The sequence below is a fragment of the Ochotona princeps genome, chromosome 28 (assembly GCF_030435755.1).
Source record: "Ochotona princeps isolate mOchPri1 chromosome 28, mOchPri1.hap1, whole genome shotgun sequence".
NCBI lineage: Eukaryota > Metazoa > Chordata > Mammalia > Lagomorpha > Ochotonidae > Ochotona > Ochotona princeps.
The window spans coordinates 5,086,554-5,374,911 of record NC_080859.1 but is presented as its reverse complement, the minus strand read 5'-3'; the positions used below and the strand labels follow the sequence as shown (position 1 = coordinate 5,374,911).

Genomic DNA, 288,358 nt, shown 5'->3' with positions numbered 1-288,358 from the left:
CTAAGTAGTTTTAGGGAGACTTAATATGTTCATGTTAGTATAAAACTGTATAAAATGCTATATAATCACATGAGAAACTTTAAAAGGAAATATACAGAAAAATCAATATATCTTGAGTTATTACATCATGACAAATGTTGAACCTGTGTTCTGTGACTAACAACTATGCAAGGTAATTCAATATAGGTAGGATAAATTTTGTCTGCTACTTAGAACATGCCAGTAATTTCTCATATCTTATTATTTCAAAACTGTTTTGTTGGAAATGTGCTTATTATAGTCAAGGGAGCTGAGGAAAGACAAAACTCCTAATATGTTCAAATTACAACTTGAAGTCAAATTCTTGTGTTGTAAAATCCATTCTTTTCCATTGTTCCTTGATTTGTGGCCATCAGTAAATACTCCTGAACGTGAACACAGCTTTTTGTACATACATAGAAGCTTTACACATTAGCTGTTCAGCAGAACCTTAGCATATAGGAGAAATGAGACACAGGTGGACAGAAAATTGGGCTGTAATTTTGAAGGTATCTGTTTTCAGAGCTTAAGTGAGATTTTTAACCAACCAGGCATTTAGAAATCCGGTTTGAGAAAGTGAAGGTCTAAAAACAATGACAACTTAAGGAGAGAAAAGGGTCTCTCTTCTAGGAGGATGGCGGGTGGTCGTGTGGAGGTTGCATTGATGTCTTGAGAGATTGTCGCAGTGATTTAGTGGGGAGTCCAGAAGAAGGCAGGGCCTAGATATGGAAGGGCATCTTGGGAAATATTTGAAGCTGTGATTGGTGAGAGTTCCTAGGATTTGCGTATGGAAGTGAGCGAGTGACAGGAGCTGCTGCTGTCAGGCAGGGCCACTCTGGAAGCTGCTGTCCGATTTGCTTCTGACATCTCCTTCCCTGGACTTTACTCTAAGGTGAGTTGCCTCACCATGGGAAGATAGAGGACTGCCTCTCCCCGTCTTCCTGTATCTTAGGAGCAAAGCTGGAATCCTACTGATGTGCCTGGGTCAGGCAGGCCAGGCTTTCTCTGAGAACACATTCTGGTCTTTATCCTTCTTTATTTACTCCCTAATGTTCTCTCAGTAAGCTCTTTGCACGGAATTCATGTCCCAAACTCCACTTAAGGCAGTGTGATTTACAAATGTGTGAAGCACTTCTGGGTTTTACAACTGAGAGATGTCTTGGCATTTTTTGCAATATGGTTATATTCCACTCATTTTCTTCCCTTTCTCTTGGTGCTGATTGTTAGGCACTCAGCATCGCTCTGTAACAAGCTCAGTTTGCTTGCAGTTGAATCTCTCGAGTTGCAGTATCTTTATTAAAGATGAGTAAGAACTTCATTACCAACACATGTAAATATTTGGCATTAATGAAGTAATCTGGCATAATCTCTCTGATAAGATTTGAAATAGCATTGCCTCGAACCATTCCTAAGCAATTGGAGTTCCTTGGCTATGTGAACATGTCAGTTACGGTGAAGATGGAGGTTCGATCAAGATGCTGTTAAGTGTTCATGAAAGGAAAGCAAGTGCTACATGGAGAGAGGGTTCAGTTCAAAAATCTGTTCTTCTTGACATTCCTGTTGATATATAAGGTCTCATGTCTGGCAGCATTAAACATATCTTTAACAATTGAGATAAATTAACAAAAAAATAATTGCTGTTTTGAGAGTGGCAACATAAAGTAGGTCTCATTTTCCTTTTTAAGGGCCTTAAACTCATTATTTGCATAATTTTGAAACGGTTTCCGAGTTGCAGTCTTGCAGAGTTCTTTCATGTTCGAGCTCTGTGCTGTTTCTGCATCTTGCCCTTTCTTTGCAGTCTGCTTCCAGAACCAACCCCTCCTTTATGCGCGGAAACTGCAAACATGACTGCCCACAGTGGCTGCAACAGCACTCCAATTGACTTCCGTTGTCTGCATGATGTTTTAGGGTACTCCAGGCACCTTCGCTTTATTATCTGGGGACTGCAAACTCTGACAGGAATTCACTTAACTTTGCTCTGTCCCCCTCCTGACCTACAGCTGCTGATGTTTCTCTAACTTGATGTTTAATGATAAGACTTTGGAAGTAAAAATCCATCCCCTGAGCTAGCCAGTTGCAAGATTGGTGCCCAGGCATCCCCTCCACTTGGTGTGCATGCATTCATTGTTCAGTGTTACACCCTATTAGTGTCAGAGCAAGGTAACTACAGAGTACAGCAGAAGGAATATGTACTTTCTTTGTCATCAAGTACTTCAGCAGTTAACAGGATTGGTATCCAGCTCCTCAGGAGAATTAGAGTTTAAGTGTTACAAGGTTTTTGCCTTTAAATTTATCAACCTCTTAAAGAGAACTGAGTTTCATGACTATTAGCACATTATCAAACTGTTTTATATTTGTCTTAGGCATAATGCAGAAAAAGGAAGACTTAATTCATGAGCACTGACTTCAAATACAGCGTTTAATATTTGAAAACTCCTCTCTGTTTAGTTGATGTCAGTGGCTGCTCGTTGCGTGTCCTAGGTAAACCTGCAAATTAGGAATGCTGGAATTGCTTGTTCTAGATTTCTGATTCTTAGGAACAAAACCTTTGAAAACTTCATATGCAAAAATGCTATTGGGAAAGGGTCTCCTGTGTACTCGTATTAAAATATTATAAACTCTAGTCTAACACTTCATGTTCACTTATGTTTGTCTTGCCCTCAAATGGTCTATCCCTAGATATGAAACTGTAATTGTTATTTCCCACTGTGTCAATCTCTAATGAGAAAATACATTCCATGGCAAGAAAAAAAATCATTAACAGATACTAGATACATTGATTAATTTAGAACACCAACCAAAACGTTTCTTTGATTTTTAAAATTTATACATTATTTATATTAATATATATTTTCTATAAATTTTTTGAAGTTCTTTTTATTACCAAGTGTGCATCTATTTATAACAAACTATGTTTGAAACCAGAAAAAGTTGTGAGGCATGAATCAGTTGCAAAAAATATCATGAGCTAATTATGTGAGTATTGATAATGATATTAGGGAAATATGACCTAACCTCAATTTACTTGATTCAATTATTTTACTGATAGAATTAAATAAATTGGATTTTAATGTGTTAAAGACTATAAATATAAAAGCAATCACATTTGAAAAATTACCCTATGCTTACACTTGGGCTTAAGAGTTTGAAATTCCTAATTATGGGTCATATTTATACTATGCAAATTTGTAGATCCACTTACATTTATATATTTCTTGATGCCACCCATGGAGGACACATTAAATATTCTTTCAGACATCTAAATGAGTATATTTTTCTGCTATATAGCTGTGTATCATAATATGTTTTTCTAATATCACTTTGTTTCTTTAAATAATATCGTATGGAGGCAAAGCTATAGCTAGAAAAGTAAGGAAATTAATAATGACCTTTATTTTAATTATGTTTTTGTGTTAATTTGTTTTCATGTAGTTTGGGGTAAATAAGGCCACACCCACCAGGTAGCAGGACATTTCCCACAAAAGACAGGGTGACAGAAAGAAGCCTTCTTATCAGCTGGTTCACTTCCTAAACGTGGCCTAAAGAGGCAAGGCAGGGCCGGGCTGAAGCCCAGAACTAAGAACTCAAGTTCTCTGAACTACTTGTGCTGTAACTTGCTGTTCTTAGGGTACCCATTAGTAGGAATTGGGACTTGGGCACAGATGAGCTGAGGTTTGGAACAAGCACTCCAATATGGAATGCAGCTGTCTCATGCAATGACTTAGCCACTGCACCAACAGAGGATTCTGAATGCTTCTTTGAAGGCAGTATTTCTAAATATCACAATGTGAAGTGCTAGAGATTAGGACTTCAACACGTACATCTGGGCTGTATCACCCTCATACTGTAAACAGGTAATTGTGGAAATGTATGAACGGTTATTGCTGAAAAACATTTACCCACCTGAGTCCTCCACACTGTCCACATAGCGTCTGAGTTTTAGAGTTGTCTTGGATTCCTGGTTCCTTGCTGTCTGTAGCCACAGCTTTTTGACGAATTTATGAAGAATTGAAATTCTACAGAATCACCTCACGTTTTGCTTTTGTTAAGGTGGGAATGACATTCTACCTTTCAAAATTATGGGCAACTGGATTTTGTTGTTGTTTAAATAAAAAGTACACGTGATAAGCTCTTGGCACAAGTGACCTGATTTACTATGTAACAAGGTCGTAATGTGGACACTGTAATTTTATTATGTCTCTTCTGCTGATGTGTAGATTTAGTCCTGATTGCTCTGACCCTGGCCCGTGCTTGTGAGTTCAGAAAGAGGTGGAAGCTCTGTTTAAGTATGGGCAGTTAGTTTAGGCTGTTTAGAGTGAGTGTTTTCAACAACTGCAGTATAAAATGCTAGAAATATCAATAATGGCATTCAATCAGTGCTACTATAAATCTGTGGAAAAGAGAAAATTATTTTCAGAAGCACATATGTTTTCCATGAATTATCTAAATAATCAAAATTTTATTTTCAACTTTCATCATTTGTGCCACACTTCATGGTTTGTTAAAACATCAGTAACTTTGACATCTGTGTTTTTGACTCATGGTTAATTTTACTTCAGTAAATGTGCAAATCATCATTTTGACTTTCCAAGTGACATTGCATGATACTTTGTTTTCAATTATATTTTCAATTATGCACACAGTCTACCTCCTGAGGTTTCCAGTTAAGATGAAAGGATATGTCACAGTTAGGAACAGTCAACTCGCTGAGAGGCATGGTGTGAAGTGGTTCCTGTGAATGCTTGCCAGATGGAATTATTTGTAATGATGAACTCTCTCAATGGCCCTGCAAATAAGTTTAAATCTGTTTTCAGTTGTGAATGAATTTTGTATCGTTGAACCAAGAATAATATCTTTGTTAATGGAACACTTTGCATGCCATTTATCTATTGTCAGATATATAACTGTTTAAATACTTAATAGCACAGAAAAACTCACCAACTAGACGAGAGCAGCAAGACAGGATTATTTGAGTATCACATGAAATATGTATATATTTATAAGAAATTTAGTTTTTATTTCACTCACATATGTTTGCTTGGAAGTTGCTTATGGGAGATACACAAATCCAAACTGCTTCTCACTTCCTGTTCTCTCTTTCTAACTGTATCTCTCATCAAAGAATCAAGGCCTAAATACTCATGGAGGCATTTTAATTGCCCAATTTCCTGCAGTCACTCAAGGGAGTTGATAAAAGCTTCCCTTTATTTTCCTTTTTTTTCTATTTCTCAGCTTATGTTGGAGCTTGTTGTAATGGAACTGGTATGGCCCCTTACAGAATGAGTCAGTGGATGTATGGCATTGATCCCCCAACTCTATCTCATCTCTCTGTAACTCAGGAATTTCAAATAGTGTTTTAAAATCTTTAAAAGGCTAAAGATAAAAATTTTTGATCACTTTCTGAATAAATAAGTCCTTCTTGATATAATGCTTTAAAAGTCTCAGGCAGTAAATTTAGGTCTAAAAAGCCATATGTATATTTCTGGTTCTCTCATCACTTATTCTATGATTTATTCTGCGTTCTCAGTATGTTCAGGCTACTTAGTATTCTCAAAGTCCCTTTTCAATTCTTGTGTTTTAGACCTTTCTCATTGCTGAAAATTTACCTGTTTCTCAAAGCTCTTTGTAATCCCTGTGGTTATCTTGTATTTCTATATTAAAACTCTAACATTTAATGAAAAATGAGGGGGGAAGGTATGCTGTTGAAAGGACTTAAGTTGAATTCTGGGAATTTCGGTTATTATGAAATCTTTAGATAGGAGATATTCAGAACCAGTGAAGTCTTCAGAGTATTTAACTTTAAAATTCACAGCACTGGAAGCTACCTCTCCCTGATACATGGTGTGGAGGGTTCAGCTCCTCCTGGCTGGGCGCCGACTCCTTCCATTTAAAGCAACATCACAAGGTACAGTCAGGCCACAGAGGCCAGTGAGTGTTCATTCACAAGCATTGTTTATATGGCACGTGTGGCTGTCTAGCCAAAAACATCTGTAGTTAGCTAATGTGTTCATTAAGATGCTCTGATATAGAAGAATTGCATTAAAGATCATCAGCGTACTGGCTTCCAAGGGTCTACCAAATGTGCCAAATAAATTTGTTTTCTCCATTTATTGTTTTTTAAAAGGTTACTTTTCAAATTTCCTTACTTAGATTCAGGTGTACTTTTTTTTTAAAAAAAAAAGGATTATTTTTATTGCAAAGTCAGACATACAGAGAGGAGGAAAGACAGAGAGGAAGATCTGCCATCTGTAGATTCACTCTCCAAGCTGCCGCAACAGCCGGAGCTGTGCCAATCTGAAGCCAGGAGCCAGGTGCTTCTACAGGGTCTCCCATGTGGGTGCAGGGTTCCAAGGCTTTGGGCTGTCCTTGACTGCTTTCCCAGGCTACAAGCAGAGAGCTGGATGGGAAGTAGGGCCCCTGGGACTAGACTAGAACCAGTGCCCATATGGGATCCTGGTACCTGCCAGGCGAGGGCTTTAGCCACTAGGATATTGCGACGAGCCCTCAGGAGTACTTTTGTATGCAACTCAGGGATACTCATCATGTGGTACTTACTTCTCTGCACTGACTCATTTGAGTTCCCTTTTATTGATCCTTATTAGAGGATTATCGAATTCAGTGGGTAAGAAAAAGAAGGAGCTTAACAATGTTTCCAATAAGATGATTTAAGTTCCTCCAAGATTTCTAACACAACATAATTTGATGATAGCAATAAAAATGATTGCGGTAACAAAAGTAGCTATCATTTGAGAACTTACTGTGATTGTGTGGTGTCCAGATTTTGTAATCACCTTCACAAAAATCCCGTGAGGCTGCTGTAATATTCTTATTTAGTTTTTTGTTTTCATCTTAGTGATCCACACGGAGAAAGAAACAGATCGTCCCTCATTTGGTTCACTCCTCAAAAGCCAGAATTGGGCAAGACTCGAACCTGGAATCTGAAACTCAGTCCAGGTCTCAGGTGGCATCCTCTGCTTCCCAGGGTGTGTATTACTAGGAAGCTAAATGGGAATTGGAGGAGCTAGGGCTTAACTAAGAGTTCTGACAGGCCAGTGTCTTTAGGCTAAACATCTGCACCACTCCCTACCCCTGTTTTTTAATACGGGCACAATGGGACAAGATGCCTTGCCCAAATTCACATAGTTACCATGGTCCATTACAGTTTGAATTCAAATAAGTTTAATGAGCCTATCATTTTTTATCATTGTTTAATTACAGTGCAAAATATTAAACTAAGGTTTCAGGAAAAAGAGGGTATGCATTCTATGACCACAGTTTTATGCTGAGCTCTCGCAAAAGAATGAATCTAGGGTATGGCAATGCATGCTTCCAAGTCTTCTTTTTAGCCCTGGTGCATTGGGAGAAACTCGGTTCCTGGTGAGATAAGTATTGTTAATGTGTTCAGCGCGTCCAAATTCTTGTGATACTTGGAGCTTGGATGCAGTCAGTTTCAAACAATTGATTGAAGTTTAGTGTGTGCAAGAGATGGGATCAGGCCTTAAAATATACATAATGTCTTTCCCATACCTGCAGTTCTTGCTGGGAATGCAGTTTCAGTGTTAAATGCTGTGAAACCAAAGCAATTCACAGAAGGACATTGAATATTGCAGGTTATGTGGAACTTTCTCTTGTGCATAGTCAAAGATGCTGAGCGCCGAAAAGACTGGAGGACATCACCTTTTACATATAAAAAAAAAATGACTGGCAGGGTAAATGCCCTATGTAAATCTCCCAAGGAAGCCTTTTGAATGGCACCTGCTGTGGCTGTGTCTAGTAAGAGCATGTGGATAATACTAGAATCCGCAGCCCCGAGCTCCCATCCTGGCCCGCTCCTCTGCAAGCTGTTACTCTTCCACATCCTTCCCCAGGGACGACTGGTATCCTGACTGATAAGATGTAATGCTAATATTCAGCAGAAATGCATGCAAGGGAGCGCACCGGGTTGATATTCTGTCCTCCAAGGAATTCTTTTCCCTAAATCAGGGTTAAGTCACATTGATTAACAGACATGAGTTTCAATCTGATATTGCCATTGATTGCACTGCATTCATCTGTGCCTTAGTAAAGGATTTCAATTTCTAGGATCTGCGCTCCACTTTTCACAAGTGGAAAACTTGCTGTAACTGGTGAAATAAAAATGACAACAAAGCCCTTCCTCACTGCAGGCCCTGATGTGCCCCTGCATGCTCTCCCGTGTTCCACCATCTCAGTTCACTTGAATACCCAGTCCCTCTCACAGGCCTGCTCCAGCCCACACCTGAAAGCGCCACGGCTCTCTGCAGTGTGCTTGTCTTTCTCATCCATCAGGATGTTTTCTTTAATGCTGTGTTGCTGCTTGTCAAATAGAAGAGTGATCCTGAGAAATTTTTCATGGGTTCGCTATTTCCATAGCATCACCCACTACTTATTAAGTGAACAGAAAAGTTTGCCAATAAGATATTTTGGGATTAAAAACCTAAAATATACTTGATCACAATTTTAGACATTATTCTGTGGTGAAATTATCTGGTTGAGATAATGATATCTCAGTTAAAAAAAGACAAAAGCTATTCTAATACTGTGTTACCAACTATTAATTCACAGTGTAAGCAAGTTAATCAATTGTTTCATAGTTTCAGCTCAAATCTGTGTAATTAGGCTGTCAGATATAGCAAATAAAATACATTTCAACACAGTTTAGTTAAAACAATGAATATCTTTATTGGTCACAAATGTAGTTCAAACGATGCATAGTATGTAATTCAAAATAATTTATGGAACATCCTCAGATTATTCAAAAAAACCCTTTATTTTAAACTGTATTTTATATAATTGAAAGGCAGAGTTACAAAGAGGGCGAGAGACAGAGATCCGTCATGACCTGTTCTGCCACAGCCCTTGCCCTAAGACAGATTTGTTTATCTGAAATTTAAATTTAATAGAGTTCAACATTTCATTTGTAACAGTCTCATTTTCTCGGAAAAAAATTGTAAAAAATACATTGCTTTCTATTCTAACATATTGTTATTTATGGTAATTATCCAAATTAATTTTAACGCTGATGTAACCTACTGCGTTTTTCTTTGTGATTCGGGACATCAGCCTTCTTTCTCTACTGATATAAATTTTGAGTGCACTACATAATTACTTTCACTAACAAAATTTGGTGGTCTGTGTGTGCTCATTGTATTACCTAACTTGAAAAAATCCAGAAACCAGGGAATGGGATTACTGTTTGTTAGAATGCAAACTGCTTCATTCTTTGACTTTGATGTGTTGGATACTCCCTTAAATGGAGATTTGATTTCCCTGAACTTTGAATCAAAGTTCTTGTCTACTTAAAGTTGAAAACTAAACAGTAAGTAGAAGTGATTGCCTTTCTTCATTTACAGAGCCTTCTAGCAGTATCCTCAGAGTGGAGGGGGTGGTCTTGTTTTTAAATTAATCATAGAACGTTCTTGAGATTTACAGTTGCTAGGCTACTGTTTATCTGAGTGGGAACGCACCTTGCCTGAGTGTGTAGAAGAGAATTAAGCAATCAAAAGGCTTCGTGACAGCAGGATAAAGACATTAATTTGCAATCATATGACCCAACCATAACAAACATTGCTATGAATTAAGAATACAGCGACAGCCATGAAAAGCTAAGCTTTTACAATTTTTTTTGACAAAGTACTTGAAGAAATTTGCAAATTAATACTGATTTGGGAACAGATTAAAATAACATGTAATAAAACATGGCTTTGCTAATTTTTCTCTTTTCTAAAGTAACAATCTATGTGGATTTTTATGGGAATTGAATGATAGTGTGGTCTAGGGTCCGAAACCTACACACTTGAGGATAAAATGCTTCATCTGTAGGGGGGAGGAAAGGGTGAGAATGTCAAAGAAAAATCTGTTGTCCTCATCTTTGGACGTGCATTTTTTTTTTTTTTGATGACTGAAGTTTGTTTATGTGTTCCAAAGTTTTATTGCTATCTTTATAAGGCTACATTGAACACAAGCTCCCTAGATATTTATCTGCCATTCTGAGAAATCTGGTAATTTCCCTTCAGCAATCTGTGGCTCAAGTTTTTCAATTACTTTCCTTGGCAGTAGATTGTATAAAGCATTTCTAACTTAAAGATATTGATGGTTTGGAATGTATTCATGTCCACCTTATTAGTTCATCTAAAGTACAGTAAACTCAGCTTTTATGTAACTCTGCATAATATCATCCATGTAAATTATCTCATAGGACACAACATACTATTGGAATTTCTGTTCTTTTTTTTTTAAGATTTTTTATTATTATTGGAAAGCCGGATATACAGAGAGGAGGAGAGACAGAGAGGAAGATCTTCCATCCGATGATTGACTCCCCAAGTGACCACAATGGCTGCAGCTGAGCCAAGCTGAAACCAGGAGCCAGGAGCCTCTTCCAGGTCTACCATGCGGGTGCAGGGTCCCAAAGCTTTGGGCCGTCCTCGACTGCTTTCCCAGGCCACAAGCAGGGAGCTGGATGGGAAGTGGAGCTGCCGGGATTAGAACCGGTGCCCATATGGGACCCGGGGCGTTCAAGACGAGGACTTTAGCCGCTAGGCCACGCCGCTGGGCCCTGGAATTTCTGTTCTTGATCTTCATCTTTCCTAAATTGTGAGCAAGAAGTTTTCATTTGGAACTTTGTCGCCAGTGGTTTGTTTGTAGTCCAGCCTCAAGGAACCCTTTATTGCAGCTAAAAGCCTTTTATTTATTGCCACAATTTTAATATTGTACCCGCTCCCGTGACGTTCTGAGGTTGGAACTAAACTCAGAGTCTTTTTTTTTTAAAGATTTATTTTTATTTTTATTACAAAGTCAGATATACAGAGAGGAGGAGACACAGAGATGTGCTCTGTGAGGCACACAAGACGGCAAACCAGGAAGAGGGACCCAAGCAGCATGTCTTTGCTTGAGTTCAGTCTTGGGCTTCTGGTATTGAAGTCATCTGACTGGGCTGGATTGTAATGCCAGCTGCAGCTGACTGGCATGCTGAGGGTGACACCCCCCCACCTCACGTGTACTTTAATTCACATTTCCCTGTAGATTTTTCTGAAATACACCATGAGTTGTGATCATGCTGCATTTCTTCTGGTGCATTGCAGAACGTGGGGGACGGTACTGTTCAATCCCAGCATCCAGCTTCTCTTTGAGGGCACTGTTTGTCTGTTTAATAGTTTGAATCTGTCGCCTGATGGAGACCAGCTCCATGTCCAGCTGCCTCAGTGCCGTGGTGGCAGCAGACTCACTGGCAGACACAGCCTCCACATCTTCTCGAGAAAGAAACATGCCTTTTGGAGGTTTTCTCCGTGTCTGGTTTTTAGCCTGTGCGCTGTTTTCTTTGACCCAATTTTTGCTTTCCTTATTTTGATCAACCTCCATGTCGATAGGATTATTTCCGTTTGTCTCTTCCAGTTCGTCTTCACTCTCCTCCCACTCTCGCTTTCGTTTTTGCGCATGGCGATCCAACACACTGGTTTTAGCTCTCGTCTTCTTCCAAGAGTAGTAAAACTTCACCAGACTTGCAATGGGTTTATCAGGAAGTATCTGCTGAATTCTGTGAAATGCCTTTCCGTGAAATCTAAAGGCTTGCTCAAATAAGACTTTATCTTCCACACTCCACTCGTCTAGGAACGGGGTGAGGTTGGGTAGATCTGCCAGTGCCTTTTCAATGTCGTGCTTACGGCTTAAGAGGATCCCAAGAGCCTGCTCCGTGTTGTAGCCGTGCCTCTCCTTGGCGATGGCGATGTATTCGTCCAGTTTTGCCTCAGAGAGTCTCGGATTCGGTGACCACACCAGCATGTCCACATTGTCTCGCTCTTCACTGCGTCTTGCTAGTTTGGCGGGGTCGAAGTCTGGAATCGTGGCTTGGTTGTGGGGTCCGATCCGCTTGCCAGCGCCATCATGCTCTTTGTCGCTGGACAAGCCCGAAGCGGCCGGGTTTTTGCTCCTTTGGCTCTTCTCTGTGACGGCAGGGTGCGTCCCCACCATGGTGGGCGCCGGCAAGGGGCAGGTCGTCGAGGGTGAGGCAAAGGTGCTCTGTGAAGGAACTCCCCGAAACAGGCTGGTGAGGAATGTCCGTCTATTCAGCACAAGTTCCAGGTTTATAAAGGCTGAGGGAAAGGGCAGGTGAGAGGGCGTTTTCAGGTAGTCCCTTCAGTCAGTAATGGCGCTGTGATTGGCTAAAAGGCGTGCCTCATCCTGTGCACGTTCTAATCATGCCAGAGGCCGCGTTCTGCGTACAGGGTTGGGAGCTGTGCCCCAGGCCAGGGCAGTAAGGCCTAAGCCATGGCCACTAGGTAGCAGGCACGGACCCAGGGGCGATTGCCCACAATTGCTGTTGCACAGTCAGGAGACACAGGGCCCAGGGCTGGAAGAGGGAGCAGCAATGTGGTCCTGACTCCAAGACCCATTTGCCTCGCTGCACGTTCTTGCTTTTTGCTGTAACTGAGAACTGTGGGTTGAGTGGGTTGTGAAAGCATTTGCACTACATGAACTCTGTGTGAGATTCTTCCCTTGAACCCATCTCTTCCTTCCACAGAAACGGGAATAGCCTTGCCTTTAGGAGACCTTGGTAGTGGATCTTGGAATGGCTTGATTAAACCTGTGAGCATCTAACATTACAAAGACTGTGTCGGTCCAACAGCGAGAAGTTACTTTCAGTCATATTGGCAGTTTAAGTTAGATTAGCACCAAAATACTGGTACCCAGAACAGCACTTAGAACATCACTCCCTTAGCCATTATAACAACAAACTTATGAGCAGCGGTAAGAATAGTGTCTGACTTAGGGGCTGCATTTACCTGTTATAAGGTCTGGGACATTGGTCAAGTTTCCCGATTCATAAAATTGAGTTTCTGTACATGTGAAATGGGGGTATTAGAGCCCACCTCGGATTTCTCACCAGAGATCGGGTCTGAGCAGAGTCATTAAAGTGACACGTGTAGCCCCTACATCCTGTGTCAGGAGCACCTAGGTACGTGTCTTAGCTCCATTCCCAATTCTGACTTCTTGCTGATGAGTACCTCAAGGAAGCAGGTCATGAATCAAGTGCTTGGATCCCTGTCACCCACAGAAGAGACCTGGGTGGAGTTCCCAGCTCAACTTCCGCTTAACCCCGAGCCTTGTGGATGTTTATGTGAAAATAAATATTAAAAAAATTGTTGATACTTAGCCTGGAAAAGGCTCTTCCAAAGAAGGCATAACATCCAGGTGTTGTACTGAAGACACTTGAGAGCCCGGCGCCATAGCTCAGTGGCTGAAGTTCCCCCCTTGAACGCACCGGGATCCCATTTGGGCACCGGTTCTAATCCCGGCGGCCCCGCTTCCCATCCAGCTTCCTGCCTGTGGCCTGGAAAAGCAGTCAAGGATGGGCCAAAGCTTTGGGGCCTGCACCTGCGTGGGAGACCTGGAAGAGGTTCCTGGCTGCTGGCTTCGGATCAGCGCAGCTCCGGCTGTTGCGCTCACTTGGGGAGTGAATCATTGGACAGAAGATCTTCCTCTCTGTTTCTCCTCTCTGTGTATCTGACTTTCCAATAAAAATTTAAAAAAAATTTTAAAAATGCAAATTTAGTTTATACATTAAAAAACAAAAAAGTCAAAGAATTACTTGAATAATATCAACTGGAAATGCATAGCAAAAATGCACAAATTCAAATACAATCTTTGTCTCCGTTTTACGTGTTTTTGACAGTAGTTGCACATGGTTAGGAAGTGCAGTGTGATACACTTAATGACATTTCCGATAAGACCAGAGTCATTAGAATCTGCATCTTCTTCCTGATTTTTGGTGATTGTTGTGGGCTAAGGAGTTGGTTAGCACTCGCTAAACTGAGCACTACAGGTAATGGGCTTGGGGCTGAAAGCACCTGGTCTAATGGAACTCAGCTGTATCCAATATTGAGAGTGTGGACTAAAGCGTAAACAAGAACTAGGTGAGAGGTCAAGAGTGGAGGCAATAAAAGCAGGCCTCGCGAGAGGCCAGGGAGAGACATTTCCACCATCTCTGGTCTCCGGTGCGTCATCCCCAGATCCTTCGTCATGTCCACGTTACTGACCCAGCCGGCCGCAACAGGTGATTGACAAATTCAGGCTTTTTGTTTCTTGTTTTTCATTAACTAGGGAGTGATTTAAAAAATTGCTTGGAAAATAAATTGAAAGATGTTTATTTTTGCTACAAATCTTGAAAACTATGGTTGTGTCTTAGCATACATAAAAAAATTAACATGTATTTTTAATGAACTTAAAAAATTGTAGTTATTTGAAATGCAGAGAGAATGAATGAAACAGACAGAGCTCTCACCAAATGTGCTCAATGACCAGGAACCAGAAGTTCAAACCGGTCCACCACACGGGTGGCAGGTGCCCACCAAAACCGTCCCTGCTGCCTCCCAAGGTCTTTAATTGGCACTGTACTCAGTGTTAAGAGCCAGGATACAGGGCGCAGGTGGTGAGCATTGCAACCTCTGGGTTAAACGCCGTCAGGAAAGTGTCTTCTTGCTCAGTTGTCCTGTTAGTTTTTCCTGTGTTGGCTTTATTCTTGTGTGAGTTTTTCCTCTTTCGTGCATCTTGGGGAAAAGGCAGAGACAACTCTGTGTTATTTTCTCCCTCATAGTTCAAATTTCCACTTAGGAGAGGAAATGTATTCTCTGGTTCCCAGAGTGATGCAGTAGAGGGAGAATTCTGGCTATTTCCACACCATGTTCACACTGTCCCCCATGGCATAGTTGAGTCATATATGAAGGATGGCCAGAGAAAACGATATTGTACTACAATAATTTGATGACCTCTGTATTTCCTATCGGCCTGCCATAGAACATGTTCATTCTAGCTTGCTTCTTCATCTTGGGGTATCTTAGTCTCGGTATTTTTTTTCTCCTTTTTCATGGAAGGCTTTTAGTTTAATCATTTAGAAGTGCTAGCGTTAGCCAGCGCAGGGAAATCTAATTATGAAACAGTGCCAACATGCTCATTTGGCTGCAGTGCCAAGTCATGGTCTCCAAATAGATCTATCAGTAAGAAATTTGCAATCCTGATCTTCATTTCAGTGTCTACTGTTGTGTTTCTCAGTTCCAAAACAGGGATAAAACCTTGTTTCTTTATAATACACCTCACTACTTCTAGAGTTACAGTATTGTGCTTGGTGTTACTCTAACAAAATAGCAATTCCTCTTTAGAATAGTTTCCCTAAAACCTAGGAATAGGTACTATATAATTTAACACTTACCTAACTAGAATAAAATTACCTGTACAATTTTATAAAACATCATCATAGGTTTGTCAAAATCTGACCAATAGTGAAAAAGAAATTTTCATATGAACTCAACTATCCAGCCCCCTCTCCCAAAAGGAACATTACTAGGAGACTGGGAATAAAAACATTGGATTTGACACATCTGGGAGATAATATAATTTAGGGAGTTTGAAACTAGATATGGAATTGAGCGAACTATGGAACTAAGGATTGGTATAGATTGCATATTTATATCCCTTTGAGATTACATGTTAAATCTTGCCTCCAAGTACAATGCTGGAAGTGGGGCCTTTAGGAGGTAATTAGATTAGGAGGGTTTTGCCATCACAAATAGGATCGCGGTCCTTATGAGAGGAAACATAAGAATTCCCTCTGCTTCTGCTCTCTTCAGTGTGAGAGAGGAAGACAGCTGTGTGTAACCAGAAACAGCCTTTCCCCGGTCACAGCATCTGCTGTGGGTTTCCTAAAAAATAATAAGACATTTTCTTTGTAAGCCACTGATTTTTGAAACTTTACTACAAACCTAAGCCATTTGTATGTGTGTGTGTAAATTGCTGTATCATTCATATCATTTTACATTATGTATATACAAATATGGACACCTTGAGCAATTGTGGAGTGGTGGGAGTGTAGCTTAGTGCCTCTGCCAATTGAAGTCTTGTGTTCCAGTTGTGCGTACCTGGATTCAGTGCCTGGCTTCTGCTCCTGACTCCTGCTTACTGCTACTGTAGACCTGGGGAAGAATCACGTGCCAGCTCATGGAATTGAGTCCCTGCACTCACGTGGCAGATCCCGGCCTGATTCCTAACTCCCTGCTGTCCAAGCCTGGTTTTAACTACTGTAAACTAGTGAAGGAAGTGTCTTCTTTTTTTCTTCCTCTCTGTACCTCAAATTAAAAAAAAAAAGCATAAGACACTTTGAAAAATATAATTTAAAAAAGTTGTAGTGCACTCTATTTTCAAAAATAGGTGGGTAGTGTTTTCATGATATGTATTTTTCTTAGAGATTCCTAAAAGCATGTAAATCATTTCATATGAGAAACTGGAACTTCCAATCAGGCAGTTGTGCAAGGCAGTAAAATCACTTCATGATGATGTTTTATCAGATCCAAGTGTTTAAGATTTTACTACTGAGCAAAGAAAGCATCGCTCTTTTGAAAGTATTGGGAGATGAAGCCCCAGTCCCGTTTCCCACTCTGGATTCTGATATAGAGGAGAAATTAGGGATGAGTACATAAGGGGCCTGGCGCAGCACGCTAATCCTATGCCTTGTGCTAGTTCATGTCCCAGATGCTCTGCTTTCAGCCCAGCTTTCTGCATGTACTCTGGGAAAACAGCAGAGGAAGGCCCACGTGTTTGAGACCCTGCACTCATGGAGGGAAACCTGGAAGAAGCGCCTAGCCCGTAGCTTCAGATCAGCTTGGTCCTGGCCATTGTGTTCATGTGCGGAGTGAACCAGCAGATGGAAGACGATCTTCCCCTAGGTTTCTTTTCTCTTTGTAAAACCTGCCTTTCAAAAAAAAATAAATAAATATTTTTGAAATAAAAAATGAATACACAGATGCTATTGAAAATACTGTTTTATTGAAAAATAGCCAATTTCCTAACAACTTCCCAGACTAAGACATCTAGGAGAACTCTGTTGGAGCTCTTGGTCTGGAAATGGGCTGCTTACTCTCCACTCCAACACCTACTTATCCTGTAATACCTAGTTTACTTAGACCTTTGTAAAAATGAGACCCAGGGGCAGTGATGTTCACCCTAAAAGAGCATGGGGGAGTCTTCCAAAAGACAGATGCTCTCCTGTGTGAGGAAGTGATGGAGAACAGTCCAGGAAATCTGGGGATTGTTGGGTGGGGTTTCATGCTGGACTCCCCCAGCAACAATCATTCACTTCAGCTCCATCAGTTTCCTTTGCTCTTGGCATCACCTCCCGTACAATCTGGCCTCTGCCTCCTGGAATCCCCCCTCACCTGTTTCTTGCCCTTGATTCCTGGGCAGAGTTTATTGTGGACAGTTGCTTCAAACCAAGACTCACCAGCAACTCTCAGCATTACCCTAAGTGACATCTCCTTCCTCTTCTCTTTTTTAAACCATTCTTTATTATTATTAGTAGTATCATTTTATGATACAGTCCCATAGGCCTTGGGATTTCCCTTACCCTCTCCCCAAGTCCTCCCTACCATTGAGTTCCCCCATATTACTGCTATGTGGAGGGACATTGTGGTTCATGGAAGGACGGCAAACATAGGATGACAATTGATAGGGTATCATTTGTATGAGGACACTTGATTGGATATCATTTGTATGAAGACACTTGATTGGATATACAAACCAAAAAGTGTCAGATAAGGGTGTGGAAACAATTGATGGGTTCCATAGAAAGGTTTATGGGAACTAAGCTCCTCAGTAATCCTCCCTTATCCTATGTGACCCTCAGTCTATAAAAGCCTGATGCCACTAATAAACTTCGGCTATCTCACCAACACGGTAGTCCATGCACATTATTTCAGGCTCTGTGCACCAAGTCTATCACTGCAGAACAGCGAACAATACTATAGTATGGTTCTTCATAAACAGTCATAGGTCCGTCATTGCAGGCATGGGCAATTGCAGAGAGTCCAGCATCCCATTGCCAAGATATAGTAAACAGTTTTATTGGGAGCCCATCTTTGGTCTGGAAGTAGAAATGCATTGTATCCTCACATCTGGATATGATAGTCTCCATTACGCAGTTACTATACATCCCCTTAAATGAAAAGCCACAATACAAAATCAACAACAGGTAGAAAAAAAAAAAAGAAATAAAGAATGCCATGAAGTTAAATAGCATGCTACTGAATGACTTATGTGTCACTGAAGAAATGAAAAAGAAAACCAAAACCCTTCTTGAAGAAAGTGATGCTACTGTATGATTTATGAGTCAGTGAAGAATTTAATGAGAAAATGTCTTGAAGAGGTGAAATGAAAAAAAATCGAAATCTATGAGATATAGTTTCCATCGATATTTGTTGGTGAGATCTGTCTCTTGTAGCAACAGAGATGAATTTTGTTATTTTAATCCAGTCTACTAATCTATGATGTTTGATTGATGAGTTTAAGCCATTTACATTCAGGGTTAATATGTATTGGTGGTACTTTGGTCCTGTCATTTTAGCAATGGGTTGTTCATTGATTTAGTCTTCTGTTGTTATTTTACTGGGATGTTCTTCACATTCTCATTTTGGTGGGTGCTATTCCTTTTTTCTGTCAAGATGACATCTTTAAGTATTGTTTGTAGGACAGATTTGGAAGAGGAGTATTCTTTGAGCTGTTCTTTACTGTGGAAGAATTTTATTTCACTTTCAAAGACAAAGGAAAGCTTGTTTCAGTGTATCTTAAAGTTTAGGATGGTCGTTTATATGGAACTTTGCTAACTTGAAATTTTGACAGAATTACAGGAAAGAAACCAATGCATTATTTTTCTCTGAATACACCATTTTATTTATTTTGATTTATGTTACAATTCCATAGGGTTTGGGTTTCACCCCACTCGCAATTCGACACCCTGACTGATTTTTCCCATATTATTACAATAGTATAGTCCTTCATAAGCAATCATAGGTTCATTAATCTGTTATTTGAGTGTGTCCCTACATTGCTGGTACACACGATGTCAGATGGTCCAGCATCCCATTGTCTATATATATATATGTCCAACAGTTTCATTGGGAATCTATCTTTAATTTGGAAGTAGGGATGCATATTGCGTTGTATCTTCACATCTGAATATGAACATCTGAATATTACATCATCACTATGCTGAGTTCTGATGTGTTTCATTTTCATTTCTTCCAAATAGTTTCTATTCTCTTGCCAAATTCATTGCTGTCTCATGGATCACATGGTGGCATCATGTTTCCCAGCGGGCTTTTGTGTTTTCACCCATATGTTGGTTATTCAGTGGCGTGTTTGTTGACTCCATGGTGCTGTACATGTTTGCTTTGACTTCACATCACTTTATTTTACTTACAATTCTGTTGAATATGTGCTGTAGTAGATACAGTAGGCACTATTTTATCTGCTAACTACATGCGTACATACTTTAATTTGCTTGACTAGTTAGTCACAAAAGAAAACTTCTGAAATGTTTGCTTGTTTTTTTTCCATTAGATACAGTTATTAACAATTTCACTCTTAGGTAATTTTCTTCTTCCAGTTTCTCTGAGAAAAGTTCTAGAGTAATTACTTCTTCTACTGCTCATCTCTACTGCCTGTGATGGTGCTTTGAAGTGAAAAACTCTTTTATACTTTTTGTCTCGCGAGTATGCATCCTGGTGAGCTTCCCAGAACATGGGAAAAGAAGCAGGGATAGTGACTTACCTGTGCAAATCCTGCAGGAGCTCAGCTGTTCAACTTCTAGAAAGGCACATGTCTAGCATTAAACCTCATGGCCACCTATGTAAACCCATGCTCCCTAGTTGATTTTATCCTTAAGTCTTACTGTTCAGTCAGTTAGCACATGCCTGTTATCTTGAATTGTATTTCAGAATTCCAGATTAAAAGAAACAAAAAGCATATGCCCAGGATAGCATCGTAGTTAGCAAAATACAAATTCCGTCTTTCTAAAGTTTGTTTCTAGTGTGTGTGAAATTAGAAAAAAAATCCAATTTACATGTACTATTACTATATTGTATTTAAGCCAGAAAAAATAATTAGAAGACAAAATCAATGGAATAAGTGAACTTACAGTAAATTATGTTTAGGCATCTGGTTATATGTATTAATTAACAGCTTGGCATCATCATCATTCACTAATATGGTAAAAGTTAGTAGACCTTATCTGATCTTAATTCATTTATTCATTTTTTTAAAAAATACTTGATATTTTCAAGAATAGCCTTTTGTTTCCCTACTGAAAACCTATATTTTATCTTCAGAAATGATAGCCATCATGTTTATGTTTCATTACCAATAAAAGACATTTTATTCCAGCTGTGAAATTTGTTCTCAGCAATGTGACTATGCTGAAATGTGTTACTTATCATTTATATCCGAATTGAATTCTCAGCATGAAGCCTGTATTTATGAGGATAGAAGATGAAAAGATTGTGACACAACCTGTTGATAAAGACAGTGTTTTTTTTTTTTTGTAAGTTATGTGAAATAAATCCTAGGAATTATTTAAGCATTTGGCTTTAGCTGAGAATATTTCCTTAACATCCCATGTTTTTTTACTCCCCCAACTCCAGAATAAATAGAAGATTGAGAATACATAATTATGATTTAACAATATACTTTTTGAAGAACACAGACTAACATAAGGCATTTTCCATTTTGGTGAAAAAAAAAATCTGTCATCTTTAATGTACAAGTTAAAGGGGAAATTTGTTCAATTTGTAGAAGTTTGCTTGTTTCATACTCAGAATTTGGGGAGGGGGTCAGGCTAACTTGTCAGACACTCAGGACAACTACACTGCTTGCAGCCCCACTGCTGTGGCAGCTATCCAAACACAACAGGCCTCGCGTGCCAGCATCCTCATGAGGTCTCAGCTTCTTGACCACCTGAATGTGACCAGACCTCAGTGCATGCCTGCTGGTGGTGCAAGGAGTGGATATGCTGTGGTAGAAAATTTGGACAAGTGGTAGGAACAACGTGTTCCTACCAGGGTGGGTTAATATCTTCCATCACTCCCTCAAGTCCTGTGAGATCAACCAGCTTTCCAGTTTTCAACTCAAGAACAGAAGTCTGCTTCACTCTCTTCCCCTTGTTCCTGTTCCCTTACACTACTGGAAGACCCTAGGGATAAATTCTTTAGTCTTTGTTCTAAGCTTTATGTTCTGGGAAGTGTAGGGAAAGGTATTATTTTTAGTTTAATATTAAGTATGTAAATGAAAGTAGGCTAAAGACATATATATCTTTTATAATAGCATTGATTTTCAGCAATCTTTGTAGCTTATTAATCCTTTGAGTAGATGAAAGCACACATACATCTAAACAGTATAAAATAGTACTTGATGTTCTCTGGGCATCGTATCAGTACCTCTGTTTGGCAAGTCAAGGAAAAAAATATGGCCAGAAAAAAAAGGTGAGGGGGAGGAAATTAACATTGATGGGAAATGCAAGGATCTTAGGAATCAACCTCATGGAAAGCAATATATTTCCAAAGAGGAACACAAGCAAGTTCTAGCTCAGTAATTTCGCTTTAGAGAGTCTTCTCTGGACGAAAGACAATAAAAAAATGCAGACAAGACCAAATATTAGTAATAATGTCTGTCTACATCATATAGAATAAAACTTGAGATCCATTTTTTTTTCACAACTAATACTAATGACTAATGTGCACAAAATGTAATGAAGATACAGTGTTGTACAGTGAAATAATGAATGAATGAGAATTTCTGAAACGTATCTTTTGTCATAGGGTATGGTTTTAAAATAATAAAACCATAAGTTTCTGAGTGTCGTCATATGATGAACTATACATGGTTTGGAAAAAGACATGTCTGAGTTTCCATTTCCATTTTACCAATCATCAGCCATGTCCCTGTGAGACTGTGAATAAGCACGGAGATTGCTATGCCTCACTTCATTGATCTGCAAATGAAACGATCACCTCTTGGTTTCCAGGCTGATAGGAAGCTCCTGCTGACGTGAGCATGTAAGGAACTCGCTGCACACCAAGTTGTCTATGATAACAGTTCTATAAAATCTATTCTTTTTTTTTTTTTGTATTGCTAAGGGGAAGCATGAAATAGAACAAAGGGTAAGCGTTTGCCCTCACGTGAGGATGCAGTGTTGATTCTGACATTGGGTGGCGTTGATCAGCACACTGCCCTCTAGGGAAAACATTTCAGTTAGACTACAACCATGTGACAATGTGTCTGTGAACAAATGTCCCATTTTCCTTTACTTGCCAATTTGAGATAAAAGTTGACAGTGCAGGGGCCAGTGTTGTGGAACTGGCATGCATGTCAGAGTGCCAGCTGTAGTGCCTACACCTCCACTTGTGATCCAGCTTCCTGCTTGTTAGCCACTTGGAGACAGGTGAGGATAGCTCAGTGCCTGGGTCTATGAGACACAGGAGAGTGAGAGAATGAAGTTCTTGGCTCCTGGCTTTGGTCCTCCCCAGCCCTCGTTGCTGCACATATTTGGGAAGTTAGAACCTTCCCTCGATTCCTCCTTCCCACTCTCTCTGTGGTTTAAATAAATTCAGCAAACAAATCAGAATAAAACCACTATGACTTTATAAATTTCAGGATCTTTAACACACTTCAGTTTTCTGTTTACGTTGTGGACAGAACAGCACTGCCATCACAGTAACGGCTTCCTAACCTGTTTATTGTGAAGTGTGCTTAGTGTCATATAATTTGTGTTTAAGTAGGTCGATACTGTTTTTCAGATTGTCTGTCTAATCTATTTTTTGGGCAGTTCTACTAATTGTTGGTAAAGAAATTTTGGATTTATGGCATTTTCTTTAGCTTTACGTAGCTCCGCAGTTGAGCTGTTTCTGCTGCATTTAGTTTTGAAACTTGTTATTTGATGTGTGAACAGTTAAGGCTCGGATGTTCTCTTGGCAGTTTGAACCCTTTATCATAATGTAATGACCCTTTACCCTGTCAATATTATTTATTCCAAAACCTATGTTGATGCTAGTATAGACATTTCTGCCTGGTTTTCATTAATTTCAGAGTGTTATTTCCTCTCATCCCCATCCTTTCCACCTATTTGTGCGCTTGCATTTCAAGATAGGTCTATTGTCAGAAGCACATAACTGATTCTTGCTTGTCTTGCAACCTAAGTCTTAATTATGAACTGTGATGTTTGCACTGTTTGCCTTTAAGGTAAGTTTTGTCATGGTTGGGTTTGATAATATTGCCTTCCATTTTTCCTTATTGATTCTTTCACTTGTTTAGTTTTTGTGACTTTTTTGAGTTATTTCTTTCTATAATGATTGCCTCTGATAATTATGCCTGATTTTGTGAATATAATGGTATGTTAGTTCTAACTATTTCCAGTGTTTGTTTCATATTGTATTTCCATAATATTGTCTACCTACAAGTACTATTTCACTTCATTTGCAAAACAGTGAATTTTTGGGGTTTGTAATATTTTTTCACATATTTTCTTTATATGCTTAAATTTTATACCCTTGAATAGTATTATATATAATAATTTAATATTGATCATTGTTAGCATATCTAAACTTTTTATTTTTCAGGATATATTTGTGTAAATATCCATAATGTTCTACATTTTTTTTATTAATCCAGATTTACATTTCCTCTCATATTCCTACTGTCTGGAAGATATTATTTAATATTCCTTAATAGTTCTTTTTTTTTAAGATTTATTTATTTTTTATTACAAAGTCAGATATACAGAGAGCAGGAGAGACAGAGAGGAAGATCTTCCGTCCGATGATTCACTCCCCAAGTGAGCGCAACGGCCGGTGCTGTGCCGATCCGAAGCCAGGAGCCAGGAACCTCTTCCTGGTCTCCCATGTTGGCGCAGGGTCCCAAGGCTTTGGGCCGTCCTCCACTGCTTCCCCAGGCCACAAGCAGGGAGCTGGATGGGAAGTGGAGCTACTGGGATTAGAACCGGTGCCCATATGCGATCCCAGTGTGTTCAAGGCGAGGACTTTAGCCACTAAGCCATGGTGCCGGGCCCTCTTTAACAGTTCTTATAGCTATGTTGCTGAATTCTTTAAGATTTCCTGAACTTCAGTAAATGGACTTTACTTTTTAGAGACGTTTGACAGTCATAGCAGAACTGAACAAAAGCTTTTTTTTTATTTTAAGATTTATTCACTTTCATTGCAAAGTCAGATATACAGAGTAGAGGAGAGACAGAGGAAGATCCTCCATCCATTGGTTCACTCCCCAAGTGGCCACAATGGCCGATCTGAAACGAAGAGCCAAGAGCCAGGAGCCTCTTCTGGGTTTCCCACAGGGGAGCAGTATCTCAAGGCTTTGGGACGTCCTCGACTGCTTTCTCAGGCTAAAAGCAGGGACCTGAATGGGAAGCAGGATGGCCAGGACACGAACTGGTGCCCATATGGGATCCTGGTGCATGCAAGGCGAGGACCTCATCCACCAGGCTACCACGCCAGGCCCCAAGAGATATTTTTCAGTTACTAGTTGACCCATTCCAGCCGCCCCCGCTATGAAGATCCCTTATGAAAGTAGCTCAGGGTAGAAATCATTCAGCCTACAATGACACATCAGTAGCATCTACAGCCCGTATTTAACATTACAGTTCATTCTTGTATTCATTCTGAGGGCTTGAATAAATGTTTATTGTACATGGATCCAACATTATAATATTCAAAAAGAATAGTTTAATTGTCCTAATAAGTTTTGGTGTTCTGTTCATCCCCCGTAGCAACCAGTGATCTTGCTTGTATTCCCTTGTTTGAAATGCCACGTGGTTGAGATCAGATAGCAAGTAACCTTATCGGATTGGCTTCCATAAGACAGGAGGAAGTGCAGGGCGGAGCTTTGACAAGGAGCACTACTAGTCTTGAGACAACAGGATACTTCAGGGTGTTTTGTCTCATTCAGGATGCAACAGAGTATTATAGAATTTTCTGAGGGGTCTTGGAGTTAAAAGACCATTTACATCATGACATTTAACCACTTTCTTGGCATCTGACGTGTGTCTTCAAGGATTAGAACCACGTGGTCCAACCAACAGTCAAAGGAGTGGATTAGATAACTATTACTTTCTTTTTTCAATTTTGCTTTCTTTCTTCTTGTGAGGAGATGTGAGAAGGAGCATGTCGGATCCCAGCAGAACACAGGTCACCCAAAACCATGGAGGCCAAATGCTTTGGAAAGGATAATCTTGGCAGAAATAGGCTCGCCTGGTTTTTTGTTTTGTTTTGTTTTTGTTTTTTTCCCGCGAGTTGGTTACCAGCTGTGCGCGAGAAGGTGGAACCAGAACTAAGCTCTGTATGTTTGCAATTCCGACAGGGGTATGCTGACATGGGCCCAGGCAGTTTTTAGAGACTTGATTATTCAAACTTCCCTCAGGTGTGCAAATGCTTAATCATTGTTAGCCCAAAATTGGTATATGGATGCCGAAAAAATAATAGGTGCATTTCCAAAGCAGGTTTTCCGCCTTGGCTCTATTTGTGGAGAAGCTTTCAGGTGCTCTAAGGCAGGTGACTCAAAATAAGGTTGACTATGGGGAGTACATGAAGCTTCAACTGAATTTTATCCTGTTAAGATGATTTTAGGTTTAATTTGAAATGAACTTCAGAGGTATTTGAAAAATTGTTATCAATTGTCATTTCTTTCCTTAATTTTCACTTCCCAAAGACAGAGTAAATATCTTTTTCTTTTTTTCCTGTTGTGTTCCTTTTAAGCACAACTAAGAAGAGAAGCATTAGACGATTGTAAAACATGGAGGAAGAAGGTGCCGGGTTGCGGCACTTAGAGCCCAGCAGTTACACAGCGGTGTGTTGCCTGGCTTTACCTGTTACCTCATTCATGAGACTGAGCAGCAGACATTTGCCACCAAGAGATGCTAACAGCATAAGCAAAAGTTACGTATACATCCCGACAAAACTTTAGTTTTCTAGAAAAAGCACTATTTCTTTAATGTTTGCATAAACTGAACAACATCTATTCCCCAGAATGCAACTCAGCAATTCAAAGAAACAGTCAATTGCTGCAGGCAGCAACCGGAGTGGATTTTTTGGATTTTTATGCTGAGTAAAAGTTTCAGTCCAAAATGTAGCTTACTGTATAACTGTTTTTGCAGCATTCTTCAGATAACATTATAGAAATGGTTACCAGGAACCAAGGGAGTGGGAGAGGCAGAAGAGCAAAGGGGAGTGACTATGTTGTGTCCTCAGGGAGGGGAGAGGAGGGAGCCACTCCCTACTCCCAAACGAGTCAGTATCTCAGGATAAAGAGATGGTCATTTGATGATGCCTTAGGGACCCTGATGTGGGGCAGAGTGTTCCAGGAAAGTTACTTCAGTAGTTCTTAGAGTTGTGAGATGTCATCAGCTGTGTTGTACCAGAGCAGAGAAAATCTTCCCAAGTCCACCTTAGTGTATCCATAGGCCTGGGAACATATTGCAAAGTTGTCCAGGAGGGTGGTCCAACCTGTTGTATTTTTCATCTTCTGATGTGGCACTCCGTGTCCTCTGCTGGCCTAGAGGATCTGAGTGTCATGTTTTTCATGTGCATTTGGGTGTTTGCTTTATTGCTCAGTCCCAATACACGCACTCCAACAAGCCACGTATCTTGAGATTTTCTCTGTGGCTGAGGTTTGAGTCTAGCCATCTAGTTGCAGAGTCCTTCAAGAAACTTCGCTTGGGGTGACCGCAGACTTGGTTCTTTAGTGCACCAGCCAGTGCAGGGTCAGGTTCGGTCAGCTGCCTCAGCTAACTCACAAACTTGTGGATGCAGCTGCCTGGTCAGTTCCACCCCAAGCCCATCTGTCACACAAACCAATGGGTGCTGTGCCTCAACCCCTGCCCAACCCTCCAAAGGCCCAGTCTTCATGCACCATGAAGTACCATGAGTGCCATGGCCTCACTGGGGTGATCCTCAGTAACCCCCAGCTGACCCATGCCTGGCCCAGATGTCAGAATGTGGTAGCACGTGCTGTGCTCTAGCCATTTGCCCTGCATCTCATCTGACACTCATGCACACCGTGGGCACTGCAGCTCAGCCCAGCCCGCCATGCCCCCAGACCCAGCCACGCAAGTGCTGATGGGGACTGCAAACTTGCTTGGCCTGCTCTCCCCACCCCTTACCCAGCTTCAGTTATTGTGGCTCCTCTGTGGGACCTGCACCGTCTCCAGGATTTTGCCTCCTCACAAATCATTATGAAATGCCAGGTTCAGTAACAAAAGACTAATTTTATGTGCAAACTGCGTAACTCCGTTTTTCTTAGGTTCAGTTAAACAAGAAGCAATTATAAAATTATCATTTCATAAGCCCTTAGAGATTAGAACTTTCTAACAAAACTGAACTACAAGTTTTCTACTTTAATCTTAAGGAATTGGCTAATTGGCTTTTCAGTGTCAAAATTGCAGAATTATGGAAAGAGGATTCAAATGCTGCTCAATGAGAAGATTACATAGATATCTCATACACACACACACACACACACACTCACGTTATGTCAAAGATTAACAATCCAAATCTCTGCCATTTCTAAAATGATTATTTAATGCAAAGTTATGAAAATATTTCTTTCAGAAATTCACTTGATTTCAAACAGTTAACACTTAATATGCTCAAAAACATCCACCATTAGTCCCAATACATAAACTAATGCTATTTTGTTGGCAGATCTGACATGTGAATGGCATCTGAGCACTTGGCTCTACAACTGGAAATTCAAAAATTGACAGTCACAGCTGATTGCAATGTTGTTCACTTCTGCCTGCAGACAAACAGCTCACTTAGTAAACACCTCCCTGTCCCTGTGCTATTACATCCGCCACCGGAGGGCAGTGTGCAGGCCTTTTAACAGATTCCCTAGGACGCTGATGCAAAGGACACTCTGCTGCTTTAAAGCACGTTTGTTTCATTAATAAATTCATTGTGAGACACTCATGGCTTACATACTGCTTACCCATTTTTCCTGCACCATGGGTTTTTTCTCGCTGTATTAGTTTTAAAAGTACAATGACGAGGAAAACTGCTTCCAAATATTTTTTTTCCTACTGAGATGGAGGCATAAAACATAGTAAAAAACTCTCCTCATGCTAACCCCCCTCCTGCAATCAAAATGCGAAATGTTGACACTTAATGATGTTTTATCAAAAGTTCGTTTGTTTACTTCTACACATGCACACATTATGCCATCATAGTACTCGCCGTTTACCAGGGTCCAAGTGCACCTGTTGTGTATTGCTCAGGTTCAGAGGGAAGGGTTGTTATCTCCAGCTGCATGAAAGATGGTACCAAGGAAACTCTGAGGTGTGTAGCTGTTCGGTCCTAAGTGAGTCTTCCGTTTATGACCCTACTTCAAAGGCACTAGAGGGCTGGAGAGGACTGCACACGCACAGGCAGGTGCCCTCTGCCGGCAACTTAGTTATCTGGATGGGTAGATGCTGGGGAACGCAGGCTAGAACTTGGAATTCAGTAAATATTTTTGCTAGTATTGCTAGTATGGCTTAATCAGCACGAGTCAAAACAGAGGAAACTGATTTCCTGCGGGTAAAACAAGTGGTAAAAGGTGTGGATATGGATTGTAATTTGAGTTTGTTGAATTCCAAGATTATATTTGCACTGTACCTTGATCGATAGCATGACTTCTTTGGCAAGTCGAAGAAAAAAACAGACAAGTTGATCTATGACTCAGAAAATATGTAGACTTTAACACACAACATTTCCTACTCCGTTAGTAAATTATCTGTAGGGAGGTGCTGTGGGAGGAATTATTGCAAAGCTAGCTTGGGAACAAACAAAGACCATCCTTGGATGCCCGATAGCATGTTTGTATTTTGGCCTAACTAGGTTTTTCCTGCCATCAATGTGTGTGAAATTGTTTAGTTTAAATATTTAATTATACATCCTTGTTGCAAACCCCCAACTTAGAATCTCAGGTGGTGGCATTAATTGACGCATTACAGGAAAAATAATACAAGAACTATTAACTTTTTGGCCAGAGATTATTATATTGGTCACTAAAAGATTGACATTTAAAGCATTAAATAACAAAGAAATTCTGTAGTTACCTAAAACACCTGGCGGTGGAACTAACATATTTGTCTGCAACCCAGCCACAAAGGCATGTGAAACTACAGAAATGGGAAAGTTGGAGAGATTCTTTGATATATAACCGCATGTACAGTCAGGCCCTTAGCTGAGAATGATAGGAAAATGAGAATCCCACTTGCAGTAGTTATTCCTTGGCTTTGCCTCCTTTCAGAATTAATTTTGATGAAACATCTGAGCGTAAGTGAACAGAATCTAAACATTCCCTTCTGTGAGTCATCGTACGCTCATTATTAGCCCCTTTCTCTGCCTCTAACCTGGCTTCTCTTAAATATCCACGGAACTCAATCTTGTTGTATCACTCTCTATTAGGCATCTTGTCTTTCTGACATTGTAATTAGAAGTGCAAGGAAAATGTGATCTTAACCTCTGGATGCATGTAGCCTCATAGACAGAAACACTGTTGTAAACTCAGCCGTCCAGGTACTGCTGGGTTGGACATTTGGGCAAGCGGAAGTGAAAAAAAAAATTAAGGAGAGATATCAAATTCTAAATGTGTAGCAAACAAGCGTTGTGATGGATATGTTCTACCATTGTTGAACACTGGTATTTGAGAGGTACTTAATACGAAAAATAGCAGTGAAGGGATTATTCTTGCTGGATAGAATAGCATGAAAATCACATAGCTATGCACAATGATTATGATGTTGGGAAGATATGTCTAAGATTAAGGCGTGGGCTTGCAATGTGTCCAGATCTGGACAGACTTGAAATGTATAGAAACATATATACACAGAGTGGTGGATGAATGTGCAGGTTGGTGAATTATATGTTAGATTTAAGAAATTGATACTTAATTTTGTTTTTTTTTTCAGAGTGAGTAAGCTTTTATTGTTATGAGTAAGCTCCTACCGATACTTAATTTTGTAGGATAGTGAAAGCAAAGATATATTATTACATTTTGGTTTGTAGACAATTGGTTGGGACACTGGATATACTCCACATGAGAGAGAGCACCCCTCACTGGAGATACTCCACAGGAGAGAGAGCACCCCTCACTGGAGATACTCCACAGGAGAGAGAGCACCCCTCACTGGAGATACTCCACAGGAGAGAGAGCACCCCTCACTGGAGATACTCCACAGGAGAGAGAGCACCCCTCAGCAGCAGTGGGGAGACGAAGTCATTCAGAAGACTGTGCTGTTAAGAATCTCTCTCTTATGCTGCTTTCTCAAGTTTATATTCAGGAAATAAAACTTGCAGGAATTATTTGTTAGCCAGTTTTGTTTATACTAACTTCCCACTCACTATGGAAAGATTTTCTCTTTCTCTTTTTTTTTTCTTCTTCTTGTTGGTAAATCATTCGCCTTTCATAGATGCCTTCCTTGGACTCTCGTTCATGGAGAGAATAGTGTCAGTGCCCCTTGATTCAGTACACTCTGCAGCGGGCAGGCAGAGGAAGGTGCTGAGGTGTTGTCACTGATGATGGATATTATCAACATCATAATCCTACAAACTTTTGGGACCTGACATGGGATAAAAGTCAATAAAACACATCTCCACCGAGCTGTTCTTATGTTTACCTTACAGAGGCCAATAAAGGGAAGATTAGATTGAAGTTCCTTAATATATTCAATTAGACTGTCTTATTTGATAATGGGTAAGCAACTACCTCTGATCCTTAGTTTCATCTACAAAGTAAATATCAAATGTATTTTAAATGCATTAGAGGTTGTTGCTTTTTATTTATGTATTTGAAAGAGTGAAAAAAAGAGAGAAATCTTCCATTGCTGTTTAATGTCCCACATGGCCCCAGCGTCCAGGGCTGGGCCAGGCAAAGCTGGGCCACTTGAACTCTATATGGTCTCCCATGGAAGTGGCAGAAGCTCAAGTCCTTGGGTCATCACCAGCTGATGTGCCATTCTTGGGTACACTGGTGGGAAGCTGGATCAGAACGGTGGCAGCTGGGAGCTGAACTAGCACTCTGCTATGCGATGCCACTGTTTAATTACTGCATCACAAGCCTTCCCCTACACACATTATGTTTTAACACTCATGTAGGTTTTTGAAATGAAGGGCAATACAGAGAGATTAACTTGTTGCTTTTAAAATCCCTCATAGTGTAGAAACGAAAGCCGGGATGGACTCTTCAGTGTGCTTGCGTCAGCCAGTGCTTCTCGTGAGAGCCCAGTGGTGATCACTAACTTGTCCGTTAGCCAGAGTCTTTCCTTTACATTCACTGTCAAGTATTCATTTTATAGCTATTTTTTGCATAATTGTATTAACAGCTACTGAATCCATTTATAACTAATTGTTAAAACTGAATTCTTTAGGCTAATAAAAGGAGTTTTAGTGTGACATAAAGTTATTTAATAATCTAATAAACGTGGCTAAGAGAGCAATATGGAAGAACCCTATTTCTTCAAAACTCTTTGTTACATTCATTTATCTTATACAATTACCACTTGGTGAGATTAATATTGACCTGGATACATTTATCATTTCAACACAGAGAGGCTATTAGTATCTTACTTGGATATGTTTCCTGTGTTTGCAAATCATTTACAGGAAAATTTAAAGTAAAAATACATCTGGAAAGAGTTTGCAGTGTGATTGTTTGCATTCATATGCACTTAACAATGTGCAAGTATTCCTCTTTCGAGACTCATTTTACACTTTGGGCCAAATGCTCACACACGCACCTCAAGGCTGCTGTTTGTTCCTCAGAAAGATTTTGAACGTGAAAATAAAAATTATATCACTATTTCCTTGTTTTCATGTACTTTTCTAAATCACCTGCGAAGTCTATGAAAACTTCAAATAGAAATGTTTGAATTTTAATCCACTGCTTTTTGTAGCTTTCAGTATTCTCTGCATGATATGGTCATGAAACAAATAATACATTTCCCTTGTAGTTCTGCTTTCTTTGGTTCATCACCTGGATTTCCCTTGTTGAGGGAGGTTTAAGTGTGTGACATGTAGTTCTCTGCTCTGGATTAACTTTGTGCATGTGTTGTATCACAGAATGTAGGGAGACTACACATGAGGAGACCTATTGTCGGAGGGTGAGATGGTTACATTTTTAGGAAAACAGTACAAAGTATAAAAATGATGTTTGCATTTTTGAAGATTTATTTATTTTTATTGGAATGTCAAATTTACAGAGAGAAGGAATTACAGAGAGAAAGATCTCCCATCCAGCAGTTTACTTCCCAATTGGCCACAATGCTTGGAGCTAAACCAATCCAAAGCCAGGAGCCAGGAACATCTTCCTGGTCTCCACTCGGGAGCAGGGTCCCAAGCCTCTGGGCTGTTCCCAACTGTTTTCCCAGGCCGCAGGCAGGGAGCTGGAGGGGAAAATGAGCAGTCCGGATCTGAACCATCGCTCATACAGGATCACGGTGCATGCAAGGTGAGGATTTAGGCCCTAGGCTATCGTACCAGACCCAAGTCAATACTTTTAAAACAGCAGATAAACAGAGAATGAGTTTTCCACTTTCCAGAGTCACTGCCGCTGCTTTCTCCTCCAAGAGCTAAGTCTGGAAGTTTAGTTTATGGCTTGCAGCAATGCACTGCTATTGGCACCACCTTTTTTTTTTTAAAGATTTATTTATTTTTTTTGTTGGAAAGCCAGATATACAGAGAGGAGGAGAGATAGAGGGGAAGATCTTCCGTCCGATGATTCACTCCCCAAGTGGCCACAATGGCTGCAGCTGAGCCAATCCAAAGCTAGGAGCCTGGAGCGTCTCCCAGGTCTCCGACACGGGTGCAGGGTCCCAAGGCTTTGGGTCATCCTCAACTTCTTTCCCAGGTTAGAAGCAGGGAGCTGGATGGGAAGCAGGTTGGCCACCAGGATCAGAAGTGGTGCCCGTATGGAATCCCAGTGTGGTGCAAGGAGAGTACTTTAGCGGCTAGGCTATCACGCCAGGCCTGTTGTCGCCACTTTGATGACACTGGAGTGTACTACTGAAGTGCATTGTAACCTTGGCTGTGCACAGTCTTTTAATATTGCTTATAAACTGAGTGTTAGGCTGCTCTGATAGTACTATTTTAATAACTTTAACTTTGTAAATATTTTTAATAGTTCTGGTACTTAATAGAGAACTACTAAAATGCCAATAGGTTCAATGCTCACATCAGATATGAGAGTACTCCTTGCCCTAGCTGCAGATCCTATCATTCTGTTGACACAGACGCCGGTGGGGGCAGTAGTGAAACAGCTCAAGGAAACTGCATACCACTACCCTTGTGGAAAGCCCCGTTGTGTTCCCTGCTCCTGACTTTGGCCCTCTAGTCTTTGTAGCTGTTAGTCATTTTTGAGCGCATCAGCAGAAAACACCATGCCCACATTCTCTTTTCCTTCCTCTCCTTCCTTTTTAAAAATAAGTCATGATAAATCGAAATAAAATATAACAATCTTACATGTAAAATATCCTCAAAACTTTCTGTAGTCTACCTGCTGAAGAGCCGTGCGGTTCTTGTGATATTGAAAATGTCAACATTATAATTTTGGGTGAACGTTGAATATCTGTAACCCACTTGCAAAATTTCTTGTTGAAGATGTTTCACGTAAACATGAAAAAAAGAAGTCTTCTATACAAGGGCCTAGAAATTGCTCTCTCTCAGGCAGTGATAAAAAATGTGTTATAGACTGGAACTGGAATGAAATCACATTGGAAAGGGCAGGGGAAGAAGAATGTCTTTCTCCAATTTGGAAACAAATTGAGAGAAAGAATTATAGTAAAACAGACATTTATAGATTATTTTTCCAAAACAATGTGATGATCTTTGAGGCAGTCAAAGAGCTTAGAAAAGGATGAATTCACTGCTGTTGGTTGTTCGGTCTCAGGGGTAGGTCACAACAAATCTTGAACAACATAAAAAGACATTTTAAGATAGAACTTTTTCAGCTGACACTTGAAGATCACTCAGAAGGATAGCTAAGTGGAATAGGTCTTTCTTAATTGCATTATTAAAATTGTAGCTGATTTGCAATCCAGTTTCCATTTCAAGAGTTCAGGTGATATCTTTTCACTGACAAACGGAGCTGAGCTTTTGAAGTCATCCGATCCGTCTTGTGCTTTTAGAAGGGCAATTTCAACATATTGTACACAAAAGCTGTTTTGGAGTATGTATGGAACGAATTGACACAAAAAGCCTGATTGACAACAGGCAGCCTACAAAATAAAACCTGTAGATACAGTGTAAATAGACATTTTCAGGGAGTCAGGAAGGGATTCTTGTAAGGCTAATCTTTTGGTAGTAGGTAAGACTCTAAGCATTCCATTCTTAAGTGATTTTTGTGGAGAGATATATTTAGCCTGAAGTCATCACATTGCATGGATAGGAGGGATCATTGTAGTGTGAGCTTGATAAGAGCAGAATAGTTTGTCAAAACGAATTTTATGTTTGACTGAGCTCAGGTTTAGGCTGCCTCACACAGAAGGAAAAGGCACAGCGTGCTGCAGGCAGTTTAGAGAAGTGCTGTTGGAAAGGAAAAGGAAGAGCAAAGATAGACTATTACAAAACGAAGAGACATGCCATTATTATTACTAAGTACAGCTAATGTCTGCTTAATTGGTGCAACCACATTTGCAGCCTTTCTTCTTTTCCCTTTACTAGGCTTTATTACTTTAGATCATGTTTACCATGAACAGTAAAACTGTCAAAAGACACAAGGGTTTCTCCCATACCTGCTGTTCCCAAACATGCATAGCTGCCTCCTATCAGCATCCACGACCAGCAAGTAAATTTGCAGCATTTGATCCGCGTACACTGACACATTGTTGCATGGTCCATAATTTACAGTACTGTTTAATGTTGTGTATTCTACGATTGCCAAAAAACTAGGATTTATGGCTAATTAGTATAAACAATGATAATATTGTTACCACATAGAAAGGATGACCAGAATGGAAAGAAAACAGCTTGCTTTGGTAAGGTATTTTTACCTATTTAAGCCATTCAGATCTGGGATAGGTAAAAATAGATAAATTCCACAAGCTAGTTACATACAGAAGTGCAAACTAACTTTAGATGTTTGTTAAAAGATTTTAGCTGCTCCGTAAAGAGGTTAAGTTGACAAGACATTGTCATCTTGAGTTTGGGCTCTTTGGGCGACAACACCTACACCTTTTTCACGAAATGAAAAACATGTTACATTTTGTATGCCCAGCAGTTAAAACTTGCAGACTTCAGCTGAAGCTTTCCTGTTGATTTAGCTCCTTGGGCATAAATGAAAAAAGAAATGGTCAATAAAAGGCTCATTATTGTAGTATATTCTGTAGCTGAAAAATAACACATATTTACAAAAGGATGTGTTGCCATATGCATTATTTTGTGCAACTTGTTTTTTGGCAGCTGTTTTATTGTTTACTTGTTCACCAGACCATCCACCCACTGACTTGGCAAATATTCTTAGTGGCAGAAAGGTTAGGCAGTCATGAAAGCTGATATTGTCTCACTTTCTGGTTTGAACAACCTTAGAAAACAATAATGGGTAGTATCTTAGATTCCAGGTTAATCTGACTTTGAAATAATATTTAACTTTTGAAATAATATTTAAAGAAAGATAGAAACTTTAAAATACAGTAATATGTTTTAGTCCAAGGTAATGATTTGAAAATTATAACCTTGGCTTCGCCCTAATGTCCGGCTGTAGTCGCCCTAATGACATATGCGTGTATATGGCGCAGGGAGGGACAATGGAATGGGGCAAATATGTAAAACCGTATCAATAACATACATTTTCCGAACAATTTCTAATCCTGTCAGTTTTTATAAAACAGATGATATTGAGGAGACAATTAAAACTGGATAAGGCTATGCACCAGTATAATCACGAGAAGAAACTTCCAGGAGTAAAGAATCCTTTCTGTTTAAGACCCTGTGATATTTAGAGCGAACAGAAAGAGAGTTGCTTCCTCCCGTGTGGCTAGTGGTGTGTCATTTTCAGTTATTAAATACAAAGTGGTATTCTTTTGACGATCAGCTGGGGAACGGACTAAATTTCTAAGTTTACAGGCCACTATTTCAAAATAGATTTTATATTAATTTGCTTTTGGAGGAGAATGAGTGTGTGACACTTTATTGGCTTATTACAAATTCTGCAACCATGCGCTTAAAGCCTGTTCTTAGATTCTCTTATGTACGATGATTTCTAGGCAGGTCTTTCATTCCTGTGAGAATTCTGCTAGGGAAATATTCACGAAATAGTATTGTAACAGATTTTGAAAATGAAAATAATGCTTTAAATGTGTTTTCATATTATTGGAGAAAATACATTCTTAACAAATTTATATTGCTATACAATCTTAAAAAATTTTTTTAAAAGAAGAATTTTAGGTATGTAAAAGTTTTTAACACAAGATTCTAGCTTCTGCTCTCTGGATATAAAGGTCTCAGAGAAGTACTGGCCTCACTCTTGTCGTGTAAAATGTAAAATATCTGATTAATTTTGAATTTATGACTTTTTAAAAAAATGAAACTTCTTGCAAAGATGTGGTCGGTAATCAAAGGAATGGCGCCCCCTACTGGGACAGGAGATGTTGACACACTCAGGTGGACAGGAGATGCCAGGCACCTGTAAGGATTCAGCCTTCATGGCTGGTGAGATTCCTTATGCTGGATGTGGTATGAAAGGCAGTGTGGAATCTGTAGCACCACAGAATTTAAAGAATTCTTCATCTTGTCGATTGTTTTGGAATAAACAACACCAGACCTTTTAAACATAAATTTTTAATAAACAAATGTCTACCACACATACCAAAGCTTCACTGAAAATGCCAGAAAAGTCAGAAAATGTTCAGTATGTTTTAGACTTGTCATAGGGAATCTGTAACTTCATGGGCAGAGCAAGAAACTATATCTGAGACCCAGCGCGATAGCCTAGTGACTGAAGTCCTTGCCTTGCACACGCTGGGGTCACTGTGCACGTGCCGGGATTCCATATGGGTTCCGGTTTGTATCCCGGCTGCTCTGCTTCCCATCCAGCTCCCTGCTTGTGGCCTGGGATAACAGTGGAGGATGGCCCAAAGTCGTGGGACCCTGCACGCATGTAGGAAAACCTGGAAAAGGCTTCTGGCTCCTGGCTTCAGCTGAGCTCCGGCTGTTGGAGCCACTTGGGGAGTTAACCATCAGATGGAAGATATCTCTCTGTTGCTCCTTCTCTCTGCAAATCTGACTTTCCAATAAAAATAAATAAATCTTTAAAAAAAAAGAAAATATACCTAGCATATGACACTTCCCTGTCATTGAAGAATATACTCTGTTGACCGCTCTAGGTTTCTAATACAATTGCAAGGTGCAGATATTAGTATACATCATCAAGCATCAAAAACTTTCAAGGAAACAATGTCTCATAACAGACAAAATAAACCATTAAAAGTCAACCATTAAATGATTGATTCATGTATAATTTTCAATAGCTAATTTAAAATACCTATTAGGTGGAACTGAATGAAATTTGAGTTAATATTGGGAAATAACTTCGTACTTTTTGAGAGGAACGTAACAGAGATGAAAGTACTCCCCAAAAAATCATAATCCCTGAACTGAAAAGTACAATAAAAAACATTTTTAAAAAATCCACCAGGTGGCAACAATAACAGAACAGATCAAATGGAAGAAAAAAAAACCCAGGGAATTTGAAATAGTGTTTGAAAAGTCACAGGCCACTGCGCTACAGAGGGTTACAGTGCCATGGGGGGATTCTCACATGCGTGTCAGAGTGCTTGGTTTAACTCAAGCCTACTCTTGGTCTTCTAGTTTCTGGTTCATTACGCCCATGGAGGCAGCAGAAGACGGGTCTGGCAGCTCTGCTCCTTGCACACGTGTGGCCAGTTTAGTCTAATCTCTTGGCTTTGATCTGCCTGTTCCCGGGCTCTTCCCAGTACTTGGGGCTGAGCCAGAGGATGGCTAAAGGGCATAAGGCTAGAATGTTTGCAAAAAACAGGCCATATCAGACTTCAATAATATATCGTAGTACATAATCTTAAGATTTTTGATTGGAATTAACTTTGAACCCAAAATTATATAACTAGAACAAAGAAATACTTGGAAATACACAAAGTAATAAGGTGGGGTATGTTGCCAAGATCTGATATTTTCAAACAAAAACAAACAAATGGTTTTAGCATATGTGCTCTGGCAAAGTGAAAGAGTTTAAGGAAGGTGAAGAAAGAACAAATTTCCCATTAAGAAGCATTGCAGGAATAAACTGGCCAACCCTTTTACAAAGCAATCAGGATTTTATAGAGCTTAGCCAGAAATTACTTTGATGAAATGACTGTGTAAGGCCATTGATACTATCAGGAAATGTTATACCTTTCCTGCCAAGTTAAAAAAAAAAAAGAAATCTAAGAAAAATCAGAAAGCTACAGAGTCATTATCCAAATGGAACCAAAATGCAAATATATCATTAATTTTAGCTTAAGAAAATGCAGTATATTTAGCTTACACAAAGTTTGTGCTTTTTAAAATTTCACGTTTTGGGCCTCAATTCAGTTTTTATGTGTACTGTCCAGTTCTGTCATAAATACTGACGTGAATGGTGTCAATGCTGTCTGTTTGAAAGTTTCAAAGAGTAAGAACAAGTGGACACTTCAGTGCTTATTACAGAAAAAAATATAAATTGCTGAAACTAGTCAGTAAGATTTTAACGGCCTAAATATCATGGGTTGGAATGTATAGTTGAGAAGAATTGAGTAGGTACATGTAGGAATACATCTTTTTCTGTCAGTTTTATTTCTTTCAAAGCAAATGGCATATTAGGCAGAAATTATGTTTTTTTCTGTTAAAAATACAGCCTAAAATATTTGGATTGATTTTATACAAGTTTGTGTTAAAACATTATGTACATGCAAATGTTGAAAAAGAACAAGCTGTGAGCTCAGGAAACTGATTAGATTAGCATGCAAAGGATAAAAGGGATTTTATCTAGAAAATTCTGAACATGTTCTGTGACAAAATTCTTGTTCCTAATGGTAATTACTCCACCGAATTAAAAAAAAATCCTAAATTATTTCACTATTAAGGTGGCTATGGTAACTAAATCCAGTTAATCCAACTTCAGCTAATCCATCTTAATTAGTATATTGAATTACACAAAAGAAAACAATGTCAATTGTTATCTCAACAATCATGTAAAATAAATTAGAAAGATTTGGTGATTTTCAACTATTTAAAATGTAGCTTTCTTTTCCCTTGCAAATCTTATGTAATTGAAATTCAGTACAGAGTAAAGAAAATCTATTCAAGGACAATAAATCAATTCAATAATGCCGCAGATTCTCTTACCATACTTGGCTGGCAAGCTCAATAATATGAAGCTTCATGAACTGTGCTAAAATGTGCAAATGTCATTTTTATTCATCTTATTCCTTATATTGTAAAACCTCATGCTGTGGTGAGATTATTTCATTTCCGCTGCTTCTCAGTTCTCTGTGTGAAGCGCACAGGCTACGGCCGAAGGCCTGCTGAATCAACAGAGAGCAGAACAATAGCAGCCTGCAGCAGACCCTTCATGGTTAGTCCTGGGAGAAAAGGTGGGATGCTGTACTCACTGAGAACCGGGAATTTTACGAATACCATAGGCGAGCCTGGATTAAATCATGATTCTTTTGCAAATGACAAGGACTTACTTTACATCTGTGACATCTAACATAGCATGCCACATATAATTAGAGTGTTTTCTTCCATCGGTGGACAGGTATCGACTTCCCCGGGTAATAAATCGCTCCCTGATGTTAAGTATGAAGGTATGTGTATTTTTTTTTAAGTTTGTGAAAGAGATGGAATTCACTCAAGAGTTCATTTTGATACAGAGCATAAGTAGAAATTGGTGCTTGGTGGTTGCCATAGCATGTTTTTTCTGTGAGTTTCAAAAGACCCTCCTCTCCATCTTGTAACAATGAGTAAATTACCCCTGTGGGAGCCCGCAAAGCTTCTGGGATGTATAGCTCAACTTTTCATCACTGTAACAGAGGGCCTGAGAAACTTGATTTCATGAAGGCCATGATGTATCTTGGCTCATAGTTTTAGAAATCCGTAGCATAAGATCAGGGCACACTATGTTTGGCATCTAGTGAGAGTGGTAGTGGCAGAGAGCAGTCAGGAAGTAGTGATGCTACAGGCACTGGGGCCGCGGCATACTCAGTTCAAGTTCTTGTCTTTCCTGGCGTTGAAATGAAGCTGGCAGTTGTGGATAGAGAGGAGCAGAGATGAAGAGGGGCAAAGGGCTAGTACACACTCCATGTTAGGAAAGGTGCCCACCTGAGAGCATGCTATAATCCTGCCTCCATCTGGGCTGGGCTGGGCTGGGATGAAGGCTGAGGCTGTGTCAGGGCCTGATAAAATATTCAAAGGAGCAGAGTATGGGGAGGGGCTGCAGTGCCTATTGGGGCCAGGAAGGTGTAATGGCGTCTGGTGCATGATGCTAAGGGAGGCCTAGTTGCCCAAGCAGGGGAGGGTTTGCCGAGCCCTACACAGAAGGGAAAGGGATTTGGGTTATGTGCACAGCATTGTTGTGGCATTCCTCAGTTCCTCGACACTCCCTGGCCACCCACCCACCTCCCCACCAGTTTCAGATAGGAGAGCTGAGCTGGAGCTTCCGGTGAGCAGCAACACACTCTGAGTGACCCTAGCATCTCCCATCAAACTCACCTCCTAAACCCCATCGTTGGATTCTGTTTCAATCCACCTTCTTACTAACCATAACTTACAACTTTGAGATTTAAAATCCAAAGGTTGAAAGATCACATCAAACCGTACTAAGGGTCACAAAAATAGTTACATTGATAAATCATATAATCACAGATAAAAAGCAAATGCATGTAGAATTTTGTAAACCTTATTAAAACAAACTCATTTGCTAAAATAGTAAATAGTTTTAGTAGGTGTCTAGATTGGCATTTATGTTTTCCTAAGAAGATTATACTTTGAGTCATGAAGGATGAATTTACTCATTTGAAAATGATGGGTTGCAAGCAGGTGGGGAACTGATTTTAGGCAGAGATGTAATATATGCTGAAACTGCTGTAGGAGATAGCATCATTGGTGAAGAGAAGACGAAGGTGAGGATATTACAGTTTTATACATTTGTAAAAACTGAGCAATTGTCGAGAATATTTTGCACATACGTATATATATATATATATATATATACAGTGTCTGTCCAACATTTCTATTAAGATTGTTTTGCTTTTGAAATTCAAATCTTGTTTATTCTTACCCTGAGTATTCCCAGCTATACCACCATTTCACTTTCCTCTCCTCTCAATCACAGAATACATATTGGCTTGCTGACTGCTGTTTATTTTATAACAAAAGGGATAAATGAAACTTTTAATTTTAATCAGACATCTTTTGAATTTCTCTGCATGTCACTGCTAGGACCTAAATGTACTTACAGAAAATTAGTTGGTTTTTATATGTTTTGCACAATGCCACTGAGATCGGCATACCATGGAGGAAGCGTGCAGAGGTTGAGCAAATGGGAGGGTGGGAACCAGAGTGCTGGATTGAATATTAATAGGCTTAACAGTTGCATCAACTATTATTTAAGAGTTGGAAGACAAAGAAATCACCATGGTTGTGTATTTTTTAAAATTTTTAATGAGAAATGAACAGATTTCATGATAATTTTCAGGTACAGTTCTGTGAGGGTAACTATTCCCACTCTCTTGTTTCTGCTTTCCTTTTTCTGTGTTTTAGATTTTTGCAAAAAACACAATTTCAATCCATTTTATAATTACAGGCCTAAAATCTATGGTCTTACTGATTCTTTTTTTTTGCTGAAAAAGTTCTCTAAATACTGAACACAAGTTTCCCTAGTTAAAAGTATTTTGTGAGTTGAGTCTGTGTTTCCCTACGTGCTATAATTAGGAGTATTTTTGTGTAGAAAAAGAAAGAAACCCCACACGGGGCAGTCACAGCACTGATTTCCTTGACATAAAAGTTCTAACAACGATTTGGTCCAGGTTAGAAGTAGTCATCTTCTTGACTGCTTTATTTCCATGTTGATGCGAAAATCAGGTCATTCACACAAAATGTTGCAGAAAGCAGAAATTGGATCTGATAGTCTTATGAAAAAAAACCTTGGTACTGAGACTGCCAAATCAATCACTCAATCAATCAATAAGGCAGGCATGGGAATAGAAAAGAAGCAACAGATTTGCAAAGTATTTATAAAAGAAGTAACAGATTTCCAAAGTGTTTCACAAGCTTAGTGTTTTGAATTTAAAATCATTAACAGAATTCTTTGTGATTGTGTAACATTACAAAAATTACCAGAGTATACAATGAAAAGAGATCAAATTTAAAAGTTCTTAAAACCGTGTAACTTAGAATTATTTTCTTGAATAATTAAAATATATTTTTAGTCATATGGGATGTTTTTCATTTTAGTTTAACTTAACCGTGGAATAAAATATAAATTAAAATCCATTAATGTGGAAATCAGAAATTAATGTGCTTATTTTTCCTGAATCACATGTTGGAAAAAGACTTTGATATTGGTCATATACTAGGGCTTAATCAGGAACACTTTTTTAAAATGATCTATCTTATTTTTATTGGGAAGTCAGATATAGAGAGTGGAGGAGAGACAGAGAGGAAGATCTTCTGCCCTTTGATTCACTTCCCAAACGGCCACAATGGCTGGAGCTGTGTCGATCTGGAGCCAGGAGCCTCCTCTGGTTCTCCAGGAGGGTGCAGGGTCCCAAGGCTTGGGCCGTCCTTGACTGTTTTCCCAGGCCACAAGCAGGGAGCTGGATGGGAAGCAGGACAATTGGGGTACAAACTGGCGTCCATATGGGATCCTGGTATGTGCCGCTAGGGTACTGTGCTGGGTCCTATTTAATTTAAATTTTGCAATTCAGTGAAGACCAAACAGAGAAAGAAAGGGGTAACATTTTCCTTGTTATGTTCTTGGGGGCAGACATGCCTTACATGAAAAATCAGAAGGTGGATTGTCATTGAAATCTGGTATTGTTTCCGTCATGTGAATAAAGTATTAGCATGATAGAAGCTGAGACTAAGGATGATCTTAATGTTTCACATTTTAGGTGAATGTCCGTTGATTCCTGTCAGGACTTACAAGACTCTTAAAACTGGAATGACTGGGCTAAAATGCATATCCTCTGTCAATTATGTTTAGGATAACAGAAAAGGGTTTCTGGACTTGGATAAGCACATTGCTTTGAACAGGAAATGCAAACCTTCTCTCATAGTTATTTTGACACCCAAGCACTTGTTCATTTACAAGGAGTTTTCATTACATTAATCCCACAAAGCAACTGGTCTGTGAGAAGCCAGTTAGACCTCTAGAAAATGTTCAAGTCCATTTCCTTGCATTGGCATGATAAGAAGATTGTGGAGAGATCTTTTTTTTTTTTTTAAGGTTTATTTATTTTTATTGGAAAGTCAGATATACATAGAGGAGGAGAGACAGAGAGGAAGATCTTCCATCCGATGATTCACTCCCCAAGTGAGCGCAACGGCTGATGCTGTGCCTATCCAAAGCCAGGAGTCAGGAACCTCTTCCAGGTCTCCCACATGGGTGCAGGGTCCCAAAGCTTTAGGCTGTCCTCGACTGCTTTCCCAGGCCACAAGCAGGGAGCTGGATGGGAAGTGGAGCTGCCGGGATTAGAACCGGCGCCCATATGGGATCCCGGCATGTTCAGGGTGACGACTTTAGCCGCTAGGCCACGGTGCTGGGCCCGGAGAGATCTTTCTGTGTCTGTTGGTTGGTACAGACTGAGCGAAGCAGGAACAGAGTAGAAGGGTGCTACCTTGCCATCCAGACGGTATGCTGCAGAGCAGGGATGCATTAGGAGATTTTTTTTTAACCATTTGGCTCTTATAAAGTTAGATTTGATGTGTAATATCTTTAGAAAATAAACCACAAAATTGCTTCTCGCCTTTTGGCTAAGATCAAGTGAAAATGAACCGCAAAACACCCATTAACATGAAGGGACAAAAATACAGCCTAACAGCATGAAGGCATGCTATGCTGAAGTTTTCAATATCTAACGATCAAAATCCTTGGAAATCAGTGGATATGTAAGCATATTTATAATGAATCCTTCCTTTCTTCATTTAATTTTGAAAGATTGATTGATTTGTTGAAAATCAGAGTTAGCACATAGAGATAGGGACAGAGGTCATACATCCATCAGCTCATTCCCCAGATGACTGGAAAGGCCATTGCTCTCCCACGCCAAATCCAGGAACCAAGAGCTTCTAGGTCTGCTTCATGAGTTTCAGGGTCCCAAGCACTTGGGCCAACTGCTGCTGCTCTTTCCAGGCTGTTAGGAGGCAACTGGACGGCAAGTGAGGCAGGCAGGATCAATATCTGCTGTTGTGAAGCAGTTCAGTTACTGCCTGCGAGACCTGCAGTTCAAACCAGAGCACCAATTCCAGCCTGGCTGCTCTGCTTCCAGTTTTGTTCCTGCTAATGCGCCTGTGAAGGCAGAGGAACACGCCAGCGCCCGGGTCCCTGCCATCCACCTGGGAGACCCACCTGCTGTTCTGGGAACCTGGCTTCTGCCTGCACCACTGGAGCTCATTCTTGCTTTCCCTCTGTCCTTCTGCCAATCAAGTAAAGAAATTCATCTTTGAAAAAAAAAGTATTACATTACTATTAGTTAGCAGTAGAACTATTGTAAGTTTCACACTGTTTTCACAAGAAGAAACCCTTTCATAAAGATTCTGAAATTTCTCCTTCCACTTTGCGTAGCAGCTCAGGAACTTTCCCTGACCTGAAGGTGAACTTCCTCCGGCTCCTTCCCCAGCAGCAGTAGCCATCTGTTTTACCCACTACACGTGCTGTGCCCTATTTTTTTTCCCCCAAAATGAGCCTTATGAGGTCTAGTCATTGTAACAGGCTGACCAGTGCAAAGGAAAACGTGCCTATGAGTTCTCAACTTGAGAAACATGGGGATGGCACGAAAGGTGCAAGCAGCAAATAGAGGAAAAGAACCGTTACCCATGGACGCCTCTGTTCTTTGGTCAGTTTCCTGACATTTACATGTAAAACATGACGATGTTCATCCGCATTTCATGTGGGAACATTAGTTCTTTTGCTAGTACAGATGTTCTTTCCAACTGCCTGCAAGAAGGGGAGACGAGAGAAAGCACTGAAGACATAGGGTTGTTTTTTTTAATACCACTGCTGAGAAATCCAGATAATAAAGTTAGAGCAGGTGAAAATTCTTAAGAAAAAAATGATTGATTTTTAAAAAATATTTTATTTGATAAGCAGAGTTACAGAATGAGAAGGAGAGACAGTGAGATCTTCCAAACAGTTTCACTCCCCAAAGGATTGCAACAGTAGGAGCTGAGCTGATTCAAAATTGGAATCAAGGTGCCAGGATTTTCTTCTGGATTTTCTCAAAGGCCTGCTTTACAAGGCCTTTGGCAGAAAGCTGGATTGGAAGAGAAGCAGCCAGGACTTGAACTAAATAGGATGCCAGAACTACTGGTGGAGGCTTATCCTGTTAATGCAAATGGTCGTGGCCCCTTCCAAACTCACTGTTATCTTATGCATCTCTTAAAATCAGTCATTCAATCAATCAGGCCCAGTGCAATAGTCTAGTGGCTAAAGTCCTCACCTTGCATGTGCTAGGATACAATGAAGGAGCGAGTTTGTGTCCCGGCGGCCCTGCTTCCCATCCAGCCTCCTGTTTGTGACATGGAAAAGCAATTGAGGATTGCCCAAAGCCTTGGAACCCTTGCCCACATGGGAGACTTGGAAGAAGCTCCTGGCTCCTGGCTTCGGATCGGCTCAGCACTGGCCATTGTGGCCACTTGGGGAGTGAACCAGCAGAGGAAAGATCTTCCTGTCTCTCCTCCTCTCTGTATATCTGACTTTCCAATAAAAATAAATACATCTTTATTAAAATAACTAAAAATCAATTAAATCAAAAGCCACAGGTTTCAGAAAGTTTGAATTAGTTGTCTTCTGGTTTTGGTTTCTGTATTTTAGGGAGTTGATTGTCTGCAACAATGTTTCTGTACCCTTGCGACTGTATTTTCTTCACCTGGTAGTTGTAAGTAACTCCCCATTTGAATCCCTGCTCCCCGAAGCCTCCCATCTGCATCGTTGGCTATGCCAACCAGTGTGATTTTGTTGAATGCGATGACAGAGTAGCAGTTGAGTAAGACTAGCTGGTCAGGATAGGAACTTCAGAGCCTGCAGAGCAGTGCGGTTTCAAGCAAATGAAACTAGTTGTTTCTGAGAATAAATAAATCCTTATTCGCTGAATGTTTCAACTGGAAACATCAAAAAGTGAGAATGAAATTTAGCATTTATCAATTTTACTGTATAATTTTCACAAAAATTTGCATTTGCGTGAAAACAATGTGAAAATTAGTGGTTTTATGAACATATCATCATGGATCTTTGTTCATGTGGCAACTTTCTGTGAGTATATACAAGACTCAGTGAAACAAGGGTCTAAAATAGTTATTTTTCTTCATTTATTTGATATTAATCTGTGACAATTCTTTTCGGTCTACTTTGTTGTATGTAATTATCTATTCCAAACGGGTAACATCTGCTTTCTTGTTTCATTAAAGAAGTATTATGTCTGAAATTATTCACATCAAAAATCCCTAATAGAAGAGGATTGAAAATAAAGGTAATTAGAGTTAAAAAGTTGAATCAATTCACTAAGGGATAATTGGACTATTGTCTAGAGTTTAACTCCTAGTGTATATTTTTCTAAAATTTAAAATTACTGAAATAATCTTTATTCAAATGATATCTTGCATAAAGGCAAGATTTTTTTTCTAGGTTCCTATTCTTTCTTTGATACCATAATAATGTCTGTAAGTAGAAAATCATAGAAAGTTGTATTTAGATGCTGGAAAATTAGTTAATGAGTTAAAAATAAGGAGAAGGAGAGCCTCCCTACGCTGACTCACTTCCCAGATTCCCGCGAAAGTTTCTTCCTGGGGTCCAACCTGGTGAGTGGGGACTCTGAGTGTTAGGGCCCAAGCTACTTCAGCCTCAACCTTTGCCTCCTGGGGGGTGGGGGGTCAGCAGGAGTAGAGTGGCACTTCATTATCGGAAGGCCACTGCCCAGTGTGACTGTTGGACTCAAACACCCTCCCTGGGAAAACATGTTCAACAGCATCCATTTTTCTCTAAGCACAAGCTGGATGTGTAATGTTATCAAGCCTGTGTACAATGCAACAACAGTATAATCCTGACTATACATCATTCATATCTTGTTCATTCTCTAAATCCATAATTTTAAAATCCCTACTTTGTTTCATATATTATGCTTGCTGTGAGAAATTTAGGAGTAAGCAAAAGCCACAGAAAACCATTGCAAACTGCTTTCATGGATTGTTTAGTTTAGTCTGTTTTGGCGATTATTTTTCTTAGTTTTACTTATTTTGAAAGGGTTGGAGATCTTCAGCTGCGCAGGACTGAAGCCTGGAGCTTCATCTGGGTCTCCCACAAAAGTGGCAGGGTCCTAAGCAATTGACCCATCTTCTTCTGCTTTGCTAAACCATTAGCTTGTCTCTGGATGGGAAGTGGAGCAGACCGGACTTGTACACATGCCCAGATAGGATGCCAGTGTTACAGGCAGTGACTTCAATGGCTGTACTATAATACCAACTCCAATTATTCTTCTTGCTTAATATTAACCTTCAGGAGCTTGAGTATTACCATATATCCAGACAACAATGGAATAGGTCCCATATATTTTATCGCTGTACTACTGTCGTAGAAGTCACAGATAGCCAAAACCTGACTCAGTACCATTTCTACCAAATGCACTTATTTTGATATTTAGGTGAAATTAAAACAAGTTCCAGTTGCTCATGATAATACCTCTAGTATTTAAAGACAGCATCCATATTTTCTTCTTTATATCTGTAGCCAGTTGTGGTGAATCGAATTTGACTCAACAACATAGCTTTTTATTGAACATCATGAAAGAGTAACATTTCCATAAATTGTGCTTTAGTTTAAATGCAAAACTTAAGTATCCTCTAAGTGTTTTATTACTAAGTATTTTATCAGTCATCATCTTCTTTTAAGGGCACTCTGTCAAAAGTAGTTTAAATCATTATTGTGTAACTTAACAAATTAGTTCTATTCTTTTGAAGAAGCTTGAATAACATTTTATATTTTCATGTTAGATCTAGATAGTAAAAAATGGATTTAGACTCTTATTCTCTCTCTCTCTTTTTGTGATAAATTCTTCTTAAAAACCCATTTCAAATATCTCCATTTCAATTCTGTCTTTGTCTCCTTCACTTGTGGAAGGAGAAGCCAATGATTTATACATACACGTATGCCCCTGTGTGTTGACACACATGCCCACATATATGTACCCACTATACATGCACTCATGTACCTTTAGTTTTTGTTATTTCTTGCTTTAAAGACTTATTTCATGTTATGCTGAAATATTGATTTTATCTGAGGTCTAATCATCACAAATTCTAAATTACTGAAAGACTAACTTACTGAAATAAAGCTGCTTTTCTGCTGTAGCTTTTATGTTATCTATTACTTATCTATGTATTTTTTCTCTTTAAAAGCTCTACATGTTGGAAGTAAATATAATTCATTCTATTACTATTGGCACTGGAGCCAAAATTAAGCCATAGAGCTAGTAGGCAGATTCCAAATTGTATAATCAGTGCCAAGCCTTGAAATTCCCAGCAAGTGACCATATGTTATTGATATTATCTAACTCAATGGGTAATTTTCTGGCTAATAAATAGGTTCTTTTGCTTCTGTCTGGAAGTAAAATAATATCAGGCTATGTATTCTGTGATTACTGTAAAGAAGTACTTTTCATTGAAATTCATGATCTCCGTATTTCTGATATTGCTCCTGCCACTCATGAAGGAAGTGGCATACAGTCTAAGACTGATTGCCAAATGCGTGGTGATGCATACGTCCTTGACCCTGCCTCTTCCTCAGCTGTTTCTTTTCAAGGACTGAGTGCACCTGTCCTCACTTTGTGTTCAGACAATGACTGGTTCGAGAGGCGAGGAATGAACAGGAATATGCAGACAGAAGAAGAGTGCCATCTTGTTTTGTTCTGTAGATAAACTTTGTGTGGAAATAAATAATCTTTTCACACAGTTTCAGTAGGGGAAGGTAACGTTTCAACATGCATGAATATAATCAATCCATATTTCATTTAGCCAGAGAATACAGACATGCATATTCCATAGGTTATGACACCCACTACTTACAATTTTTTAAAAAAAATTTGTGTGGACTGGTTTTCAAATAATATCTTTAAAATATTTTACACCAGGATCCCATTGGGATTCCTATAAATGACAAAGAAGGCATTTGAAAGTTACAAGTTTAGACCACAGAAAAGCTATGGCTGAGTATATAATCACAGAAAGGGAATATAGTAAGGAATGGAAGGAAAGCGAATGATGCCCAAGATTGGTAAGACACCTTACACTGGATACTGGAACGACAAGTAGCCACGTGTAGTGGGTCAGGTGGTGATGAGACACCTTTCTATGCAGACACATAGAACAAGGTGATGAACATGTTATGGTTCAAATAATTGTCGTGGAAGGCGAAAGTCCTGGTGGTATAGGAGGCATGGCAGCAGATATAAATATGGGTTTTTACCATATATCAAAGAAATTAACTTCAAAAATTAGGAGATATCACTAAGCTAAGTTAGCATACCCAAAATGGAGGTACATAAGAGAACCAAATATCAAAACGTGAGAAGGTTAAAAAATTCATGATGTACTCCCTGGGGCTGGCATTGTGGGATAGTAGGTCAAAAAGCAGCTCCTGCAACACTGGCATCCCATATGGATACTGGTTTGTGTCGGCTGCTTCACTTCTGAACCAGCTGCGTGCTGATGTCCCTAGGAAAGCAACAAAAATGGTCCAAGCTCCAGTGAGCCATGTGGAAGGCCTGGAAGAAGCTGCCACTGCTAGCTGTGGCCTGGCATAGCACTGGCCCTTGTGGCCATCAAGGGACAAAAGAAAATATTATGAAAAATCAAAAAGGGAATAGAATGTGTCAAGTTGGTGTCCCTCTTAGTTCTCTTAGCTTATGCAGAAAAAAAATTCCTCCTATTGCGAAAAGCTTTTTAAAATCCCAACAGGAGTTATTCAGCTCAATGTCAGACACGCAGAGTTAAATCCTTTCCAATAAGAAATAATGAAAGAATACCCTTCCCCTTGGAACACTATTTAAATGAATTTGACTATATGTTCTCATGCAGTCATCAACCATGGTTGTGGAAACTCGTCATTCATGGTTTCTCCAAAGAATGATGTCTCATTAGCATTTTGTGGCTCTCTAAATGTTCTCTTACATAAATATACTGCTATACTGTGTACCTCAAAATTTAAAGTGACACTCAGCAACCAAAAAATAAATAGATTTCAGTAACACTAATTTCCCTTTGGATACTATTTTATTTAGTAGTAAGAACAAAGTCAATTATGTGATAGTTTAGTAAAATGTTAAGTACTACTAAAACATGCAAATAGGGAGTAATTTACAAAAAGTTGGAAATTTAAAAAATTTTTTCTTCACATCGCACACACTCAAATGCATTATTTCTACCTTTTGACTTAATTAATTGTAGTGCTTAAGAGAGTGCTATGATAGCGCTACCATAACAGAATGAAACTATGTAATATTTATTTTATCACAATTTATCATTTTGATGAAATAATTAGATAATAAACAGTAAATGCTAATTATTTCTTGCAAAGGTGTGGCTTTCAGTGGTATTTCTGCATTTAAAAGCAATTAATTAAAATATGAAAAGCTTTTTTACAAAAGCCTTTTTACTGTGTTAATTGTCTAAAATTCATAACTATTCTGTAGAAATCTGACTCAGAGTGATGGCTTGATGGCTGAATTCCTCACGTTGTATATGCAGGGATCCCATGTGCGCACCAGTTCATGTCCCTGCTGCTCTGCTTCCTGTCCAGCTCCCTGCCTGGGAAAGCAGTGGAGGACGGCCCAAAGCCTCGGGACCCTGCACCCGTGTGGGGACCTGGAACAAGCTCTGCTCAGTTCTGGCCTTTGTGGCTATCTGGGGAGTGAATCAGCATATAGAAGAGTCTTTCTCTCCGTATTTCCTTTTTGTCTGTGAATCTGATTTTCCAGTAAAAATAAATCTTTTAAAAAAAATCTGACTCAGATTTTCCTATGCTCTTGTAGTCTACCCCGGAAACTCCTCCTAGCCTTGCTAACCAGGGAGCCGTCTGCCCCAACTGCGAGGCTTCCCGCACTTGGCATTTCTCATGGAAGATATTTTCCGTGGTTCAGCCTGGTAGTACATGTTGAGTACCACCTGCACTTTTCAAGAAGTGCTCTCTGAGATTCTCTGTCCCCTGTCTACTTTAATGCTGTGGGTTCCCTGCATGACTGTTTGCTCTTGACCCAGCTTTCTCTATTATTCATCAACCCCAAATCATTGTTCGATATGTACACATCTCTCTGCTCATGTTGACTTTCTCTTGTTTGCTCATGCTATTTCCACAAAATGAACAGGATAAGATGCCTTTCCACCTCCCATCCTCACATTTCTACTCTACCTTCTTGTGCAGTATGATCCTAAAGATCATTTGTTTCTGAAATATCGGCACCTGTGAGAAATTCTAGTACAATTTAAGTTTAAATGTAGACTGTTTTTACTTTATTGCCTCACAGTCTCCCTTCCTCATTAATTGCTTTTAAAAAGATTTGCATAGTTTTAATTTAATCATTCATTCATCCATTTTAAAGACAGAGCAATGGGAATGGAGGAGGGAATGGGCGAGAAGAATTTCATTCATTGCTTTCATTGGTTGATTCACTCCCCTAACACCTGCAAGAACTGAATATTGGGCAAAGTGTAGCCAGGATCCCGAAACTCCATGCAGATCTTCCACATGGATGTCAGGGTCCTGAGTTCTTGGCCCATCATGAGCTGCTTCCCAGGTGTTTAAGCAGGAAGGTGAGGAGAAAGAGGGCAGCTAGAATTCAAGCTGGCACTCTAATATGAAGTCTGCATTTGCAAGAGACAGCTTAACCTGCTATGCTGACCTGCCTCTCTCATTTCTTTTCTGTTTCCACCCTTCCTCCGCCCTTCCCATCCCTGATAATACATTTAGATAATCTAATCTTTGTTCTTTAAAGCAAACTAATTGTTGGATGCTTTGTTGCACAGTATTAGATAATGAGAATACTGGTGAAGTCCAACAGAAAGATCACATTTTCAGGATAGTTGAGTGTAGAAGAACATAGCTTGGTGCAGTGCACAGAACCCAAATGAGCGTTTTTGTCAGACAGTATTGTTCACGTTGGAGTGGATGGAGGTGTGGCAAGGCTCAAGTCTTTGTAAAATAGAGTACCATAAGTTTTCATTGATTTGATATATATTTTCATTTTATTTATTAAATCTAGTAAATGAAAAATGAACATATATATATATATATATACATATATATATATATATATATCTTTTTCACACACTTATGTATGCATTAACTTAATACTATTTTCCCAGGAATCATGAGAGAAGTAGTTCTGGCTAAGGCTTCAGGTTCTTAAAAATTTTTAGGTTTTACTCAAGAAAAACACTTACATGGTAAACCAGCACATCTAGAATTAGCTTGAGTTTGAAAACTAATAATCTTGGCCTTTATCATGATTCCAGTTGTAAATATATGACGCGTGTCTATGATACATATGAAACACATGTATACGAGTATTTTGTAGTGTTCCTGCTCTGTCATGCATGTATCCCTCTGTTTCTCTCTCCTCTCCCTGGCAGTCTCTCGTCTCTCATTCTTCCCCTTTCCAAACATACACAGAAAAATGATTTCCCAGACATCATCTAAACTTCTCAGTATTTATTTAAAACTTGAGAGGTGATAAAATGAAGAGATGAATGGCCCAAAGAAGAATTGGTTAGTTAAAATTTTATTTTAATTTTGAAATTCTATTTTTTTCTCCAGGGTTTCAACTGTCTTAATCTTACTTTTTAATTAAGTATTGTTCTATGTTATACTGAGTAATAGCATTAAGGAAATTTCTCTGATTTCTTTTTTAAAGTCTATTTGTTTTTATTGGAAAGGCAAATTTTACAGAGAGAAGATTTTTTTTCATCCACTGGTTTGCTCCCAAATGGCTTCAACAGCCAGAGTTAAACTTCTTCCAGGTCTCCCATGTGGATGCAGGGGTCCAAGAACGTGGGCCTAAATGTTCTACGTACTAACTATGCTTTGTTTTTACATACATAAATTTTACAAATATCCTAATGAAGTGTGAATCATGGTTTAATGTAATGTGTGATGTTTTTATTTATTTGAAACTAATGTATATAGCTAATCAATAGTTTTATTATATTTATGCAGAATAGTATTAAACTTAAAAAATAGGAAAGACAAAATGATAGCCTTAGTAACTCTTAAAAAAGTTTCATTAATGTTGTTGTTAAAAATTATTCTGTAAAGCACACTTCCAACTCAAATGAGTTTTTTTGTAAGCAGTATTTACAAACTTTGCTTCCATGAAAATGTGTTTTCTTATTTTGTATTTGTGTTTTAGAACTAATACGGTGATCAAGTACTGTAGTTTTTATATGCATATGTTTTTTTAGACAATAGAATATAATAATGGGATATACTGTTTTAGTTTCTTGAATCTGTCTTAAAAGACATACAGAACAATGGAGAGCAGTTTGGTTCTCTGACATATCCGTGGCTTTCTGTTTCTTGGAAAAGCCACTGTAATATTCCGATGAGCTGATTAGGGAAGCTTGTCAAATCTGTGATCTTCCAGGGACTGTCATGGGCAGAAGAATCAAAGAAAGAGGTTTACAGTGAATGAGGCAGAAGTCTATTGTCAGGAAAAATCTGATGTGTGCTTTCAGCAGCTGTCATGGGCAAAGGTTTCATATCGCATTGATTAGCCTGGCTCTCCTTCAGCTAGCCAAAGATGGTGTTGTGAGGTTTTGAAAGGGTGTTTGAAATGCTCATGCCTGTAAGCTTTAGAGCTGTGCTGTCCCTGTCCATGTTCCATTATTGTGAGCAAATCTCTGAGGAGTCACAAGTCACGTTAATGCTAGGTGGAAGTACTTCATGTCGCACCCTCGTTTTGTTAGAAAAGGATGATGGTGTATAGTGAAAACCACTTTCTTCACAGGAAATACATTCTCTCAGAAATTTTCTTCTACCCATGCATGATTTATTCAGAGAAAATATTTAAAGGAGGAAATTAACAATCTTGTCCAGGCAAAGTCAAAGTGTTGTTGAATCAAATTGACACGGTAATAATTATGACATTGAGTTTCTTCTACCTGTTGCAAAGGTATGTATCATGGACATGAACAGAAATATCCATGAGTAAAATATTTTCAGTCCATTCATCTAGCAAAATTTTGTTTAACATTACCTAAGTGCTTGAGAAAATGTAGTGAATAAGATGGACCTGTTTATGTAATCTATAATAAGTAGAATCTTATAGGTAGTATGTGAAGAAATAAATGTTAAGAAGAACACACAGTTTTAAAAACAAAGATGGCTTTCTGGTTTTCCATCTGGCATGTAAAGAGTTTTGAAGTTAATATGCTCATCCTCATAAAAAAGAAATAATTTTGAACAACCTCACAATTGGCAACTCTTTGAACCATCCAAAAAATTGATGGTAGATCTAATTACTACCCTAAACTTCAATGATATAAGGGGAGCCAGGGAAATTCCAAGTTTCTGGAGCAGAATACCCAAGTCAGAAACTTTTCTAGAAAGCTATAGCAGGATAAGATTAGAAATTCAAAAGTATGCTGAACACAAAGAAATTAAACCATCTTTCTTTGCGGATGACATGACTGTTTATATAAAAAACTTGAAAGAATCTACAGAAACATTACAGCACCAAGAAGTAACTACAGTTAGATTTGGAATACAGGCCTAACACAGAAAACTCATTCTTATGTATCCAAGTTAGCAATTGGAATATGAAATCAAGTACATGGTATAATCTATCTTAGACCCCCAAAAGAGATAGTTATATAAAATGTAAATATACAATCCAAGGAGAAAAATTAAGAAAAGTATATAAAGGAAAAAAATTTCAAGTATGTTCATAGTAATACTCAGTATTGTCACCATGTCACTGCTTCACAAGTTGATCTGTATAATCAGAAACCAAATCTAAATCCCATATGTCATTTAGTGGACATTGACAAACTGATTTTCATGTTCAGAAAGAGAGGTATAATATCCAGAATAACCAACATGGTTTTATAACAAAACACCAGATTTGCAGGACTGACACAACCCGAATTCAAAATGTGCAATAAATTGCAATCAAGATAATGTGGGACCAACAGAAGAAAACAAAAATAGCTCAACAGAACACAGTAGAAAGATGGGAAATTGGTTTTTAACAGTAACTTAACCTGGTCATAAAAAAAGAGTAAAGGCTATTCAGTTTGGGAAGGGTACTGCTTCACCAAGAGACCTTGGACCAATGACATCCTCATGTGAAGAATCCTAGGAATAGACCTTTGATGCTTTCAGAAACATCTACCTGAAAAGGACCATAGTTCTAAGTATAAAATGCAAAATTATAAAATTCCACAGTGGCAACATTAAATAGCTACGTAACCTGGAGTCTGAGGATTATTTTTAAAAAGAACATCAAAAAACAGGGAAAAAGTAAAATAATTTTTATTTCCTTATATAAAATTTCTGCTCTTTGTAAAATACTCTTAAGGAATGGATATACAGATGGAAAACAAGCATATGAAAAGATGTTGACATACATCATATAGCAGTAAGGGATTGCAAATTACAGCTAGAATAAGATACCATTGCACACTAAACACTTGACATCTCTGAATTCTGGCAGGAGTTGAAGCAGTAGCAGCCCCCCTTCCTTGCTTGGATTGGGGAGATCTTTGAAATGCATACAGATCAGTGATGTTACAAATTGTAAGGGAACACAAAGGGACTGACGTGAGTTTGTATAGATTGGTGGTTTCCTGACCAGCAGAACCAGGAGACCCAGAAGGGTGGGGCATATTCATCATACATGGCTGAAGAACAGAATGAGGCTCAGATTTTTTTTTTTTTTTTTTTTTTTTTTATTGTTAATTATTTTGCATTATGTGACAGTTTCATAGGCTCTGGGAATCCCCCCCTCCCTCCCCCTCCCCTCCCCCCCCTCCCCTCCCCCCGGTGGATTCCTCCACCTTGATGCAGTATTACAGTTCAAATTCAATCAAGATTCTTTCATTGCAAACATATACCAAGCATAGAGTCCAGCTACTTATTGTCCAGATTGGTTGAACAGTTTCTTGGGGAGACCTTTTCTGGTCTGAAGTTTGAGCTGGCAGAATATCATCACAGTCAATTAAGAGTCCCAATATAACATCAACAGCAATTTGCAATGTTATGGAATTGACATGGTTTTGAGTAACCAGTGTATTAAAAAGAAAAAAAAAAAGGAAAACAAGTCCTAGCCACAACCTATGATTAGCTCATTGACATTTCAATTTAGTTCATATACAGGACCGGCTGCTCTATACCTTAAAATGGCCATAAGGCACCATTCAGCTGTTTCGTGTCCATTTCATCTTAGTATTTAGCCAGTTGTTGTGTTGAAGTAAAATTTTGCTGATCTTGGCAGATTTTAGGATAATCCAGACTGGCTTGTAACTCTAACAAGATATATGTCAACATTTTAGGTGCAGAACATTTTTTTTTTTGTTTTGTTTTGTTTTTTTTGGGGGGAGTGTGCAGGAAAATCCTCAGCACCATGGTGAGGAGTAAAACTAATCTTTGTGACCCACCCAGCGAGGCATGAGCCAATCCATGCCAGCTCTTTCCTGTCAGATTTCAAGTTCTACTTTCTGTTGTTTATTTATTTTAGGTTTTTTTTTTTTTTTTTTTTAGTTTGTATGATTGTTTGTTTGCTGTGAGGGGTTTTCGAAGCGATCCCGATGGTCATTGCGAGGGAGGGGGGGTCCAGAGGTGGAGCCAGTCTCGGACCAGAGAAAGCTCTCCTCCCTGGTCCGGAAGGACGTTTATTGTTCTTCTGTTTCTGCAGACCACTCAGGGCTTCTGGTTGTCTTTCCGATGACGTTGGTTTCTGCACTGTAGTGTTTGGACTTCTTCCATCCCCTGTGGAAGCTCCGGTTGGGGGTGGGTGACCTCAGAGTACTCGGCCTCCGAGGGCATCCAATTCCCTGTGGCCTCCTTGGCAGTTGGGATATAGTCCTTGTTGCTCGTATTAATAGTTTGTGGTGAAGGTCTGGGAGTCTAGATTTAAGTTCTCACAGTTACTTATCAGGAAAGTTCTAGCACAGCTCGTCCAAGGACAGAGAAGAGAGGCTGGGGTACAGCCCACCGCTTTGACTACATGTCCAGTAACAAGCCAGGTTGAGGTCTTGGTTAGCCAAAACCAGTATTGGGGGATTCCCCTGGGGACAAGGTGTGCTGTGTGCCTAAGGCCTCCCGCATGCGCTAAGCAATCAGAGATCCAGGGGCGATCTCCCACAGTACAGCCAAATGGAGAATATTAGTAGGATTAGATTGTGTTTAAAAATCCGTAGGTACAATTGAAACTCTTCGCAGATCTCTTACAAGGTACTACCTAAATTAAATTTACACTTAAGAATATCACTCCATTAAAGACTTGAGCAGGGAGAAGTATCAGCATACAGTTCAGGCAGGCAGAGGATCAGTTGACCTTTTGCATTTTAGAGGGGGCGTTGAATGAGATTTGGGAATAGGAACTACCGAAGGTTTCTGTTGGTGCTAGAGTTTTCATGAAAGCAGTCTCCCTGTATATAAAAGTTGAGAAGTAAGTTTCTTTATTCTTATTTTTTATTTTCTGTGTTCCATAGAAATATATTTAAAAAATCTACTTTGCTTCTACTATTTTAACAAAACTACTGATTTTTCTATGTACATATTAGGAATAGACTTATTAGAAATTTGGCAATCTGCACAAGGTCATATAAGAGGCATCAGTTTGTGTTGATGCAATCAATATTTTTTTGGCTTCAAAGACACAGTTGTTTTCCCCCATTCACTCAATATACAAACTAAATCACACAACATAGTTAGGCAGCAAACGAGGAAGGAATAACTGTTCTTTCCCTTCCTACCTTTGAGCCTTTTTTTTTGCCCTGCAAAGCAAGCTGACCAGTGCCTGCTTGGTTTTGTGTTTGTGTTTGCAGCCACGTCTTCTCTACCTGTCCTCACGTGGTCAATACTGCTAGATTTAGCATTGTTATTCCTCTTAGCTATTTCCTAACTCTCTGTGCAGTCTTCTGTACAGAGGCCTTCACCTTGCTCTAAAATGTATGCCCCAAGGCAAGTGCTTGATATTTATTTTATCTGGTGAAACCTGAGAAGCGATGTGACAAGACGTTTATCACTGACCTATGCAGTGAACAAAGGAAATGGCCCTTCAGAAGATCTCCAAGGTTGAAGGAGAAACTTCAAAACACTTTTAAAAGTGAATTACAGATGGGTGCCTTGCATACATGCTTTCTGTTTCCTCTTGTCTCTCACTAGACTTCTTTGAAACCTACTTTGAAATCATAATTTATTGTTGATTTTACTTGTACACACAAAAGGTATCTATGCAGCTTTTGGAAATAGATCTTAATATTATTGTCTTAAGGAAGATCATGATACCAAAATTGTTCAGATTTTTTACAAATGTGAGATCAGGTTACTCTGAAGATCTGTCAGATATGACCCATGTCTGAGCAAACGTCCTTCTTCCATGATGCTTTCCCCTTGATGGCTATTTCAATAAAATAACCATATCTCCAACTCTTAATTTAATTTAAAAATGTTTTTCTTAGCTCTTAAAATATTTTCCCAAAGTTGTTTTAATTGTGCTATCCTGAATGAATAATGACTTTACATTGTAGTCAAACAAACTTTATGGATGAGCCAGATGGAGAATTTTCCTAGTTATAAGAATGTGCTGACGGACTGCATGTCTCAGACTGTAAATGATAAAACACTGCAATATGTTTGAATTATCTCTGGATCTTTTTAAGTTAACTATATTATGAGTTCATCTTGTAAGAATAAGATGAAATCTTGGAAGCTTGTTTTTTTTTTTTTAACGTCCAAGCATTAGCAGGTATAATTTTGACTTTTTCTAATCAAATATTTCATTTCAAATATCATGCAGTTACTATGTAGCATTAAAATTTAGCTGAAATTCCCCGTGTTTTATTTATATCCCATCTGTAATTCCTGTACTATAGATGCATTAAGGAGTGTTGATCCGCACATGTAGGCTTACTCGAATATTACTTATTCTTGTTTTTAATAATGCTAAGTGTGACACTGACCTTATTCCTTTGGATGGAATTTGTCAAGATGCTGCTGGTCTAACCTACAATACCAGCACATGAAGGACACTTGTCCTACGTGATCTGTCCACCCTCCTCATTGTAGGACTCTCCTTCCGCAGCGTCTGGTCTCTCAGCATCGCTGTTGTTTAGACGTAGCTCTTGGATGCTCAATGTTGAGTGTCCAAGTCTGGTTTCGGACATGGATCAGTCAACCTGCTGTGGCAACTCCGAACACGTCCACGAGTGTCCATTATTGGCATTGTCTTTAGGAGATGACACAATTTTATTGTCAGACAAGTGTTGAGCTTAGTGGTGATAAGTCCAGCTAAATTAGCATGGTCATGAAGCCCAGACCAGACAGCCGCAGATCTCACCGCTTACCAAGGCTACCTGGCCTCAGTTACCTGCATAAACCCATATTCTGTGCCCATAAAAAAAAGGGTGAAAATGGGCCTAGCTCACAGTTTTGAGAACATTGTCCCACAGCATCTGGCATAGCGTGTTTGGTATATGCCATCTCATGATTTATTCAGAAGAAATAAAACATCTTGTGCATGAAAGCACTAAGGGAACTGGTTTTCAAATTAAATGTATATTAGGAAAATTACATTTATTCTGACTGGAAAATTGTGCTGTCAGATTCTTTTTCAATTATGTATTTCATGTGCCATTGTCCTTGGAGGGGGAGCATAGTATTTGAAAAGTTGTGAAATAACAATAATATATGACATAAAAATATCTTAGTGGTCATCTAGTACATTGTGCTAAGGAACCTATAATTAACTTTTATTGCTAATTGTAAATGACTGAGACTATATTTGCCAAATGTTACAAGAAATATTCTAGTGTACAATGACAGCTGGGGTCCTAAAAATATCCTTAGAAGATCAACATTTCAGGGCTAGGTGAGGGCCAGAAACATAACCATTGGGGTTCATCACCCCAACCGTACAGTCCAGTAACATACCACACTTGCTACAGGCTCTGATCACATTTTTGCGTCATTAAACATGAAACCATTCCCTGCTTTGTCTTTTCTTCCCCTCTTGCCTGTTTATGGTTTATTTACCCTCCTTCTCCTCCGTTCTTCTGCCTATGGTCCAGACTGATGCTTTCTTTTGAGAGGCAGCCAATTTCACTGGAAACTTTTTGTCTAAATGATCATGGTGTGTATCCTTGAGTAGTCAAGACTGCCTTGGTCATGAAGCCCTTCAAGGGTGAAGGAACTCCAATATGAAACTATGCAGTTTGTCAGAAAAAGGCTTCACCTACTTAAACAGGAAAAAGTAGCTGAAATTTGCAGTAAATACAAACAGAATGTGCAAGTAATACTTTTATATTTTCTGATATACTAACACAAAGGGTATATTGGAAAACTAAATCTGTAAGGAAGTCATATTAGTTATAAAAATAAGAAAGCCTGAGCTTTCTAGAATAGTTACTTAGTCTCGCAAGTTTCCAAAGTTAATAAATAATGAAGTGTGATTGCATAACTTTAAGTAAACCTGAAAATGCATGGAGCAGTTAAGTTTCTTTTAGCAAGTTGTAATTAAATACTGAATGAGGTATAGATTTCTTTATAATTAAATATAAATGCTAATTTATCTTTTAATTACTACAAGTTATCTCACTTACCAGGCAAAGTCAACATTCTCTGATAAAAAACTACCAACTTTTGTAAACATCTTCTTTAATTTGTTTACAATGAAGGATTTTCTTCATTGGAATCGATGAAGAATGGCGAGATTGAACTATGGCTTTGACAACTGTTTTAGGTAGTTTAGCAGGCATTTGCAAGTATTTATTTGAAAAAAAAATTGCTGTGTTTAAAGATTGCATGATTTTGATGATTGAATTTGAGAACAGTTTTCACCAAAGTGAAAGGTTCTGTCCTTTGAAGACATCAACATGTGTGTCGCACTTCATCAGTTTTATACCTGGCTTCAGTGAGAACATGTTGACATAGATCTAATTTATTGCCTCGCAAGGGCTGTCAGCTTCACTATAGGAAGACTGGGATTAATAGAAATAGATTTCCATTCCTTCACTTTCAGAAGAATTTTGTTATTTTTAAAAGGAACTAGCAGGAGATGATTGAAAACAGTAGTTATTTCTCAGATATCATTTTGCTTTACATCACTATTTCATTACTTTAGGTTATTTTATATGAAATGGATTTTTGATTAAAAATGTCTTCTGGGGGCCATTGTTGTGGCACGTAGGGCTGTGTTGTCACCCGAGAAGCCAACATTCAAAATCTCGGAGGGCTGGTTCGAGTCTCACCTGCTCCACTTCTGGCTCAGTTGTTGGCACTGGTTCATCTGGAAGAGCAGACAGGATGACCGGGTATTGACCCTTCTGTCCCATAGGTAGACCTTAACTGATGGTCTGGCTCCGGGGCTTGTGTGAGCTCCGCTGTTGTGTTCATCTGGGAAGTGAGCCAGCAGACAGAAGATTCTCTCTGTTTTCTTGTGGGTAAAAGCAAACATTGTTGAAAAAAATACTTGAGTAATAATATTTGCTCTCTTCTACTTAATGAAAGAGATTAAACAAATTTTCTCCTAAAATGACATTGGACTATTTTATTTAAAAGCCTATTTTACAGTGCTCAACTTTTGTTATTTCTGCTGCTTTTTGCTGACTGAGCTGAATAATAGAACTATACGCATTGTCATTTTAGATGTCTTTTGCCTGAACCTAAGAGTACGATTTCTAGCACTTTATTGAATGAAAGTTGTGTTCACTGTTAACTGCTTGTTTACATATGCCCATTGTTATGTTGAGATGTTTTCCTTCTGTATATAATTCACTAAGTTTTTATCATAAAGCAATGTTGGATTTTATTAAATGCTCTTTTCTGTGTCTATTGAGATAATTGCGTGGTCTTTGTGTTCCTGTCGACCCAGTGTATCACACTTATTGGTCTGTGTGTGTTGAACAATCCTTGCATCTGTGTTATGAACCCCTCTAAATCTTGATAGTCTTTCCACTAAACTATTGGATTTGGTTTCAGAGTATTCTGCTGAAGATTTTTGTTTCTGTTCCTCAAGTTGTTCACACGTTTCTTTCTTTTCTTTCTGTGTTCTTATCTTCCCGAATAAAGCATTCCTGAGTTTAGAGAAATTCCTTTTGCTGTTGTGTTTTGGGATAACTTAAAAATGAATTCTTGTTTAAATGTTTGTTAGCGCTCAGCATGAAGCCATTTGGTCCTGGTCTTGTGTGTATTTTTTTCTTATTACCGATTCCATATCACTGTTCATTATTGATATGTTTAAGTATTCATTTTCCTTGTGATTCATTCTCTATCAGATGCATGTGTATAGTAACTTGTCCTTTTTTTTTTACAAAGTTATTAAATTTATTATCACATACTTAGTCATAATAATCTCTAACTGTCCTAGAATTTCTGTGGTATCAGTGCTAATTCCTCCCTATTTGTCTCCTGTTTACAAAATAGTCAAAAATCTTCTCTTTTTTTCTTTGTTAGTCAAAGTAAAAGTTTGTGTAAACATGACTACTGCTGCTGTCTTGGGATTGGTTTTCATGGGACATTTTAGGCCACCCTTTTGCTTTCATTCTGTATAATAAGAGGTGAAATGTATTCTTTTTTATTTGTTTAAAGGGCAGACTTTTAGGGCCCAATGCAGGAGCCTAGTGACTAAAGTCCTTGCCTTGAACGCGCCAGCATCCCTTATGGGTGCCGGTTCGTGCTCGGCAGCTCCACTTCCCATCCAGCTCCCTGCTTATGGTCTGTGAAAGCAGTCGAGGATGGCCCAAAGCCTTGGGACCCTGCACCCGTGTGGGAGACCTGGAAGAAGCTAAAGGCTCTTGGCTTCAGATCAGCTCAGCTCCAGCCATTGCAGCTACTTGTAAAGTGAGTTAACAGATGGAAGCTCTTCCTCTCTGTCTTTCCTCCTCTCTGTATATCTGACTTTCCAATAAAAAAAATAATAAATTAAAAAAAAGGCAGATTTATGGAGAGAGAAGGAGAGGCAGTGAAATCCCGAGTCTGCTGAGTCATTCCCCAAATGCCTGCAGCTGCCAGAGAGAGGCCAGTAGGAGCCAGGAGCCTAGAGCTTCTTCTGGGTCCCCCAAATGGGAGCATGGACTTGGCCATTTTCCACTCCTTTCCCAGGGACATTTATTAACCGACTGGAGCAGCCAGGACTCGAACTAGCACCAAAAGGGACACCAGCACTTCAGGCAAAGGATTAACATACTATGTCATAGAATTATCTTCAAAGTATGTTCTTTGTAAGTAGCATATCATTGCGTCATCATTTTTTAACTGTTCAGTTATGTTATGTCTTCTAATTAATCAGATAATCAGTTTAAATTTGAGGTTATTATTGCTGACTTAAATCTTACTAAGGACATTTTGGTATTTGTTTTCTATTGTATTTCCTTCTTATTTCCAGATTATTGTCTTCATTTGTGGCTAAGTGATTTTCTCTAGTAGGTTTCGGCTCCTATAATTTTTGTTGTTTTATGCACATTTGCACTGTAGTCACCATGAAGCTTACAAATAACATGTTGATAAAACACTATTTTGAAATTATAGTAATTTGACATCGATAATAAAGATAAGGAAGGAAAGTGTAAGGCAATTAATAAAAAGTCTACACTTGTGCTTCATTTCTACTCCCGGTTTGTTGTTTTCATATCTCATTTTATAAATAATGTCTGGCTACTAACATATTAATAGAGCTCTTACTTTTAGTTATTTTTCTTTTTAACATTCATACTAATGGGCCAAATTTTTTATGTAATATGTATGTAATATATATATTCTGTGTTGGAGAACTCAGAACTCTTAGCAGAGAACATTCTGCCTTCTAATTTTTATTTTAGTGTATCTTTAATATTTGTTGTTCAAAAGTCTAATGTTGGTGGATTGTCTCAACTTTAATTTGCATCTCGCATATCCAAAGAGGGCTTTTCTGAATAAGATATTTGTGACCAGCAACATTTCTTTTAAAGGTTTATTTTATTTACTTTTATTGGAAAGGCAGATATACAGAGAGGAAGAGAAACAGAGGACGATCTTCCGACCGTTGATTCACTCCTCAAGCAGCCGCATTGGGCTGGAGCTGTTCTGATCCCAAGCCAGGAGCCTGTAGCATCTTCCTGGTTTCCCACGCGGGTGCAGGGTCTCACGGCTTTGGGCCATCCCAGACTGCCTTCCAAGGCCACAAGCAGGGAGCTGGATGGGAAGCGGGGCCGCTGGGATACGAACTGGTGCCCATAAGGGATGCTGGTGCATTCAAGGGGAGGACTTTAGCTGCTAGGCAAATGCGCTGGGCCACATTAGTCTGCCTTTTAAATAAATGTGCTGGGCCTGAGGGTTGTTTTGTTTTGTTTTGTTTTATTTTTTATTTATTGTTTTGCCCAGTACCGTGGATGTCCATTCTCTGGCATGGCCTGTAATGCTGGTGGATTTCTCTGTATTCTAGTGAATTTGTGCTGCTTACTTCCTTTCTTTTTCATCTTTAGGAGTTGTTCCTTTGTCTTTAATTGGGTGGCATATTGTTTTTATTGTGGATGGATTTCTTCTCAGCCTCTCCAGTGGGAGGCCTCTCTGACGTTGGGTTCCTTGCAGCAGGGGTGGCCTGAGGCAGACAGCCTTCCCTTCTTGACTTTCTCAAAGGGTTTTTTTTTTTTTGTCTTGCACTATAAGCACTATGATTTTCAAGGTTTCTAGTTGTGTCTTGATACAGATGAATGACAAATTCCGTGTCACTGTGAGACCTTCCCCAGAGCCTCAGTCTCAGCTGCCTGTGCTGTGCCTCATAGGACCCGCGTGAAGTGGAAGGAAATGGCTCAAAACTGCTGACTCACCTTGTTTCCATCAACAGGAGCACTGTGTGTGGCACTGTGTAGACAGGACCATGCTTAACTCATACAAGAAAATAGAAATGTTGGCCCAAAAGGATAGCTGATGGATGCCAGAATTGAACCCAGTAATTGATTTATCTCATTCTACTGTAAAAACAATTACGCTAAGAAAAATAACCTTAAAACACCTGTGATTTCATTTAGGATATTTGCAATAAGCTTGATTCCTGGAATTATGTTTCTTATACAAATGAGTCCTGTCCGTCTATTTTACGATCAATATCTAGTGTAATTCATGCTGTGTTCAAGGTAATATCTTAATGTAGTAGAACTGAAGTTTTGTCTCTGTAAAGAAAGCTAATTTATGCAAACTGATAAAATTCATCCAAGGCTAGGCCTAGATAAAGAGTTGTGTTTTGTTTTTAAACAAGAATTTGTCTTTATTATCAATAAACGTATTTTCTTTATCTTCCCATAGGATCTATTTAGTTATTGTTTAAGTAATATCATAGTTGTATAATTCTCAGATTCAGCCAACCATTACAATATTGCTGGAAACAAATCAGAAAGAAGAAATATATCTATCTACCTTATTGGCAAAAGAGAATGGGTTCAGAATGATGTGCCAGGGACTACTTATTTGGCATCCCCTCCGGCTTTTTACCTCCCACCTCACCTCACTGCCTTCCTGCCTTATGTGCGGTCAGTAGGATTGGCTCTGGCTCTTCCAGTGGAGCCGATTTTCCCTCACTGCCTGTTCATCTTTGCAGGCGCCCTGGGTGATTACCATCACGGTGGGTCTCCTAAGAGAGTTGTTAGTAGCTCAGTAATACATCCCTTTTCCTCTTTTGTGGATGTCACAGACTTAGACCTACTTCTGAAATATGGTAAGAGGCATGATCGTGTATTCATTCATCAGTGTTGTGTAGAAAGGTTGCGCTCACTGTTAATTATTGCTTTCTCCTGGAATCTGATTACTTGTGCATGCCTATAAGAAGTTCAAAGCAGTGAACACGGAGTGGAATGAACTCCGTAAAGGTTACCGGTGCAGCTACAGATCCCCTTTCTCTCCCCAACAGGCCCACTTGCTCCTGGAAGCCATTCCAGTAACCTAACACCTCACTGATCACAAAGTTTTTGGGAAAGTAACTAATTCACAGAATGGAACTTATACTACATCCTTTATTGTTCTTGTCATGAATATGAATGCTGAATCAAATTACTTCGTACGGAACATTTAACATTATGCCGCATTCTAACTGTGCTCTGACAGTGGACATTTTCCCCCTAACTTTTTTATTGGTGATGGAGGGAGGAAAGACACAGAAATCCACATATCTCCGTGATAAGCTCAGGAATGCAGAGTCTTGTCTTCAGGTTTATGCCTCTCTCGGAGGCTTGAGCGCTTTGGGGGAACGCAACCTGTAACCAGAGCAGGGGGCGACAGCTTGCACGTGCCTTTTCCTCTTTAGTTGACCATATGACAAGCACTCAGGGAAACTCCAGGAAAAGAAGAAGAGAGAACGTTAGACGTTTAAAGTGAGAAAAAAGAAGTGTACATTTCATTTTCTTCTCACTTTTGGACAATCACATGGATAAATAAGAATCCAGGAAAGCTCTCTGTGCAGACGAAGATAGCTCAGTTTCCCACCTAAGAGAATCTGGAGCCACTTCCCATTCCAAACGCATTAGCAGGAATTGAAGTAGAGCATTGGCAAATGAGGGCGAACTTCCTCTCTCAAAATGAGCTTTCAGTGCTATTCCTGAAAATATTATTATTATTATTATTTTGCTATTGAGGCTTGCGTGACTACATTCATGGTCCTGTAGTTCTACGCCCCTGACCAGAGCAACTTGTTCTGGTCCTGGCTCAGACATACATCATTTTTCTCTGTGATTTTCAAACGGACTTGTGTCCGTATGGTTGTTTTCAGCTTAAAATATATGTTCCAGTGTCTCAACCTTTATATCAAATAGGGCGATGCTAGAGGCCTCCGTGTGTGTCACTGGGTGAATTCTGCTCCCCAGTCCGCTGCTAGAGGCACAGCAGGTCAGCCAGCACCATGTTTGGTGATGTGAGGGAGGAAGGGCCCTGCAGACTTTGGGTTTGCCTCTCTTTGGTAGGACTGATTGGCCCATGGTTCAGGAGCAGAAGGGTCCTTGCCGTTGCATTGTGCTGCTGTTGTGGGTTGCAAGGTGTTGCTCTCTGAAGAAGCTTGGGATAACCACAAGCATTTCAGGGACATGGGTTTCAACAGAGGAGAGCATTTCTGAAAACTTGCTGAAGTAGGCTTTTAAATGTCAAGTGTTATATTGAATGCATGGGGAAAATTCCCTTTCTCTCTTTTATTTAAAGGACTCTCTGTGAAAACTGTATCCATTAATGTGTTCTGCAGATAATATGTCCTGGGGCTGAAAGTTAATTTTATTAGTATAGATTCTTTATCAATTCACTGTGTGTGACACAGTGTGTCTCCTGTTACATGCCTTAATTTTTTGTCTTATTTTAATGTAAATATGCCTTGTGCCAATAGTACCAAATTGTATGCAAGATAAATTATGTATTACTTTGCATTTGTTAACAGAAAAAAAATTCATCTTAATTTCAGAAAAGAGAATGTAGCTGTTTTTTTTTCTCCTATTGTCCTGGTAATGAGTCAAATTGTTTACAGAAGATCATGTAATTAAAAAAACTCATAATTTTATTCAAAAATCTCTACAGGCAAATACATTCATTTAGGATGTATGAGACTGTTTTAGCTGTTAATTCACACTGAATGAGAATAATGGTATCACCTTGCTTCTGTAACACTGAAACTTGACCCAATAAAATAAAATACGCAAGTGAATGGGAAATAACCTCAGAATGAGGGGCACCTGCAATGTTTTGTTCTCCCGGGGTGTGTCCATTAAGATTATTCTATCTGACATAACCTCAATGACGTAGCAGCTCAAGTCCTCGCCTTGAATGCACCAGGATCCCACACAGTCACTGGTTCTAATCCCGGCAGCCCCACTTCCCATCCAGCTCTTTGCTTGTGATCTGGGAAAGCAGTCCAGGATGACCCAAAGCCTTGGGACCCTGCACCAGTTTGGAAGACCCGAAAGAGCTCCTGGCTTCTGGCTTTGGATTGGCGCAGCTTTGGCCGTTGCGCTCACTTGGGGAGTGAAACATTGGACATCTGTCTCTCCTCCTGTCTCTGTATATCATACTTTGCAATAGAAATAAATAAATCTTTGAAAAAATCGAATGTATTTGATTTTTTGATACATTTTTAAATGTAATCATTTAAAAATATTGTATATAAACTCCAGTGTATTTTAGTTTATTAAAACCAGTTGCATTGAAATACTTTCTCATATTTAGTTCATTTAAAGAAATATAAGGTTTCATAACATTTACTCTAGCGCATTCATGGCAAATGTTAATAATAGTCATTTAAGAGCCCTAAAACACTGTAGATCAGTAGGATACATCTTTAGTTTAAGCTAGAAATTACTTTAGAATCATTGAAATAAACAGAGGAAACTCACTTTCCATTAGCTTAAAATTTTCTCATAGTTCTCTGTAGTTAGTTTTGAAACCAAAGACATTGAGTAGCAGTATTACTGTAAATGAGATAAATTGCTAGTAACAGGAGAACCATCACTCTAAATGAGGGTGTGATATTCTCTGTGTTATGATAAACAACAGGACCTCAGGAATTACATTTCTTCTTTCCAGTTTCAATTGTTTTTCCAAGGAATATTTTCACATTCATATTACCATAGCTTTTTAATCATAAAATAGTATTTCTCCTTTAAACTCATTAAGGTCAATTTTCTGACACTCTGTTCTAATTATTTCCATGATTTTTTTTGCTTGGTTAATATTAAAAAAATATGAGATTATGTACCTGAACCAAGGGTTTTGAAGACTCCATTTCTAGAGATGACTTGTTCACATACGATCTTCACCCCCTTTGTCTTCCCTCTTGCTTTTCTACCTTCTTCATTGCTATCATTCAACTTTTTGTTTCTCTTCTTTATTCTTCTATTTTTCTGTATGTATTATGATATTGTAAAACATGCCTGGGCCCAGCGGCGTGGCCTAGCTGCTGAAGTCCTTGCCTTGAACACCCCGGGATCCCATATGGACACCGGTTCTAATCCCGGCAGCTCCACTTCCCATCCAGCTCCCTGCTTGTGGCCTGGGAAAGCAGTCGAGGACAGCCCAGAGCTTTGGGACCCTGCACCCGCATGGGAGACCTGGAAGAGGTTCCTGGTTCCTGGCTTTGGATTGGCGCAGCCATTGCCCTCATTTGGGGAGTGAATCATCGGACGGAAGATCTTCTTCTCTGTCTCTCCTCCTCTCTCTATATATATCTGACTTTGTAATGAAAATAAGTAAATCTTAAAAAAAACATGCTTATGAGGGGAATAATATCAATTTAGAAAAGAAACTATGCTTTATGTTAATCAATAGCTATGTGAAAAATAAGCATAGAATTATCGGAGGGTGGAAGCCTTAATACTTTCCAGGATTCTGTTGTCTTGCTATAGTAAAACTTGTAGGTACAAAAGTGCAATGTAAAATAAACTCTGGCTTATGACAGATCACCATTGATCCAGGGAACAGAACATGTGTAGGTACCAGAGGGAGGGTGAGAGGTGACTATCATATGTTATAAGACCTGGATTGACACCTGCGATGCCTGATGCTTTGGTTTTATTTATCTTTTATTAAGTTAATGTATCATTACATTAATCTACAAATATTTTATGCATCTCTCTGGATTGTATTTTTACTTCCTTATGATATCTTTTGAAAAACATTAGATTTGAATTTCAAAGTCGTATGTATTTCTATTTTCTGCTGCTGGTAGTAGCGTTTTGATGTCATGGATGAAAAAATGTGCCGCAATCCAAGATTACGAAGATTTTCCCCCGTGTTTTTTTTACAAGAATGTTATAATTTTCTTGCAGATGGGTTTATCCCGTATTTAGGGGTGCTTGTTGTATGATGTGTGAGGCAAGAGTCTGATGTCCATTTGGCTCAGGGCTATCCATTGCAGACTATTAGTGCCCCCATGAAAATGTCATGGCAGTCTATTTAAAAATCACTTGTCCTTAACTAGGAAGAGCTATTTCTTGTGTAACTGTTGCAGTTATAAGCAGTAGTATGATATGGAATGAAGTGATAAGAGAGATGTTTTGTTGGGTTCTTGATTTGAGAGAGGAATCTATAAGCCTCCTAAACCAAGAACAACATGAGCTGTGGCATTTTCACAGATGCTCTGTACCAGGTTAAGCGCATAGTCTTAGATTCCAAGTTGGTTGAATAAGTTAATTATGCTAGGATGCTAGATTAGTCCACATGCTTCCTCTGCTTAATTGTGAATCCATATGGCTTTGTCACTTATGCTGGCTACATACAACCTCAAGTTCAGTAAGGACTACTAAAATTTTTAGAAGGGTTATTTTTTCCAAGATCTGGAAATATGGATCCTACCGTTTGAGCCATTTCCTTTATGCCTGCCATCTTCCCTTAGTTTCTATCAGAGGAAAATAGGCATTGTTATATTTTGCCTTCCTGATAATATGAAAGTTAATTTTATGTTACAAGTTGACTGGATCACAAGGACTCTTATATTTGGCCTTTTATTGTCCTGGTTGGTTCTGTAACGGACTTTATGAATGAAGTTAACGTTTTATTTGGTGAAGTAACGCTGATTGACCTCCACTGTGAATGAATAGGAGAGAAAGATCACTTCCTGTGCAAGAGAGAATCCTCTGGCTGACTGTTTTAATTTTCGTCTGCAGTGTTAGCTCTCCATCCTGAAGGATTCCGATGTACCACGTTGGTTTCCAGTCTTCTGACCCACCTTGCAAATATGATTTACCAGCCTGCAGAGTCAGGTGAGTCAACCCCGAAAGAAATGATTAGTTCTCTCTTACTTACAAATCATATGTAGTGTATAAGATAATACCTGTTTCTTCAAAAACGTAAATATAAGAAATTTATTATTAATTGTATTGAAATTCTTATAATCATGCTAGCAGATTAGTAAGGTTGGAATCATATACACACATGTGTATATATATATGTATATGTTACCTATCTATGTATTTGGTTCAACTTTTCTGGAGAATCCTCACTGCTAATATTTGAAATAATTACTTTGAATTGTTTCTTCCTCCTTCCTACTTTTCTAAAAAGTTATTGGGATGCAACTAAATTAGCTGCAGAGAATGCATAGTAGTTCACATATTATAGTTAAGTTTTAATATGTAAACGTATTGCTAGTATGTTAGTATTTGCAAACATTCGAGTAACCATTCAGCAGGTCAAGGCTTAGAACGCTGCTGGTATAAAAGAGCTCGTTTTGCTTCCCTGATTCACAAGTAGTGACACCTTTTGAACAGAAGCTGCCATCAGTCAGTTTTGCCTGGTTTTGGCACGCCTGTAAGTGCAATCAGAAATATATGCCTTGCTATTTTAGTCACTTCTTCTCATTTTGAACAGAGTCATAAATTCATCAAATTTTAGTATAATGTTATTGACCAGTTCTTGTTTTAAATATATGATAAATATATTCATCCATGTTTTGGTAATAAATATGATTTCCAATAGTTTCATGGAAGGTCCAATATATTGATAATAGCATATAAGTCTAATGATAAATAATTTTTGGAATATGTAATTTCTAGAAATGTATTTTGTGAAAGTGCTTATAGACCATAGTACATACACATGTGTGTTTATATTGAATTTGGAATTGTGTTAGTGATTTCTGTGGATGTAGATTGCACAGTACTCATGAGCTCATTGTAGTTTATAAGAATATCTTTCTTTATGTTCTTCTATTTCATCTTCTGAAATATTCAGTATTCAGCATACATTGAATGTTTGCTTTAAATAGTAGATTATGGTGTGAGTTTGAAGTTTGAATGCTTTTAAAAATGCAAGCTCCTGTAAGAAATGTGGATGTAACTAAGCTAGACTAAGAATGACTGAAGCACAGTCATTTAATGCATTCATGCAATGTCTTATCATTCATGACTCCAGGTTTTTCTCTGCAGGCACTATTACCCTATGTATTCAAATTGTATCACTTATAGGGAAGTGATTAAAAATTCTGCTGAGCTGCAATGCTGTTATCTGGGAATAGAAAGAGGAAGAGATTAGAAAACATTACTGAGGGATTATAAATATCTAATAATACTAAAGTGGTGTGTAATTACCATCAGGGGAGCTACAGAATAAAATCAGAACATTGGTCTAAACAAAATGCCACACAGCAACTACGTGGTCCTTTTAAATATAAGTATTTCCTAAGGACAAGCTCACTGTCACCTTGCTCAAGTATGACATTTCTATTTGTAATGCATGGCGTTTCCTTTATTTTACCAGCTCATTTTCTAATTCAGGTATGGTTTCAGTAACTAGCGTGTTCTTAGTACTGAATGAATTTTGAGGTACTTTGGCACGTTGATAAATTTGATTTAACCCTTTATGTTGATATTTGCGCTTCATAAATGCCATTAGTTTAGATCATTGATATAATATTGCATGATTAATAACTTACTGATAAATAATATATGTAATAAGGCAATATAGTATGATTTAATAACTTTCAAATGATAAACAAAATGCTATATACTGTAGACGGCTGCTCAAACATAATAAATGCCATGAAATAGTTAAGGGTAACTTAAACTCTGTCTATTAACAGATAGTTTGAAGTCTGTATTTATTACACATTACTTAAAAATGATTTTATGTCAACAAGAATTTTCAAGCCATCTTGTAATTATTCTTATACTTACCTTACTTTTCATCTGAATTAGATACTTAAACAAAAATTATCCAGTATGTTTTATAAGTAGAAAGATACATTGTAGATGACACTAATTAATTTGACTTTATCAGCTCTTTCCTTGCACTTTCTTATTTTGCATCTGCTGAATTAAATTTAGATAGAATCTAAGGGAACATTTAATTCAATATTGTGCTTCATATTTAGTTAATACTTTTGATATGTTGAGTGTCCATCAGATTTACACCCCCTTTCATTATTTATTGATGGTCTTTTATGGCAGTCATGCCATTACAAATCATAGCATAGTTTGTTCTTTAGAAGGGAAAATTACCTATTCTCAAGTCAGCACATACAAGAATGAGATTTATACAGATTTAATGTATTCTTGTTGAGTTTACCCTTGCTAATTCTGATGTCTCTTCAGATGTTTTCCAGTACCATTTGAATACCGTTTGAACAAATCTGTGCTTTCTGTGTACAGTCTAGCCTCTGAATTATTTGCCATGTCAGTAACCTTAATCAGCCTGTGTTTAGATAGCCTTGTACTAGCTCATGCTATCTTTTAAAGCTCTGGTTTATAGAAAGCTTGCATTTTTACATATATGCATTGCATATGTAAACAGATACTAACAAACGTTTTCAACCATTTGTCATCCTCTAAAAACTAGTTTACGAACTACTATTGCCTTAACTTTGGGAAATGATGGTTTGCATTACTGTTTTATCAATAGAAGAGTTAATAATTTAATATGACAGGAAGGTGAAGTATACATTTATTTGTTTTATGCATCTGGAACCAAACTCTAGACATGAGCTAAATAAAAGGTGTTCTTCATGTAAAATATGAATGAAAAATATGTTCAAAATTTAGCCTTAGGGTAGTCCTGAATATTCTAACATAGTGACTTAGTTTAAAAGAATGAGCTGTCTTACCTTTACACCTAAAGCTGAACAGTTGATGAGGTTGATGGAATATAGCTACCTTCTTTTTTATTGTTTTGAAACTTTTTTGCTGTCTGTACATGATATGAGGATGGTTTATTTTGGGATTGATAATTCTGAAGTGCTAAACTGCCTCCATGATAATTGCATTGATATTTGATGTTAAAATTTCCAGAATAAAATGTGAGGGATTATAAAAATATGTGCTCAAAAACAGGAACAGAAAAAGTGAGACAGGGTGGACAATGACAGCCAAAGGGGATCTATTACCAAAGAGAAAAATGAATCCACAAAGGGTGGCTGGCTGCCCGCGTGGACGGAGTGGCCAAGTGGAAGGAGCACAGTCCTTCAGCAGGCTGGGGTTTTATTTTCTGAAACTAATATAAAATACTAACTCACAAAGTTTCCATGAACCTGAATCACATTTAACAAAATTGTCCTGAAATTTAGCAGTTTCATATTCTCAGTTCTGATTTCCTCTGTTTTTTTTTTTTTTTTTTTTTTAAATTCCTTTTGGTATAGGATCTCTCTTCCATGCTTCTTTGTGTTGTGCTGGATGTTCCCTTTCTATATCCCCACCTTTCCAGATACTCTACATCAGGAAATGTGCAACTGTTCACTCTTAGCCCGTTCCCAATAGACACAGCTCAGACAGGGCAACACCAAGGAGAACAGATTTTCACCCTTGAGTGTTAGTGATATTATAAAGAGATACTGGCTCTTTTGATAGGCATGACTTGAAGTGCATATACTGACAAGTGAGTAAAGTCAGCACAATGTGATTCAGTTTTATTTTTTAATGAAACTTTGTTTCTTTAACTAGAGAGTATATGTTCAAATCTTAGGAGAGGAGCTAGACGCTACACAATTAAATGAGTTATTTCCAGTCTTACCTCTGTTTTGACGGTAGCCATTTGTAATCCATTGCTCTGTAATCAAACCACAATGGTTGTCCACAAAAATAAATAAATATTTTTTCTTTTAAAGAAGAGCTGGAAACAATCATGAATCCTGGTGGAAATGTATTAAAAATGAAATAGGTGGTGTTTATCAGAGAAAGAAGGCATGGCAAGAGAGAAAATTCAAATGATAAAAGAAAGTAGCACTCATATGCTTCACAGAAATTTTTAAAAAGAGTTAAAAAAAGTCAGGTTTTTAGACTCCATTAGGTTAAATCTACAACAACCCTAGACTGCGATCTTTGTGAATCTAAATGGAAAGGAATGATCCTGAGAGATTTATGTTTTTTTTTTTTTTGATTTAACAAATTGGGAAGTTTTATAGCTCTAGAAATATCAAATCTGTGAATATTTTACTGTGTAAGAACATGTAATGAATGCTACTAGATGAAATCCATATAAACATATTTGAGGAAATATATATTAGGTTACATCAATGTATTATACTTTAATACATAGTTATATATTAACTACTATAGAAATGAAATTATATATGTATAGCTGTCTTTTATAAAACTTCACTTTTATTATTGTGAAATTTATTTTCAGCATTTACATCATGTGGTGCAAAATATAACATGTTGGTATATCAAAACAAAGTCATAAACATTTTTTGAAGAGTGTTTCTTTCAGAGATATTTTTCATAGTGACAAGCAGCTTTACTTTGAACTTTAAAAACTATTTTTATGGGTAATAAACATTGAAATGTATTGTTGGGTAAAGAATAGATAAAGTATACCCTGGTTTACATTCATATTTATGCCACTGTTCTACGGTTTATAGTCAGTGTGCTAGAATAGATCTTCGTATACACTGTGGAAAACAGCAATTTTCCATAATAATTTCTTGGCACTGCTGTTTTTCAAATTGGAAAGAATTGCAAACCATGCCATCAGAGAATATGAAATGAAGTTGTTAGGTTCTCCTTTTCCCTTTCTCTCTCCTATCCATGACGTATGTGTACATACACTGGCTAACTGTTGACAAGCAGTTGTGGTTCGAACTGCTGCAGAGCGGAGGACGACTGTGGAGTGAGAGCAGAGTGGATAATACACTTCCAGGGCTGAAGGCTTTGGGATTTATTACCCAGAACTAATGTTCTGCGACTGATGCTGATCCAGAATTTCCAATTCTGTTAGCCAGCACTAGAAATCCAATTGACTTTTAACATCTTCTGTTGACCAATCTTCTACGAAATGTTTATGGACTTCTTTCAAACCTTGAAAAAAGTTAGGTTTCAGATGCTTTTTCTGATTAAGTTCATATATTCTCATTAAAAATTATAAAAAAAAACACAACTGAAAAATAATAACCTCCCACAATAGCACTTATCATTCAGGAACATATTTCATGACATACTTTGATTTTTCTGCCCTCCAACTGTAAAACACACAAGACATACACATATCTCATCACACTTAGAGATCCATTTATTTAAGCAGTTGTATTATAAAACTAATTCATTTATTTAAAATGCTAGAGGCTGGCATCCTGGTAGAGTGGGTAAAGCTAGGATGTTGGCATTGTATACAGACTCACATTCATGTTCCGAGTGCCTTGCCTCTGATCTAGCGCCCTGACCACGGCTTGGGAAAAACAGGGAAGATGGCACAGGTGTTCGGGTTCCTGCCACTCCTCTGGGAGACCTGGATTGAGTCTGGCTGAGCTGTGGCCTTTGTAGCCATCTTGGGGGTGAACCGGTTAGTGGAAGTTCTCTGTGTGTCTCCTTGTCTTTGACTTCCAAAAAAGGAAATAAATCTTTAAAAAAATTATGTGATGATAGTATTTATAAGTTTTTAAAAAATATTTTTAACAATTTGCTGTCAATCATTAATGTTTGCTTAAAATTTTGTAATAAAGATAATTTAAGCACACATGCATATATATCTATATATAGGAATCTATCATTAAAGTTAACTTGGAGGTAGGTTGCAACTTTTCAATATTATTTATAACAATATATATACTAAGATATTTCTGTCATATCACTGAATGTTATACTACCAGTGATTATTGATTGAAACACTAAATATTGAAGTAAGTTTGAGCCAAGTTTAGAATTTGTAAAATATCATGGATGATATATTAACACAGTGGATTCTAATGTCATTTTCCCCTTTCCTTAGAGAATTGGATGTTATCAGTGTTTTAATTATTGTTAGATGGTAATGACATCTGATGCCACATGCACACAGTCACACACACAGCATGTATAGTATCCTCTTACTAGTATTTCTTTGAAAGCTCAATTGAAACTGCTTTCCTTACAAGTGGTTGTATTCTAGTTAGAACAAAAACCAGAGAAAAGACTCCTTTTCATCCATTTGAGAATGCACCTGGCCATTTGTCAAACCATAGCTGGAAGATTGTTCTGTGCTGACACAGGCGAGTAGGGTGATGCGGAAGTCCAGGTAGCTTCCAATTTCCTCAACAAGCATGAGAGCTGTGCCTCTGAATTCTAAAGCTAACTCTGCCAGAGGAACAGAACTGAGCATGGGAGTTGGTGAGAGCAGACACCTACTTCCCATGGTCTGCGCATAGATTTTCCCAGCAGTGCCTGCTCCCAGAGAGCTCACTTAGTGGGAAGAGAAAATTACCATCAATATAACCTTCTGAGGAAGAGTCAGTAAGAGCACTTTGTTAAAAAGGGCAGTTTCTTCTAAAGTTCACCCTGTGCAGATCGTGCCAATACCCACGAGGCAACTGTTAATTCAAGCCTCTATTTCTAGTGCAAATTAATGTCTTCATTCTTGCTACTGCTTGTCTGTGGCTGGAAGCAAGATATTCTTTGTAGAAATCTTTGAGGTTTCCCTGCCCAATCATGTAAAGTTAAAATGCATGAATCTCTTTTATTTCCCCACCTCCCCTGCGCTTTGTCACAGCAGGGGGCATTGAAAATCCTGACACAAGCCGTGTAGCTACAGGCTACACAGCACCTTCAAGCAAAGGGTGGATGGAGCGAAGGAGTGATGTACCATTTTATATAATCATTTTGCTGCAGTGCCAACTCGACTTCACAAAACAGACATGTCACTGTTATGCTGTAATGGAGTATTTCCTTTTATTTTTCCCTCCTGCGGTTTAAAATTTTTCTCATGTAAGAGGAAATAAAAACAGAATATTAATATTTCATAAGCTATTGTCAGAGTAAATTTATATTATTTCTGTTCAGGATAGCAATTAAATTTGAACAAGTTCCTGGACTCATTGTCCCACTCTAAAATTATAAAGCCACAGTTGTAGAGACAATCTTGTGGGGAGGAAATCAAAGTGTGCTCATCTTAGATATGGAGGAGAGATCTGTTTTCACTGATGAGGGAGTCTAACAGTTCATAACTACCAAGTAGAAATACCACATGCATAAAAGGATACAAATACATGATTAAAATCTAATCACTGTGCAGGTGTTGTGGCACTGAGTGAACTGCCCAGCGTGGACACCAGCAGCCCAGTCTTCAGCTCCCAATAGGATTCCCAGTGGATGTGGCAGATGAGGGCCTTGGATGTTCACACAGTCCTGCACACAATGCTGGGTTCTGTAGCTACAGGGATTTGTTGGCAGTTTGCAAAAGTTGTTGCTGGTTCTTGTCTTTTGTAAGGTTGTGATTAACCTCTTATCATCCTCTTATTACCAGATTACCTCATTAGTCGCATTAATTGTCTAGGCTTTGCCAAATGTGTGCTATCCACCATTAAAATATCCACCAGAAAAATTTCATTGCTTTAAGAAAAACCCTCAGTGCTGCTGTGCTTATCCACCCCCCCACTTCTTTTCTCCCACCCCGAAGCTCCATTCTTGCCAACTCTGGGCAACGGCTGCGCTGTAGATGTGCCGGGCAGAGTGTTCTTTGTTTAGAATCATGTGGCAATAGGCTTTTCAGAGTGCCTTTCTTCATCTACTTCCGCATCTTTTCATGATCTTATATTGTCCATTTCTTTTTATGGTTGAATTGTACTCCATTCTATGGGTGGAAATTTTCTTTTTATATTCTCCTAATTAAGGAAACGGTGGTTGCTTACAGTCTTTAGCAATTTAAATAAGGCTGCCATTAAGTGCATATTTTTGTATGTACATATTTGCAATTCATTTTGGATTATAGTTGTGAGATTATATGAGTATATGCTAACACATTCCCTTCTAAAGTAACTACTGTTACTATTTTATATACCACTTGCAATGAATGAATTCTAGTTGTTTCACATCCTCACCAATGTTGGATGTTGTCAGTGTTTTGGATTTTTGGCATTTTACTGACCATCATTGTGCTATGTTATTGCTCTAATTTTAAATTTCATGATGAACTAGATATTGAGCCTTTTACTATCTGCCTATTTCATATATCATCTTTTAACATCTTTTGAGCATTTTTTAACTGAGCTGTTCCTTTTTCTGTTGTTAAATGGAGTTCCTTTTTTATTTACCACACATTGTTTTTTGTAAGTGTTTTGTAAACATTTTCCTCATCTGTGAATTGTCATTTCTTTGAAAGTTTGTCAACATTTGCTTTTTTTGCTTTGGATCTCTGTTAATAGTTGGAGTAGCGTATGGGCTGTCTGCACTCTCATGTGCTATAGCAGTTCAGTACGCAACTGCTTTGTATGAAGTCATCCCAGATGTCCAGAGACTGGTGACTGGATAGAGAAAATGTAGAATATTACTGAACCCAAAACAGGAATAAATCCCTGATATTTGCAATGGATGGATGCAATGAACGAACGTTAGGGTATATGAGATAAGATGGACCAAAAAGAAAATTATCACGTTTTCCGTTATTTGTGATAGTCGATATGTATGGTATAAAAATTCTGTAGATATCATATCATTTGGTATACTTATAAGCAATCCTTTGGAATTACATTGTGTAAATGAGAGTATATTCTTATTTCACCTGGTAGAGAAATGGTGAGAAGCTAATAGTGAAGACTCATGGAGACATTAGCAGTGCTTTACCCGTAAATTATGACTGTAATCAGATGACACAAAATAAACTCATTCATCTGTACATATGTCTATTTTTGCCATGCATATTGTATTTCAATAGGATGTTTAAAAGGGTTGGATATATATTTATGATTATTATATTCTCTTCTGGAATTAACCTCTTCTCAATTATAAAAAAACTTCTCAATTTCAATTTATAAGATTATTTCTTTGTATGTCTCTCTGATTCTGATTTAAATATTACTAATCTACCTTTTTGTTTTAGTGTTACCAAGGGCTATACAAAGCTACTTCTTTGTATTTTAAATTTTTCTAATTAAAAATTTATTTACATTAAATATTATTACTGACTTTGACATTAAATAACCAATCACCTGGCTCTGTTCTTTCTTCTAGTACTTCTTTGTTCCCATGTACTCTTTCATTTACATTGGTTGGATTAAGTGTTTTTATTATTCTATTTTATTCTCTCTTACTGGTGTTTTAGTTTGTAGGAATGATCTCTGGGACAAGAGCTGAGTATCTGAAATAGTTTGGAGGTTCATGTTCTCTTGAGCCTTTTTTTCCAGATGATACTGCAGCAAAGTTATTTTGTAATCCTGCACTCAGAGCAGGCCAGGGTGCCCCTCAACACTCACAACACACACAGTTGAATTTAAGCCACAATAAGTCAATTTAAGTCAGATCTTTACAACTCATGCTGAACGTTCATGATAATAATGCTAAATTATTGGTCCAGGTGATGAGAGTTTCACTGCTGTTTGAACACACACCATGTAAAAAGAGTTGAGGTTTGTTGTTCCTCCACCTTCTTTTTCTTCCTCTGCTGTCTCCTAATGGTTGTAAATCCCTAACAAACTTTGCAGAATGACAGTCTTTTCAGGAATTGTATCACTCCACAGTTTACTTTGCAGCCACTTGAAGCTACTTATTTGGTGAATCCCCAGCGAATGACCCCTTATGTTTGCTGATATTACCTTAGTAGTCATTTTAGTGTTTGCCATGTCTATCCACAATTTATCACAATGTATGTTCATATTACATCACTTGATATAAATGTAGAATCATGTGCGTAGCTATTAAATTGTAAAGAAGAGCATGTACTTACTCCTTTACACCCAAAACACCACTTGTGGTTATCTGCATTACTTCTGTGTAGAATTAAAAGAATAGTTTTATGTTTACTATAAGCCATTCCAAAATGGTCTAGTGTGCCTGTTTTATCAGTGGGTATGTGTGTGTTTCTACATGTGTTTAGATTTTTTCCCCTTAGAACATTATTTTTGAGCTCTTCTGAATATCGCTATGAAGTTGGAAAAGCACATTGTTCTCACACTGCTTCATAAGGAAATTAATTGTATGGTTTTTTTTTGTTTTTTTTTGCTCTGTCCTATATTGATGCCTGGAACCAATAAACTGTTTGCCCTGGTGGTTTTGGAAAGAGCGAATGTACCTAGAATGCTTCACATTAAACTAAATACTGCTTTCACAACATCTCCTTTTCCTCTGATAAATTTCTCATTTCTTATACAAAAAAATTGTTAGATGGGCTATAAATGAAATAAGAAACATTTCAGGCCAGTTATTTTTCACTTAACTGGAGCTGTGACTGTGCTTCAGATTATGTGAATTATTATTATTATTAACCATTTTCTTTGACCTAAATCAGCAGCCCAAAATATTGAGAGAATTCTTTTCATTTTATCCTTTATTAATATGTCTGTAATTTGCCTTCACATTTGGTATTCTAAGTGGACATGGAATTATAATTTGGAAATTATTTTCACCTGTATTTTCACTGACAGTTCTGTATATGTATGTAAAATTTCCCTGCAGATTTGCAGTATTGTGTGTACTGGTTATATTGCTGTAAATGTTGTAGGTTTCTTGAACTCAAGCCAGAAACTGAACATAGTTGAGAAGGATGCACACCCATGTGGAGCACCAATTAGGGTGGGGTTCACATATTTTTTTCTTGACTTTTTTTCAATAATTTGTGGGACTTCCGCACATTTTTGCAAGGTATTTTCAACATCTCCATACTTGAAGCATTTTTCTGTTTTTATAGCTTGCATTTCCTAACTTCCTTAATTAATCTACTGATGAAAAGTCATTTTCTTTTTTTATACAAGTGTATTAATCAATATCTCCTCTTGTTTAAGAACTCCTTTTCAGCCTCCAAGTCTCGTAGACTTTGTAAGCAGGTGAGAGAGCTTGGCGAGGCTGCATGCACACCTTCCCCCAGCCCTTGGTAGACCGTAATTAATGCTCCTAGGGCTCGGATGTAATCGCTGGCTTCAACACACCACTCTCATTGATTTTTCAATAAGGCTTAAAGCTATGAAGAAACTTCTTTCTTTTTCTTCCCAGTGGTTAATTTAATTTTCTCCCCTACTGAACCAAATTATTTATTTGCTAGCAAGTCTGTATTTATCATCTCTTCATGTTTCTGATCTCACTGCCAATTCAATCACAACTCAGACCAATTAACAGATGTTTCTTAGTATCTCCAGTCATTTGCAATTATGCCTAATAGCATAATTTTTGAATTTCAGAAATAATATATACTTGCTTTTTCGAAAGGAATGCAATATATGTGTTAATAAAATCCTCTTTATATAATTGTGTTAAGATTTTCTAATGATATTAGATAATTCATTATCAAATGACATTTGTAGGAAATAAATTTAAAAAATGATTTTTTTGCAATCTGTGCTCTATGTGGATGCATATATTTTATAATTAGATAATTTTGGATTTTATAACCCAGAATGTAAACATGCATTTGTTATGTTTTTTTTACTACCCTGATATTTATCTGTATTTGTGAGACTACACAGCAATTTAGCTTTCTGTTAGATTACTCTTTGCTATTGTAAACCTCTGATAGCATTTATTCTTTCCAGCATTATATAAATCTTGATTTATCTTTAAATATTCGGACATTTTGATATAATTAGGTCTTGATCTGAGAAAATCTTCCTAAAACTCCTGTCACAAACATTTTTAAATTATATGCTGAATTTACTAGCCAGGTGAGAAGATCCTTTGGCATATAAGAAGAGAAACTTGTACAAGTGCAGAAAAGTGAATTAATATACATTTTTCTTACTTCCTTTTTATTTAATTTGTTTTAAAGATTAATAGTTATTTGTCAAACTATAAATGCAATCCCATATCAAGGGCAGCCCAGTAAAAACTTTCTCTGTAATATCAGTACAATTTCAGATGAAATGCATTTTAATTTTAAAAGTAACTAAATATAGCAGACATAATTCTGATAAGTGAGGGCACTGAGGGTTTCAAGAAGTTCTTGGAAAAGGCATATGACCTTTGAAGTTCATTTTTGTTGACCTTTGGAAGGTAGTCACACATAAATACACAGGCACAGGCATACACATGCATTCATCTTATAAACCCTGAATTGGACTACTTCCTTAAATTTTTATTTTTTGAGAGATTTATTTACTTATTTGCAATTCAGAGTTGCAGGGAGGAAGAAACAGAAAAAAATTCCATCCATTCATTAATTTCTCAGTTGACTGCAATGGCCATAACTGGGCCAGGAACTGAGAGCTTCATCTGGTCTACCAAGTAGGATCTTACGCTGCTTTTTTCATTAAGAAGGGGCTGAATCTGAAGTGGAGCATCCAGGACTCAAAGTACACCCATATGGGTTGCTGACATCATAGGTGTGCAGCTTCACCCACCACCAGCACCTACAGGACTTCAATTACAGCATCAAGGTGAGCCATGATGTTGCTTGAAGTGTGTTGACAAAACTTAAAAACCTCTCAGGTAGCTTTAGTATTCGGTACAGAAAATATGTAGACAGAAATCTTAGCTCTTTGGTATATTCTGTTAAATCTATACTGAAGATTCATGTTACGAAGCACAATGCAAATGTGAACTCTAAGATAATTTTGTAAACCTAAAACAGAAGTATGATGAGTCTTCTACTTGAAGGTGACACTGGAGTGAGGTTTGGCAGTATTCACTAGAATCTTTCTGTAGTTGTTTTCTTTCTTCTGAGGAAGGGAGGGAATGTTGATGAACACATTAGTCATCTCAGGCTACTGTAACAATGTATCATCAGCCAGATGACTTTTACAATGAATATTTATTTCTCACAGTCCTGGAGACTTGCAGTTCAACAGCAAGGTGCCCTCTGATCATGCCCGTGCTGAGGGGTAGACTTCTGGTGTGTAGAAATATAGCTGCCTGCTCCTGGGGCCTAACTTGTTTTTTTTTTTTTTTTAGTTTTTTTTTTTTTATTAATTACATTGTATTATGTGACACAGTTTTATAGGTACTGGGATTCCCCCCCACCCAAACCCTCCCCCCATGGTGGATTCCTCCACCTTGTTGCATAACCACAGTTCAAGTTCAGTTGAGATTCTTTCATTGCAAGCATATACCAGGTATAGAGTCCAGCATCTTATTGTCCAGATAAGTTCAACGGCTTGTTGGAGAGACCATCTCTGGTCTGAAGGTAGAGCCAGCAGAGTATCATCCTGATCAATTAAAAGCCCCAACATAACATCATCAACAATTTATAATGTAATAGAATTAATTGACATAGTATTGAGTAACCAATATGTTAAAAAAATGCAAGTTCTTAACCACATCCTGTGATTACTTCATTGACATTTCAATTTTAGTTTATATACAACTGGGTTCTATACATCTTAAAATGGCTATAGATTACTGTTCAGCTGTCTTATGTCTATTTTCATTATAATATTTAGCATTTTATAGCGTTGAAGCATAATTTTGCTGAACCTGGCTTTTTTTCGGGTAGTCTAGACTACTAGACCCTAACTCTAGTCTTCGGCATCAGTAATCCTGGAGGAAACAGAGCCATGAAAATACGGCAGGACAAAGCAGTGCAATAAAACTCCTGTGGAGTTTGGACACGAGAGCCGGTGTCATGCTTTTTTCCTGACATTCTGACATTCAGAGTGATCTCATTGGCTTTCTCTGACACCAGAACCTCAATGATTAACAACCAAAAAGTGTTTGTGACCCACTCTGTGTAACATAGATTTATGGTGTGAGTTACGTATTTCTAGAGAATGCCCTTATCCTGTCCCATGGGTGTTTGTATCTTGCCTAAAGTGGCATGACTGGGGGCAGTTAGAATTGGTGCTTCCTCTAAGGCAAAGTTCAAAACTTTTGTTTGTTTTTCAAATTGCATAAGGTATTGTGTATTTAATTTGTTTGCATTATATGGAAAGATTAGAGATCATTGACATATGACATTCTTTTGAACTCACATGTTCTATTTTTTACCAGAAGCTCTAAGAAAGAAACAATAATTAATGAGTACTTGTACAGTCAAATTGAACTGAGAAAATATGAGAGTAATATGGTACCTGATGTTCACATAATATAAAAATGTTAAGGGATTTTGGTGAAGTGATTAAGTCTAAATTGAATGTAATACTGACATTATCAGGTTGAGATATCATTATTTCAAATGTTGGATGTTACCAAATTGAAATACAAGATAGATAAGCAAAACTGTACTTGCTCTGTGGAGATAGAGGATGGTTAAATTTCATCAAGATTTTGTTCTTATTACAAGTAATATTTGTAATTTTCACAACCTATTCTTAGAATAATAATATTGATATGGTTGCTGCTTTTGAAAAGATGCCTTGATAAGTGTAGGCATTAAATGCTTTGAAGTATTCTAACTTCAAAGTTATGAAAAGTGCTTATCTATGAATAAACATGAAGAAAAAAGTACATTTGCCTTTTGGAATATTAAGAAAGATTTTGGACACAATGGGGGGCATTTTATCATTGTCATCAGCAAGAAAAGGATTAATTGCTGTCATGTTCTCTTCATACTACCGTGTGGGGTACAAATTACATTTTTCCAACCTCTTGACCTTAATAAAAATCAACAAGATTGGAGCTGTTATTAATGTGAAGCTGCCAGTGGCAGCCCTGCCATCACAAGGGGCTTCAGGTCAGCAGTGTGAGTTTCTGCAAAGAAAGGGTTATACTTATCAGGAGGCCGCACCTGGCAGAGCGAAAATACAAGCAGAATATGCAAATCAAGCTGGCCTCAAACAACTCACACTGCAGGCCATTACCTTTGCCTCTGTGTTTACGGGTGAAGTGTATAAGACCCATGTGAAGGGGCTTGAAGAATGTCCATGGAATATTCAAATTTACTTTTAATTTTGTCTCTTGATTAATTTGTTAAAGCCTCAGCTATTAATTTTGACTTAAAATTTAAAACTGATATTTTCAAATAGTACTGAAATGAATAAAGAGGATTTATAAAAGGAACATAGATTGAACCGTTTTTAACATCTTGCCATATATGCTTTATATGAAAATGTCATCTGTGTGCATATACATCCTGTTTTTTTTTAAAGATTTATTTATTTTCATTACAAAGTCAGATATACAGAGAGGAGGAGAGATAGAGAGGAAGATCTTCCGTGCGATGATTCACTCCCCAAGTGAGCACAATGGCCAGTACTGTGCCGGTCTGCAGCCAGGAGCCAGGAACCTCCAGGTCTCCCACATGGGGTGCAGGGTCCCAAAGCTTTGGGCCGTCCTTGACTGCTTTCCCAGGCCACAAGCAGGGAGCTGGATGGGAAGTGGAGCTGCCGGGATTAAAACCGGTGCTCATATGGGATCCTGGTCTGTTCAAGGCGAGGACTTTTGCCACTAGGCCATGCCGCCGGGCCCATATACATCCTGTTTTTTAAAAACAGAAATGATTGTGTTAATGTCACTTGACACAGGGTTTATTACAAAATCATTAAATGAGGAATGAAGAGTGTGTTATTAAACATGAGGTGTTATTCGCTGAAGATAGCATTAATAGATATTTAGTATTTACAAGTAATACGAAATCTGCACACTTTTGTTTTCTATATCTGTTAATCATCTGTATATTTATTAACTTCCACAGATATGGAAAAATGCTATTTGACTTTTCCAGTCTGACTTTACTGAGCATAATGATCTCCAGTCCCATCCATTTTGTTGCAAATGTCAGAACTCCACACACATGCAAAGATACTATTTAGCTAGAAAAGTTCCTGGAAACCCCCAGGAATTTCCATCAAGCTTAAAGGAATAATTACAGTTAGTACTACAGCCATGAATTGTACCTGAGTACATATTGAATGTGATCTTGGCCTTGATATTTAGCTTGCATAAGTTACTTCTCCTTCGAGTGCTTTCTTTGTCCAACATCCTTGTTACTCTAGATAGGTTATTTTCACTAACCCGTTACTAGCCTACGAATCAGAATTTTGTAAATGTGTGTGTTTCTGAACTCATTGGGATCTCATGTGTATGTGAGAGGTCATGTCTTTGAGACGCCAGATGTATATGGTTTAGAATCAGTTTAGCTGCCCTGTTTTTTCTTAACCATACCTGCAACTGTAACAACATTCTTCCCTTCTAAATATAGGGAGAATCATTTGTATTTTGACATAACATTGTGATTTTTTTCTTTTCTGGCTGTTAGTTCATATGAGACTTCAACAACCAGCTTTTAAAAAATGAACTATAAATATCCATTTTTAAATAAAGCATAAGGGTTCAAAGTTTTGCTATCTTTAGGAAAATAGTGTTCAGTGCTATGGTAGGAGGTCATTTAACATTCAGTCATAGACAATGTAATGGCTTTTACATTGCTATACAAAAATAGCCTTTAACTGGTGATTTGCTTTTTAATCTTAATACGACCAAATGTGTTTTAGAAATGGAGTCAGAAGATTGTTTCTCTAACATATACATCCTGTTAAGGGAATTAGGTATGAATAAATGTTACAACAAAGATAAAACTTCAAAACATCATGCTAAGAAGCCAGACATAAAACCGCACATGCGTTTTAGTCTATCAAATACCCAGAGTGGATAGGTGTGGATGCTCATGGGGAAATAAAGGAAAAGGAATAGGTAGCTGCTTAGTGGGAACAGGGTGTGGCTTTGCAGTGATAAAAATATTTAGGAATTAGATAAAAAAATCATTATGCAGCATAGTGTATAAAATATTACACTTTTTAGAAAAATTATTTATTTTAATTGCAAAGTCAAATATATGAGAGGAGGAGAGACAGAAAGGAAGATCTTCCATCCATTCATTCACTCCCCAAGCGGCTGCAGAGGCTGGAACTGAGTCAATCCTAAGCCAGGAGCCTTTAGCCTCTTCCGGGTCTCCCACGTGGGTGCAGGGTCCCAAGATTGTGTGCCATCCTTGACTGCTTTCCTAGGCCACAAGCAGGGAGCCGGATGGGAATCAGGGCCTCCGCGATTAGAACCAGCACCCATATGAGATCCCGGTGCGTTCAAGCCGAGGACTTTAGCTGCTAGGCTACTGCACTGGGCCCTGTAAACACTTTCAGTTATGATAAGTGGTTTGCTGGACTGCCACAGGGCTACAAATCAATCTCCAAAAGACTGAGTTTCTTCAGATACCCCCAACGCTTTCTAAATCTGCACTCTGAAACTCTCTAGTGTTCCTAATGCTGTGTGCCACAAAGATTATTTACATGTTGTTAAAATTTTTCTTTCAGCCTTTAAGGTATTTTTGACATATTGTATTAATTTGTTTATAGATATATATTTCATCTTTGCTTTTAAAAAATGGAAAGACAGAGTTGAAGAGAGGAAGGAGAGCCAGAGGGATCTTGCACGCACTGGTTGGCTGCACGGAGGGCTACAAGGTGGGGCCAGGCCAAAGCCAGGAGCAGGAGCCTCATCCCAGTCTGCCACGTGCAAGCAGGCATCTGCCACAGCTTCCAGGCACAGGAGCTGAACTGGAGGCGGATCATGCAAGACTCATTTTTGATGCCAACGTTGCAAAAAGTGGCTCAACTTGCATGCTAGACCGACCAATTCTTGTTTTCAGGATATTTTCTTTATCTCCATTGATTCAATCATTTTTATTATTCCCCCAAAATATTAACTTACAGAGTACAAAATATGCTTTTCATGGTTAATGTGTTTGAATGAGAGGGAGAAGCTAGGTTCCAAATCAGGTATGTAAATTGCAATTTAAGTTTTTGTTCCTTCTTTTCTTACCTTGTTGTCATCATATTTCTCCCATCTTAAAACAATGCCATTGGGAGCGAGCAGGGAAAGCTTGATCTGTGACTCCAACCACCAGTGTAGCTCCTGACTCCACTCTTTTCCCAGCTCTCTTCTCATGAGCCTGGGAGAGCAGTAGAGTCTGAAGTGCTTGTTTCTCTGCATGCGCCCACAGGGGGGACCTGAGTGGGGCTTAGTCTGTGTTTGCCTTTTGGGTGGTTGAGGTCAAGTTGGTCCTGCACAGCAGGAAGCTGGACTTAGAGCTGTGTATTGAACCTGGATGTCAGAAATGCACCCCAAAGCTGATATCTTGACTTGGTCCATCGCCTGCCCCTTCTTCCATCATGACATTGATGGAAAAAACAAAACAAAACAAAACCCTGTTATTGCTTTTTGTCCATTATTTGTTCCTTTCTTCTAGAAATACAGATTGTATCTTGTCCTGTATTCCTCTTTTCTAGAAATATATGTAAAATTAATAGTCTCTCTCTTTCACAATTCTTTTTAATACTTAATTTTTTTTTTCTGAGAACACCTATGGGACCAAGTGTTGGAATTCATGTTAGAATCAGGATGAATCCTATTCATAAAATGTGTTATCTAAGGTGAATTAATAAAGCTTCATGACTGTATTCTTTCTTTGTTTAGGAAGTTATCAAAAGACACACTCAGAAATGCTGTGATAGTTACAAGAACCTTAACAAGGAAGGTCCTCTAAGTTGCTGTCGCATTTGAAGTATTGTTCAACCATTAGTGGAAGATCAAAACATCAAAACTAAATAGCTCTAAATTTCACTTGGTGTCAGGCCCTAATAATGAATTTCTGAGGTATTACCTGAATATTATTTATATGCTATCTTGGAATTGAAATTCATGATAGCAATCAATGTGGGGAAATTATTACTCCCATTTTTATTCGAAAGTTGTAATTTATCCTCCACAACTTCTGTAGTAAGGACTTTTTTTCTTCTTTTAAATTATGAGAAGGCTGTACACACATTAACTTTGAAAAATCAGTAGCTTAAAAATTGCGTTGTAAGAGATTTGGCACATTTATTTTTCATAATATCAATATAGGATCCCAAAATGTATTTTTCAAAAATGTATATTTGGGTCAGCCTCTCAGGGCGAGGACGGGGACAGTGCTGGGAACTGTGGTGACAAGTGAGGACTGTTGACTGGAATTGTAAATAGCAGAGACGTTCCGTGTTCTCTAACCTGCCCAGGGGAGTTAGACATCAGCTCACCATGGGAAACCTGCACTCGGGAAAGCATTTCTGCTGGAAAGCCAACAGAACATGCAAAGTATCTACAGAAAAATGTCAAGTCAAGTGCAAATAAAATAAGTAGTGTTAGAGTTGAACAATCTTGCCATGACGTACATTTCTCATGCAGCCTGATAGGTTGTAGAGATGGAAGGGCCCCAAAATAGATCACAAATGAGTTTTACCAAAATTACTTATCAAACAGAAGAACTGAAATTCACATTGAATCTGCCTAGCAAAATCCTGATTAGAGGTCACACAGGTCCAAAGATCCTGAGTCTCAGACAGAGCCTGCTGTTAGATGCTCTAATGACATCCTGAGCCTCAGACAGAGCCTGCTATTGGATGCTCTAATGACATCTTGGGCCAGAATGGAGTTGTGGCTTCATGTTCCTGGTCAGAGGCATTCATATATTGCTTTGCTAGTCACACCTTATAGCCTGCCTGAAACTTGTGCTTCTGTGAAATTGTCAGTTTCTGTGAAACTGAAATTTGGAAATGATTCACAAGGCAACAGATTCTCCTGGGAGTGTTCACATTGAAAGGAGATTTAGAAATGACCCCCATACAGATCCCCAGCTGCAGAAAATTTTCTGAATTCTATCCTGTTGACTGTGGAAGCTCCTGTGGCTTAATTTTGGACTGTTGCCTGCCCAGGTGTATCAGCAGGAAGCCCAATCAGAAGCAGAGCAGCTGGAACTCAACGCAGTACTGACATACAGAACGCCAGCACACAGACTCAACCCTGTGCTTAACCCTGCTGGGTCACAGGCTCCAGGGAAATTGCATCAGCATGACTCCGTCCTAGTCTTGTTTCGGCTTCACTTTTGAATCGTATGTGAGAAGAGTGGCTGCATTGTAGCATTTAACACTCTAGAAAACAAAACAATCTTGGAAACAAAAATTATTTGCCCAGTAAATTTAAAGTATTAAAGGATTGTATTTAAAATGTGCATATGGGAGACCCTTTTGGCTTCTGACTAGCCCAGGTCTGACTGTTGCATTTGTGTAGTGGACCAGTGGATGGATGATCTCGGATGATCTGCATTTTGTCACTCTTTGAAATCAGTAAATAAACTTTACAAAGTTAAAGAAAGGAAGAAAATAGACACTACACTCAGGAGACCTTAGTGGGCCTGTTTAGGGTTAGATGTTTCCGATCTGCTAAAATTTTTGTATTCCCTTTTTTTCACATAAAGACATGTGTTTTCATGTTTGTATTGTCTACAAATAACTTCATATTTTGAAATTGTGTAGTACCAGTTATACTATAATTTACAAGATTTTAAGAGCTTAAATATAGAGCTACCATTTCAGTGATCCCTCAAAAAAACCTAGATTTTAAAAGTTGTTGATAACAAGGTGAGCCAATAAGATGTCATTAATCTTTGATTTTTGATGAGTAAATGGGGAAAATAGGGCAAAAAGTATAAGAATAGAGTCGTTAAAGACAAGTATGTTAAGCTTTTAGAATAATTTCATTCTCACAGTTTTGGTAAGAAGCAGTTTTATGTGTGTTCATAAACTTGGATGTTTGATAGTCAATTTTGTCAACTTGACTGAGCTGTGAGATAACCAGACGGCTAATAGTAGTACCCTATTTCTGTGTTTCAGGAAGATATAGGCATTTGAGTCAGTAGAGTGTGTAAAATGATCCATGTAGGATCAATTCATTAAGGAACATTTAAAATGAAAAGGGCTCCATTGTAATGGCACTGCACCTTAAGCCACTGCTTGAGGTGCTGACACCCCAGAACAGCCCACTTCCTCCAGTCCTAACTGACCCACTTTCAATCCAGGGAAAATTAGCAGGCAGTGTCCCAAGTACATGGACCCTTACTACCCACACGGGAAATGCCTGTGGACTTCCAGTCTTCTGGCCTTAGTCTCACTGAACCATGGCCACTGGTGGGCATTTGGCAAGTGAACCAGTGGATAGAAGGTTCATTTTCTGTGCTGCCTGCCTCCTGCCTGTCTCATGCTCTCTGTAACCCTGCATTTCAAATAAATGAATAAATATTAAAAAAACCAGAACAGAATAAAAGGTGCAGGAAGGGTAAATTTTTTTCTTCTCTTCTTGACCTGAGTGAAATCTATCTTCTTCATCCTCTAGTTATTGCTGTGCTGTTTTTTTTTTTAGAATCTTGAGCTTCCTGTACCTTCAGGTTTGCTGGTTCTCCAACGAGCAGGTGGCATATTCCAGTAATATTAGGTCCTAATAGTCATGTGAGCCAATTCTCATAAGAAGTATCCTGGTGTATGTATAGCTATATGTGTGTATATGTCAATTTATAAATAGATGTTTAGCTTTATTGTGTAACAGGTTTATTTTTTTTGTTTGCTAAATATGCTTATACACGTTTGGAAAAATAATCTGGAAAAAGTTTTGGTCACTTAGGAAGTTAATAAAAAGGGAAGGTATAAATAGTCCAAGTCATTTTAAAAGCTGTCTTCAATCCCACGAGGGTCTCCCATTCCTGGTCATATTAACAAGTAGCTGTATCAGAAGAAGAGTAACTGGGACTCAAATTTGTTCCAGCATGGAATGCCAGCATCACTTATGCCAGCTTTACCCGCTGGACCACAAGACCAGCCCCTTTGAAAGAAAGAATTACTTGGAAACATGAAGATTGAAGTGGAGACAGTTTTCCTGTTCACTGGCTCGCTGGTGAAATGCCTGCTGCAGCCAGGGCTGGTTCAGGAACACCAGGAGCCTAGAGCTCAAGGTGGGTCTCCCACACGGGGCAGCACCCAAAGACTTTCCAATGCAGAGAACCTGGTTCGAGTTCTAGTTCTGCTCCAGTTCTGGCTTCCTGCTCTGGTTCTCTTTGGGAGGCAGCAGGTGTCATATATACAGCAGGCTGAGTCAAATACACTGACATAGGTGACACATTAATAGCTAGCTTCCTGATTTTGATTTGGCTCAGTCCTGGCTACTTTGGGCAGTTGAAGAGGGTGCCAGCACTGGCCCAACTGGTCTTCCTGATTGCTCGCCGTACCCAGACATGGAAAAGGGCAGCATCAAGCCTTACTTTGTTCTACCTACCATCTATTGTAAGGAACCTTTAAAGCATTTTTTTAGGAAACACTCAAAAGCAAGGTGGAAAAGTGTGTTTTATCTTTCGATAGAAAGTTGGGTACAGTATGTGACTGTGGGAAACCCACTGCCCCTTTGTAAGCTGTGGAACCCAAAATGTAGGAGTGTTTGATGTTTTCAGCAAGAAGAAAAAGAAAATATGGTTCAAATTAAATTTTCCAAAGATAAAAAAAGCAGTAAACAAAAAATCTTTTCCTTCTGCACTTCAAATCAGTAAGATAAATACATATTTTTTAAAATAATACTTTTATAGGGACCTTAAAAAAGTGATGAAAATCTGTGTGTGCAAGTATTAGTGAGTTCTTTAAATTGTGAGACAGGAAGCTGAGAGTATTACCAAATTGAAGTTAAATATAAAAATGTGAGAACAAGACAATGACTTCAGAAAGAAAATTGTTCCATTAATTAAAATAGTTGTGAGACTTTCGTCACAAAAGCACGGAAAAGCATAGTGGAATCAATAAGGATATGATGAAAAGAAAAGTAGGATGTGACTGTTAGGAAAAGTAGGAAAGATTAATTGAAGGGTTCAAAGGTAGATAAGATGAAAAATGATCACAACTACAATAGGTTAATTTAAACTCAATTTTTAGTAAAGATTCAATCGCTCTTACCTGAATCACTTTACATACTACTATATTTTCATGCTAACTATATTTTCATACTAATGCTATTTTTCCAAAGTTGAATTCTTCAATTGGATTTTTCCACATCTAGAACACTTTAGACAATTAAACCAGATTACTAATGTCACACTTAAATAAACATCATACTACAAACTCTTAACTGCTATAGATTTTAGTTTTTCTTGTGTATATTTTCACTTCAAAGGAAAATATGAACCAATTAGAGTTTTACATTCAAAAAGCAGAAGCATTTACAAATAGTTATTTCTAACCACATAAAAGCTGTCTCAGTATTTTCCACATATAAGTAAATGAAATGGGGACTGCAAGAGGGCACTTTGAGGAAGGACTGATCATAGGAAAGTGAATAAAATTTTAAAATCCTTTTTAGTGTATGATTGGTTACCCTTCATTATTATAATGAGCAAAGTAAATACTATATATTCCTGGGGGCATTGTGGTGGCTTAACAGGTTACTCCTCCACCTTGTGGAACCAGCATCAGCTATGGTTGCAGGTTCTAGTCCCGGTTGCGCCACTTCCTACCCAGCTCCCTGCATGTATATTCATTAAACATTACAAAAGAAACAAGAAGCACATTCATTTATAATAGAAATTGTTATTTGAGTAAGAGATACATAATTTTATGAAGGCATGGGCTCGTTTAGTGACCAATAAACCTTTTCTTCATTTAGTATGATGCTGACTATGGGTACTCTTGTACTAGTTTGATTGTGTGGAGGAATGTTCCTTTATACCCAGTCTGGGTCCTTGCCATGTGACGTTGTGTTCTATTTTGTCAAATGCTCTCTGTATTTGTTCAGATCATATCGCTTTTATTCTTTGTTTTTAATGTTATGTATCTGATTTATTAATTAGTGTAGGTTGAATACTCCCTGTGTTCCAGGGATTACTCCTACTTATTTGGGATGGATGATCTCTGATTTGTTTTTTTAATTTGATTAGCACTTATTTTATTGAAGGATTTTTGTATTTGTTGGTTTATAATTTTCTTCCTGGGTTTCATATTTTTCAGTTGCAGAATAAGAGTGATACTCCTCTCCTAGGAGTTTGGAAGATTCACTCCTTTTGAATTATTTTGAGTAGTGTGGGAATAAGTGAGAATAGGTTGTTTTTTGTTGTTTGTTTGTTTACATATTAATCAGTAAAGCCATCTGGTTCTGGTCTTTCCTTTGTTGGGACAGTCTTTAGCACTGATTCAATCTCAGTCGTGATTATTGATCTATTTAGGATGGGTGCAGAAATCTAACAATCTCATCTATATTTTCCATTTTTTTTGGGCATTTACCAGTTTGTAGTTATTTCTGATGATTCTTTTTTGATTTCTATAACATCTACGGTAACATCTCCTTTCTCCTTTCAATCTTTCTCTTGCATTGGTTAGTTGGGCCAATGATTTATTAATATTGTGTGATCTTTGGCAAAGGTGTCAAAATTACATAGTATGGGGCACACAGTTAACAAATTATGTTCAGAAAACCCATTTGAAGAAGATTGACATTTGTTTCTAATCTCTCACCATATATAAAATAATAAATTCAAAATGGATCAAATATCTAAGTGTAGGTCTTAAAAATATCGAAATACTGTAGGAAAACCTGAGGAAAATCCTTCAGGATTAAAACAGGCAATGTGGACCCTGTGCGCTGGTTCAATGGCTAAGTCCTCATTTTCCACGCATCATGATCCCATACATGTACCAGTTAGTGTCCTGGCTGCTCTACTTTCCATCCAGCTCCCTGCCTGTGTCCTGGGAAAGAAATAGGGGTCACCCAAAACCTAGGAATTCTGAATCTGAGTGGGAGACACAGAAGAAGCTCCTGGCTCCTGGCTTTAAAACAGTGAGTTATCAGACATTGAAAACATGTGAAGTAGAAGCAGAAGTACATCAAACTAAAAAACTTCTTCACAGAAAAAGAAATAATCAAGAAAACAAAAAGATGATTAATAGAATGAGAGAAAGTATTTTCAGACTATTCAGCTGACTCAAAATTAACAGAATGTTTAAGGCATTGATGCACTCAATAGCAACAGCAAAAAACAACCCAGTTAAGTAACAAGCAAACGCTCTCAATGGACATTTCTTTTTAGAAAAAACTATAATTAGTAAAAACATGTATTTTAAAACTGGACAATATCATTAGCTATCTAGAAGGAAAGTAAAAACCTGATGAGCTATCATTTCCTGTCGGAAGGACTGTTATCACAGAAAAAAGAAAGTAACAAATGCTGGTGAAAATCGGCTAAAGGGAATCTTTGTATTCCATTGGTGGAAGTGAAAGTTACAGTAGTCATTTTGTAGAGCAGTGAAATTTCTTGTGAAAATTGAAAAAGATCTCCCATATGCTGCCCACTTCTGGGTATGGATTTGAAGGGTATGGAACGAGCATATGTAAAATTTGAATACGCATGAAATATCGTTCTAAGATCTTACTTCTGGGATTATGAAATCAGATATAGCTGAAAAGTTGATAATACTATAAGGTCAAGAGATAAAATATTTTACTGCATTGTATAGGGCATAATGAGAACATTATTAAAATATTACTCTGAATAAAATTCAGTGAAACGAGGCTGAATTATTTTCAAGTACATGAAAGAAATTGAATTGCTATAAATATACAGATAAGCTCACATGCTGCTGGGTCAGACCAAGATAAGCAGAGTTTTCTTACCAAAAAAAGAAAAAAAAAAAAAAACCCTACCAAACACAAGTCTTTATAATGTGGAAAATGTTAAAACAGGTCATCTTTTGTAAGCTTTTTCTGCTAAAGAGAGAATATCTGATAAAACTTTAACTGGTATTGCTAATAGTTTTATCTCTCTGAGGACTGTAAAATCAATGATCACTTCTCTGGTAGAATTATGATTCTATTTGTTAGCAGGCTCAGCCATGATGGTGCTGCAGTGATGGGAAGTTGTGGGGCTCAGTTGCCAGCCTCAGGAAAGAGGCTCCGAGCCAATCCTAGCTGTTCCTTCCATTTTCATTGACTCTATTCAGTGAGAACACATGGCATATTTCTGGGAATGTGACACAAAAAGCAGATAGTACTTAGTCTTCACAATGACCTTTTACTGACCTTAGGAAGTCATTGCATAAAGAATGAAAATACCATTTCATGTCTCATAAATAGGTTGAATTTTATATATGTACTAGTACAACTTAAAACAATAAAACGTGCACTATGCCGTAAGGAAACCTTAGTTGTATTTACAGTACTTCTCCTGAACCTTGATTGAATTGAACAAACAGATGCACAAAGAATTAAAACATGACGATATGGCACCTAGAATTCCTACAGTGAAATAATGAAAAGGAATCCGGTAACCTAGAAAAATAGACAGAAGATGTGAGGACATTGTGTCTGAGATGGTTTGCTCTTTCTAAAGAAACAACTTACAATTCCTCATCCTTTGATTTGTGTGATATTTTAAGTAAAAGACACACTGACTTTTCATACTATTTTGAAAAGTGAAATAATGTTTTCTTTATTTGAGGAATATGTTTGAATAATTAAACCAGTCAACATATATTTATATATGGAAATCTAGAAGGATATAGAAGTACAATGAAATGAAAAACTATCTTCAGCCAGTGTTCAAATTTGATTGAGCACTTTGCAATTGGTCCAATATTAAAGAGACAGGTAAGTAATTGCAGTTAATCCAATATAAGATGTGTGCATGTGGGTGGTGAGGTAAGTAAACAACATGAAGGCACGTACGATACAGTAGGAAACACATAGAAGTTTAAGTAGAAGAGGTTGAGGTTTTCGTCATAATAAAAATAAAAGCGTTAAATAACTGGGACTTCAGGAATTTAAATCTAAGCTGTAGTAGTGGGAATAATTTGCCTTTTGAAGATGTTCTAACATTTTCTAAAAATTTTTTCGTAACGATTACTTAAGTAATTTAAAGTATAATTAAACTAGAGAAATAGAATATATTGGTCCTGTACTTATTGTACTATTTTGTCATAGGTGTCTATTTTAAAGGCCAAATAAGAGCTCAGGTTACTTCCTAACTACACACATTGGTCCACACTGGATTCCTACAGATATTACATGCCATTGGTGAACTTAGCTGTGAGATGTTTTAAAGATCTTGCATTTTTCTAGAAGGCATAGTTATGTAAAATAAATAAAACATTAGGACACACACACACCATGCCATTCTGCTTACTCCACAACTATATTTTAATATGTTAATGTACCTTTTAGAAAAGATTTATTAAATTATTTACAGAGAGAAATAGAAATAGTAATGTCTCCCATCCCCTGGCTCACTCCCCAAATGGCTACAATGGCTGCAGATGAGCCTAGTTGAAGCTAGCTGCCAGAAACTTCTATGTCTGCCATGCACATGCAGAGGCAGGATTTGAACCACCCTCTGATAAGCACCCATGTGAATATTGAAACTGAGTATTGTTTCATTCATGTTCTAGATGTAATAAAATAATGTAATATGCAAAACATTGACAAATATGCATTTAAAGGAATGCTTGTGTATGCATGTTTTCATCTTAAAATTGAAGACATGTGAAAAGAAAAGAAATTTTTACTTTATGTGTAATTCATCTCTTGGCCTTCTAACCTTGAATTATGATCCATGTGATATACTAAATCATTATAATCAGTAATAAGTTCCATAGCTTTCCATTTAATTTCATTGTGGAAATCCAATTTAATTAGTGTTAGTGGTTTAAGAGAAGTCACAGAAGATAAAACCATTTGGCTATTTAGAAGCATAGTAAGAAATCAGAACACTAATTTTCATAGCAGTCACAAACTAATTGAAAAGGACAGCATATTTAAAATAATAAACAGGATTTTGAGCCAATAATTTTCTTGCATTTAATAGCTATTTTGAGGAAATTACCAATTAACACAATTACCTAAATCCTTCTAAAGTCAGAAATTTTTATGACCTAAATAAATTATGACATCCTACCTAGTGAAAGTAGGCCTGTTGATGAAGTATGTGAGTGTGCTTGTACCTTTGTCATTCTTTCTTCATCTGTAAATAGTTATATACATATGCATTCATAAGTATACATCCCCATAATCATGCAGAAAAATGTTATAGATGTGTTAATATAATTCTAGAAAGCAATTGTATGTAGTGTTTATCCTGCCATATGACAAAATAGTCGTTAAAATTGCTTCCTAATATTAAACCAGTTAAAATGCTTGTATTCACTAAGCTAAGATGTTCATGATCCAATTTCATTTATTTTAGAAAAAAAAAACATTAAAAGATGGCAACTTTTAGCAGTTACCCTGGATATTGTTTTGATCACAATTTTGAAAATAATAAAAATGTTGACCATGAGAAATAATGGCAGGCTCTCTGGACCTGTGTTTGCTCTGTGGCATTAGAAGAGTTGTCGGACACTCAGTGTCAGACGTCATTGTTAGCAAGCATCACCAAGGATTAGAAAGTACTGGAGTGGCAAGTCATATTTGCAGAAGCTGTTTCAGCGTGTCAACAAGACCGAGGAGCTATGTTGTACTGTGTTGCTTCACCGCATGCTTGCAGTGTAATTAAGACTGGCTAATTGAAAAAGAATGGTGTTTTCAGTTAGTTCTAGCCGATCAGTTCCATAGAGAAACGGAAACTTTGATAACCCTCAAGTATGCTGTATTAATTGCAAGGCTCCATTAGTATGAGTCAGGTGGATGAATACATAACCTTACAGATGAAGTATTCTGGACTGCCTGGGTGGTAACTAGTAGTGAAATAGGAAAGAGGGAAGCAGAAGAGGAGGTCAGTCGGGGAGGAGATTCGAAGATGCTGCGCGCAGAGGTAACCAGGGCCCCAGATGAGGCTTTTATTGTTTACAACACATTGGAAAAATGAAGAATGTGGATCTTCCCCTAACACCTCCAGAAGGAACACAGCTTGCCAACATCTGATTTTAGCCCACTCATGCATATTTTTGACTTTGTGCATTTATAAGCTATTACTATCTTATGTCATTTTATGACACTAGTTGGTAGTAGTCGCTGTCAAACAGTTGTGGGAGACTGCTGCTAGAAAAGGGTGACAGAGACAACACGATGGTCATACTGATTCTTGGTTTTACAGGGGAAGTCCTAAATTTACCATCATCATATTAGCTCATGCTGGGGGACAGAATCATCTCTCTCCAATGCATCACCATCAAAATTTGGGCTAAACATGATAGGATACACAGATAAGCTATTTGTAAAGCCCAAATCTAAGGGGATGGTGGTAGAAATGCATAACTCAAGTGTTTAGTAATGAAGGGTTGACGTGTCACAATGAGTGACATGGGTATCAAAGAGCAATATTTGTATTGACTGAGTGCATTAAGACTGCATACATAGAGAAAGATAATGCTGACATCGACCATGAGGAATTACTAGATGCATGCTGAGCAGCACAAGTCTGCTTTTGCATTGGTCTCCCTTGGAACAAACAAGGAGACAGGATTTAAGTATCACACGATTTTTTGGGTGAGGATGGAGAAAGGAAGAGTAGATATCAAACAGGAGTGCAAATTCTAATAGTGGATAATTTGTTGAGCGAATTATTGATATGGCCACATGGATTTCAGTCCTACTAGGGCATTTGGGAAAGCATTTGAGCTTGTCCCCAGAGTTTTCTCATTCAACGACCTGAGAAGTTGGGTGTATTTTCAAACTCATTATTCTATAATTAGTATAGATTTGTTTTTCACTGATGTAATTTCCTCCAGAAAACCAGGCTTTACTGCTTGCAAATTAGTGAAATTCATAAAAAATTGTTAAAACTTTTTGGGTAAGATTTATTTGTTTGAAAGTCAGAGTTGGAGGGGGGACATAGTCTGCCTTTTGGTTCACTCTGCAAAAGGCCTCAATAGCCAGGGCTTGCCTGAACGAAGCCAGGAGCTTCATCCAGGTCTATCACTTTGGTGACAAGAGCCCAAGTGCTTTTCTTGTCTTCCCATTAGCAAGGAGCTGGATCAGAAGCAGGACAACCAAGACACTGACTCACATCCATATGGAATGCTGCTGTTGCACACAGCAGCTTAACGTGCTATGCTGCAGTTCTGATCCCAAACAACTCCTAATGTTTGTGCTAAGAAACTATGAGTTGAAACATGCACACACATGCCAAGGAGATACAGGCAGGAGTTGCAGCATAGGCGTCTTCTGTTGTGCAGTTCGATGTCACGAAGTCCATTTAGCAGGAAAGTCAGTGAATGAACTAAGCTGTACCTTGACTGCTGTGCTCTTCAAGGGCCTAATGTTGGTCTCCACTGACCATTCCCTAATCTCTTTAGTAAGTCATCACTTCTGTGGCTACAGATACTTGTCACTAATTGGTGGTAATTGCTGCAAAACAACTATAGGAGACTGTATGCTGTTTCCTAGTGGAGAAACCGAGGTCTTCCTCTCTAAGGAATTTAAATTCTTGGTTTCTTTACCCTTGTGACTGCTGTTGCTAATATTTTCTAAACATAAAAAAAAAACCAAATAGACAAGGACTCATCCAGTGGTGAGCTAATGGATCGAGATAATCAATTCTGGATGCCCAGAATATGCGGAGATGATGAGTAACAACAAAGAGGTTTATTAGCTTTGAAGTTAATGCAATTACCCTAAAATTATCCAGACATTTTAATATATGTAGTTTATAGCTCAATGAAAAGTTTAAAAAGATAAACAGATATATTTATTTTACTGGTACATTTGGAATTCTGGATGATGAAGCACTTAATATGGTAGATTAGCTAGATGCTAATTACAACAGTATAAAATTAGTCTTAGTCTAAATTTGATTCAGTCATGTAATTTTAGAACTGAAAACAACTGGAGATTCTCTTAACTAAACCTCTAATTTTAGAAGTGTGAAAACTGAATGACAACAATATTTTAATTTATGCAAACCAACACAATTACAGAGTACCAACTCTAGTTTTCCCTGCTGTACAGCTGCATACGAAAAGTCGCTGTGGTAAACTTTAGGAAATGAAAAATCTTTGCTTTCTGTCCTCCAGAAACATCTTATTTTTTCTTTTAAAATATTTATTCATTTGGGACCTGACACAGTAGCTTAGTGGCTGAAGTCCTCCCCTTGCATGCACCACGATCCCATATTGGCTCTTGTCCATTCCCTGGCCTGCTCCACTTCTCTTTCAGCTCCCTATTTGTGACCTGGGAAAGCAGTCAAGGATAGCCCTAGGCCTTGGGACCCTGCATCAGCATGGGAGACCCGGAAGAAGTTCCTGGCTCTTGGTTTCAGATCGGCTCAGCTCTGGCCGTTGCAGCCACTTGGGTAGTGAACCAGCAGACAGAAGAGGTTTCTCTCTGTCTCTCTTTCTTTCTGTAAATCTGACTTTCCAAAAGAAATATATATATCTATATGTAACAGTTTTGATGCTCAAGTATAAATCTGAAGGTGTTAGAAGGTGGAAAGTAAATGGCAGAATACAGGATAATCAAATTATATTGGCTTTGAGGATTATCAAATAGATTTATGGGAATAAATTTATAATGGCAACTTATATATAGGGATAGAATAGATGAGTGATGTTATAAGTGAATAAAATATTCACTTAATGTCACCAGTATAAAGTAAGATGTGACATTGATTATGTAAGGATTAAGCATATGGTTATTTTATTGAAAGATGTTGATTATCAAATAGCAATCACAAGCAAGGAAACGGGTGTAGGCAGGATCTGATTGATTTTCTGTGTGTTTTCCCCCACCTTGTCACTTCATGTTTTAGTCGTGTGACTTACACTGTTTCTGAGCTCTTGAGTTTTCCTGCCTTGTGTTTCTAAGTGAGCTGAGTTCTAAACTGCCAATATTGCAACAGCTGTGTTTTCGTGATAGCCCTTAGTGCATGCGTAGACAGCTTTCATATCTTCCCAGATGGCATATATTGATTAAACTGTTCAAATATGGAAGCACAGGAAAAAATTTAGTCTAAAGTGTTCTCTACAGATCTGGGCTTCTTCAGGGTGTGTGTTTAAGTACTTCACTTGTAACTTTAACCTGGCATATGTCCATAAACACCTGACTTGAGAGGTAAGAACACTAGGAGACACCTGGATTATCTAGAGAAAATACCAGAAGCAAAGGAAAGATCTCAGAGCATGAAGAAGAGTGTCCCATTATAGAAAGCAGAGCCTTCCCCCACTGCCTGTAGTCTTCTTAACGCCTGGTTACCGTGGAGGCATTGTGTACACGGAGCCTGCTGTGCACACGGGGCGCTGACACCTTGTCCGGTGTTAGAAGTTATGACAAGACCTCAGTTGTTTATACCTCGCAGACTTTTTCATCAGACACTTTTTGGCCTAATGAAATAGTAACAGGATAAAATCATGTTTTTCTTCATATGTCAGATTTTCTAAAAGGCTCAAACCTCTCCTATGGATTTCTAAAATTATACTTACCAGAATAATGATGGGTACTATTTTGCAAAATTAACCAGCTTTCATGAAATGTGTAATAGAAAATACGTATTGCAGCTTTAGATTGAAATCTGAACTATCACAGAGTTTAGGCAGTTCTGGTGTCAAGAACTGGGAGTTTCTTCATTGAAGGTAGAAATAAAGGGCTTATTAGTTGAAAATTCAAAGTAGACCATATGCATTTCCATTTCTGAAACAACTTGATGTCAAAATTTCTTTTTGTTGATTTTGGGATAGTAGCTTCTATGTAAAACATATAATATTGTCCTAATACAGGTTTCTAAAATCAATATCAATATAAACCAAATGGGAATTATTGTAAATGTATGTGACCTGCTATAAAACATACACCATTTTAATTTAAATAAACTGCAAAGATATATGAAATACGTATTATTTAATAGAAAATATTTTTAAAAGTTAGAAAAACACACTTTAAATATAGCAAGGATTCAGCAATATAGCCTCAGGGAGTTTATGATGAAGTGATATGTTGTTTATCCATTTTGCTGCATATACAGCAATTTTTTCAAGCTCTGTTTAAACATTTGCCAGAAAAATTAATACTGATTATATATTACTGTTTTTAATAACTTTGGTAGTATTTTAAAATTTACTCTGTATGAATATAGTGAACTATAGTATATACATGAGTATCTAATCTCTTTTCCTTTGATTATTGTCTGTGTGCCTGGCCTATTTTTTTGTTGGTGTTATTGAATTATAGTCTTTTTATTTGTTGAATGCTTTATTTATTTATTTAAAGCATTATTAATTTGACTGTAACAGAGATTAAAAATGTTACTTCAAAAGTTGGAGAAAACATTATGTAAGAAAAGAAAAAATATGTTGTCAAACACAACCTAAACGCTGTTCTGGTAACTGATTCATCTTCAAGACTTTAGCAGAAAAATATACTAATTTTGTTCTTAAAATTTTATTTCAGTGAAAACAAAGAGTTTATAGAAGTGAGGATTTTTTTTATTTTGAAATTCATTTTCTTGAGTGACAACATTCTGTACCTCTTGGAGAAGTGGGTCTGGTTTTGTAGATGGGTAACTTCCCTTTTATTACTTGAGATGTCTTGTGGGAATTAAATCGATGAAAATCACTTCATTACATACTTTCTACCTGTGAATAGTTTGCTATGCAAAGAAGTGTGCAAATACCTAACCAGAAACTCTTGCCCGTACCAAGTGCAAATTTAATCTTGGTAAAAATGGCAGCAGGCGTCTCACTTTTGTAAGCACAGTGTATTTGCCATGTGGAATGTTGACTGGTGGTATTTAGTTAGTAGTATTATTCTCATCCATCTTCATACGTGCAATTCACTGGACAGTGAGTACAGGGTATTGACTGCTGTGTTGGTGGTAAAATATTCTCACTTTCTGACAAATCACATTTCCCCAGGTCCTATGGCAATGTCTTTCAAGCTAAAGATAAATAGCTTTTTGCTAAGTCAACTGAAAACATAGATATTTACAAATACTAAATTGCACCATTCCAGTTAGAACCAAAACAACAGTAAACAAAACAATGAAAGATCATTTTGTACTGCTACAAAGTTAAAAAATTTGTCTTAAGGGTCAGCAGCAAGTAACAGAACATATAGATATTAATGATTTCAACAAAAATCTAACATTCCTTCTTTTTCTTGGAGAAATGTGGTGATTATATTACTAAGAGTAGATGACACTTTGGTTTATCAACTTCCCAGGTTTCCCAGAACTGTGATTATGCTGTAAAATGTCTCAAGTGTGCCCCTCATTCTCTTATTACAGCTCAGAGTTAACTATAACTTATGCATTTCTTAAACAATGATGGCAGAGCAAGGCAAAGAGATGTGTTCAAATTAGGAGCTCTCAAGAAAATGTTCCAGAAGATTCTACACTGACTTATTATTACATAGCATTTTGTCTGACTAAGCACAATTATAATATTTAATCTAGTTAGTCAGTGGCAGAAAATGCAGTTCCATCTTTGGGGGTCACTTTTTCATTTAAAAATACTTTTGGCACAAAATAATACATTTTTTTTAAACTGGAAATAACTTCAGGTACTCTTGTTGTGAACTGATTTGAAGTATGTGAATACTGTCCAAGGAGGAAATCATCTAGGTTATTCTGAAACAATATGTTCGTCTCTGGGGAGCTACTAAATCACATTAAGAGAAAAGTGTGGAATGTAGGAAGTTAAGCAAGTATTTAATCTCCAGAACACATTTGTTCAATTCTTTTTATATTAGAGATAAAATCTGCAGGGAATTAAATAGATGAGAGCTTCTCTCTTAAGTACGATTCCTACTACTGACTTAGGGCACTTCAGCATTAGCTGTTGATAATAAAATAAGACCATTATCCAAAGGTAGAAAAGTATGCATGGCATATTCCTTTATTGAATTTTGGAAACCACATAGTTTTGAATAATTAAAACCTGCCATCTTATGTATATAAAATTCTAAGTGTAAGCAGGAGGCACAAAGCAAATGGTGCATGGACCATTCTACAAGCAGATATTATCAACTTAACTTTCCTAGAGAATAATAGGGTTTCAGACCTTACAGAGGCTACTAACTTAATTACTTACCCCCCTGTAAGTACACCACCACCACTATCTCCAAAAATATGTTTCATTTGCTTTCTAAAGAATTTTCCCAAAAGGAAGTCATTAAATAGGTGGAAAAGATGTGCTATTAAATAGTAATGACCTATGTGAGTGTTAAAATGACTATACCATTGTTAGATAAAATAAATGTTAATAAAATTGGACTTCAAAAGTTCCTGATCATAGGATATAGCAATTATGAAATGTGCATAAACTTTTAAGTAAATCTGAAATAAAGAATGGCTTTATGTGAACCATACTTGGTTTCCCTTCTAGTCTCTGGCAGAGTTTTCCTAAATTCACTTCCATCTTACTGTAGTTTCATCCTGTTTGAACTCAGAGTTTGTGTTTGGTCTACACAACTTGATACAGTCCAAAAATACTATCATTTCAAAAAGAAAAAGATCCACACTATTGTTACTAAGGACATATATATGTATACCTAGAGAGACAACGAAGTTATTTTTTGTTAGGTAGTACAATTTCTAGAACATATTTTGACTTGAAAAATCTCTCTAATTTTAAGCCTTAAACCATTTAGTTTGACTATATTAAATTGCTACATGAACTGTATGAATGATCTTACATGCATAAACGCCTTATTATGTCTACTAGAGATATCATAAAATTGTCTTCACTATTTGAGATGAACCTGAAGTGCAGATAAGTTAAAAAAAAAAGTAGACCATATTTTCTACAGTCAGTGGTTAAGCCAGTACATATAACTGGGATTGAGATAATGCACTGTGGAAGTTGTTTTTTGCTGCACTAAAATAGCGCACATTTTGTGCTTAAGCAAGGTCTGTGTACCGTTTCATGGTTCTGTGGCTCAACAGCCCAGATGGAATCAACTCTCAGGGTCTCACCGTGCTAAAATGTGTGTGCTGTGATATCAGCTAAACTATTTCTTATCTCACAACTATTTGAAACAATCCTTTTTTTTTTTTTTTTAACATCAATCCTGTTAGCAGAATGGAGTTCTTGGTGGTTACAGAGATGCCTTCTTTGCGTCTTGTTCCCCAGGGTGGGTTGGTGGAGCACTTGGTGCACCTGAAGGCCACCTCTCGTCCCTGACTCGCCTTCTCTGTCACTGAACCAGCAGCGCCATGATGTGTCTTCCCACATCACTTGTCTACTTAACCTTCCGTTGTGTAAGTGCCAAAGAAATCTTTCTGCTTTTAGGGAACCACTTTTATGTTAGTCCCAAGTGGACAGCCTGCCCATCTTAGGCTTTACTGTGCCGTTTTACATAACACTATGATGGGATAGTGTCAGCTCTTTGTCAACTGTTGCACTTCCTGTCAAATTGAGTTTTATTGATGGGAATGTTCATGATTCTCTGTTGTCGCTAATATTTAGGAAAACAGAAAACATTGCCGACAGCCACCAGCCAGATACTCTTTTAAACTGGGGACTTGAATCAGTTCACATGCTGTTAGAATGAAAATTATTAATCACCAGCTTGGAAGTGCTCATCATGGCCAATATAATACAAACCACACCAAGGAGCATCACTGGGAAATGTTAGAGCACTGGAAATATAAAGAAAGGCACAAAAATAATAAGATAACAAGGATAACTGAAAGAAGAGAAACAAGAGAAGGAAGAAAAAGACTTTTATATAAACATAATGTGAAATGAACTGATATTTTGATAATAGCACTTGATGGTCTTTGATAACATAGGGTCTATACTTTGAGAGCTATCTTTTTTTATTAATTATTTTGCATTATGTGACAGTTTCATAGGCTCTGGGAATCCCCCCACCCCTCCCTCTCCCCTCCCCTCCCCCCTGGTGGATTCCTCCAGCTTGATGCAGTATTACAGTTCAAATTCAATCAAGATTCTTTCCTTGCAAACGTATACCAAGCATAAAGTCCAGTTACTTATTGTCCAGATGGGTTGAACAGTTTCTCGGGGATACCATTTCTGGTCCGAAGTTAGAGCTGGTAGAATATCATCCCAGTCAATTAAGAGTCCCAATATAACATCAACAGCAATTTATAACATTATGGAATTGACATGGTTTTGCGTAATCAGTATGTTAAAAAAAAAAGCAAGTTCTTAACCACAACCTCTGATTAGCTCATTGACATTTCAATTTTAGTTTATATACAGGACCAGCTGCTATATACCTTAAAATGGCTATAAGGTACCATTCAGCTGTCTCGTGTCTATTTCATTTTAGTATTTAGCCACTTGTTGTGTTGAAGTATAATTTTGCTGATCTTGGCAGATTTTAGGATAATCTAGACTGGCTTGTAACTCTAACAAGACATTTGTCGACAATTAAGGTGCAGAACATTTTTTGGGGGGGAGTGTGCAGGAAAATCCTCAACACCACGGTGAGGAGTGACTAATCTTTGTGTCCCACCCAGCGAGGCATGAGCCAATCCACGCCAGCTCTTTCCTGTCAGATTCCAAGCTCTACTTTTTGTTGTTTGTCTATTTATTTTAGGTTTTTTTTTTTTTTTTTTTTTTTTAGTTTGTATGATTGTTTGTTTGCTATGAGGGGTTTTCAGAGCGATCCTGATGGTCATTGCAAGGGAGGGTGGGGGTCCAGAGGTGGAGCCAGGCTCGGACCAGAGAAAGCTCTCCTCCCTGGTCCCGAAGGACATTTATTGTTCTTCTGTTTCTGTGGACCGCTCAGGGCTTCTGGTTGTCTTTCCGATGACGTTGTTTTCTGCACGGTAGTGTTTGGACTTCTTCCATCCCCTGCGGAAGCTCCGGTTGGGGGTGGGTGACCTCAGAGTACTCGGCCTCCGAGGGCATCCAATTCCCTGTGGCCTCCTTGGCAGTTGGGATCTAGTCCTTGTTGCTCGTATTAATAGTTTGTGGTGAAGGTCTGGGAGTCTTCATGGTTGAGATCCAAGCTTCCTCCTTACCACCATGAGAGCTATCTTTTTTTTTAAGATTTATTTTATTTTTATTGGAACGTCAGATATACAGAGAGAAGGAGAGACAGAGAGGAAGAGCTTCCATCTATTGATTCACTCACCAAGTGGCCACAACGACCGGTGCTGTACTGATCCTAAGCCAGGAGCCAGGAGCTTCCTCTGGGTCTCCCACAGGGGTGCAGTATCCCAAGGCTTTGGGCCGTCCTCGACTGCTTTCCCAGTCCACAAGCATGGAGCTGGATGGGAAGTGGGGCTACTGGGATTAGAACCAGCACCCATATGGGATCCTGGTGCGTTCAAGGCAAGGACTTTGTCCACTAGGCTACCGCACTGGACCCAGAGCTATCTTTTAATGTAGATTTTAAACTAATCGAACGACCGATGAAATAACAAATATTTGCACATATGCTAGGAACTCTGATAATTCATCTCTTTCTGGTTTTCTTACAAGTGACTTGAGAAGTTTCTGTGCAGCTCAGTCAGTGAGCTAAAGCCAAAGGAAGTGTGATTTGTGAGAGGGCTCTCCTCCAGGATGGCTCTGAAAGGACAAGTGATATGGAAGCTTGGAAGAGATGGAAAGTCCGCGATGTGCCTTCAAGGGAAAAGCCTGTGCACACACTGGACGCCAGCATCTTAATCGGTTTTTGTGAAATAATAAAAATATATAGAAAGAAGCAACTATTGACAGTGGCGTGCAAATGACAATTAGAATATACCTGTCTGCATAGAAAACAAAATTACAAAAATGACAGCATTTTATGTTAAGTAAAATTCACACCATAGCTTTATTAGAAGTAGTGGACGGAAAAGCGTCTGGGATTCTGGTGTTGAATGCATTAAGTCACAAGCGTAGCAGGAAGTTAGCCAGTACTTTCTAAAACTGACTAATCAAAAGAAACAAAACTAACTGGGATAGCTGGAAGTGATAAGCTCTGATGTGGGGGAACTGGTTTAGCAGTAGGAGATCACTTCTGTTATCTTGTTATCTTTAGTGAGTATCTGAACGAAATTTCACAATCAAGAACAAACAATAAATAAGGATTCCAGCAAACGCTGATAGTTTACATAGTACCACAAGAGAGGGACCACGCCTGGATCCAAGTGCAAACTTGAAGCATCCTCAGCCGTAGACTGAGCGAGGTCACTGCAGCTCTGACACAGGTCCGCGTTATCTAGAGTGGTGATAATGAGAAGGCTTATCTCAGAGGACTCCATTCAGGAAAGACGGAAAAATATATTTCCTAATAACGTATACCTTGGGAAACAAATGTTTATAAAACTCAAAACCAAACAAAAAATATTTTGAATGCTGTGTAAATCCTTTCTTTTGTAATATTTTAGTAGCATTAAATATGATGACTTAAATAATCCGTACATCTAATGAAGAGGTAATGGGTTTGCTTATAGTTGTGATTGTCTTGACAGGGATTCATTCATTTTTGAAATTACAGTGACCATCAGACATCCTTATTTAAGCCTCTTCATGTGATCGTAATTCGTTATATCAGACCAAATGTTTGCCCTGACAAGTAATTTTTTTACAGTTTTGCTGCTAGCTCATTTACAATGAAAAAAAAAATAGTTCTTCCTGATAAAAAATGCACAGTATTTTTCATTCTAGATTTTGCAATGAATATGGCTTTTTAGTCTTTCATCAAAAAGGAATAAAATGTTTTCCTCACAAATTTATTTTTATGTAATTTTTTTCATGAGTGTTAAAAAATGTTGTGAGTAATTAATATGGAGGAACTTCTTCAGTCTGATGTTTAAACTATCGCACGGAACAGTTAACCATGTAGGCAGAGTGAGATAAAGTAGCTAATGTGTGGTTATGTGTATCTGTGTATGTATATATACATGAATATTACATATGCATACATAATATTAATTTTCAGTATAAAGATGTATTCTATATATAGTGATGTGCAGAAATGTTTGATTGTTCTTCAAGATAGTTACATTTTGATTATTACATCAGACACACATAATTAAGCACTACTTCAATTATCCACTCAATTACTTTTCACCATCAATTTGAGAATGAAGAAATAATAGAAACAAAAGTATTGTTTAAAGTGATGTCTACATTAAGTTTTTTAAAAAAAGGGTGACCTGCATGCATGGGGGATGTCCTACCAAGTATATTTAAAAGCAGTCAATGTAAGTACCATGGATGTAGTTAGTGTTATAAATTAATATTGGAAATTGCAGTTGCTTATGAATTGAGTTTTATCTGTGACTGTAGCATAAAATTAGTAAACAGCAGAGCTTGTAATCAAATTTGATCCAGAAGAGACATTTTCATTGACATTAAGAGATTCACTTCCCTCCAGTGCTAAGATGCTCCCTTTCATGTAGAAAGGAACTCGGACTCAAATGTTAAGATCTCTCTGCCCTCCCATTGTTAAATGAGACAGTAGCCATGGACGGTACTGAACCTATGTAATAAAACAGTACTGCTAAGGGAACGCGTAGTATAATGTCTATGATAACACATTTATATATCCATATAAAATATATGATATTACTGAAGGGAAACAATGAATTTCAAATGAAATTTTGTGCTTTTGGCATGCTGAGCTGAGGACATATGTCAATATAGAGTAATACTCAAACTTTTTCTTATGTGTAAGGAATGCTAAGAATTAAAGTCAAGTCTTGTTTTATTTTGAGGCAGGTTCTATTTTCTTGACCAACAGGGTAGTAAGATTCTCAACCAATGCTGATTCTTGCTATCACCAGATCAACAATAAATAATGAACATCAATTGTCAGAAAATAAGCCCTAAGTAATTCTTTCAGTTATGACTGAACAAGAGTCAACAATTAGGAGAGAGTAAGATTAAGAAAAAGAAAAAAAATAAAAGATTGCACACTTCACTACCACTACTCCCCAAGTACAGCCTCTAGTCCTTTTTATGTAGAAATTTTCACACCTATTTTTCCCTTAGGACTGTTTCTTCATATCGTCTACAGTAACTGTCAAGATACATTGAAAAATCCAGAACATATGACATCTAAATACAGCTGGAGCTGTTTTTGTGCCAGCTGTTTCACAATGTCAGTTTATAAATTTTTTTTTATCACAAACGGCGTTCTTTATTCATAAGAGGCAGATAAATGACAGAACTCTGAAAAATTATTTATTTTTGTCTTTTGAATAATTTATTCATTAAACTACACCATATGATAAAAGGCAAAATGTGTATGTCCTGAAAGCAAAATTGGTGAATGTAACAAAGCTTTTGCATAATGAAGGTTTCAATTTAGTTAAAATGCTTCTGAACTCACATTTAAAACTTTTAAAATATAAGTTAATTTGAATGTATCAGCATTTATATGTATAACATTTGTTACAATGATCAAAGGGGACCTTTTTAAAGGCTATAAAATATAATATTCTATTCATAGATATTTGATTTAATTGAACTTGGTATGAAGCAAATCCTTAGAAATGGTTCATTGAAATGCTTTTGCTCTTAATAACTGCTACAAAATTAGATTATTAATGATTCTATGTCCTAATCTTTAAAGAGCAGGAAAAATGATGTGCCACATCAGGCCACCGTGTCTAGAATGGTATAAATTTGATGTCTGGGATTCTATAGTAGGAGAATATTAGGGTCTTGGCTTCATATCGACATTAAGTAAATGTTAAAATGAGAAGAAAATGGTGTGGTCTTTTATACCAGTAGATCAGATGTTAACAGTGGTCTTCTGTGTTGCTGTTTTCACCAATCCCTCTTTACATCAAGTAATTTCCTGGAGACCTAAAAAAAACCTTTATTTTATGTCCACACCGAACTATACCTTTATGGAGTCAAAGGATACTTGCTGCACCCAACACCACCAAGTGTAAAGGGAATTAATGGACGATATGCGTTTTCTGTGAATTTTAGAAGTGTTTCAAATGGACCAATGCATGTGGCATGTTAAATTAGGACAGGCAGACAGTATTCATGAGATGGGCCTCTGAGGAAAGAACCCCTGTTGGAGGGTGTGTTCCGCTGTGAAGCTGAGATTTGCTGTAATATCCATGGGATTTCTGTCTATGCTTGAATGAAATGGAAGAAAATTTAGGAACTTACAATTTCATTTGGAGTGACATAAAAAAATGGTAGTGTAGTGATTCTAAAGATAAACGTTTCCCTTGAACTGAGCTAAAACTACCTCTAATATAGCAAAAAAAAAAAAAAAAAAAATCCAATTCACTAAGAAACCTGTAATATAACCCGAAATTAACAGTAACAGAGGAGTGGCTAATGAAGGAAGGAATTTGTATAATTTCAGTAAGAAAGCTTTCTGATACTTTAAAAAAAATTTCTTTTCTGGTGCCCATATGGGATCCTGCTACTTGGAGGTGGAGAATTAGGCAATTGAGCCATCACACCCGACCTGGGAACAGGTGTTTGTTGTTGTTTTTGTTTTTTAAGACTTATTTGTTTTTATTGCAAAGTCAGATATACAGAGAGGAGGAGAGACAGAGAGGAAGATCTTCCATCCGTTGATTCACTCCCCAAGTGGCTGCAGTGGCTGGAGATGAGCCAATCCGAAGCCAGAAGCCAGAAGCTTCTTCTGAGTCTTTCATGCTGGTGCAGGGTCCCAATGCATTGGGCCGTCCTCGACTGCCTTCCCAGGCCACAAGCAGGGAGCTGGATGGGAAGTGGAGCTGCCGGGATTAGAACCGGCGCCCATATGGGACCCGGGGCGTTCAAGGTGAGGACTTTAGCTGCTAGGCCACGGCGCCGGGCCAATAGTGCAGATTTTACGTTAAGTGTTTCTATCATGTGAAAATGGTTCATTTATTGGTGCATGCATTATACTCAAATCATTATTTTATCCTTTCTGTTTCAAGGACCTAAGCATCTTAGCTGTTCAGATCTGTCCTCAGTGGTGTGTGAGACTGTGATTTCCAGGGTGGGTATAATCAATAGAATCTTCTTTCTCCAGATTTCTGCTCGTGTTGGCTTAGGTACATGAATCGTGTTTAGCCATGTGCCTTGAAGTTTGAACATTGAGATAGTAACACAGAGTTAAAAATTGCTCTGAGGTCCTGTGATCATTATTAGTACCAAAGTCAACTAGTGTTGGCATTTTAGTAATAACAAAATCAATTAGTGCTAGTGTTCTATGGTACTAAGACTGGCGACTCAGTAGAAATAGTGCCATGTAATGGTATTTCTACTCCCTTTCTTGTTTCACAAATTATCCTTATTCTTACGTTTCTCAGAGTTTTTTTCTACATTCAAATTTGTCAGTCTCATAAATTCTTCAGTAAGATATTGATACCTGTGTGGATGGTGGTGTTGGTGGTGTGTGTGTGTGTGTGTGAGAGAGAGAGAGAGAGAGAGAGAGGGAGAGAGAGAGAGAGATTAAATAGATGGATTTCACTCATACTTTGGTTATTCCATATTTGTTAGCCATAACAGACTTGTTTGCAGCAAAGATCTCCGATTCTAATCAAGCTCATTTATTTGTATTTCCTGATTTTCTTTAATCTATACACTCAGATTGCCTACAAAATACAACTAGTTCCTGATCACTGAGATATTCGACTTCTGTAGATTTTGAGGAAAAAAAGTGTATTAATATCTTTGAATCTGGGGGCTGTGTTTGGTGCAGTGTTTAGCAAGCTGCCTGCGATGCCTGCACACCTTACTGAATGCACAAGTTGGAGTCCTGACTCAGCTCTGCCTCCAGCTTCTTGTGAATGCATACCCTGGAAAGCTCAAGTGCCCTGCCAGTCACATGGGCAACTCAAATTTTGGTCCAGGCTTCTTGCTTCAGTCATTTAAGGAGCTAATCAATGGATGAACATTCTCTCTCTCTCTTTCTCTCTCTCTCTCTCTGTGTGTGTGTGTGTCTGCCTTCCAAGTAAAATATAGATAAATGTGTAAATGAAATAGTTGGTCAACTCATACTGCTATTGAAGAAAAAGTTATGTACAGATTACTCCTTTGTTGATAGTGAAAATCGTCTTGGGCTTTAATAGGACATTTTTAAGTTAGGAGTATGGCAATAACAGATTACACGTTTTTAAATGATTGCTTTCGGACAAATTCATCATTCTCACTATTCTTAATGTGCTAGAGAAAGAACAAGACATTAATCTAGTACAAGTTTTTTCAATGGACTACAATGATATTTAAGTTCATTAAAAATATTTGCCTTAATATTTGTAGTAAAAAGTCTGTAAAAATTGATTCACAACTGAAAACTCTGTGTTGGCGTCTGGGCAGCACCATATTGCAGAATGTGTCACTTGGGCCACATTAGGTGGATCATTGCAGCAAGCTAACATCTGGTTCATAACTTTTAGTGTGGTGAGCGTTCTCTAGGTAAAGCAAACACACACTAAATCAGGGGCTGAAAAAGCACTGATTTGAAATTCCAAGGGGAAAACACTCAAATGTCAAAATAATTTTGTGTCATTAATTCTAATTATGCATTTAAAGCATTAATTGTATTTATAAGTGTAGTTTTGTTCAAATGAAAAATCAGAAGACTTAGAGGGAATAACAGTTTTTAAAACTGAAACTGGGCCAGCATTGTGGCTGCCACCCACAGTGCCAGCATTCCATGTAATTGTTGGTTCCTGCCTCAGCTGCTGCCCTTCTCACCCAGCTCCCTGCAACAGGACAAAGGCAGTGGAAGGAGGCCTGGATGTAATTCCTGGCCTCTATCTTTGGCCTGGCCCAGCCCCGTCTATTGCAACTATCTGAGTAAACCAGTACATAGGAGATCTCTCTGTTTATGTAACTCTAAATTTCAAATACAATATCTTTTAAAAAATGAAACTGGTAATCTCCCCTATATAGTTTTTATATTCTTCCTCTTAAGAAATCATAACCATTTATTTATTTGTTTATTTTGCCACTGGCTCAATAGCAAGAACATAGGCTAAATTTCAGAAATGCTTATAATCATGTTTTAATCACTAGCTATAAAAATCATTACTTATAACATTCAAATTAATCATCAATATAATGACTCTTGGGAAAAAACAGTAGACCTTATTGGGTCTCATGCAACATTCTTCTGACAACCTACCATATCTATTATAATACATCCAGGTTCTTATGTGTGAATTATTAAAGCAAAAAGCTGCTTATGCTGGAAATTCTCGGCACTACTTTGATTGTAAATACGAATAAGTACAGCTAAATCATCCTACAGTTGATATTTTATGATCTTCTGGGAAGAAATGTATTGACATGTTATAAAAATACAGAGAACTATCATTCAGTGGAAAAGATGACAAAACATCAGTAGCAAAACTGGAATCAAGTTTATAGAAGGTAATTTAAAAATTACAAAATCCAGTGGTTCTATTGACTTTATCAAACATTTGAAAAAAAAAAAAAACCATGCAATTTAATCAACCATTTTAGCTACAAGTGTAGCTGCTGTTGTGGTGTTTTTAATCCTACTATATTTATTCAGATGGTTATTTCATTATATAACTAATTAGTGACTTGCACTTTCAATGATACCCTGTGTAATGTGATAACTTATAATATATCATGTGTGTGTAACTTGGGTGCAGGGTCCCAAGCTTTGGGCCATCCTTGACTGATTTCTCAGACTACAGTCAGAGAGCTGGATGGGAAGTAAGTAGAGAGGTCAGGACATGAAGCAGCACCCGTATGGGATCCTGGTGCGCTCAAAGTGAGGATTTAGCCATTGAGCCATCACATAGGGTTCCAGCATATTTAACTTTAGTGTAAAAGTAAATAAGTGCATGATTAAAAAATTTGCTTAAATAATTATTTCCATGAGTTGACTTTGTTAATATATTTTAATCAGTGAGTCTAGTTATATCTTATGCACATAAGAAATGGATACATATTTGCCTAAATATTCAGTATCTTCCCTGCTTTTGCTGAAGAGTATGTCAATCTTGTTGATTTCAGGTTCTGTGGAACAGGAGTCAGTAACCACTGCTACTGCTTTGATGGATTTCATATGCTTATTGGCACACATTTTTAAATGTCATGTATCTATATCTATATCCATATCCATATCTGTGTGTGTGTATATATATATATATGCATATATACACACACATACATAATACTTGGGAATAACACAGCCATAGCAGTGTGATGTACTAACTATACAATCTTTAGCAACCAGAGATGTGAATCAGAGGTCTGTATGTTATATCACAGAGAGTAAAAATGCTCAAAATTGGACAATGTGTTTCTGAACTGGTATTGAATTCTACATAATCAGACCCAGGGTAACTTTGTGCTCCATCAAATAAACCAAGACTCATGACACTACCGTGATCCCTTAACTATAGAAGATAAAAAAGAAGCATTTTAACTGTCGCAGCATTTCAAAGCTGAGAATTTGTGATTATACAATCCAAACCATCAGTTTCGAAAATGAAAAATAAAAAAGTGCATCCCTATAAATAACACCAATTCTCAAGAGATTCATCAACTCAACTAAACTGGAAGTGGAGGGTTACATAAAAGGTGTAGTTAAGTTCCACGTGTAAACTAAGGTCTTTACATCAATGACAGTTTTGGTCTAATTTAACTAAAGGAGTGTAATGCTGAGAAGCTTCGGAGCATGTAGCTAAGTAGGACCAAGAAAGCCAAGACCGACAGGTGGCTTTGTCCTGAGGTAATTAGATGCAGCTCAAGGTGTATTTACCAGTAGTGGCACTGGCATGAGCAATGACTGTGTGCAGTGCAATTCAACTCATTACCTCTCCATAAACACCAGTATTCACATTGTGTGGCAGGTGCTCTCAGCCACTGCAGGTACAGCACAGAATAATGCAAGCCTTTGCCTTCATCCAGTTTACAGGATGTTGTAGAGTCCTCTGGATTAACTGCATGAACACTTAAAATATATTTATGAGTTCAATAAGAAGATTTTGTTCACCTAAATGAGTTATATATAGAAAAATATATGTTCTGCATTTAGTGATCACCTCATACAAATATTAGAAAACATCTTTGTAAGATTATGTGAGATTTTTAATACTGATAATCCCTGAATATAGCACATAAAATAAATCTGTGGGATTTTAAGATATTGATACACTTGATATTTTGGAAAATATTTATGAAATCCGTTTGAAATATTCTCTTTGTTATCATCAGTGGGGTTTACTAACTTTAAAAATAATTTCCATTGTTTTAAAAAATAAGTTAATATATTGAAGAATAAGGTGAATATACATTTGATGCATAATGCTTTCCAAAAGTGTTTACCATCTTCAATTTTGTTTTATATTGCAAAATGTAAACCATATGCATAATATAAACACAGAGTGAATCAGAAAGATGTCTTTAACTTTAGTGTTCTATGTTTTGCTGCTGTGGACATGTACTGTGAATAACAATGTCACGATTTCCTTGAGATGAACATTTGAGAATACCAACAACTTTTTAAAGAAATAATCAAATACATGCCTTCCTGGCTTTGGCTCCAATTTTTTTTTTTAGCATGACTAAATAATGCCACTAATGACACAGTAGTAATCCAGTTGTCTGGCTTCTGCTTTTTTATCGCACAGTTCCCTTTCCACAGTATAAAACAAATCATATTTTGAAAATGTTCATCAGCTGATTTCACCAGTGAAATTTGTTATGACCCGGAGCCCTGTCTTTAAAAAGATACAGATGTGGCACAAGAGACTCAGGCAATGACAGCCCAAGCACTTGAGACCCTGTCAGCCAGCAGAGGATGACTCATCCGGGTCCCCAGCTCCACTATTGTAGTCATCCCTGAAATAAACTAGTGAGTGGAAGATCTCTCTCTCTACCTTTTTCTCCCTCTTCCTCCTTCTCTTCCAAATAAATCTGTATAAAAAGATTCTCCTTGTATTTTTTAAGGCAGAAGTTATCTGTGATGCTGCAAAGGCCAATCTTAGTAGAACAAGTGGGAAAAGATTACATGTGATAGGTACACATCAAGGTTTCCGAATTATGCCTTACCTTAGACATATTCTAAATAAAAATTGATATCTTGTACAAATTATATTCACCTTAGGTGTCAATTATCTTCAAGCTGGTGGTAGTCAAATAATATATAGATACAATTCTTAGCAGTTGGATATGAAATTGGAACCAAAGTAGTTGAGATTCAACCTTATTTTCACATTGGTACATGAATTCTTGGGCAGCTATGCTAGCATGTTAACAATGAGACAGTTTGTTTCCTTGACATTATTTATTAGGTAGTTGTTTTGCTGGAGTCTGGTAGAATCAAGAAAGGTTGATAGATGGGGTATGAGGTATTATTCTAATGCATTCCAGCACTGAGGCTGATTGGATAAATGAATCAGCATGGATAGCATCCTACATAGGAATAACACCATGAGCAAAAATGGGCTTTCCAATCATGGTTCTAGTTTCCTGAAATGAAGATTGAGTTCCGTTTAGCATGACAGTTTATTTTATTTTCGTCAGTTTTTGTTTAAGAGCGTTAAAGGCTAAGAGGAGCATACAGGGACTGGCAGTGTTTTCCCATTACCAGGCTGCTTCCTTTCTTGAGAGGATAGCAGTTCAACCAACCAAAAAGTCTGCAAGTATTTTGCTCAGGTAACCTCAAGCTATTGCGGTGGATTATGCCTTACTATAATGTTCATTTGATTCATTGTATTGGTGTGTGCATTTTTTTTTTTGAGAGCTGCAGCAGGAGAATTCTGTGTTTGGAAGAAGAGTTCAGAATATACCTCAGAATGTGACAAGGATATGGGTGAATAGGTGCTTAGGGTCATGTCCCTTTTGGAATGAGAATAGGGGTGTCACTTTAGAAGTGTACTTTATGCTAGGTTCTGCCCCGAAGGTCATTTTAGCAAGACAAAGCTCCCTGGCACAGAACATGCCTGAGTTTTTAGCCATGAGAGGGTTTTTTTTTTTTCCATGAGAATGAAAAGAAGTTACCACTCATATGGTTCTGATGGTGACAGGATACAATGCTGCCCTGCTGTGAGTTTCACCCTTCCTGCCCCCTTTCTTACCAGACCTTAGATCTTTTGATGGCTAGCTGGTCCTCCACCATTTTCCCGGGTCTTTCCTCTCTTGGAGCCCCCTCCTTTGACTGTTGTAGGAGATTTCTTTTATTATTAGCATTCTTTTTCTTTTCTTTATTTTATGACACAGTTTCATAGGCATTGGGGTTTCCCCTCCTCCCCATTGTTTTCCTCTCCAGTCTTATACTAGTTGTCTTCCCAGTACCCTCAGTAGTCCGTCACACTGCCATTGAGGTGTCTTCCCAACAACGCAGGGGCTTATCTGTTGTCTCGCTGTGACACCATCTTCGTATTGCAAGTACGGGATCTATTTCTCTGTTTCTGCCTATGGACATATTTATTTCCATATGTACCTCCCCTAAGGTACAGTCCACCCCGGGCTGACAAAGAAAAAGATAAATAAAGTTAAAAAGTCAGTCTCCACGGTGTTGCCAGACTCGTAGCACGGGTATCGATGTGATGCTAGCTAGGGTGGTGTAATTTCTTAGCACAGTTGTCTGCATGAAAACTCTTTCCTATGAGACAAGAATTGAAACTGCCTTTCATCTCTCCTGTCTGAATCCCCCGCCACAACAGCAGTACTAAGGCAACGAGCATAACCTGCTACCTGTGTGTTAACTGCTAGCCTATCTGCCAGGCTCACTCTTGAAGCTTCCATCTGACCTGTGTGTCATCTTAAAGTACAGACACTGTGTAAGGAGGTACTGCCTCTCATTTGACTCAGCTGTTCCCAACACAGAACCAAAAAGATTCAAGATTTCTTCAGCAGACACAGGCATTTTAAAAGAATCCTAAAGACTGGACTGAGTTATCAGAATCTTGCTCAGCCACACTGAGTTATGAATTAGAACTTCAGCTTCTATTACAATATTGGCCTTGGATAAAATCAGTTCCCATAGTTTAGTAGCAAAGAGGCTAATGGACAGTAGATAAGAGTATGCCATGCAGGACAGTGAACAATGAGTACTTCTTTATTTATACAAGGTGAAAACTTATTTTTTCTGATGAGCCTTCTCTAGAACAGGAAAAAAAGGAAACTCAAATGCACTGCAAGGAGGTCATAGGAAGAGGGAATTAAAGCCAACAAAGCTAACTTCATTTTGGTAAAAGGCAGTTTCAAAATCTATGTATAAAAATTTCAAGATAACCCATTCTTTGAAGTTTTTGAAGATCATTATGTATAGAATTTAGTGCTTGCTTAATTCTGATTAATATCTTAACTGTTAGTGAACACCACACCTTTGCCACCTCTATCTTGGAAACTTTCTTCATGTGTAGAGGAAAACTAAGATAAATTCTTCTCTGCATTTTAGAGATGAAGTAATAGCTCATTAGAAATTAAAACTATGACAAAATTTGGGAGGGCAAATTTATGGTAGAAGTAGGCAGAAGATCAGTATTAAGAAGGTTTTTTAAAAAACAGATGAACATTGTGAATCTTCCAAAGAAAACATAGCATATACTGTACATTTATGTGAAGGATAGGACTGTTAATTTAGAGAATGACTATACAAATTTCTGTTAGCATATAAACATTCCATAGCATAAATGGGAAGTGCAGGAATACATTGATATATAGGACTATAGATGTACTATGTATCAAATATGTATTCTTAACATTAAGTGCCTGGTTAACCTATACCTGGGTTAGAATCAGGCATGATTTGTGTATCTTTATTTTGCTTTACAGCATGTTTATCAAACATATATACTTATGTTAAGAGAGAGGTATAACTTTACATAAAAGCTTGTTAAATTTGATCAGTTATTCGTCCTCTCAAATTATCTAATAATGTAATAATCATCTAATTTTAAATTAATTATGTATCTTGGAAGATATATAGTACAGCTTACTTAATCACATGTGCAAATTGTGAAATCATCTATATGCACTTGCAAGAGCTAGATCTGTTTTGCACAAATGAAATGATGGTTTCTATAATTTTCTATTTTTAAGTGAAAATAACAAATGGTAATCTTTCTAAATAGCTTGATTTTTTTCCATTTTATTTATTGACTCAAGAGGAACAGAAACAGCTCCCATTTGCTGTTTTATATCCCAAAATCCTAAAATGGGTGAGACTGGACTAAGGTTGAAGCCAGGAGTCATATTCCCACAGCACTAAGCAACTGCATAGGTTACCTTGTATCTAGCCAAGTATTATACTGCTGGGAAAAAAGCAGCCAACACAAGGTGTGAATTCTGGGCATGGTTAATGCCAAATTTATGTTGATTAACCAGTGCACCAGCATAGTTGCCTATTCAATTTTATTTATTTTATTTTAAAGATACCTGGGGAAGGTGTGACACACCATGCTGGCACATACCCCTAAATGGGAATGGAGCTAAAGATTGCCCAGGGAATGGGTCTGGGGATGGTTTGGAGTGTGAAAGGTCAGGTTTGACAGGGGGAGGAATGACTTCTGGAGTCTTCCAGAGACTGGGCTGCTGCACTTACAGGTAGGCAAGAGAGCTGAGAATGAAACAGAGTGGTTTAGAGAGCAAAACAAGAGGATATGTTTGGGTCAGGCCAAGGCACCTGCTCTCATGGGAGGCCTGGCTGGGCTAAATTTTATGGCCCATTGGAAAATGCAAAAGGTCCTGAGCGCACATTCCGGTTAACATACCCTCTGGGAGCAGGTGCAGTGGCTCACTCTGCTGCACACTGCCCATCTGCCTGGGAGAACTGGGCTGAGCTGCAGGCTACACCTTCAGCAGAACCTTCAGAAATGTCGGCATTTCAGGAAGGAAACTTTCAAATCCTCACTTTTCCCTTCACTTTCCCTTTCTCTCTCCTTTCTTTTTGCCATTCTTCCCTCTTCCCTCTCCTTCTCGTCTGACACTTAAGATAAATGAGAAGAGAATGTGTGTTAATGAACTGCTTTCAGTTTGGGAGAATAAACACCCCTTTTGCTGCAATTCTTTCACACTATTATTTTAGTTAGCATTCATCTAGAATATTTGAATCTGTATCACATGTGAGATTGGTACATGCATTTTGAAAGCATCCTCTGGAAATTCTATTATGAAAATTACAGCTTCTTTACTAAGAGAATAGAAATGTTTCTATCTTTATTGTGACTTGGAGTCATTTAAATAATAGTATAATTTTCATTTTTAGAAAGACCAGTGCTATTTACCTGTGATCCTTATCTTACTTACTGGCATTTTCCAATGACTTTTTTTTATTTAAACTGCTCAGTCTCTTATTCTGTGCTAATTGGTCTATTCTAACTTTGTGCTCTCCATATCACCTTTGGTAATATATATTTTATTATCTAGTTAAATGCCCATTACCTTTTAATAGTCATTTTGTTTCAATTTCATTCTTAGCCTTCATATTTGCTCTCTCTCTTTTTTGGTAACATGTTTGAAATGGTTTTTGCTTTATTGCTCTAAAACAAAAATTAAATTGAGAAAGTAAAGATGTGTTTATTTGGTGGGGCTGGCACTAAAGCACATTGAAGAGCTGCCTGTAGCACCTGTGAACCACATTTGCACCATTGGGAGTCCTGGCTGCCCGTCTCCCTACCAGCTACCTAACCCTGGGAAGCAGCTTAAGATCACATAAGTGCTTGAACCTGTGTGCCTGTGTGTGAGAACTGGCTGAAGTTCCTGACTACTGGCCGTACTCTAGCCTTACCTCAGTTAATACAGCCGTTTTCTGAACTGAACAAACTACATGTGAAAGATAGGACTGCTAATTCAGAGAATGGTTTTCTTGGTGAAGGTTCAGATTTCCAGACCTATGATACAGAACTTTGCATTATGGCTGTCCAGAATTGCTGTGCTGTGAGGAAGATACTGCAAACGTTTGTAGAAAGCAAAATTAAAAGTCCCCCCCCAAATAACTTTCATACAACCCGCACTTGTGAGATATCTCCAAAAATTTCTTGAGAAATGCATATAGTGAAAAAGCTATGCATGATTACAAACCGTTTTGTAATATAAGAAACTCATTCTTTAATTCCGCATTTCCATGGAAAATTTGAAGTCACTTTGTATTTCTACCATTGCTTGCCTGAAGAATGATTCTGTGTTACGGATATTTTCCTCTAGTTAGTTGCTGTCCGCTAACCACAGGCAAATGTTTTGGTTAAGGATAGCATTTCTGGGTCCTTGCCGACTGGGCTGTTTGTTCCTATATCCTCACCCTTCTTATAACAGCCTCCATCCCAGGTGTGTTTGAAATGCTAGCCCTAGTTGATGCTACTTTTCCAAATTCTCCCTTGTGACACCAGCTGCCCAATTTTGTCTGTCTTATCATGTCATCTGGCTTCCATTTGTCTCCGTGTCAGGCTAGTTTGAATCTGGGGACACAAGTTGGTTTTTCAAACTTAGCAGGTCCATGTCGTTAGAGGGTGTGGAGGACATATCTCTTGGCAAACCACTGTTTTCTCTCTCCTCTGTCTTACAGTGCTTTAAAAATTTTGTTTCATGCATCTTTTTGAAACTTGGCTCAAAACAGCTACACAAAGTACCCCAAAGGTAACCACTTTATAATAACACTGTTAATGTTCTATCACCATGTACTGACAGAACGACTTTGGCTGCCTGGTTACCCGTTTGCATCCCAGTGTATAGAAGACGAGCTGTTATTCTTTTTTTTTTCCCAGTCAAATGTTGATCATTTGCAGAGTAGATATATTTGAGACTTTGGTAATAGTCTGCATGCAAAAATAGAATAGTGAATAGAAATGACGAACGTATCTCTATGTATCCACTGAAGAGGTGCCTACTCATGCGTCTCTGCTGAGAATGTGTGCGGTTGTAAACTATTAGGAGCAAAAGATGAGAGGAAGTAGCAGATTGTTTTTCCAAGCTCTGGAGTCAGCACACATGAGGAGAAAATGGATTAAGAGTCGGTGTTACAGGAATCAAATAATAGTGGGTACATAACAAATGGATACTGAACCTGTTTATTTACACTTTATTCCACAGTAACAACTATACAGTACCAATGATTTTCTGTACGTGTGGCACAGTCATTGATTTTAGTATATCATTAATTGACCTTAAAGTATGGTCGCTGAAATGAGTTCCAAAGATAAGCAGAAAATACAAAGAAAAGTTTTAAATGGTCACTTGTATATTAAATGGTATAGAAAAATTAATGCATAGTCAGTACCATTTAGAGGAGATAATTAGCCTTAGATGTATCTTTGTCATTCTCTGAGTGGTGATAATGGCAATATTGGTTTTGACTGTTCTTTTCATGTAAAAATGTGCAATATTTTCATGAAATAGATAAGTGGTACGTCAATTACAGTTTGGATTTATTTATTGCCTTTGTCCATTTCCTGCTGTTGTCGTAAGAGTCAGTAGTCCCTAGATGTCAGGTACACCCCCTTGATGGATGGTGTGGCCATGTGGAATGATGGGCTGACGGATTTTCTGCCTGCAGGATCTGTCACTTTCTGGTAGAGGGGTGTTGAAGTCTTCAAATGAGACAGTGAGTCCATCTGTCTCCCCTTGAAGTACTCTCAGTTTTGATCTGGTATAGTTTGACATTCTGTCACTGGGCACTTCTTATGTCTTCTTCAATTATCTACCTCTTTTTCATGATGTAATTTTTGTTTTTACCCTGGGTAAATTTCCCAGCTGTGAAGTCTACTTTCGCTGATATTTACATAGCTACTTTTCCTTGCTTTCTCAGTGTTAACATACTTTCTCCACTTATTCATTTTAACCTATAAGTATCTTTATATTTAAGATAGTTTCATTTTATGCCACATATATAGTTGGTTTTTTCTTTAATCAAGTGTGGTATCTCTAACTTTTGGTTTATAATGTTATACTCCTGATAATTAGCTGATGTTTTAAGATACATTAATATCTGTGTATTTATTCTTCTTCTTCTTTCCTCTTGTTTCCTTGTTCTTTATATGTGATTTGTCCATATGGAGCTCTGGTATTGTATCAGTTATAATCTGGCATTTCCTGACCTGGCATTGATTCCCACAGAGGTTTCTGCTTTGGCAAGATGAAATTCTCTGTGTTTGCCTATTCATCTCTACAGAGTAGCACAGAGGAAAGAAGAGGAGAAAAAAGGAGGGGTAGATTTTCTATATTCTGGTTCAACTGGTTCACTACCCAGATGGCGACCACACAAGGGCTGGGCTTGGGCCAGGCTAAAGTAAGGAGTGGCAGGGATCCAAGTGCTTGGACCATTTTCTGTGATCTCCTAGGATGCACAAGAGGGTGTTTAGATCGGAGTTGGAGGAGCCAACAATTGAATTGTCACTACAGAAGGAATACGGTTTCCCGTGCATTGATTAACTCGCTGTGCCACTATGCCTTCCCCTCTTGAAAGTCTTGCGTAATTAACAGAGGATGCAAACTTTTGTAACAGGAGGTTTTCACCTGTAAAGATATTTTTGTGATGACATTGAAACTACTCACATCTCACTAATTTTACTTGTTATTGACAATTGTACTTGTGCTTTAGTAATGTATTCTCTCTTAAAATAGTGACAGTTGCAATTTTGATATTGAATACTAATGAATTATCTGTCATGAAAATAAGAAGGCCCTGACTTAATAACTAAATCTGTTCATTAAAAAAATTTTAAACTTTTGAATACAATACTAGACTGCAAAGATTTAAGATTACAAATGCCAAAATTTACAAATATTTTAATATTTGAATGCTATATTTAGATTTAGCAATTATTTTAAGCAGTAATATTTCATCAATACAATTTTGATTATATTGTGGCATATTTTCCAGTTTATTTATATTAAATAGTAATTAGAGAAAATCAGTTGCCTTAGACACTGGAAAGTTTTATGGATACCTCTGTGGTCTCATAGTAGCAATCAACCCAAATAGCTGTTAGCTGATGGAGAAGAACTCAAACAGTTAATACGTGCAAAGGTGAAATTAATATGAGCTGTAAACTTTCCCCAAGATTTAAAAACTTTTATTTTAAGAAAGAGTTTAGTTTAAATAAACCTGATTTCAGTAAAATTTAAAGAAGCAGAATCCAGATAATTTTTCAAAATTATGGTCTATGGAGCTGAGTTTAAAATTTTCAAAAATATTTGTATGAAAGACAGGCTGACGGAGAGAGAGAGAGAGAGAGAGAAATCTTTTATTTGCTGATTTATTCCCCAATTGGGTGCAGCAGCCTGGTCTGGATCAAGCCCAACCAGGAGCTAAGAGCACCACTGAGTTCTCTCATGTATACAAAATAGACCCAGGCCCTTGAGCCACCTTCTGATGCCTTCCCAGTCCCATTATCAGAAAGCTGGCCTGGAAGAAGAGCAATGAGGATGTGAAGCAATCCTCCAGCTTGGGATGTCTGTCTCATAGGCAGCAGCTTAATCACCTGCGCAATAACAATGCTAGCCATTGTTTCTTTATTTCAAAGGTAAAGAAAAACAAAGGTATATTTCATTCTTGTGTCTGGTGATTTTCCTCCCCCGGATGTGTATAACAGCCAGAGCTGACTAAGTTGAAGCCAGGTACCAGCAAGTTCTTTTAGATATCTTCACTTGGGGTAGCAGTGACCCAATTACTTGATCCATTATCCACTGTGTGTGAGAGTGTACACTGCAAGATTGGATTGGAAGTAGAGGACCTGGGACTTGAACCAGTGATTTTGCCATGCAATATGGGCATTTCAAGCACTGACTACTGCACCAAATGCTTGCCCTTGCCTTTTTTTTTTTTTTTTAATAAATCTTGTCTGAATATTCTCCGGTGGCTTCATATCTGTATAGACTTAGAAAAAATTACACACTCTGCAGGCTGCAGGAAATTTAAATCTTGTGCATACATTACTCTCTAGTCCTGTCCACAGAGCTCTGTCATGTCCTTTACTTCATACATGTCAGTCTGGACATGCCTGAAGCAAGCCATGCTCTGCGTAGAGTGCTTTGCGTGAGCAAAGAAGCATTTCAACAGTCATCTTAGCTTCCACATTTCAGCCAGAGTTCAGGCCGGAGCCCACTTACTCTTCCAGTGCACAACCAGTGGGAAAACTCAGATCTATTTTGACTGAAACACAGACAGCAGTGTCTCCATTGTCCTGGACATACAGCCCTCTCGCCTCCCCACCGCCTCCCTGCCAAGACCAGTCTCCTGCAGCTTTGCTGCTTCTGTTTCTGTTCCTTTCCCCTCACTCACTCCTGCTCATTTCTCTTGTAGGGCATTCCAGCAAGTTCTCTCCTAGGCTTGTTTCCTAATGACTGCCCCCCGGGTCTCACCTTTCCCCACAAGACAGTTACAAATGTTTTTGCTAAACCAAATCCATTTCGTTGCTAGAGGGAGTTAGGGTGACATTTCCTCACATCTGTGAATGTGTCTGGCTAGCTTTCAGCTGCTGTGAAATTTCTGGCAAACATCAGAAAGCGCTTTTTTATTTTATTTATTTATTTTATTTTTATTTCAGGCAGCATCTCCATTTACTTCTGGATGAACACAATTCATTAGAGGCATAACCTATTTTGATGAAACGTAGGTCTTTGTGTCAAATCAACAGACATTGATTCACATCTATGTTGTTATTGGTATTAATTTCTTTTATGCTTTTTTGCTTCTACCTAGCACACAGTCTGATGGACTCAGACTTTTGTATTCATGCCTTTTCTAACATAAAAGGAAGATTTGTTTTCTTTGTGAAACATTTGAATTATAACTTGAATACATTTAAAAAGTAGCTGGAGTGATTTTCTGATTCTCTTCAGCCTGATATATCTCAAAACAAAAATTGCATGAGCCTCCAATGGAATTCATCGATGTAACATTCTCTCATCTCTCTTAGAGGCATTTTGTGTCTCTTAGCACTTTACTGCAAAACAAGAGACATGCAGTGGTCTCCAAATGCTAGAATTTCATTTAGGCCATATAGTGCTCCCCAGTACTGCATGTTTGTATATCCCCCAAAGAATAGCAGATATTTTATTAAAGGAACATACAGGGGCCTGGTGCAAGGGCTTGGTAGGCTGCACCTCCACCTCCCAGCGCTAGGGTTCCGTATTGGCACCGGTTCATGTCCTGTCTGCTCCACTTCCTGCCTGGCTCCCTGCTTGTGACCTGAGAAAGTGGTGAAGGATGGATCAAAGCCTTGGGACCCTGTGCTCAGGTGGGAGAATCAGAGAAAGCTCTTGGCTTCAAATCGGCCAAGACTGGCCATTTCAGCCATTTGGAGAGTGAACCAGCAGACAGAGGACCTTCTTTCTGTCTCTCCTTCTCTTTGTAAATCTGCCTTTCTAGTAAAAGTAAATAAATGTTAAATACACACACACACACACACACAAGTTCCTTCTTTAAACCCTATTGAGACTTAAATCCATGTATTTCCCTTTTAAACTTTAATTTCGTTGTTTTTCACTTGAGAAACAGTGACAACTATATATAAATATGGGGAGATTTGAATATTAGTATTATACATATAACCATTATATATTGATAAAATGTAAAGTATTACCATTGTTTCTATATTGTGAGATACATTATTACTAAAATATATTGACTTTTGACAGATGTCTTAAAGTAATGTTAGTTTATTTTTTCATTTTGTTTTATATTTTCACATAGTAAATGAGAGTAGTTAATTACACATATAAAATAATTCTTTGAACTTATGAATTAATTTTGTAAATATGAAGGATATTTTACTTGACTAAGTTTGAGCATTACTCTGAAAGAGTTTCCTTTATGTTGTTTTTCTATCCATTTTAAACAGTTCATCTTTTTATTGACAGTGTGTTGTATTCTTAATGGGCATATTTGCATTTTCGCCACTTAATATATTTCAGTTTAAGTATGTATCTTATTTATGATTTCTTCAATATTTTAACTTGGGTTGATTTTTTCATTTGTGTATTTTTTTAAACATTTATTTATTTTTATTGGAAACCCAATTATAGAAAGAAAGATCTTCGGTCTGCTAGTCCATTCCCCAAGTGGCAGCAACAGCCGGAGCTGTGCTGCTCCTCAGGAGCTTATTCTAGGTCTCCCATGTGGGTTTAGGGTCCCAAGGCTTTGGACCTTCCTCTACTCCTTTCCCAGGCCACAGGCAGGGAGCTGGATGGGAAGTGGAGCAACTGAGACACAAACCAGCACCCATATGAGAGCCCAGTACATGCAAAATGAGGATCTTAGCCACGAGACTACCACACTGGACCCTATATTTTTCTTTTAGTTGTAGGTCATATAGGATTTATCTGCACAATTAGTTTGTTGTTATTGTTGTTGCTTATCAGGCATTGTATAAGTGGATCAGCCAACCATACAAGGCAGGTAGAGACATTTTCTAGTTGGGGATTGTGGATTCTGGACTGAAACAGAGCTGACCAGTTTTGGAATCTGAGTTCCCCTTGGGGTGGTAGCCTTTTGTTCTGGATTGAAAGCCAGTCCCATTTCCCAGAGTGTGTGCATCTGAACTTGAGTGTGTCCTTATTATTTGTGGGTAAGCTGTACACGCCGACCAGCCGTTCAGCTTTGGGATTGTCACCTTCCTGTCCACAGACACGATGAGAATGGGAGAAGCACCACACACACTCTTCCTGCTGGGTGTTGATCCAGGAATGTTGTCACTCCTCTTGCTTTTATTTTGTTGCTATTCCAGTTGCTCTTAGGTGGCAAACTGTTAAGAATCTAACTGCTATGAAGCACAATCTCATGCAGTTGTGTTACAATTTCTAATATAAGGAAATGCAGCCTCTGAAATCAATATGTATCCCTTTATTAGCTCTTTTGTTATTTTTCCCCATGGCTGCTTTCTCAAATTGCCTTGAATCCTTCATTTCCTGTGGATGTTACCCTGAAACATATAATTAGGAACAGTTACATATAACCTTTCTGTTATTGTCTTAAAGTGTCAATAAACAGAATTTTCTTTTGAATGTAACTACCTCCATGTATATTTCCATTAATTTTTTAAACAGAGGGCACACTGTTCAGTCAGCAAAACTAGTAATCAATGACCAAGCAGAAACTTTAACAAATTAGGAAAAATCTTATCATATGGCATTGTGTTCCTATGACCTTCTACTCCAAATGTCCAGTGTCGATGTCTGAGAAATGCTGTTTTTTCTTTTTGAAAAAGGTTTATTTATTTTTAGTGCAAAGTCAGATACACACACACACACACACACGTATATATACAGAGAGAGAGAGAGAGAGAGAGAGAGAGAGAGAGAGAGAGAGAGAGAAAGAAAGAAAGAGAGAAGGGGGGAAGACAGAGCGGAAGATCTTTTATCTGCTGATTCACTCCCCAAGTGTCTGCAACGGCCGCAGCTGCGCCGATCCGAAGCCAGGAGCCAGGAACTTCTTCCAAGTCTCTCATGTGGGTGCAGGGTCCCAAAGCTTTGGGCCGTCCTCAGTTGCTTTCCCAGGCCACAAAGAGCTGGACAGGAAGCAGGGCTGCTGGAATTAGAACTGGACCCATATGGGATCCTGGAGAGTTTAAGGAGAAGACTTCAGCCACTCGCCACCGCGCCAGGCCAGGGCAATGCTGTTTAAGATGACATAGGTGGGGGCCAATGCATTGGCTTAGCTGGCTAATACTCCACCTCTAAGCACCTCTGAGCACCAGGACCCCATATGGATGATAGTTCATGTCCCAGCTGCTCCACTTCTCATTCACCTCCTGCTTATGGTCTGGGAAAGCGGCAGAGGATGGCCCAAAGCCTTGGGACCTTGTACCACGTGGAAGCTCCTGGCTTCTGGCTTCGGAGTGGCTCAGCTTGGTCCATCACAGCCACTCGGGGAGTGAATGAGACAGTGGATGGAAGATCTTTCATTCTGTCTGTTCTTCTCTTTGTTTATCTTCCTTTCCAAGAAAAATAAATAAATCTAGAAAAAAAAATGCAATGTTGGTGATCAATATACCCAGACTTGAGTCAGAGGCTGTCTGGTTTCTATGGAAGTGGTTTTAATTATGATCTTAGCCCCTTTTTCTAACTATTCTGTCAAGTTATTTTTAGCTTTTATAACTTTTGGTGTATATTCAGAATTTCTGTGGTGAAATAAGAGACAGAACAGGAATAAAATATGTTGAGGCAATAAAGGAAAGGAAATTATATTTTGATATTTATCTACAAGCAATACAAAATAAAAAAGGAACATGAAAAAAAAAAGGAGTCACATGCCAGGATTGTATCTTGTAGCTTAATCAGTTTCTCATTACAATGTAGAATTATGCATATATTTCCTATTAACAAGTTATTTGCTTTGTCACTTTGGAGAAACAGACACATCACTATTACCAATAAAAAATGAAAAAACATGACTTTTGGGAAATCAAGTAACAATTTATTAGTGCAAATGCAATACCTCCAGAAGACATCACTATTCAAAAAAAGAATAAATGCAAATGGGAATAACCCATGGTGATGTTCAATCAACAGTCATAATTTTAATATGATAAATATTTCTTGAAAGGAAGAGTATATGCTACAGTTATGTGTTTTACTCGAAGCCTTTGTTATTTTAAATCAACTGTATTTTAAGAGTATAAAGTATATCATGTATTAACATCAACTTGAATAACTTTATAAACATTGCTTTAGCCATAAAAGGGGAATATTTTTATTTGAATATCTCATTAAATGTCTTTACAAACTAAATATCACAGGGTTGAAAAAGCATTGATTAAAATAGTTTGAATTTGTTGAAAATCAAAGTTAGGTTTGGATTTCCCTGTCTATCTTGTTTTGGTTCCTGGAACATGTGTCTTCTTGAAAACAATCCATGTCCAGGGCTCCTGGAGCAAGATATGCTTTCTCTTTGTTTACACTCTGCCCTTACCACCAGGGAGTTTCCCCACAGGTTCCTGATGGTCCATCAGCCTAGGTATCATGCCTGTCTGTGTGAAACAGACTAGAATCAACCACAGCCAGGCATGCGCATGCACCACTACGGTTTGATGTAGAAATGTCTAACCAGACTGGCCAGAGAGGCAGCTCCCAGCTGTAGTAGAGACACGCTACAAATACCAAGCAGGAAAAAACAAACAAACAAGCAGAAAACACACTGTTCCTCAAGAGTATATGAGGCTGTAAACAATAATCAAATCTCAGAATGTCCGTTTTGTTCAGATATATAACATTATTTTATGCTGAATATTATTAGTTATCACAGATCAAGGACACATAATGTTTTGGGGGGCATTGTTTTATTTCACTAAAAATAATAGTGTCCAGTTGCTTTCCTTTTGTTGAAAAAAACAAGATTTCATTCTTTTCATGGCTTGGTGATATTTCACAATGTATCTACACCACATTTTCTTTATTCAGTAATTAGCTATGGACATATACGTTAATTCCATGTCTACGTCCTAGCTATTATGAATTGGACTGTTACCAACACATGGATACAATAACCTTTTCATATGTTGCTCACACTTAGTTTCCCAATTGTTCGTTTATTTAGTTATGTTGAAAGTTCTCTAGCTATTATTTAGAAATGTCTGGTATTCCCTGTAGTTTTTCAATGTTTTAATATTTTGAACTCTGTTATTTTTAACTGTTATTTGTTGATTAACTGCACTGTTTCATCCACAGTAATGCCATTCCCTTCCTTCTGTAGCAGTTTCACATAAATTCTGTACTGTCTCCTATTTGTTCCAGACTTTGGCTGTTTTTGGTTAGTACTTAGAGTAAATATATCTGTGCTTTTCAAATTATATATGTTATGGAATTTAGAAAATAAACTCAGCTCTACTCCGGGAGTGTAGGCACTTGGGGAGTGAACCAAAGGATGGAAGATCTGAATACAAAATGTGCTAGAATTCTGAATAAAAGCAAATTATTTTTTAAATGAAAATGCAAATTACTCATCTTTCTTGAGTCAGGATAAAGAAAACATGTCATATGGAAAATATGATCTGATGGGGATTTTGGCACTGACTTTCTCTTTGTTAGGTGATATATTGTGGATATAGTTTTGTATTTCCTTATTTCTTTAGCAAACTCAATTTAATATTTTCTGTTCATAATAACATATTTACTTCATACATATTTTGACAAGTGAACTCATTACTTTTAGAAAACATTTTTCTGGTGTAATGGGTCAATTTGCTGATTCTCTGCCTGTAAGTGCTAGAATCCCATATGGGCACAGGCTCATATCCCAGCCACCCCACTTCCCTTCCAGCTCCCTGATTATGGGCTGGGAAAACAATTGAGGATGAGCCAAATGAGACCCTGCACCTACGTGGGAGATCAGAAAGAAGCCCCTGGCTCCTGGCTTCAGATTAGCTTAGTTCCAGCCATTGCATCCATTTGGGGACTAAACTAGTGGATGGAAGATCTTGATCTGTGTCTCTCCTTCTGTCGATAGATCTGTCTTCCACAAAAATAAATAAATTTTATTTTTAGAAGTAAAGACAACATTTTTTCCTAAATTGCATACTTGTTTAAAAAACAAATATGTGCCAATGCATGCAAGTAACAAAAAGTTATTACATCAGAGATTAAGTAATATATAGTTTGAATAAATGACTTAAATTAGTCAAAATCAGAAACATTTAAAAAATATGCACTTTGAAAAAGGTTAAATGTGAGAAGTTTGATGATTGTTTTAAATGTATTTGATCATCTATTTTTGATAATACACAATATAAATGAATTTGTTGTTAATTTGTATAATCTTGCCAACCAGCCTGTTGTGTATCAGAAAATTCATCCTTGTTACTTTAAAAATATACTGGAAAAAGAAAGCACTCATAATTTTCAGTGTCCACCAAAATAGTAATGCATTTATGTGTTTTGAGATTTAACAGCTCAGTAAACATTATATAGACTTGATTTTATTTTTCTCTACTTATTTTTGTAAAATTTATATTTTCAAATTGATATGAAAATTAGAGTGAAGCTCATATTCTTTTCTCATTTTTTATTAGAAACAACAGAAAATACTAGAAGAACATATGTTTATTGTATAATCTCCTATTTTAGAGTTAAGAATAATTTGAAAATCGTGTAATTAACCTTAAGCTTATGCCAGATAACGTTAGGCTCCAAGTAGTTGTGACTTGCCTAGGTCATATGGCTAAAAAATTAGGCACAGTTATAACGTAAACCTTAGTTTCTGTTGTTAGTTTTATTGAGTAATTCAGAAGAGATATTAGAGAATTAAAATCTCATTATTAGAATTATGTTATGCAGTCTTGTTATATGCAATTCCCAATTCAATTTGTTTCTGAACATTGAGTCCTAAATATTGTATTTGTTGCATTTCATTAAAGATTTTTACAGAGCAGGAATTTATAACACTTTGAGGTTTACTTCAATGGCATTCAGAAGAAAGCTACTATTCATCAATAAGCATGCTTTCTTTACATACAGAGAATACAATGAAACTGGAAATATCATTACTAGTCTTTAATTTTTGAAATACATGATTCTGTTGACAGTATTTATTCAATTATATCGAATTTTATTCCATTTTATTCTAATTCTATTCAGTTTTGTACACAGTATTTTGCAGTATCCAGTGTTCTACTGAGATACTAACATCTGAATGAAATTGATACCAATAGGAAAATACATTATTATCAACAAATTTGTATAAATGAATAGATTTATACTTACAATATAAAATTGAGACATTGCATTGATGTATAATATTTTTTAGTATTGTAAACCAGATTTTTTAAGTAATGTTTTACAATAGCTTATAGCCTTGTCTTTGAATAAATAGCATGAATAAATTGAAAGCATTTGGAAGAGTGCTTGATATAAGAATGTTTAGTTAGTATGCTGAGTGTACTGCAGTAGTTTTGAAGATTACTGTTGTTATTTTTTTTTAAAGATTTTATTATTATTATTGGAAAGCCGGATATACAGAGAGGAGGAGAGACAGAGAGGAAGATCTTCCATCCGATGTTTCACTCCCCAAGTGAGCCGCAACGGGCCGGTACGCGCCGATCCGAAGCCGGGAACCAGGAACCTCTTCCGGGTCTCCCACGCGGGTGCAGGGTCCCAAAGCTTTGGGCCGTCCTCAACTGCTTTCCCAGGCCACAAGCAGGGAGCTGGATGGGAAGTGGAGCTGCCGGGATTAGAACCGGTGCCCATATGGGATCCCGGGGCTTTCAAGGCGAGGACTTGAGCTGCTAGGCCATGCCGCCGGGCCCGATTACTGTTGTTATTTAAGTGATGTGCATGAGAACATGGTGAAGTAGTTGGAGTAGCAATGCAGAGAAATTTATTGGTGGTGCGTTCTTGAAGTAGTCATGCAGGTCAAGAAGTGAGTTTTCTCCCTTGGAAGGAAACCCAGCTAATTGCTATTCCAGACGCTAACATTCCATAACTGTCCTCTCACTTCACACTCAAGAAGCAGGTATGTGTTGAGGAAGGTGAACTGAATTGTTAACTTTCACCTGCATTCTTGTTCATTTCTGTTGTGACTATTTTCAGGGAAGTACAATGCATTATTTTGAAAGATGGTCTTTAAAAAATGATCTCAGCTTGTGAAATAATTGTGTAATTGATGCTTTCTGATTATCTGTGTGGGTGGAAATTGCAATGCTTGTGCACAGGTGAGAGTTGCCTCACGGTGTTAAGCACCCAGGTGGTGGGTCTGCTTCTTGCTGAATGGAAATAACAGCTTCCAGCAGCAGGAATTGTCACATAAATAATGTCCTGAAGCAAATAAGGATAAGCATTTCTAAAGTTGTTCAAATTTCAATGTATGCATAAGAACCCCAGCCACTGTAGAGCAGAGACCTGCTCTCGTCCATAGCACCTGTACTTACAAATCACATCACAATCTAATTTACCAGGGTTAGAAATTTAATGTGTTATTGTAGGGAGACACAGTTCAACTAGTAACACTGCCACTGAGCAAGGATCGCTTTGTTAATGCTCTGCTCACCCACTGGTGTCTCCATTTACCAAAGTGAGTACACTTGATATAGGTCTTGTCTCAGTGGATGCACATCCAATATTTCTTCAGGTATAAAATTCCTCTCAGAGGCTATTAAGCATCCTATTTCACAGGTAAATAGTTGAAGAGTTGAGGAAGTTATCTGACACTCCAGTTCTCAGGGGTTTATCTGTGACAGGGCAGGGATTTTCAAACAAATGCCCTAACTCCAAATCTTTGGTTTAAACATTACTGAAATTCAATATTTCCTAAATGTATGTGCCCAAGGGATTCTTTTTAAGATCATTCCTATTAACCCATGGTCGTTTCTTCTCTACTTTGTTATAGAGAAAGAGAAAAATAAAGATGAAGTATCATGCTCTAAACCTCTCTCCAAATTGTATAATGGTGAAGATAGATTTCATAAAATGAAGTTGTCTTCTTTGTTGGCTTGTGTTGTAGAGATGCATGCAAATATATCTTCATCTTGCAGATTTAGCTAATGACATAAGATATTTGAATAGGAAGTATCTAAGCTATGTTACTTAGTTTAGAACAATATTACTAAAGTTTATCTCACTATGGATATTTGTTCATAGGTCCTTCACATTAATATACTAAGGGACGGTTTTTGATCCTGTCAGTTTTCGTCTGTTTCCTTTACTATAATTTGCCGAGTATATTGTTATTGTCTTATAAAATCTATACAAAATATTTTAATTGAATAAAAACAATCTCAGTTGCATTCAGAATTAAAGACATCATTAATTTGTCATTGTGTTAAATTTCAAATATGGCATACACCCCTTGAAGAAATAGGTCATACACATGTGCTTAAATATAATCACATATTCTCTTTTGCATTTTCCTTCTTTTATGTTCTCTAAAAATTGTACAAATACCTGACAGAAATTCTAACTCTGGGCTAATTGCTAGCTGGATGTTCTCTGACCACAGATTTCAAAACTAAAGCTCATAAAGTGGGTAAAGCTAGACTGCTGGAGACTAAACATGGTACACTAGGGTACCAGGAACAACTTTGCCCTTTGGGGGAAAGAGTACCATTGCTATGTGGTATTTGCAGGTGTTTAATCTCATATTAATTGATTTTAGAGGGCTTTCTAACATCAGTTTGTGTTATATTGGTTTCTCTACTTTTGACTCTGTATGAAATAGCACAATCTAGAAAAATCCTTCTTCGAACAATCCTTCGGACAATGCGTCATTGACGACCTCCACATGGAAAAAAATCTTTAATTAATTCTTGTTCAAATTAGTATTTGGTCTTCCTTTACTTCCCTAGAGTGCTTAGAGTGTAGTCTCTTGATTCACTTTTTATGCCATCAGTAGCTGCTTTCATGGTTGTATTACACACTCACAGCTTAAAATTAAAGTCATCACATTCTAGTTTGTTGCTTGTATATATCATCAGTAGCTACGGAATAACATAAGCTAATTGAGGGCATAAACCAAGCCTCTATCCTCAGGACCTCTCTCAAGGCATCTCTGATAATGTGAAATAGCCATCAATATAAACTGAGTTATCTCTCTCCTTTAACTCTTACTATACAACTCCAAATATATTGTCTGACATTAATAACAAATGCCTTCTCCATGGAAGATGAATGACTTTAATACAACTGATTACACTGGTGTTAACAAACTAGTATTTTATATGTCTTGTAAAATATGTTACCACAAAATATAAGAAATTATTAATACAACATGTCAACTATAACCCACCTAACCGAAGTATTTCATCTCTTACCCAGTTGGTACTGTTGAAGATTCTTGTCTTTGCACAGAGGACAAAAATTCCATGCTACTCATAAAATCTGCAATCACATCAGTTAATCATGCTTGGTTGTTGGGAATAGAATGCTGGCACTTTGTTAAATGCAGCTCACTAAATGATAGTACTTTGTTCAGGGCAGGTTCCCCCTTGTTCTCAGACATTCTCCACACTCCATAAAACAAAATTATTTTTATGACTCTAGTGTTCACCAAGAAAAATATCATAAATATTATTAATATTACTTGACCTTCAGCTGTCAAAATCAAGTTATAGTACTTGAAAATATTCTACATTCTTGACAACTAGTATATAACAAATGGGAGAAATGAAGAATATTTGAATAATACATAAAAGAAAATAAGGAATATGAGTATTGGGATAGGACAGAGTTGGAAAAATAGAAGTGGGGATAGAGCAGCAATTGAAAATGCACAAACACAGACTAAAATTAGCCCAGTTTACAACTTTATGTTAGTTATTTTCTTTTTTCCTATTGTCATATCAAGCTAATATAAAGTGCTTCAGTAGTATACTTAACAAAAATATAGACAATGCATTTATAAGGAAAAGGCTTTCCATTATTCACACAGTGCTACCTACTGAAAACATGAATGCCAGTTTGGTGTAGATAATAATTTCAGAATATCTATATCTTTATTATGTAGATAATCTTTTATTTGCACTTTTAAATACCCTTTTCATTGATACTTCTTAATATTGATTTATTTTCAAATACTTGAAGGCAGAATGAGAGAAAGGGAGAGGGGGAGAGAGGAAGGAGGGTAGGAGAGGAGATTTGCAGGGGAGGGTGGAAAGAGAGAGACAAAGAGAGTGAGAATAAAAATGAGAGAGGGAGGGGGAGGGAGAGAGATCTTTAAACTTTTATTCCCCAACTATCTGCAGGGATCAGGGTTGGGTCAGGTCGAACATAGATCTGAGGAATCATCTGTGGCTCACACACTGATGGCAACCACCAATTGCTGGTTTCCAGGGTGTGCATTGGCGTGAAGTTGGAACTGCAAGAAGAGGCGCTTCAATATGGGATGCAGCCTCTTTAGTAGTAGGAAGAATCAATGTGTAGAATCTGGAACTAGATGAATACATTCTTTATAAAGATTTATTTATTTTTATTGGAAAGTCAGATTTACGGAGTGAAGGAGAGCCAGAGAGAAAGATCTTCTGTTTGTTGTTTCACTCCTTACGTAGCCATAACAGCCAATGCAAGGACCTGGATGGCTAGTGGAGCAGCCAGGATATGAACCAGTGCCCATATGGGATCCTGGCATGTGTAAGGCGAGGATTTAGCTACTGAACCATTGCAGTGGACCCTGAATACATCCTTATATTCCAGAAAAAGTGTCTCTAAGTTTCAGGTGGCATATTCCTTTTGTGGAGAAAATATGGTAGCTCTTTAAGGGCTTTTAATTAAGATAAAATAATTTGATATTTCCAACATGCATATGATTCATCCTAATGGTAGATTTCAAAAGTGCTTGCCATTAAATATTTTTACAGTTAATATTCATTATGAACCCAAACCTAATATATGCATTCTAGAACCACTGTCACTAAGAGCAAATTCACTAGGCAATGAAAGAACATTTCTACTGAAGTAGCATAAACCGTGTAGCTTTTCTTGTTTTGTTTTGTTTTAATTCCCATATATGAACCTGATTCTAGACCCATCTCTGCCAGGGAACAAGGTAGTGAAATGTCTTCTTTACTTTCTTGATGTCTTTGGTCACCCCTTCAAAGCAGGATGAGCAGCAATATGAAATGCTTGTTTTAGAAATGACGGGGGCCTGTGCTGTAGTATGGCAGGTAAAATGACCACTGCAGATGCCAGCATTGTGTGTAGGCACTTGTACCATGTCCTGACTGCTCTGCCTTTTATCCGGCATCCCATTGATGCACCTGGGAAACAGTGGAGGACAGCCTAAGTGCTTGGGCCCCTGCATCCACAAGAGAGATCTGGAAGAAGCTTCTGGCTTCTGACTTCTGCCTGGCTCAGCCCCAGCTGTTGCCGCACTTGGGCAGTGAACCAGCAGAAAGAGCTCTCCCTCTCTACCTCCTTTTCTAACTCAATAACTTTACATATTTATATATTTTAAAAATTGCATATGCATAGAATTGGATTTTCCAACATAATGGGGCAAGTGTGTTCGAAATGTCCATTTCTCATATCAAGAGTCCTAGGTTGTCTAGGCTGCTGAGCTTCTGATTCAGCTCCCTGCGTCTACAACCTGGGAGGCTGCAGACGATGGCGCAGATGCGTGGGGAACTCCCAGTGTGGGAGGCTCTGGTGGCATTCCTGGATCCTGGTTTATGCCACACCCAGTGCTAGTTGTGGCCAGCATTTATAGAATAAAGCAGCAGGTGTAAAATCTGCTGTGTGTGTGTGTGTGAGAGAGAGAAATTGAGATTGTGTGTGTGTCTGTGAGATTGAGATTGTGTGTGTGTGTATGGCTTTCCAACAGATAAAAAATTAACAAATGAAATGACCAAGGTCCTTTTGGTAGTGACTAGAACCAGGTATTTTTCTTAACTACCCTAAAAGTTAATTAGGCAGCAATTCATTTAAAATTGCATAGAGTGATTGCTATTCAGGGGACTCTGTAAGCACTATTGATGCCAAGCCCTGCCTTTCAAATGTGCAAGAAATCGCTCTTCTGCTCAACTGATAGTTCCTTAGGAAATAAACACAGCATGCAAGTATTGTTGCATAAGGAGTCTGCATTTCATCAAATACGATGTGGACATGTTCAAAGTAATTATGCTGCTCTAATTATATTTTCAATTTTCCAATTTTTATTATGATTATATTTGAGAACTATTTTTAAGAATTACATTATTCTGTAATGCTTGCTTAGAAGACTACAGTGGCCTTATTCTTTATAAAATTTAAATCACAACTTGGGAGGAAATTGGGAATATAGGAAAATAAATTGCAACACACAAATATAATTTTATACATCAGAGGCTTTTCTTCGGGCAAATGCATGGGACCTGGAAGTCGCTCTTGATTCCAGCATTTAATTTTTTTCTGCATGAGGAGCTTCAAAAATGTTGCTGAAGTGCAAAGTTCAAAGCTGAATCTGGTCAGAGATGCAGCTTGAGAGGCAACTTGCATACTGATTGGTTGATACTTCATGAATTTTTAGTTTATAGGCAATATTGTATTTCGTAGTATTTGTGATTTATTTTGATTAGAGTTTTAATAATACACATAGAATAATACATTTATTTTTAAATGATAATAAGTGTAAAAAGGCATATAGCATAGTCACACAATATTAACTGATAGTTTCTTTTTTAATCCACATATTTGCAAAGATAAAGTTGATTTCTTTTCCATGCATTAATATGTTAGTCTAAATAATGTTTTAATAGATTTAAATAAAACTAAACTTTAATATTTTAGATGCATTGCATAGGAGTAATGGTGTATTCTCTTTTATGGCAAACAACTGGAAAACAAATGCAAATACATACTTAAATGTGAAAATAGGATGGGAATGATGAGTGGAGGAAAGCTTTGAGAAGAGCCTTATCATTGCCCTGATTTTCTGCTTGAGCCTAGCAGGAGGAGGGGACTGCCTGTACACAGTCTAGTCATTTTAATGAGATAAAGATACCTAAATTTTAAGGGAGAAGATGGAAGCTGATATTGTGGCAGACAGAGTGCTGAAGAAAAAAATTCAAGTATTAAGACCTAAGAAGTCCTGAAGAAAAACACCAGGCACCTGTCATTCTGTCTCTGCTAGGCAGCAGCCCCCCAGCTGCGGAACACAACAGAACTTACCTGTCTGGTCTAGCAGCTCAGCACCTACTGGTGGACCTTCCTTATCCCTCACCCGGCTCTGCACCGTGTACTAACCTCCCTCTCCTGACTGCGGTGAGCTCAACACTTTCAGTCCCCATGAGGAGTGCAATCACATACCACATGTCCTTTTCTGACTGATTTCACAAAGAAGTGCAATCATGGTGAGCTAAGGAGAAAAAATTCCTGGTATCTTTAACTGAATATCAACCTCTACACAAGCCAGGTGAAACTCCAGGAAGCCAGGCAGTGACAACTTTTATAGAGGAAGCACTTTACAGGAATTTTGTAAGCTGGAAAAATAACTCTAAGCATGTCCAAGGTTGTGAATTATTCTAATTTACCACCCAGAATAGAAAAAAAGCATATTATTATACATAATGGGCATTTAGCATACAGTCTCAAAGAATCCTGTCAATGCAAAGATATTGAAATCAATCTTGAACAAATCTTAGTCTAGAGCCATTGCAAAAATTACCTAAAACTAAGCATTCAGTGATCAGCTGATTCACAAATAACATGGCCATGTGCCTATATAAAGAGCAGAATTTTGTTGCAATTATTAGAATATAATGACCTTGCACACTGATGTCATGAGGATGGATTCTGTAGTTTTAAGAAGAAAGTAAACTCAACAAATATCTTTAAGTAGGGCCTGGTGTGGTAACCTAGTGGCTAAATCCTATCCTTACATGTGCCAGGATCCCATATGGGGGCCAGATCTAATCCTGGCTGCTCCACTTCCCATCCAGCTGCCTGCTTGTGGCCTGGGAAAGCAGCAGAGGACGGCCCAAAGCCCCTGGCTTTGGATCAGCTCAGCTCTTTTTTTTCCCTACTTGGGGAGTGAATCAGTGGACAGATCTTTCTCACTGTATCTCCTTCTCTCTGTAAATCTGATTTTCCAATAAAAATAAATAAATTCATTGTTTTAAAAAGTCTTTAAATAAAGATGGAATTGATTCACCTTAAGGAACTATTCTTCCTCATATGTGTGTGTGTGTGTGTGTGTGTGTGTGTACTTATGTCACTTTTTGTTTCTCTCCTTTTAATAATCTAGGTTTAATCTATCTTTAAAAAAGATGTTTCAATGAGAATGATATCTCCCACCACAGATAGAGCTGTGATCTTTTTCCTGTGACTTTCATGATCATACCTGGCAGCTGGAATGCGGGTAGAGCTACGAGCCACTGTTCTTGTCTCGGTTGCTGCTATCTACCCCTCATCTTCTCTCTCTTTTCTATCCATGCACAACTTTGATGCATACTAATAAACAGATTGATGAATATTTTGAGAGAAGCTAAACAGGGTTGTAGTAGGCAGTGTTTACTCCCACATTTGTTAATTTTCTCTTAAAATGAGATTTAAAGTATAAAATAAATTAACTGAAATTATGGTTCTGTTATTTTTCAGATGTAGAATGACAGATTTGATTTTTGAAAGATGAGAATAAATGCCTTGGTATGATTTGATATTTTAAAAGGTCAAAATAGCATTTTTTAAGTTTCATTTTCATAGCATCAAAATGATGATTACTCATTAGTCTAATTTTGCAAATCAAAAGACTATTTTGGAGAAAGAGTAAAGTAGTGGAAATTGATTTTAAAATATACGGATAATTAGGTAACTCTGAAAGCAAAATCCTTTAAGCAAAAAAATTCTGTCTTCCATTATTTTCTGTTTTGCTCAAGGTAATTCAATATTGCAAAAATAACCTTAGACCAGAAAATACACTGTATGCAAATTCCCCTCCAGCCACATGTTGTTTGTTTCATATTGAACTAAATAAATTGAGGCAACAGTCTTCGTCATAACTATAAAAATTAAAAATAAATAACCTAACATAGAAAATTCAACAATTATGTATTATATATTTTGTTACTTGGTGTACTTGGAAGCAAGTCTTTTATGATTACGGTACAATAACTGTATGTTCTATAAACTTTTATTATCTTCAAACCTAGGTTAGATGTACAAACTGCAGATACATATAAGAATGTGAGTTTGAATATTTACAAAACAAAGTATTGGTATTTTACAAACACATATACACAAACATATGTATGTGTATCCACTATTTAAAAAAGGACACAATCTTGTCCAAGCAAGGTACACTGAATTTGTCTCTTAATTAATTTGAAAGGAAAAACTAATCATCTGCCATAATTGCTCTTTTTCCCGTCTATGTTTTCACACTTCTAGAGCTTTCTAGAATATCTCACAAGAAATTCTATACAAGATGCACGTTTCTTGTCATTTTTGCCTCTCAGATTATTTTCCATAGCCTGAATAAGAAAATAACCACAATCTTATGAAGCTAAGATATCTAAAACAATATTTAACAAAGGAAAAACAAATTTTCTGTAGGTTATGTTTGTTCATTTAAAATAGTAAAGTTCTTATTTTCTTAACATATAAAATGTAAACAAGAAAATGAATATTGAGATTTTTTCTAAGGTGGTTTAAATGAGAATTCACTTATGTACTTGTGTGGTCAGGAACAAATTTAATGCCAATTTTTTTGGTGAAAATTATATAGGCATAAGAGGTTTTGCTCTTTTGACATGAAATATCTACTCTAGAAAATTAGGCAATAGGATAAATACCAAAAACTATTCAGTCTTTTTTCCTAGACCTGATTGCTTTCCCCGAGCAGCCTGCCTGGCTCCAATGTCGCTTCTCTCTCCTCCTGCAGTTGCAATTACTTTGACCCCTCAAGTACCGTGTCAATCTGGGATGAGTGCCGGAGCCTGACTAAACCTTACTACATGATAAACTCTCTTTTCTGACTAATCTTTGAAGTTCTTCCCCATGCAAAAAAAAATCAACGAGCTACCAGATGTTGAAATTTGCATTTTTAAAATAGTGTCATTAAAGATGATAAAATAAATTCAATGTATTATTTTCAGAACCATCACCTACTAATTCATATATATTTATAAAATGAGGGAAATGTAATGTTATTGGATGACCATTTTTGCTTGATAGCACATACGATATAAAAATCTGACATATATGTATCTACTTATCCTACTAATTTTATTCTCAATTCCTAGTCTTCATAAGCAGTGTTACTGATATAGTCACATACATTTCTCAACCGTCAAATAGAGCAACTATAACTGCAGTGTGCAAACATTTTTGTTAAGCTTCCTTTACCTGCTCTCATGGATTCTTGAGCACTTTGCTAACCAGATATTACTATTTTCACTTCCTTTTGCTTTCCTATATCAATCTCTGCAACAATTTCTCTTGCTGTCTTCCAGATTAGCTAAGCAATTGGCATAAATTCAGTTGCTTCAACGATATCGCTTTTAGAATTTTGCAGATGCATGTATCAACTAACGGGTATTTGAGTAAAGGTGATGACTGACTTTTATAGACTCTTGAAGACTTTTAGTATCATTCAATCTCATCAGTAAAGAGTGCAAATATCCCAAAAAAGAGTATATTTTCAGCATAAAAGGACACATGCATATAATGATTTGACTGTACTTAAAAGGAAATTAAAATGCCATTCTCAGTCATTTGATTATGCTACATAATTGATAAGCATGATGATTATAAATTAGTATTTTCAAGAACAATGAACAGAAATTAAAAGATTTCAATAAGCAGCAATTTAAGTCACATTACTTACATTTGATAAAAAATGGAAAAATGTATTATAAGCCCACTGAAAAATAAGAGTAGTTATTTCTTATTTTTTAATTTCAGTGATAGAATGATTCATTATAAAGAAAAACAAAAGTATTTTTGAAGGATATTTCACCTTCTGTGTCCTCCCCATCCTTCAATGTTTAACTCATTCATTATTCTTTTGAATTCTACTTTTCTTCCAGTTTAAAACTGTTGCTAATTCTACTCAAAATTTAAGGGTTAGGTCAGACCCAGAAGGCATGGAAATAATTGGTCCTGAGAGACAGAAAAACACAGTAAAAGGGTTTCAGGATAATAGAACCAGGCAGCTTGTACCAATGCACTGCATTTTCTGTGAAAGATGTGTGAGACACACACTGATGACTATAAATCATAACAGATTGGCAAGGAAGCAGGAGGAGAAGAGAAAGGGAGAGAGTGGGAACTTGGAAGCTAAGTTAGAAATCATCGGGTTAAACGGAAAGCAGAGACTCCAGGAATCATCATCCCAGCATGCACAGTGCACCTGGTTGCACATGGCAGACGACAGAATGGAACCCAGGTACTTCAATATGGCATTCATGCATAGTGGGTGGCATCCTGATCCATGTGCCTAACACCTCCAGGACTTAATGTTCTCCGTTCATGGTCGCGATACCTAGCTTCTTGTTTTGCTTTGTTTTCCTGTAATAGCATTTGCAGGCTAACCTTATTGCTAAACTCTACAATCTAGCCAAAATTTTAGGGTTCAAATTCAGTATATTATTTCACTTAGGTCCTTTTGTTGGATTTCCTAGTGACACCACTTATGTAGTGCATGTCCTTGTGGTACAATTGCCAGAGTGGGATAGATTAAAAACCTCAATAATATCTATATAAGTTTACTTGCAAAAAGTTTGTTGTCTTTATTCCATTATTCCCCCCCCCCCATATAAAAAGAAAGGCTAAGAACAGAGAATGATGTGGGAGGGAAAGAAAATAGAATTATAACTCATAAAATAATATTTGTGTGGAGGGAGACTGAAGAGAAAAAAAATAGTACTAGTTTAGGTCCAGTGAATTTTGGAATGGGTGAGGTATTAGTGGTCTCTGTCTTTGAGAAACATCCTTGTAATTTTTCTCCTAAAGGAAAGGCTACTGTTGCTCTCACAAACTGTTGAACACCTTAATTTGAACAGATTTCTCAACCCCTGCTACATGTTTCTGATCAAGATTCAATTCTGATTCCCTTTCATCTTAATGACAAGCTTATTGAACTCCAACTCCTGTACATTCCCGGCAAAACGATGGTCAGTAACTATATACCTTCTTCTCACAGCTCACATAGCTTCTGTCGTGTCATCCTTGAAAGTACTTCCTTGGGCCACCTACTGATGTGGAGAAATTGTGCAGCATTTCCAAGCAACGTTAGTTGACTTTAAAAGTAGCTATCTTTGAATATTTCCAAGTGAGAATATTTCAGTTTTCTGTTTTATATTATTGTGTCATTTACTGAATTCAGGTTGATAGCTTATAACAGCCATTCCTTGTACTTTGATTTATAGCCTTGATTTTTAAAATTAATTTAATACTTCAAACAGGTGTTTCCAATCTGAAATAAGGACTTAATTTAACATCTCTAAGCTAAACACTAATATTTATATATTCATTCTTGCTTTATCATTTGAGTTTGATCATGCCATAATAGATGAGTATGTTGACATATCACATGGCACTTAATAAATATATGCAATTTTATGTCTCAGGTAAAAGTAAAAATACAGGGTGGGGCTCTGTGGTACAGCAGTTAAGCCACTGTGTGTATTACCAACATCCAGAGGGGTACTGGTTGAAGTCTCTGCTGCTCCGCTCATGACACTCAGGAAGGCAGTAAAAGATGACCAATGGCTCGTGCCCCTACAAACCCTGTGGCAGATGCTGATGAAGTCCCTGACTTCTGATGCAAATCCATATTGAAAGGAACTATTAAATATATGGATATTCATTTAAATTTTAGCTTTATTGTACAGAACTTTTGTTTCATCTAAATGGTATAATGCTTTCATGCTAGAAGGCTGTTCATGTTTTATGAAGAAAAAATCATTTGTTAAAAAATGAAAAAAAGCTATAATCAAGTGCATTACTCTTGCACATCGAAACTTTGTAAATTGCATTGTTCAGAAAAAAAATCTAAAATGAAAAACTTAGAACCTGGTATAAAGTTAAATGATTTGGTAAAGAAACTGTGTTGTGCAATCAGTTTTAATTTTCAGCCTTCATAGAAAGTCCAAATGAGGCAATCATGTATTATAATTACTACTGAGTTTCATTTCAAGTTGTCATTAAAGGTGACAAGCTGCCATTTGGAGTGGTTGACCCAAAAGTTACCCTCTAATTTTTCAAAAAAGCTGCTTGGACCTCTCTTTATCGTTAAAGCAATTATGGATGAAATATTTCTGTTTCAAAAGTGGCAAATTACAGCCCTGAAATGGAGATAATCTCTATTTTTAGAGGTGATCATTTCCTAAGTTTTTACAGTCATTTTGAATCCAACAGTTAAACTTGTTTTGAAAGTTTCTATGCACTAAACTATTAAGTACAAAAAGAAGACTAGAAGTAAGATTAAATCTACCCCATTTCCAGGGGAAGATTAAATTCAAATTAATTTTTACTTTGAGTGAAAATTAAGTTTTTCTTAGTTTGATACAGCTATTTGTAACTAAATTAATTAATTGATTCGATGTGTTTATTTGGGAGGGGAGCTGTGTATGGGCGGGGAGAGACAGAGGAAGAGAGGGAAGAAAGAGAAAGAGGGTGAGATAGAGTCTTGCACGCATGAAGTTATTCCAAAAGACTTGCAGCAGGCAAGGCTGGGCGAAGCCGAAGCTGGAGCCTGGCATTCAGTGTGGGTCTCCCAAGGGGTCGGGACCCAGTGAACCAAGCCATCACTTGCTGCCTCGCAGGAAGCGCACAAGTAAGAATCTACATCAGAACCCAAGGGACTCGAAACCAAGGACTCTAACATAGGATGTGTTGTCTCAAGAAGTCACTTAACTACTGTACCAAAATGTCTGCTTTTTTTCTAATTCTAAAATATCTATGATAATTATAGAACACAGAAACCAAAATGAAAATAGTACACAATCCTGCTGTCGAGGAAATATTGTTACTTTTCATACATATTTGCTTATTATCTAGGTGCAGTTTACCTACTAGTAATTATTTTCTTTAAAGATTTTTTTTTTAATTGCAAAGTCAGATATACAAAGAGGAGAAGAGACAGAGAAGATCTTCAGTCTGATGATTCACTCCCTAGCGGCTGCAACGGCTGGAGCTAAGCTAATCCGAAGCCAGGAGCCAGGAGCCTCCTCCGGGTCTCTCTTGAGGGTGCAGGATCCCAGAGCTTTGGGCAGTCCTGAACTGCTTTCCCAGGCCACAGCAGGGAGCTGGATGGGAAGTGGTGTCGCTGGGCTTAGAACCAGTGCCCATATGGGATCCCAACGCATGATAGGTGAGGACTTTAGCTGCTAGGCTACCCTGCAGGGCCCACTAGTAATTATTTTACCAAATCAACATCTGTAGTGATTTTATTTAACAAGATAATATAAATAGCACACAACTTTTAATGTTAAAAACAGTAGACATAGTTATTTCAGTAAAGGATAATTTCAAAGGTAAATGCAGATTTAGGGATGGGAAATTCTTCAAACTCCGGTTAATATTAAGACGCATTTTCTTTATTTAGTTGAATGCCTTTCCATAAAGTGGTTACTTTCCATCAATCTTGCATGTGAATGGACCTGACTCTGGGAAGTCCGTGTTAGCGACTTGAGTGCCATCATTCTGAATGTGAAACATTGGCTAAATAAGGACACGTGTGCACAGGGCTGTTAGCTTTCAACTCCTAGGTTATTGTAATGTTGTGGTTCGCACTCTGGTCACAGGAAGCTGAGCGCCTCTACATAGCGTTCAGTTCTTGCCTCTGAATTCTCATTGTTTTATAGTATTCTAAAAATACTTCTGCAGTGTTAGATTTCTTCTCATGTGAAAAGCAGTGGGCATGATTTGAGTGAGAGAAGTAAACTTAGAAATTCTCTTTTGAATTTGGGAACATAAATGCGAAATACAGTATATTAGTGTATGACACATAGGAGTGGTCAAACAAAACATAATTTAGCATATTTCTTCTAGTACAGATTTACCAATCATATATGTGTAAGTGATCAAGTATAGATGCACTTTTATATTCAGTTTAGCTGTGTTCAGGCCTGCCAGCTGGTAGGAGAATGGCTATCATTGGTTTTGAAAATAGCACATCTATTGTAAAACCAAATAATTTATCTTGTATTTTTTTAGGGAATTGAAATATTGTGAAGTTTCTAATATATTCAGCATATGGATGGAACAAATCCAATCCAAAGCATGCTAATGTGATTTAATTTTAAAATGTTTATTATCTGTTGGTTATTATACCAAGGGCTATAATAATAGTAAGCTTATAGACTTGCTTTCCCTTGCTTTTTTCTTACTATGTTTGAAAATGAAATTCCTTTTAGCTGAGACTCTTTGATCTGCCTGCTCATTTTTTTTTCTAATTGCAAAAGTAGCAAAAAAGAACCAATTTGTTTGTTCCAAGCCCTCTGTGATTATCTTTCTCAAACATGTGGGCAGACTCAGGCAGGGCATACAAAGACTGATAAATGAGCCATTTATTTGATATGGTAATAATCAGATCTCTCAGAGGCCACCCATTGACAGTTCCACAAATGTAATAATCACAAAGCCTTGGTTGAACCTCCACGAGGTGACAAAAAGCTACGCCTTTATACAAATTTCCATTTCCTACATTATGTAAAAAAATGAAATGTTGTTGAATTTTGAAACTTGAGCACCACAAATAAGCTTCCTTACAAGTCCTAGCACATTACCACGTTTAGATCCACAAAGATCATGTTCATTTTTTTTTAAGATTTATTTATTTTTATTATAAAGTCAGATATACAGAGAGGAAGATCTTCCATCCGATGATTCACTCCCCAAGTGAGTGCTGTGCGGATCGTAAGCTGGGAACCTGGAACCTCTTCCAGGTCTCCCACGCAGGTGCAGGGTCCCAAGGCTTTGGGCCGTCCTCGACTGCTTTCCCAGGCTACAAGCAAGGAGCTGAATGGGAAGTGGAGCTGCCGGGATTAGAACCGGCGCCCATATGGGATCCCGGGGCGTTCAAGGCGAGCACTTTAGCTGCTAGGCCATGGCGCTGGGCCCTGATCATGTTCATTTTAACTTAATTGTATGTAGTAAATTATCTGGTACCTTTATCAGCACTTGCTTTCTTATGATATTCTAGTGGAAAGTGGCTTGTATTAGATTTGCTTCTGATTTGTACAAACTGAATGACTTATTATAAAATAAATTATTGTTTTGATTGATCAGATGTGATATAAAGTAATTTTAGCCTTTCTTCCATTAAGGTATTAAGCTTTTTCTCTTCACCTTAAGTTATGTCTTCAGACGTTTGGGAGCTTTCTCGTTTCCTATTGCTAGAAGAGAAGCAGGGAGGAGAGAGGAGGAAGAGAGGGGGGGCATTGCTCAGAGGAAAGCATTATTTACTTGCGACAAGTAAAGACAGTAATAGTAATGTAGAGTTCCCTAAAGAAACCACCTGCCTGAGAAGCCATCTGTCAGGGTTTTTATGACAAGAGTTAAGGGGTGTCCAAGATTTAGAATGTGGCAAGTTGGAATCCATTTCCGTTCAAGTAATGTGTATCTTTGTTTATTGTTTGTTCCAGCAATCCGGTTCAGCCTGGCTGTTTACAGCATGATCATGGGGGCTAAGCCCCTCTGAGTACAGGGTGGCCTGATAAGCACTCCTGGAGCATCAAGCAGTAAACTGATATCAGCTTTTCTGCCCTTCTTCCTCTGCCTGTCTCCTCCCTACCTCCCGCACTCTGGGTTCAAAGTCCTCCCCTACTTCATGACTCAAGAATTGCTATCTGTTAGAAAGCAGTTTTTTAAACCATGAGGCTACAGGAATGATTATTAGGAAGGAATAGATTAGCAAAAAAAAAAAAAGGGAATATATAATTTCATGGCAGATGGTAATAAAGGACGGAGTTTTACAATGTTGGCAAAAGTTAAAATTAAGAACCTCAACAATAAAAAAAACCCTTGTGACAAGTTTTATAAGACAGGTAGAACTGAATAAAAGATAAATCACAATCAAGTAAACAAAGCATAATTCTCATCCACTCCTGCCCCACCCCCACCAAAATACAAACCAAGTTGTAAAATACTGTTTTAATGGGCCTGGCGTGATAGCATAGTGGTTAGAGTCCTCGCCTTGCACATCCCGGGATTCCGTATGGGCGCTGGTTCTAGTCCCAGCAGCCCCGCTTCTCATCCAGCTCCTTGCTTGTGGTCTGTGAAAGCAGTCAAGGATGGCCCAGGGCCTTGGGACCCTGCACCCATGGGGGACCGGAGGAGATCCTGGCTCCTGGCTTCGGATCGGCGCAGCACTGGCCATTGCAGTCACTTAGGGAGTGAACCATTGGACGTAAGATCTTCCTCTCTGTCTCTCCTCCTCTCTCTGTATATCCATTTTTCCAATAAAAAATAAATATTTTTTAAAAAGACTGTTTTAAGACAAAATATTTGGTAATTTACAACATTTGCAAAAGCATGCCCACAAACAAATCATGTCATAATGTCTATTTATCACAGCAGAATCAAACACAGAAGAATTTAGTTCTTGTTCTGGAAGAAGGGGCCATGCTGACTCCCTGGCTTAAATGTGGTTCTTAACACATCCAAGGTATTTCATTTTATGTGTCTTAGGTCACTGGAAAAACGTTAAGTGTTCATATGATTGTATCTCCTTCATTATATACATATTGCATATTTGGTATTATATCTATATATGGGAAGCACAAAGCAACGATTAAATTTAAACGCATTTTATAGAAGCACTTCTATACATAATATATTGACTGTAAAGTGAGCAACATGGGTGCCAGTTTGTGTCCTGCCTACTCCACTGGAAAGGCAGTAAAGGATGGCCCAAAGCCTTGGAATCCTGCTGCTGTGTGCTAGACCCAGAGGAAGCTCCTGGCTTGGGATCAGCTCGGCGCTGGCCCTTGCGGCCACTTGGGGAGTGATCCAACCCATGGAGGATCTTTCCCTGTCTCTCCTTTTCTCTGTGAATCTGCCTTTCCAATCTAAAAAAATCTTTAAAAATGTTGAAAGCTTCCAAAAACATTTTTTTAATTTGATAGCTAAAATGGTATGATGTTTATAGCTTATGCTTGTAATGCATAGAAAGGGATAGAAAAATCAACTTCATTGTCACATTTTTATTTTAAAAATTGTGTTGGTTTTCTCCTAACCAACTTGTAAAATTTCACCTACTTTTTCCAGTCTTCCTAATAGCATTGATTCTCTTTCCCCTTATCTTTCTCTGCACAGCACACTTGGTTCCTGTCTGTGAGCACATTGTACCTTTGCATTCGCAGGATGGTCACACCCCATTCTTGTGTTAGCAGCTCTAACCATGTAGGGACACATTGTGCTATTCTAGCTCTCTATAATTGTTTAAGCTGATGCTGTAAAAGACTGGATAACTGCAATTGCTTTAAAATGTCACAAGGAAATAATGTGTCGTTGTTGGGAGGCAAAGATTTCTGACTCTTCTATGTAAAATTGTTTTTGTGGATATAGAACCAGTGGATGGAAGAACTTTTCCTCCTTCTCTCTATTAGTCTCTCATTACTCTGTTAGGTATCACTCATGAATCAGAAAGGTGAAACCAAAATAGTTTTGCTAAAGCAAGGGCAAAGAGCAAGTGAATCTACAGGCAGAAGAGTCCCCTGGGTGCTTTTGTTCTTCTTTTATTACATTTGGTGAATGGATATTAACATTTGTGAAGAATATTTATTCTGCTTTTAGAAATTGGTAGAAATTGCTAGAAACCAGGATTGTGCCACTTGTCTATTCTTCTGGAATTAATTTTCTTTGTTGTTATGGCAATTTCATAATGGGTTGAGGATATTTGTCAGTGTAATGCATTACAATGTGGGTATAATCAGGCTGAAGTCTGTTAACAGTTATTCTGCATGTGATGTTGGATTCAGTTGGTTTGTACCAACCTTTGATCCAGTTCTTGATGTTGTGCAGTATTTTAAAAACCTTGAGTCTATTATTTTTGTGGGGGGGCAGCTGCAGTCTAGGGGTTACTATATAGCATCTTATCATTGCGTCAACTGAGTAAATTCCTAAAAATAATCCACCACACACAGAAGCAATTATTTTAAAGGTGTTATGTTTTGCTATACTAGAATAATCAAGGTTTAGAAAATTAGGAGCAAAAGTAGAATATGGTTGGCTTTAATACCAGCTCCGGGCTCTTTGACTCTTTTCCAAAAAAAAAAAAAAAAAAAAATTGGCAAAAGTATGGTGCACAACCAAAAACCAAAACAGGATTTAATGGGGTCTTATACTTGAAGCAAGGGAGACAACACAGCCAGAAGAGATCCACCAATTGGCCCTACAGTGGGAGCTAAATGGGGATTTTTACTGGGAGGTAGGACCGTGGTCTCTCGTTCTTTGACACAAGGCACTTCAGTTTGCACCCAGCTAGTGATGCTGTGCAGACACAGTGGCTTCCTTTCGTCCCACAGTACACTCAGCCCTGGTTCTCACTGCTGCAGTCCCAGGAAGGTCATGAGTCTGTGGGCGTGAGCTGTCCTGCCTGTGGCCCTCGGTTGGGAAGGACATCCTCAGGGCAGTGGGAGTTCTTCAGCTGTGAGTGTCTGCACAGACCCTTGCTGCCGGGTAGTTGGAGATACATGTCAGGTGGGGTGCTGTGGCTTCTTTGGATGAATCTTATTTCTGTCCTGTTGTAGTAAGTAAAAATACTATTTGTTGTATAGCAAATACTTTTGAATACCTAAATTTAAAAAAAGACAGTTAAGCATATCAAGAGAAACAATAGAGCAAATAATTTATCTAAAATATCAACAACTCTTACAAAACTTTAAAAAACAATATAACTAGTGTAGAATAATTGGCACATTGTTTCCAACATAATTGTGCATTCACGAAAATAAATAAGCTCCTTCACTGTTGTGAAGATTGTAATTTGGATTTTTACTGTTGTTACATGTAGTAATGATAACAACAATGGTGCAATTAAGATGCGGTTTATTTAAAATCAGATAGTAACAGTATGTCACAGCACCTATGTCCAGTTCAGGACGTAATGCATATCAGATATTTTAGTTCACATTGAAAATAAAAACAAGTCCTGTGTATCTTACTACTGTAATTATGTAAGAATACAACTAAGTACTTACCTGTGTTATTTGGCAATAAGGAGGATTGAACAATTGCAAATTGCCAGAACATGGAAATGTCATACTCCATGACAAGCATCAGAAAATACGTCAAGAAGTATAGGATTCAATGTATATGATATATCCGAAATAGGAAAACCTATAGACCCCAAATTGTATTTCCATTAGTAAGGGCTTTGCAGTTGTAGGTGTGTGTTTCTTTACAGGCTGAAGAAACAGCCTGTAATCTGCTAATGCAATACAATGCATTAAATGAAGAGCCTAAAAACACATATTACAAAGGTTTTCACAAACATGTTTTAAATATCTGCTACATAATATGCACTTTACTTGTGTTCTTCAATATGGAAGATATGGTCCAGTAATCTTAGAAGATTTATGATCTAATACAGCAGGAAGAAAGTTCATGCTCTTTTAATATTTTTATTGTTCAAACATTGATTCAGATGTTTTTCATGCCCTTATTCTGATTCAGTTGTCCATTATCTAGGCATTCATAAAGTCCGGGGATATTATATAATCCATTGTAAGGATCATTTTTATTTGCTTTTCTGTCATTATAAAAATTCACTGGAGGGCCCGGTGGCGTGGCCTAGTGGCTAAAGTCCTCGCCTTGAAAGCCCCGGGATCCCATATGGGCTCTGGTTCTAATCCCGGCAGCTCCACTTCCCACCCAGCTCCCTGCTTGTGGCCTGGGAAAGCAGTCGAGGACGGCCCAAAGCTTTGGGACCTTGCACCCCTGTGGGAGACCCGGAAGAAGTTTCTGATTCCCGGCATCGGATTGGCGCGCACCGGCTGTTGCAGCTCACTTGGGGAGTGAATCATTGGACAGAAGATCTTCTCTGTCTCACCTCCTCTCTCTGTATATCTGACTTTGTAATAAAAATAAAATAAATCTTTTAAAAAATAATAAGAAATAAATAAAAATTCACTGGATTTTAGCAACATCTTGGTGAAATAGTTTATAAAACCAACCTATAAGTATGTTTCTATGATTAATAAGTAAACTCTTCATGTATGAAAGGTACTAATTGAGTGGAAAATAGTTTAGTCGTATAAGCCTTGACATGGGGAGCTGGTATGTAGCCTCCCTCTTAAAATGCCCATCGGTCACATCAAGTCTGATTGTGTTTGACTCCTGGATTCAGGTTCCAACAGCAGTCCTTGTTAATGCAAATGCTGAGATGCTGTGATAATGTCTGATGTACCTGGGTTCTTTCCATCCATGTGGGATCTCTATGATTTTCTTGATCTTGGCTTCCACCTAGGCAAGTCAACCAGTGGATAGAATTCCTCACAGTCTCTCTGTTACTCCCCGTGTCTGCTTTTCAAACAAATATTTAACATATAAATAATTGTCAAATTATATATATGCATGCATATGATTTGACAAACAAATATTTTTTATATATTCCTATGTAATTAGGAGCACTGTTTTTGCAGTGGGGATTCTGTATGTGCGCTTATGGAGTTTGCCTTCTGTTGTGGAAGACAGTAATAAAAATGTCGGAGAAGTGTGTGATTCTTGTCAAGAATTTGAAGAGTTGAGAAATGGAATTGCAAATCTTGACAAGGTAGTCAGGAAACAACAGGCCTCCCTGAAAAGGAACCATATGGAAAAAGCTGTTCAAAGACCTTGCCTTTGTAAACATTAACCATCCCTCGTCCCGTGTGTACAATGGATACACCGTTAAGTGAATAATCCTGAGACAGGCAAAACAGCCTAGTGAGTGTGACTCATAATAACCCTCATTAGGTGTGCCCCCAGCTCTGGTTCCTGTGCAAGCCAGTATGTACGAGTAGGAAGCAGTGTATTTAAAATCAGAGTACAGTTTGTCCCATATGTTTCAGCTCTTGTTCATATAAGTAGATGTCCAAGTCGAGCTCAGCCCAACTGACCACACTATCCAGCCCACACTCACACTGGTGGGTGCCCCTGCCTGTCTAGCCAGGCAGTGGTTTTCATCCTCACCAGTGAGAGTTGCAGCCCTTCAGAGAGGTGCCCACACTTTCCCTACTAAGCCCACTCCCAGTCCTGGATCTTGCACTTTTCAGGTATTGCCACAGTGTAGCTTAACGGAATTTGCCACCATTGCCAGCACTTGCCAGTGATGCTACTGCAAAGCCCAACCAACCTGAACTTACTCTGGCTCATGAACGTACCACTGGATATGGTTGCTTAGCCCAGCCTAGCTATTCTCCAGTCCAGCTCACCAATGGGTGTTGTAGGCCTTCTAGCCTTGTCTGCCCCAGCCCCAGTTCTCACACTCACCAGCAGGTTGCAGCGCCCAGCAGGGGAGCCCCCATAGGTCTTTTTTTTTTTTTAAAGATTTATTTTATTTTTATTACAAAGTCAGATATACTGAGAGGAGGAGAGATAGAGAGGAAGTGGAGCTGCCGGGATTAGAACCAGCGGCCATATGGGATCAAGGCGAGGACATTAGCCACTAGGCCACGCTGCCGAGCCCAGAGCCCCAATAGGTCTTACATGTACTTGTGCGTGCTGCAGTGCAGACCGATATGGCTTACCTCACATCAGCATCCAACAGTGAGTGCTACAGCCTGGCTGTGCCCGGCCTACCCCTAGTTCCAGCTCATGCTGGCAGGTGCTATAACCTAGTGCAGCCCAGCTACCCTCCAGTCCCAGCCCAAATGTGACCTGGCTGGGGTTGTAGACAAAACCCAGCCTGTCTTGTATCCGATCCTAGTTCTGACATTTCCCAGTGGATTCTATGAACTGGCCCAGCCTGGTCCACCCCCAGACCTGACCCACACATAGGTCAGTAGGTACTGTAACCCGGGCTGCTCCCAGCCTCTGTTCTTGTGCTCACCTGCAGGCACTGCATCCTGACACAGGAATTCCCCAAGCTTCTGTAAGATCTCACACGCATTAGTGGGTCCTTGGCCCTGGCTGACATGACTTACTTCGTGTCTTGGCAGGAATAGCAGCTTTGCCTGACCAGCCCACATCCATTCTGACTCTTACTGTTGGGTGCCACAGCCCAGCTACGCCTGGCCCATCTCCAGACTCAGCTCTTGTGTGGATCTGGGGTGCATATACGTGATACTTTCATATTTTCCCATACTCAGTTGAGATCTTTGCCACTGTCTTACAATGTTAGACTCTGAAAGCAGTTTACCATTCAAGCGATTTACTACAGTATAGCTGAGCAGTTCTTTATCTGACAGCTTTGCTGTATATTACACCTATTTATTTGCAAAGAGGCATGAGTGGTTCATTATCCATGAAATCACAATAAAACTGTATTTATGATGTGTCACTCTGTACCTCATATGGAAGTATTCACTTCCAGAAAAACAGTATATTCTATGTTTCTTCCAGTTAGGAGCTTATGACCTAAAACAATTCTTTAAGCCATAAGGGAGAACTAAGCTCAAAACTTTATTTGAAGGATGTGCACTACATAAAACACAGTGACAACAAAAAATGCCAGACTATCAACTTGCAGCCTTAAAAAGTCTCAAACTGTGCACAACCTGCAGGTGATTGCCTGGGAGGGTCAGATTCATTGTTACTGGATGATGAATTGCATTTGGGTTTAATTAAGTAAGCTCCACTTTCCATGAAAGTAGATGGAATACACTGAAAATGTACCACCCACCAAGACAAACTTTTTCACCATGTCGAAATACCTACCTTTGGTGACTGTCACCTTGCAGGTGATTGCGTTCTTGAATGTTTAGATAGTCCTCAGATGAACTCACAAATATTCTTATAGAAAGAGCCAGGGAGAGATTTCTAAAGTATTGTTATTGTTGTTGTTTTTGTTTGTTTGTTTTTTGAAAGGCAGAGAGTTGGGGTAAGTTACAGAGAGACAGACATGTAGTTAGGCAGTAAGCTTCCATACACTGTTTCATTCTCCAAATGCCCACAGGGTTGAACCACAGCAAAAGCACCAGCCAGGAAATTAATCCATGTCCCCCTTGTAGGGACTCAAGTAATCCCTACAAGGGGTTACTTGAACCATCATCTGCTTTCTCCAATGGTATGCAATAGCAAAAACCTGGAATCTTCAGTGGAGCTGGATGCAAACCTCATTCCTCAAAAATAAAATTTGGGTGTTCCAGTTGGACAACTTAATAGTTATTTAATAAGAATCTGTGAAATTTTTTTAAAATGTATATATTTAAGATATACACCATAATGTTTTAAATATAGCTTTAAAATGTGAGGTGATTAGTACAGTCAAGCCAATACATCATGTCGCATGGTTTACATTTCTCGTGTGTGTGTTAAGAACCCCTAAAATCTACTTTTTAAATGAAGCTTCAGCACCGCACAATCTTATTAACTATAGTCTCCGCCTTGCATATTTTACTTTGCAGCTTCTTTCATACCACTGTAAGTTTGTACCCTTTGGCCCATGTTTTTTTTTTTTTCCATTCCCTTGAGAACTGTTTGGTGTTTTCTTCTGTTTCCTACCAATGTTACATTTAAAAGAGAAGATCAAGCAATGTGTTCATAGAGACATAGGAGATGTATGTTAGAGAAAGGCTGGAAGCCGCCAACTATACATATTCCTTGGGAGCCTCTGGGCAGCACAGCCATGCTGATTCCTTGGTTCAGCCTTGTAATATCCATGTCCAAGTGGTGACTTCAAGAGAAAGCATCTGTTATTTGAAACTGCCAATTATCCGATCGTTTGTGACAGAAGTCATAAAAATTAATAAAATAGATATATACTAAAGCATTAACATTGAAATAGAAATGTTTTATATAAATTGAAAGAAATGTTTTGTATCAATTAACTTGAATAATTCACTCTTATATAAGAAATGAAACTTCATCAACGTAAGTATATATGCTAAACTGCAGTTTTTAATACCTTGAGCATTGATAGCAAAAAAATTGAATTTTCCCCCTTGAAGTACTGCCTCAGAACACTGATGATTTTATAGACTATTTTAGTGTTTATTTATTAATGGCCAATTTTGCAAGTTAAAAACAACCCACTTTGGCACTCTGTGTTAAATGCTACATATATATTAATCAGATTATGAAATATTAATTTTTAACTTATTTTTCTAATGAGACTCATGAGATAAATTTATGCAGAGATTATTTTAAAGACATTGAATTAAAAATATGCTTTGAATATGGTTTAGGATATGCATATATATAATGCAAATATAACATCGTTTATTAATCAAGACATATTTTCGTCTTCTTTTAATACAGTGAATGGGGTTTGTAAAAGTCTTGTATGTTGATAGCAGAGTTTTTCCTAACCCACATTCTACTTTATTAGGCCTGCAAGTGCCTTCAGAAGATGTTTTTTTATTGCTTTAATTTACAAATGAGGAAACTGTCAATAGAGAATTGTATTGTGTTTATTTTATTCAGCTTTTGGGAGATATTTCTGGAAATATTTTGGTCAATTACAACCCAAATCTTTTTAATTTTGTTCTGTTTTTATTTTTTAAAAAATAGTTACAACAAAACCCAACTTACTCCAGACAGGGGAACATTTTTTCTTCCTATTTGGTATAAAATTAGAAATTGTATATGTTTATACATAATCTATGAAAGTAAAATGAATTTAACCTCATAATTTAGTCTTTGCCTAATGCCAGATATGAACATACATATATTTGTACTCATATTAACAGAGGACATAGCAACCTTGGGCCTGTAACAAAAACAAAAGGTAAGAATGGAAAATTATTAAAAAACATAAATAAACTGTAATTCTGAAAACAGATCTAGCATCACTTTTCATCAACTGGAAATTTCATGTGCAGTGTTTGAGCTGCCTTCTGCATATTTATTTGCAAACATTTAATGAATGTGAAAATAATCTTTTCAAATTTTTCTGTCTCAAAAATAAATAAAATTTTTCATTGTTATGTCCCACCCCAATATATTTAAAAACAAGCAAGGAGATAAAAATAACACTAAATGAATAGCTTCATGAAAAAAGTGAATGTTTTAACTTGCAAGCTAAATTAATGACTTACTGAATCCAAAGAAAGCTAATAGAAATATAACCATAACATAAAGTGTGCATGCATATATTTGTACAATTAAAAACATTAAAATAATTGTAAGATGCAATGCCAACAGATTTTATTGTTACTTTTCACTTTGTATTTATTCCAAAATTGTGTAAAATGCCAGATGCACTATTTTTTTTGTTGTTGTGTTTAATCCTTACAGAGAATTATGCAGAAAAAAAAATCGAGATGATTCCCCAAAATCTAATTTGAATACACTGCCACCTGAAATGAACGTGATATTCTGTGGGATTAGATGGAGCAGGGGACACTGTACATTAGTCACCATTCATTGGACAACTTTCTAGTATGACATGGTATTCTCCCAAGAAAGAAAGACATGTCTGTGCCAAGTTGGAGTTAACAGGCTACCAGATTTTTGAAAAATTACAGATGGAATACAAAACACAATCATACTGGACTTTATTGTTTATGATTTTGGAACAGTTACCATTTTTATCTCCCAATCTTTCACATCCTGTTTGTAACCAGAGTTTGAAACAGAAGGTACAATAAAATCAGATGTTTTATTTGCAATTAAACTGTCAAATGGATGTATACATATTCGAATGCTATAGATTCACCCTAGTTATAAAAATATTAATAGATGGCTAGATTTATTTCCTGTGGATGCTGTGATCAACTATTGTAAATTTAGGAACTCAAGCAACAGAAATTGGTGCTATTCTGGTCTAGAAAAGGAACTGAGAGAATACCATTTGGCCTTTCACAAGAATACCGCCCGTATCTGGTATTCTCTCAGTGCCAATTTTCTTCACAGTGCATAAGAAAATCTTACTGTGTATCCAAATATCAGTAAGAAAAAGCCAGCATTGTGGTGGAGCAGGCAAAGCTACTACCCATGATGCCAGCAAACCATGTGCCTGTTGATGCCAGCTGCTCCCTTTCAAATAAATACATACATCTTAAAAAAGCAAAAAGCCCCCAAACCAAACCAAACCAAACAAAACCAAGAACAACAGTAAGAAGGTGCTATGTAGCAGGAAACCCTGTGCCTACAATTTCTCCATTCGAGGTAGACATCACAGAGCAGTATCTCCCACCCCTTCTCACAGGTGCTGGGAAGACAGAGGATAAAGTAGTGTGTGCATTCCCACAGTATTCATCAAGGGGATGCAAGAAACACAAGCACTCATGCTCATCAAGGGCTCCAGTGATGGCTCACTCATGGGGAGAGGTGCTGTCACTCACCTCTGCTCTTCTCCAACCTTGTGATGCAGAGATAACAGGGCACAGCCCTCCAAGACACCACTGCTCTAAACTGTAAAGACAGAGGTATGTGACACCTCTCCCCCTGGGATTGGCAGGTGACAGGGCACTGCAGAGGGGAAGGGACAGGCAGAAGTTTCTTTTTCGTTTTGTTTTGCTTAGAAACTCTGGGGTGTGTCTGTTGGGGCCTTTATGTGAAGTCAGTGAGAATCATAGTCCCAACATTGAAAACTGGACTCCGTGTTCCATAGATTCTAAACGGCACACCGCAGGACAGAGCAAAGTGGTGCTGCAGAGACTTGGAACGGGGAGTCAGCGTTCTATCTAAACTGACAAACTTGGCTCAGGAGGTAGGGTCAGGATTTAAACGTGATGAATATTTTTTTTTTTTATAATCCATTTTATTGTATTGTTGTTGACAATCTTTACATAGTTAACTATAGTTGAAGGAAAATCAAGAAAGAGAAGAAAAAAAAAAAAAAGGTTCAGGGGGATAGGGAGGTGGGCAATGCTATTATGTCCATAGTTTCCATCATGTATCTGAGGTAAAAGGGGATATTGAGGGAGAAGCCCCACCCGGTTTCCCGCCCACCCCAAGTCCCGGATGTGGGGCATGCTCTGAGATATGTGCTCAAGTGGAGTTAATAGTTCTCCAGTTATGAGTCACTGCCAGTTTCGCTCGATGAGGTGGTCCACTGATTGATATGGTCCATCATGAAGTCTCCATTTGTCCCATATTTCGCTGCCAACATGTAGCTGAGATGAATGATTGTCCTATTCTGTCTTCTGTCTTTTCTTGGTTAGAATTCTGAGTCCAGCAGTTCAAGTGGGGAGATCTCCAAAGATACTTTGAGGTATTCCCAGGCCAGATTCTTGTATGTTCTAGCAAGCACAGGGCCCGGCACAGTCCATCACCCTGATCAGCTGGTGGTTGCAATTGCTGTGTTGGTTCTGTTTTCAGTCCCGAGTTGCACTGGAACCAATGGGTGTTGCAGTCCAGTCTGGTTCGGCCCTTACATCAACCAGTGGGAGCTGCAGCCTAGTCGGGGCGACCCACAATAACCCCCACCAAGCCTGCCCCCTACCCTGGTTTGCCAATTTGTGTAGCAGAAGACCAGTCTGTCCTCCATCCCATTTGGCTCTGGTACTTGTCAATGGGTATTAAAGCTTAGTTCTATCTAACCAACTCAACCATCCAGCCCTCACAGATGTTGTTGAGTGCCTCTGTCTAGCCATCCCAGCCCCCGTCCTAGTTTTCATGCCCTTCCACGGGAATAGTGACCCAAGAAGGGGGAACCCACTTTTTCCCTCCCAGGTCTCTCTGTCCCGGTTTATGCACTCTTTAGGTGGTCCTGTGATTTGATTAAACGTGATGAATATTAATGTCATCTGGGCAAGGTTACACAGAAGTCTATACATTTTTTTTCAACCACTGTAGACTCCAGCATTTCCCAAACAAAAACATCTAAAAATCAACTTTGAATTTTGGAAGGCTTTTGTGATCAGTTCCTGAGTAGTAATAATTCACGATTAATAGCTGTAATGATCAGTTTACTCTACTGTTAAAATTTAATGTCACTGCTAACTCCTGAAGCAAACTGTCTCACATACTCAAAATTGGAACTGCAGAGATGTGAGATTCTGAAGTGATACTGAAATGCTGATATTGCTAAGGTAACACAAAACTGGTATTTTCAGGATTGCCAGTGTTCTCACTGAATTTTCAGGTGATTTTGGGATATTATTCCTCTCACATAGTGGATAAGTACAGTGGGAATTTTGTTGCCTTTCTCTGCCAATTCTCTACTCTATGTCTGCAAGTCAAGTAACTAATGAAATAATGAATATGTCCTGCTTTTTTGTTGTTACCTTGACTTTCATTCTAGAGAGGCTGCAAGAAAAATAACAACACCAGTGTGTGAAGTTGACCACTGTCACGTGGTGACACCTGACACACTCTGCAATAACACCTGCTCTAACCATGTGAAATCGTGGTGTGGTCTCAACCTTTGAAAGCTTCACTTCTCAGATTTTGTACTAATTCTTTGAGATAAATTATACATGCATCATTTTCTCTTTACCTTAGTTATTATGGGGAGATTCAGTTTATGTTGCTTATAGATAAATACCGTGTTGGTAGGGTTGTCAATTGCAAGTTTTTTTTTTTTTTTTAAAGTGGAGCTATTCAAAAGGTAGCAATGCCAAGCAAGACCCAGAGAGCCTACTAGTGTGGATACAGACGGCAAAGGAGGGAATGACATTTCTAATACCAAAAGAGTACAAAATACAAATCAAGAATTATATGATACATAGTAAGTTGATAGATTATTAAAATGAAATGGCATAACAGTTAATTAAAAAGATGTGCTGGTTCATATCCTAGCAGTAGAATGAATGTTGCTCCTAGACTGCTCCTGTCTTCTAGAACTATTGATTGATCTACACTATGTGACAAATTGGTAAACACATGTACACACAAGGTTGAACTAAAAACATGTGATAGCAAAACCTGACCCTGATCACACAAGGACATGGGCTCTTCCATTGTGCTTATTTTGTCCCTCATTGTTGAGTCACATACCATGTGTTAACAGGTAGTGGCCTCTCATTACAGTCTCTATTCGAACACTTATTTTTTAGGCCTCCTTAATAAAACACACCAAACATCGTAACCACACAACTGAAGATAAATTAGTCTAGTCCAGCAAAGATAATTTGAGAAACCAATAATACTGCCAACGTTTAAGTGAATTTTCAATTGTAATTTGAAGCATCAATCTCCTTGCTAAGTATTCTGTCCTCTCTGCTTTTCTCCTTCAAAAATTTGCTTTCTACTTTCACAGCTTCAATAAGACTAAATCAATCTGGACAGGATATAACTGCCTTTTCAGTTTTGAAACTGCAGTTTAAATTTCATTATTTTTGTGCCATGTGACTTAAATGTCTTGACACAAAACATCCTAATAATTTCACAAGATAGCAAGATTGCATTGTATACATTTCACAGAACCCAGTCTGAATCATCGCAAACTATTGGGGTTTTTTTGTAGTTCATTTTAGATATTGTAAGATATTGTTTATGACTCATTTTTTCCTCTTGCCTCAGTGGAATTAAAAATAGCCCTTTCCTTGTGTGCTCCCACTATCCTTGACATAAATCCCCATATGGCTGTTCTAAAGTACTCACCATGAGTAACAGGTACCTCAGTCACTTTCATTTATACTTAATATGATACAATTGTTGTGGAATGCTTGAAGTGTTTGTTATGGCATCATCCAGCTAACTTAGATGATCTAAAGGTAATGATACTTGTTTAATTTATACCTGTAGACACTTAGATCAAGTCACTTAGAAGAAATTCAAAGTAAGAGTGGTTGTTTTGCTGTTTACTCAAGTCTAAGCATGGATGGTGGATTTGGAGAGGATGAAGGAGGGAGGAAAGGAGGAGAGAAAGAGGTAGGGGGAGAAATGAGACCAAGGAAGAAGGTGTAAAGATAGCAGTACAAGGACATCTCACACCATAGAGAACAAAGTCTTTGTCCATGTTTTCTCTTTGAATGATGAATTACTCTTGAGATACTTGGATTTCATTATTTTAAGACAGACTGTTAATGAATATGAATATTTAGTGCTTCTGTAGCCTTTCCATCTCCTAAGTACTTGGCTAATTAATCTTTAGGATACCCTTGTGAGAAGAATAGGTATTATTATACCAATTTGACACATGAAGAACTGAATTCACGCAGGGAGGTTAAATGCTGTAGTTTCCATTTAGCAAGCACCGGTGGCACTAAGAGCCTGAGAATTCTACATGATCACTTCGACGCTACTTGGCAAGTCTCATTTTCATTCTCCATAGGATGTCAACAACTATGTCTGCCACTCCACATGGAAAATCAGCAGTGATAGCAGCTCTTGCTAGAGTAGAGGAAAAGAGAACTAAAGGAAGATGGCTTCAATTAGCAGTGGTATCACTTAGACGGTAGGGACACTCCAAAACCAGTGGCTTGTATTTTCCACTTCCCTCACTCTTGCATCCATTGAAGAAAACTCAATGCCATTTTTTCTGGGACCAAAGTCTTCTACATGTGTTTTGTTTCTACCTCCCACCCCCAGACATCCCTAATCTCATGCTGCCATGGACACTCTTGCATCTGTATTTTCTTGATTTCATATTTGTACTCCAAATCCATGTTGCCTATTATCTATTGCAGTGACAAAACTTCTGAAAACCAAATACATTCACATTATAAACTCAGATTTGTTCTACTTAAAGAAAATCCAGGTCTCCATGTAAAAAAGCTGAACTGAAGGAAGTTAAAAGATTTAAAAAGAATTGTGTTTTAGTAAATTATCCTGTATTTCCTTTGATGCTGGGAATCTAATGTATTTACAGATACCTTGAAAATTAAAACAATAAAAATAATACAACAATATGAGGGTTCACTTTTGGACTATCTTGGAAATTATTTTTGTTATATTTAAATGATAGCATTTGCAGTGGTTATTTCTAAAGCAGTTAAGAAAAAAATTGACATTTGCTTAGCTTGAAAATTTTGCTGTTGATCTTATTATCAGTTTTAATCATTGGAATATACTCTTGGTCTTTTGATATTCTTGCTCCAAATGCTAAACAAAAACTTCAAACACACACACACACAACTCTCCTCAGCATAGTTTTTCCCTCTTTCTTTCCACCACTGTGCAGCAGATTTAACGGTAAATAAGTTTTGTTTCTACTATTTCCTCAGACTTTTAAAATGTATTGCATTTTAACTTGACTTGGTCTACTGAGGAAATATTTCTCAGAGAAGTAATGACAGCTTGATCATGAAGGCAAAGCTTGGCTTATTCTACCACACTCAAAACCGTGCAGCATTTGGCATTGTCTGAAAAAAAAAAAGTTCTGCATCCTTTTGTCATCCAGTCTGTCAATCACCCAGCTCCTGCTCTCTCTATTTCCATATTAATAAACCTCTTCCTTCAGGATCTCCAAAAACCTGTTTCTTACTTCAAATGCCATCTTCTCTTGTCCGAGCTCTGGAAAAGGCTGAAGTAGATCTTACAGACTCCACTTTACCCTCATAACACCTTGGAGGACAATCTCTTGTGACGCGTGTCCAGTTTGCTAGATAGGAACTCAATTGTTGACATCTTTTCTCGCTTGACTCCTGGCTTTGTGATTTTCCCACATGGTTAAATATGAAGCAGTTATTTGAAACTAACTTCCTTTGATTTACTCAACCAAAAATGTCGATGCAGGTGAGCAACCTTCAACAAACTGTAGCAGTTCCATTGTGAACCCAGTGGATTGTTTTGCACTATTCCAAGAATGGGATCTTTTGGATACATGGTCCTGAATGTGATCATTTGATTGATTGGACTTATTCAAGTACTGACAGTTCTTTTTGCTGTTTATTCCGCCAGTTTCGTTTGGGCTTAATATTATAAGTGTTGCCTTTTTAGTTTACGAATGTATTGTTGACCACTACTGAGAAGCAAAAATGTTGTCACTTCTTCAGCATCACTTTTACTTTCCTTTAACAGTATGTTTTAAAATAGATCTCCATCATTTTAACCTCTCTTTTAAGTTTGCAACTTAAAAGTTCTTAATTATTTCATGGGTTGGGAGATAATGTGTTTTTTGCTAAGTGTCTCTTGAAGCACGCTAGCATTTATTTCACCACTGACTGTACTTCCCTAACAATGTTTAATGTTTAATGTTTTTCACTCCTCTTAGTTTAGAGGCAGGTACTTGAAGGAACATAGATTATTTGTTGAACTTATATCCTCAAGCACATACAAGGTGCTCAATTTAAAGTATATATGTATTTTCAGTTTATTTGTAAGGCAGATACAAAGAGAAAGAAGAGAGAGAGAATGAATGAGATTACCTATGCTCCTTTAACACCCCAAAATGCAGATAGCAGATATGGTTCATACTGAAACTCACAGCCAAAATCTCCCTGTGCTTCTCCCATGTGGGTTATAGGGATTCTAGTTCTTGAGACACAGCCTGCTCCCTCCCAGGGGTGTGACAGCACAATGCTAGACAAGAAGCAAGCTAATTGGAACTTGTCCAGACAAGTGACTTAACTTCTGTACCAAGTTCCTGCTCCTTAATTTTTGATACATTAATGGAAACTGTACACTTTGTATCATAGGAGTTATAAGCAATCTAATGGATTTTTTTCTACCCACCAAACTAGAATTTCCAATTCTATAAACCTTGAATCATAAAATTATCTGTGATAGAAATGCTGTACTGTCATAGTTTCATTGGGCTCCTATAAAATCCACTATGAATTCAGCTTATTTTTCTACTATTTGCAAAATAAGAAAACAAAAGCAGTATTTGATTAGGTAGTATCTAAACTGACTAGGGAAGTTATAGGTATTGCTCCAAGAGACATCCAAGTACTTTCGTTAATCATCCCTTAAAAAAAAAAAAGATTAATTTAGCTTTCCTTTTGGTTGCTAATTAGTTTTGAAGCAGAGAGAGGTGGGAAAAAAATTCTCATTTTGTGAGACATGGTGAAATTCTCTAGGCATCAAATTCAACAGAGACTATTTCTTCCAAGGTTAGAAGTACTTGAATGAAGAGCTTTTGGCTATATATTTTAAACTTACAATTTTAAAAATTAGTTATATTTAAGTTATATGTGTATGCTTTATAATTATATAAAAGGAATATACAATAGTAGTCATATATTTCTCCAAGGACGCTTCAAAAGCCACTCAGTACCCACCCACATGGGTGGGTAATCGTATCCTATTTTTCCTTTGAGAGAGTTTATGCTAATAGAAGGATATGTACAATATGCATAGACTTTATAACCCTAACTCAATATATTCAGCATTTTCCAACTTGAAAATGCACTTTAGATCTGATTTGAGAATCTATTTCCTAGAAATATACTATATTAAATATCTCATCAGCCTTTATTCTTTATGATTTTATCACTTGTTCACTAATCTACATTGAGTTTTTGGACTTCAAAATATCCAACAAGATTAAAGTGATAGCATAAATGGATTATTTAGAAAAGGTCGTAGAAATTTGGGTCAGGGAAAACAGTGTAAGGTAAAGTTGGGGACAGACTCATAGCAGATGGCTGGGAGGGGAGGTCATGATTAGCATTTCCCCAGCTTCTAGTCCTGCAATGCTTTTGCTTGAAGTTTATTTTCTCTACCTACTCAAATGAAGAAGCTACATGTCTTTCTGTGTTGAAATATGTTGGCACATAGCTGTGAAAAGTGGGCCAATTTTTAATTATGTATCATTAAGCAGTTATTTTCCCTCTGTTTTTCTTAAGTTTGGTATAAAACTATAAATTATTATGCAATTTTAAGAAACATTTGCAGGCTTTTTCTATAACCCTTAAGTAATTCTGAAATTATGGTTATACACTATTTTAATGAATTGATAGTGTGAATTATTTTTTTTTCTTGTTGGTAGAGTTTTTGTTTTCCGTTTTTTAAAATCATTTATCACTGTGAGCAGAGATTATCCATAACTATTTCTTTCAAATTGTCGAGATATATCTGTGATCTAACATGTGCTCCTTTTCCTCCAAACAGTAAATGTTCTCTCTTTTTCTTATAATATGAAGTTTGTTATCTATTCCTAAGAGCTGCTCTATTAATGACATTGAGTATCATTTGTTTTTTGTCCTCTTGATTAAAATAGATATTGTGTTAAGTGTTCTGTAATTAGTGTGTTTCTATCTCTTTTGTGGGCTTCTGGTCATAAATGTTTGTGCTACTTTCCTGGGTTAGTTTGTAATTATTATGTCATGATTGTCATTGAAACCCATGTACCGGTTTTCAACACCCACATTTTTCTATTAACTTTTGGAGACCCCTTTCATTTGCCATTGACTTGTCAGCTTTAAAGGTTAACTTAGTTTTCTATTGCAAGCAGTGTGTCAGTTCTACCTCTCAACATTCTACCTTCTTTTTCCATTTATTTTGATCATTTAATTTCTGCATCACAGATTGAGACGCATCTTTGTTTTTTGTCTCAGCTATGTCATGAAAAACATTCAGTCTCACTTCCTGTCTTTTGCTGAGCCATTCTTCATACCATTTTTTTAACTGCAGTATAGTTTATAGATACATACAGCAGTACTGCATACTGATCAGCTATATGGTTGAAAGACACATGCTTTCATTTCTCAATGCATGCACGTTTTTCCTATGCAGATTTTCCTTTCCAATTATCTAGAGGTGTTTCTCTTTCTACTGAAAAAGTGCTTTTCTTTTCAGTCACCATTTAAAGCAGGAGAAAAACAAAGTCTCCTGTAGGCAAAACTAGTCCATTACTTTTATTGATATCTGAATTGATATTTAAAGTTTGATTGGCTCCCTGCCACACTATCTTGTATGTGTATTAGCTGTGGCCTCTTTTGCACTACAATGGTAGGACTTGGTGGCTGTGAGTGTTTATTTAGGTCCTGTAGGTAAAGTCATGTCTGACCTCTTGTTTAAGATAGCTATTCTATGTTCAGACTGAAATAGCATAAGAAAAGTAATGGATTGCATACTGCTAGTGAAATGTTGACTTCCACAGAACTGTAAAAAGCTTGTGAAACCTTTTAATGTATAGGAATTGTTTCGTCAGCATTGAATAGATCCTCATTCTACAGATTTTACCTTACCACTCTTCAGATCCAGTTTCCCGCTAAGACACCTGCTCAAGTGCGTGGGCCTGTGCCAGACCCATGTTTTCAGTGCTTGGCTTCTGCTTGGTCCAGTCCTGGCTTTTGTGGCCATTTGGGCAGTGAACCAGCAGATAGAAGGACCCTCTCCCACACTCAGTCTCTGCCACTTTGTGTTTCAAATAAGTATTTGGAAGTAAATTAAGAATCAGAAACAAGTCCTGTGCAGAAGAGACTTTTTGTTTCTTTCGTAGCTCTGCTTGACACAGCGCATCTTTCTAATTTTACATTAATGGTTGTATTACCTGCTGCAGCCTTAGGGATAGGCTGCATCATTTTCCTGCAGCCGTAAGAATAATTATTTGGGGAAATGACCTACTAATACAATTGTGATGTAAGTAAAATTAAACTGTATTGTGTTACATAAACTTAAGTAAGTCAGTGCTCTCTAACTGAGGACTACAAGGAAACCTTTGGATAGTAGTTGGAATTATACACTTGTCTCAGTGAGGGTATCTCAACAGACCATAGATTTTATGGACTTTCTGGAGACTGTTTCATCTGTCCTAACATGGTCACAAAGTGGACTTCCCTAACATTCATGGCCGCCCTTTCTGGTATTACTGCTGTGCCTATGTTAACAGCATCCTGTCGTTATTAAAATAAATTTTTAAATCTGAACAAAAGATGTCGTTCACTCATATCTTGGATAGCAATATTCCCCTAACTGATCTAAAAATTGACTGAAATCTTAATCAAAATGTCCAGTTGCTTTTTTCTGTATGTTTATAGAAATAGGCAAGCTGTTAGTAAAATGCATGCTGAATTTCAAAAGAACTCAGATAAAGATAAAATGTGTGGAAAAAACTACAATTTTTTTTAAACTTTAAATCTGATATGAAGTAGATATAAAAACTGATCTTATAAATTTACAGATCTAAGGATATAAATGATATTCCACAAATATTCCCAAACATTCACAGGTTTATAAAATGTCAAGATAATTGGTTTATGTCAAGATCATTCAGTCGCATAAGAATAAGCTGTTCAGCAAGTGACTTTGAGGTAGCTTAATATCCACATGAAAGAGAAGAGAATGAAGTATGATCTTTTTTCACACAACACGCACAAATAAAACTGAAATAGATAAAAGATTTAAATGTAAGGATTGAAAAATCTAAAGACTCTAAAACTATGGTATGTTTTTTGTCTTTGAACTAGACCCATTTTCCTAAATGTAACATCAGAAATACAAGCAGTTAGAAAATTATTTGGGACCCGGCGGCATGGCCTAGCAGCTAAAGTCCTCACCTTGAACGCGCCAGGATCCCATATGGGTGCCAGTTCTAATCCCGGCAGCTCCACTTCCCATCCAGCTCCCTGCCTGTGGCCTGGGAGAGCAGTCAAGGACGGCCCAGACCTGGAAGAGGTTCCTGGTTCCCGGCTGTTGCGGCTCACTTGGGGAGTGAATCGTTGGATGGAAGATCTTCCTCTCTGTCTCTCGTGCTCTCTGTATATCCGGCTTTCCAATAATAATAAATAAATCTTAAAAAAAAAGAAAATTATTTGAAGCTTAAAGTTACAAACTCATAACTTCAAAAGTCTATCAAGAAAGAAAATCAGTCATAAAATCTTTTGACTTTGTAACTATTTCATTTTGTTACGTTACAAAATATACAAACCCTAGAAAAATATTGTTAAAGTTCATTTGTATTATTGAAGAGGTGAAGTAAAGACATATCATTAAAACTGACCTTGATGAAGAAAATCAGTATATTAGCACACATGAGTGTGTAGATAAGCAATATAAACAAAGAAGTCAGCTCTCCGGTACATCAGAGTAGACTCTTCTTCATTGCTCATCCTCCTGACCGGAACATTAAGGAAGGAAACACCTGCTGGCAGAAGCATGAACACCCCTTATCTCTCTGAAGATGGAGCTCATACAGAGTGATTTAGAGTGTTTTGCTCAACAACTGGAGTACACAGCGCTCACCATCTTCTCTCCTCTCAGCCACCACTCTGTTCTATGTCACTTCATAACCTTGTTCCAACATGAACTTTTATTTGAGTTTGTATTCGACATTCCATGAAAGCTCCCATTCGTCCCAATTATTCTTTCAGCTAGATTTGGATTGATTTCAGGTAAAATGAATTCTTTCAGACTACTCTAGTTGTCTACTTACTGATTCCGTAGACTTCTAAGACCAGCTCTTGCCACTTGCTGCAGATTTGCTGCCTCTATGTAAGAATAACTAGGTTACTCACATATCTGTTCATGGCATTGATGACTCAACACTGAGGATGAGCAAACCATTGCTACTTAGTACTAAAGAAATTGAACAAGTGGTGGCAAAGAATGTATAGAAAGAAAGATCAATAAAAGATAGCTCATAATTTGTATTTGACTTCTCTAAACTTGAATATAGAAAAGTTTCATTTTTTTTCTGTGAGATTTGATGAAGTAGACAAATTTTTGGGTAATGCAATTGTGAATTTAATAATCTGCTGTTTGCTAAGATTGAGCAAAAACCTGAACACACCAGATCATGGTCAGTGAGATAGACAATTTGGTAACTAAGTATTTTTATTGCACAGGTGTACTTTAAGAAGTTACTGGAAATGAAATTAAAAGATACATTTTGGTATCAAAGTTAAAAATCATCCACATAAAAAGTCTTCACGAATTTGAGATCAACATTTGATTGTGTCTGTGTTTCAAATTCCTTAAATCTGTTCCATGTTGGGGAGGTTTTCTAGCTTGCTTTTATTTTTTTTCTATTGTGAACAGTGCTAAAATAAAATAACTTTTATCAAAATTGTATTTGATATGCATGCAATAGATGATAGTTTAAATCGTGGATAATGCAATTAGTAATTGATCATAATATAAAAGTTTACTCATATCCAGGCCAATATTCACACTGCATTAACAAGAATATTCTTACAACAGCAAAGGTGCCTTTGTTTACTGAAATATTGAATAGCATACTTTATATTGTGAAGAGCTGAAATATTGTCAAACTGCTTAATACAGGATATGAAGGAATGTTGGTGTTGTTTTGCTACTGAATCTTTGAAGCATATGATGTATAATTTAGGTAAATACTAGGAAGCAGTGCCAACTTAATCCTATTCATATATTCTCCAGAATTGGAATGTTGTCAACATAATAAGCATATTCAAGGTGAGGACAAAGCACGGATATAGAGAACTATGGGAATGTTGAATAATAAGTAACTTGTCTCATTTGATGACAAATAATCATGATGTAATTGAATTGCTGCCACCGAAGTAGACTTGTCAGTTTTCCCATTGTGTGTACTTTATTGCTCGATGATGGCAAAAGAAGCACAATGGGAATAATTTGAAATGCTTTTTTAAAAAATCTCTTTTTCTTTTAGTGTCTTGATATAGCTTTAATCAGTGTGAATTAGTTCCTGTAACATGGGCATTTGGATTTTTTTCCAACCACATTCAACAGAACTCTAATTAGAATGTCTGAATATAAATAATCACAGTTCATACACTATTGATTAAAGTAAATATCAAGGGAAACAAAGGCTGGAAATGATCATATTTCATGAACTGTATCCACTTTGCAACCTCAGTGTCTGAATCTCAGCCCTTGTGAATATATGCCTTCTCTGTGAAAAGTAACAGAGGATCTGCACTTTTTTGAGAGAGAAATAGAATTTTCCTATTCTTTCTCTCTTGCATCGAAGCAATATTAGATAAAATAATTTGAAATAAGTACAGACATTAAGGAATGCTCCACAGTAGGATATTTTTCAAGTCTTTCCCCTTCATTTTATTTTATTTTATTTTATTTTATTTTTTTTTAAAGATTTATTCATTTTATTACAGCCAGATATACACAGAGGAGGAGAGACAGAGAGGAAGATCTTCCACCCGATGATTCACTCCCCAAGTGAGCCACAACGGGCCGATGCGCGCCGATCCGATGCCGGGAACCTGGAACCTCTTCCGGGTCTCCCACGCGGGTGCAGGGTCCCAAAGCCTTGGGCCGTCCTCAACTGCTTTCCCAGGCCACAAGCAGGGAGCTGGATGGGAAGTGGAGCTGCCGGGATTAGAACCGGCGCCCATATGGGATCCCGGGGCTTTCAAGGCGAGGACTTTAGCCGCTAGGCCATGCCGCCGGGCCCTTTCCCCTTCATTTTAGAATTTGTGTGAGAGTATCTGGCTGTAACAAATGTAGCAATGGAAAGTCTCAACAGCATTTAAATGTATTTATTTATTTATTTATTTATTTAGAATCAGAGTTACAGAGAGGGAGGAAAGACAGGGAGAGATCTTCCATCTGTTGCTTCATTCCCCAAATGACAAAAATACTCAGGTGGAGCCCAGTCAGAGTCAGGAGCCAAGAGCTTCTTCTACTTGAGAGTCATGTTGACACAGCAAGAGACAGAAAAATGCAAGCACACATAGACCCTCTGTGTGTTGATTCACTCCCCACCTGCTGCATGCTAGATTGCAGCTCCAACCAGGTATGCTAGCTGGGTGGTGTGGTCCCAAGCACTTGAATCATCACCTACTTCCTCTTAGAATGTTCCTGAAGGGAGCTGGACCAGAAACAATGCTGCCAAGACAAACACTAGCATCATATATATATATATATATATATATATATATATATATATATATACACTATAGAATATAATTTATTATATTTATGATTTATTTTGGATGACATTTACATAGTTGAGAAGGATTATGCCCTTGCAGACCACTGATTAGGGTGGGGATGGTTGAGGATTAGGGCAAGTGGATGAGTCCCTTGTTTCCAAATTTTCTTTTTCTTTATTCTGTATCTGGGGTACGGTGGGGGAGAAGGGGTGAGAAGCCACACCCCCCATCATTACTTCATTAGTACCTGGGGATGGAGAATGGTCACCCTATGTCATCCCAGGATCCACAGTGTGAAGTATATTCCAAAGGTTGTGCTCAGATGGTGTCTATAGTTCTGAAATGTTGTTGGTTTCATTGCTCCAAGGATGAGGGAATCCTTCCAATGTCCATAGGCTGACACAATCCATATTAGTCTCCATTAGCCCAAATATTTTCTGTCAATATTTGGCTGGGGTAGTTGTCCAATTTGTTCTGCCTTCCATCCTCTGCTATGGTACTAGATGTCCTCTGCAGGCCATAATGGACTGCCTTAGCACCTATTTGCCTCTGGACATGTCGCCCAGTGCTGTCTTAGCAAGTGAGGAGGCCCAGTTCCGACATAAAAATGTATTCCACAGTCAGATCACAGAAGCTGCAATTCTCCCTAGGGTTGGAGTTCGGACACTAGTAGTTCAGTTGGGGGATGAGGAGTAAAGAAACCTCGCTTGAGGCCACCCTAGACCTTACTCTTGTGTGTGTGCTGGCCAGTGAGAGGTCCGGCTCAGTCCATCACCTGCATTAGCCCACACACACTGGTGATTGCAGTTACTGGGTCAGGTCTGTCTCCAGCTCCATCTCTTACACAAAGCAATGGATACTGGAGCCTAGCCCAACCCTGCCTACCACACAGTAGGGTATTACATACATCAGTGGGAACCATAGCACAGTTGGAGCAATCTCCAGTAACTCTCACCAGGCCAGGCCCCAGCCCTGATTGTGATCACGAGCCCTTCACAGCCCCGCTACCTGACTTCCCCCAACCCTGGTTTTCCATGTACTGGTGGGTGCTGCAGCTCAGTCTAGCATGGACTGCCTCACCTTGGCATTCACTAGCAGGTACTGTATCCTGGCTTGGGCCAGCCCATCTCTAGTTCCAGCTCTTATTACTGAGTGCTTAAGCCTATCCCAGCCCAGACAGTCCCATGTCCGGGCCCTAATGAAAGCTGCCTGGTGTTGTGACTCAACCCAACCTGTCCTGCATCCTGTCCTGATTCTCAAAACTGCCAGGGGGTGTTATGAGCTTGTACAGTCTGGGCTCTCCCAGCCTTGATTCTTGCCTGCAGGGCCTGTGTTCTGATAGAGTTCTCCAAGCTCTTTTTACTGCATGTTAAAACCCAGCCAAGTCTGATCCATCCCCTATCTAGTTCTTACACAGTTCAGTGAGAGCCAAGACCTGGCCTAGCCCATTCTGTATCTACCCTGGTTCTTACGAGCACCGGTATGTGCTAAAGTCTTGCCCAGGCTGGCACAACTCAGACCCTGTACACATCCACGCCTGGGGATACTGCAGCTGTACTCAGCCTAGATCTGCCCCCATTCTGGCTCTTGCACTCACCAGAGAGAAACACTACCCAGCCGGGGCATCTTCTTAGCTCCTCAACCTGGCTGGCTCCCAGCCAAAGATCTTGCATGTGCTAGTAGCTGCTCTGACCCAGCTTAGTATAGCCCATCCTGTGTCTTAGACTTTGTTATCAGATGCTGTAGCATGGCCTGACCTGGCTGGCCTCTAATCTCAACTCTAACTGGTGGGTGCTACAGTCTAGCCTTGTCCAGTCTGTCCCCATCCCTGGCATTCATGCAAACTGGTAGGTTGATAGCCTACCAGTTTTGCATGACCCACACTCCGTCCTGCCTCCTGCACATGCCAATGTTCTAAGGTTCGGCCCGACCCTGCCTTGTCTGCCCCGTCCCAGAACCAACCCACACACTTGCCTATAAGTTGCATTGCATAGCCTGACCAACACCGAGTCCTGAATCACCTGCTCACTAATGAGAGCTGTGGCCCACAAGGTGAGTTTCCCAAGTTTCCCCACCAGGCACACTCCTGGACCCAGATCTTACATGTACTCGTGAATGCTAGGCCCTTGCATAGTCTGGCCCCTCTGTCTCAGCCCCTATGTGAACTGGTGGATGTTGTGTGCCAGCTTTTTTGTTTGTTTGTTTAAATAAAAGCATTTTTGACTTAAATAATAACCATAGTAATAATATTTGGAATGTCATATTATGATTTACTTTGTTAGAATTGTCTCATGGATCTTTATAAATAAACCTATGAAGAAAAGAGCACGTTGGGAACAAAAGTCATTCCTCTCTTTTACATCTGAACACAGAGTTGTAAAAAATTGGGTCGGAGAAAGAAGGTTGTTAATCACTGGATGGGAGAAGGAGAAAAATAGAGAGATACAAATAGTCTGTATGGGTGAAAGCTTTGGAGAACGCAGCTGTAGTGAAAAGGAGAATGATCAGTGCTCTGGCTCCATCCGTTTCTGTCAATATTTGCTCTTTGTGGGCTTCGAGAAGATCAATTCAAAGAAAAGCATTGGTGAGCAGAGGTAACTCACTTAAAAAAATTATTTTCCATGATACCTTTTTGTGAGTATGAGGACCCTCGCCCTAGAACTACCCTTTCTCCCTCCCCATTTCTGCCTATTATTATAGTAGTATGGTCCTTCGATAAGAGTTACGATTTAACACTCTGCTATTTACTTATTTCGTGGAATTGCAGGTACAGATAATGATAGGGAATCTAGGGACTCCTTTTATTTAGGAGTAGAGATGCCTACTGCAGCCTGTCTTCACTTCCCAGATACTAGTCTTCATTATACAGTTCAGCTATGAGAATATATGTATGTATTATTTCATCTCTATATCTGCATAAATGGTAAATCATTTTTTTGGTAAATGCTACCTTAGACATGTCTGAGGCAAGGAAGAGATCTCTTTTGGTAGAATATTTAATATATTTGCTTCACCATATCCAAAAATATAGATTTATAGTCACCTCTCTCAAAGAATCATGCCACTTGTTTTAATACACCTGCATTTCAGTAGTTTTCATTCATTAATTCATAGCAACTGTAATGTGTGACAACTGTTGTTCTGAGCCTTGGATTTTTCAGTGTTTTGACTAATTCTTGCCCTTGCTTAACTTAACATATATGGAATAACACCATAAGAATTAAAAACAGCGTGACCAATGACTACAAGTATGATCTCATCAGGAAAGGACAATCATACATGATATGAAAGGGAAGGGTTTTTTTTTTCTTTTCTCTTTTTAATAGAAAGGATAGTTTTGAACAGTGATTCTTAAGAGCTGATGTTTTCATTGAGACTTGAGTGGGGAGCGTTAGCTCTCTATTGCAGGAAGAATGAGTGTGGAACGGGCAGGAGAGTGGAGTCTGGGTGCAGGTACAGTACCGATGAAGGTCAAGACAGACGGTCACTGTGAATCCGATGAACAGAGATGCAAAGTAGGAGAAGGCTTGAGCAGAACGTAAGGTCTTGTATACTTATTAGGCTTAAATTAGCCCAAATTTGGAGCAACACACAAAGCACACTCTATTGAAGTGCACATGCTATAGTTTAACAAGATTATCTTTGATTCAGATAAGGGTAAGTTGTCCAGAAACTGTAATGTGCAACTCACAAGGAAGGGGAATAATTGTAATAGATAAATAATTAAGCAAATTCCTTTTGTGTACTTAGAATACTATATCCTTATTTCATTCTTAGTGAATATGCCAGTTGATATATAAATCAGTCACTAAATTATATTTAAATGCCAATAGAATAGGTGGTAATAAAAAGAAACAAAATCTGTGTTCCATATTTGTCACTACGTAAATTAGATTTCTATTTTTTAATATCCCTTACCTATTTTCCTGCTGGACATTAGGTTTTTACTTGTTGAACTCTTATTTTAGTGGATCCATTAAGCCTTTCGTTATAATGTAAATTAAATTATCTCAAAAAATGTTTAAAAATGAAAAATAAAATATACATGCCAATATTTTTAAAGTTACTGTGAGAATTAAGCAATGCATATAAAGTATTGAATTTTATAATGCTAAGTAAATTTAGTTATTTTTACAAAATATAAAAATAAAAGATTAGCTAAAAATCTGTTTTGAGGATTTTTGTACCATGCTTATTAATGCACATAGAGTTACCTTTAATGAGCCTTTAAAAAGTAAGTCAAAGACTAAAAACCAAGTTCACTACAAATTTCTGCCTAATAAATCTGGGAGCCATACCATTTTCCCCCCAGGACACAGAAAGTACTTAGGAATAAATCTCATAGCTAATATTTTCTGAAAATATTGAAACATTTTCACACTCGTTATCTAATGTAGCCTCTGTATTTCACTTAGTTGAAGATAGAAATTGCATGTACATTTTCATAAAGCAAATTGAAAAACGTCAGTGACAAAGGTAGAAGCCTGCATTTGTAGTAGCATATGAAGCACATAATATGCAAGCTAATTTTAAAATTCATGATACAGTCTATATTTATTTGTGAGTTATATTCATAGTCAATAAAACAATAACGTTTAAGAGTGGGTAAATCATTACATGAGCCATTTTTTAATTTTTGTACATAGATGGCTTAATGTATATCTAAAAGCTTATTAGGTACTCTTATACATGCTGTCACTCATGCATGAATAGCTGGTGTTGTAAATATGTGCTGTAGTAATGAAAGTGCATTTCAAGGAGATTGTATTTGCAAAGGTTGATAATCAATTGCAAGCCTCCCCTAGAGAAACCAAAGGAAAGGTGCCGGCCTACAGTTCCCTTGTCCTCCTGCCTCCTGTGCCTTGGGCATTCTGGTGTGCTGCGATCTGCATTTATTCTTACCAGACCTCAGCAAAAGAGCTATGACTAAGTCCATCATTTATTTTTATACCTTGCTCTAAGTGTGGTTGTGAAAGAGCATGCTAGTGTATTACAATTTCAAATATATATAATTTGAAATATATTATTGAAACGTTATCTCTCTCTATCTCAAGCTACTTGTGTGAAAATCAACTATACATATGGTGTCTTTCCATATCTTAACTAAGAAGAAGAAAAACATTTTACATGTGAACTAATGAAAAAGCATAATGTATAATAATTAAAATCCATGTTGAATGCAGTTGTTACTCTTTCAAGTAGTTCTCAAAATGAAACACTGCAAGGAATTTATTCTTTGAGAGTCAGATGACAAGTGAGATAACTGTTTTTGTTTCTAACATGTGTAATTCAGGTTCTGCTAGCGTGAGTTTAGAAGCTTTCCATTTTGATTGGTGTAATCTCTTGCCATTAAAATAAACTCTAGCTTCTTGCAGAAAGAAAACACAGCGTCATTGTGTTACATATGTATCCCCGGTCACTCCTCACCTTTTAAGGCTCTCTTACAACTTCGGTTGTAGATAGTCATTGATCATGTTGAAGAAGCAGCTAATTTTTTGTAAAGATTGAAAGAAGCAGTACTTAATTCACCATAATCAAAACTGCTTGCAGTTGTATAAACATTTGGAAAAGAAAATGTCCCTGTAAAACAAGAGTGGACTTTTATTGAATATATCAGGATAAATTAAATATGGAAACTTATGACTTCTGAAACTTATAATAGATGCACACTCTATTGATAACCAACCAACAACCTCAACTACATTTAAATTGCTCTGAGTTGGAAATGAGAAATACATGTGAAATGTTTGAATGGTAAAGGAAATGTGAACAGTTTGCATCTTCTGACCTTAGAATTCACAATGAGGTGCTTACATGGCACTAAATCAGGAACATTAGGTAAGATCTTTCAAAATTTGAATTGTGCAATATACTTTATTTTTCTCTGAAGCCTCATTTTATAGACTATTAGTGGAAGCAAAATAGTCTGCTTGATGGAGCAATGGACTGATTCAATATGTCAGATTTCATGTTCCTATCCAGTAGACTGGCAAAAGTCACAAGAATTTGATTTAAAATAGGGCAAATCAAGCATAGCTTTATAAAGACCTTTTGCATGTCATATAGGGGATCTTAACAGAAATACTTTTGTGGTTATCTGAGCACATAAATACTTGGGCGATTTTTTAAAGCTGACCATCCTTTTTCCTCTATCAAAATTGTATCATGAGATATAACCAAATGAATTTTGTTTTCACTAGTAAAATGTATTTCCACTATCATTGAAAGAAGATAAAATACCACATCTTCTATGGTTGTAGCCTTGGAACGCAAAAATGGATGTTTATATCCTTATGAAATAAAGGTTATACTAATTGCTTTTCAGATGTTTAATACCTTTTGTATAAAATTTAGTGGAAGCAATGTGCTATTTTTTAAGCCTTCAGAAGCCTCTAGGGTTATTGAAAGAGTATTATATTCCAAAAATAGATAGGAGGCTTCTTATGTATTTTTTTTTATTCAGAGAAGGGGAACAATAAGTCCATTGTTATTTACATGGTATGGCTCAGTGAAGCAGCAGTTACAGCTAAATGCACAATGATATGACATCCGGTGTTGAAGATCTGTTTGTGTTATCATCTGCAAATTAGAGAAAACATGTCTGTCTGTCCCTTGTTTCACTGAGCGTAATGATCTCCAGGCCACCATTGTGTTGCAAATGCCGGTTTCAGTCTTTCTATGCCTGATTAGTATTCTACCATGTATATTTACTACCTTTTCTTTTTACCAACTGTCAGTTGATAAATACTTCAATTGATTCCATTTCCTAGTGACTATGAATTGATCTGCCACTTACGTGGAAGTGCAAGTGTTTCTTTCATATGCATATTTCATTTTCTTTGGGTATATTCCCTGGAGTGGTATAACCAGGTCTTATGGTAAAAGTATTTTTAGTTTTCTAAAAATCTCCATTTTATTTTCCATAATGGCTGTACCACTTTGCATTTCTGCCAATTGTGTATTCGCATACCTTTATTTTCCTCAACCTTTCCAGCATTTTATTTTTTTTCAATAATAGCCATTCTAACTGTAGGGAGATGATAACTTATTTTCATTTCTATTTTCATTCTCCTAATGCGTAGCACTCCTAATTTTTTTTTCAGGTGTCTGTTGGCTGTTTCTTTTTTTCTTTCGTGGAGAAATGCTTGTTCAGATTCATTTGCCCATTTTTTATATGTGTTGCTTGCTTTTCTGTGTGTGTTTCTTGAGCTCCTTCTGTATGATAATGTTTTATGTCAGCACTTATGGAGAGGAGATCATGATTTCATACTTTAATAGACATTTGGACAAATAAGAAAGAGAGCAGGTGTAAACGTGTGTTGTGTCTTCTTTAAGTGGGTTCTTGCTAGTACATTTACCCAAATTTGTTTTCCAAACTAATAAATCTCACAGATAATAGAAGGCACTGTATTTCCGATGGATTTAGCTACGTTGTTATATTTTTTTTGTCAATTAATCCTTCCCACATACAGGACTGTAAAGTCTCCTGCCTGCTTACTGGGAAGAATACTGACATGATGAATAAGATTATTCCATATTATAACTTAATTTGCACAAATGGAATGTGTTGATGTTAAAAGTTCCTTCTCATACAATATCAAATCATCCTTGTTAAGATACTGGTTAAAAGTCCAATGGACAGTAGCGTGGAAGAATTAAAGTGGAATAGCATTGCTAATCCTCATGTTAGCATTATTAGGGCTCCTCCTGTTAGAGTTCAAGAACTGGGGTTGACTGTGATTCATGTGGGTTAAGTGGGTACTTAGGTATTTCTGTGTAAGTCCGTCATGTCAGCCAAGGGTGTTTCCATAGTAAAAGTCAGGATGGAGAATACCACTATGACTCAAATTACCTTCCTCTAACATGGAATTCCCTTTTTTTTTTTTTTTTGCTCAGACTTTTAATTGCATCGATAAGTAGCATTATCAAGTTTAATGCAAAGAGCAATGAGATATCCTAATACACTTACATGCTGTGTAGCATACACAAACACATTTTAAAAATAGCTCTCCCTTGCTTAAGAAGGTGATAGCCTGATGTGAAGGTTATTTGGGAAAAATAACATTCAGAATCCATTTATGTTTAGGATTTATCTGGTTGCTATCATCCCACACATCAGAGTAAAAATTCACACAGCATTATAAAACAGATATTTCCCATGCTCTTTTCAAAATGACAACAGATACCCAAGACTAGCCTTTAAAAATTACATTGCAATATTTCTAGGTCTCATTGATCATTTGTAAAGTGTAGCATTTGCACTTCGCTATTATGCCAACAACTAATAAGGCCTTTTCACAAAACGGAAAAGATGCGAACAGAATGAGAAGTTTTTAACCATGAGTGGAACAAAGCTTTAGTGAAAACCTTCAGTTTGAGTGAGAGGAATAGCATAGAGACCTCCAATTGGACTGACTGGTAGCAATTACCTTCTCGCTCATACTTTCTTTAGGTCCATCGAGACCCTTGAGGCTCTCTGGGGCCTGTTCTTTGATGCTTGTTTTCTGAATGCCCAGTCTTGAACATGGGGATCTCACTTGTTAAGTTTTGGAAGATGCTCTCCATGGGATGCGGAAAGTACGTACTTGATCTCTGATGGACTTGAGGATAGCCTCAAGCTACAAACTTGCCACTTTAAGAAATAAAGCTTTCTCTGTTTTTCTTTCCAAGTCTTGGGTTCTGGGCTCCTGGCTTCACCATGTCTGGGCCCAAAATGCTGGTCATTTGAGGAGTACAACATCAAATGGATGTCTTTCTTTCCAGCTCCTTAAAATAAAATGAAGATAAAAAATAATTTAAAAAATTATATTTGTTCATAGTTTCTATCATACATGATGCATTATAAACATTTTAAATTCCATGATTTTACTTTTAGATAACCTTTTCACATTTTACCAAAGCTTTATGCTTTATTATTTATAACAATGTGGATATTAAAACATAAAATTCCTTTATTCAGTTATTCACTGTTTTCCTCTGCATTTTTGAAAAAATTATTTTATTCAGTTACTCACTATTTTCATCTGCATTGTGACAAAAAAATCCATGATTCTAGACACTAAAATCCCAATTCAATATCAGCATCATGCTTACCTACACCATCCGATCAGATTCTGAATGATCATCAAGATAGTTCCTCTCTCTGTATTATCATTAATACAAGTAACATCAATCTCTTTTTTGCTGAAGAGGGTAACACAACTGCAAAACTTAATCTATAATGAACCAATCAGTATTGGGTCATCATGATTACATTTTCATATTTTTATATATTTAACACGGAATATATTTTGCATATATTTAACACTAATATTTTAATTTATTTAACTTTCTCATCAGCATTATATTCTTTTATTATCTAAACACAGACATTCCTCCTGACATACAAAATTGTATTGTTTCTAATCTAGTAAAAATATAGAATGTCTTTTTTCTGTGTATAAATTAACTCATTTTTTTCATGTACCCAATATGAGCATCCCACTTGAGACAGAGTTTATAGGATTAACCACCAGATTATCAAAGAAGGAGTGGAAGTTACTGAAGATTGAAAATTAGTATAACCATGAAAACTGTAAGATGTTTCCAAATAGCCAGCTGAGAAATGTCATTTATTGAGGGAAAGATTTAAGACTGTGACTAACGTTTTCATTGCTAACTGAAACGATGAGATTTAAAAAATCAGTTTTTGGCACTTCTGTCTCTGCTCCTTCATGTATGTTCTTGGTAAAATTTAGATGGCTAAAGATATGTAAAGTTCATATAAATACACGCGCATAAACATGTATAATTCCACGTAATGTCCTTGCTTTCACTGCTCTTTCCCCATTGCATTTGTTATAATCTGTTGAAAGTAAAGGGAATTTTGTCTGGCTCTATTGCCAATGCACGCTCCCAACACCAAGGAGTAGCATGGTATTTATTGGGGTAGATTATAGGGTATGTTACACAATTATTGGACAGAATAAAAATAATGGTCTTTATATATTATAAGTGAGAAGATACCGTAGAATACAAATGAGCAATGAATGCTTTTAATATTTTACATTATAGATCAGGAAATTACAAATTTCAGGACAAGTAGAAACCATTGCTAGCTTTTATTTTTGTTAGTTTAATATTTAAGAACATCTTGGGCCCAGCACGGTGGCCTAGCGGCTAAAGTCCTCGCCATGAATACGCTAGGATCCCATATGGGCGCCGGTTCTAATCCCGGCTGCACCGCTTCCCATCCAGCTCTCTGCCTGTGGCCTGTGAAGGCAGTCAAGGACAGCCCAAAGCTTTGGGACCCTGCACCCATGTGGGAGACCTGGAAGAGGTTCCTGGCTCCTGGCTTCGAATCAGCTCAGCACCGGCCGTTGCGGTCACTTGGGGAGGGAATCAGCAGACAGAACATCTTCCTTTCTGTCTCTCCTCTCTGTATATCTGTGATAAAAAAATAAAGTAAATCTTTAAAAATAAGATTTAAGAACATCTTTACATCCTGAAATACGTGGACACAAGTTTAAGAAGAAGGAGAATATTTCATAGCATGTGAAAACTACTTCCTATTCCAGTTTCAGTGTCCTCTAAGTTTGTTGGCCAAGACTGTCTCGTTCCTTATGGTCTAAAGCTGCTTTCCATCCATCAGGACAGACATGGACAGTTGTGGCCGACCAAAGTCCATATCTTTTCCATCTGACTGTTTACAGCCATGGCCATCTCAGTGCTACATTTCCGTAGATCTTTATAAACCATAGTGTGCTCTCACGTTCCTGGCTGCCTTTGATAGTCCACAGCATCCCTGTGAAATATTATGCATTCACCTCTAGAAAAGTGCAAATGATAGAGACTACATAGTCTGGCCTTCACCTATTAAAAAAAGCCTGCAAAGATTACAGATTGAATAAAGCTCTCAGGATTTTTAAGACATTTTAGACTGCAGATTGAACAATCTACTGCTGTGGCAGTCTCTTCCATGAACACTTTCTGAGACTCTTCGATCTTATTTTATCGAAGTTTATGAAAGTCCTGTAAACTCCGTAAATCCAAGCTTCTGGAGAACTTGAGCTGTAAGAGAACTATGACACAGTAACAAAATTTGGGTACACAAGTTTAAATCCTGAAATGATTCTGAGTTAGGTGGACAGGGACAATCAAAGACTTTATTGCAGTTCAGTCTTGGGAAGGGAAGAATCTCAGCGGTGACATCACCTATGTCCAGGCAGGCCTCACCTGCCAGTTCTTGGTCCCCAGGCAGAGAAACAGCACTTGTTCCCCTGCAAGGCACAACTGGGCTCTCACATGCTGAAGGAGCCTGGAGACATGAGCTGCCAGGAGCACAACCTCCTGAGAAAGCAGTAAGGCAAGTAACCTATATTGGGCTTAAAAATCAAACATTTTCGTTTTCTAATTCAAAAGAGTAATTCTATTTCATGTAACATTTCAAATGGCTCTGTAAATGTTCGTTTTGTTCCCATCTAGTTATTGCTTCACAATCACTTCACAGTTGATTTGTAGACTATTTTCAAATGAACCATTTTAACAAAAGTGATTAGACTCAAGGCAGCTTTACATCTGTAACAAAACAAAAGACGAGATGATCTAGTGCGATGGTGAAGTGCTGTACTGAGCTTGTTAATAATTCAGTTTTGGGATCCGGCTTCTGCAGCTAAAGATCATTTTTGCTAAGTGAGATAGAATTTGCAGGAGAACTTTTCTTTTTTTAAACATTGTTGTACCAGTAAACATAAGAATGAGTAGCGACAGAAACTTTTACCACGAAACCCAGGGTGTCACTATTGTTCAAGAAAGAATAAAGCTACTGAGGTTACTCTAGTAAGTGAAAGAGAAAAGACAGCTTGTTTATAGTAGGTGTAAATTGTAATGCCAAATAAAATACCACTGAGGAAGTGCGTTTTGATTTGTGGTTATGAAAGCTAAGTAGGAAATACTCTCTCGTTTGTAATAAAAAAAATGAACTATCTAGTACAATCAAAGCAGAAGCTTAAGGGGTAGAGAAGAATGAGTAAAATCACAAAATTTAAATATTTTTAGAAGTTTAAAGAAGACTCATTGCACTCTGGAATATAGGCTTTCAGATGAATCAACTAAAGAATAAATGGAATTTAATAAGTTATTGAGGAAACTACCTAATTTACATGCTGCACATTTTGTAAAGGCATATAAATAATTAGATTAACTCAACATTAATCTTGGAGACATATGCACTATTCATGAAAACTGATGATAGTTTATTGATATACCTACTACTTGGCTTTGAAGAAAAGGTAAAATAGAGTCACAAATAGTAAAATTTGGACAGAATTTTCATAACGATCTCTTTATGAAAGAAACTACTTCCTCAGATCTGTCTCTTTAACAAAATAAAGGAATTAAATATCATTGTTTTGTCCTTTCCCTGAGCATCATCACAGCTTAGTGGAACTCTCAAAACAATATTTATTTAAGTAGTCAAAGTTGCTGATGATTTTATTAGTTTGACATTTATTCATGTGCCAAGTAAGACTCCAATAGAGAGGACTGCTTGAAAGAAAGTGATTATTTTTAATTAAGTAAAATAATTTTACTTTCTTTTTGTGGGGCGGGATCTTATCTGCGACATGATGTACTCATTGTCTCAATTTCTAACTTTAGAGTGTTGGCTGTTATTCTTCCGGTTTGGGACTTTACCCTGAGCAATGCATTTTGGAGTCAGACCTGCTGTCAGAATTCATGTATCTACTTGGATTTTAGTTAAAAGCTATGGAACCCATTTTATTCAATGTAAGGAGTAGCGCAGATCCCCAGCATTTTATTTGACGAAGACAAATAACTGGGATTCTCAGAATCAGGCTTGGAAGCAGTCAACCAGGAACACCAGGGATGCTTTAGTCAATTCCTGTCACACCTGCTCACTTGGTCCCAACTGCAATGTCACCTTGGGGGTGCTGATGGCAGCAGCCACCCCTACTCTTGATACTCTGTCTCCATTCCTTATCTCTCAGTAGTGTGTGTGCTTATGGCACAGATGGGAAATCTTCCAGGAAAGAAGATTCTGAAGACTCCTTCAAAAAATTAGCCCTATGTAAGAAAAGGATTCTAGTGAAATTGGTCAGCAAAAATCTTCCTGCAATCTACTCAAAAATATTAAGAGAACAAATGATAATTGTCTTAAAAATGCTGCATATCTCTTTCATGCATTCTGGCAAAATGCATTTTAGGTCACTCATTCATTCAATCATTAATTAAATGTTTATTATGTGGGAACAGGCGTTGTGCTGCCAGGGGTTAAGCTGCTGCATGCAATACCAGCATTCATAGGGAGTGATGGTTTGAATCTCAAGAATTCACACATCAAATTTTGACCTTTTTGCTGTAGTGTTCAAACAATGTTTGTACAATTCAAGTGCACAAAGACTTGTCTGTTTGTGGGCAATATGCCTTTTATTTTGTTCTTTCTTGGTGCTGTTAGATAGCTCCCTTTGCTTTTCCATTTAGAGAAATTTCCTTCAGGCAACTTAAGGGATGATCAGCCAGTGATAAAATTGTTTAGTTCCTCTAGCTAAGAAAACCCTTATATCTCATTGATTTCTGATGATATTCTTTTTGGTGACTGGGAATTTAAAGTTGATGATTCCTTTCTTTCAGTAACCTAAAATAATGCATCTATTTATCCCTGCTTCCATAGCTTCAGAAAAGAGAAACCTTAACTGTTTCTCAAGCTGATAGTTTTGGAAGGCAAAGGATTCTTTTTCTCTGTATGCTCTCAGATTTTTTTCCTTAATTTCATCCTGTCTTAACTTGGAGTTGGTTAGATGTTCTCTCTTTAACATTCACGCCAGGTATGTGTGTACATATGTGTGGTGCCTGTGTGCATGTGTACGTGTGTGTGTTCTTTTACTGGCTTTGAGAAGTACTCCTTCAAGGAGTGTAGCGTTTTCAGATGGTGCTTGAGGCACCTGATTTTCATATAGAAGTGTCTGGAACCAAGCCTCATCTCCACGGCCAGCTCCAGATTCCTGCTTGTGTGTCCCTGAAAGATACCAGCTAATTGTTCAAGTTCTTGGGTCTTTGCTACCTGTGATTCCTTGCAGGGCTCGTCTCCTTAAGCTGGCCAAGCCCTGGCTGTGTCACTGTGTTGGGCATTTGAAGAAGGAACCAGCTGAAGGGTGTGCACATTGACTTGGCCTGTGTTACTCGAGGTTTAGTAGACTCCATGTGGTATGAGAGCCCTTTAGCAGTGACCGCAGCTGTCCAGTGTCTCCCTGCACACCGGCTAACAGATCTTTGGACCTTGCAGAGAAAAACAGCCTCCAAGATACAACTAGCTCTTGCCAGTTCTACCTGCCTACCTGGTTTCGCTGGGCCCAGGAGACTTAGGGCCTGAACATGTTCCAAGGTATTCCTAAGCTGAATCAGTCATTTATACGAAATAAATAAGAAATTAAAAGAAAACACAGCAAAAAGCCATAAGCTGCTTTTTCAAAAATAAGGACATGAACATGACACCAAGTGAATGTTTAATGGGGTATTGTTGACTTTCTATATCTCTTAGGTAGATATGCAGCTTTCAAAGTTAAATACAATGAAGTGTACAGGATCAGTGGGACACATAAAATATGCAGATAAATTCACTTTAATATCTTTGGAATATTCTAGATAGTAAGTATTGAATTCTATTTTTTCAAGTCTGTGTGAGTTGAAGTGAATAACTGACATGCTAACTTAAGATCTGTGTAAATAAATAGCAGGAAATATTTATGCACCACTTAAGTAATTACTATAAATGAACATCCAAATACAAAAACTAGTAAATATCATTACCCAGTAATATTATTGAAGCTTCCTGTTCACATATGCCTTGTCTCTGCCAGAAGGAATGGTGTCTACACATTTTCCCAAGCCAATTTTTTTAATTCAAATTTTATGCTTAAGCATGTAGCCATAAACTGTGTTTTCAACTGCCCAACTCTGATAAATAAAGTAATTCATTATATGTTCTATTCTTTCATAAAATTATGTGTTTATGAAAATCAACCAAATTGTTGGAGGGTACAATTTGCATTTTTATGCCAGATTATTACAGGTACAAAATACATAATTTATAAGTGCCCGTAAATGCTGGATAGTTGTTTTCGTTTTTGCTTCATTGTGGCATTTGCAAAGAATACAGTGAACATTCTTGAACATTCTGAATGTTTTCTCTAGTGTGAGTACCTGGAAATGGAATTGCTGGGCTGTTGTAAATAGGTGTTTTTAACTTTGCTAAGTGGCACAAAACAATTTGCTGATGCTGTCCCTGCCATGCTTCGAAGGGCCGATAATGTGTTCTTCATAAAATGTCTTAGCATCAAATATTTCTGTTGTATTTGTTTGACTTCTGAGAATATGTTTGTTTCATTTCCATTTGTGTTTTCTTTTTCCATCATTCATTTAAGAATGTAGCCAAATTTTATGTAACTGTTATTTATTTGCTGTCTTAGTGATAGATCTGGAATGACTATTTAATCTGCAAGTATCATCTTTCCATTTTTTTCACGGTAAACATTCTGAATCACAGATTTTCCATTAACACTATTATGATAATGAGATTAAATGCATATTTTTTCTTCTTAATGATAATTTTTTTAAAAACCCATGACTCTATCCCCGACCCTGTGAAGATATTCTTTCATATTTTCTACTGTTTTGCCTATTTTTGTATTTTAAAGGTTACTGAGTTTTGTGAAGTGAATGGGGTCCAATTAATTTATTTTTCCATGAATGATCAATTTCCTAGCACAACGGATGAGATGGTGCTCTTTCTTCCTAATCCTGCCAACTGTATTATAAACCAAGTGTCCATTGGAACTCAAGTGTGTCTCCAGGCTCTGTAGTCTGAGCATTTGTCATTTGTTAGCCTTGCCCAATGACACTGTCCTGGTTACTAACGATTTCATGATGAGTACTCTTAGTATGTAGATCAGGTAACTGCTTCAGTATGCACACATGCTGTTAGAATGTTAATTGGAATCAATTTAATTTGTGCAACTTGAAGAGCATTGACATTTTAACAACACTGAGTCCTGCATTTTATGAGAATGTGTTTCCCCGTTTACTTAGCCCTTCTTTATACCTCTGTTATACCTTCTTTATACCACTGTTATATTTATCTTACTATATTATTTAATACTTTTTTCTAACAATTCCTTCCTTATTACAATAGTTCCCTAAAATGCAAGTATACTTTTGTGTCCTACCATAATAATCCTGTCAATTTATCTTCAGATTCTTTGGGTCTGTATATACACACACACACAGTTCTGTGTCGATATAATGCTGTTTTTTATGCCTTCTTTCAAAGAGTACAATCGCTATTATTTCTTTTCTCTTTGTAATTTGCAAGGTTTAATATTGTTTCCCCTTAATTGAGCTATCTGTAAGTTTAAAACCAGGTTACAGAGAAGTAGGAATCTGGTTTATTTTTGAATCTTTCCCTTTAAGAAGAAAGGCTATCCAAAATTTATCTCTAAATATGATATATAGCAAAAATTTTAATTATACTAAAAACTAATCAAATGACTGTTTTTGCTAATCGATTGCATTATGGACAGGGACAAATCTTTATTGATAGCTCTTTCCACCAATATAACTTATATAAGTATGATAACATTGATTTCTATCATTTAGTCATTTTTATTTCTATCATTTAATCATTTCTGATTAGTTATATGTGAGTTGGGATATAATAGTTTTGTGTCTGGATAGATGAATGGATAGATCAATAGATCAATAGATCGGTGATAGGCAATCAGATGTGTCCACATCTATGCTTTTGCTTCACTGGCTGCAGTTAAAGCTTATCTGCGTATGCTGAGGAATTCTTTCTCATACCTAGCTTGTTTGGAGTTTGGTATAAAAACTACCTTACTGCTAGGAGTTAGGGACTGGAATGAGACTGTAGTTTATTTTTTTTTCCTCCTAAAATGCTTTCTTCCTGTTAAAATGTTATCCCGTATCTTGCATCGGTGCTACTCTTTTTTGAGTTCTGAGTTTACGTTAGAGAAGTTGATACTGCTCTACAGATTCCCTCTAGGTTCATCCTGTCTTTTCCTGCTCATATTTCAGTTTGAGTATTTTCTTTGGTGTACTAAAGGAATTGTTCACCAGTAATATCATACATTGTATTTCTAGCATCCAGGTTTTTAGCTATTTCACTAATGGACAAGGGAATTTGCAAAGGATCTTGTGTTTGATGCACTAAAAAATTATGGATGCATATAGAAAAAAAACAACACTTGTTTTTATTCTGGTACATAGGCCGTTCAAACAAACCCAGCAAGTATAACGCATTGTATGCCACTTAATAAAGTATGTCTATAGAAAAAATAAAAAGTCTCTTAGAGAATTGATTTCTTCTCATAATTATGTATTAGTGATGTGGGAGGAAAGATGGTTTGGATACAATATACAGACTTGGCCAAGCGCTGACAATAAGTTTCAGCAGTAAGCACTCGCACAATGGATAGTAGGCAAGAACATAGCAACACTGTGGTTGCATCATTGCCAAGGATGCATGTTGAAAGTGATGGGGCTAATTGACAAAGGGCAGTTGATTTGGGGGTCCAACCATTTGGTAACATAAATAAAAGTAAACCACCAAAATATTGAGCACCATTCTTAAAGCAGCATAAAAATAAAATCACTCTTCAGTCAGTCAGGGTAGATCCAAAGGTGCTAAATGACAGTGATCATATAAAACTAACTGGGTAAATGGAGAAATAGCACGGTCAATCGCAGTAATAATGTAGAATCAGCTGGACAACAAGAGAAACAGCACAGTATCTTCATCTTTTGATAAACTGGAATCTAAGATATGTTTTTCTGCTAAGATGCAAATATCAGAGTTCATATACAATGTATGTTTGTATTAATACTGCTTTTCTTTGCTTTTAGCAAAGGACATTGATGTGGTTGCTTAGTAAAAAGTTATTGATAATAAAGTGAATAATGGTGCTGGGATAATGGGGCTTTATTTTAACTTTTTTCTTCTTACACAATGAATTATATGAAACAATTTTCATACATTAAAACACATTTTGCTTTTCATGTGAAATATTTACACAGTTCTGAAAGTATGTGTTCCTAATCTTGTTAATAAATCTTACATGCCCCATCAGCATCCCTTCTAATAACTCTTGACATTTGTAATTTAAGAAGGAAATATACTTAATTAGATGTCAAGGGTTAATTACATATTAAGTATCAATTTGAGCAGACTTATTCTTGGGTCATTAAATATATCCTGATGCAATATGGATTAAAACACTATTAAGCTTATACTTGGTTAATAAATAGTGTGTTAGTTGTTATTGCACATTTTTCCATTCACATAAGCTATATAGAAGCTACTTAATTATTCCTTAAATTCCTTCTGTGGTTTTCTTATTTGATTTGGATTTTCATTATTTGGTGTGTGGTCAGAGTATGATGAAGCATATATATATAAAAAAACACTGCCTTGTTTGCTCAATACTGATCTCAAAACTACTTTTGTACCTTTAATTCTGCATAAAGAACATGTCGATAAAGAAAGATCACTGAATCATTTGGATAAGAGAAAGATATTATGTCACCAAGGGCAGAATTCCTTCGTAATATCCAGTCCTAAGAGGGTAAATGTGTAGTGATTCCTCTTTGATGCACTGTGTTTCTTCCCATGGATGTTTCACATATAATATAATTCTTATGCCAGTTTTCTTTGCTGTCTGTTACATCTCTATGGTTAGCATTGACATATTGTTATTTATTTTTAATTTTTATTGAAGTGTTGTTTTGTGTTTCCTTTTTAAACTTACATATTCAAGATCACTGCTAGTTTAATTATCTCTGCTTGAGCATGAAATACAGCTAATGGTAACTTAGCTTTATACAAATATGACTCAGGTCTGCTTCCATATTTTATTATGTTCCTCCATAATTTGCTCTTTTGGTAGAGAAAAATATCCTTAATATCTTATTTGGGTGAAATTAAACATTTACATTGAGTCTTTAGTATATGCATTATTATTCTTGCTTGTACATTAAAGGAAAATTCACCAAAAAATAGGATAAATTATCTTTATCCTTGTGAAGGAATACTATTATCCAATTGTGTTTGCAGAGAATATGTGCGTATCTTAGCTAAAGTTTATGTGGTAAGAGAAATGCATTACTTACAATACAATCTATGATTAGTTAACTGTTTTAACCATTAGGATTGTGGAATAAAGAGGTTTGGGGGATTAATAATTATTTTATCATGAAGCAATTTAAACAAAATGGCATTTTATTTTAGGTACTTAGGCATTTTAGGTATTTATTTAGGTATTGTAGTGCCAAGTTTAGATCCTACTCGGGATGCCCTCTTACTGTTTTGGTGGGCTAACTCCCTATTAATGCATCTTGGGAGACAGCACTTGATGATATCAGTGCTTGATCCTTGCCACCCACAAGGAAGAACTGAATAGATTCTCTGGATCCTTGCTTGGGTTGACCCAGAAAAATGACTGTTGGGTCATGTACAGAGTAAACCAGCTGGTGGAAAGCATCTCTTTTTCTCTATCAATCTTCCTTTCAAGAAGATGAAAATATATCAATAAAAAATTGAAGAAATTGAGTTCAAATTTTGCTTGGAAACCAATGAACAAAATAGAATAAGCAGCTGAAAAATATTTCCTGTCAAGGAATAGCTACTAACTATTTAGGCTTCACAGTCGGGTGGTCTTTATCATAACTAATTAGCTTTTTCTTTGCACCATAAAAATCATCATGAAAATAGGTAAACAGGTGATCATGATTTCTTTTCAATAACGTTTTATTCATAAACATAGATCTGTAAGTAATTATGTTAAATGAACTCAGCTGGACACAGAAAGACCAGTATCACATGTTCTTTCTCCTTTGTGGAAACTAAAAAGCTAATCTCTAAGTAATAGAGAATAGAACAGTAATTACTAGAAAATAAAAGAGGGGAGAATTATGTGTGTGTGTGTTGGAGGAGTGTATAGGTAGATTGGCTAATGCATACCAATGTACAATTAGGTAGGGGTAGTGAGTTCAACCGTTCTATAGGAAAGTGACGCTAGTTCATTCGTGCATATTTTATGAAGAACTGGAAAAGAGGAGCTAGAAGTCTAAATAAAGAAATGATTAGGAGCTGAAATACAAATCAGACTAATTTGATATTTATCAAGCAGTACCACACTTTATTTTGAATAATAATTTAAAATTAAAAAAAAATAGAGCTATACTTTTTTTTAAAACTGAGAGTTTCATTTGAACCAAAGCCATACTTTGATACTCCTGTTTCAAGGCTTTGAAACTTTTGGATATAGTCATTTCACATGACAAGCCTAAATTTAAACACAAATTGTTAAAAAAAAATGTTTGTAGCTAATATAGGGAAACTGAGAGTCTGTATGGTTTATTGAATGACTTGTATTTTAAACAGCAATAAAAGGCATAATTTCATTATGTAAATTATTAACCCATTACCCATTATACATTATTTATTTAACTTAATATATTATCTGAGTCAAAGTAAGCTGTCTCACTGTGTAGAAATATGTTATCTTAAAATTATATGAAATGATTTTATCTAGATGCTTCAGTGAGAGAAAGAGGACTCGCTTATAGCTAATTCTCCTAAGAGAGTCTCGCTTAGTTCCACAACTGATAAACCAAAAACTGTTGTAGTGTATTACAAAGAGATAAATTTCTTTCTAGCAGATTTATGGTGAGGATTAAAGAGATAAGATTAAGCAACTCTAATGCAGCGTCTGTCTGTAGTTGGCAATCCTTCAGGTGACTCTCAGTCTCTTCCCCCACCCCGTCTCTTTGAAGAGAGAGAGCTTAAAACCATGGAACAAACAGGCATTAGTTCCTGGCAGGCAACAAACAGATGTGTGAATATTTTATTGTTACTGAGTGGAAATTTTAGTGTTATGTCTTTGAAAAAGATAAGCATACGCAACATCCTGTTACATATACATCTCCCTTTCATTCTTTATTTTATGTTGTTTTCATTTCTTGCAAAGACCAAATGAAATAGTTTCAGATATTTGTAGAAAAGACAAGCGGTGCTTTCAAATATCCAATGACAATGTTGACAGGATTTACACTTTGTTTCATTGTTTTAATTACATCCTAAACGTTTTGCAGTAGGGATAATTCTGAGGCTAAAAACAAATTAACAAGATTTACATTATTATGCGCATACAAACAATTTTCAAAACAAAATAAAACTAGCTGCCAGAAGATTCCTTTTTTAAAGACACAAAGATTCCACTACTTTGAAGCTATTAGTCTCCTAAACTTCTTTCTTGGTGAAGATGAACTTAATGCTTGTTCCATGAATAAAACATAAATTAGCATAGAATTCCCTTCACTCATGCTTTAAAACATTATTAAATCTGTTCTTGTTGAAAATAGACCTATACAGTGTTGATCACAGCACCATTTTAAATCATTTACTTGTCCCATTTTATTAGTATTATTTAATCAAGAAATGAGAATTAAAACTTAAGTGTAATTTAGCTACATACCCGCTTGGATGACTGTACTAAAAATTCACACTCAGTTTCTGGAAGGCGGCTGTGCTCTCCAGTATACCACCAACACCGTACTCAGTTTTTGGTGAAGAAGTAGAGAAGATGAAATTGTCTGACACTGCTTGTGGGAATGTGCCTTCATATAATTATGTTAGACCACAGTTTGGATGTAGACAGAACAACCTGCTTTAGCAACAAAAGCTGAGGACAACTAAAAGAGCCTGCCACAGATAATGTGTAGAAAATCATTCAGCAATAAACATGCTGTATGTGCCCATATGAAATGAGCAAAAATAAAGCTCAAATCCATTAGGTTAGGCAAAATAAACTGGACGCAAACTTATTGGTAAAGCCTGAAAATTCACATGCTACCTTGTCCTAAGGCCTCAAACACTTATTTGTAACATCCTCCCTCTGGCTTCAGATATGCCCTGTCCAAATGAAAGGGTCTTATCCCAACTCATTACACCAACTGACTTCCATGCAGTCTTCATCTAGCAAATACTGCATGTGCCGGCTAGCCTGCAAAGGCATCCACATCATGCTTTGTGTAAGAATCACATTCTCTTGCCCTCAGATTGCTGCAAAGCCACTCTTCGCCTAGGCAATTCAGAATGCCCTATATTTTCTTCCCCAGACTGTTCGGACTGGATGCGTAACAGACTGGGTAGGGCTACAACACCTGTTGACCTGCATGTGAACTGGCTTAGGAGGACAGCCAGGCTGGGCTAACTGACCCTACCCACTCAAACATGCATAGACCAGAGTGCAAATGGATTGGTTGGGCTTTGCCTCAGCATCACATTGATGTGACTAGAGGCAAAATCTGTTAAGCTAAACTGCAGAACCACCTGGAGAGTGCTAGATCCAGAACTGGGAGTGGGTCCAGTAGGGAAACTTTGGGCACCTTTCTGATGGGCTGCAACTCTCACTGTGAGCATGAGAACCAGGGCTGGGCTTGGGCCTGGCTAGACAGGTAGTGGCACATACCAGCATGAATGTGGGCTGGATAGTGGGGTTGGTTGGGTTGGGTTAGACTTCAGTGCCAATTTTTGTGTATGAGAGCTGAATAGGATATGGAAAAAACTGAACCAGTATGTTGCATAAACTGGCAAGCACAGGAACCAGGGCTGGGGTGGGCCTACTGGGGGTTGTTGGGGTCACTCTAGACTGCAGTTCCACTGGTGTATGTGAGCACCAAGGATGTGATGGGAAGTGTTGGGCTGGGTCCGACAGTGGAGTGCATGTGTCGGAGCTGGGTCTCCCTAGTGACTTAGATACAGCAGTGCCCAGATATACATGGAGGATATGGCAGTCTATTGGAGCCTGCAAAGACTATCTTGTACCATAACAGAGCAAGGAGGATAGAACAATTGATCAGCTTTCCCAGTCAAGCATTGGCAGCAGATATCTGGGCAAGTGAAGTCTCTAAGGTGGACTGTGTCAGCCAGTGTACCTTGGAGGATTCCATTGTCCTTGGAGAGGCAAAATCAATAGCACTTCAGAACTATTGAACTATCAAAACCACTTGAGCAGGTCCCTTGGAACTTGCCCCACATTAAGATCCCTGGGATGACATCGGGTGGCTGTTCCCAGCCCCTGGGTATTGAGGCAGTCAGGAGGCTGGGTGCGGCTTCTCCCCTTATCTACTCACTTCCCCCAGGTACAGGAAGAAGAAAAATAAAATGAATGTGGAAACAAAGATCTTATCCACCTTCCTCTAACCTTTGACCCTTCCCAATCTGATCAAAGATGTAAATTTCATCAAAAATAAAATTTTGCCAAAAGAGTAAAACATTTATAAAACCACTGGCCAGATGAACAATTTGGACAGTACACATATCCTCAGCCTCACTTATTCCATTTTCTTATATTAGATCTTTCTTTAGAGTAGATAATATGCCAGTGGACAGATATTGATAACTAAAGGTATAGAGCATTCGTTCGGTTTACACGGATTTGCTGTACTTTGTGGAGAGGCAGAATTCATAGAAGTCTCTAAATCCAATATATTTTCACGTACACTTCCATTATATGATCACAGATGTCAACTGTATTCCCATGGGAAAAAGTGTACTGACTGCAAGAAATCGTAATGCCTCCAGATTTAACACGGCTGCAAAACTTCACAAATTTCATGTTTAACCTAGATAAGACTTCTACGTAACCTCTTTGCAGCAATTTCATGAGAATTGGCAGTGAGAGAAAATTGCTGCTGCTAGAATTTTTTCTGTAAACTCTGTACCAAGGATACACTGTCTGAAGTTTCCTTTATTTTCTCAGCAGGGCTTTAAGAGCAAAGATAATGATGTCAATTATATAGTTCTGAATCCCTGTATATTTATGTGGTTATATATAGATCATTTCAAAATATTATATCTGATTTATAGGCATTATTAATATGTTATAACTTATTTTCTCATGTGATTTATTTATGAAGTAATGTTATAAAATATTACATATTGATTTAATAATATTACATATAAACTTAATAATATTGCATATAAATTTAATAATAGATATTACATAGAGAATAAAACCATACTAAAGATCATACCATAATCTATATTTAAGTTTTTATAATTGTACCACATATTACTTATGATATCTATAATTATTTGTTGAGTATTACATAATAAATTATAATAGGTTGCACATTTATAGAAATCATTATATATAATTAATGCACTAGAATGTACAAAAATGTTTTTCTCAGTGCACATTCTAATCTTGGTGGTGTATGAGCATATATATTTATATCTACTTCTAAATATAGCAGGTAGAAGAATAAAGAGTCGATGCAATCCAACAGCGAGTGGATGCACCAGGTAGGCAAGAGCGAAGGCTTTAACATTTCAAGCAAATCTGACTGGTCTTTTGTAGGGAGGAGAAAAATAGTGCCCCCAAGCTTTCAAGATACGCTTCATGTCATTTCCCTGATTTGCAAGTTGAGTTGCATTCTTAGTTTTATGTAACATCTCTAGAAAGCAACATATTAATATGATTTTCTCTTTTTGTGAAGATTTATTTGTTTTTATTGCAAAGTTAGATATATATAGAGAGAGAGGAGGAGAGACAGAGAGGAAGATCTTCTGTCCAATGATTCACTCTCCAAGTGACCACAATGGCTGGTGCTGCGCCGATCCGAAACCAGGATTCCGGAGCTCTTCTCCAGGTCTCCCACGTGGATGCAGGGTCCCAAAGCTTTGGGCCGTCCTCGACTGCTTTCTCAGGCCACACACAGGGAGCTGAATGGGAAGTAGGACTGCCAGGATTAGAACCGGCGCCCATATGGGATCCAGGTGCATGCAATGCAAGGACTTTAGCCACTACACTCTCATGCCAGGCCCTAAAGCCAGGCTTTTCTCTGTCATTTTACCCCGTTGGATTCAGAAAAACTCCATCCCTTCCAATTCCTTGAGAGTATTTGTCATTTTCATAAACATCTGAAATAGCTAAACATGTGAGCCACATGGAAAAAGGAGATAAGTGTGTAAGTTGAGATAAGGATGAAATTTGTGCTTACATGCATATTATTAACATGTATTTTTTTCTTCCTGCTAATGTCTACTATCATTAATATCATTAACAGCTCCTATATTTAAAATGTTACTGCATTGTGAAAAGTTGTTGTTACCTAGAAAACAAAACCACAGTGGTTTGAGCTAGATATTCTCAAAGGCACCCTGCAGACTGTCAAGAGTCCTGAGTTGATGTTAAAGTGGCTTCAGATTTCCATTGCTGAGCAGTTGAGCTTTCTAAGCTACAAGAAAGATCTGACATCAATATCCAGCAAACATTCACATGATTGCCTTTGTTGAACTATTGAAAAGCATTACAGGTTAAACTCTCCAGGGCTGCTGCTGGCTAGAAACACAGAGATTAGTGTGTATAAAACATATTCAAATGGAGGAAAATATTATTCTTTCATAAAAAAAGCAAACAGTTCAACCCTGCTTGTAAAACCACAGGATAGAATGATAACTTTATCTAAATTTGCAATAAAGTATAAATTAGAATGTTTCTGATTTTGTTAGCCGAAGAATATGAGATTTTACTCATTTACATTTTTTTCAGCATTCTCAATAAAGATTTTAGATATAAGTCTATGTGTTTTCTAATATAAAATTTGCATTCAAAATATGTATACTGAAGAAAGACAATAGCTCCCTGGAACAAAATAACTGTTACATTGAGTAAGCCTCAGAAAAATGATATATCAGAAGATAATGTTAACTTTATTTCATTCTGTTGCTTTAAAGTGTGTTCAATAGTAGTTTGCCTCTTATTTGCTTTTCTACCCCTTAAATGGGTCTTTTTTTTATTTTTGAATTTTATGGTACAATTCCATAGAGTCAGGGATTTTCCTTCCCCCTCCCCAAATTTCCATCCCCTACTGATTTTCCCCATATCACTACCATAGTATAGACCTTCATGAGCAGTTATAAGTCCATAAGTATGCCCTGCCATTGCTAGTACAGACAATGTCAGACAGTCTAGCATCCATTGTCTAGATATATACAACAGTTTCACTGAGAGTCCATGTTTGATTTGGAAGTGAAGATGCATACTGCATTGTATCTTCACATCTTCTGTTACAGCATCAGTATGCATTACCTTAAATGAGAAGCCACAAAGTAAAGTCAATAACAGGTATGAAGTTAAAACAAAAATTTGCAGCACCACAGAGTCAAAAAACATGCCACTGAATAACCAATACTTGGGTGAAGAAATCAAAAAGAAAACAAAAAAAGTCTCTTGTGTAAAATGATGCCACTGTGCGATTCATGAGCCAGGAATCAATTCAACAAGAGCAAAGAAACTATTTGGAAGAAATGAAAATGAAAACAAAAGCATTCAGCACATGGGGTATAGCAAAAACAGTATGGAAAGGGTTATTGATCTAACAATTTGCATGAAAGCTGCCTTATATCAGAAAGAACATATGGTATTTGTCCTTTGGGGACTGACTTATTTCCCTGAGCATAATGGTTTTTAGTTCGAAGCATCTAGTTGCAAGTGGTATAATTTCATGCTTTTAGTGGCTGAGTAATATTCCATGGAGTAGATGTACCACAGTTTCTTTAACCATTCCTCTATGGACAGGCATCTGGATTGTTTCCATGTCTTTGCTATTGTCGATTGTGCTTCTGCAATTACAGGATTACAGATACCCACCTTATATGCAGTTTTCATTTCCTTTGGATATATTACTAGGCATGGTTTATCTGGATCATATGGCCAGTTTATTTGCGATTCTCTAAGTGCTGTCCATACTGGTTTTAATAGTGGTTGCACTAGCTTACAACTCTGCTTCTTATTTGAATAAGAACTTAAAAATATCACCTTTCTGAGTTCACACTTGCATATGAAGCACAACTATGAGAACGTCATGATTACAACTTTGGTTCTGAATTGCTCTCTGTAAGCAAAATATATCCTGTATTTTTTTCTTGGAGAGATTTTTTTTTTGATAACTGGTGTACACAGCAAACCCTCTGCTTGACTCCATGTGGAAACTCAGAACGTTATTCTTCTGTCCCTGCAAAACATTTCCCCTTGTTTAGACTCAAATCCTGAGAATGCAAAGGCCAGCCCAAACACACACACAGCCGCTTGCTGGAATACTGGATTGTGTGAAGACACTTCAGAACACTTGAGAGAAACCCACAAAGGCACATGAAGTTTATTTTGGTGTACAGCTTTTTAAAATCTATATAGTATTTCCATAATGCATATCTTCCAGTAACCTTTTGAAGATGCATTTGTCCTCAGGTTTCCAGCACTGACAGGTTCACTTAGCTGCTCTGGGAAGCCGGTGGTCTTGGCTGTACATTCTTCCTTTTCAGCTCCAAGTTCTGACGACTGTTCTCCGGACAAAATATTTTCAGCATTACTTATGCCATATATGAAGTCCCTTTACTTAAGACATAAAAAAGAAAGGTCATTTTCTCTTGGGTGTGTCCTACGTTTGTTTCTGGTGAAAAGCTTGCATTCTTACGTTGCTTGCCTGCCAATGCGACTACAGCTACTTTCTAGACATGGTGGCAAATCAAGTGAGCCCACACTTGAGAAGATGTAGGTATTGATCAACGTTTCCCTGTGGACTCTTTTTCATCTCAGAGTGGGAAGGGAGACTGCAGAGTTGTATAATCACTTCTTATTAGTACATTTTCATCTTCTTTGGGATTTTGCTGTATTTACCATGGTGATACTTTAGACAGAATTTGAATTTAGTATTTTTCCTGATAATCTTTCTTTTTTCCTTTGTCCCAAGCCTATCTTATATTCAGAATTTCCTTTGAATCTCACAACTGTTCTTGTGAGAGAGAGTTTTCCAAAAATTCCAAGTTTATAACAGAGGAAATTGGGGGTTACATATATCCAATCAAAGGCAGTAAGAGGTAGTAAGGGTTAATGCTGGAATGCTTAAGTTCTTGTGCTCTGTTCACGGTCCTGTACAGATATGTATGCAGTTGTCTAGAGTTCTAGCAATGTCCGTTTATATCTTGTAACCAAGAAAAATGTGAAGCAAGGATAAGAAAGGGTGATTTAGTGGGAAAGAAAAACTTTTGAGCAAAAGAGAACACAAAGTTTTATTGAAGTAAAGGGTGGGGAACAGGGGTTCATGGCAAGAATCCCTTCTAGGAAATTGTCTAGGGTCTAGCTGTGCATTCAGTCTGATTTATTTTCAGTGTCTCTTGTTTTTGAGTAGCAAGGCATTTTGTTTCTGGCATGAACCTCTGCTCCACAGGCTTACGTCCTTTGTACCCCCTTGTTCCTGGCTATCTACTGTCTTTGTTGATACCACTGTTATAAAGAGAAATGACGGGTGCGTCTTCATGGTTACGGTCATGAGTACTGTGTTATTTAGAAGGACTGGGTGGGTACACAATGTGGACAGAAAGGAAGCTAGAGTGGGAAGTGTCTCTATATCCCTAAATCTGTATTGTGAAACACATGCGATGCGTTCACCTTATACAAATACAGTGACTTAAAATTATGAGTATGCACAAAAATTTTGTCATTTTATATTAAAAACTCAAATGCAGATGATATGGGCTCTAAAGTAGGAAAAGGAAGATTTTTGATCTTTATTCACTCTTGTGTCCACTGTGCCATGTAGAAGAATGTCACTGTATAGAAGAGTCAAATGTATTCTGTAAGTACTTATCCAAATTCTACTAGAAATATAGGAATGTATAGCAATAGGACTATATTAATAGATTTTGGTGTTCTGTTTCTTTATATTTGTACTATGAAATTTTCTGGAAACCTTGATGATTGAAGGATTTTAGCCATCAGGATTTCAAGTGTGAATTCTCGGTTTGCTGTGAAATATCAAGTGCAACAAAAAGATAAGTAATAATAACAATAATTCCTCAGCAAAATTTAGACGGAAGTGTGGGTGCAGTAAATCTCTATTCCTATTTTAAGCAGAACCTCAGCCTGAATTCCTGTCAAAGCATATAAACTTGAATTTAATCAGGCTTAGTTTGTGAGAAACAGTGGTGAAGAGCCCTGCATTGATGGTTAGTAGAGATTCTTGAATTAATTATATTATCAAAGAGATAAAAGAATATTATGTATATGTAATTCAGTTCTATGAAGTCTGTTTAATGGGAAGCTGTCACCATGTGTTGAATATCACAGTAAAAAAAACAGTCCACTGAGTAGTTTATTAATCTTTTTTTTTATAATATTATTCTTACAAGGGTATGGGTGACTTCTTGCCTTAGCATCCAGAGCATCGTTTTTCCATTTAGATTTTGTTTTTATGTCTTCCACATGGATGGCTGCAATGCAATGTAAGTTGGAGGCATGTGTGATCCTTTATCTCATTTAGGTCTCAGCTGTATGTTTAACATTTTTTTCTTTTTCATTTTTTTTTGGACACAGTTGTTCCTCAAACGTTTTAATTGTAAACTACATTGCTATAACTGCTGTGACTGGCTGAATATGTGCACATGTGTGTTTGTATGTGCATGTGTTTGTAAAATTCCTTTGATTATAACTTGTTTGGACAGACAATGCCTAAAATTCTATCAAATGGCTTAAAAGCAAGTTCTGACGGTTGCAGTCAGTCTGCTCGCTCATGCACGGATGGTGTGGAAGCAAGTCAAATGTTTCAGGAGTGAACCAGAAGAATCTGCTGTGACTATCACATTTGCAGCACAGTGAAAGCAATGAAAAGTTATTTGCAGAATATTGAAAACACATTCAAATATTTGAAAACATACCAATGAAACAATTTATATATTAATCTTTGATTCTTTACTCCTGATGAATTTACTTGCTTTTGAGATGAAGTGCTTCCAGGATATACACTAGCAGTATCCACCTGACTGGAGCAAATATTATTTCACAGTTCAGACTGGAACTTTCCCCAAGGTGATTTACCAGCTTGAGAGGAAATTTGTATAAGGACACACACTGTGCTAAATGACTTTTCTGAAGTCCATTTCCTCTTATAACATTAAAATGTGCTTTATAATTGCCTAAATGGAAAGCGGAATCCAAACCATTCTTGCTATGAAGATACTTAAGTGGTCTGCCTAGAAGAGCTCTATTGATGCAGTCTGGGGCAGGATGGATGGATGGATTCAGTATTCTTCAATGGGACACAGTGCTATAATAAATGGGAAGTAATGATCAGGTCCATTCCCATGATTATGTAAATGATCCCCTGGAGGGTGTTTATTCTGACTACCATCATTGAAATCACCCCTCCTTCTGTTGACTGGGCTGCCTGCTTGCCTTTGATGACCTGATTACTAAGCACTTCTAAGATGCAACATGTGATACTATCAGTCACCACTGCAGAGGAAAAGTCAGTGCGAAGTCCCTTTGTTATAAATAACCTCTTAAAGCCGATATGTAAACACCCGTGTAAACTGTGCTGAGCTCTTGCAGGAACTTAAGTAGTAATGGCTCCTACAGCAAATCTGAAGTCATATTTATACTTGGAATTATGTTCGTGGTTACTGCAAGCATTATTCAAACTGAGGTGGGTTCAGTCAATAATCCAAATACCCTTACAGAGCCATTTGTATCATACACACATAAGAAATATCAAGAAATATTTCCCTTTCAACATCCACTTATAATCTTAGATGACATGGTTGTGAATCGTTTAATCCTGTTCTCTTCCCCTTTTTTGGATTGAATGTGCCTATTTCCAAAGACCTCTCTTAACCCAAGAGTGTTTAATAGACATAATGAATATATTCAATTTTATAAAAGCCAAGTCTATGTTCTGTTCTAATGGCGCTGTCTGATTTTGTATAAAATACTAATGGATATCAAATAATTGAGGGAGCATCAATATAAAATATTCTGCTTATTTGACTATTTTCATGAAGATAAATTTAAATTACAAATGGACCTCACATATGAAACATTTTAGTTTTAGTCATCCAGTTTAGTTTTTTTTACTGATGTGTGGCTCTTGGATCACTCTTTAAGTAATACGCTGTGGGCCTCTAAATTCTGAGGACTGGGAATTTAGAATGCTGCCTAAATTTGCTGCACGGTTTCACTCTTTGTTAGCCTTGGTTTATTTCATTATTCTGTTATATGCCATGTCATGGATCAGAAGTAAGTCTATTACATTTGGTTTATGTGGCTATTAGGCCTATTCAATACCTTTTAGTTATCACTATAAAATACGTGCAACAAGTTGGATATTTGGGTCATGGTTAAGAAGGGCTAAAAAACCCTTCAGTCATAGTTTAGTAAACATTTTATTGGAGGAAAAATTCTTAGAATGATTCTCATGCTTATCAATTTGATATGCTCATCAATATGTATTTCAGGTTTGAACAATTGTGCTAGAATCTAGTGGATTTGAAATGAGCTGATTTTGCACAGTAGGGATCATTTTTGGTTGTCAAAGCTACAGTAATGCTTTTGGCCTCTGGTGGATCAAGCACAGTACTGCCATCCCAGTCCCCACAAAAAAGTATCCTCCAGTCCCAAATATTAAATGTGGCTGCAGTAAACTGATGCTGAACTGAATGAGGGCTAACATTTTGGTTCCAAGTGAGACCAAGAGCAGGTCATTTTGTTTTTCTGAATGGAAAGCCCACAGAAAACACAGTAACACTGAGGTATATATGAAACAAATGAAATACATATTTAATATTGCATGCTATTCTTGGAAGATCCTAAGAAAACAAGGAAAGGTAAATATTAAAATTTCCATGACTGCTGTCAGAGTTATGATAAGCTGACATCAGACAAGAGTACTAGAGTTTTCCAGAAACCTCTGTGTCTCCATGGAAACAAAGTGCTTCATTTTCTGGTCTGGGAGAAATACTACCTCCATCTCAGGAGTAACAAAAACAGCTGCTGGAAACTGATTTATTTTCTGTTACTGCAAGTTGACTTGGAAGAATAGTCATTGTGTCTTTTTTTTTCTTTCAATTTATGGTGCAAGTGGGTGCTTTGAAAACATTTCTTTCTCCAAAGCCAGATAAGAGTATTCATTTGGATCAAAATTCATAAAGCACATGGAACAGGTTCTGTACATAGTTTTTCAGGTACTGTTGTTTTTTTACCCATATTCATATCATTTTTGTCATCATCATCTTCACCATCGCCACTATTATCAAGAATTGAAAGGAACCCAGACCAATGCCATATCACCTTTCATATGAAAGAACCCAAAGCGAGTACTACTCTTAGCTTGATCATGACACTAGCACACAAGTGTAAAAAACTCTCGCAGTCACACAGTGTTGGTTGGATTCCTATTTAAGATCCTTAGACTTCAGTTAATTTCAGGACAATCAGGTGACAATAGAATATCTTGCCTTGCGATTTATTTATTTGGGATCTCAAAGCCCATTTGAGGATCATAATATGCATAACAGAAATTCAAATATGATCACTTCATGATTATTAAGATTTCTCAAAATTCAGCTTTGCATACATTTTGTGTCTTACCTCAAAATTTGTTCGGATACAATTATGTTACAATTACTGAATGTGATGGATGGGTAGAATATTCTTAAAAACAACCCCAGATACTAGTTTAGGAAACAACAGAAACTTGGTGAAATGGATCTTAAATATGTATGTTGTGCAAATATTTTAAAATACATGTATAGTTGTTCATAACAAAATTTTGTAAAGTTTCTGAAAATCTTTCATATATATGAATTTCAGAATTATCTTGTATCAACATCTTTTGTTTAGTTTCACTTCCATAAGCTTTTGGAAAGACTCTGCCTATTTATAACAATTATGATGTGCTCTATCTCTATTGAAAAAATTCAACGAGATGAAAATGCCTCATTCCCTGGACAATTCTCTGGATCAGAAAGGTTGTCTTCCAGAAGACTAGAGTGGTCATCTCTTTGGGAACCCGTCCTGTTCTCACACAGGAAGTCTTCCAGTGAGTCCATTTCCTTTCCACAGAGCTCTCAGGAAGCTAAACTTGACCATAGCTGAATCATAGGAAGAGGAAAATGAGCATGCTGTCTTTGAGACTAGTAACCTTAAGAGACCAAGAATGCATGCCCACAAAGAAAAGGCAATGTGAATACGCAGTTGGTGTATGAAAAACCAAGGGGCTTAAGTAGAAGGTCACCGAGGCAACGGTGTTCTTTGCATATTGGATTTGTGGAGATAAATGATTTGCCTCTTACCTCATAGTTCTCTTGAAACTACAGAAATACCATTGAGGTTTGGTGTGGTTCACAATATGCATGACTCAGTGATCTATGACGTTGAACTGACACGATTCTAGCAGTTGCTGTGCTGCTTCGTATATTTTGTGTGCATTAAGGGTGAAAATATTAACCTCTAAAAGGTGAGTGTCGTAGATTTGTTATCCATTAGCAATCATTCTCTTTTTGTTTGCCAACCTTATGAACAAGACATACCTCCTTTCCCTTTCACATTAGTCACAGTGTGTCACTTTCTGAAGTTATAGGGTCTTAGTATCTAAAGAGTGAGCTGATGTGGGAAATCACCCCCCACCCCCGTCTCTGTCTGTTAGCTGGTGGCTGTGACCTAGAGCTAATCTGCCCTAAGGTGTAACTTCCAACCCTATATACAGAACCTGACCTCTGACATGACTGGAAGGTCAACAGGATTTGGCGTACCTTTTAGCCAATCACAGTGTCATTATTGGGTGAAGGGATTCCTTCAAAATGTCCTCCTAGTCTCCCTTTCCGTAAACCTTTATAGACCTTGAACTTGCATTGAGTAAACAGACATTCCTCACCAGCTTGTCTCTGCTGGTTATTACAGCTGAAGAACACTGTTGCCTTGGTGACCTTGGGGCCTGCTGGCAGGAATTAAATCCTGAGAAACTGAGGCTTGAAATGTGTTTGAACAGTTGGGCTTGGGTTGCTATGGCAGGTGATTTCCTAGTAGCTACTAACTTCAGAGGAATGAGAGGCATACGTGACAGTCAGCAACTCTACCCACACTTAATAGCCAAGTCAAGTCATTTAGATTCTAACACATCTAAATTTTAGATGGCTTCCAAAGGCATGAGCAAAAAAATCAATGGTTATAAGCTTTTGACTTGAAATGTTACCATGCAGCATTATGCAAGCAAAACTGAGTGATAGAAACACCACCTATCACAATATAATGCAACGCATGTGTGAACCATGTTGGAATTGTCCACAGTGGAATTGTCCACTCTTGCCCTCTTTAAAGATGATGTCATGTTAATGAGATATGGCGGGCAGACACAGACCTCTTGGTAGATTCACAGGAGCTATGTGAAGGAAGTTGTTTCCATAGTACCCACTATTTGTTTAATAGATTTAAATAAAAATGTAGATGTAAATAAATCGGAATTGTTTTAGTGTATAAAATGGTTAAGAGTTATAGCATGAAGTTTAGATTACAGTACTTAGGAATAATTGCTATTTATTCTAGAATCCTTACATAGGCTCATGGGGTAGTCATGAATGGTAATCTCCTTTAACCAAATCCTGAAACCAGTACTAATACAGGTTGTATACAGGAAGTACAGTTAGCATTAGTTCGTAAGTGGTCATAAACCACACTTCAACACATGTGTACTTTGATTCAGCAGCAAAGTTTTTTCTCAAAATCAGTCAGGCAGCAACAAATAGAAGCCATGAATCTATTTTGTACCATACCTGCATTGGACCCCAAGGTACAACTTCACATAATGACTGTCTGAGTGCTAGCTGTGGACGCTCCCGGCCAGACATCACATTTTTCATGCCCTCCACTTTCTGCAGGGCATTTTGGGAAAAAGACTTGAGTCAACTCATCTTTAGAGTCACATTTCATTTACTCACTGTTCAGTGTAGCTTTAATTCTGATAAGATAGAAAAGGGTGATAGAACTACTACTATAATATGCAAACACATTAGAAACATGTGTTGTGCTATTCTGGCATGCACAATTGCAAATTGTGTTTCTCTTTACATATAGAATTATAAGAAATAGATAAGAATGCAGGAAAATTAAGCAAAAAAAAAAAAAAAACGCAGCTAACAACAAAAGCTTTTTGCAGCGATTTTGGAGGCTGGCGACAACTAGTGGTATTAAATGTTTCTATGTCAGGTGGAAAAAGTGTGCTGTTGCAACAGGCATTGCACTCACCTTTATCAGAGCAGGAGAAATAACCAGTTGTGACATCTCTAATGTTACCAGAGCAATATGATCCTACAGAGAGATCATCCTCACTTAGAAAACTATGAACTTTGGTACACATAAAAATTTCACAAGAGTAAGAAATTTTGTACCAGAAATATAGATCTGAGAACTAATTTTCCACAAAATGGACTACTTATGAATTTTGTTCTATATCGATAGCGGCAATATTCCCTATTCCCATTTTTGCCAACATCCAATATTATAACCGCATGCATGCCGTTGCACAGAAGTAGTGGGTGATATATAGAAAGATTTAGGAACAAACTTCTGATATTTACCTTCAGTGATCTCATCTGAAGGTATTTTTCTTCAGTCTGGTATTTGGTTAACATGATGAGAAATGCCAAATAGGAACTGAAGACCTCGTACTGGATACGGAATATGCTGATATATTAGTACTGAAACTTCAGATCATGTGATAATACTTAACCTTCCTTATAACCATTGGTACTTTATAAAGTTGAGGTTAATAATTGAATGAATGCAGCATATTTTTAACTCTGTTACAGTAGATTCATTATCGTATAATAGACAAAAGTTGTGATCACAATTTGAATCTGCTAATGATAGTGGTGTTAAAAACAATTCACTGGAGGACACACACAGTTAAGCCTCCATCCCAGATCTGAGGGTCAGTTGGGTCTTAAGTGCTCCAGTTTTGATGCAGGTCCTTGTAAACGTGCCTCGGAAAGAAGCAGGAGATCATAAGTGAGTCTGCATTGGAGTTCTGAGTTCCTGATTTCCCCCTAGCCCAAGTCCAGCTGTTGCAGTCAAGTAAGGAGTGACCTAGCAGATGGAAAATCTTTGTGTGTGTGTGTGTGTGTGTGTGTGTGTGTGTGTGTGTGTGTGTGTGAAAGAGAGAGAGAGAGAGAGAGAGTGAGAGTCTTCCTTTCAAAAAAATAAACCTTGAAAAAATTCAGTTTGGGCAAACATGTTTTTCTTTTTTCCTTTGCCCTTAAACATTTACATAAAGCAGTCAACAATTTCACAAAAGTCTCACTTCTGGTTCTCCCATGTGGGTGCAGGGTCCAAAGGCTTTGGGCCGTTCTCGACTGGATTCCCAGTCCACAAACAGGAAGCTGAAAGGGAAGTGGAACAGTCAGGATACAGAACGAGGCTCATATGGGATCCTGGCACATGTAAGGTGAGGACTTTAGCCACTAGACTACCATTCAGGATCCCTAGGCAAACATTTTTAAAGTATCTTCACAATGGCTATTCTTTATCTTTATGAAAGCCACATTTGTTAGTAGCATGGATTATCCAATTAGTTATTCTGTAATGAGAAAAACACCTGCTTGGGAATAATTCCTATAGAAGCCATTGTCTGCCTCTCACCTTGCACCTCATCTCTGTAATTTTCATCCTCTTTCTGTTTGTTTCTAATGGGGCTGTGTTTAGGAGCAGAGAGCTGGGCATCAACCTGAGTGTATCATTTGATGGAAAAGGTTAAATACTCTGAACCAACAGGTGCTAGGAGCACTTATTTAGTGATTGCAACACATGTAAGAAAACTTTTAAAAATGTCAAGATTATTAGTTCATTCTTCATGGATGGTTTTGAAATGTTACTGCTGGATTACTGTTTGGGTTTGAATTAAGAGCATTATAAAGAGAAAGCATCAGTATTAATTACTTAATACTTGTTACTTGAACAAAGAAAACAAGTTTACTTCACACTGTGTTTTCCACAGGACACTCTGACAATTGGTCGACATCATTAGGAATCTTACATTGATCTTACATTGATACAGAAAAAAATATGAAGTGGCAAATGTAGGCTGCAACATATGTCCACGTATCATAAAAGTATCACAGTCTTGGCTTTGCAGAATTCATCACTCTACATCGAGTTTCAAGGGGGGGATGGAGCCTCAAATTCTACAGAAGATGAAATGCAACAAATATTCTATGAAGGTAATGTGATATTTGGATACTAATTGAAATGATTGTGTAACTGAAAGTCAGCAGAGATTATCAAGTAAGTGCACAATTAAATCCTAACGTGTCAGGAAAGGCTGAGCCAATCGTGAAATCCTGTATCATAGTTGCATTTGCTGGTCACTACACAAACGGCAGAGTCCCTCGATTGTCATTTTCATAGAGGAAATTTGAGCAACGTTTTATCATATTTGTGCAATTGCAAATGCTTTCTTATGAGCTCCTATTTGATTCAATAAATCAAGCTGTTGTTGGTTATAAATGGCAACATCCATTGTTGCAAGCAAGCAATAGTAGGAATGTGTTTTTGTAGCAGAGAAATTTAAATTAAGCAGCATCTCAGGGGAATAGATGAAAACTATAATTGTCTAAGGGACTTAGAACAGAATAGAAAAAAATCATAATAGTTGGGAATACCAGCAAATTGTAAACCAGGTGAAATTGCAAATAGACTGCCTCTGAAATCGTGACATGAAAAGCACTTAAAATTTTGTATTTTAGGGGACAAGTGGGTTAGGTTCTAGAGTAACATAAATCACATTTGGAATCTCAAAACTGTGGGAGGGCATAGACTGCTTCTAATGTCCCTGGGTAGATTAGAGAGAATGAAAAGATTGCAAGGCTTTATTGCTCACCCAAGGCATAGATTAACAACATTCTTATTCATGATCCAATGTTGTCTATGTTTCGGCTCTGATTCTTGAATCCAAATTTCAAATAAATAGTTTGTTTCTCAAATTTGCTGTATTATGTCTTCACCGGGAATATTCTTCTGTGAAGGTTTGGTCATGGCTCTGCAGTGAGTGGCAACTTGAGAATTTAAATGGGGAAATCTAAAGGCAACTGCAGGATTCGAACCTCATCAAAAATGTATCTCTCATAAAGCATTCTTTGGCAGGAAACAGCCTATCTTTTGTTACCTGAAGTGGTTTCAGTTGTTGAAATGTTGTTGGTTTTGTTTTGTTTTGCTTTGTGTAAAATCCTTATTATTCCCTAGTCTGACCATGCCTTGGAGGGGGATATAAGTGTTTTTTTTTTTTTCGCTTTATCCCCACCACCTCAACTTATCTGCAGTCCCATGGAGTCAGAGTTTATTATGTTCCAAGTAAGTAATTGCAAAGCAGAATCTGGAAGGAAAAAAAAATATATGTTGAAAAATTACCAAGACCCACATTTTATAAACATACCCATACAGACTTTTTGCATAAGCAGATTTTGAACTTACTGAACAAAAAGAAGAAAGAAATAATTTTAGATTAAGTATACAATTCCACAATCATTCATGATAAAAACTCCTAACAGATCCAAGGTACAAAGAATTTCTTTAACCTTGTAAAACACTTTTGAAAATCTGATAGTCTATATACTTGATAGTGAGAGATGTAGACAAACTTTTTTTTTTAATTTAACACCCAACAAATGTCCTTTAGAAGAAAAAAATGGTATGTTGGGTTTTATCAGTGTTTGCTTTTAAAAATACAATGAGATTTTGCAAATATTTCAAAGGATATATGTATAGAATTTATAAAAGAAAACTTGAAAACTGCAAATAAAACTACAACAAAAGACACGGAAACATAGAAATTGTAATATTACATAGCAATAAATGTATGCAAATTAATTCACACATTTATACCTTAACTGCATTCCCAAGCAGTGACTGAGTTTTCAAATAAAAAGAAAACTTTAGAACATTTCCACAATAATCTATCTCTCTATCTATATATATATAAATTTGTTGTCTTAGCATTTTGTAAATGGAAACTTAGACTCAGAGTTCACTGAGATAAAATGAAGGTACCAGCTTGATTGGTCCTTTCTGGAGGTTCCAGTGGAAAAATCTATTTTCTCCCCTTTTGTATCATGAACCCGTTCTCAATCTTCAGTGCCAGTGACAAGGCATCTGGATATTCTACACTCACATCTCCTTTTCATCAAAGTAGAGAGAAGTTCTCTAGTTGTAAGGTCCAGTTGCCGTATTGAGTGTAACTGGACAACCCTTTAAACTCTGCTCGGCTCAGACTCCACACTTGGAGTGTCACCTGTAAGTGCCCTTTTGCTGTGTAAAGTAGCAGAATCACACTCCCCAGGGTAAAGGTGTAGATAATCATGGGTCCAGTCGTCTGCTCATCACAAACCTTACAGTAAAAGGAACCAGCATACTATTCCTCCTTTATAAAACATGTAGAGAATACATGGGGATAGCGACAGGAGTTAGGAAATTGAAATTGATTTGCTGGAGGGAGGTGGACTGTTTGTTGTAGATGGTTGCAAGGGACCTTATTCACAAAATGAAAGTACTATAGTATTGTCTTCTGAAGTGCACACTATTCAACTATTCATAAAATCACACACAAAAAATTGTACATGCAAAGTGGGTCAGTTTTTGATATATAAAATATTGTTCCAAAAATTTAAAATAAAATGAGGAATTTCACTAGCTGTAAAACTTGTCTTCAGTAAAGACTTGTAAGATATACCTTTACTTTCGTGATTCAAATGTACTCATTCATGTCATAGTTAAACAGTTCCTGGTTGTTTATTTTATTGTTTGTTGGCTTTTCTAATGGGTGAAAATGAAACATGAAACAAACTGGGGTTTAGTTTACTTCTCATTTCTTTAAAATTTATTTATTATCTGTTTGATAGGTAGACTTGCAGAGAGGGAAAGAGAAAGAGAGAGATCTGGACCTTGTATCTGTTAGTTCACACTCCTGATTGCTACCGCAGCCAGAGTAGGGCCATGTGGAAGCAGGGCCAGGAGTTTCTTTTGGGTCTCCCTTGTTGATGTCGGGACTCAAGCATTTGGGCCATCTTTACTGCTTTTCCAGGTGCATTAGTAGGAATCTGGATGAGAAGTAGAGTAATGAGGCTTGAAGCAACACCCACATAGGGTGCCAGGACTTGCAGAGCCGCAGTGCCAGGCCGTATAAGTATTTATGTATATGTAGCCACATCAGCCTGCAAACACACATAGAATTTCTACATCTACTGAGATACAGGACAATAATTGTGGCTGATGTTTTTAATCTTTGTATTTTGCTGTTTTGGGATTCTAATGTATAAATGGAACTCCTGATATATTTTCTTTCTTATCACTGAAGTAGGAGATTTATTGAATATTTTATCTGTTCTTTCTTTGCTGGTGATTTTCTCATTATCCTAGTTTCTTCTGAAAAAAAAAGTTTGTGTTAAGTGGCTTTTTGTGAGTTCATGTTAGTTTTCTATGTAGAAATGAAGCATGCTTTTGATATATTTGGGTTAGAGTTTGCTTATATATAATGGGAACACTTCACTGTATAGTGTTTTGAAGTTGGCATTTGCATTTGAGAGTTACACATGCCTGTTATTTCTAACCCTACTGACCTGAAGAAAATACTACAGCTGAACAAATTCTTACTGGGTTTGTAAGAAAATATGCATCCGATTTTTGCAATTCTACTTTTCTCTTGTTTTTCTGAAATAATCCTAGCCTGTACTCAAACAACAGGAAGATCACAATGTCATGCCATACTTACACTGAATGACAAGACAAGAACATCTTCTGCCTGTCTTTGAGGAAAAATGGACGTACTCACTGCCCCTAGCAATGTAGAATAATGAAGTTAAGTAGTGACAAATATCATCCAAAGGAAGTCTATATATTTTGCTTCTGTTTGTGCAGAGAATCTTTGTCTTTCACTGTGTTTGATCTGAAGATAATAGCAAGTCAAGTAGCAGAAGAAGCATCGTTGAGGTTCAGTCCTTTCAGTGAGTCATAATGTAGTGTTCTGGGAGTTCCAGGAACCCAAGAAAATTATTTCTTCCCAAACATCCTTATACAGCTAATATACCACACAGCATCAGGAGCAGCGTAAATATAGACCTAAAGGCAAGAAAAGTGTTCTAAAATGACAAGACAATATAAATTTGAGGTTTTATAGGTACTGTATCATCTCTCACACATATACTCCTTTGATTTTCTTCCATCCTGTATAAATGAAAATGTGTCTTTTTTTTTTAGAAAAATATTGAAACACAGACAACTTATCTATGGGCCAGATTTGTGGTGTGTACTTTTGTCAATGACCCTATAATTATTAAAGTGTATAATTGTTAAACTGTAAATGATAGTCCTCACTATTTTAGGACTGAATTATAGGTAAACATGAAGACAAGAACAGTTTTTAATCTGCAATTACATATTGATTATTAACTTGCAATGTAGCAATTATGTGCTGGTTGTGTGCTACTCTAGTTTCAAAAAAAATCATAGGCAGACTGTTTGTGAATCTTACAGTCAAAAGCACTGAGAAATATAGAGTACTATCCTCTTATGGTTTAGGTGGTATGAAGCATTCTTCGAGAAGATAATGTTTACCTTAAAATTTGTTAAATAATATCTGAAATGAAATCGAAAGACAAAATGGGTCTGTTATCAAAATGGGTACAAATTAGTTGATGCATGTCAACAGGGAGTTCAAGACAATATCTCTTGGAGGTATGGATTTAGTCCATTTTAAATCTGTTTTGTTGTTTAAAATAATGAGAGAGTTTGTCAGGGAAGGAGGTGGGCACTTGGACGCAGCCCTGTGCTCATTGTAAATCAGGGTGACTCAGTGTCCAGGCACTGAGACAGCGTTTCATAGGGGTACAAACCCAATAACGGAGTTTGGAAGTATGGGATGTGAGGCAAACTGCTGTTTCACAGACACACGGTGATCCCAAGTGTATACTGTGGAAAACTGGGACATAGGATAACACAGAGCAGTGTTACCTTGTGACAAACAGATGGAATATTCCTAAAACACTGGCATAGGACTAAGACAGAACAGCAAACTACTTCCAAAAATACTTGCTAAATTGTTGTCTAATGTTTGTAATGAGGTCTATACTGAGGAAAGAGTGGGAAAATGTACGCACCCTAAAAATGAGATCTGTCTTCTGACTTGGCATTTGGTTATTTTATTTTTATCTTTATTTGTTCTTACTCTAAACTCAATTTGATCTTATTTATACTCATAAATTATGAACCATTACTTTTTCCAGTCAAATTATTTATATGTAAAGTCCTAAAAATGTTTCTCCATGGTTCAACAAGTAAAGTTTCTTAGCTTGTCTCTTACACTTTCTTAAATACCGAACCCCATTGTAAGTGGACACTCTTATAGTCCATTTAACCTTTGCTCAATAGAAACGTGTGAATTGGTTTTCAGCAGTACAGTAGCTGTGCCCGGTCTCTGGTTGTCACTATTTCTCAGTCTGCATTGTCAAATGATGTTTCTGCATTCTCACCTTTGCAATTTCAGTCTGTGAAGGTGGAATGTCTGTTTTTTATCTTCACACTTGATGGTGAAGATTTAATGAATGTGTCATCACTTACAAATAGCACTCCTATGGTATATAACATTAATTAAGAAAATATCCAAATTGGGCTTATAAACCTGGAACAACTTTAGGATAAATATGAGCTATAAAATCACCATAAATAAAGTGGAAGAAATTGTTCTTACATAATGTCTTGCACTTGTAATTGATTTTGGGAGACAAGATTATTTTTTTTTGCAATTAACACTATTAGCATGTTTGAAAAATTGTGAGATATGTGTGTATATGTTTCTGAAACAGAGCCCCAAACCTATCATTTTCTCTTTTTCAAAGGCTTATTTTTATTTCGAAGACAGATTTACAGAAAGAAGGAGAAGAAAAAGAGAGAGATTTTCCATCTGCAGGTTCACTGCTCAACTGGCTGGCCAGAGCTGGGCCAATATGAAGCCAGGAACCAGGAACATTCTCTGGGTTTCCACCCCTATGGATCTCCACCTGTGAGCAGCAGCCCAAGAATTTGTGCCATTCTCCACTGCCTTCCCAGGCCACAAATAGAGAGTTGGATTGGAAGTGGAGGTACTAGTACACAAATCTGTACCCATATGGATGTTGGCTCTGCAGGTCCATGGTTAGCTTGCTGTGCCACAGTGGTCAGCCCCTCCCATTTGCTCAGTCACTCCTCAGATGCTCCAAGGGATCCGTCTTGGGCAAGACCAAAGCCAGGTGCGGGGAGTTCATTCCAGGTCTCCCATGTGTGTCTCAGGGAGAATATTTGAGCCATCACCTTCTACCTCAAAGGGTACATATTACCAGGAAGTGGAAATCCAAAGCTAGAATTTGAACCAGTGCACTCTGATATGGCATAAAGTTTTTCAGCTGCTGGCAGAATGTCTGCCATTTAAGTAGTGATTTTGATTTTAAATGGTTTCAGTTTGTCAGTGTCTCAGTTAAGTCACGAGAGGAAAAAAAAAAGCCTCCAATCCAACAGCAAGTGTAGTCCTTTGTCAACTACACTGGGCATCCAAGTTTCTGGGATGACAACATGTGAGTAACGTGTGTGCTATGAACAGTAATGATGTATGTGCCATTGCCTGTGAATCACACTTGTGATATAACCGTCCTCTAGTGGGAAACCAGTCCTAGAAACTGGACATTTCAGACTAGCAAAGAGATCTTCTAGAAGGAAACCACGTGAAGGTGACTATACTGCAGTTTCTTTGTACCAAGGGTGTGTGTGGGGGGGTGCGATGGTAAAGCTTGGAAAAGTTTCTTTGGGTTTCCCTGTTCCCTGGAAGAGTCCCATTAAATTCTCCTCCTGGGACCCAGGAACGATTGGTAGGAATGTGACAAGAAGGAAACTCATGAAGCAGTTCTTACTTGATGACATCCCAGATCCATTGTCAAAAATGTCTTCTTTAAACTGAGTGCTTAGAAGTATGATTTACACACTGTCTGCATATCGGTGACCATTGCTACAGATCTCAAAATCATCAGATGTCTAATTCACTTTGGCTATACAAAATGTGAAGAATAGCATCTGATGGGGTGGGGCAATTGTTTGATTTGGTTCAGGGAATTTGATCCAGCAAAATAATAATACGAATTGACACTGCTCTGGATAATAAATATTCACAGCAATTGAGAGAGTAGAAATTTGAAGAATTCTCAATAGCTGAGAAAGCTGGTCTGCTTATTCACGCTGAAGATAAATGCTGGCAAATCACACGCAGTGCTGGCCTTTGCCTGGAACTGCTGCCTAGAAATCCTCACTTGAAAAATGAAGAGCCGTGAGCTTTGGTGCTGGCTGATGGTGACAGCCACCTCCAAGCTGGCCTTCAGCGCACATCTAAACCTTACCTGTTTTACTTGGAAAGCACTCAGCGCAAGCTCTTCAAGGACTGTCTGGCTGGCTCTTCATTCTTGATAGAAAATGTTAGGGAAATGTGCCAGGTTGCATTGGAAGTGTTTGAAAATATATTTGCTAGTCTTACAACCCAAGGAAGCTGAAATAATTGAAACATTTTCAGCAACTTTCAATTTTTTGATGCTGTTTTTAAGATTTATTTATTTATGTGGAAGGCAGAGTTACAGAGGAAGGGAGGGAGATCTGCCCTCTGCTGATTCACTATCCAAATGGCCACAGCATCCCAGATCGAGGTGACCAAATTCAGGAGCTAGGAGCTTATTATAGGTCTCTTGCACAGGTGCAGAGTATTATTTTGCTTTTTTTTGTTTTAAAGGCACACTAGCAAGGAGCTGGATCAGCCCAGAACTTCCACCTGCACCTCAGTGGAATGCCAGAACTGCGGGGGGGGGGGGGGGGGGGGGGTGTTGCTTACCAAATCTGCTGCAGTACCAGCCCCAAATACTGTGCTTTGGTTTACCATGTCAGTAAAGATAAGCCCACATCCCCCAAAACTGTTAGCTTTGTTTTAAAAAATATGTTTTGTGTTACTATATGAAGAGTGAGTGCTCATGGGATTCAAAGAAATGCAGATATTTAAAATTAAGAAGCTTTATCCAAATGCAAGCAAGCAGCAGGATGCTTAATGAATTTTTGGTATTTTACTTACATTTTATTCTAGTATAAAACACAGTCAATAAATATACTCTTATTGGTAGGTTTGTGTAGCATCTAAATTGAACAGAAAGAAAGAGAAAATAAACACTTCAAATTGAGACAGAGGGAAACAATGACAAAAACGCTGCAACTTGAACTTGAGTGTTTGTGTATAAATCCCAGTCGTTCTCATTTGAAGCACATCTGAATATAAACAAGATGCTTTCCCTGCTTATATTGTGTTTTGCTTATATTTCTCTGAGAAAAGATATGTGACGGGAAAATACGACGGAATCTTGCATTCCTGTACACATTTTCTTCACGGAAAATGCCAAAATATTTTCTAGAAGTTCATTCCACATCCTTCAAATGTTTTGCCATGAGATTATCTTTAAAAGATAAGTTAAATTTACAAGAATCCCTTTAGGGGTTGTGTTTTTTTATGTTTATTTTATTCCTTTTTAGATGAGGGATTTAGAGTAGGCTTTCAGCAGGTGGATGTGATGGCGAGTCCTTGATGCACCTGCTTGGAGAGGTGCAGCAGCATGTAGACTGGTTCCCACAATTCCCACTACATATTTGCTTTTTCTCCCCCTCTGAGACGGCAGATTGGCTGTCTCAGGGTGAGAACCAGCCCTGTGTTCACTTTTTACTTCCCCATATTCCACAAGTCAGTGAGAAAAGCTGGAAATTAAAGCACTGAATTCATTAAAACATCGGTCGGTGTCCACTGCACACCAGATGCCCCGCCACACACTTTTCCTAACTTATTCAGGCAGCATATGCAGATTTCATATCCTTACGTGGTCAGCTTTGAGGACATATTTCTTTTGTTACAGCACACACCAAGTTTTCTAGAACAAAATTTTGAATTTCCAAGTTTCTGGACAGTAAGGAATTTGTTGAAAAAAATGGGAAGTCTTTGAAAAACATCACAGGTGTTTGCTTTTTGAATCAAATGCTATTGGCAAACAAAATCCTAGTGCTCATTTAACTCACATTTAATATCCAGTCCTGTTGTCAATATACTAATGTTTTCAACTCATTGTATTTCCTGGATGTTTGCATTCTCAGTTCTGTGTTTTTTAAGATTTTATCCTTTCTTCATAATTTATGTGTGTTTTTGTGACGTTAGAATAGACTGAATCAGAGCTTAAAACATGACACTTTTATTTTGTAGTTTTGCACATATTTCTAGCTCCTAAAAGTATAGTAGTGTAACATTTATGACCTTTGGAATGACATGTGATCTCTGAAGTCTAAACCTTTTCTTTACATGTGGTTGTACAGCTGCCTCAACCTCAGTGCAGGGCACAGCCATTTTGACTTAGAGATCAACACGATTAGCAACTGTACGATGAGTTGGACATTAAAAATAATCCTTATCTATTTATGGTAATATAAACAAATGTTACAAATGATCATACAATCAAAATGTTACCATCAAGTAGAAATAGGTAACAATAAACTATTACGTATCTTAAATTCCTGTCATTAATTTTGTTTGAAATGATATTTTAAATGTCTAAATGTACAATGCTATCAAAAGGTAATAATTGGAAAAAGAGTTCTATGTTATACAGGAGAGTTCTTTTTCTAAGAATAATAATGCAAACACTTCTTGAATAAGAAGCACTTTTTTGCAACAATATGTTGTCCCTGTTTTGTATAAGCTTTTCGATTCTGAGGTTTTGATCAACAGAGCACATCCTACCAAGCTTGCAGATTGATATCCTACATTTAATACTTTACTGTTTCTGCCCTCAATTCTTTCTTTTTGAACCGCATTTCCCATCATTTGGAAAAGCATTTTATTGTTTTTTTTCCGCAAGTTTCATGAAATAGCAATGGCGAGTGCAATCAAATATTCATAAAATAGTCTAAAAATATATGCTTTTGATTTGATCTGAGACGTCACATTGATAGTTGGTATGGGGAATCATGATTAAATACAAAAGGTGTTTTGGAGTTTGAATATCTGTTCCTTATATAGCTTGCCAAGAATTGATCTTGGAATATTTGGACAATTAAATGAACATATAATAAATTTGGTATCAGGAAAATATTAACACAACAACAACAAAAGCCAGCTGTATCATGATAGTTCTAACTTATTTATGTAAAACTTATTAAGAAAAATGAGATGGTTAGCCCTATTTCCGCGGGCTTTTGACAACAGTTTAGCAGTCATAGTTAGCTAAACCTTTGTCTCACTTTGATGTTCTGAGCTGTTCTTGTCTGATGTGTCCATGCAGTATAGTAGTATTGATCTCTCTACTGGATTGGTGGCTCTCTTGTTTTGTGCTTTGCAGTGGCTGATGGACTCCCTCTCCCAGTGTTTCATTGTCAAGTTCTTAGCATCAGGGCCTGGGCAGCTCTCAGTTTCCAGCTATGCAGTAACACTGACGAGTTTCTTTATTCCTCTGCCGGATTCCCGTCTTCTACAGTGACATTTTCCTCCCTGCTTGTTTAACCTTCCTATCCTCTTTTCCCTTCACTCTTGACATCTTTTGTTCTTCCCTGCCCATTGCAGTCTAATGTCTTCTCCTTTATGTTTTCTTATTTTTTAAAAGATTTAATTATTTTTATTGGAAAGGCAGATACACAGAGAGGAAGCTCTTCCATTCACTCCCCGAGCGGCTGCAACGGCTGGAGCCGAGCTAATCCAAAGCCAGGAGCCCGGAGCCTCTCCCAGGTCTCCTGTGTGTCTTCAGCTGCTTTCCTAGGCCACAAGCAGGGAACTAGATGGGAAGCGGGGCTGCCAGAATTAGAAACGGTTCAAGGTGAGGACTTCAGCCACTACGCTATTGTGCCAGATCCCATGTTTTCTTATTTTTGACATCTCTTACTTTATACATGAAGGGAGCAGGAACACAAGTGTGCATCTTATGCCCTTGGGGTAGTAAATAGAGACACTCCACCGGGTCCTCTTAATACTGCGTTTCAAAAGGCCAGTCTAACCTGCCCTCACCCCAGTCTCTGTATTTCTTTGTTCCAGGAAGTAAGAAATACCAAGGCTGAAATGCCTGGGGAAAGCTGGACTGGGTCCCCACTCATTCCTGGAATTCCCCCAAATCCTGGGAACATCCCCAAGACCCCAACTATGAAGGATTCGGCCTCTGTCACATGGCAATCCAGCTATGCCAGTTCAAATGCCCACCTCTTTGAGTTTAGTTCTCTGTCTGATAATGACTTCAGTTTGGCAGTGAATTTGTCCTCTTTTCTTCCCTCTGTTTCTGCACCTCTTCCCTAACATTCAGTGCCTCACTTTCTGCAACGCTTTTCCTAACAACATGTTTACTCTAATCGTTTATTTTCTGCATCACAAGGAGAAACTTAGCCTTTAGTTAAGAGATTGATTTGTTTCCCTAAGAATCATTACGAGAGTATCATCTGAAAATGTCCACTAGTATTTTCAAAAAAATATTGTAACTTGCTAAACAGTAAGCAATAAGATTTTCTAAATTGTAAATTTTTCTAAAATAAAATGATAATGGCATGTATCTGCCACAATATTAAGCAACATAAACTCTCACTTGGGGCTGACAAGAATTTATAATAGGTGGCCAACTTCTATGAAACTTGTCTGTAAATGTATTGTAACTGACATTTTGGGCTTGAATAACACTAAAGCCATATTTATTAGGGAGTAGTATGTATGTATGTATGTAAATATGTATTGTAGTGTTCAAAGGGATACTAACTATAATTTTCCAAATGGAAACCAGCATGTGTGCCATCAAAAGTAAATTGATCAGCAAAGTGTACAAGAAAATACTGTGTAGTAATATGTATTTCATAAAACCAAATGAGTGAGTCTCATTGAAATAATGTTATAAATACTAAACATGAAGTCATGTATCTAATATTGAAAAAAAGAATTAATCAAATTATTCTCTGAAGCTGTAAATCAGAATATTGATCATGAATCAGGATTGTTGCGCCTGGGAGCGGGTGGGGCAAGTCTAGAGACCCTCTGGGAAAGCTGCCAGTTCTCCAGAGAGTTCATTTTGTGAGAAATCTGTAGCCATACTTTGACTTGAGGTACTTTTCTGCATATATGTCATAGTTGGATGCAATGGTTGCAATGAAAAGAAGTGATTGAGATGAGAATTAATGTTATAGGTTCTGATTTTAGCATCATAGAAGAAAGGAGGGCATGAATGACACTAATAAGTGCATCCATTTATTTTTAACAGTGCTTCAGTCATTAAATACAATTTTGTTTCTCAGCTACTACCTCTTTATGTTGTTACTCATTAGTGTAATTAAATAAGACCCTCACAACCACAGATATGCTTCTTTGATAATGTAGAAAGAACGAAGTTGATTTTATGAAGAGTAAAAGCATGAAAGGCAGGTCAGAAACAAACACTAGGTATTGATAAGTGTTATTCACTCTGAACAACTGAAAATTTGAAGAATATGCTTGGGTGTGAACATTCCCAGCATCTAGGCTTTTAGAGCTGCAAGTATATTCATTTTAGAAAGTAGCAGCCTCAAATGTGTACTTCTATGATTGGATATGATTTTCTTTGAACACTTACTCAAAATCTAATCATCTAAGTCTTGGGTTAATGACGCTGAGAAATGGGGCTTAATTCAAGTATGTTTTTGGGAGAGAAATCATTTGCAAAGTGATCGCATTGGTCTGGATCATTAAGATGGAGCCTCCATGAATGAATGTTTGCAGCTTTGTGAGAGTCATAAACAGATACAGAATGTGCACACGCTCTTGTATGCTGTCCTGTGATGATCCACTTCAGGGCTTCCAGAATTGAAACCATCCTCAGAGGCTGAACCAGAGGCAACCATGTGCTTCTGAACTGTGAACATCCACAATTGTGAGCCTGGTAAATCCCTCTTCTCAAGCATGCCCTTACAGATAAAAAAACATGCCTCACAGATTTATATCCAATGAGGATGCATTTTCCCAAACTGTAAATAATCTTGAAACCATCATTCTAAAAAAAATAGTTATTGACACTGGAGTATGTTAATCAGCAAAATTTATTAGAAGAAAAAGTGATGATACAGCAATTTTTGTTTATTTTTTTGCTTTTCAGGTATGTTAGATTTTAGTATAAGAATAACACTACAGATAACAAATTTCTGAGAGATTAAAAAAATAAGCTTAATCAGTAGCAGTGTTTAAAGAGTGAGAATGCAAAACCAATAGAGATAATGTCTGAAAGAAATCTCCTAGTCCTGTTTTTGTCTAAAACATAATTGTATTTGTTTATGTGAGTATGTTCTAAGTCTCCCCTTGTCTAGGCTTTGAAACTAATCACCAGGCAGAAGTAATTTATTTCTTTTCTTTGATTTGAGCATCTTGAAGGAGAAGGCCAGTACTTTGTTACTCTTTAAACCGAGACATTTACATGTTGCCAGTTTACTAATTTATTAATTACCTACCGAATACTTGCAAATTCAGTGGATAAATGTAGAATTCATGTAAGTGATTGCATATTTTTGTTAAAAACGTTGTGCAATACTTTAAAGGTGTGAACAATTTGTCCTTACATGGTGGAAGTAAATTGATGAGCCAACAATAAATTTCAAATACTCATATCATATTTTCTTCAATTTTTTAAGGTGTGCATGTGTGTCTAAAACTTGATCATTCAGGCTTTTGTCTCTATTTTGAGGTATAATAGTCTTATATGAATTTTTGTTTTTCTGTGTGATCAGTTGGTTTTACAGAGAAAAACTTGAGGTTTTTATCAGTGAATATTTAAAACTACAAGAAGCGGGCAGGTTGATGATACATCTATTTTTTTTTCCATAACATTTTCTGTAGACCTCACTTAAAAACTCATTTCCAGATGAATGAGTTTTGGATGAATACTTCTAAGCAGTTCCTTGACCAATTAGAAGGAATACCCCCCAACTCTGTTCATTTTGGTTAATGTGCATATTTTTAAAATAAACTAGGGCTCGGTATGGTAGCCTAGTGCCTGAAGTCCTCACCTTGAACATACCAGGATCACATAGGGGTGCCAGTTCTAATCCTGATGGTTCTGCTTCCCATCCAGCTCCCTAATTGTGGCTTGGGAAGGCAGTCCAGGACGGACCAAAGCTTTGGGACCCTGTACCTGCGTTGGAGACCCCCGGAAGAGACTCCAGGGTCCTGGCTTCGGGTGGGCTCAATTCCGGCCATTGTGGCCACTTAGAAAGTGAACCAATGGATGGAAGATCTTCCTCTCTGTCTCTCCTCCTCTCTGTATATCTGACTTTGCAATAAAAACAAATCAATCTTAAAAAAATCAATAAACTAGTTTCAGTTATTTACCTCTTTTCAAAGAATATTAATATCAAAACTACACAATTTCATAATCAAAATATTTGAATAAAAATAATTAATTGCTCATGTTTACTTAAAAAAAATTTAAACATTTTCCTTATTTATTTGAAAGCCAAAGTTACAGAGAGGGAGGGAGAGATATTGGCACATCCTAATGTTCACTGGCACAGATGACCACAATGGCTAGAGCTGGGCAGGTCTCCCACCAGGAGCCAGGAGTCTCACCTGGGTCTCCCATGGAGGTGACAGGGGTCCTCTTATGCTGCCCTGTCTGAACCATTAGCAGGGAACTGAATAGGGAATAGTGCAACCAGGAGAGGAGCCTAGGCTGCTGTGGGATGACAGCTTACAGGAAGCAGCTCTCCTGTTAATGTCACAGTGCTCGTCCTAAGCATTATCTTTAATTCTATCTTCTAGCAGTTGATCACATCAGTAAATTATTCAGTCTTAAACGGACTTGATGTTAGAATGACTGGAAGCCAGTGAGTAAATAGAAATGGGGTTTCTTTTTCAACAGAATTGGAAAACTCAATTCTGGCTAATCAATGAAGGCATTGAAACTGTCAGTAGGCCGAGAAAGGGAACCTACCTTTAAATAAACTTGACCTAAAAGTCAAGTCTACAGGTAAATATCAAGCAACATTTCTTGTCATACATACATGGCATATTCTTTGTCATGTAAACAATGCATGAATATGGTGGGATGTGGGGAAACTATAATATCCAATCAGAGAGGATGGGAATGGGAATGTGTGTTCTGACAAATCCGCTAGCTCACTGCACAATGAATTAGAATTAGTGGTAGGTGATAAAACAATAAATAATTACTTGAAGAGTGGATTAGTTACAGCCAGCAAAACATTAACTTTCATAGCACTTCATATCAATGTTATCCAACAAAATCCCTACTCTATAAAATGGAGTCTCATTATATTAAATTGTTAAAGATATAAATTAGGCATTTTATTCCTGTAATCATTAAGTCAATTCTAAAGACACATGCAATGTATGTATTGTCTTAGTGTCTCCTGTAAAGAAATAAGATTGCAAAACCATTAGCAACATGATTTTATAGGAGATTCATAAACATCCTAAGACACAGTCTTAAAACAACAAGAGGAAAGAAGAAATGGTCTCTAACCTGATTCGCATGTTAATCCTGTATTCATAGTAAACTTTCTGATTAATACATTGGACTCCTCTCAATATCCTAATGTGCTTCTCATGCTTTATAAATGCTCAAAATAAAAATCATTCTTTCAAGACAAGTTTTTCTGTAAAAAAAGAGACAGAAAGAAGAAATTGGTACGACTTTGGTCTCGTTTGTTCTAGTAGTTTAAAAAATAAGATCCTTTTTCTTCGGGTGATAAAAATAGCATGATGACTACAATTTGGTTTTATCTGTTTAAAATGTGTGTGTGTGTGTTTCTCCTATATCAACTACATACCAATGTCATACATATTATTTACTAACATATACTATGTTTAAATTATATATTGAAAAAAATGTTATTTGATAATGAATTTAAATTAGAATTTCCCTACTACTGGGTATATACTTTATATTTGTTCATGTATGCCCAATGCAATATTTAATAGAAACACAAAAAATATTCTTTTTAGATTAAAATGTGTAAGACTTTTAAACATGCTCTTTGGTTATGTGACAATGTTAGGGTGATCAAATTCTTGTTGGAGATTGAGGAATACATTGTTAAAATACACAGGTATATTTTAGTAAATATGTAATTTGTTAGGGAGCTTGTGTGTTTCAGTGTGTAAACTGAATGAAGTAGTAGTGCTCATCTTATGGTATAGGTCAGGATAACAAAGGTTAACAATAAACACTTAGAACAACTCCTGTACAATAAACAAGGGTGGTACCGCCCAGCCCTTAGGCACTTGTGACTTGATGTAGCAACAGTCAAGATTAGGCTCAATGGCATCAGTTCAGCAGACCTGAACACTTTCTTTCCTTCATTAGCATGTTCTAAATCAACCCCTAAATATTAAAGTTGTTTTTTCATGAACTTTTCCTTATGCAGGTATGCAGCTCTTGTAGATCAATTTAACACTCTGTTTTCCTTTCATTCTTCTTCTCTCCATCCTGCCTTCATCTCTTCTCTGGTGTGATCAAAACTAGCATTTATAATAAGCCCTAAAGCGTATGTTTTAACCTGTCATTACTCCAACTTTTGGCAATTTTTCAAAATGTTTTGCACGGCCTCAGTCAGCATCCAAACTAGGTGTGTATGCTGGGTTGACATGCTTCTGACATCAGCTTCCAAACCAGGTGTGTATGCTGGGTTGACATGCTTCTGAAGTCAGCTTTCCTAGCAGCAGATCGTGGAAAGTGACTACCAGGTGTTCGTCATGTAAGATAAATGTTTCCATAGTCAACTGACACAGTTGTCCAATATGCATCTTGCACATCAGTGCTGGTGTTGAAATGCCTAAATCCACTACAACAAAAGAGCCGTTGTTTGAAACTGTCCCATCTTCGATGTGACCACATACATCATGTTGAGGCAAGTTCACATTCATCAAAATAGCAAGCACCTCGGAAATCTAAATAAACCCAGTCTTTATTTTTTAAATACCAGGGTTCTGTGTGTTTGTTTTTACAGTGAACAGAATTAGACTTCTTGAACTTGCTGCAAGGAAGCAACAGGCAGGCAAGACGGCTAGAGACTGTTGTTTGTGCTAGAAACTGCAATCCAAGATGCATCCTTGTCACTTCAGAATCTTCTTTGTTAAGGTGAGTGTCCCAGGAGTCGAACATCCTTTCCAGCCAGGAATGCTGGAGCTGGGTGAGCCAGTACTGCCTCTATCCCAAGGAATTTTCCAGCCCACCAAATGCCATGAGGCAAAAATCCAGTTATTCCCCAGGAGATCCACAGTGGCAAACCTTCGGCAGTTGGGTAAAGGTTTCATGTCCAACTGGGTCATGCTGAACAAAGGCCCTGCTAGCTCCACAGAGGGCCCAGGGTGTAACCTAGATAAGGGAGCTAGCAGGTTACAGAACCTCAGGGAGCAAGCAGTGATCCGCTCTGAAAATGTCTGCTCCGAGTTTCGGGCGACTGAGTGTGGCTGTCTGTGGAGGAATTTGATGTCCGAGGGGTTAATGTCTGTATTGCATCATTGTTTGGAGACAGGCTTCTGTCTTCTGGAGGGCATAGACTGAAGGAGTGTGAGAGGAGGTTTAAGATTTAGGGCAAGGAGGAGACTTATCAGAAGGATCAACAATGGGAGGAGAAAATGAGAAGCCAAATTCTCCACCGGGGACAGTGATACCCCAAGGCTGGGATCTAAAATTTCCTTCCAGGCTCAGCCGAGCTAACCTCATGGAATATCTAACTTCCACAAACCTTCAGCATCAGTGTTACCCAGGTTGTTTTTCCTCTTTGCCTGTTAGCACTCCTTACAAAGGGCATATTTCCAACTGTAACTCACTGTGTATTTCTGACTCTCTCCTCTCTCCTGGTACTTTCAAGTTACATTTTGATACATTCCTTTTAAAAACTCTAAAAAGAAAATGAAGCGTTTGTAACAAAAGAGTACATGCACAGAACACAATGTAGCCTTCATCTGAAATACAACATTTTCTGAATTGTTAGAGATGTATATACAACCTTCTGCTTTATTCCGAGCACACGTTCCTCCAACGGCAGCTCAAAGGACATGAAGAGATGCTCACTTTTGGAGAACTGCTTTCTTCAGTTGGAAAACATTAGCATTTTTTTGCAAGGATAATTCTTGGGCCAAAAGTGGCAGCTCATGCTGACCTGTATACACTGTGGTGGGCTACCAAAAAGTGAACTCATCTCCCTCACAGTATCATGACTGGCTGCTGTTCACAGACACATCCAGCTTTGGGTGACAATATCCAGATTTTTATGCTGTCATCTTTGCAAATGGGAGTCCTCTTTAATGGTTCAAATTCTAGCCAAGCTGTTTTTCTTTTTCTTTTCTTTATTTTCTGTGGCAGTTGCTATAAGACTCTTGCATAATATCTCCTTCTACAACAGTTGAGAGAAAAGGCATACTGTTTGAGTAATTGAAGAAAACCAGTAAAATGTAAAGATAGGAAATCTATGCTAAGTGCACTTACACTTTCTTAATTTCTAGTTTATTTTTAAACTTGCCTTTCGTTTTGCCTTCATGCCTCTAGCTATTCAGTAGACTTTAAGATTTATTTTATTTTTATTGCAAAGTCAGATATACAGAGAAGAAGAGAGAGAGGAAATCTTCTGTCCATTGGTTCACTCCCCAAGCGACCACATTGCCCTGAGCTGCACCGATCCAAAGTCAGGAGCCTGGAGTCTCTTCTGGGTATCCCATGCAGGTGCAGGGTCCCAAGGCTTTGGGCTGTCCTCAACTGCTTTGCTAGGCCACAACAGGGAGCTGGATGGGAAGTGGGGCTGCTGGGATTAGTATGGGCACCCATATGGGTTCCCAGCGCCTGCAAGGCAAGGACTTTAGGAGGTAAGTTACTGTGCTGGACCCAGTAGATTTACTTTTATTGTAACCACAAGTTTCTTGAACTGATCAATCATTTCACAAGGAGTTTATTGAGGATTTGATAGTGACACAGTTATCTTCATGCAAATTTGCTCCTTTCAGATATGGTTTCTCATATTAGATATATGGTTTGAATTTTTATTAAATGAGAAAATTATAAAATAAAATATTTGCATAGTCAAGACTTCAACAAATCTTCTGAATATTTTACAAATATGTCAATATCACTTTAAAACCAGAGTTTCTGAGGATAAAAAGAACAAAAATAGCCCTCAAAATATGTAAGATGAGCACAAATGCCAATTTATATGCAATATTTCTTTGCAACTTAATAATATCTCCAAAATAAAATGAACATTGTTCCAGCTGTAGATATGTATTCATTCGAAGGAATATTATGGAGAGCATGAATTATAAAATAATTGCTGCAATTCTTCACTTTATTTTGTATGTGTGTAAGCAAAACCAAGGATGAATCCTATCAGTAGAGATACAATAACCCTATTTTTATGACATTGGAGGTTTTCCAGATGGAGGAATATTTAAGTAGAGCGTTTAAAATTCATATTTTTATTCTTTCATTTGCTGACACATGATTCTGCAGTGCAAACTGTGCCAAGTGCCGATGTTCTTATTGCTAGATTCATCTGTGCCAATAAAGTAACAGCCATGGATATAAATACAGGCTTTATGTTTGAATTACCCTGTTCAATAGTAGCATCATGCAATCTAAGTCTTGCTTAAAACATCATGAATTCATACACCCAAAGTTGACACATCCAAAATACTTGCCTAATTATCTGATCTGAACTCTTAGTGTCAGTCATGGAAATAATATAACAGACTTCTCAAAAAAAAAAAAAAGACCATGGACAGTCCTGCCACGATAATATTTTGGCCAACAGGAATGCAACAGCACACTGAGACCATCCTTTGGCTTGTATTCGTCTGTCACACCCTCTGCAAAGTCTGTGCTGACTCACTGGCACCTTAATAGGTCTGGCCGCGGCGTCTGCCTCACCTTAACCTCTGCAGCTGTTTTAGCATCACTCACTCTCTCCCAGGCAGAAACTTCTTCCTTAACAAGAATGCCGTCTGCCTTCCTGGAGACTCCTTTCTGCTGCACTGCCTTTGTGACTCACTCTCATCTCACGCACTGGACAGTGCTCTCCTGACGCATGCAGCCATCACACACACACACACACACACACACACACACACACCCCACACATACCACACATACCACACATACCACACACATCCTGAATTGTCGAGCTCAGCCATTCTCTTAATAGTCATCTGAATAGCAGTGATTTTCTTTTTGTGGCACTTAATTCTTTCATACTAATAGACATTCTTCTAAGGCAAATTATTTCACAAATCAGATGCAGCAAATCTAATGGTAATACATGATTTTTGTACAAGTTTCTCAGATAGTTTAATTATTTTAGAGAAAAAGTCATGTACACGCACTTCAGAATAATTTAATGTATTTTCAAATTTCTGAAATTTAAGTCTTCCATCAATTAGAATAGTAGTTATAATCCCTTATGTAAATAAAATTGACATAAACCAGATTTAATTCAACAAACTCTTACCAATACAACCACTAACAGAAAGGATCGATGTATTATCCATTATCCATCATTAAAACTGTCAGAATTTGAGACTGATCTTAATTCCTTACAACTGGCTAGGGAAGCCCAGTCCCCAGGCCATTGAAATAATTTGGTCTGGTCCTGCCGAGACAACAGTAGGGGGACTCGGAATTCAACAAATCTAGAACAGGCTAATTTTAAACTTGATGTTGCATGTCCTGCAAGGAGGCTGTAGCTATCCAATGGCCCTGGGAAGCAAGGCAGCTTCTCCAAGCCTGCACCGCATCCCCTACAACACCCTGTATCCCTCCACAGCTCCCGGGGTCCTGAGGCTGTGGGATAAGAGACTGTAACAACGAGGGCCGTGGATCCAGCAAGAACACCCCTGTGCAGAAACACATCAGGGTTTCACATGTATTCTATACTTTTCTTTGTTCTTCAAAGGAACACTTTTCAATTATAGAATAGAGGAATTTTTAATTTTCATGACAGAGTGAAAGAAAAAGGAGGATATTTCCTATAGAAGTGATATGAATATTATTAATTTCAGATCGTTTGAATAAAATAAATGCTGTCTACCAAGCATTCAAAATTGAAAAAATAGTAATGAATACCTAGTTGCAGCTTTAAAAATTTATTTAATTCAAGCTGTAAAGGCAGAGGGAAGTTGAAAATTCTTTGTCTCTGCTAAATATTGATATATGTATGTAAAATATGTGTTTATGTATATAAAACATGTACATACTTAGCTTTTTTAAAGTTGAGATCCCATTGCTTTTTTCCTCTATTTATTCTATCCCTGAGGAAATAATTCTCACAAACATGATGCCTTTAGTTCCATAGCTGGAGACTAGTGTGTTTTCTACAAAATGATTTTGATCATATATGAGATTGTCAAGAATACAATAGTTACTTAATAATGTGACAGGCATTTCTCTCTCCATGGATAATATTTCAGAATTTTTCTTTTTCTCCCATTGTAACAGACTGTAAATGCCTATGAACAAACTATGGCTTACTATGTGAACTCCTGTGCTTAGATGGGAGAACTTTTTTTTAAAAGATGTATCTATTTTTATTGGAAAGGCATATTAGTAGATTTTTTAAAAAATTATTTTTATTGGAGAGGAAGATATACAGAGAGGAGGAGAGACAGAGAGGAAGATCTTCCGTCCATTCATTCACTCCCCAAGCAACTGCAATGGCTGGAGCTGATCCGAAAGCAGGTTCCAGAAGCTTCCTCCAGGTCTCCAATGCAGGTGCAGGGTCCCAAAGCTTTAGGCTGTCCTCGATTGCTTTCCCAAGCCAGAAGCAGGGAGCTGAATGGGAAACAGGGCCACTGGGATTAAAACTGGTGCCCATAAATATGGGATCCCAGTGCTTGCAAGGTTAGGACTTTAGCCACTAGACTACTGCGCCAGGCCCAGTAGAACTTTTTTAAATGTGAAAGTACAACATCTAGCCTATAAGTTAATTTATCATCCAGAAATTTACATTATTTTCCTACTCAGAATCCTATCCTCAACTTAGAAGGCATGGTTTCACTCCTCCTGACAGTATTTGCAAACCAAAGTAAGGCAAATGTAGAGTTACAGATGAGATGAGACCAAAAAGTTAAGACACCAGTTGTAGAGATCAAAAGTGTTGTTAACCAAGTCTTCTGGTAACTGGTACTGTAGCACTTCAGTTTAAGTGGCAGCCTTTTAGTCCAACTCAGTTTGGGGTGTTGTTTTAAGTGCCCTCAACTCCACTTCTGAGCTGGCTTCCTGCTGATTCCCATGCGAAAGCAGAGCCTGATGGCTCAGGTGTTTGAGCCCTTGCCACACGTGTGGGACACCAGGATGTAGGGCCAGGCTCCTGGTTTAAGCCTGACCAAAACATAGCCATTGCAACCCATTGAGGAGTGAACCAATAGACGGCGATTTCTCATTTTCTCTTTCTTCCAAATGAATAAATAAATTGTAAACATTTTTCTATTATCTGAAAATAATTCTGTGAAGGACCAGTATTTATGACAAAACAGTAGTAGCATACTACTATATGTGTTCATTATTTCATTCTGCAGAGTATGGATCAAAATTTAATCATACCCCTACTCATCCAGAATGTTATAATCAGTGAAAAAGTGATAAGTCTTCCATATCCACTCTGAACATACCATAAAGATTATAATTTCTCTTGAAAACACTAACTTGGTTCAAACTGAAGAAAAGAAATGGATACCACAGACAGCAGATGTGCCACATTGTGCCTGGTCCAATCACCATACCAGGAAATGTCCTTATCTACCCGAACCTCGATTTTCAGCACTTAAAATAGCCATAATAGTGTTTACCTTGCTTTTGACACAAATCTGTATCGAAGCAATAATTATCATGGAAAACTATGAAGAGTAAGGAGGTTTTTAAGCTGACACGATCAGATTCATGTATGGAATTTATACTCAGTATCTCAAAATACAAAGAGTAATACCACCACTGGGGACAGGGGCATAATGTGGAGACTCTTGGCATTGAAGTGGTCACTATTGTTGCCATGAAAATCTTATGCATGTCTCCACACGCCGCACCCTTTCATACCGCCCTCTCCAAACATACATGGGGTCTTAACTCACACTTACCTTTAACGTGTGGAATTCTAAATAGACTTTGAACAACAACTACTAGAAGAGAGCATCCTTGAAATGTTCATGGCAGTTGAGTTGACTCTAACAGTGCTCTGGCATTGAGCCTGTGTTAATCAGTCTCAGCAAATGAACCACAGAAGTGGCTTCTGGTTGTTGTTAACCTCAGCAAAGGCAGAGGTGTCAGCTGCTGCAGTCACAGCTCCATGGACGCCAGGGGAATTGGTGCGGTGCTCTTCCTTGCGTAAGCTGACAGCTGTTAAGTAGTTTGTTTTACTCCATAATTCCAGTCATTTCATTTTGGCTGTTAAGTTTCAAAGTTAGCATAGAAATTATGTGATGCAACATTGAGTTACAAAGGTAATTACTTGAACCAGTCAATTGTTTATTTTCAATAATACTTTATCATATGAAAAAGTTTCATAAATATATGTTATGTGTATATTTATATATGAAACATCTAAGTCAATGGATATACCATGAACACAAATACAACATGATTTCATAAACTAAGGAAAGCAGATCACTGTCCAAATATTAAATTTTGATAAAACAGATAACTGTCTATCAATCCTAAAACTCTGAATGAGCATTATTAGATAATCAGAAATACTTTGAAATTTGGGCTGACATAATTAAATAAAATAATAATAAAATAAAAGTTAATAATTAAAATAATTAAAATAATTAAAATAATTAAAATAATTAAAATAAAAATATTACTCTCATATTGTAGAGAATTGGTCAGGAAATATTATGACCATAAAAGTCACATGGTTTCTGAAGTGAGGTTGTTACTGATCCTAATGAAACAGTTTATCAAATATTCATGTTGATGTGTTAACATCCATAGAATTTTTTGGGTATAAATGGTAGATAAATCTATCTACCTATATTTTGAAATTTGAAAGTCATCACAAAAGTAAAAGTGGTTTATTTTAGGTTAAAATTGAGGCATTCAATTTAGAAGGGGGATTTAAAAAATCTGTACGAATATTACTCAGTTAAGTATGAGGATAGGGAACTCCAGGCATTTGTATTCATTGTTGGTGAGAATAGAAAGTTGTAAAGTCATTTTGGAAGACAATTTGCCAATTTATAACAAAAAAAAAAAAACATAATCTGTCCATAGGATCCAATAGAAATGATCTTACTTCCTTACCAAATTGCTTTGAAAATATGTCCACCAACAAATCCCACAAGAATATGTGAAGAAATTTAATTCAAAGGCTATAATTGTGGTGTATCTGATTAAGCCAAGATTTGAGTTGCCAGCATCCAACATGAGTACCAGTTGAATTCTGGCTGCTCCACTTCAACTCCAACTTCCTGCTAATGGGCCTGGGAAAGCACATGAGGACGGACCGAATAATGGAATACCTGATACCCAACTAGAAGACATAAGTGGAGGTCCAGACCTCTTGGCTTCAGTGTGTCACATATCCAGCCATTGGAGCCATTCTAAAATGGTAATAACTGACCTAATTTAATTTTTACATATAGTACACCAGACCCCGCAAGAGATAGATACACATTCCTTCTGAGTACAGATGGAATATGTTGCCACACAATCACATGATGGACCAGGAGGCAGATTTTAATATGTTTCAAAGAAATGAAATGATTCAAACACTGCATTCTCCAATATAGGTTAAATTCTAAATCACCAAGAACATCTTCACAATTCTCAAATACTTGAAATCTTTATGTGCATACTTGTAGATAACCCATGTAAACCTACAGGTCAAAGGGTTTCAGATGTTTTCTTTTAGCCTACCACAATTTTGTACCTTCCCATGCAAATTGAAATATTTACAGGTCAAAGGCGAAATACGATCCAGGAGATTGAATAAAGCTTATTGCCGCCGTGTGAGTGGGCTATATCTAATGAGTTGGTTGACACTCCCCAGGGAGGGGGAGGAATCCTGTTGTCTGATGGCCTTACATGACAGTTTGCTCCCCTTGATGGTTGAAGTACAGGATTTGTTCCGTAGACTGTAGACTTGTCAGCCTTCAAAACTGTGAAAGACAGGGACTTATAATTTCTTGCTTTCCTCTTTTCTCTCTTACACACGTTTTGTTCTTGTGGAAAATCCTAACCAGTACAAGTCGCAAGTCCTTTCCCTATAATTGATGAAAGGTAAATACAGCTTATCATTGTGATTCTCTTGATTATAACAGTTTAATCTTCAGAATAACTACTCTCAGATGATCAAAATGTATCCCCATTAATTAACAGAGACTATCATTGGAAGAAATCTACCCGAAGAGGCAGTATACACCCACAGAATGTCTCCTGAATGGGCTGAATGTGGTTATTTGCTCATTTCCCCTTAACCAAAATGCCGCCTTTACTCTTCAACCAAATGTTGCTTGTCACTGTTATACAACTCTGTTTTTATCAGGCCCATTTAAAACACTGCTGTGTTTTCACTTGCTGTAGTGATAATGGTTGTGATAAGATCAATGTGATCTAATCTTTTGTATGGAAGAGCATGTAAGAATTAATGACAGAAAAATACTCATTACACACACACACACACACACACACACACACATGCTCACCCCACTTTCTTCACCCCACATTCTTTCTGGATGCTTTTAAAGTTGCAAGAGTCAGAAAATAGCTGTTAAATTGCTTTTCTCTTCAGAACTGATAGATTCTGTGTGCCCAGGACTTTTTGTAAGTATCTATGTATATTTACCAGGAGACATTAGCAGTTATTTTCATCACATTTTCTTTCATTAAACTATGTGTGTTTGCACTAATTTTACCTTTAAACTCCCACAAATCGTGGTTGCCAGCTGTGTATCCAGTGGTGACAGGATTGGAGGTCTAAATTGTGAATCCTTGTTAATATTGTTTTCAGTCTTTTTTGGTGATAAATGTATTCCAAAACTGTGCTCTTTCTCTGTCTCTACCCTGTCTTGCCTCTTTTTTCTTTTTTCTCCCTTTCTTTCTTCCTCTCTTCAATTTTCGAAATAACAACTTTTTAAATTGTACTCAAAGACTTAATTAAATAGTTCAACAAATAAAAACTAAAATTCACCATACTTCAGCAAATAATGTAAGCAAGGGTAGCAAAAAACCATCAAATGAAATGATGTCAGGCTTATTAATATATAGTAAATTTGAAAAAAATCAGAATATTAGAACTTTAATAGCTTATTACTCTTAATGATTTGCTTGACAATAATATAAAGCAGTTTGTTAAAATTACAACTTTTTATTTTTAAAACATAAAATTAGAAGTTTATGAATCAGTGATAGGTATAATTCAACATATTATCTTTATGTATGATAACATTACTACAGTACTGATGATTTTAGGTTGTACAGTAGAGTGTGACAAACGCATCCTTTATAAAAAAGGATTTTTTCACATATCCTCAATGTGACCTTACTCGATACAAAGGCAGAGGACTTTGAATTGATGACATACACTCTAAAAGATAAACAAGTATGCTTGTAATAGCTAACTGATATATAGCAGGTGGTGTTGTGATTAACAGGTTAAGTACAGGGGACAAACAGCAGGCGGGTAATGAGATGTGTTCTCAACCAGAAACTTCTCATACTCGTTAATAGTAAATCTGCTGTTGCAAAGAGTCTGAGACACTTAAGGAAATCCACTTGCAAATTTTAGATTGTGACAACAACTGTCAACTTTGATGAAGTATACATATCACTGTTTCATGAATATGTTTGCATTTAAATGAATCATTAATTACTTATGAATTAAATCCTAGATTGATTACTCCCCCTCATTCATTTGTTTCTGTCTTATAAGTTCTCACTCACATGTCTCACCCTGCTCAACATTGTAATAGAGATTCCTTGAGCTGCATCTTCAAATTGGTTCAAACTTTGTTCTGCTCTCTCGAGTGTCTCTCACCAACTGTCAACACTGGCTTGGAAAGATAGCCCAAAGTTTTAGTTTTTATTAATATTCTTAAGTCATGAGAATAGGTTTAATATTACGCATTTACTTGTACATTTAATATTGAAATTTGCTCAATAACATTTTTTTTTTCTTCAATGTCAAATGGGTTGAAAGAAAAATGAAAACATACTCTTTGGTACAATACTTAAAGAAGCAGTGTGGATTGAATTTTAGAGCTATACAGACATTTCCAATCTTGAGCAGGTCATTCAATACAAGAAAAGCCCACTCAGTTTATGAATTTGTTACCAATTCTCCCAAACCTTCAGATCAGGTTGTCACTTGCCAGTGTCCATACATGAGCTTTTCTGTAGCACCCAGCCCTGAATTACCCTCTAAAATAGGTAATAAAATTAGGATCATCCTCCCAACCTGTCTCAAATCTGTCTTCTGTATATTTAGTTTATAGACTGAAATCTTTACCAGTCGTCTTTTTCTGAAAGAGGCGCATCTTAAAGTAATACTAATATAAACTGTAGTGTAATAAGATCCATACACATATTTGCATGAAATAGCATATATATCAACAGGAAGCAGAGATAAGACTCTTAGCAAAATTTAAAGATTACTTTGTAAGACAAGAAACTTTTTTTTTAAAGATTTATTTATTTTTATTACAAAGTCAGATATACAGAGAGGAGGAGAGATAGAGAGGAAGATCTTCCATCCAATGATTCACTCCCCAAGTGACTGCGACGGTCGGTGCTGTGCCGATCCGAAGCCAGGAACCAGGAAGCTCTTCCAGGTCTCCCATGCTGGTGCAGGGTCCCAGTGCTCTGGGCCGTCCTTGACTGCTTTCCCAGGCCACAAGCAGGGAGCTGGATGGGAAGTGGAGCTGCCGGGATTAGAACCGGCGCCCATATGGGATCCCAGGACGTTGAAGGCGAGGACTTTAGCCGCTAGGCCATACTGCCGGGCCCCAACAAGTAACTTTATTACTACAGAAATATGACCTCTGTGATCTAGTAGCACTTGGTTATTTTGATTCAAAAAGAGAAAAGAATTGAGGCAGAGTGAAAGAGCTTTAAGAACAAAGTGTTCCCCTTTTCTCAATTTTGCTCTACTCACAGCTGCACCATGACACTCAGGATATCAGTAAGATTATTTAATGTCTTTTTTTCTGTTTTTGTATAAATTAAATTGGTATAGGTGATCTTTTAAAGTTTTTCAATGTCAATTACAAATTGCTTTTGAAATAGTTTACATTGAATTATTCTTAGCGAAAAAGTGTAAATCATCCCACTTTTCAAATAGCATGAGTTAGGATCCCATTCACTGCTAGACAAAATACATAAGCTTAATTAAGGTTTGATTCTCAAGAAAAACTCACTCAGTTTAATGTGTTGTTTATGCCAGTTTCAACAAGGCTCTGAAAAATCCAAAAGAATGAAAGAGGAAATGAATTTTGTGTACCACTTAAATAATGTCAGTATTTTGTTGTTTTCTGATTGATTAAAAAAGGCTAGTCCATAAACAAGTGAGAAGTTTGTTGGATAAACTGGCACTGATTTATTTAAATCACTCTGAATGCTTAGAGAAATTCTGGTCACATCTTCATGAGTTAGGGTTCCTCAAATCATGATGGTAGCTAAATAATCTAATAAAAAGGTAAGAGAAATCAATCAAAACTGTTTAATATGGAAAATAGCACAGATGGGATGAATAAATTTATTTGGATTTATTTCTATCTACAGCTATTCCACTGTGGCCATTGATCACTACTTAATCAATAAAATTAATTGGTAAAGAGAATGTACCTAAAAGGGTTCTTTTCCTTTCTTTCATTTTCTTTTCCTCCTCTCTCCCTGTTAGTACTACTTTCAACATAGCTGGTTGATTTTTGTGTTTATTGAAGTCAGATACAATGTAAAGTTTGGGCCCTCTTTTTCTAGGTTCCAATTACATTTCAGATTTTACCTTACCTTTGTAGAATATTTTCTGACAGTTGTCCCTCCTATCACATATCTGAACAGATTATTTAATTCCTAAAGATGTACTTATTGTATTTGAAAGACAGAGATCGTTTGTGTATTGGCTGGCTCTCCGAATGCCCACAGATAAGACTGAACCAGACTGAAGCTGGCAGTCTGTACCCTGACCTGACTCTGTCAGAAGTTCTGTTGCTTGCGTCATCGGCCGCTGAGTCTAAAGTAGAATCCGACAGAAAGCCACACTGAAGCCCAGTCACTGTCATACAGGGGGCTGATTACTGTTGTGCAGCCACAACTGCTGTGCCCAAGGTCTGCTCCCGGGCACTTCAGTTTCCATGGAAGGGTAAGCCTGTTAGTCTAGTGGTTGGTTCATAATTTGGGCAGAAATGTAGCGTCATCTCCATGCTAGGATAAGTCTTCATTTTCCAAGCATTGTGATCTGATGAGCTGTTTCCTTCCGATTCTTTGGCTCCTTTTGATTTGGAGTTACTAAGTTGTGGCCAACGTTGTGAGACACTGAGGGGGTCTGCGGGCCGATCAGCATCTCACTAGGCTTGTTTCCTCCCAGCGTGAACCTCCATTTGTTCCTGAGTCATTCTTCCATATCTAAAAGCATTTTTTCTGATTATGTGATTCTGTCATTAAAAGAAGCAGGACTCCATAAAATGTTCAAATTAACACTTTAAAATATATTTCCAAAACACTGCTACTCAAATATCAATCACTTAAGGAGGATTGTTTTACCAGTTATTTTGATATGAATTATATGTTCCACTGCAATTATCCACTTGATAATTTCCTTAAATTTATTAATTTCCTTAAATAAAATAATTTGTTTTAAAAGGAAGGCTCATATCAATACATGAAACACAGTCCTTTTTCAGATACGGTGGTATTTTTTTTCCTTTTTTTGTTTTTAGTATTAATTGAAACAAAATAGTATAGCATGTATTTTTCTTTGTTAATTTTTATTGACCAGTAATAATCATAATACAGCACATGTATTAAACTATGCTGCAAAGCAAGATAGTGTTATTTGAATATCTTCCCCATAATTTACTTTATTTAATCTTTAGGCAAACTTTTTCTTTTCTTTTTCTTTTTAAAATGACAGTTGCCTTGTCTTTAAACTAGAGGTAATTTCAGCAATTTCTCCTCGGGGTATTTTTTAAGATAAAATCAGCTGGATTCTCCAAGGCATTATTGTCAAAGCAGGATGACATTTACAAGGAAAAAATGAGAAGATAGCCAAAGAACGCGTGGCAAGGGTCAGATTGCAAGAGAGGTCCAAGGTTGCTGATGGCGAGGAGGAGGAAAGGGCCTGTGAGGGAAATCTTAGACCGCACTGCCGTACTACTGTCCTGGCTGAGAAACGAGGCTTCGTAGACCCAGTTCTTAACTCAGAGATGGTCTATGCCTGCTTCGTCCCACTCCAGTGCTCACGCTACTGTCGTTAACTGGAAGAAATTTAAGCAAGTGTGGTTTTATCATATGCACCATAATGAGTTGAACAATGGGGCACCTGAGCCAGGAAATGCATTTTTTGAGGCAGAGCTTGGCCCAGCATGTTAAGAAGCTGTTTGCAGTGCCTGTGTCACATGTCTGCACGCCTGTTCCAGTCTCCGTTTATTAACTTTTCATCCGGTTCAGTGCGAAAGTCTCTCTTTTTTTTATCCCCTCTCATTTTGCCTTTCAGACAGGCAAACAAATCAAAGAAGCTGTTTGCATTTGCATCACTGAAACATACAAAATATCTAGGCCATGCTTGCCATGTAGAAAACACATCTTAATGCCTTTTGCAATTCCTACTGTCATGATTTACAACCAGTGAGATAAACACTTGGCCTGTGTAATGAAACATTATTTTGAATCTGAGCTTCCACATTTTCAGAAGTTACTCCAAATCAGTAATCTTCAAAACTCCCCAGGCTTGTGCATTCATAATGTGGACCTGTGATTCAGTCTCCAGGATTCCAATATCATAATCCTGAAGGAAGGCTCAAAAGGCTGCCTTTTTACCAAAAAATCCCACAAGAATTCTCCTCTGTTCGTGGCAACTGTATGTCTAAGAAACACGAGCTTTGTTTTAGGGATTTACATTTAGCTTTGAAAATTGCCCACAGTTCTTTCCACACAAAAGCATGATTTATAAAAAAGATACTCTCTAGGGGAACTAGTCCTTCGGTTGAGCACTTCTTTGCGAGTGGAGTGGTGACCTGTGCAGCATTTCAGCATCCATGTCTCTGCAGCACAAGGGCTGTTTCCACCTAGCTGTTAATGCTCCCTGCTTGTGTGCTGGGAAAGCAGTCGAGGACGGTCCCAAAGTCTTGGGACCCTGCACCCATGTGGGAGACCTGGGGAGAAGCTTCTGGCTCCTGGCTTCAGATTGGCTCAGCTCCAGTCATTACGGCCACTTGGGGAGTGAACCATCGGAGGGAAGATCTTCCTCTGTGTCTCTCCTCCTCTCTGTATATCTGACTTTCCAATAAAAAAATAAATTTTTTTAAAAAAGAAAAAAAATTGTTCTATTTATCTTATTCATCATTACTTTCTTACACTCATATTAAAAGTTTTTTGAAGTTGTTAAATGGAATGCTATAAGAAAAATGTGTAGTATTCCAAAACCAATGTTTTCCATCTTAAACTCAGTGCTCATTGTCAGAAAAAAAGTGTGTCTTCACGGCTCTACAACCTAGTATAGTTGTTAAACGCACGCAAAAGAAAACCGACAGCTCATCATCCCACTGGAAGGTTTTTCATCTGTATTGGTTGCAACTTTGTGTCAAGCATGCAGACATGTTTTCTCACTCACATGGAGACAGGTACTGAGAAATGACATATTTCCACCACTCCGCAGCATTTCCTTTTTTTAGCATGCTTATTTTGCCAGTAAACAGACTGTGTATTTGGTAGAGACAGGCACAAATCAATTCCCTGGAAACAAGCAGAGCAGAGCTATGCTAAGACATACCAATTATATCGGCAACGCAGCTGCTGCAGTGTTGTGTGGCGTGGTGATGCCGCACTCCAGGGCTCACTCCAGCAGGGATTGCCTGCTGCATTGTGGTGACTCACAGCAGGGGCAGGATGAAAGCCCAACGTTGTGTTCAGACTAGAAATGATCAAGAATTTCAAATCTGATTATTATTGCATGAGCTTATAATTATTTTCTTTTTAAGAATTTCATGTCTCAGTTTATTTGAAAGATAGAGACACAAGGGAGAGAGAGAGAAATAGACACAGAAAGACCTTCCATTCTCTGGTACATTTGAAAGATTCCACTTACAGCCAAATCTGGATTCAGCTAAAACCAGGAGCCTGGAACTCAATCCGTGCCTCCCACAGAGGCTAAGGACCCAAGTTTTGAAACAGAAACTGCTGCTGCTTAGAAGAAAGCTGGCTGGGAAGCTGAAATGTGGGGACTTACTACACAAAAGAAGTGGAATCTGAATATCTGTACATATTCTTGGCTCTTCTAAAGTCTAATGATTTTCAGTTTGATGTCAGAAGTGCTAAGTAAGAGGGATGTAAATCAGCCTTCAGTGTAAGATATTGTGTTAAAATCTATACATAAGCAGCTTGGCTCAAGGTTTTCATGTTTGCTTCCTGAGAGCTTTTCAGCTTCCCTTGACCACATGTGGTTCTGTCTCACCTGAGTACAAGCTTATGAGATAGTCATGAATGTTCCTGCCTTTGACATTGTGAGTCCAGGAAGATTCAAAACAGTCTAGCTCCTTTTTATTCAGGAAACTTCACCCAGTCTCCACCCCAGCTCTTCTACTATCAAAGCCGTGAACCAGTCTCCTTAGCATGCTCTTAATCCCTCATTCAGATGCACTAGGTATATTCTTTCCAGAAACACTCAATTATCCAAAGGATTAATGTAGCCAGACCCTCCCGGTGATCATGTGGCACTGTCAATCTCAGCATGGGAATGAACTTCTCATGGGAGATATATTCTGCCTATTAAATGGAACAGGAAGAGTTATTGCAGTGTGGGATAGCTTTCTGTGATGGATGTTTTAAAATTTTGTACTGAATGTGGCCATCTCCCCTCTGTTGTCTTTGAGTTTCACCAGGAACTCTTTATTCACAGTGTCTCTGCAACTCCAGTTGTAATCCCATAGTTTTCTTGTGTTAAGGGCTGGGAGAATGCAGGCCTCTAGAGGTAACTCATCTCATGCTTAATTATCGATTTCACAGAAGACCTGTGACCTTTGGCTGTGAACTTTACAAGTGTTCCCAATACTACATGGTTTAGTCCATGCAGGGAAGCTAAAGCAAATTGGAGTCAAGGAAATACCCTATGCCCCAGCTCAGAGCAGGATACAGTTCTTAAAAATAGTTGACCTCTGGAAAGCGTGATTTTGCCTTACGCCTTTTCACAACTCTTGCTGTTCCCATCAGCTTTTTACTACAAAAACCCACTGGGATTTCTGAAGGTGGAACTCACTACGAGGTCGAAGATGTCCCTACAGCTTTGGCCTTTCCCCGCCCCATGCTAAAGTTCTAGAAATCTGTCACAATCGTCAGGTAGTAGCTCTAACCAGTTAATGACTACAGCAGTTTATGCTCCGGGTGAGTAGATCCCCAGCTGGTTGAGTAGATCCCCCAGCCATCTGTCCGTGGATTGCAAAGCAGAGCTCAGCCCTGTGAGCTCAGTCTCCTGGGTCCCAGAAGTCCTTACCTTGAGTGTGCATGGCATGTTTCTGGTGATCAGAATGGGGCTAGTGACATTTCCAAGGTCGCTAAATGTCAGAACTGGAAATGGAATTGATCCTAATACACATTTTATATAAATTACGCTAAAAGGTAACTTTTTATTTAACTAACTAGTATCCTAGTTGTCTGTTTTTTACATACTAGACCTTAATAGCTATATATACATTTTTTTACCACTAAGTGCTAATATTAATGATTTTGATGAATTATAATAAAAACAAAATATAAGTTACTTTCAGAAAGTTTCCTCTGTTTCTTCGAGATATCCTGAACCATTTAAAACTCAGTTTTTCCAAATGATTGATACCAAAGACAGAGCTTCATAATTTATGTTTTTTAAAGCTCTATGTAACTTTCTGGATTCAATCACTTCTTTCAAACATGAAGTTGTCCGCTTACAGAACATTTCTTCCTAAGTCTTTCCTAAAAGATGAAATGTTTCAAAACATTTGCACATTACTACTCCCTGTGTCAGAAACGGTCATGGGGCAATCATTGTGTCACAGCAGGCTAAGCCAGTAACTGTGACAGCGGCTTCTTACATGAACACTAGTCCAGTCCTGGCTGTTGACCTTGTGGCAAGCAACACATGACAGCCCAAGTACCTGGGTCCCTGCAGCCAGTGTGCAAGACTGAGCACAAGTTCTGGGCCTCTGGCTTTAGCCTGCTTATGCCTGGGCTACTATGTCATTTGATGAATGAATCAGTGGATAGATTCTCCCTCTCTGTCTTTCAGATAAATAAATCTTAAAAATACCATTTCCTTTCTACTGGGAAACATAGTCCTTCTTTCAGAAATACCCTGAACAACAATGTTTCTTGGGAAAAAAGTCTCCACAGTTTCTATTGAACACGTATCTTCGTTTCATATACTCTTTCCACATGTCACATGTATTATTCATGTACCTGGTTTCCTCCTGTACTAGACATGAGTAAAGGAACTTTCCATCTTCATGGGACGAGAGCTTTGCCCACCCTAAGAAATCAATAGATGATCTGTGAATGGTTCATGTTCTAAATTTAAACCAGCCTCCTTATCACTCTGCACTTTTCTTACAGTGCATACGAATCTCATTGAATCAAGCCAAATATTGCACTAAAATATTTGTAATACATTTGATTATTCTTTCCTATATTTTTACTGCCCTCTTGAAAGACTTTAAAGAGGTTAGGATATACAATGTATCAAACATTAAAATATAATATGATTTTTTTTTTTACAATGTGAGTCTAAACTGCCTTTGAGTAATGAATGCTAGTTGTCTGTTGGCGTGACTGTAACTTTATGTGAAGGTTGAATTATGTAAATGTGTCTCATAAATTAACAGTGGCTCACTGGAATATTTCCTTTTAGGTCCAAATGATACCACTTATGTTGCTGTTTTATTGCATCTTTTGTCTCTTATAATCATTAGCTACTTTACATTTTAATTACATTACATGAAATGTTAATAAGTGATGCAGAAGAGACAGTGACCATTTGCTGTTTAAGACTGAGCTGTGATTCTTAGACTGTTGTATACAAAAATTTCTTTATTTGATATGATAGGCAAACTAAAGAGGCTAGGATGTATTGGGGTTTTAAATGATGTTTCAGTAGATGACATGTATGTAGACCAGAAGTGAATAGAACAACTTATTTTTTTTCTTGGTATTTAAATGAGTAATCTTCCATAGTTTGTTTATTTTGTTGATGATGGTAAAAAAAAAATGCTGAAAATGCCTTGTATCTTCCCACCCATCTAGCTGTGCATCAATCCAGTCACTTTTTTCTATACTCTTAGAAGCATTCCCACTACTGACACTGAAGAATGGTTTCGGAAAGACTCATTCATTTTATAGTGCTCAGCAGCATTTTGATCTCAGTTAATTCGAGGCATGACTCTTTGAAACCATCAGTTTTTGTCCTCTCTGATCACATTACCCTAATTTGCCCCTTTTTCCACTTTTACTATTAAGAAAACATGGGAACAATAAATTGAAACAACTTTCCTAATGAAATATTTCCATCATGAGATTTCAGTAGCTCTATTGAATAGGCTCAGAATAATTTCTTGGCACAAACATACATACACAGTTCAAGAACCATGCTGTACCCACTAAGAAAATGAAGCAGCACTTTTCTTAATCCATTTTGAATATTTCTAATGATGTTCCCCGCTTGGGATGTACAGACATCGTTGTTAGGATGTGATCGTTACAGAACTCCTTTGTAATCTGTACTCATTTTTGGTCATCCTGACATTTCCCCAAAGGCCAAGGCTCTCGCTTGCTCATTTTCACACCTGAGAACTGTTTGTCCTGTGTTGTCACTCACTAGCTGCTGGTGTCAGTGTTAACACTGCCACAAATAGATACTGCCTCAAGAAAACACACAAATCATGTTTGGTTAAAAGGAGACCATGTCTTTGTTAAAACTGCCTTTGTGTCACTTGTCTATGGGATTTGCTGACAGAATGATTTTTCATTTGTACCCCTGGGAAAATAACTCTTCTACATCCTCTGTGTCCTTTGAAGGAAGTAGTAAACACAAATAGGATGCCAAAAGAAATTACCTTCTAATCTTTGATGATGTGCTTAATGGTATATTCTGATACAGCTTGTAAAAAGATTTTGTAGGAAAGTGAATGGCAGGAAAAAATACATTCTGAGATGTTGAATGAGTTGAGATAAGGATTTCTTTGGTTGCACTTATTTTTCTGTAATATAAGGTTTTCATGGTAGATAGCACCGTGACTAACAATTTTTAGAAATGGAATTTTCATTACTTCTAGCGCCTATTATTCTTTTATGTTGAGTACCTTCAAAATCAACCCACTCTTTTAAGATTTACTTTGAGGTATAGGCTGGCTGCATTGATTGATCACTACTCAATATGTAGATGAATCAAGATATCACATTGCACTTACCAAAATGTATACAAATAGTATGTGTCCATCAAGAAATTAAAACAGAAACGTTAATGTAATGGAAGCATAACAGTGATGTTTTAAAGAAGCTAGAATTTAAAAAAAAATTATGAAATTTTCTGGATTTATGCCTTATGACAATTGAGCCAGTAATGTGGTATTTTGTTTAGTTTATTGACATGTAACATCTCAACCTTTAAATTCACATCCTTTATTTTTTCAGAGAAAATATTTAAAGTTGTACCTCTTATTTGTTTTAGCAGTAAATTGCAAATAAGCTCCATACCAAGAAAAACATTTATAGTCCACTGTTCCTGAAACTGGTTAGTATAGTAGAGGAGCATTAGAAAAAAATGAATAGGGAAGAAATGATTAAAAATGGACTTAAAAAGGCATTAATGAAGGAAGACTCAGATCAGCATGGACGAGGACTCAATTGTGATCCTAGATAGGAAGATCAGTCTTATTAAATAGGAATTCTAGATATTAAGATTGACATAGAATAATGACTGTTACAGTGCTTGGAGACAACCAGAGGCAAGGGGAGACAAGTCCAAGCGACAGACATTAAAAATCATTATTATTACATTTCTCAGTAAATTGGAAATGAAAATATTTACTGCTGCTGAAGAGCATGTTTGATGACATTCATGTGAATAACATAACTGAATTAGAGTCACCCTACAACCAAGCCCAGGCAGTCTGCAGCTGGGAATCAAGAGCAGGATATTAACAGCTACTCTAATATTCCTTGTTACCCTGAGAATTTGATGTGCCACAAATTTGTATTTTTTAAGATTTATCAATTTTTTATTAAAAAGGCAGATTTGCAGAGAAGAAAAGACACAGAAAAAGACATTCCCAAGTGTCCCAAATGGCCAGTAGTGAGCCAATCTGAAGCCAGGAGCCAGGAGCTTCTTCCGGATCTCCCATTTGGGTGCAGAGTCCCAAGGCTTTGGGCTGCCATGCTTGACTGCTTTCCCAGGCCACAAACCGGGAGCTGGATGGGAAGTGGAGCAGCCGGGGCACAAACCGGTGCCCAAATAGGATCCTGACACTTGCCTCTAGCCACTAGGCCATTGTAGCAGGCCTCATAAATTCTTATTTTTTTTTAAAAAAAGTTTGATTTTACCTATTATATGATCTTTTATTTTAAGTAGAGCAAATAGGTGATTTAACTTACTTGATAGGGCAAAACAAACTGATGCTCATCTAGGCATAGCATTTGCTCTTTTTTATTTATAAATTAATTGTAAGATGTATGTACATATTGATAACCTACCGATAGAAAAATCAAAAACTGAAATCCCACTGTCGCTCTCTCCCTGATGTTTTTACACCTTCAGGCATAACAGGATCCAAGGTTTATAATATCAATCATGACCAATAAATTAATGTGATCAATGCAATACAACTTAAATCTAATCCAGATAGCCCTTCTTTTAAGAACCTGTAAGCCTCACAATAAAAGTTACATGAAAACTGCCACCAGAGCAGCAAGAGTAGGCGCAAACATTTGAAGAAGAGCTTACGTCCCTGTTCAACAATGTGTATCCGTAGCAGCGTGCCATGTTCACAGCGGGGAATGGTTTGTTATGGTTGCCAAGGAAAGTTGCATCGTCCATACAGAATTTAAAAGAAAAAGGCAACCATCTTAAAATCCTCTTGTTATTCTTCTAGCTGTATGATAAGCAGCTCTAAATCATATCAATTACAATAAGAAAAATTGACTATAAGTTTTTTAAAGCTGAGCAACAAGGCAGAACTTAGGATCTCCGGATTCTCTTTTATCCACAGTAGATGAGCTATGTTTCTGCAGTGTGGCCACTGAAAGGCATGCTTTAACTACATTGACAGAGAAATCAACAACCAACACCTCCACTTTTCTCTGCTCTCCCTCCATCTCTCTCCATACTGCCTGTGGCTCCCTCCGGCCAGTAAAGTCAGAGGCATAGTCTCACAAACGGACAGACATCTGTTACTCAGCCTTCAGTGGTGGAATTTGTTTGGGTAGATGATCTGCAAAGATTTTCTGAAAAACCACTGATACTTGCTGGTCGTGTGTGTCCCTATGGTAACTCCACATTTCACTTTTAAAGTCAGTCATACATACATACCTGAGCTTTCACTATCTGCTTCATCCACTGTTATTGCTCATTAAATTAAGTTGTGGGAATCAGGAAAGTAAAGAAATAAAGGAACAACAAAAGAAAAACATTACTAAAAATTATAGTCATGAGATATATTAAACAACTGTACACTTAAGATGATTTACGGCATCATTTCCTATTGTCACCTTCAGCCTAAATTAAAAAAAAATCAAGAAAATTTTCAGTAAGTTTCAAGTATTCTGTCCTTACTCTCACTGGTATGTTTCATAATAGATTAACGCAATAATGTGCAGGAACCTCTCACATGGTCTAACTACAATATGCTTGACTAAGCATAGAGACTCTTAAACATTTAGAATTCTGAGTTTCTAGAACTCCTTTCTCTACAATATGGCTAGGAGACTGATTTGCATAAATGCACTGATTTGCATAAATGCACTGTTTTGCAAGCCACAATATAAACACAAATATCATGGGCGTGTTTTGAATAACTACATCTAATTCAGTAACTTCCATGTGGGACCCAAGAGTCTGCCTTGCTAAGGATCCCTAACCATGCTCCCAGATATTCATTGAACACAGTTGGAAGCCAAATGCATCACGTCTTTATGATGTTCATGCTTCCCTTAGCCAGTCCAGTAGAATGATACCTGCACAGCCAATACATGGCTCCCTCGTCTGTGGGATGTGAACTCAGGTCGCATTGGTGGCCTGATCCAAACTTATACTGCATTTTCAGATAACTCTCATCTTTTAGAAGAAGAGATACATTTTGCTTTCAAATCCAGGAAAGCTAAAGGGAAATTAGGGTGTCAGAGGTCACAGCTTTTTCTGGTATGTCCTAATGCCCTGATTCCAAGTTTCAGAGCTTTGATTTTACAGAACACACCAACCATCTTGATATGTAACAGGTTAGTGTCACACACTTCAATGCTTTAGCAATTCTGCAACCCATCATGTTGTCAGCTGAAGCCTAAGCATTAATCTTCTGACACTTCAGGACACACAATTTCTTACTGGATGCTTGATTTGGAAATTCAAGCATTTAAGCATTTTTTTTTCTTTATGCACACTCTTAAAGTCAGTCAGAAACAAGTGGTTTAGCCTTCCCCAAAGTCTCTGTAGTAATACATTGTCACTTTAATCTGCGTGTTAAGTGCCCGGAATGTTTTCACTTCTGCTGGATTCAATTACACAGATTGTGTAAAAAGTTTGCATATTATTGCACAGGTACTATAATAAACTATGCATTCGTAACAATATGTAAATACTATACATCAGCTGACTGTGGATTGTAGAAATATATGTGCAATTTTATTTCCTTTTCTAAATTTTTATTAGTTTGAACAGGGAACAATTTTGAAAGTGACTTTGGGTACTCTAGTTACATTTAATTGGCTCTCCTTTGATTAACCTTACTGTCTCTTTTTTTAAGAGTTCCTAAAGATACAGATTTTTCAGAGTTCTAGCTAAATCTTATAAAAGTGTTCAATCATGAAGTACCATTTCCTAAGTGCGCACAAGTTCGTATTCATCTTCCTAGTGTGTGAAGCTGCAAAGGCAGATGATTGTTTCACTCCAGGTGCGAGCACATCGGTCATTCTGTGTCCGGAACGGAAGCAGCTGTAGTGCAGTACTGGAAGCCAAAGCAATCAGCGAAATCATCCGCCATATCTGCAGCAGTTCTTCCCTCCCAACCCTTGTCTGTCCTGTCTTCAGACAATTACTGCTAAAATAAATGTCCACTTACTGCTTGTCTGGCTGGTAATGAATTTTTACCTTGATGGGCTGAACACGACATTTCAGAGACATTCAAGCACTATTGGCCAACTTACCCTCCTTTACAGAATCAAATAGGGCAAAGCTCGGTGAATAGTTAATACAATTATCTTGTCAACAAAGCTGACCCCTCTGAATATCAATAGGCAAAGTCACTGGAAGCCGGATGCATTCTGTGGCTGTTGCTCCAAGGACAAATATCACTGCAGGCAATGAGGGCCATTTCATACAAATACAAAAAACAGTGGGGGCTGAGTCTACTAAAAGTGAGACACTAGTGTAAAAGAATCTTCATGTGTTCACTTTGCTATATGCTACTATTAGTATCATATGGTTATAAATGAAATAAATTGGCAGTCATATATATATACATGTTAAAAATCTAACATAATATAGGGTTAGAGCAAATTATTAACTTGCATGTATTTCTTTGCATGTTATTGGAACGGAGTTTTCTTAATGTCTACAAAACTGGGCAAAATAAATTAATAAATATACAATTAAAGTCTAGCAATAGCCAGAGTCATTTCTAAGCACATGCTATGGTTCAAAACCATGAGCAGTTTCTCTGCTCTACCATCCTGTCCAGCCTGCACATGCTGTAGCCTCAGTTTCTCCAAGAGACCTGTCCTCCTCTTCTTATAATAGGTGTGGAAGTGATCACTTTTTAAAATGTTATCAGCATGGAATTGTATATAAATGTTTTATTATATTATAGTGATAGTATAAAGACTTCCCTACTGGTTGAGAATTCATGATTTCTTACACGTTTTTGTAGAAGCCAGAGTGCTGTGGTAACAGCCCTGGCTGATACTGAAGGGGAATCGCTGTTCCGTGTGCTGTCAAGCAGGTGGGTGTCGGGGATGGAATGTCGCTGCGGAGTCTGTGGTTGCAGCAGTGGAGAGCACAGTCCCAGCCACAGAGCAGGCCTCTCCACTTGTAATTCCACCCCTAGCAGACACAGTATCATGTGGCAGTGTAGCTTAGTTTGTGTACTGAAACCTGAAGAACATCACCACACATATAATATATATAAATATGTATATATGTATAATATATATGTAATATCAAAAGAATCCATTGCATGTGTTTCAGAGTTACAATTTAAACTCATCCACGTTTTTCTCCCTCATTCTCTCCCTCTCCCATTCTTCCTTCTTCCTTATTTTTTTTTTCAATTTTGGAAAAAGTATAATTTCAGTGTACTTTATGATCACAAACTTAATGCACCACAAACCGTAATATTTAAAAAGTAAAAAGTGAAAAGACCATGGAAATAAATACAAAAGCTACAAATGGCAAATCACAGGGTGTCCATTTTGTGCCTATTCATTTTCTTGTCTTCTACATTATGCACTGCATATCAGAGAAAACATGTGATCTTTGTATTACAACGGCGTATTTGGTGCTGTATCAGTTACAGGCACTTGGCCCTGCAGCCATGGCTCTGTTTTCTCTCTTCCTTCACAGTCAAGTAGCTCCTGGTTAGCATGCCATGCTTTGTAGAATTCCATGCACGTGAATCAGGTACTCACTAAATCTTCAGATAATATTTCTCTTTGAGGTTATGGGGAAAGAAAGACAAATACACACTGTGACTAAATGTTTATCACTCTGAGAAAAGTAATTGGCACTTTGGGGATGTGCAAGTTCTGTTTTAATTACTCAACTTGCTGCCAGATGCCCAGTGTCTCCTGAAAAGTAACAGCATCATTGAACTTGCTTGGCATTGGTATCTGTCACAGACATGTGCATGCTCGGCACAGCGCTAACCAGATCACTTGACTAGTGAGCCTTCACCTTACGGACATTATTGATCATAGCATCTGTGTTGTTACGGAAGTCATTTCATGTGTCCAATGTGTCATCCTTGGAGTATATACTGAATAATTCTGGCTTGCATCAGATAGCAAAGTATCTCTAGTGTATCATTTAGTATTTTTTCAATATTAGCAGTTTCCCAGTGCATGTTAACATAATTCAAAGACCTTAACGCTCTGTGCTTACTTCCATATATCCATCTTTATGTTTTCTCCAATACCCCATACATTTGCATTTCAGTTCTTCACAGTTGTTATTGCACAGCACAGGAGCCCACACATCTGCACACATTCTAACTGTAAAAGTGGACCACTTATCTGCACATAGCACCTGGAAAGCTACATATTTTTGCTTGTTTCATCTAAATGAGAACCTTTCTACTCTATTTTCCTGATCCTGTCATAACTTTATACATTCACCATAATAGTTATTTATTATATCCTATGATCTAAAATCTCTAGCCATGATATCGTTCCTGGCATGCCTGATGTTCTCATGGTAAAGAATGCGACATTATATAACTTCTTTGATCTCTGTCTGCTTCTCGCACGGATATTAATATATTCAACAGAACTATAATATGTGCGATATATCCAAATCCAACACCCAGCTATAATATATCCAATTCCAACATCCTGGCTTCTACAAGGATGCTTTATTCACTATGGTTTTTTTCTTCCTTGAACCTGTAGAAACCAACATAGACCAAGTTTTCACCATTCCTAAGGATCTAGACCAAGACAGCAAACGCTGGCACCTGAGGAAACCCCTCAAATCTAATAAAATCTCCATTATTTTTATTTTCTAACCTTTATAAATCTAGAAGTATGAAAAGCTGATAGCAAGGATGGTCTTGTTGGAATAAATTAACTATGAGGGGGACTCTGGAGTGGGGTCATTCTGCGGCGAACTGCAGTCTTTTGTAGCAAGGAGACTAGCAGTGGAGTCCTGCAGTAAGTGGTTGGGTCGTAGGCCATCTCAGCAGCCTTCCCCGCTGTCGAAGGCCTGCTGGGTCTACTCCGCAAAGCCCCGAGTTATCGGCAATGAAGCTGTCTCTGAGCAGCACTTCTGATTTCAGTGTGTCAATAGCTCTGATGGTAGAACAGTCTCCAGAGTTCTCTGAATCTCTCCTTCTGCAAGGAACTGCTTGAATGAAAACTGAATGAAAGCCAGTTAGCATGCTTAAGTGACACTTAGTTTGATTTTGTCTTTTTGATCCTTATTTAGTTCCTAAAGGTTCAAGCTCATTTATTCAAATAGCTTCTTTGTTGTCGTTTCTTTTTTTTTTTTCTTTTCTTACAAGGCCTAGCATGTGCCGCATCAGAGCTTTCTTTGGTCATGTTTTCCTCCTTGATGAAAGTCCACAAGAAGTCTTGACAAGAGCCCCTCTGGCTGTATCCTGGAGAGATGTTCGCGCTGCCTTCCACAGGAGAGGAATGGTCTCACCATGAACAGTGAGTATATTTTACCTGCTCTCATCTGAGATAATTTCTCAATGGATAGTAATAAAATTTATTCCCTATACTTAAATTCATATCTTGCAAACTGCCAGTAAATTTACAATATGCATTACTGTGCTATTTTGAGCTAAAAACACTGCATTTTATACCATTGTTGCTTTTAACATGAATAACTCAAAGCATTTTAATGAACTAATACAGGCAATATTTTTGTGTTGATATTTTAACATTCAAATGAGTGTCATTAATAGTTGCCTACTAATCATAAATTCCTAGTAGAGTGAACAGTGCATGTTTGAAGAGTTCTCTTTAATAATAGGAAGCTAATATTCTTGTTGGTGGTTCACAGTTATCTTCCCATAGTGCCATTTTCTCTAGTTTATTTATTCTTTCTCCTTTATGAAGGTATAACTGACAAACCATGTGATAGTTTGGTATATGTGTCTATTGTGAAATGATTACTTCAGACCTACTAATTGTTCTGTTGTCAGTTTTCTTTTTATGGTAAGAGTGTTTAGGAAGTACTCTTTGAAGAAATTATAAGTATACAATGCTGAGTGGTGGCCCTGGTCACTGTGCTGTGTGTCATTTCTACGACACATATTTGCCTATAACTCAAAGTTTGTACCCTTTAACCAACACTTCCCAATTTATTCTTCTCTCAGCACCCATTCTATGAGTTTGACCTTTTTGATATTTGTCTTCATTTGTTTATTCATTTACCGTCATCTAAGCTGTTCTACTTAGCAGAATGTCCTCAAGGTCCATGCATGCTCTAGCAAATGGGAAGATTTCTTTTCTTCAGAACACTGAGTAATAGTCAGCTTTATAAACACACAACAATGTATTGCTGTACTTATAATTAATTATTTTTAGGAAATAATTCTGTAATAGAAATCACCTAGCTAATACTTGTCCAAGTAATAATCATCAAGGTTTTTTTTGAGACAAATATTTGTTGTTTTACATATAGGGCATGTTTCTTTTTTAACTCCTTTACTACCACTCCAAAGTTGAATATTCCAAAAATATGCTCTGTAAAATTAGTGATAAACACAGGATATTCTGAAGTGACTGGAACCTACCACAAATATAAGCATTAAGAAAGACATAATAGGTAGAAGGTTAAATAACGTAGAATTCTGCACTCATTCACTGTTGTTAAATACACTAACTCATTACAAGGAGATTTGAAAACTTGATTTGTGCTTGTAGATATTTGGTCTGAAATTAGAGTTCTGTGTAGAGTCTATTTAAGTTCACATTTGAGATGCTGAATTACAGTCTGCTTGTTGGTTGGGTTTCCTCCGAGAGGGTGAAGTGATTTAGCCCAGTTTGATTTCAGCAAGTTGATAACTTTGCCCTTGCACATCAGTTATCTTGAATCACAGCTGACACTGTTAGGTGCTGTGTCCCTCCACGTTTCACTCTGTGTAAAACTCAGGTTGGGTTTAACGCTTTCTGACCTTCTTTGAAAATTGGGTAGCTCAGTAGAAATCATGTGCGTTAAGCAGAATCCAGTTCTAATTTATACTGAAATGTTGCTGCATGTGAACGTCAACTGTTTCTTCCGGAACTAGTTACCTTGGGAATCAAAATCAACCAAACAGGTCGTGAAAGTGAAAGAGAAATCTGAAGAAGGTTGGGTTGGGAATACTACCATTCAGTTTCCTTTTAAGGTACCCTTTTCTAATAACAGAAAGTCAAATATCACGGAACTTACTTTATTTGTCTTTATACAGAATATTGGAAATTGGGTTGTTGTATTTAAAAAGAATTATTCTGTAGGGAGACTGTGAATATGCAAACAGAGAGATAAAATCAGGAATTTTATTTATTCTACTCTAATTCAGTGACATTGTCGCCTGAAATTTAGTTTATACTCTAAGTAAAACATTTTTAAATGCAATGGTATACTTTAACTTGTTCAGGACTGCCAGATTTGTACACATTGTATTTTTTTGCATAGTGAAATAAACCAAACATTTTACTGATAACTGGTTTAATGCCAATGGAAAATTTAACCAATATGATAAATAAAAACATAAACAAATTCAGAATAACCATACAGATATTCATTAAGTCATGGGTTAATATTTTTAGATTGAATATTGAACCAATTTTGCTCTGAAGAATGGTGACTTGCTAGCTTTGATCCTCCTATTTGTCAAGTTCAAAGAATAGAAGCAGTGGACTATATTGTTATTGCCATCTTAAACAGCATCTTAGGTTGGGCTGTTATAAAAAGCACCCCGGTTTGAGCGACTAAAACCACTTGCATTTATTTCTCGCGGTTCCAAAGGCAAGGTGTGGATGACTCTGGTCTGTCTAGGCCTCCTTCCTGGTGTGCAGGTGGCCATCTCTGCCCCACATCCTCACACGGGGAAGAGCAGACAGTGTCCTCTTTCTCTGAGGATACTAATCGCATTCATGAAGGCACCACCTCCTGACTGAATTACTCCCAAACACTAATCTCCTGACACCACCTCCTTGAGGAGGAGGGTATTCTGAGGGAGGGAAAAATTACTCGACTGAGAGCAAGTGGTACTTTTAACTCTCCTCTGCAACAGTATGCCACTCCATTTTTACCTTGGTGTCACAGGTGCCTGTTATATGGCAATTTGTGCATAATCAGTGCATTTCATTTCTTTGTTTTTAACATTTGTGAGTTCTAGAAGTTTCTCTTTTATTTTCTCCTGATATTGAGCATGTTTTCTATAAGGCGTCACCAGTGAATCTGCAAGATAATTTGTGCTAAACGTTATACCCCAGTCTCAGCATTTGGCCAACAATCCTTTCCCCTTAGCTTGGCACCATGACTAAGAGGTACTGTCCTCAAGCATTTTTTTTTTCTGTACACATTGCTTGTCTACAGAAAAGCGCTGGCTATTGAGTGCTGCTGAGTAGACGTGATAGCATGTGCTGCATGGATTGCTGTGCCGCTGTGCTTTTCAAGGAGGTAAAGAAGTGCGACAGTAACTTGCCAAGTACAGATAAAGAGACGCTTGTCATTAAAACACAGCTAGGAGAAAACAGTTGAGGGAAGAACAAGAGTGAGAAAGAGGAGGAGAGGAGAGGGCATTAGCTAGGGGAATTGACTCACATCATCAGCACAACCGTGGCTGAATAGAGATTACAGAAATAAAATTTGAAACACTTTTCAAAGAAAAGAGGAAAGCATTGCTCACGAATATTTGGGAAATGTGATGAAACACTATGGCTCTATGTGATTTGTAAGCACTGAAATCTTGCCCATAGCAAACGTTTAGTAAAAATAATTTCCTGATTTCGGTCAGTCCGGTAGTAGTTTGTTTTCTTTTTATTAGAATGAATACTCTTAACCTTATCTGCAGCATTAGGAACAGTCCCCAGGTAGAGCATTCAGACTCAAGGCAGTCAGGAAGACAAGACAATAAAAAGGCAAAGTGTTAGCGGAAAAAGTCATGTTTCTGAACTTGGTGACAATTGCTTACAAAATGTAAAAGAAAAGGTCAGGCGTGTGTGCAGCTCTGAACATGGTGCTTGGTGTGCCCGCATGGTACAACAGAATGATGGAGTGACTGTTCAAATCCTGGCTGCATTTCTGCTTCTGGCTTCCTGGGAATGCCCATGATGCCTTAAGCATTTGAGTCCCTGTATTCTACACGTTAGACCCATGAGACGTTCCAAGCTCTTGATCTGAGTGAAACTTAATCTTAGCTAAGGCAGGTGTTGGGAAAGCAAACAACGAGTACAAAACCTTTCTCTCTGCTTGCTTCTATCTCTCTGTTTTCCAAACAAATGGAAAAAAAAAAGGCAAATGAAATACATTTTCAGCCGTGACAGAACATGTTGTCTTTTACTGACGGTAGGGTTGTCTCAAAGTTTTAGACTTTTATTCTGACAGAGAATTATAGGAGATGAGAAATTGAATAGAGATAATTCTGGTATTGGATGTTGTTTGTGTGACTTCCAGGAGAGAAGTATTCTTCTGGGGAGACCCGAGTACTTGAGCCATCACCTGCTGCTTCCCAGGCTGTGGATGAGCAAGATGTTATATTGGGAGATGAGCTAGGACTTAAACCCAGGCACTGGGCATCCCAGGCATCACCTTAACCATTGTGCCAACTGCTTGTAGTTGCTCATTGCTCTTATCCTGATTTCCTGAATCCCTGAGTTTGGACAATCTTTTTTTCCTTCCTTCCTTCCTCCGTTTCTCCCTCCCTCCCTCGCTTCCTTCCATTACTTTATTGTTAATTATTATTGTTTAAGCAAAGCTCTATTTCACCAGAAGTCCATCCCAAGCCAATAAGAGATTATTTTTCCTTATTATTCCCATTGAACTTACTGTTTTGGTTTTATTTGGGCACTAATTATTTTGAATATTTTGCTCAAGCACATTACAAGAATGTGCCTTTAGTTTGAGTTCCATGTTTTGTAAGAATACTACATTTTGAGTAAGTTATTGCAGATCAATTTAGTATAGCAGAACAAAAATGATTCGCCTGTGGAAGAGCCACATTAAAATGGTTCTATCAGATGTATTCAATTCAAGCTTTAAGAACTAAATTAATTAGAAGCTGATTGTTTGAGTAAGATACTGAAAGAAACTGTATTAGACAGTGAAATTGATTGTTTAAAAATAAATTATGGGAAGGAATTTCAAGAAAGATAAACACAAAAATGAAGTAAAATAAATGCATGCCAACATTGTATTCTAGAATACATATACACCACCTATTCTATAGGCTGCTCTTGAAAGTATCCCAGAAATTTCATACTTTTCAGGCCACTGGTTGGACCTAGGATATCCTACGTTCATGATGTGACACTTTAGATTTTTGTTAAAACTTTTTATATTTAAAGTTTTACTTTATGATGAATGAAATGGATTGTCTTTATAAAATTGAACTGATAAAATTTGCAAAATGATGGATAGTTTCTTTCGCAACCAAGAACAAGAATCTTCTTCATAATTAAACCTATATTGAGTAAAAATTCCATTTCAATTCATTCCAATAAGCAACTCCTAAAGCAAACTTCATTTATTATATGTCAAAAAATACTAGAACTGTGCAGTATTAGAAGCATAGCAGTTTTGTAAATGATTCATTTTTTAGTATATTAACTTATGAAAAGATAATTAGAGCCATCATTCTTCCATATCTTACTCAAAACTGGTTTGTCTTTAAGGGAAAAATGAATGATTATTTTTGTATTCAGTACCCTTTAAGTTGAAAATATTACATAGTCATTTAATATGAAATAATTTTAGAAAGTTATTTTTTAACTGTCTTCAGAATGTATTGATAACTCCATCTCATTCAAATGAATGTCTTACATTTTTATTTTCATAAAGATGTATTACTTATTTGAAGGTAGACTAACAGAAACAGGGAGAGATCAAGAAGCGTTCTATTTCCTGGTTTTTTCTCAGGATGACCACAGGGGCTGAACTGGGCACAGCCAAGCAAAAATTGGGAAGTTATGTAGGTCTCCAAGATGGCAGCAGGGCCTGAAGTAATTGGGTCATTTTTCATGACTTTCACACACTGATGAGTGGGGAACTGGATCAAAAATGAAGCAGCTGGAATTCCAGCCAGCACTATACTATGGGATGCAATCATCACATAACCACTTTAACCTACTATGCCACAGCACTGGTTCCAAGTTTTGTAATTTTATATTTCAATAGAAATATTGCCCAACTGTTGATTTGCATTCACAATTAGAATGGTGTAATGTTAAGAAAGTTAAGCTCAAGAATGCTGGTATTAAACTTATTTTTATACTCTTAGTTTTTTGTGAGTACTGTTTATATTATACAGAATTTATAAAATACAGATATCTTTTTCTTTCCTCAAGCTAATGTGTTTATTCATTCACTGCCTTGAAGTTTTTGTTTATTAAATTTTCTTTTATATTTTATTAGGCATTGGGGTAGAGAGGGTGAGAAGGAGAAGGGAAGAGTAGGAGGAGAGAAAGAGAGATGTAAAAACTGCTCATTCGATTGACAGCTTCTGTAGCAGTCACTGGTGGGCCAGGATGAAACCAAGAGCTGAGAATTCCACCTGCACTTCCATGTGTGTGAAACAGAGTGCCTTTGCTTGACAGAGGCACTCCCCTATGGGACGCTCAATCATTCCCTATGTCCATGCCTGACATCTTTTGAATGTTTCCTAGCAAAAACAGACAATTCATTGCTTCTTGTTTTTACGTTATAAATGTTCTCTTCTAGATTTAATGATTTGTTTCCCTTTCCCCCATTTGTTTCAGAAATAAGATATTTTTCCTGCTTATTTTTTCAAGTACATATCCCACAGGTTCTTCCTAAGGTGCTTCGGTTCAGCTTTTAGGATTTGCTTCTCACTTCTATGTTTTGTTATAATGCATAAGTGTTTATATATTTGAGGGCAGAGTGAAATTTATATTTACAATTTTTCTATAATGTTTCTGATCTAGCCATTGCTAAACACCCCGTTCCTGTTACATTTTAAATTTAAACCAATACACAGCTTACACCATTTTGAGTACTACAATTACATACGAATTTATCATTACCTCCAGTAATGTGTCCTTATTATTGGATGCTATCTCTTATTTGTCTTTGAATTAATTGCTGTGTTGGTACATCATTTCTCAGTATTTTATGGTAGCAGAGTTCTCCGAAATTTAGTGACTAAAATTCCTCCAAAACTGCGTGTCTTAAATAACAGCCATTATGTTTTCTCCTATGGATCAGAATTTTGGGAGAAGCTTAATGATGATGGCTTTGCCCCCGCCCCCGTGGAGGCTAGAAAATCATTACAGTCTTGTGTATTTGCCTGTAGGCTGGCATGGCTAAAATAGAGATCTGTCCTTTTCCTGTGCGTTGCCCATTTTCACTTTATGGGTTTATATTCTTCTGCTCTCCAGTGCCTTTATTTCTCTGTACCCTTCTTCGCATGACAATCTAGATTTTTAAAAACATTCAACTGAGGCCTCTAACATGCTGAGAAAGATTAAGTTGAAAAGAATTCTAATATTTAATCTTCAAATCATTTCTGTTCCATTCATTGGCACAAGCAAATCCAGATACTGCCCCAGTTCGTTGAATGAGTATATTCCACCTGTTGATGGGCGGAACGGCAAATTCTGTAACAAACAGGTTTGTTGGATGTGAGTCTTTGAAATCAATCAGTAATAGGCACTTCATGCATGATGATTACTATGCTGTTTAATTTAAATCTGTCATCTGAAAAAGATAAATTGGGGCCAATTGATTTCCGAGAGAGTTCTGTTTTTAAATATTTCAAAACCTATTTGAATCTAGGGGAAATGCTCTGTGAAAGTGCTATGTCTGCATATTTCCTCTTTTCTTCCATAACTCTGGCTGCTTTTCCAAGATAGCTAATAAATAGACAGTCATCGAAAGAGCATTGTGCCAGCTTCATTTTGAACAAAAATTTAAAATGAATGACTTGAAGCTGAAAATTACCTTAAAATATCTGTCCTGTTTCTACCAGTGTAACTCAGCAAGACTGTTGTCTCAATTACTTAAGTTAACACATTGGATGTATGATAACCCTACTTGGAAAAATTATCTAGAATGAGAAAGCAAAGTAATTTGTTTGCAGTAAGAATTTTTAATATTGATGTGCACATTTTATAAGTGTAGATGTAAATGTTTTGTACAGAGAAATAATGTTTGATTGCAACATTTTGATGAATAGTAATTGTGGAATAACAACATTTCCGGATGTGATAGTAATTCTTTTTATTAACTGCTTACAAATATATATTCAATTAACAAGATGTCTCATTATTTCTATTTTGCTTTTATGATATGTATTTTATTTTATTTACTAGAAAGCATGTAGCTGAGGCAGTTGCATTTGGTGGTGAAATTCAGATTTGTATTTTGAAAGAATTTTTCAAATTATATTTTTCAAGAAATTAAAAAGCATATTTGAAAAGTTCTGGCATTTAACATGAGGTAACTTTTTTTTTTGTTATCACTACTACTCTTGGAAAATCTATTTTGGAATACCTGAAGTGGGGACTGTGAGGAATAGATATGAATTTTTTCAGTTACTAAATATCTTTAGTATGGACTTTATTCTCAAAATGGATTGTTATTCATTCGTAAACAATGTTTCATAAAAGGAGAAAAAAGTAGCGGGCTTCTACTCTCACACATATCACTAATGAACTGTCCTACTGTTTTACTCCATTGAGAAAGGCACTGGCTTACAAATCATGAATGAGTGGGAAGTTATGTTGGATTTGAAGGAGTGTTCTGTCACCTAAAACATTTGTTTTTAAAATGTTTTCAGTGCATCGACACAATCCTGCACACTGTGCTTTGCATCACTATTTCTCACATTTTTGTTCAGGTGAGTTTATTCAAAATTGTGTGCAACTTGGTGTCTCGTGCATTGAACAACATCATATGAAATCGCTAGACGGCTGGTTCCTAGAAAATAGGAAAGCTGTCGAGTTATTTGACAGAGCCGAAAGCTCAACTTGTTAAGATTGACATAAACCATAGGTAACAGAACCATTTAGTAGCTGAGAAAATACTTGGAAGAGATTAGAGTTTGTGACAGTAATCTGAAGACATCTTTACCTAGAAGCTATCTTGTGTTGTCAGTATCAATTCAGAGAAAACCCAAAACTGCCTGCTCAAATGTCAAAGTGGGAGTAAATTGCATGAAGAATTTTTTATCTTTTCTTTCTTTCTGCGTGTTATCTTTTTCATTTTATTGGGCTGAAGTCTGTCTTATAATTATATTTTTATAAATGACTTGTATTTGTAGCTATATATGAAATATAATATAATTTCATATTGTATTTTTATCATGATAAATTTATAGTATATACTAAGGTGTTTTATGGTGAAGATTAACATGTGACCAAGAAGGCAAATCTTTATTTTGTAAAGTTAAAATATGTGATACAGAATGAAGAACTAAGAAATGTGAATTTAAAATAGTATGAAAACGTATTTGTGTTCTAAAGATTATAAATGCTAATTGGTAAAACATGAATATTTTAATAAATATAACCGTAGCATTTTTGTTCAGAAAAAATGATTATTTTTCCACTAAAGAGTTGAAGAAAGATATCACAATTTTTGAGTAAAAATGCACTCTACTTTTGTAAGATAAAGTTTTAAACTTTAAAGTCTTCAGAAGTAGATGAACCTCATTCGCTTAGGTAATTTAAAAATTTTATTTAACAATCATGCATGAGATGAGAGCATGCATTCATTGATTTGCAATTCTGAAAACAACTCATTGGGATTCCTTAAATAGCAAATAATTGCCTCCAAAATGAAGAACAGGCAAAGTTTTGAAACAAAGGGCTGAGTGAACTGCAGAGAGCCTAGCTGGAGCCATAGGAAAGTCAAGTGGAAGTTTCATACTGTTTCCTGTGGGCTGCTTCCTTCTCAAGGAGATTCAGGTGGAATTGAAGGATGTAGACAGACAAGCAGGCGAGCGAAGGGGATCATTTAGGTTGTGCCTGGCCTTGTTTTGTGTGTTGTCCCAGAAGAGCGATCGCAGTGTGCTGTTTTGTATCTATCCTCTCAACCAAACCATGCTTAGAGCCTGGCCTTGGGGTGAAGGCATATTTGTAATGGCTTCAATTCATGAGCATCTACTCTTGGAGGCTGTTGGTAATGGTCCCTTCCTGGCCCCGATGGCAGCCTCCACTGTGCCCAGGTTCTCCTGTTATCACTGACAGTTTGCTATCAGTCAAGTGTGGTCCCTGCCATACACTTGTCCGTCCCTCTCTTCAAGCTGGTGGAGTGTTAGCAGGAGTGTGATTCCTGATCTTGGCCTTTAGCACGTGGTTACCACAGTTGATTTTGCCCCAGGCATGATTCTGCTGCTCTCCATCTTTGTTTCCTGTGGAACAATCTGAAGGTGATATTATGACAAGCTATTCTCTTTGGCTGTTTGTGTTACTATTGATAGATTGCAATTGTAATGTGACTGTCACCAATCAAAGCATCATAGATGTATCTTACTTCATAGTTAGCATATTTTTATTAAATAAATCTTATTTTTCTTATCATATCACTGCAAAAAAGCTGAGCCACAGAGAGCTTGAAATATTTCATGTACTAATATAACTTTATTATTTAAAGTTATAAATTTTAATGAGTCAATCTATTGAAAAACAGATGAGGAAATACTGTCTTTTCATGAAAAGGGGAAAGTTCATTCAACTAATATTTTGAGACATTTTTCCAAATTATCTTTAAGTTTTAAGAGTTCAGAAAAATTGAGTTTTATCCTAATTATATTCTGACAAACAACATAAATTAACTTCTAGAAGGCTAGCCCAAAATTTGATCAGAAACCAAAAGAAGGAATAGCATTTTTGAGTTCAAAAAGAAAAACATTTATGTGGTATAAATTTTAACAAAAAAAGCTGGAATTTTGTTGGTAACTTACATATAAAGTTAGGATGCCTATTTGAAATTTATACTTCAAAAAAGTCATCAAGAAAGATAATCTATAACGTTTTTATTTTTTCATACATTTTTTAAAAATTCATTTATTTTATTTGGAAAGGCAGGTATACAGAGAGGAGGAGAGACAGAGAGAAAGATCTTCCATCCAATAATTCACTCCCCAAGCTGCCACAACTGCTGGAGCTGAGCCAATTCGAAGCCAGGAGCCTCTTCCTGGTCTCCCACGCAGGTGCAGGGTCCCAAGCTTTTGTGCCATCCTTGATTGCTTTCCCAGGCCACAAGCAGGGAGCTGGATGGGAAACGGGGCCACCAGGAGTAGAACCAGTGCCCATATAGGATCCTGGAGTGTTGAAGGTGAGGACTTGAGCCGCTAGGCTACTGCACTGAGCCCTATGTTTTCATGAAATTCTATGCTATGTTTTCATGAAATTCAATACTTTGATGAAGTTAACATGTAGTTAATGACAGTAACGAGAGAAAAAATGAAGGTTGGAAACAGCCTTTATGTTTGGTTAAAGATAGAAGATATGTCTAAATACTGCATAGTTCTGGTCACATACAAAACATATAAGAGTTAATAAATTAGTTGTGCTTGACTCCATCAGCAAGACGATAATACTTTATGTCGTTATTTGTCAATAGTTCTCATAGTTTCTTGGAAAAATCGGATGATGATAAATTTGTCTTATTAAACAGAGTAGTTATCCCAAGAAATAGTATTCAAAATAGTGTAAATGTATTTCACAAAGATTTTTAAAAAATAACTCCTCAATTGAATATATTTCTAATGTACTACGTGAAATACATATATGTACATATGTATTTTGTACATATATATTCACTTAGAAATATTTTGAAAGAACTCCATGCTGTAACTGACAATTGTGTATTAATGAAATGATAATGTTTTTTGATTTTTTTGTATCTAGACTGAGGTAAAAGTGGGCATGGGTCAACTGAGATTAGTATGGCGTGATTTTCTGCTTTTAGTGGAACAAACTTGAATAAAGGTTGTTATGGGGGAGCTTCAGATTACTGAGGTCAGCAAATCGCTGTTCTTCCTCTCCATGCAAGGAAAGTTAAAACTTGACTAAGCGTAAGTTCCACTAAGCCCTGAGGTAAGCTTTAACTTCATGCTGAACTCTAAATATCCGATCACTGCATGCTTAGCAACATTGCCAGAGACTGTAAGGGACAAATGCTGCTGTTAGAAAGGTTCGGATCTTCTGCTAAGTAATCTATCTTTTCTTCTATTTTACCTTTAGAATGTTTTTCTCATTTTAAGTTTGGAGGAAGAAAACCTATCAAAATATGCATACTCAATGTGAATGAACTGTTTGTTTCAGGTGCATTTTTCTAACCTGGGATTATATATTCGCATTAAATGACCAAACATTCTTTTGGAGACATTGAATCGTATTAGTATGAGCCCTTACATTTAAGTGAATGTGTATTTTTAAAAGCTGTTTAAGTAGCCATTTATTGGTTTTTTAAAAAACAGATCCTAGAGCAAATGCAGTAACTCTTTTAATACAAAGTTGTAAAACTAAAGTGTATTAAGAAAAACAAAATGACTCATAAACATAAACAAAAAACTAAATGACTCATAAACCCTGTGGTCCACTTTTTTGTGGATGTCATAGGTAATGCAACTTATAGTCAATTGTGCTTTGAATTCAATAGAGTCCTAAAACATCATAAATCGATATATAGAATATTACCCAAATTTTGTACTTGAAATTTTCCTAAGTATTGTTATTTCCTAGTCTCTAAATCATATTAAATAATATTTATACCTCTGTAGTTGCATTCCTGCCAGCAACAGTGTTAATATTGGAATATCTCAGGTATACAGTGTAAAATTTGCTGAATCATTACAAGAGAACTATATTGCCTCGAAATGCAGTACATCATGTCCTTATCATCATTCTTTAATTTCATCTGAGTGATAAAACAAGTGCGAATCACCAGTGCAGGGAAACAGAGGACTGCGAGTAGCATGTTGGAAAGGGGGCAGTCGGATGCTCTCTGTCATGTCATGCAGACGAAGGCTGAGATCTTGTCAGTTACTCAGAGACCTGGAACAGGTACAGCATCAAGTAGTCAAGAGCTGGAAGGAGAGGGGACGTTGAGAATGCTTCTCGCCTACCCCTTTTTATTTTTACTTGTTTTCTGTGACTTGCTCCTTAATAGTAAAGTATGTAATATGGATGACTTAAGAGTCCCCATGAGCCAAGTTCTTCTTGGCAGCATGGTGAGCATTAACTACACTTGTCAATCTGCACATAAAAGTGCTTGACAAACAGTTCCAAACACTATAAATGATCTTTGTCTGGCAGGTTAGTATTGTCCTGAAATAGAGGAGTGGAAATTCTCCCCAGCAATGGTTCTATACAAAACCAGGGTTGTGCAACAGGTTAGAAACAGGAATCACCCATCGAGACTCCCCCGACCTGAATCTGTATCCAGATCAGTCAGGAGCAAGGAGCATGTAGGTGCTGACCATGATACACCTGCTCCTGCCCTGAAAGGGACTTGTGAGCATGGCACACTTGATCAAAGCCAGGCTTCCATCACGGTCTAACATGGCTGTTAGGGGCCCAAGCATTTGGGTTGCGTTCGCCTGCCTTCCCTAGTACTCTGGCTGGGAAATGACACCAAGAGCCAATATTGGATGTCAAAACACAAGTGGTAGATAATGTGCTGTTCCACATGGAATCCCTCATCAGTTTCTCATATGTATAGAGAAAATGCTCATAGTTCTTCAAGGGGTATAGCCAGGCAGGTGCTCAACAAGATCCTATATTGAGTTGTGTGTCAGGCTGTGAAGTATAAGCCAAGATCCCTGATTCCCTTCTTACAAGGTCATGTGTCTATTCTCTGCTTAATAGCATTCAGTGCTATTCTCTCATGCTCAGATTTCCAGAATTGACTTAATTCTGGAAAATTCAAAATTCACTCGGATTTCCAAAAAGGCCATTTGAGAGATAAATTATTTGAATTTTTTTTTCTCCCTCCTAACAGAAGCATCCCCCAACATAAGTTTCTCTATGAAGCCAAGGCTTTCACAATCTCTCAAGCTCCCCACTGGGGTTACATTCACTCTCCACCTGTATGTCAGTCATTTTTTGATAATCATTTTTATTCAGTGTAGCTCACCTCTGTAATAGTCAGTGCCTGCACATTTTGAAGGACATTAATTAAATGTTGAGTCAAATGTTTAAATACTGCTTTAGTGAAAAGTATTTTGACCTAAAGTTACATTTAACTTGAATACCATGAAAGCATCAAACCTCTCTTCTTGTTAAGGGCAGATTTTAAAGCAGTCCAGATGGCATTTTGTGTCAGTCATAAATTAGGCAAAGCTGAAATAAAATTTCTAGGAATCACAAAGATAGGTTTAAGTTGCATTTTTTTTAGAATTTTATTTTATTTTTAATGTTGTTTACATGGAGGACAGTGGGTGGGATATTTACAATGTTTTTCTTTATCTCCGGTATCTCCGTAAGTGGAGAGAGGGACCACTCCTTGCTGCCAAACTACACCAGCACCCGGGCTGGGGCACAGTCACTTGATGATGCCTTTGAGACCCTGATGTGGGAAGAACGCTCCAAGGGTGCTACATGAGTGGTTTTGATAGTTCTGAGATGTTGCTTTTGTTTCTCCAGGGCTGAGAATATCTGTACAAGGTCTATCAGGTAGTCCACCTTACTGCATCTACACACCCAGAACTTGCTGCCAAAGCTTGGCCAAGAGAGTTGTCCAACTTATTCTTCTTTCTATCCTCTGATGTGGTATTTCACACCCTCTGCTGGCCTAGATGAGCTGGCTGGCATGTCTCCTGTGAGCACTGCATGGGCACATGCACTACAAGATCATACCACACACATCACTTGTGATTTTTCCTCATGGCTGTGTTTGAATCCAGCAGTCTAGCTGGGGAGTCCTTGCTTGAAGTGAACTCAGATCTGACTCTTGTGTGTGCTACCTTATGCAGTGACCAATTCAATTTGTCTTCCACATCAACTTATGCACACACTGGTGAAAGCAGTTGCTTCATTAGCTCTGCCCCCAGCCCCTTCTCCTACACAAACCGATGGTTGCTATGGCCTAGCCCAACCCAGCCCTCACAAACCTATCCCTTATGTACCAGCAGTAACTGCAGCCTAGTCTGTGCAACTCCCATTAACTCTTCCAGGTTCTTCCAACCCCCAATCTCTGCCTGTGGGTCAGTGATCTTTGTACTTGTGCTTATTGGGCCCTGTGATTGTGGTGTGTTAGCTTGTGCCTCTAAAGTAAATTGAAAATAGTTGCTTGTAATAAGTAAAGGAGAAAAAATAGAAAAGAAGGAAGAGGAATGAGGAAGGAATAGAGGAATGGGGAAGAATAATGATTGTCTTCTTAGAATCGTATCTGAGATACATGAAATATATTTTGCTTATATTAATAAGAATTTAAAATAAATTTTTTAGAAGACACGGAAACCATGTCATTAGTGACATCCAGTTTTTTCCATGCCATTCCTCAGAGAAAGTCAGACCCTATGAACAGTGCAATAGTGGTATTTTTTTTAATATCATATATCACATATCATATATCATATCATATATCACCCTTTTACAAAGGTTGCCTGGGGAAATACCTGTTAAGGCACAGAGAATTGCAGAAGCCTGGGAAAGAACCAGGACTTTAGAGCAAAGAGATAGGACTTGTACAAAAGGAAAACATCAAAATTATATTTAGGGGATTAAGATAAATTGATCCTTTATTTCTGTTAGAACAAACAGAATCCCATTTGCACCTGTTACCCTGTGCTACTTCATATGGGAGCAGTTATTCACAACTCTATATATTCACAAACTTGCCATATTAATTGTATTATATGGTCTGAATTGTGTATAAATTCTGAAAATGTGCTTCAGTTCCAAGTTATTACATTTTTAACAATGCTATGTGACCATCTTACGTACACATATATCAATATGGAGTCCCATCATTTTTGCTTGTTCAGGACAATGTTACCTTCTTAAACTAGAATTCTCTTGTGACTACACATCTGTAGATTAATCAGGCGTTTAATGTCCTAATATGTTTTCCTCTGTATATGAATATAAGCAAATAAAAATATACTGTGTTTTGCTATAATACAAATATAGAGCTAATTTTGAAAACACATTAATAGTGTACTCTACATTAAAATCTTTGAAATATTGCATATTTTGACAAACAGCATGATATAAAATTTAATATTCTGAATTCAGATATGCATATTCACTTAAGTTAATTTTAAAATGTTTGTATCTATCCTATTTAATATTTAGATTACTCAATCATGTTTAGGATCTTTTTGTAAGTTAATTTTGTATTATATATTCTGAAATATCCATATCCATATAAAATATTATGATTCAGTATCGCAAGGTAATTAGGTTTGGATTTGTTATCATCACTTCATTTAAAATTAGATTATTTATTTTGCTTTATTTTCAGTTGGGGAATTTTAATTTTTAGTTTACTTTTTGAATGTGTTTTGAAAATACTATATTAATCTAAACATTGGATGTGTTTAAACAGCATTTAGGTATTTTTCTTCCTCTTATTCCCCACTGCCAATTTTCTTGTTTTTTTTTTTTTTTAAGATTTATTTATTGTTATTAGAAAGGTAGATTTACAGAGAGAAAGAGAGACAGAGAGAAAGATCTTCATGTCACTGATTCACTTCCCAAGTGGTGGCAACGGCCAGAGCTGAGCTGATCTGCAGCACTGGAGCTGCTTCTGGGTCTCCCATGCAGGTGCAGGGTCCTGAGGGTTTGGGCTGTCCTTGACTGTTCTCCCAGGCCACAAGTAAGGAGCTGGATGGGAAGTAGAGCAACCAGGACACGAGTTAGTGCCATGTAAGATCCCAGTGCATGCAAGGCAAGGACTTTAGCCACTAAGATACTGTGCCTGGTCCCAGTTTTCCTTTTGCATAAAAATGGATTCAATATGCTTTTGATTGTATGTTTTTATATATTTTATTTTTTGACTATGTAAAAGCTTATAGAAATTTAGATTGCTATTAATATCTTTTGAATCAATTTTTCATTAAGTTAAATTCAGAGAGAAAATAATTACTTGACAGAATGGAAAGAGTTATCTTGTATTTTATAATTTCTATTCAAGTAGATAGTTGCATTATATTTAATTAGAACTATAATAATGAACATTATACTGACTTTAATTTTTTGCAATTTCTGTATTATATGGGTCACACACTATTTCAAATTTTTCCAATGTATTTTTGATAGATCTCTGTGCTCAAATTGACAGTGGATAAAGTTATTTATGTATTTTTTTCCCTCATGTACACTGGTCAATCCATTATTTCCACCTATTTCTCTCCCAAAGCTTTCAAATGGATCATGATTTTATTGAACTCCTTGATTGATCATGGTTTCAGATAGATAGAGTTGTTAGTTCATTGTGATTCACTTTAGATGTTTGTATTTTTTTCTTAAATTTCTTCACATGTGAATATTTTGATTCTCGATTAAGATTTTGAAGAACTTTTTCACAGCGGTTTATTCTATTTATTCCAGTTTTTAAAGAAACTTCTTATTGCTAAGTTTAATTCATAGTCTATTATGCACAATTGTTAACTGGAGTCAAGTTAAACATTCTGCTTTCTGTCTTTTCCATAGCTTTTCTGAAATACTTAAGTTTCTTTATGGCAAATGTATTCCAAATTCTTTCTTCTAGCTATGTTTATATATAATATATATAGCATGTATTATTATTATTATTATTATTATCTGTAGCCACCCTATTGGGCAACAGATCATTAGAATTTCTTTCCCCCAGCTAAGTGTAATTTTGTACCCTTTAAATGAGTGTTCCTCCAATCCTTCCCCTTACTGGATGATTTTTTTAATGTACAGGTTAAAATACTTAGAAACAAAGACTATATACAGCTGCTTCAGGACTTGTTCATTAAATTCTCCCCTTTTTTTCTAAGCTATAAATAAAATGATCCTTACTCATCTATATTTTTCCAGATTATTCTATCCGCACTAGAAACAGCTGTAATTAGCAATGCATTATGCTGTGTTCTGTTTACTGTGCCGTTTCCTCCAGGAAAGTAGCACTTGTTTAAAGACAGGAAATAACACATGCACAACCTTCTGTCTCAGCATGCTATCATATTCAGAAAGCATAGTCAGTTAATAGGAAATAAACAGTTTAATAAACAGTTTAACACATTCTATTGATAGACTGGCTTAGTAAAAACATCCTTCTTGGAGCTCTACAGGAAAGTAAATCCTTCAGATTGAAACTATAGCCTGATGAAGCTAAATACTAAGGCAAAATTAGGCAATGCAAATGTATGTCATGTAGCTTTGCTTTGCCTTTGTATTATGGTTATTATTATGCCAATTTCCATACAGTGACTTACGATGGTTTTCTGAGCTATTTGATGTTTCAAAATGTTATTTAGCAGTGAAATTATTAGTTCAAATGATTTTTAAAATGCTATAGGAAAGTTCTTATGATAGAAAATAAAGATATTTTGATTAAAATCCCTACTTAGCCTTCACCAGCCTCTTAAAATCCCGACTTTGAAAGGATATAATATTTTGGGGGGTCCACCTATTTTATGCATAAGGCAAACTGAGTCCTCAGTATTTGTTAACAAATGTTAATTACACATGATTAGTTCTTTGCAGCAGATATTTGAATATATAGCATATATATCATATAGTACTCAACAAATAAATGCACACAGAGAAAACTTTCAAATCACATAAATTAACTATGTAAACAGGGATTAGGATTGTTGTACATGTCCACATTTTTTTAAGGCCTCTTTAAAACTGACTCAAAGTAATATAAAGATAATTTCTGCTGGATTATCTTTATAACCTTATTGATTGTACACATGGGACCTTTGATGCATGCTTCAACTAAATTTCCCATATTATACTCTCCTTAGAGATCTTTTAACATAATTAAGTTAACAAGAATGAAAATTTCTCTAAAACATCTCATTAATTAAAATGAGGATTAAATTGCATTGCTATATATTCTTATTAATAGCATTGTATCTACTCAGCTTAGTAAGTATGATTGTTATGCTCTGGATAAGCAGAACTAAACATTCCCTTAGGTGGGACAGGTGGGAGAGAGAGACTAGAGAAAGTTTAAACCAGCAACCAAGAGACACTTTGACTTGGACTTGGATCCCTAGTTCTGTTTTCGCTGTTAAGCGAATACTCAACATCCACAGTGACATGAAGAAATCAGTTTCAACCTGCAAGTAAAGTACATGTTGTTTCCTACTTCCAGTTATACTATGCGGATACTAACGCTACAGTTCTATCAAATTTCTGAAGTGCTATGGCAAAAGCAAGAAAGTGACAAGTCTTTGTTTCTCTTCGTAGTAATATTTGGGGGAGAAACTGTTTCTAAACCCAGTAGATTTAGATTAAAAAATTTTGGTCTGTGACAATAGATTTTTTTCTCACATCAAATGACAGTTTAGTAATTCTAAAGTAATATGTCAAATGTTCTCCAAACATTAGTTTTTTGTGTTTGTTTGTTTGTTTGTTTGTTTTGTAAAATGTAGCAAATGAATGGTTAAAGGAAGGCAGGTATGATGTTCAAAATGGTATTTCCATTGGCAGATTGAAAGCTAACATTGAGCATTCTCATTTCAAAGATCATTGAATAGATGTATAAATGCCTTGGGAGAGAAACCTTTAAAATTTCTTTAAGGGTAAAAGCTTAAAGACTGTGAATGCCTTCAGTTTGTGGGCAGACGTTACGGCACATGAGGTTGAGCCAGCACTGGAATGTCCATATCCCATCTGCAAGTTCCTGGCATTTAGTCCCATCTCTGTTTGCCCCTCAGCTTGCCGCTGGCGTATATCCTGGAAAGTTGTAGGATGGTGGCTCAACTGCCTCAGTACAAGACCCCAAAGGAGTTCCTGGCTCCTGGATCAGTCAGGGCCAGTTCTTGCTGCTGTGGGCATTTGGGGAGGGAGCTATGAATGGCAGATCCTCTTCTCTCTCTCTTTCTCTGCCTTTCAAATAAACATTAAAATCTTAAAAAATGTTGTTTTTGAGAATAAAATCTGCACATAAAATGAAGGTAAAGGATGACTTAAATCCTAATTATCATAACAGCTCACTAATGCAGAAAATAAACATTCCATGTGCACGCTGGTATCTATGAACACACGCACTTGCGCACATACAAGTGTAGATGCACATACCTGTCACTGATAAAAAAAAAATCTATTTGTAATGTTGACTACACTCATCGATGGGCTTTTGGTGCATGGAAAAGAGGGTTTACTTAAGAATTAGGAAGATACCAATCTTAGTTCCCAATCTGTATCACTTAACTTGTCATAATCTGCAACTTTTAGAACACTACTGGAAACAAAATGATGTATGTGGTAAATTTTATTTTCCAATAATATAAAAGAAGAAAGCAACCTAATAATCTGTTTCTGAGGTGTTTCTGTTACTCAGTGTCCATATTTCATACTGCCCCACCAACAGATCTTTGAGAAGATCAAAGTTTTATACACAACTTGGGATGACAGATGGTTCTCTTCACAGCACTACATGCAAGTCAAGAAAGAATCTGTGTCTTTGTAGGAAAGTGCTCATTCTTAGTGATACAATGCCTGACAATTAATAAAATCATTTGTACCGTATTGAAAAGGTCTAGGCAATTAAATAATAGAATTGCTGATGCTAATTTTGTAACCTAATGTACTTTCTCCACCCAGCATTATCAACTGCTGTGTGATAATGCTTTCTGAGATTTATCTTCAAATGTACTGAGTGTCATGTGATACCAATTCATTTTCCTTAGACATGTTTGTTTCCAGGTAACAAATTTATGTGAATCTGAATTGCATATGAGTTTAAAATATGCCAGAAGTGGGAGAGTTTAAATGTTTTCCAGCACTTAGCTCATGCAGGTGTTAGGTTGCCGCTTCCCCCACATTCTCCCCCATGGCAATAAAAAGTGGGCCTGATTTGACTCAAAGATGTTATTTTGCTGAGTGTAAATTCTGTCACCACGGAGGCACAGTGTTTAAAATATCATTTTTAATATATGTGTTTTGTGATCCTTTGGTAGTAATACGAGCAGGACAATGGATTACTGCAGATTGAAAGGCAAGATGGTGTCTGTGTTTATATCAGATACATAAATCTGAGTCCAAGAGAATCACCTATTATAATTTTTTAAAATTTCAAGTGTCAAAACTGAATGTAAAGGAATTTTCTGAAAGATAATGTTTCACTGCTTGACTTGCACAGTAAGAGATAAATGATTAATAAATACACTTTAAGTGTATTTCATTTTTAGTCATTCTTCCATCAAGCAGGTAAGGTGTTGTTATCATCTACACAATGTGCAGTAATGTTCTTGGGATGCATAATCAAGGACAGAGTCACCCCTGGGAGCCCCTCACTGTTCCTAGTTCTGTCTGCTGATAGACTCTGAAAAAGCTCATCTCCTGCAGAACAGCCTGACAATTGCACTGGAGCATGAGTTTACTTCTTAAAAACACTAATTCTTGTCAGGAGAGACAAACAGATGATTCAAAAGGAGTATTTCCTTTGACCTCTATTCGTAAAAAACAAACAAACAAACAAACAAAACACATTTCAAGTTAGGTTGGTGGACTGAGTGTATAAAAGCAATATATTTAACACAGTGGTTTAAGTTCATTGTGACTTGTTTGCTGTTCATTGTAAGTGTGCATTAGGAAGAGCTCTCCTCTCCACTTTTACTCCCTAATGTATACAGTGGTCGTGACTGTTGCAGGCTGATGCTGGAAGTCAGGAACTCACTCCAAGTCTCCCAACTTAACACTGGGACACAGTTATATAAGCCATCCCTGCTGCTGCTAGTGAGCTTCCTACATAAGCAGGAAACTGGAGTGAAAGTCACAGCTGAATGGGGAACTCGGGTAATATGGCATCAGAGATGAACTCTAACTGCTGGGTTGAAGGCCCGTTCCTGGCACGACATTCAAAAAAGAGATTTCGGGCATCCAGAGTCTAGATGCAGAAGTTGCATGTTTATGGCCTGTGGTTACACACATGGTTGTTTTTGTATTGAAGTTAATTACTTCAGACACTGCTGTTTTGGCAGGGAATTAAGTCTGGTTCTGACTCGTGCGAGTTCAAGTCCTGACTGTTCTGCTTCTAATCCCACTTCCTACTAATTAGTGGGAAAGGACAGTGGTGATGAACTAAGTCCTTGGGACCCTGTCAGCCATACAGGAGAACCAGACGGAATTCCAGACTGCCTGGCTCAGTCCTGGCTGCCGCAGACATCTGGTGAATGATCCAGTGGATGAAAGATTGGTTTCCCTCCCTGCCTCTCTCTGTCTCTGTGCATCACAAATTCATAAATGTGTGAATATTTTACAAAGCTAACCACTGTGAAGTTTATTATTTGCCATGGCTTAGCAACAAAAGTTTAGGCATCAGAAAAAAAAATACTCATTAAGCGAAAAATGGTAAGCCAGCTGTTATCCAGGCATGTGATGAAGTGTGTTCAAGAGATCTGACAGGGACTGAATAGTTAGGCAGAATAACACTGGTGATCGGAATTGGTTCCCTTCAAACCTAGGCTTTGCTAGATCAGTGAATAGGAAGCTTGGAGCCTCATACCAATTATCTTTCAGCATCGACAGTCTGAACTGGGGTTCCAGAAGAGAACAACCACTCTTGTTTTCTATATGGGCCCTGGTACTAGTGTGGATAGTAAACCTAGAGCTATATATTGATGTATCCAGTTCTCCTGCACACTGGCCTGTAGGGCTGCCAGATTACATACAAGATACATAGTTACAGTTGAAACTCAGATAAATAATGATTGGTAGTTTAGTAACAGTATTAACCAAATTATCATATGAGGGCACATTTATGTTAAAAAAAATCATTCGTATCAGGACTGGCATTGTGGCACAGTGGGTAAAGCTGTGACCTGTGATAGTACCATTGCATGTGAGCACTAGTTTATATTCTGGCTGCTCCACTTTTTATCCAGCTCCCTGCTAATGGCCTGGGAAAACAGCAGAAGTTAACAGAAGTGATTGGGCCCCTGAAACTCACCTGGGACACTCCAGTGGAGCTCCTGGCCTTTGTCCTTGGCCCAGCCCTGGCCATTTTGGTCATCCAAGGGATAAACTGCAGATGAAAGAAGATCCAGCTCTTTTTGTCTCTCTCTCTTTCTTTCCCTCTCTCTGTTTCTCATTCTTTCCGTAAAACCGATTTTCAAATAAAGTAAATGTGTTAATAAGGATTATGTTTTCTAGGAATTATGTATTTAAATGGGAATCCTGTATTCTTATTTGTGTTGCATAGTTTTCTTTGGCCAGTAATTTCACTTTAAATGCACTTCGGTTTTCTGAAAAGAATGTCTCTGGCACTCATTTATATTTCGGAGAAACAATTGATTGCCTGGGACAGGCAAAGAATTCTCCCTTTGAGCCTGCTGCCAGGGCAGGGTAAGCTATTGTGAGGGGAGGCTACTGGACTGTGCCCGCTGGAGAGTGGCTCTGCTGGAACATACCTGCTATCCTGGTGCATACATGGGTACCAGAGGCCACACATTCTACTCTGATTGCCCAGCAGAGTTGTGGAATAGGCCTTACCACAACTAGAAGGCCAGCAGCACTGCTAAAGGGCAACAGGGGAGTTGTGGTTGGGATAGAAGCACTTATGGGGCGAAACTATTGGAGAAGAGAAATAAGGCATCAGGCAGGAAAACTCATGCAGAACGCACAGAACCAATGTCTTGGTTGAGACCACAAAGAGAAAGAAGGTTTGACATATTGTTTAATCTACTGGAACTTCTCATTTTCTGGAGGAAATGCAAGTCTTCAGAACAAATATCTTCCCTTTTGGAGTTATTTGAATAAATGATATAGGACCAGGGACTGAAGAGAAAGCATATGACTAGGTTATTTTATGATGGCAAAATGACTAAAACTACCTCTTAAAACTGAAGGTGCAATTTGAACAGTTTTAGACAAGACTGGGAGGTTTTTCAAGAGTGTACTCTTATCCAGTGTCGATGAACAGCTCTTATTTAGCAAACACCTCTCATGCCTCCTATTGAATCAGTGGCTGTCCCTGTCATTATGGTCATCAGCACCAGATCCTTATCCTTACAGCTGGCTTTTGTAACTGGTCACGTTCCTGTAGGCATTCTCTTAACCATTCACATTCTAGCTGTATCAACCTCACCTAAGTGCACATAAAATTGTAGGTTTTGCTCCCAAACCTATCAGTGTTTGCTATTTTATATAAACCACTTATAATTTTCAGATAAATTTTTATGAAATGTAAGTATCTTTACCAAATGTATGTGAGTCGACAGCACAAGGCTTGTAATAGTAATTGAAGCCATGTACTTAAAGAGATGATAAAACCCACAGTCCCGGGTTGGCAGCACGTGGCTGCAGTTAAACACCGTAGGCTTCCAGGTTTCATTAGTGACAAGAGACTAATCACAGCCAAGAATGGAATGAGAAGTGAAGAACCCTGGTTAGCAAGCAAATGTTAGAGAAGACAAAGATAAGCAGAGAGACCTAGCTTGGGAAGTTGAGACAAAGGAAGTAGTTTTCAGATAGGGGGAGTGAGACAGATCAAGTTCTCAGATTTGGGACACTATTTTGATGTTTTGATTATCTTGTCAAACTCCACTGTTGATTAGGAGTGCTAATTTAGGGTTAAGGAGATGACTGAAAAAGAGTCTGGAGATGTTAGAGAATTGAGAAGGCCACTGGTTGACTGCAAACTCATAAACCCGCAGCACTGTGCAGAGTACCTGTTCCACAAAGGGTCGAGTTTGGGTTTTAGGCTGAAACACAATAAACAAAGCAGGAGTAATGCAGAGGTCAACTTGAACTGCAAGTCTCTCAGCAGGGTGTGATGGTCTTGACTGAATAGCTTCATGGTGTGGCAAGAAACCCATGCCTGTTACTGGGGCATAGGCAGGCACTGCGCCTGTTCTGCATGGGAAGAACATTCAGTATGTAGTGAGCCCGATCTGAAAATGTACTTACTGAAATGTTATAAAGATAGAAAAGGTTGCCCCCATGATCTCCCGCACTTTTCTTCCTGTTATCAAAATCTTACCTTAGTACAGAATAATTCTTACAGTCCTTGAACTGGTATTGATACAAGATAGTATCTATGGTGATTTTTTTGTTCATGTTCTTTTTAATCTTTTCTTAAAGCGTGCATTTGAGAGAGGAAGAGAGAGAGAATGAGAATGCTTCCATTAACTGCTTCACTTCCCAGTGCTCACAACAGTCAGGGCCTGGGCGAGCTAAGGCAGTAGACAAGCACATCTGGATCTCCCTAGCAGGTGGCAGGGATTCAAGCACTTTAGCCATCCTTTGCTGCATTTTCAGGCACATTAGCAAGGAACTAGTTGAAAAGTGCGGTCAGAGCTGGAACTGATGCTCTTCTAGGATGCCAACACCACAGGTTGCACTTTAACCCACTGCTCCACAAAACCAGCCCAACTGTTCTTGCTTTTGTGCCTAACATTTTTTTCTAGGATAGTATCCTAGAGAAGAGAAATTTTCATTAAGTCCTCATGTTTTTTTTTAGGCTACTAATGGATGTATAATTTTCTCAGATTTTCTTGTTTTTGATAAGCTTGGCTTTCATATTTAGGAAACATACTAACATTAAATTTGTAAATCTTATCTCTTTACATAACAAGATTCAAAATTCGTTCCTGTCTCTGTGGCTTCTTTCACATTCCAGACTCTCACCGTGCTTTGTCTGATCCAAGTTTTTTGCAGATGTTGTAACCTTGAAATGCTTTTGGCCACCGCTAGTAGAAATCACAATTTGTTGTTTTTACTTTTGAAACATCATATGGCAGCCAATATTATGTACGATTATGTACATGTGCTAATATATGTAGTTAAAAACTTTCAAAAATTGGCTTATAGATTTTTATTACACTAGATACTTTTACATATTTTCACATTCCTATAAAACTATGAAAAGTGTATGGTGTCAGAATTATGAAACTTTCTGTCTGCAGAAGCCAATATTATACATCATATTGCCAATTCTTCACATTTCATAAGTTTGAGTTATTTTCAGCTTTATGTATATAAGAAAGCAGGGAAAAAAAGGATTTGTTGCTATGATTGCCTGAGTAGAGTAATAAAAATGGAATTGAGTTCTCAAAACTATTCAGAGCTTGAATTCAGTGTTTTCTAACTGTGCTTAAATATGGTAGCTCTTTATGAAAATGATTTGTTTACTTATTTGAAAGACAGTGTGAAAGGACAAGGGAGAGAGAGAAACAGAGGGAGAGGCAAGTGTACACAAACACACATAGAGACAGAGAGAGAGATGGAGAGAGGGGGGAGCGAGAGGGAGAGTGGAGGAGAAGCAAAGAGAAGGAGGCAGAGAGAGAGAGAGGGATAGAGGCAGAACGAAACAGAGAGAGGGAGAGAGTCGGGGGGGTGGTGGGGAGACATCCCAAACTCCATCTGGGTTACGTTATGTGGGTAACAGGATCCCAAGTGTTTGGCATTCTTCTACTGCCTTTGCAGGAGACCTTGCTGGAAGCTAGCTCAAAAACAAAAAGAAAAGCAAAAACAACTAGACTTAAACCGGAATGTTGACGTGGGATAGTGGCTTAACTTGCTGTTATATAATGTCCCATATAACAGCAATATTGAATTAAATAATGGAAGATATTTAACCAGAATATCTTCACTGTTATGATTTCAATTTCCACTGGACTGGTAATTGAGACTATATAGGGTGATGTAGATGCATGTTTGCTGATTGCTTGTCATCATTCTCTTTGTATCACAAAGTTAAAAACAGATAGCAGTAATCTCAAAATTCCTATTGATATTTGACCCATCAATGTTAATTTCAGTGCACTGCTGTAAGCTTTTTTTCCTTAATGATTGATAACCAAACTTTTTTAAAAATTTATTTATTATTTTTAATTCATTAATTACATTGTATTATGTGACACAGTTTCATAGGTACTTGGATTCTCCCCACCCCTCCCCAAACCCTCCCACTATGGTGGATTCCTCCACCTTGTTGCATAAACACAGTTCAAGTTCAGTTGAGATTCCCCCATTGCAAGCAAATACCAAACATAGTGTCCAGCATCTTATTGTCCAGTCAAGTTCAACGGCTTCTTAGGTATACCCTCTCTGGTCTGAAGACAGAGCCAGCAGAGTATCATTCCAGTCAATTAAAAGCTCCAACATACCATCAGCAAAAATTTACATCATTATGGAATTAATTGACATAGTAATGAGTAACCAATATGTTAAAAGTAAATGCGAGTTCTTAACCACCTTCTGTGACCACCTCATTGACATTTCAATTTTAGTTTATACACAGCATATAATATACATAACGTAACATGTTCTATATAACATCATATCATCTTAAATTAAGGCAAACATGTGGTATTTAACCTTTTGGGACTGGCTCATTTCCCTTAGCATTATGGTTTCCAGTTTGGCCCATTTGGCCACAAAGAACTGCATTTTGTTTACCTAACACCAGTAAGACTGGCCCACATGAATAAAAGCACCAACAACACTTGTTGGTGAGCTTGCGGGGGAAAAGGGAACCCTACTCCACTGCTGGTGGGGCTGCAGGCTGGTACAGCCTCTATGGAAATCAGTATGGAGAACATTCAAACAACTCAAAATCAACATACCGTATGATCCAGCAATAGCACTCCTAGGAATATATCCAGAACACCTGTTTTATGAGAAACCAACATGCACTTCTATGTTCATAGCAGCACAATCAGTAATTGCAAAAACATGGAAGCAGCCAAAATGCCCATCAACAGAGGATTGGATAAGAAAGCTATGGTTCATCTACTCCATGGAATACTACTCAGCTATTAAAAAAAACAAGATAACCAAACTTAATGGTTGTTCTGAAGGATTCTCAAGTGATCCAACCAGCATGTAATCTATTAACTCTGAAAAATATTAATAGCACCATTTTTTCCTGAATAAAACACAGATGCTGCATGTCATCACTAACTGTATCAGAAATCAAACAGCTGGTAATATTTTATAAGTCAGCTTTAAACATGTTATATATTTATCTTCATGTCTGATTTGACATAGATTAAAGTATATGAATTGAAGCTAAAATCTCTCAGGCGGCTTTATCTGACAGGCTTCAATTGTGAAGACCAACCTACAATTTAAGCTAATGTGGAAACAGAAAAGAACTGCTCAGTTCCATCATATCTTTGAAACTTTTTGTCAAGTGACATTCTTGGCTATTTATGTTTAAGATGAAGCTCTTCTATGGAAAGTTATAGACGCTGAAGGAAAAATAATAGCCTCATTTTGTCCTGTTTTCCTCCCTTTGAAACCCTGATGGTTCTCTCCAATTTGTTCCCCTTCCTTGTCTTGTCCCTCCCTTGGAAAGATCTGTAGTATTGCTTTTTACCACTTAGTTTATGTGGAAAATATATGAAACCACTTAGAGTGATTAATTTGTGATGACTATCTAATTGCTTTATTTTATAATTTGTCTTTGTATTTATAGCTTAAGCCAGTGAATCATAGTGAAATAATTTGATTAAGATATGGATACATTCTTTATTTCGTTAAAAATAATGACAAAATCCAAGCTATAGGATGAATCGATGTAGGCTCTTTTTATCTGTGTAATGTGATAAAAAAAATCAATCAGTATTTACAAATGGAATCCAGATTTTGTGAAAAATAGAAATCACAATGAAAGCTTACATTATTAATGATTGAAAGGAATCAGGGAAGTCGAATTATGGATATAAGGATAAATGATAAAAAATTATGATTCCTGATACTTGGCCATACTTTTCCCATTAAAAAAAATTCCTTTTAAAAAATTTGTTTACTTATTTTAAATGCAAGCTGACAGAGAGGCAGATTGGCAGACCGATGAAAAGTGAGCTTTCTTTTGTTGGTTTACTCCTCAAATGGCCTCAGTGGCATATGCTGGGCCCAGTTTGAAGCAGATAGCCAGAAATCCGACTAGATATTTTGGGCAGGAGCACAGGTACTTATATTGTGTTCTATTGCTTTCCCAAGGGAATAGATCATAAAGAAAGCAACCAGAGCTCAAACTGTGCTCATCTAAGTGTTGCTGACCTTGCAAGCAACAGCTTAATTTATTGAATTCAAAGGCAGAGATCTCCCATTCACTTGTTCACTACTCACATCCCTGCAGCATTTAGAGCTGAGTCAAGCTGAAGACAAAAGGTGAGAATTCATTCTCCAATGTGGGTGGTAAGGATGTAAATATCCAAGTTATTGACTATTGTCTGCCAAGGTATACATGAGCATGGAGCTAGAACCAGAGGTGGAGTCAGATCTCAAGCCTGGACACTCTAGTAACAGAATGTAGATGCCCCCATAGCATCTAAACCCCTAAATCAAAGTCCTGCCCCCTGACTTACTTTGAAATGACTATTGTATGGAAAATAAGTACATTATGCACATTTGCGATGTATTACGGATTTTACTAATTAATCATATAAATAGAGCTTTGTTAAAATATATTTGTCAAACACTGTTTTCATTTTCCAATATCAGAATAAGGCTAACGTTTCACTTCACTGAGAAAATGACCTATGCTGAACTAGCCAGTTGTCATGCATTGAAATAAAAGAGCGTTATTGCCTGTTATTGGCACGGGATTTGTGTTGCACAGGGCAGTGTATGAGTAACACATTTGGCACTGTAACCCGTATCATCAAGCAGAAAGAAGGAGGGATGCACTGTGGCAGAAGGAATTCCCCCGTGGAATCATGAATATCAAAGAGATTCCAGGAAGGAATCAAGAGTGCATCTTCCCAATAAAGGCCAGCGAAACAACGATGGAACACATGTTTTGCAAAACTACTTGCTGAGCATCATAAGAAAATTTGGAAACATTTTGTTCAGCATCTCTTGAAAACTATTGAGAAGATTTGTGAATTACTTAACCTCAGTGAGAAAAAAATGATGTAATATGTTAAGAAGCTTAAACAAGATGGTAGGTGTTTGGCACAGTACTAGAGCTCTGCATCCCATACCTGAGCCTGATTTGAGTCATAGATGCATACTTCCAAGTCAGTTTCTTGCTAATGAGTGGCGGTATATATCAAGTACAGGAGTCCGTCTTACTCTGGTGGGAAACCTTAAGTTAGTTTGTGCAATCCTGCTTTGCCCCCAACCCTCCCTGTTGCAGACAGTTGGTGAGTAAACTGTTCGATGGGAGATATCTAGTCTCTCTATTTCTCTCTCTCATTCCCCCATACTTTCTGTTTAAAATGAGTTTGGTCCTATATATGCCACCGATAGAATCATAACTACGTCAGACAAATATACATTGCAAAGGGAGAAAGTTAAATATCAAAAAGGATTTCTAATGATGTGTGTTTCTCTTTCCTTCATTTTACTGCTATACCAAAAACTATTTGGGAGAAGAACCCTAGGATAAAGAAACTTCTGTGACCCAAACATCTTCTATTCATACATTCCTGGTATCTTGTAGCTCCGGACAGTCATTTCCATTATATTTGACCTAGAATTATTATTTATACATTTATTTGAAGGACAGAGTTAAAGAGAGAGAGAGAGAGAGAGACAGAGAAAACAAGGGAAAGAGTACTAATCTTCCATCCACTGGTTCACTCCCCAAATGGCCAAAATCACTCTTCCACTGCTCTGTTAGCCTTGTTGAAAGAACAGAAACTATTGTTTTTATGGAGTTAGAATTGGCCTCCACTGTTTCTATCAGGCACTGTCCTGATGGCATGCAGCCTACCCATGTGCTGGATTTGGATTTTCCTTAGAGCTAGCCTTGAGCTCTTCTCACTGGGATGCAGCAAAGCCAGCACTGTGCTGCTGTGAAACTTCTTGAACTTGAAGAGAAGAGCTGTTATTGAGGACTACAAATGAAGTTGATAAGGTGTTATCAAAACTTTATGCCCACTGGAACCTGAAGTGAGAGATATGAAATTCATGCAGCTCAAAAAAGAAAAAAAAAACTTAGATCTCAAGTCTGTGAGAAGGATTTTCAGTTTTCTTAACTTTGACCCCTGAGGAATCTAAAAGAGCATTGCGAATATGTCAGGCAATGGCAAAGGACAAGCAGATAAGAGTCACACTCTAATCTCCTTCCTTCTTAAAGATTTACAGCGAAGCACAAGTAAACTAGAGAGTAAAGCAGTTTAAATTGCATAATAAATCAATGGCTAGCATTGATAGGATCAGATTACTTTTGTCTAGGAATGAATTTGTTAAGAATTAAAAGCGACAAGAGAAACTAAGATATGTTTCTACTACTGCAATCACAGTCCAGGAGAAAAAAAAAATAATGTGAAGAATAATTATTTAAAAAATCATAGCAGAAATTTTATTATTTTCATTTTATGAAATCACTAAGTAACATTCATTTTTAAAATGTTTTCATAAATCAAATTGATCATGCCTGAGATTGCCAAAGAAATCCCTAAACAGCCAGGCTAGTATCTGATATCATACAAATATTATCGTCCAACAAATGGCAATATCAGATTTTCTTTATACCCTAGCAACAATATGTAAGTGCCTGTTAAGCTTTGTCCTACAGAATAATGATGGGACTGGCCTCGGGTTGTCACTGTGTCCCCTCCCAAGACAAGCTTCTAGCAGCTTTCATGGTTGATGCTATCCCCACGCTAAGTTTCCGGTTAAACTCATTGGACCAGAACCATGTGTAATCTGGTAACATTACAACAATGGGAAAAAGATGCTGGCTGATAATTGATAGCATACATTTACTGGCCTTATTTTCTTCTTGCTAAAAGTAACTTCCTTTTGAGGATGTAGTGACAAATTATGTTGTAAAAATTCAGTATCCTTAAATTGCAATTTATTCTTATTTCTGATAAAAGAAAAATAATGACTAATTATTTGTAAGTGGAAATGGTAACTTCAAGTTCATAATCTTAATTTTAATAACTAGTTTATTTTTCTTTTTCTAAAACCTTTTCAACGAAAAGTTATAGTATATGTCATTTTATTAATATGTACTTGTAATCCTGAATTAGTAATTTTCATGTATTAAAAATCTTCCTGACTGCTTTGGAATTAGAACTGAGACAGTGACTTTAGTAAAATTCATGTTATGTATAAAATAAGAATTCTCTGGTTAAAGATTTCAGTGTTAAGTTAATACCAAAATTAGAAGAAATAATTTCCTACTAATGGCATATGATTATTAGTATCTTACCACTTCCTTGTAGTATCTGTGGATTTGGACTCTTCTATCTTCCAGCAAAGTGTCTTAATTACCTATCTTTCCCATGTGTCATGTTCTCTCATTACTAACACATAAATTTGTAATTACTTTCACAATAAAGATGGCTTATTTATTTCTAAGCCAAGTATTAGTAAGTCAAAAGCAGATGTTCCTTACTAAGA

General features: G+C 37.5%; 1 protein-coding gene and 1 long non-coding RNA gene across 2 annotated transcripts; one reads left to right on the top strand and one right to left on the bottom strand.

The window, feature by feature from the left end:
* Positions 1-11,040: 11,040 nt before the first annotated feature.
* Positions 11,041-12,006, bottom strand: LOC101520098 (REST corepressor 1-like). The gene has a single exon (XM_036497577.2). It carries the CDS (start codon positions 12,004-12,006, stop codon positions 11,041-11,043), a length of 966 nt encoding a protein of 321 aa, XP_036353470.2.
* Positions 12,007-70,914: 58,908 nt separating this feature from the next.
* Positions 70,915-256,400, top strand: LOC131478203 (uncharacterized). Its single transcript, XR_009244354.1, has 3 exons — positions 70,915-71,009; positions 229,644-229,774; positions 256,279-256,400. It is a non-coding gene; the product is annotated as an uncharacterized LOC131478203 (long non-coding RNA).
* Positions 256,401-288,358: the final 31,958 nt, after the last annotated feature.

Bases quoted from the DNA above. Each gene is read 5' to 3' on its own strand.
- LOC101520098 (XM_036497577.2), bottom strand. From the start codon at position 12,006: ATGGTGGGGACGCACCCTGCCGTCACAGAGAAGAGCCAAAGGAGCAAA.